At 47.3% G+C, this 284,293-nt stretch overlaps 7 protein-coding genes, 2 non-coding genes and 1 pseudogene across 21 annotated transcripts in view; 8 read left to right on the forward strand and 2 right to left on the reverse strand.

Annotated features, from left to right (window-relative positions):
• Window positions 1-7,045: 7,045 nt before the first annotated feature.
• Window positions 7,046-7,396, reverse strand: LOC104668526 (annotated as a pseudogene).
• Window positions 7,397-30,505: 23,109 nt separating this feature from the next.
• DPYSL5 (dihydropyrimidinase like 5) lies at window positions 30,506-134,867 on the forward strand. 2 transcript variants are annotated; one of them, XM_010371265.2, is made up of 13 exons: window positions 30,506-30,659; window positions 82,849-83,113; window positions 109,494-109,652; window positions 111,869-112,048; window positions 112,868-112,936; window positions 116,096-116,140; window positions 117,509-117,584; window positions 118,859-119,015; window positions 124,314-124,455; window positions 126,540-126,682; window positions 127,130-127,337; window positions 129,256-129,424; window positions 131,439-134,867. In XM_010371265.2, exons 2-13 carry the CDS (start codon window positions 82,853-82,855, stop codon window positions 131,522-131,524), a joined length of 1,695 nt encoding a protein of 564 aa, XP_010369567.1. In that variant the 5' UTR covers window positions 30,506-30,659; window positions 82,849-82,852; the 3' UTR covers window positions 131,525-134,867. The 2 variants fall into 2 exon arrangements, with proteins under 2 accessions (XP_010369567.1, XP_010369566.1); XM_010371264.2 differs by lacking the exon at window positions 30,506-30,659 and adding an exon at window positions 30,697-30,765.
• Window positions 134,868-159,566: 24,699 nt separating this feature from the next.
• Window positions 159,567-218,404, forward strand: MAPRE3 (microtubule associated protein RP/EB family member 3). 2 transcript variants are annotated; one of them, XM_010371262.2, is made up of 7 exons: window positions 159,567-159,851; window positions 213,420-213,547; window positions 214,533-214,678; window positions 215,300-215,501; window positions 216,786-216,940; window positions 217,081-217,233; window positions 217,490-218,404. In XM_010371262.2, exons 2-7 carry the CDS (start codon window positions 213,427-213,429, stop codon window positions 217,556-217,558), a joined length of 846 nt encoding a protein of 281 aa, XP_010369564.1. In that variant the 5' UTR covers window positions 159,567-159,851; window positions 213,420-213,426; the 3' UTR covers window positions 217,559-218,404. The 2 variants fall into 2 exon arrangements, with proteins under 2 accessions (XP_010369564.1, XP_010369565.1); XM_010371263.2 differs by having other exon boundaries at window positions 215,300-215,456.
• A 6,057-nt stretch (window positions 218,405-224,461) lies between these two features.
• TMEM214 (transmembrane protein 214) lies at window positions 224,462-233,218 on the forward strand. 2 transcript variants are annotated; one of them, XM_010371261.2, is made up of 17 exons: window positions 224,462-224,713; window positions 225,613-225,812; window positions 226,680-226,830; window positions 227,138-227,272; window positions 227,516-227,598; window positions 228,030-228,135; window positions 228,248-228,329; window positions 228,620-228,721; window positions 229,105-229,246; window positions 229,690-229,781; window positions 230,028-230,076; window positions 230,246-230,359; window positions 230,594-230,711; window positions 231,289-231,385; window positions 231,569-231,737; window positions 231,865-232,016; window positions 232,232-233,218. In XM_010371261.2, exons 1-17 carry the CDS (start codon window positions 224,569-224,571, stop codon window positions 232,356-232,358), a joined length of 2,064 nt encoding a protein of 687 aa, XP_010369563.1. In that variant the 5' UTR covers window positions 224,462-224,568; the 3' UTR covers window positions 232,359-233,218. The 2 variants fall into 2 exon arrangements, 1 of the variants encoding a protein (XP_010369563.1); XR_004054189.1 differs by lacking the exon at window positions 231,289-231,385.
• Window positions 233,219-243,906: 10,688 nt separating this feature from the next.
• Window positions 243,907-243,997, forward strand: TRNAY-GUA. Its single transcript is given in 2 exon segments — window positions 243,907-243,943; window positions 243,962-243,997. It is a non-coding gene; the product is annotated as a tRNA-Tyr (tRNA).
• A 336-nt stretch (window positions 243,998-244,333) lies between these two features.
• On the forward strand, window positions 244,334-244,406 carry TRNAA-AGC. The gene has a single exon. It is a non-coding gene; the product is annotated as a tRNA-Ala (tRNA).
• Window positions 244,407-244,541: 135 nt separating this feature from the next.
• On the forward strand, window positions 244,542-263,999 carry AGBL5 (ATP/GTP binding protein like 5). 6 transcript variants are annotated; one of them, XM_030920487.1, is made up of 16 exons: window positions 244,542-244,672; window positions 246,330-246,590; window positions 246,811-246,982; window positions 247,303-247,466; window positions 248,031-248,208; window positions 248,476-248,654; window positions 249,089-249,545; window positions 250,034-250,203; window positions 251,047-251,182; window positions 252,148-252,350; window positions 252,935-253,149; window positions 260,859-261,011; window positions 262,011-262,123; window positions 262,425-262,471; window positions 262,949-263,082; window positions 263,468-263,999. In XM_030920487.1, exons 2-15 carry the CDS (start codon window positions 246,376-246,378, stop codon window positions 262,995-262,997), a joined length of 2,451 nt encoding a protein of 816 aa, XP_030776347.1. In that variant the 5' UTR covers window positions 244,542-244,672; window positions 246,330-246,375; the 3' UTR covers window positions 262,998-263,082; window positions 263,468-263,999. The 6 variants fall into 6 exon arrangements, with proteins under 6 accessions (XP_030776347.1, XP_030776349.1, XP_030776346.1 ...); XM_030920486.1 differs by lacking the exon at window positions 244,542-244,672 and adding an exon at window positions 244,782-244,911 and having other exon boundaries at window positions 263,468-263,997; XM_010371258.2 differs by lacking the exons at window positions 244,542-244,672; window positions 262,425-262,471 and adding an exon at window positions 244,782-244,911 and having other exon boundaries at window positions 263,468-263,997.
• Window positions 263,849-265,149, reverse strand: OST4 (oligosaccharyltransferase complex subunit 4, non-catalytic). 2 transcript variants are annotated; one of them, XM_010371260.2, is made up of 3 exons: window positions 264,981-265,110; window positions 264,705-264,842; window positions 263,849-264,098 (listed from the first exon to the last, which is right to left on the reverse strand). In XM_010371260.2, the coding sequence occupies exon 2, from the start codon at window positions 264,839-264,841 to the stop codon at window positions 264,728-264,730; it is 114 nt and encodes a 37-aa protein (XP_010369562.1). In that variant the 5' UTR covers window position 264,842; window positions 264,981-265,110; the 3' UTR covers window positions 263,849-264,098; window positions 264,705-264,727. The 2 variants fall into 2 exon arrangements, with proteins under 2 accessions (XP_010369562.1, XP_010369561.1); XM_010371259.2 differs by having other exon boundaries at window positions 263,852-264,098; window positions 264,988-265,149.
• Window positions 265,150-271,948: 6,799 nt separating this feature from the next.
• Window positions 271,949-279,810, forward strand: EMILIN1 (elastin microfibril interfacer 1). Its single transcript, XM_010371257.2, has 8 exons — window positions 271,949-272,604; window positions 273,551-273,670; window positions 274,132-274,352; window positions 275,506-277,434; window positions 277,839-277,955; window positions 278,416-278,433; window positions 278,585-278,722; window positions 279,111-279,810. Exons 1-8 carry the CDS (start codon window positions 272,435-272,437, stop codon window positions 279,446-279,448), a joined length of 3,051 nt encoding a protein of 1,016 aa, XP_010369559.2. The 5' UTR covers window positions 271,949-272,434; the 3' UTR covers window positions 279,449-279,810.
• A 339-nt stretch (window positions 279,811-280,149) lies between these two features.
• KHK (ketohexokinase) overlaps window positions 280,150-284,293 on the forward strand; it is a 15,568-nt gene continuing 11,424 nt past the window's right edge. For 3 of the 4 annotated variants that reach the window (XM_010371252.2, XM_030921293.1, XM_010371253.2), the window contains exon 1: window positions 280,150-280,767. In XM_010371252.2, coding sequence (XP_010369554.1) covers window positions 280,676-280,767 — 92 coding nt within the window. In that variant the 5' untranslated portion in view covers window positions 280,150-280,675. The remainder of the gene's footprint in view (window positions 280,768-284,293) is intronic. The other variant, XM_010371254.2, reaches the window with a different exon arrangement.

The following is a 284,293-nucleotide window of genomic DNA, read 5'->3' on the forward strand; positions in this document are numbered from 1 at the left end:
AGAAATTTGTCTCAAAATTTTGGAGGCTAGAAGTCCAAAATCAAGGTGTTGGTAGGGCCTGGCTCGCTCTAGGCTCCAGGGAAGCCTCCTTCCTTGCCTCTTCTGGCTCCTGCTGGTTTCTGGCAATCCTTGGCTTTCAATGGCTTGTAGATGCATCACTGCAATCTCTGCCTCCATAGTCACATGGCATTCTCCCCATGTCCGGATTTCCCACTTATTAGGACATCAGTCATGTTGGATAAAGGCTCATTCTAATGACCTCTTCTTAACTTGATTAAATCTGCAAAGACCCTATTTCCAAATAAGGTCACATTCACAGTACTGAGGGTTAGGACTTCAACATATGTCACTTTGGGGGTGACACAATTTAACCCATAAGAGTGTTGAAGAGGCCGGGTACAGTGGCTCACACCTGTAATCCCAGCACTTTGGGAGACCAAGGCAGGCGGATCACGAGGTCAGGAGATTGAGACCATCCTGGCCAACATGGTGAAACCCCATCTCTACTAAAAATACAAAAAAATTAGCTGGGTGTAGTGGTGCGTACCTGTAATCCCAGCTACTTGGGAGGCTAAGGGACAAGAATCGCTTGAACCCAGGAGGCAGAGGTTGCGGTGAGCTGAGATTGCACCACTGCACTCCAGCCTGGCAACAGAGCGAGACTCTGTCAAAAATAAATAAATAAATAAATAAATAAATAAATAAATAAATAAATAAATAAAAAGAGTGTTAAAGAAAAACTGAGGACAAATTAAATTGAATAGCATTTAACTGAGCAAAGAATGATTCACTAATCATGAGCCCCCCCAAACAAGAATAGGTTCAGAGAGACTCCAGGGCTGCCATATTTATGGATGAAAAATGGAAAACGATGTATGGAAAATGAAAGTGAGGCACAGAAACTGCCTATTGGTTACAGCTCGACGTTTGCCTTCTTTGAGCATAGTTTCAATAGTTGGCCACCTGTGATTGGCTAAAACTCTGCAATTGGCACACAAGTAGGTTACATTCTCTACACATCCAGTTTGGCTAGAGTTTACTATCTATGCAGAACTTAAAATATGTAAGGAGGGAGCCTTAGGGTAAACTAAGCGTAACAACAGATACCCAGTAATCTTTTGGGCCAGTAAAAAATTTTCTACAATTTTCCTGACTTCCCTTGCCCTCTTTTTGATCATAATAATCTCCAAGATTTTTCTTGATGGCAATACACAAAACACCAGTCTCACTAGATATGTGCTAATTATTTACATGGGTGCAACAAGAGTGTTAATTAATCATATAAGCCTCTTTCAGTTTGTTTTGCAAATCCAGAGCCATATAGTATTAGCATCTAAGGCCAGAAAATTAACTTCTGTCTTTAAGTTTCATTGGGAATCAAAGAGTGAATTCATTAATTAATTTATTGATTTATTAGGTCTTGCTGTGTCTGCCAGGTTGGAGTGAAGTGGCATGATCACGGCTCACTGCAGTCTCAACTTCCCAGGCTCAAGCAACGCTCCCACCTCAGCCTCCCAAGTAGCTGGGACTATAGGCACCGCCACACCTGGCTAATTTTTGTATATTTTGTTGAGACAGGGTCTCACTGTGTTGCCTAGGCTGTTCTCAAACTCCTAGGTTCAAACAATCCTTCTGCCTTGGCCACCCAAAGTGCTGGAATTATAGGCATGAGCCACCACACCTGGCTGAACTTTTAAAAAGCTTATATTCCTTCTTTCCCTGAAATTAAAAAGCCAGCCTCCCCCAAATGTTCTACTACATTTCATCAATAGTACATGTAACTTTGAATGAATCCCTTTTTACTTAAGGTTCCAAAGCTTGTTAAGCCTCCTGGTCAGACCTTAGGTGACCTTCCATACCACCACTAAGGCTGAGATCCTAAATAAGGCATAAGGCAGGTAGTGGCTAGCTTTCCTGGGAGAGTTTTGTGAGCATTGCCTTCTTAAGTAAAGTTGTAAAGTTTTCTAAGGGGTCTCAGCTCAGTCTGTGCTCAAGAGTCTACTCTTTGAAATAGCAATAGGAGCCCGGCGTGGTGGCTCATGCCTGTAATCCGAGCACTTTGGGAGGCCAAAGTGGGTGGATCACATGAGATCAGGAGTTTGAGACCAACCTGGTCAACATGGTGAAACCCTGTCTCTACTAAAAAATACAAAAATTAGCCAGGTTTGGTGGTGAGTGCCTGTAGTCCCACCTACTTGAGAGGCTGAGGCAGGAGAATGGTGTGAACCCGGGAGGCAGAGCTTGCAGTGAGCCGAGATCACACCACTGAATTCCAGCTTGGGCGACAGAGCGAGATAACGTCTCAAAAAAATAAAAATAAAAATAAGTGAAATAGCAGTAGGTTAAAACACCTGGTACAGTTCTTTTCCACAGACTTTGAGTCTATCCTTTCTTAAGAGACATGGACTCTAGCCTATAGCGTATAGCTGACCCTTCAGATAATCATCAAAACAAAAGAAAACCTATTTGTAAATGGCAGATTCTTAATGGCTATGGTGAACTTATTACTTTACCAATAAAGTCAGAATGGAGGAGAGTAGAATTCTCTATTGAAATATAGTATATAATTGTTTCACGAGAGTTTTTATCAGTGTTTCTTCCCTGAGGATAAAGGCATTTATTTTTCTGTTTATTTATTTATTTATTTTAGCTACAGGGCCTCCTTCTGTCACCCAGCTGGAGTGCAGTGGCATGATCATGGATCACTGTAACCTCGAGCTCCTGGGCTCAAGCCATCCTCAACCTCAGTCTCCTGAATAGCTGGGATGACAGGTGCAAGCCACTGTACCCAGCTGATAAAAGCATATTATAGATAATGAGGACATTGAAACATTTCCAGAAACTTCTCCATAAAGAACACCAGTTTCTGAAATATTTATACATTTCTCGGCAACTCAGAATAGTAACACATCAAACTTAATTATTTTTAGCACCTCTCTTTTTATAGGCAGAAAACCAGACAAATTTTCTGACTTTCCAGGGTGCCCTCTGGGAAATCTCAAAGATAGTTTTAGGTATAAAAGGTATCTTTAGCCTAGGCATGGTGGCTCATGCCTGCAATCCTAGCACTTTGGGAGGCTGAGTGAGGAGGATCACTTGAGCCTGGGAGATTGAGGCTATAGTGAGCTGCGGTTGTACTACTGCACTCCAGCCTGGACAACAGAGCAAGACCATGTCAAAACAAACAAACAAACAAACAAAAAGGTGGGGCCAGGTGCGGTGGCTTATGCCGGTAATCCCAGCACTTTGGGAGGCCAAGGCAGATGGATCACCTGAGGTCAGGAGTTCAAGACCAGCCTGGCCAATATGGCGAAACCTCATCTCTACTAAAAATGCAAAAAATTAGCTGGGTGGTGGCAGATGCCTGTAATCCCAGTTACTTGGAAGGCTGAGGCAGGAGAATTGCTTGAACCTGGGAGGCAGAGGTTGCAGTGAGCCAAGATGACACCATTGTACTTCAGCCTGGGTGACAGAGTGAGACTCTGTCTCAAAAAAAAAAAGAAAAGGCCGGGCGCGGTGGCTCAAGCCTGTAATCCCAGCACTTTGGGAGGCCGAGACGGGCAGATCACGAGATCAGGAGATCGAGACCATCCTGGCTAACACGGTGAAACCCCGTCTCTACTAAAAAATACAAAAAACTAGCCGGGCGAGGTGGCGGGCGCCTGTAGTCTCAGCTACTCGGAGGCTGAGGCAGGAGAATGGCGTAAACCCGGGAGGCGGAGCTTGCAGTGAGCTGAGAACTAGCCACTGCACTCCAGCCCGGGCGACAGAGCGAGATTCCGTCTCAAAAAAAGAAAAGAAAAGAAAAAAAAATGGTGGGCACAGTGCCTCATCTCATGCCTGTAATCCCAGCACTTTGGGAGGCTGAGGCAGGCAGATTGCTTGAGCCCAGGAGTTTGAGACCAACCTGGACAACATAGCAAGGCCCCACCTCTACAAAATAAATGTAAAAATTAGCCAGGTGTGGTGATGTGTGCCTGTAATCCCAGCTACTTTAGAGGCTGAGACGAGAGGATCACTTGAGCCCAGGAGGTCGAGGCTCAAGTGAGTGAGCCAAGATCACACCACCACTGCACTCCAGCCTGGGGGACAGAGAGAGACCCTGTCTCAAAAAAAAAAAAAAAAAAAAAAAAAAAAAAAAGATATCCTGAAAAATCCTTCTTTTTTTTTTTTTTTTAATTTTGTGTCTAATATCTGAAGGCAAAATATCGAGAGTTGTCAGAGGAGATTTGGGTGCATGATTAAGATAGAATCATGAGTGACTGGGAAATGATACTTGGTTATCTCTTTAATCAAAATGACAACAAAATATTTAAAAATAAATACAGAAGGCAACACAACTGTAAAAAAAATTGTAAGAATCTTAGTGCTTTTATGAGAAAACTTTGTTTTTTTTCTTATGTTTACATAATCAAGGACATAAGAAAGTCAAAATAGAGTGCGGAAAATTATACTGACAGAATCCCTTATATGCAGGCAGATTTCACAGAGATAAAGAATTACCTTTTTTAGGCCAGGCATGGTGGCTCATGCCTGTAATCCTAGCACTTTGGAAGGTCAAGGCGGGCAGATTGTCTGAGCTCAGCAGTTCCAGACTAGCCTGGGCAAAATGGCGAAACTCCATCTCCACCGAAAATACAAAACAATTTGCTGGGCTGTTGGTGCGCACCTGTAATCCCAGCTACTCAGGAGGCTGAGGCAGTGGAATCACTTGAACTAGGAAGGCGGAGATTGCAGCGAGCTGCAATCACACCACTACACTCCAGCCTGGGTGAGAGAGTGAGACTCTGTCTCCAAAAGAAAAATAAAGTAATTACCTTTTTAAAAATTGTATGTGAAGGCATTAATTAATACATTAAGCAAGCAAAACCAAGAAAACAATGAATTTTGTCAAATTTTAAACATATTTCATATGCTAACATTTCTTATATATTCCTATAAGCTCTTTTCAGACTCAGCTGTCGTATATTAAGGCAAATAAAAATCACTTTCTGAATTTTGTCCTTCATTATGGTTTTTTATATTCTGAAACAAACTGACACTTTAAGGCACAAGTTCTGAGTGTGGTCTGGGGACTCCCAAGAAGTCTGCAAGACCCTTTCAGGGGGGTTTTCAGTTTTGAAGCCAAAACTATTTTCATGATCACACTAAGACATGATTTCTCCCTTCTCATTTTCTCATGAGCGTTGAATGAAGCTACATGACATGAAATGGCAAGAGACTGAGGACAGAAGCAGCTATGGGAACCCAGCTGTCTTCTGTTCAGCTAGACATTAAAGAGATTTGCAAATAGACAATAATGCCGCTCTTCTCATTTTTTGGAGAATATAGTTATTTTTCATAAAAATATGTTAACATGCAACGATTCCATCATTGCTTACTTCAAATAGATTTTTAAATTTTTTTATTTTAATTTTCTGTGTGGGGATGATGCTGGTGATTATGATTATTATAGAGATGGGATCTCACTATATTGCCCAGGCTGGTCTTGAACTCCTTGGCCCAAGTGATCCTCCTGCCTCAGCCTCCCAAAGTGCTGGGGTTACAGGCATGAGCCATGGTGCCCAGCCTCTGTGGGGATTATTAATAGATGTAACTCATATAAGCAAAATCTCTTTGGTGTCCTCTATAAATTTTCTATGTATGTAAAGGGTCCTGAGACCAAAAAGTTTGGGAATTGCTGCTTTAGGAAAAACTACTCTTTTTCCTTTTTAAAAAATGTTTGTTTATTTATTTATTTATTTATTTATTAATTTATTTATTTGAGATGGAGTCTCGCTCTGGAGTGAGGCTGGAGTGCGGTGGGGTGATCTCGGCTGACTGCAACCTCCACCTCCGGGGTTCAAGCCATTCTCCTGACTCAGCCTCCTGAGTTGCTGAGATTACAGGCACACACCACCACGCCCAGCTAATTTTTGTATTTTTAGTAAAGACCACATTGGTCAGGCTCATCTTGAACTCCTGACCTCATGATCCACCCTCCTCGGCCTCTCGAAGTGCTGGGATTACAGGCGTGACCCACCACGCCAGGCCTCTTTTTGCTTTAAAAACAAAAGCACATTCACAGTTGTATTTGTCTTTTGCTACTGCTCCTAGAATAGTCTCAACCATGCATAGTAATTATAACTTTTAACCAAAGTAATGAACTTCTGTTTCACAAGGAAAATTAAGGACTGGATAATTAAGAAATGTCTGTTACACACAAGTATTTTTGCAGACAAACATAATTCTGAAAACATATAACACAACTTTCTATAGCCAGACACATCCCTTTTACACCTTCTTAGTGTAGCAAAAATGAACACCTTCATTACAGCACCCCAAAGATATAGCCTCTCTCTAACATGCGAAATATATTAAACCTCCTGGGGGACAGAGAGAGACCCTATCTCAAAAAAAAAGGATATCCTGAAAAATCTTTCTTTTTTTATTTTATTTTATTTTTATTTTGTCTCTAATTGTGTGTGCCACCATGCCCAGCTAATTTCTTTTTTTTTTTTTTTTTTTTTTGTATTTTTAGTAGAGACAGGGTTTCACCATGTTGGCCAGGCTGGTCTCGAACTCCTGACCTCAGGTGATTCGCCCACCTCAGTCTCCCAAAGTGCTGGGATTACAGACATGAGCCACTGCGCCCAGCCCAAAAAGGCATTTTAAGCAAAAATTCTGAACTTAAAAACTGAAAATATGAGCCCAGGAGTTCGAGGCTGCAATGAGCCAATACTGCACCTTTGTACTCCCACCTGGGCGACAGAGTGAGACCTTGTCGTTAAGAAAAAAAAAAAAAACTGAAAATAGAAAAAGAGGGCTTTTACAATGTTGATGAACTCATCTTAGAGTGCATGATTTGTAAATAACTATCCATACATACTTTTGCAGTGATAACCACCGGAAAAATGAGAAGGTAAAAAAGCCAATCTAGACAGATTGCCTCTTTATGTTGGTAATACCAGGAGTCTTAAGAGAGCTGCTGTGGCCTGTGTCTCATTCATCCCAGCTTCCTTTCTAATCCTGTAGCTGATGATGAAAATGTGGTAAATCTTCTGGCTTACCTTTGATGCTTTTTCATTAATTCACTTCTGGTAGTAAATTGTGGCAAGTCTTCCACTTCCATCCCATCAGCCATTCCCATCACCTTGTCTAAAAGGTCTTTATTGTAACTGCAGCCCATGAAAAGGTGGTTGGCCCAGACCATGAAGAAGGGACAGCAGCTGGTCCAGGTGGCCACCACCGTTGGGTGGGTTGCGGTAGTTGGGCAGGTGGCGCAGGATGAATTCCATGTGGGCCTTCCATTGCTTCTCACTCTCTGAATAGAAGCGGAACTGCTCCATGAAGTCGGACACCTGCTGCACCCCGAAACCAGCTCCTCCACCACAGTGGCCACCTCGCCACCAACCATGGTGCCCATCGCCCTAATTTTTGTATTTTTAGTAGAGACGGGGTTTCACCATGTTGCCCAGGCTGGTTTCGAACTCCTGACCTCAGGTGATCCACCTGTCTTGGCCTCCCAAAGTGCTAGGATTACAGGCGTGAACCACTGCGCCTAGCTGAAAGCCATTTTTAATATTTCATTTTTTGTGAAAAAAAATTGTACTAAAAATGTTGGAGAGATATATCCCAAAATATTTACTGTGATTCTTTCTGAATAGTGAAATTGTGGATGCTTTATTTTTTTAATTATTTTTTCCACAGCAAATGTGTGCTACTCCTATAATAAAAAAAAATCAATAAAATGTAATTTTAAAAAGACAACATTTAAAGGCCGCTAACCTGAATTTTATTACCGTTAGCAAATTTTAATGTACCAGCAAGCTGGGTTCTCCCAGGCATCTATCTGCCTGAAATAATACCTGGGATTGTTCTTAAACCCAGGACTTTATGAGAACAACAAAGACTCTGAGGAGAATGATTAAACTCGTGTCATGAAATGAAAATGAAACGTTTCCAGCAGCCAGGCCCCGGATCTTCAGAAATACTCAGCAAATATTACTTTCCTTTCTTCTCTCCTTTCCTTCCGTTCAGCCTTTGACTAGGTCAAATGGCCTTTGAAGGTCAATGTCCCATGTCACATGTCCTTGTGGCTTCTTTTGACCACCGTCCCTCATGGACAGTCTACAAGCTGTTCTGGGTCTAGAGTCTGCCCTACGTGCCCACTTGATCCTCTGCAAGTGATCATCACCAAGTTGGATATTCGTTTTATTCCCCAGGCCCCCATCCTCCAAGCTAAAGGGATGAGGGGCACACCTGAGGTCCCTGTAGGATTCTGGCCCCAGGGGCAATTCCTTCCTCGTGCAGAATCTGCCCTCTGGGCAGGGATTAGGACTTATATGGATTTAAGCACATTGTGGACCCTGTAAACCACTGGGAACACTTGCTAGGGAATCCCAGCATCAACTCCATCAACTCTCACATCTCACTGGCAAGCTGGTGAGAACCCTTCTCTTGTCACAGTGAAAACAGGTCCCATGGCTGGGCGTGGTGGCTCACGCCTGTAATCCCAGGACTTTGGAAGGCTGAGGCAGGAGAATTACCTGAGGTTGGGAGTTCGAGACCAGCTTGGCCAACATGGTGAAATCCCATCTCTACTAAAAATACAAAAATCAGCCAGGCGTGGTAATGCACACCTATAATCCCAGCTAGTACTCGGGAGGCTGAGGCAGGAGATCACCTGAACCCGGGAGGTGGAGGTTGCTGTGAGCCGAGATCGTACCATTGCATTCCAGTCTGGGCGACAAGACTCTATCTCAAAAAACAAAAAAAAAAAAAGAAGAAGAAGAAAGAAAACAGGTCCCTGTTCTGTTCAGGTCTTCAGGGCAACGTTTAGGAACTCTGAAGCCAGAGTGTGTGGGCTCAAATCCTGTCCCCAGTGTTCACTCATCCCAGGCACATGGCTCATCCTATCTGCCTGCGTCCTCCTGGTCCATGTTAAGTTAATATAGGAAGTGCGAAGAACGGAGCCCAGTACACAGAAATCTGCACTCCGTGTTGGCTGTTCATGTTATTTGGACCCGAGCACTGTCTCCACAGGAGCAACAGGGGCAGTACTGAAGAGAGCACTGACCTTTTCCTCTGAAAACACTCCTTACAGTTAGCAACCCCATCCCGAATGGTGCTAGACAAAGCCCCAGCATTTCTTTTCAGGTGGAGCCAGAGTTGGCACCAACCTCAGCCTAGTGGGCAGCTTCTCTGCAAGGAGAGACCTGTCCTTCTGCCCCAGGATGCCAGAGGGTGACCCAAGAACTGACTCCCTCCCCTTTGGCTGGAAGGTTGGACATAGCTGAGTAAAACTGACCTTGGACTTAATGTTCTTCAGGGTAGGGACCGAGATGTGTATCAGACCAGAAGACAGCCAGGAGCCGCCCCCAGAGTAGCTTCTAGATGGTCCAAGGAGGGGTTGTCCCCAAACACCTCAAATGTGTTCCAGTGGGAAACGAAGCCTGCAGTGCTGTTTGTTCCGTGTTTGGACAGTCAGTGAAGTGGAGAGTAGAGAGTGAAATGAAGGACAGGCACATCTGTTGAAGATGTGGGGTCCAGGGCCTAGCTGCTAGCATGAGTATTTGGGTGGTCATGGGGTGTGGGTGTGGCTCTGGGAGGAGAGTTTTGTTGTTGTTGTTGTTTGTTTTTTTGTTTTTTTGTTTTTTTGAGATGCAGTTTCACACTGTTGCCCGGGCTGGAGTGCAGTGGCACAATCTCAGCTCACTGCAAACTCTACCTCCCAGGTTCAAGCGATTTCCAGCTAATTTTCGTATTTTTAGTAGAGACGGGGTTTCACCATGTTGGCCAGACTAATCTCAAACTCCTGACCTCAAGTGATCCACCCGCCTCAGCCTCCCAAAGTGCTGGGATTACAAGCATGAGCCACCACACAGGAGGAGAGTTTGAAAGCCCAGCTGCCCGCTGACACTTGGAGGTTACTGTCCCAACTGCAGCCCTTAGACTGTGTCGACTCAGGGCGCCTCTCAGCCTAATAGACCATGACACTTCCTCACACAGTCTATTTGACCTGAAACTTATATTTAGGAATTGCACTAAGGAAAATATTCTGCCACCAGAACTGTTCAAAACTTATTCTAAATGGTGCTTAAATTTTCCCAAATTTAAAAACAATACTAAACAATTTACCTGATTATCAACATAACCAGGTAAAGGTGAGAAAAAAAAATTCTAAACAATCAATAACAGCCAAACTTTGCTCAATCATGCTTTAAAAAAGTTAATTATCTGTCTATTTTCACCATAGAAAAAGTTTGCAGAACAGAATTTATTGCAGCCCTTTTGTAACCGGGAGGCAACAGACTTGAGAATAAAGGGAACGAACTAAAGATGGTAGAGCCAAATACCAGAAAAACATCTATGGCATCCTGGAGCAGCTCAAGAGACATCAGTAACCGCCTAGCTCCAGGCTTCTTGTTATATAAGAAAAATAGGCCAGGCAAGGTAACTCACAGCTGTAATCCCAGTACTTTGGGAGGCTGAGAGGGGCAGGTCACCTGAGGTCAGGAGTTGGAGACCAGCCTGGACAACATGGTGAAACCTCACATCTACTAAAAATACAAGAATTAGCCGGGCATGGTGGCAGGTGCCTGTTATGCTAGCTACTTGGGAGGTTAAGGCATGAGAATCCCTTGAACCAGGGAAGCAGAGGCTGCAGTGAGCTGAGATTGTGCCACTGCACTCCAGCCTGGGCAACAGAGTGAGACTCTGTCAAAAAAAAAAAAAAGAAAAAGAAAAAGAAAGTAAGGAAAGAAGGAAGGGAAGGAGGAGGAAGGAAAGGAAGGAAGGAGGAAGGAAGGAGAAGGAAAGGAAGGAAGAGAGAGAGAGAAGAGAGAAGAAAAGGAAGGAAGGAAGAAGGAAGAAGAAGAGGAAGGCAGAGAAGGATGAAGGAAGGAACGAGGAAGGAAAGAGAGAGAGAAAGATAGAGAAAGTAATGAAGGCAACAGGAAGAACTGAAGGCCAGTAAGGAATGTAAGAAGGAAGGAGGAAGTAAGTAAGGAGGAAGGCTTGATGAGTACGGGCACCCCCCACCTGTGGTTCGCCACCACACACCACACACACACACACACACACGAATGCATGCACATCCTGATGTTATATGATGAGGTAATAAACAGAATACCATCAAAACTGGTGTGAAAATGTATTATAAATGCGTGACAAGCAGTTAATAAAAATACACTATGAGAACCTTGTGGGGCTCCTGGAAGTAAAATCCATGAAAGTGTGGGCCCCTGACCAACACTGGGTCCCAAGCAGTTTTAAATTCTCAAGCTAGTCTCAGCTCAGCCTCCAGCTGTTAGTCCATTCCTGACTCAGTGCTCCTCCCAGTTCCTGGCTCCCATGGCTTCTCCTTCAGGTAGGCAGCTCTCAGCTGTGATTCTGTCATCACCGCATCTCCATATTTCAAGGTGGTGGTTTGCCCTATGACCTCAATCCTCTGATGATCTTTATTTTTATTTTTTTTATTTTTTTGAGATGGAGTTTCGCTTTTGTTGCCCGGGCTGGAGTGCAACGGGCACAATCTCTGCTCACTGCGACCTCCACCTCCCAGGCACAAGTGACCCTCCTGCCTCAGCCTCCCAAGTATCTGGGACTACAGGTACACGCCACTATGCCTGGCTAACTTTTGTGTTTTTAGTAGAGGTGGGATTTCACCATGTTGGTCAAGCTGGTCTCAAACTCCTGACCTCAAGTGATCCACTTGCCTCGGCCTCCCAAAGAGCTGGGATTACAGGCGTGAGTCACTGCGTCCAGCCCTGATGATCTTTTAAAAAGCTAATTTTCACTGTGTTCAACTTTTCTCCTGTGAGAATGGGAGTGATGGTTTCTAAGCTCTTAACATGTCAGAGCTGAAACTGAAGGCCTGTATTCCTTTTCAACGAGAAAAAGAGTGAAAAATTAAATACAACAGGAGCATTCTTACTATAGAAACCACTGCAGAGAAGGCTTTATTTATTTATTTATTTATGATACAGAGCCTTGCTCTGTCACCCAGGCTGGAGTGCAATGGCGTGATCTCTGCTCACTGGAAACTTCGCCTTCTGGGTTCAAGTGATTCTCCTGCCTCAGCCTCCCAAGTAGCTGGAACTAAAGACACACACCACCACACCCAGCTAATTTTTGTGTTTTTAGTAGAGAAGGGTTTTTGCCATGTTGTCCAGGCTTATCTCCAACTCCTGACCTCAAGTGATCTGCCTCCCTCAGCCTCCCAAAGTGCTGGGATTACAGGCATGAGCCACTGTGCCCAGTCTAGAAGGCAACCTTTAAACCGGGTCTTGGTGACTGGTTGGAGAAGAGTAGGGAAGGGAATTCCAGCCAGGAAGTTCAGCACAAGACAGGCACAGAGGTGCCAGGCCTCTGGTCCATATTCAGCGTACCACAGGCCACCTATTTGCCTGGAAGCAGGATTAGTGGAGTGTCTGGGGTGCAAGGAGATAAACACTGGAAAAGGTGGGTGCTGAGGACACTCCCTTCTTCTCTGGTAGACTCCCTCTGAAGGCGGCCACAGTGGGTGGAGATGCCTTTTCTCAGCATCATCATGGATCTCACAGTGGACGTTTACCGAGCACTTGCTGGCTGGCAGGCATTGTGCTAAATGTCACATCTGCTTTTTTATTTTATTTTATTTTCTTAAACTGTTAAAGATATTCTATTTATTTTTTCAGTTTCTGTAAAAAGAAGACTGCTCCATAGTTGTTACTCACACCTCCCTGTCTGGTCTTTGCTTGAGTTGTCACCTTAGCCAGTCCGTTCTGGCATGTCACCCACACCCCCAAAACTTACTCTGAGCTTGTTGGGTGAGCTTTAGGAGACATTGTGAGCTAGAGCTGCTGCAGTGGTGGGCCTGGAAATGCCGCTAGCTGATGGTACGGCCCCTCCAGAGGGACATGCTGGACACAGCCCTCTGTATTCTGCATAGGAGAGCATCCTCCCAACCTCCCAACATATGAATGAAAATTTTGGTTTGGGGCTGGACCTCTTTTCTTTTCATTTTTGTTTTTAGATGGAGTTTCGCTTTGTCACCCAGGCTGGAGTGCAGTGGCATGATCTTGGCTCACTGCAACCTCTGCCTCCCGGGTTCAAGTGATTCTCCTGCCTCAGCCTCCTGAGTAGCTGGGATTACAGGCACGTGCTACCACGCCCGGCTAATTTTTGTATTTTCAGTACAGACGGGGTTTCACCATGTTGGTCAGGCTGTTCTCAAACTCCTAACTTCAGGTGATCCACCCGCCTCGGCCTCCCAAAGTGCTGGGATTACAGGCGTGAACCTGTAACAGAGCAAGACTCCATCTCAAAAAAACAAAACAAAACAAAACACCACATTTTTAAATAACATGTGAGTCAAAGAAGTCTCAAGAGAAATTTTAAAATATTTTGAAGTAAATGAAAATAAAACACCAAAATGTATGGGATGTAAGTAAAAGCAGTGCTTACAGGGAAATTTATAGTATTGAAGTTATATACTAGGAAAGAAGAAAGATCTAACATCAATAATCTAAGCTTTCAGCTTAGGAAAATAGAGAAAGAAGAGCAGTGTGAGCCTGAAGAAAGCAGAAGGAAAGAAATAATAAAAATTAGAGAAGATATCAATGAAATTGAAAATAGAAAATCAATAGAGAAAATCAGTAAAACCAAAAGCTGATTCTTCAAAAAGAGCAATACAATTGATAGCCAGGCAAATCAAAAAGACAAAAGAGAGAGAGAGAGAAGAAACATAAATCACTAATATCAGAGATAAAAGAGGGGGCAATCACTTCTAATCCTAAGAACATTAAAAGGATAATAAAGGAATTTTATGAAAAATTCTGTGCTCACAAATCTGATAGCTTAAATGAAATGGACCAGTTACTTGAAAGACACAAACTACTAAAACTCACACAAAAAGAAATAGAGGCAAGGCCTGGTGGCTCGTGCCTCAAATTCCAGCACTTGAGGAGGCTGAGGTGGGAGGATCACTTGAGCCCAAGAGTTTGAGACCAGCCTGGGCAACATAGTGGGACATCATCTCTATTTTTAAAATTTTAAACATATATTTTTAAAACTTTTAAAAAAGGAATAGATAGTCTGGCTGGATGCAGTGGCTCATGCCTATAATCCCAACAATTTGAAAGGCCAAGGTGGGAGGATAGCTTAAACCCTGGAGTTTGAGACCAGCCTGGGCAACAGAGTGAGACACCATCTCTGTAAAAAATACAAAAATTAGCTGGGCATGATGGTACATGCCTGTAATCCCAGCTACTTGAGAAGCTGAAGTGGGAGAACTGCTTGAGCCTAGGTGGTGGAGGCTGCAATGAGCAGTGATCATGCCACAGCACTCCAGCCTGGGGGACAGACTGAGACCCCCCATCTCAAAAAAGTAAAGTGAATAAAATAAAAGAAATGATAATCTGAACAGGCCTAAATCTATTAAATAAATTGAATCAATAGCTAATAATCTTCCAAAAATGAAAACACCAGGTCCAGATGGCTTTACTGGTGAATTCTACCAAACATTCAAGTAAGAAATAATACCATTTTCCTGCAATCTTTTCCAGAAAATAGGAGAGGGAATACTTCCTAATTCATTCTGTGAGGCCATCATTACCCTAATTCCAAAACCAGATAAAGGTTATAAGAAAGACTATAGACCAATATCTTTCATGAAGATAGATGCAAAAATCCTCAACAAAATGGTAAGTTGAACCCAACAGTGTATAAAAAGAATTATACACTACAACAATGTGGGATTTATTCTAGGTATGCAAGTCTGGTTCAAAAATTAATTAATGTAATCATCACATCAACATGCTACATTATATGATCTTATCAGTAGAAGCAGAAAAAGCATTTGACAAAACCTAACACCATTCATGATCAAAAACTCTCAGCAAGCTAGAAATAGAAGGGACCTTCCCAAACTTGATAAAGAGTATCTATAAAAATCTACAGCTAGGCCAGGCCCATTGGTTCACGCCTCTAATCCCAGCACTTTGGGAAGCCAAGATGGGTGGATCACCTGAAGTCAGGAGTTCAAGACCAGCCTGACCAGCATGGTGAAACCCTGTCTCTACTAAAAACACAAAAAAATTAGCTGGGTGTGGTGGTGGGTGCCTGTAATCCCAGCTACTCAGGAAGCTGAAGCATGAGAATTGCTTGAACCCAGGAGACAGAGGTTGCAGTGAGCCGAGATTGCGTCATTGCACTCCAGCCTGGGCAACAAGAAGAAAGCTCCCATCTCAAAAGAAAAAATAAAAAGATAAAGAAAAAGAAAATAAATCTCCAGCTAACATCATAAATGATAGTGAGAAATCAGATGCTTTCCCTCTAAGATCAAGGATGTTCTTCACCATTCCTATTCAACGTCATACTGGATGTACTAGCTAATGCAACAAGGCAAGAAAAGGAAATAAAAGATACAGATTGGAAAAGGAGAAATAAAAAATGTTTGTTTGCAAATGACATGAGTGTCTGTGTAGAAAATCCCAAAGAATCAACAAAAAGACTCCAGGAATAACTGACTATAACAAGGCTTCAAGATACAAGGTTAATGTACAAAAGTCAGTTGCTTTCCTATATACCAGCAATGAACAATTGGAATTTGAAACTTAAAACACAGTATCATTTACATTAGCACCAAAAGAGAAAAAATGAAAAGAAAAAAGAGAAATACTTAGGTATAAATCTAACAAAACATGTACAGGATCTATATGAGAAAAGCTATAAAACTCCAATGAAAGATATAAGAGATTATCCAAATAAATGGATATTCTACGTTTATGGACAAGAAGACTCAATACAGTTTTTTCTGAGACGGAGTCTCACTCTTCGCCCAGGTTGTAGTGCAGTGGTGCAATCTCGGCTCACTGCAACCTCCACCTCCCCAGTTCAAGCAATTCTCCTGCCTCAGCCTCCCGAGTAGCTGGGATTACAGGCACCTGCCACCACGCCTGGCTAATTTTTGTATTTTCAGTAGAGACAGGGTTTCACCATGCTGGCCAGGCTGGTCTCGAATTCCTGACCTCAGGTGATCCTCCTGCCTCAGCCTCCCAAAGTGCTAGGTTTACAGGCGTGAGCCACCGCACCTGGCCTCAATACTGTTAAGATGTCAACTCTTCCCAGTTTGATCTATAGATTCAACACAATCCCTATTAATTTACCAGCAAGTTATTCTGTGGATAAGAATCAGAAAACTGATTCTAAAATGTATGTGGAAAGGCAAAAGACCCAGAATAGTCAACAAAATACTGAAGACTATCTAAAGGTAGACACCACCCAACTTCAAGACTTACTATAAAGCTACTTAATCAAGACAGTGTGCTATTGGTGAAAGAATAGACAAATTGATCAATGGAACAGAATAGAAAGCCCAGAAAAAGACAACAGATCTTTAACAAGGCAACTGATCTTTAAAAAGGAGCGAAGGCAATTAAGTAGAGAATGGATAGTTTTTCAACAAAGCTATTGGACATACATAATGCAAAAACAATGAATTGAGACACTGACCTTACACCTTTCACAAAAATCAACTCAAAATAGATCATAGACATAAATGTAAAATGAAAAACTATAAAACTAGAAGGTTACATAGAAGAAAATCTAGGTGACTTTGGGCTTGACAATGAGTTTTTAGATATAACACTAAATGCATGAACCATGAAAGGAACATTGATAAGATGGACATTATTAAAATTAAAATCTTCTCCTTGGTCTATGACACTTAAGAGAATGAAAAGACAAGCCACAAACTGGAAAAAAAAATTTCAAAACGTATCTGATAAAGGACTTATATCTAAATCTAAAAAACTCTTAAAACTCAACAAAGAAAGCAAACAACCCTAATTTAAAAATGGGCAAAAAACCTGAACAGACACCTCAACAAATAAGATATATGGATGATGAATAATCATATGAAAAGATGCTCAACATCATATATCATTAGAGAATTACAGATTGAGATAATCAGATATCACTGCACACCTATTGGAATGAGTATAATGTGAAGAACTTACAATACCAAATACTGATGAAGATGTGGAGTAACAGGAACTTTCATTCACTGCTAGTGGGAGTGCAAAACACTATAGCCATTTTGGAAGAAAATTAGGAAGACAAAACTGAACAGAATCTTACTGTACATCCAACAGTTGCACTCCTAGGTATTTACTCAACTGAGTGGGTAAGAAAACTTATGTCGCACAAAAGCTTGAACATGAATGTTTTTAAGAGCTTTATTCAGAATCTCCCAAAACTGGAAGCAACCAAGATGTCCTTCAGTAGATGGATGGATACACAAATGGTGTTATATCCATACAATGAAATATTATTCAGTTATCAAGCCATAAAAAGACATGAAGAAACCTTAAAAGCACACTGCTAAGTGAAAGAAGCCAGTCTGAAAATGCTATATACTATATGACTCCAACTATATGCCATTTTGGAAAAAGCAAAACTATAGAGACAACAAAAAGACCAGCAGCTGCCAAGGATTGGGGGGTAGGGCAGGGGATGCAAAGGGAAGGATGAATAGGTGAAGCTTGGGGGACAGTGAAACTATTCTGTATTGATACATTAATGGTGGATATATGACATTAGAGATTTGTCAAAACCCAAGGAACTATACAACACAAAGAGTAAACCCTAATGTAAACTATAAACTTTAGTTAATAGTAATGTATCAATATTTATTTGTAATAGCCAGGCAGGGTGGCTCATGCCTGTAATTCCAGCACTTTGTGAGGCTAAGATGGGAGGATCACTTGAGGCCAAGAGTTCAAGACCAGCCTGGGCAACATAGTGAGGCCCCCATCTCTATCAAAAACAATTTTTTTTAGAATTAAGTGACTGTGGTGGTGCACACCTAGAGTCCCAGTTACTCTGTAGGCTGAGATGGGAGGACTGCTTCAGCCCAGGAGGTCGAGGCTGCAGTGATATGTAATGACATCAATGCACTCCAGCCTGGGTGACAGAGCAAGAACCTGTCTCAAAAAAAGGTTGTAACAAATGTACCACACTAATGCACAATGTTAAGAATAGAGGAAATTCAGTGTGTACGTGTGTGGGGAGGGGTATGGGAGCCTTCTGTAATTTGTGTTTAACTTTTCTATAAATCTAAAACTGTTCCAAAAAATAAAGTCTATTAATTCTTCAAAAGTAATACAGGTAGATTGTTTTACTTGGAAGTCAGAAAAATAGACCAAGGCGAGTGGATCACTTGAGGTCAGGAGTTCGAGACCAGCCTGGCCAACATGGTGAAACTCCATCTCTACTAAAAATACAAAAATTAGCCAGGCGTTGGTGGTGGGCACCTGTAATCCCAGCTACTTGAGAGGCTGAGGCAGGAGAATCATTGAACCTGGGAGGTGGAGGTTGCAGTGAGTCTGGATCATGACACTGCACTCTAGCCTGGGCAACAGAATAAGACTCCATCTCAAATACATATATACAGATATACATACATACATGTATACATATATACATGCATACATACAAACAAACATACAAAATAAAGAAGCAGGGTGTCAAGGGGAGTGCTATGTAGAGGTGTCGGGGGTGATTGGTACCCAACATCCAGAGGCAAGGTGGGGTAGGGTGCAGAGGTGACTGACAGAGGGTGCAGAGGTGACTGACAGCAGAGGCTACTGGAGCAGAAGGGAAGCTGGCCAATGGAGCCAATAAGCAAACTGATTGAGCAAATAAGTAAACATATGGACAGTAACACAAGCCAGGCTTTGCACTTTGGAGAAGGTGCTTACAAACGTGGACTAGACAGTACCCAGACACATGACCGAAACTGCAGGTACTGCCATGCACACATGCACAGAAATGGAGAAGTAGTCATACTTGCATGTGTGTATAACAGTGTATGTAGGCTGGGCTCGGCGGCTCATGCCTGTAATCCCAGCACTTTGGGAGGCCGAGGTGGGTGGATCACTTGAGGTTAGGAGTTTGAGACCAGCGTGGCCAACAAGGTGAAACTCCATCTCTACTAAAAATACAGAAATTAGCCAGTTGTGGGGCACATGCCTATAATCCCAGCTACTTGGGAGGCTGAGAATCACTTGAACCTGGGAGGTGGAGGTTGCAGTGAGTCAAGGTCGTGCCATTTTACTCCAACCTGGGTGAGTGAGACTCTGTCACAAAAAATAAAATAAAATAAAAGTGTGAGTATACATACACATGTAGAGTTGGTTCTTGTTATTCTTGAAAGTTAGGCTCTATAACGTCACTGTGAACCCTGAATTATTGAATGCTGAACCATTGCTCCTAGGAGAAACATAGGGCTAGGTTTCTGTGAGTCTCGGGTCACAGCGTTTTGGACAACTGATCGATATGTGACCTTGTCTTTTTTTTTTTAAGACAGTGTCTTGCTGTGTCACCCCAGGCTGGAATGCAGCGGTACAATCACTGCAGCCTTGACCTCCTGGGCTCAGGCCATTTTCCTACCTCAGCCTCCGGAGTAGCTGGGACCACAGGCATGCACCACCACACCTGTCGGATTTAAAAAAAATACAGATGAGGTCTCGCCATGTTGACTTACTAGGTTCTCAATGAGTGTTTATTTGACAGTGCTGAAAAAAGAAGAATCTTCTCCATATCAAATCTATACCTGCTGGAGAAAAAAAAATTGCAGAATGATTAAGAAAAAAATATGCATTATGAGAAACTTATTTTAAAGAGCTTACATGAGATAAAGATGATAGGAATGGGCTGAAGACCTTAACAAAACAAGACCAAGGACAAAGAAGTACTAAATTTACCTGAGGGCTGCATGGCTGGTACCTCCTGGTCATCACATTGCTCAGAGGGCTAAATCTTTGGCCAGGCTAGTTCAGAAACCAGGCTGAGAGACCCGCACAGAGCACGTGGGCTATTCTCCCAGGGTGGGTCTACAGAGCCTAATGTGAGTACATTTCCTCAACAGAGCAAGCCACAGATGGCACTTTATAGTGTGAATACCACCTGTCCATGCTGACTGTTAGGCAAGGGGTCCTATTCTTCTGCAGGAATCTACCTAAAGAGTTAAATAAGATCACAAGATTTATTAGGTGAATAAAGAACTCCAGACACAAGATTAGTCCTCACCCTTAGGGCTGTTTCTTGTGAAAGCTGTCAGAAGCAAAATGGAGTCACTAATTAAAAAAAAAAAAAAAACCCTAACAAATAGAGCTGGGTTTGAAGAGAGGCCATGAAGAGAGGGTTCTCATACTTGTATGCCTGATAAAAACTATCACAAAGACTGCAAAACCACAACCTTGCACAAAGGACATCTGCTCAGAAACGGCCTGTCTAACTTCATACTGTTATTGATCTTTGTAGCCAAGGAAAATTATTTCAAACTAATCATGTAATCTTCATTTTTCTCTTTAAAAATCTTCATCTTCCATTACCTCCCAGAATATGCACATAGTTTACTAGGGCACGTGTATTTCCATTGCAATGCTCTACTCCCAAATAAATATCTTTATTTTACAGAACTTCTCTTTGTTGTTTGGCATTCTCTTCATATTATGGTAAATCCTACTTTAATTTTCCTCATTTACTGTAAGAACTATACCTATTATAAGTTTCAGCACTAGAGATTTGGACAGTTCTATGCTTTTCTTTGTTCTGCCTCATGAGGGCTTTTGAGAAAACAAAAGTCAGAAACTCTGGAACTTCCATCTCTGCAAGGAGTAAGGCAAATCGCTGTCTCTCTGAACCACAACTACAAAGTTGCATACGTAATTTTACAACCAGACTCTACTGCCAGACCCTCCTGGTCATTCTCAAAGACTTTGGATCAGTATAATGTCTTCCCTCTACCCAGGTCATTGAATTGCAGAGTTCTCTTTTATTGGCCATTTTCTTCCCTCCATACTCAAGAGGAAGGATTCTCAAACAAGCAATGAAACTCCTTCTCCATCTTACACCAGCTTGCAATTGAAAACTATATTTCCAGATGAAGTTATGACAGTATTCGTCTGGAAGGGTTTTCAATATACTTCCTAATTCTTTTCTTTCTTTCTTTCTCTTTCTTTCTTTCTCTTTCTTTCTTTCCCTCCTTCCTTCCTTCCTTCCTTCCTTCCTTCCTTCCTTCCTTCCTTCCTTCCTTCTGAGACAGAGTCTCACTCTGTTGACTAGGCTGGAGTGCAATGGCATGATGTCTGCTCCTTGAAACCCCTGCCTCCTGGGATCAAGCAATTCTCCTGCCTCAGCCTCCCAAGTAGCTGGGATTACAGGCACTCACCACCAAGCCTGGTTACTTTCTTCTATTTTTAGTAGAGATGGGGTTTCACCATGTTGGCCAGGCTGGTTTTGAACGTCTGACCTCAAATGATCTGCCCACCTCAGCCTCCCAAAGTGCTGGGATTATAGGTGTGAGCCACTGAACCCGGCCTAAACTTCTTAATTCTTTAACTCATCTTTTCTATAACTGGAATCCAGAGAAATGGCAGATTTTACACATCACAACTATTATGTTTCCATTAATCCAGGTGATGTGTAATTTCAAGGCTAAGAGCTACTAAGAACTACCATACACACAAAAAAAGAGCAAAACCTGATGACTCTTTAAACCTCAGATCAAATAATAATAACAAAAGTAATTCACATCAATATAATGCTTTATATGCAATTCAACAAAAAGCTAAGCAATATCTCTTTCTTTTTTTTTTTTTTTTTTTTTTTTTTGAGACGGAGTCTGGCTCTGTCGCCCACGCTGGAGCGCAGTGGCCGGATCTCAGCTCACTGCAAACTCCGCCTCCCAGGTTCACGCCATTCTCCTGCCTCAGCCTCCTGAGTAGCTGGGATTACAGGCGCCCGCCACCTCGCCCAGCTAGTTTTTTGTATTTTTTAGTAGAGACGGGGTTTCACCGTGTTAGCCAGGATGGTCTCGATCTCCTGACCTCATGATCCACCCATCTCGGCCTCAGAAAAGTGCTGGGATTACAGGCTTGAGCCACCGCACCCGGCCTGCAATATCTCTTTCTTTCTCTCTTTCTTTCCCTCCCTCCTTCCCTCCTTCCCTCTCTCCCTCTCTCTCCTTCCTTCCTTCCTTCCTTCCTTCCTTCCTTCCTTCCTTCCTTCCTTCCTTCCTTCCTTCCTTCCTTCCTTCCTTCCTTCTTCCTTCTTTCTTTCTTTCTTTCTTTCTTTCTTTCTTTCTTTCTTTCTTTCTTTCTTTCTTCTTTCTTTCTTTTCCTTTTACAGGGTCTCACTCTGGGACCCAGCCTGGAATGCAGTGGCATAAATCATGGGTTCACTGCAGCCTCAACCCTCTGGTCTCAGGAGATCCTCCCACCTCAGCCCCCCAAGTAGCTTGGACTACAGGCGCACACCACTATGCCCAGCTACTTTAAAAAATTTTTGTAGAGATGGGGGATCACTATGCTGCCCAGGCTGGACAATTTCTGAAATGTTAGCTCATTTGATCAGGTGCCCTAAGGCATTGTCTGATCCTCAGGCACTTTGCCTCGACTCAGATGAGTTCAATTCCCAGCACAAACATTTGCTGACACATCTCAAAGAACAACTAAATTGTAGCCGGTCTGAGCACAGGCTCTCCTCCCTAAGAGAAAAAAGCTGAGGTGAGTTGGGGGGATGATGTATTTATTCACCTTCTGGTTCTGGCACACCAGGTGCGTGCGGTAAAACACCCACTGTTGAGCGGAGACTCCCTGGCTGCAGGTAGCCTGGCCCTCTCTTCAGGGAGTGGGGTGCTGAATTACAGGCACACAGTCCTGGCATACTGTGTCCATGCCAGAAAGGGATGGGAGAGGGAGACAGGTGGGCTCTAGTTTTGGATTCTGGACACACAGAACAAAACATCCAAAGCTGATTTGAGGGACCTCAGTCCAACTACAACTCCTGGTACCCTGGTACCTGGTAATAAGACCAGGTACCCAGATCTTGTTAGGAATCTGGCTAAACATCTGGCAAGCTTGGTGGGTCAAGATTCCCAGGAGAGGGATGGCAAAGATCTCAAGAACGATTTCCACTTGGTATGATAAAGCCAAGAAGAGTTGTTTTATTTCTACCAGGACTATGATCTGTCTTCTGTAATTTCACGCTTCATGGACATTTGTTTCACGGAACAGATAATAACAATTGTAATTGCTAACAGTTTTAATTGCCGTACATGTGACTTATTTAATCCTCATTACACTTCCAAAGGCAGGTGCTCTGTTCTAATAGTACACTTCAATTGCACAGTGTTTACATTGTCAAATTTTAAGCCTGTTCATTATAAACCATTGACCAAACACCGAGCATGTGCCTCATACACAGGCACCTGATGTACATTTCCTCATGCACTCCCTACAGCCACCCTGTGGGTAGGAACCGAACTACCTCACTTGCACAGAGGAAGAAACCGAGACGTAGAGAGACTGCATAACCCAACCAGGTTCCACAGCCGAGAGAGTGATTCAGGGGGTTGTCAAAAGGTGGCCCACCATCTCCACACTCTGGGACTTTATCCAGCCTTTTTTGATCCTCAAAATAACAGAACTGGTGACCACTGCACTACAGTGAAGAAGAGAACAGCCCCCGGTGGAGGTGACTTCTCCCAGGTCACACAAGCACTTGCCCCACTTGGCCACACAGGCTAAGCCCTCTGAGACACTGGAGGTTTGAACAGCAGGACGCCTGGTCCCCTGGGTGCCTTACAGGGTTTTTTACCTGAAAGTGGGGAAGCAAATGAATCTAATTCTACAAATCACCAAATTCTACCCCATCACACAGTGGATGCCTCCCTGAAAATTATAATTCTAAATAACTTCCCATCCATACAATCCAACAAGAAAAAAAACATGGAATCTGTAGTCAAACTGGGACTTTGATCTTAGCTCTGCCCTTTGAGCTGTTTGACGCTGGGGAAGTTACTTCAAGGTCCTGTTTCCCTCTTCCATAAAGTGAATGTCGTGATATATTTCTCACAGGTGTGCTGTGGGATTAAATGAATAATGCACTTAAAGTATACAGGAAATTCTCAATAAATATTAGCTTTTTTTTTTTTTTTTTTTTGAGACAGAGTCTGTCTCTGTAGCCTAGACTGGAGTGCAGTGGTGCAATCTCGGCTCACCGCAACTTCCACCTCCCAGCTGGAGTGCAGTGGTACAATCTCGGCTCACCGCCATCTCCACCTCCCACGTTCAAGCAATTCCTCTGCTTCAGCCTCCTGAGTAGCTGGGATTACAGGTGCCCATCACCATGCCTGGCTAATTCTTGTACTTTTAGTAGAGAAGGGGTTTCACCATGTTGGCCAGGCTGGTCTCAAACTCCTGGCCTCAAGTGATCAACTCGCCTCAACCTCCCAAAATGCTGGAATTACAGGTGTGAGCCACAGCACCCAGCCTAGCTTTAATTCTTATTTAGATAAGTTCTGATTAATGCAACTAAAAAACAAAAATTAGGGCCAAGCACAGTGGCTCAAACCTGTAATCCCAGGCTGATGCAGGAGGATTACTTAAAGACAGGAGTTTGAGACTAGCCTGGGCAAAGTAGTGAGACCCCATCTCCCCAGAAAGATTTTAAAAATGAGCTGGGCTGCAATGAGCTATGATTATGCCACTGCACTCCAGCCTGGGTGACAGAGTGAGACTCCATCTCTAAAAAACAAAAACAAAAAACAAAAACAAAAGAAAGCTCAACGGAGGAACTGGCTTCATAAAAAGAATATCAGCGAAAGGTAGTAAGGGAAAAGTACTGTCTTTTTTTTTTTTTTTTTTTCCTGATGGAATCTTACTCTGTCACCCAAGCTGGAATTTAGTGGCACGATCTTGGCTCCACCTCCAGGGTTCAAACAACTCTGCTTCAGCCTCAGGAGTAGCTGGGACTACAGGCGCACACCGTCACACCGGCTAATTTTTGTATTTTTAGTAGAGACAGGGTTTCACCACATTGGCCAGGCTAGTCTCAAACTCCTGACCTCAGGTGATCCACCCACCTTGGCCTCCCGAGTGCTGGGATTACAGGCATGAGCCACCACACCTGGCCCTACTGTCTTACTCCTTTGGATTCACTTAATAAATAAAAATTCAATTTGGGGGCATGGGTGAGAGGATTCTTTTCCTATATTCTCAGCTCCTTCACCAGTAGGGGCTCAGTAAAGCCCTGTGCTGTGGAACATGATGGGTAGGGAACCAAAAGGTGATTAAAGATCTAATTCTTAGAGTAATTCTTTTGTTCCCTGAAGGTGATTGTTTATATTTGACTTGTGTTTCTTGTCCTCATTATTATTCTTTCTAATACTCAAATTTTATTTGTTAAGGGAGAAAAAGGCTTAAAACAAAGCCTCATTATCTTCATCTGGATAATGTTGGCATTGTGAGACTATGCAATTTCTAGCTTTGTTTGGCTTAAAGAACCTCTACATGTGCGTGAAATAAATGCCAATTTAACATTGTAGATTTCTGCTACAAGGCTGGGGCAGCTGGAATCATCCAGCAATTCCTCCTTTATGCTGGTTTGTGGCCATTCTCGTTCCAAGAGAAGGCAAACTTGCATTTCAAAATTAAACTTTGAAATTTAAAAATAAAAGCAGGAAAAAAAAAAAAAAAAGAAGAATTAAAAAAACAACTTCCCTAGGCCAGAAGGAATGATTTAAATTTTTGGAGAGTTCCTCGGAGTTTCAAGGGTAGTGATAAACCATTGGAATTTATTTTGATGTTTCAGCTCTAGCACAGCACCCCCTCAGCCTCCTCCTCCCCAGGCCTCCTCCTCCATCCCCTGTCTGACGGTAGTCACTGCTCTGGGGCCTGGAACCCTCCCAGTCTCATTCCCCTGTTTGTGTATCTGAGTATCTCTATGTCTTTAGATCTTCTTCACGCTTTCTCTGTTGTCCTGCCTCCCTCTCCCAAAGTCTGTCTGTCTTGTTGCCCCCCTGGCCCTGTGCTTTTTAAATTTGGCTCCTGCTTTGTGGCACTGTCTTGAATACACAGGTTTGACTGCTGGTTGACATTTATTTATTTATTATTTATTTGTTTATTTATTTTGAGATGGAGTCTTGCTCTGTCACCCAGGCTGGAGTGCAATGGCAAGCTCTCAGTTCACTGTAGCCTTTGCCTCCCAGGCGCAAGTGATTCTGTGGCCTCAGCCTCTGGAGTAGCTGGGATTACAGGCCTGTGCCACCACCCCCGGCCAAATTTTTTTCTTCTTTTTTTCTTTTTTTATTGAGACGGAGTTTTGCTCTGTTGCCCAGGCTGGAGTGCAGTGGCCCGATCTCGGCTCACTGCAACCTCTGCCACCAGGGTTCGAGTGATTCTCATGCCTCAGCCTCCTGAGTAGCTGGGACTACAGGCGCATGCCACCACGCCCAGCTAATATTTTGTATCTTTAGTAGAGATAGGGTTTCGCCATGTTGTTCAGGCTGGTCTCGAACTCCTGACCTCAGGTGATCCACCTGCCTTGGTCCCCCAAAGTGCTGGGATTACAGGCCTGAGCCACCGCACTTGGTCTATTTTTTCTTTTCTTTTTTTTTTTTTTTTTTTGAGACGGAGTCTCGCTCTGTCGCCCAGGCTGGAGTGCAGTGGCCGGATCTCAGCTCACTGCAAGCTCCGCCTCCCGGGTTCACGCCATTCTCCTGCCTCAGCCTCCGAGTAGCTGGGACTACAGGCGCCGCCACCTCGCCCGGCTAATTTTTTGTATTTTTTAGTAGAGACGGGGTTTCATCATGTTAGCCAGGATGGTCTCGATCTCCTGACCTCGTGATCCGCCCGTCTCGGCCTCCCAAAGTGCTGGGATTACAGGCTTGAGCCACCGCGCCTGGCCTATTTTTTCTTTTCTTTTCTTTTCTTTTTTTTTTTTTTTTTTTTTTTTTTTTGACACGGAGTTTCACTCCTGTTGCCTAGGCTGGAGTGCAATGGCATGACCTCGGCTCACTGCAACCTCCGTCTCCCGGCTTCAAGCGATTCTCCTGCCTCAGCCTCCCGAGTAGCTAGGATTACAGGCATGTGCCACCACGGCTGGCTAATTTTGTATTTTTAGTAGAGACGAGGTTTCTCCATATTGGTCAGGCTGGTCTCGAACTCAGGTGATCCGCCTGCCTCGGCCTCCCAAAGTGCTGGGACTACAGGCGTGTGCCACCACGCCCAGGCTATTTTTTCTTTTTGAGACAGAGTCTCCCTTTGTTACCCAGGCTGGAGTGCACTGGAGCAATCTGGGCTCACTGCAACCTCCGCCTTTTGGGTTTAAGTGATGCTTTCACCCCTGCTTCCTGAATAGCTGGGACTACAAGCGCTTGCCACCATACTCAGCTAATTTCTTAAATGTTTTTGCAGAGACAAGGACTCATTATATTGCCCAGGCTGATCTCAAACTCCTGGGCTTTGTGATGGTCCCACCTTGACCTCCCAAAGTGCTGGGATTATAGGCATGAACCACTGCACCTGGCCTCACTTTTTTTTTTTTTAATGGCTAACTAGACTTCACAATTTGTTCCCCACACTAGGGTTGTCACTGAGAAGTATAAGGAGCAAAAAAAAGTGAAAAGAGAAGGATGAGGAGGAAACTTAATATTATACAAAGCTCCTGGGAATACTGGAGAGCCCCTTTCCCAGGGGGCACTTCGAGAAGGAACAGGTTGCAGCTGCAGAGGAAGGAACGTCTGGGTCCCATGGCTTGGCAACGGGCTCTTCTTGAGAGTCGCTCACCGTCACAGGCTCTCTCTGCACTGGAGATCCGGCCTTCTGGAGGCTGGCAGGAGGACGTGCTGGAGCAGGAAGGGCTCCGCTTTGCACCAGGCAGATGTCCTTTGGAATCCTGGCTCTGTTGCTTACAGCAGTGTGACTTCCCAGGCAAATCATTTAACCTCTCTAAGTCCAGATAGCCTCATTTGTAAGGAGCAATGCTACCTGCTGTGTGGAGTAGCAAGGATTAAATGATGTGTTGTAAAACACCGAATAGACCCGGGCTCATAGTAGGAGTTCAGAAAGTGTGATTTTTCTCCCTCCTCCTTTCATGGTAGTCTTTAACTTGCCTTTATTCTGAAGTTTGTTAAGACTGTTGGGAACTCAGAACACATTTACTCATAAAAACCAGTAGCCCTGGGCTTTGTGAGGTCTGACCCCCCCAACCCCTGCCTAACTCACTATCCCCATTCTCTTCCCATCACCCTCATTCAGGGACTTGACTTTCAAGACCTGGTGGGTTCTTCTGCTGTCTTCCAAATATCCCCTCGGGTTCCCCACCCACAAGCTTTTGCTCCTTCACCCTGGAATCTCAGACCTCTGCTTAGAACTGTCCATCAAATCAATATCCAGGTGAAATCCAAATTCTAGCTCCTCCATTTCCCAATGTTATGCAGAACTGATTTCTTTCCCATCCGAATTCTTATTCTACTTTATCTGACCAAGTAGTAATATGAGCTTTATAATAAAAATCACAATATATTGTCTTTTGTGGCTGTTATTGTGGGGAGTGTCACATATTCTTATATCCCTCGCACTGTTCAATAACCACTTTCTGTGGGATAAATAATAATAGCTGCATTTGTTGCATGCACACTATATGCCAGGCAATATGCTATGGCCTTTATATACATTTGTTCATGTAATTTCCACGACAAGGTTAAAAAATGTATATGACCCCAATATTCTGGGGGGAGCTAAGTGTCAGCTGGAGTAAGTCACTTTCTCAAGGTCAAGTAGATAGAAACTGAAGGAGCAAGGATTCCAATCCAGCAATGTGGGACTCCCAGCTCTGTGCTCTTTCTACTTCCCAGGAAATGGAGCCTAAGTTAACAACGACAAACCGAAGTCAAGTACTGAGGACATATGCAACCCCTGGTTTGGGTGCAACCTTTATCAATGTCCTATACTGACAGATGACGTAGCCGTTTCTCTGACTAGGGAAGGTAGCCCAAGAAAGCTAAGACGCTAGAGTCCAAATTTAAGGTCTACGAAACACCGCAGAAAACATTTATAGTCACTAGGGGGCTCCCTCTCCCTTAAGCAAAAAGCGCAGCACCGCCTGCACGCGGTAGCCTCTGGACTCCGCCGCCGGGAGGCCGCTGGGAGTTCCACGCCACCTCCCTGACGCCCAGTCCATTTTGCCTACATCCCTGTTCGGGCAAAGCCCTGGAGAATTCACAGGGCAGTGCCCCAAGCTGGAGCAGTTTTCACAGCCACATCCCGGGCTGCGCTGGGTTGGGGATGCTTTGAGGTTCCCCTGGGGGCTCCCTGCTCTCTGCTCACCAAGCAGAGGGGAGTTGGGAAGGGGAGAAGTGCAGACTCAGTAGTGGGTAATCCAGAAATGCATCCCCCGAAGGCCAGCCTGGCCTGGTCCAGGCCCTAAGCTCTCCGGGGAAGGACAGCAGGGAACCCCGCCTTGGCGGGCTCTGTGGGTCCTGCGCCCGGATAGATTTTGCTGAGATGGGGAGAGGGGACCCCCTCCACGCCCCCGGAGTAGTGAACACCATTTTGTTTGAAAGTATCCTGCAAAGAGAACCCCTTCACGAGGCCATGGCTGCCAGGGGACTCCTCATCCCCACCGGATACCGGGGGAGCCCGGAGAGGGAGGGATTCTGCAGCTGCAGCTTGGGGGTCCTCGATGCTGCATTTTAACGCGCATCGCAACGTCTTTGGAGTGACATTAAGTGCAAAGAGGCAAATGACTAATCCAAACTATTATTATAACTGCAGAAAATAACACAAATCAATGGCAAAGGCTTGAACCGGGATTAGCTAGGAAGGTGGGACAAACCGGGGATGAGCCTTCCTCTTCTTTTTTAGATTTGTTGATTTTGGTAAATCATGTATGTATTTAAACATGAAGAAACAGGTGAAGCGAATGTAAATTGGGTTATGAATAATTTCCAAAGGCTTCGCTGTCCCTTGACAGAAGCCAGAAATAAGACAGGCACTGGGCCTGAGCGCTCTGGACAGGGAAGCCCCCGCGTGGCGCTGGGCAAAATCTTCTCGGTGGAGAGAATGCACTCCGGGTTCGAGACCTCACAGGGTCCAGATGCGAACTGCGGTGGCCCCAAGTGGCCGTCACTTTGATCATGAGAACAGTTTTCCTATAGCACCCACCCCGCCCTTTGCATCCTGCAATCCCGCGGGCGTCAGAGCGGGTCTTGGCGCGAACCAGGCGACCTCGGCGGGGTCCCGCCGCGGAGGGCAGCGCGGCCGCAGCCCGGGAGAGGCGGTCGCGGCATTGTTTCAGCCCCTGGGGTGGGATCCAGCTGGGGGAGGGGAGGCGGGGTGTCCTCCGGAGCCGCCCCCCCGCCCTCCCCGGGGACCCGTGCTTCGGCGCGTCCAGGCTTTGTGATGTCCTGAGTCTCCATGGAAACCCGAGGGAACACTGAGCCGGGTGCTAGGGGGGTCGGTGAGTTCTCCGGCCGCGCCCTCCGTCCGCTCTCGGACCCCAGCCCTGCAGCAGGGCCTGCTGGGAGTTGTAGTCCCCAGGCGGCGGCCGCGCGCGGCGCCGAGGTTGCGGGGCGCCGCCTATCCCCGCCTCCCCTTAACCTGCTAGCGGAGGTGGGGAGCGGCGGGAGGAGCCGGCCGCGCGGTGATTGGCGGAGGCCGCTCCCAGCCCCCACACGCGCCCCTCCCCCGCTCCCCACTCTGGACTCCCGCGCTGGGCGCGCTGAGGCGGCCCCCGAGCGAGCGCGCGTGCAGCCGCCGCCGCCCCGAGCACCCGCAGCTCCGGCGCCGCGGCGAGACGGAGACGGACCGAGCCACGGGCCCCCGCGGCCGCAGCATCCCAGAGGAGTGGGTGATGGCAGGGGGGGTCGGTGGGCTTATCCGCCCCGGGCTAGAACATCCTCCTCTCCCCCTTCTGTTTCTGCGTGAGGCGCACAAAAGGGCGGGGAGCCGGGTGCGCCTGGGGCCCGGCCGCAGGGGACGCGGCGGGAGGTGTGGTTTGGGTTGGGAGGTGGCCATCGGGGGTAAGCCAGGGCGCTCTTGGGGGTCCTCTTTGTACGCCCACGAAGCGCCGTGCTGGGCCTTGCTCACAGTAAGCGTTTAATGTGTGCTCGCGGGGTTGCAAAGCCCTGGGGTGAGGAGGCGCCTCGGCCGAGGGGTTTCGCGCCTAGCGCCTAGCACGCACGCAGTGGGCCGCTCCCCTCGCCAGGCGCGGTGCAGTGGACAGCTGGAGGGCTGGGCGGGGGTGCCTCTGGCCTGGGGCCAGTCCTGCCGGTCCCAGGATCTGCGCTGTCCCCGGTCCCACACACCACCCATATACACACCCTCCGTCCTTCTCGCCTCCGAGTTGGGATATGCCCAGCCTGGACCCGACCCGGCGGTCTGTTCCACCCGCCCGGCTAACGGAGCGGACGCCTGCAGAGGACTCGCCCGCCGCCTCCTAGCCTCCTGCCTGAGCCACAAAGGCCTCCTGCGGCTGCCCAGCCCAGAGCGGGCGCCGAGCTGGGTCCCTCGGCTAAAGCCCAGCGCGGGAGCCCGCCTTGCAGCATCGATCTCAGCGGGCACCGACGTCGACGCCCCGGGCCTGGGGACGGGGCTGGAGTCTGAGCTGGAGAGAGGCCGGGAGAGGGCGAGGGGAGGCCTGGGTTAAGAAAAGATGGGAATGGGGAAGGCTGGGGAGCTGGCTTGGAACAGGTAGTGGGTCTCGGGGAGCAGGGAGTGGGAACTAGGGTTTGAGGAGGAAAGAGAAGGGGCGGGGGCGGGTCCGAAGAGCGAAGGAAGGAGCTCGGTGCAGGTGGCACCCGGCGAGGCTGGATCTGCTGAAGAATGGGGAGGGGAGGAGGGATGCAGGCGGGTGGAGACCGCCTGGGTTTGAGGAAGGGAGGACGAGAGCGAGGAGGAGACCCGCGCTGTGCGAGGGAGTGGGGCCTCCTGGGAAGGCGAGCCTCCCGAGGAGGGCGGGGCAAGCAGCTAAGAGGCTGTCTCAGGCCAGACGATCCTCAGCTGCAGGCGCAGGGCTTGGCGGCCCAGGTGGCCGGCTGGGCGTGGCCCTCGGACCGGGGCTAGGGACCCCGGATGGCAGATCCGGGACGGGGCTGGGCTGGTTTGGTGAGGAGCTTTGTCTCCAAGCTTGAAACCAGCCGGTAGCGACTCGCTTAGGGTTCTGTGATCTTCCGCGGCGCCCCCCGGCACGCCCTTTTCTCGAGAAGCTGAAAGGCTTTGCCCAGCGGCAGGTGCTGCCAGGGAGGCGGCATGGGGGACGTCTCCCTTCGGGGAAACCCAGAGAACAATAACCGACCCTGGTGTCCACCCGACGACGAACCAGGTCCCCCCAGGACGCAAGGGTGCAGTTTTCGCGTGCCGGGAATACTGCCTGGGGAACCTCCGGGCACGTGCTGTCTTTGGGGCTGTGTGGGGGCCCGGTCCCGCCGGGAATCCCGGGTGGGAGGCGCTCCCCCGGCCTGGGGACCTGCAGACAGCCACCCCCTCACTCCGGCTCGGGTGCCTTCCGGTGCAGCGCCGCCGCCGGCACCGCGCTGTCCACCCGCTGCCGAGACGCGGCGTGGTTAGCTGCGCGGAGCTGCCGGGCGGCGACGCAGGTGCCAGAGACTGGAGGTCGCCTCGGTGCAGCGCGGGTTCCCCCGAGCAGCGGCTTTGTCTGCCGAGAAGGCCCGAGTCTAGGGGCTGCCGCTATGCTTTCTCAGGGGGAGCGGTAAGGGCTGGTGCGGATTGTGGTCAAATTGCTGAGAAGCGGGTGGAAATGACCCGCCAAGGGTGAGGCTCTTGGTTTGGGAGCCGCTGCTAGGGGACCAGTGCTTTTCTTTGCCAGTGACCACACCCAAGCCAGTGCGCCTCTTGCAGACTTCGCCCATATTGTCTGCTGACCTAAGCCTGGGGTGGCTCTGTGATAGGCGGTGGTTGCTTGCCCATGGGAAAGCAATGAACCGAATGGAAGCCTAAAACAGGCTTTCAGCAGGGCTTTCCATGCACTCGGCCTCTTGCTCGCAGTCTAAATACCTTGCAAGTCACCGCTGCAGCGCTTTGACATGTGAAGTGATAGCCAAAGCCAGAATTCTGTGTTGCACTGTTGCTTTGATAATTGGTTAGATGGCAAGTTAAAGGTGAATCTTTAGTATAAAATTATCATTTTAAATTGCCATTCATTAAAAAAAAAAAAAGCAGAAATGTTTTTGTTCCCAGACTGGGCGATACTTGGCATTGTAGAACTCATTGATGCCACTTACATTTGCCACTAAGTTAACTGAGAGCCTGTTGGCTCTCTTAACCCAGCCTTGAAATCTCAGGATTTTCTTTCTTAACAAGGTTGGTGCGTAAGGTGAAGGACTGTGCTATGACTGTTGGCTGTTGCCCAGGACAGATGATAGCTGCCAACGTGAAGGCCTCTTGCCTGAGTGTCCTTTCTGGCCATAGGGAGTCAGCAGTAGGCTATGTCTTGCTGGTTTTAAAGGATGGTGTTTTGAGGAGGTGCCTCACAGAATTTACAAAACTGGTCTGGAAGAACTATCTGAAACATTGCTCACTGGTTGTTTTTAACTATATTTTAACCTAATTATATATATGTATATATTAATATGTATATACACACATACACACACATATATACACATACTATATTTTAACTTATATATATATGTATTTACACATACACACAAACATGCATTCAGAGTACATAAAAACTAGGAATCTCAATATTAGAAACTCAGAAATCTGACAATGAAGGTTTTTTTCTTGTAAGAGAGCTCCAATGGGAAACATGTTTTCATAATATTACCCAAGGGAACAGTTTCAGAAAGGAGTGTTTTGTTGGCTTCTTTTTTGTAATAATTTTATGGATTTTTAAAAGGATGCAATCCTCTTAAAGCACTCTGGACATCCATCCCAGTCTGTTCCACATGGCAGGGAATTCATAGATGAGGAATGCCGGTATGACCAGCCGGTTTTTACAGGGATGATGGAGAGAAAGCAGCCTCCCTCTCCCACCTTCTGCTGGTGCTGCAGAAGGTGCAAACATTAGCAGGTCGTTGCATTATTCTCAATGCTTCTGTCTCTGGAAAGAATTCCACAGCAAGGCAAGTTTACACAGTTGACAAAATCAGGTCTCAGGACTTGGCGTAAACTTCATTTGTGGCACTTCCACGTCTCTTCTCCTGCCATAGCTATCCGAGAATTTCCCCTTCTTAATAGCTTCTCTGGTCCAGGCTTCTGTATGATCTTGCATTAGCTCCAAGGGACTATACGCCAAAGGATGGCATGACTATAGGCAGGTCTCTGGGTTAAAAGTAAATTGTGGCCGGGCACGGTGGATCATGCCTGTAATCCCAACAGTTTGGGAAGCTGAGACGGGAGGATTGCTTGAGGTCAGGAGTTCGAGACTAGCCTGGCCAACATGTTGAAACTCCATCTCTACTGAAAATACAAAAAAATTAGCCTGACACGGTGGCACACACCTGTAGTCCCAGCTACTTGGGAGGCTGAGGCTGGAGAATCACTTGAACCCGGGAGGCAGAGGTTGCAGTGAGCTGAGATCGTACCACTGCACTCCAGCCTGGGCAACAGAGTGATACTCTATCTCAAAAAAAAAAAAATGTAAATTTTGTGTTCAGATCATTTTCTTAGGGCATAGAAAAATATTGAGAGCTGGAGAAGTTGGACAAGAGTATCTGAGACCCAGTCTATCTTCCTGATGTGAAAATTTACCAGTTTCTGATAGAATCTGGTCCTGTGTATCTTTTTTGTTTTCTGAGGTATAAAAACATATTCCAGAAAAGTCTTCTAAGACTTAATTCACAGGAATCCTGTAAAACAGGATATCTTTGTCAACGTGAAGTCCTGTAGGGAAAACTTGGTATAATATGGGAGCAAATAAGAATAAATGTGTTTTATCATTTTTCAAGTAACCAGGTGTTTGATTTCATTGCACTGCTAGTGGATAAATGAGAAATAATTTCAAAATCGCTTTGCCTTACTTGTTTTTTATATGAAGATGAAAGATTGAAATACCATAGCATGAATCTTTTGTGAGCTTTGGTATTTATTTATTTATTTTTGAGACGGAGTCTCGCTCTGTCGCCGGGGCTGGAGTGCAGTGGCCGGATTTCAGCTCACTGCAAGCTCCGCCTCCCGGGTTTACGCCATTCTCCTGCCTCAGCCTCCCGAGTAGCTGGGACTACAGGCGCCCGCCACCTCGCCCGGCTAGTTTTTTGTATTTTTTAGTAGAGACGGGGTTTCACCATGTTAGCCAGGATGGTCTCGATCTCCTGACCTCGTGATCCGCCCGTCTCGGCCTCCCAAAGTGCTGGGATTACAGGCTTGAGCCACCGCGCCCGGCCAGAGCTTTGGTATTTATGTATAAAAGTGGGCACAAAGGAAATTCAGGGAGGAACATGGTGTATGATTTGTTCTACTTCAGTCTTTGAAATTTGTTTCATTTAAAATAAGCTGATTTAATCACTGATTGAACCCGAGCTTGCCAAGCACTCCCATCAATCACAGCCCTGTTCTGTACTTGTTCCCTCGCCTCCCTCCTCCCTTGTCACAATCCAGGCTCAGCGGTAGTGTGCACCGGAGGGAGAGCCAGAAAACCTGGGTTCAGATTTCACCTTGGTCACTTTCTGTTTATCCGTGCAATGAGGATGATTGTATTAGGTTGGTGCAGAAGTAATTGCTGTTTTTGCCATTACTTTTAAAGACAAAAACTGCAGTGACTTCTGTGCCAGCCTAACAGTATCTACGTAAGGGGTTGTTCTGAGGTTTACATGAGTTAATGGTTAGCACTAAGAGCAGCATCTGGCATCTCGTAAGTGCTCAGTAAAAGTTATCATCACCATCAGCAGCAGCATCATATTCTGCCCCTAAAATGTGTGTCCACAAAAACAACACTTTGATTCCCCATTTAATTGTTCATCCCAAGGGGCCATGGCAAGTTGCCATAGGAATTAACAGTGGGAACAGAGAGAATGATTAGAACTCCTTTCTAAAACTCCCACCCTTGCAAATAGTAGGAATAGCTCTCTGTGGAGTCTGTTTCCTGGCAGCCTCTTTAAGCTCAGCTGTTTTTAGCAGCTGAGAACTTGGAGAATTAAGAGTGTTCCAGAAGTGCTGTGATCTCAGCTTTGCTGCATCATTCCTTTGAGTGGGGTTAGGCTGGCATGGCTGGTGAGGGTCTGTTGTCCCGAGGCTATTTAGTTCTTGGTGTGGAGAAGAGTCATCGTGTTCGGTTGATGGCAAATTGTTGGGAATACAGATAACTCAGGTTTTCCAGCTAAGATATATGGAATTTTGTGCAACTTGGAACCACAGAATTATTTGTTTCACGAACACTTTCAAAGCACTGTGTGCCAGGAGTGGTTCTGATTCCTATGCATTAGGTTGCTGTTATTATCCCCATTTTGCAAATGAGGCAACAAAAGTAAAAAGGACACTCAGATGGGGACATGGCAGAGCCAGGCCTTGAACCCAAGGGGTTTGAATACTGTCTGTATCAGTTCTCCAGTATAACTGGAGTTCTCCAGAAAAACAGAAAATCAGTTGTCCAGAAAAACAAAACCAATAGGAGTGGTTTATGCAATTGGAGAGGCTGGCAAGTCCCATATCTGTGGGGAAGGCTGGCAGACTGGAAACTAGGCAGGAGCTCATGGTACACTCTTTACTTAGAATTTCTTCTTTCTCAGGGAAAACTCAGTTTTTCTCTTAAGACCTTTTAACTAGGCCGGGCGCGGTGGCTCAAGCCTGTAACCCCAGCACTTTGGGAGGCCGAGACGGGCGGATCACGAGGTCAGGAGATCGAGACCACCCTGGCTAACATGGTGAAACCCCGTCTCTACTAAAAAATACAAAAAAAAAAAAAAAAAAAAAAGACCTTTTAACTAATCATATGAGGCCCACCCACATTATCAAGGAAAATCTCCTTTCCTTAAAGTCAACCACCCAGCTTGGGCAACATAGGGAAACCTCATCTTTATAAAAGTTAAAAAAGGCCGGGCGCGGTGGCTCAAGCCTGTAATCCCAGCACTTTGGGAGGCCGAGACAGGCGGATCATGAGGTCAGGAGATCGAGACCATCCTGGCTAACATGGTGAAACCCCGTCTCTACTAAAAAATACAAAAAAATTAGCCGGGCAAGGTGGCGGACGCCTGTTGTCCCAGCTACTCGGGAGGCTGAGGCAGGAGAATGGCGTGAACCCAGGAGGCGGAGCTTGCAGTGAGCTGAGATCCGGCCACAGCACTCCAGCCTGGGCGGCAGAGCAAGACTCCGTCTCAAAAAAAAAAAAAAAAAAAAAAAGTTAAAAAAAAATTAGCACAGCTACCTGAGAGGGTGACATCGGAGGATTGCTTGGGCCTTGGAGGTCGAGGCTGCAGTGAGCTGTGATTACACCACTGCACTTCAGCCTGGGCAACAGAGCAAGACTATCTCAAAAATTAAAAAATTAAAAAAATAATAAAGTCAACTGATTATAGATGTTAACCACATCTACAAAATACCTTCACAGCAACACTTAGATGAATCTTTTATTGGATAATGGTACTATAGCATAGCAAAGTTGACACAAAGAACTAACTAGGCCAGGCACGGTGGCTCACACCTGTAATCCCAGCATTTTGGGAGGTCGAGGCAGGAAAATCACTTGAGGTCAGGAGTTCGAGAGCAGCCTGGTCAATATGATGAAACCCTGTTTCTACTAAAAATACAAAAATTAGCCAGGCATGGTGGCACAACCTGTAGCCCCAGCTACTCAGGAGGCTGAAGCACAAGAATCACTTGAACTGGGGAGGTGGAGGTTGCAGTGAGCCAAGATCACACCATTGCACTCTAGTCTGGGTGACAGAGTAAGACTGTCTCAAAAAAACGACAGCAACAACAAAAAGAAAGAAACCCTAACCATAAAAGGATCCATGCCTTTAAACACTACCTTAAGCTGAGAACCTTATGAGTTGGGTGTGAGATTCACAGTAAACTAAATAATTTAGCAAGAGGCTATCCCATTACAAAATGGTACACCTCACCTTGTTTAAAATAGAATTTGGACATCTTTTCTTACCCATGTGGCTTCTAGCCCAAAATATTGCTCAGAGTAACCATTCAACAGATAATATTGAAAGAATGACTGACTGGATGGTTTTACATAATATTTTACAGGATTTTCCAGCTACTGAGACCTCTGGTTCCCCATTAACTTTTTTTTTCTTTTTCTTTTCTTTTTTTTTTTGAGATGAAGTCTGTCGCCCATGCTGGAGTTCAGTGGTGTGATCTCAGTTCACTGCAACCTCTGCTCCTGGGTTCAAGCAATTCTCCTGCCTCAACTTCCCGAGTAGCTGGGACTACAGGCGTGCACCACCACGCCCGCCTAATTTTTGTATTTTTAGTAGAGACAAGGTTTCAACATGTTCAACATGTTGGCCAGGCTGGTCTGGAACTCCTTGTCTCAGGTGATCCGCCTGCCTCAGCCTCCCAAAGTGCTGAGATTACAGGTGTGACCCACCGTGCCTGGCCTCCCTTTTAAATTAAAAATCATCCGGCTCATGCCTGAAATCCCAGCACTTTGGGAGGCTGAGGCTGGTGGGTCACAAAGTCAGGAGTTTGAGACCAGCCTGGCCAATATGGTGAAACCCCGTCTCTACTAAAAATACAAAAATTTAGCTGGGCATGGTGGCATGCGCCTGTAGTCCCAGCTACTCAGGAGGCTGAGGTAGAAGAATCACTTGAACCTGGGAGGTGGAGGTTGCAGTGAACTGAGATCACACCACTGCACTCCAGCCCAGGTGACAGAGCCAGACTCTGTCTCAAAAAAAAAAAAAAAAAAAAAAAAAAAAAAAAAAAAAAATCATCTGGCCCAAATAAGATTGAGTTTTTGTGAATGACTAGATTCTTTTAGGAAGAAAGGAGAACTTCTGCATTCTCAGTTGTGCATGTGTCACTCCCCACTACCTAACATCTGTCCACTTTCATTGGTTCGGCAAAGGGTTTGGGGTCTGCTGCTGCCTGGACTCCCTGTGAATGTGTGTCTCCCACCCATTAGTTGTGCCCGGTACTCAATCACACCATCTTTGTGTCACTCCAGTGTCTATTTCTAAGCTGCCCCTTTGTTGATTTCAAATCCGCCATGGGCTGGCTTGAAATTCTCAGGCCTTGGGTCTTTATTCTCCCTTCTTTTGTCTGGTCCTGTCCTTCCCTTTGTCCTTCTGCAGAGCAAGATCCACTATTGATACAGAAGTCGCCTCCTTTGTAATTTTTTACTTCAGATTTCTGACCTTATAGATTGCTATGTTTGTTCTGTTATAAAATTCAAAAACAACCCCCAATTTTTTCATTTAATGTCTTTTTGCTCTTGTTTCCAGCATATGTGAAACACTTTCAACGTTAATGAAGTTATTTAAATTGTTTTAAGTTTGCCGTATTGTCAAGTGACAATACACATACATGAAACAGTCACTTTTGGAAGGTACAGTGGCTGAGGGTGGTGAAGTAAAACAGATAAACTGAGAAGTGTACAAACCGTAAGTGTATAGCTTGATGAGACATACCCATGTAATCTGCACCAAATTAAGAAACAGAAAATTGGAGTCTCTGAGCCTACTATAGCTCAGAAGCCTGCCTGATTCAAAATCTTATTATTTAAAAAAGGGAAAAAAAGAAACAGAAAATTATCAGTACTGAAGGGGAATCTCCAGTTACTTAGTATTCTTCCTCCATATCCTGACTCCTTACACATAGATCAGTCAGCTTTGCCTATTTTTGAACTTTTTAGAAATGGAATCATGTAGGCGAAATTCTCTCACCAGTGGCTTCTTGTGCCCAAGGTTATATTTGCGAGATTTCTCTTACTGTTGTATCTAATTTGCTCATTTTCATTGCTATATAGCGCCCCATTGTATGTATGTACCAAATGTGTCAGTTATGCTGCTGCTAAATGGTTGGATAGTTTCCGGTTTGGGGGTCTCATGGACAGTGCTGCTGTGAACATTCTAGTAGGTGTCTTGGTGAACGCGTGTGTTTCTGTTGGGTATATATATACCTAGGAGTGAAATTAGCAGGTCAAGGGTACACACATGTTCTGTTTTAGTGAATTGTGCCAAATGCTAAGATTAATGGTGAAATTAAAAAAAAAATCCTCTGAGGTATGCAATGCAGCTGATTAAACCAAAATCCTAAAGACTGGCACAATATTATGGCTTGATCAGAGGTTGGCTTCCAACTCTTATTCTTCAGCAAAAAGTAGAACTTTAAGCTATATCTCTGACTCCACAGTAACCTACCAGTTAAAAAATTATATATATAATATATACATATATTATATGTAATAAATATTATAATGTGTATATAATATATATATTATACTAGTTTTTAAGAATTGTCCACAAACAACTAGTTGATTGGCTGAAATGAACACTTTTAAACTAAACAGTGTACATCTACCTTAGTCTTGCTGCTGCAGTTTTTCTTACAGAAAAGATGAAAATCAGATTATAAATGCAACATTGGTCCAAAGATCATTCCAGAGGTGTCCTGACAGCCTTGGGCAAGATTAACAAGTGATTTTTATTGTTAACTAATTTATATTTCTTGTATTGGGTCAAATAGCAATTTCGAATTGTGTGATTTCTGTGGCTTAAAAAAAGTCTTAGCTGGGCGTGGTGGCTCACACCTGTAATCCCAACACTTTTTGGGCCCAAGATGGACAGATCACCTGAGGTCAGGAGTTCGAGACCAGCCTGGCCAACATATAGCAAAACCCCATCTCTACTAAAAAATACAAAAATTAGCTGGGCGTGGTGGTGCACACCTGTAGTCCCAGCTACTTGGGAAGGCTGAGGCAGGAGAATCGCTTAAACCTGGGAGGTGAAGGTTGCAGTGAGCTGAGATTGCTCCATCACCCTTCAGGCTGGGCGACAGAGCAAGACTCTGTCAAAAAAAAAAAATCCTGCAAAAGGGTCAGCTTGGAATCACAGAGTTCACATTTCTTATTTGGCCAGACAGGACATTGATTTCTAATAATGGCTATGTTTCTTATTTCTTATAATAATTTCAGATTTCTTATAATGACCAGACAGGACACTGCCTTTTTAAAATTTAGGAATAGAATTATGACATATATCTTATTTTCTGTAGGTTTCTGGAAAAACTTAAAATAGATGCGATTTTTACATTTGGATTATAATGGAAAGAACCTCTGCAACTAATGAAAAAAAAAAAAAAGATGAGGCACAAAGATACAAGCACTAACCTTCGGCCTGTGGCATCTCATGTTCATGGCCAGTATCATCGTGTGGCCTAGGAGTGATGGCAGTGATGGTCATGACCAGTGTGGATAAAGGACAGGCATAAATGTGGATAAAGTTGAGGCATAATTATGGGATGGTGGTAATGAAACATGAGCAGCCAGAGGAGCCTGCCAAGGCAGTCATGAACTCCTAACTTGGCCGGTTTTTCCTTGTGCGATCCATTCACAGCCCAAATTGTTCCTGAGAAAGATTTTGTTGGCATGTGGTCTACCATGTTTGGTATTTGTCTTTATGCAAACAAGTGAATGAGATCAGACTTAACATATCTTTTTTTTTTTTGAGACGGATTCTCGCTCTGTCGCCCAGGCTGGAGTGCAGTGGCGCGATCTGGGCTCACTACAAGCTCCGCCTCCCGGGTTCACCCCATTGTCCTGCCTCAGCCTCCCGAGTAGCTGGGACTACAGGCACCCGCTACCATGCCCGGCTAGTTTTTTGTAGTTTTAGTAAAGATGGGGTTTCACCGTGTTAGCCAGGATGGTCTGGATCTCCTGACCTCGTGATCCACCCACCTGGGCCTCCCAAAGTGTTGGGATTACAGGCGTGAGCCACCGCGATCAGCCCAGACTTAACATATCTTTAAACCCTCCACTTACTGCTTAAACTCTGAGTCCCTTAAGCACTTGGATATTTCATATTTCGTATCTTTTATAATATAGGATGTGATTTTTTTTTTTTTTTTTTGAGACAAGGTCTCACTCCATCACCCAGGCTAGAGTATAAGTGGCACTATCGGGGCAGCCTCCATTTCCCAGGCTTGAGCAATCCTCTCACCTCACCCTCCCAAGTTGCTGGGGCCACAGGTACAGGTGGATCCCACCACACCCAGCTATTTTTTTTTTTTTTTCATAGAGATAGGTTCTCCCTATGTTGCCCAGGCTGGTCTTGAACTGCTGGGCTCAAGCAATCCCCCCGGCCTTGGCCTCCTAAAGTGCTGGGATTACAGACATCTGCCACCACACCTGGCCTAATTTTGTACTTTAAAATATATGAATCTAATGCTCCAATATTTAATCAATTATAAACTACCCATAGACAATTTTGCTTGCTTAGCTAGTGTAATTGTGGCTGATTCCATTCAAGCCCTTGTCCATATGTTTACATAAATTTTTACAGAGTTGTTACCATGGCATGGAAACTATTTCATATTCTGTTCCTTCATCAAAACTTTTCCATGTCTCTACCTAATTTACAAATGGAAGCTTTTAAATGACAGTCTTCAGTTCCATTGGAATTACTAGATTCCATTTTTAAAATTCATTTTGTTTTTATATGTTATTAGATTCTATTTATGCATTTACTTATTGATGAACATTAAGGTTATGTCCCAGTTTTTAATTATTTTAGATAGTACAACCACAAAAATCCTTATTCATATCTTTGTGAACATCACATACATCATTTTCATACCTAGCTGATAATATGTTTTTGAGAATAGAGATTGTGTTTTTTTTTAAAAAAATGTTTTTGGCATAGGGGGTACAATTCTATCTATAGTACCTGATAGTTTTCACATTAAAATAACTGTATAAATACATGTTAATTTCTTTATTTCAGGACCAACTTCACAAAGTTTTCTGATCAGCAAATACTTTCTAATCAGCCTGAGTGGGCAAGTTGGTCGTTGAAGAATTTTTGTGAAAATAGGAATAAAATTGTGTGAGATACTCTATCATTAACAGGAATAATTTGGAGGATGAAAGATTCCAAGTGAAGCTGATTTTTATCAATTAATTCTATAAAATTGTGCTATCTCAGTAGCAGATAGCACCTGAAGTTGGCCATTATGACAGAAATTAAATGGTCTTGGTGTTGCGGATAGATGATTGGGTTATGAGGCGCACCCATTGCTAAGTTCTGAATATCTGGGAACAGAGTGCAAATAGCCAGAAATGGAAATGAATTGAATGTTAGTGCTTCCTGGCAAGGGAGAGAGAGGTTTACTGTCTGATAACTGTGCACTTAATTTGCCTTGAGCTGTTGTTTGAGATGGCCTTGAACCTCCTCTCAGACCTGCACCTATTTCGTGAGTGCCTGCAACAGGCAGTGCGATTTCCAGAAAGGAGCTAGCGCATTTGAGAGATATGGGGTTGGAATCCTGACTGCTACTTCCTAGGCACAAGAAATCTTGGCCAAAGTCGTTTTATCTCCCCAAGCCTCAGTTTCCTTGCAAACTAAAGGGATGCTAATATCGTCCTCACAGGCTTCTAGAGGACTAAAGTGATAACATGCACTGAATCTGGTGGGCATGTGGTAAGCGCTAAGTGGAGCTAATGGTATTGTCCAGATGCTAAATTAGGTGCTTTGTGATATATAAATGTATATAAAAACAATCAAAGGGATATGATTGTCAAATGGAAACAGGCTGGACAATATGACAGTTGGAGAATGTAAACTTCTCCCTCACATAAGGAGAAGTTTAGCACAACACCTCTCCCTTCCTGTGTCTGTCAAATGAGAAGATGCAGACTGGATGCTGTCCTGACTGCCTTGATGTCCTGTGACAGACACCCTGTGTTGCTGCTGAGCTGTCACAGTTCTTCATTGGTGAAAACTGGCAGATTTGCAGTTTGACACTATCTATCAAAATTAAAATTGCACATTCCTTTTAACCCAGCAGTACCACTGCTAGCAATTTTTCCTGAAGATATACAAGCACATGGCCGGGCGCGGTGGCTCACGCCTGTAATTCCAGCATTTTGGGAGGCCGAGGCGGGTGGATCACCAGGTCAGGAGATCAAGACCATCCTGGCTAACATGGTGAAACCCCGTCTCTACTAAAAATACAAAAAGAAATTAGCCGGCTGTGGTGGCAGGCGCCTGTAGTCCCAGCTACTCGGGAGGCTGAAGTAGAAGAATGGCGTGAACCCGGGAGGCAGAGCTTGCAGTGAGCCGAGATCGCGCCACTGCACTCCAGCCTGGGTGACTGAGCAAGACTCCGTCTCAAAAAAAAAAAAAAAAAAAAAAAAAATACAAGCACATGTGTTTGATGAAGAATAGGAAGGGCTGTTATTGCAGCATTATTTGTACTAGCAAAAAATTAGACAAAAGACCTATCATTGGAGAATGAATGAAATGCACTATGACATGTCCTTACAAAGGAATACCATACAGCCATTACAAAGAATAAGGCAGTTATTTCTGTTCTGATGTAGAACAATCTCCAATATATATCACTGAATGGGAGGAAAACAGTGCAGAACAATATTTAATGTGTGCCACCCTTTCTGTAATACATTATGTAATGTGAAAAATATATATATGCTTAAATATGCATAGACTGTCCATGGAAGGAAATGCAACAAAACCTATGATGTTGCTTATCTCTGGAGGGGTCAGGGAGGAGCTGGGAAAACTCACAGTTTACATGGCTTTAAGTGTTTATCATGTGTGTGTTTTACCTGTCTAAACAATAATAATAATTTGGCACCCTTGGCTGGCTCTGGCTCACCCCGTCAGAGACTCAAGAAGACTTGAGGAGGGTGAAGTTCTTGGGCCCATGTGGATGGCTTATGTTCCCAAACAGACCCCTAGATGCAGGCCTCCAAAATAAGACACAGGCATACAGAGTTGGGCTTTCAGGCTTACTGAACTGTGTTTTTTCGACTGCCCATTCAAATAAGAAAGGCTCTGGGATCAGGAAGTAGGAAAGACCCATTATTGCTGACTATCAAATAGCATTTCCAATATTTCCCCTTTGAGTCCTTTTTATTAAGAGGAAAACTTGGAACTGTAGGACACAGAAGATGAGAAGCACTAACTGGGCATTGTGAACCTTCCCACAGTAATGTGTGTGTCTGCTCATCCCCACATCCCTTCCTCCAGGCAGCAAGTGCTTGATGAACACCTGCACTGGGCCAGGTGTCGTCACAGGATATTGGGGCTAAAAGAAATTTGGAGAACATTTTAGTCATTTCACAGAGGAGGAACCCACAGGGTGCTTTAGCTTCCAGTGAGTGGTGTCGGTGCAGAGAGAATGTCTGGTGATTTTTGCCCTCTTTGGTCTCGGATGATGGATTAGGAAGCCTCTGGATGCTCCTATAGAGTTGGCTTCCTCATGTAGAGCATTCATTTCATTTTGCCTTGTGTTTCAATTACTTGTGGACATGTTTTCTGTCTAAGGATGTGAAGACAGATTCATGCCATCCCCCAGCCATGATCTCTAACTCCTGGTGTTCACACTCATGTAATCCTCTACCTTTGAATGTGGGCAGGACCTGTGACCTGCTTCTAACTAATAGGATACAGCAGGGGTGATGGGAATGTCCTTTCCCTTATTATGTTATATAACACCTTATCTTGCTAGCAAACTCCTTTTGGAGACTCTTTTTGCCTGATGAAGTAAGTGGCTATTCTGGGAAAGCCCACTTGGCAAGAAATAGGTGACTTCTAGGAGCTGAGGGTGGCCTCTAGCGGAGAGCCTGCAGCCATGTGGAAATGAATTCTGCCGACAATGTGAGTGAGTGTGGAAGCAAGTTCTTCCCCAGACAGGTCTCCAGATGAAAACACAGCTCATCCAGCACCTTGATTGCAGCCTTGTGAGGCTCTAAGCAGAGGACCCAGGGCTCCTGTCCCACAGGGTGTAAGGAAATAAGCTTGTGTTGTTTTAAGCCACCAAATTTGTGATAATTTGTTACACAGCATAGAAAACTAATACAGGGCTCTCTTGTGGCACTTGGCACAAGGCCCCTCAGCAAGTTGGTTATCAGTGAATGTGTTGAGCTGAATTTATTTCTCTTTCTTTTCATGAATGTATCTCACAATAATTGCCTGAAGTGCTCTGACTTGGGTGGTCATATAATTTATATTTCAAAGCAGAACACTTTGGAGAGTGATAATTATTTGCTATTAATAATCTACTTAGGTCTATAGGGATAAACTGGGTCTATGCCAGGCATACTGGGAGGTACGGTCCTCCAAGCTATGATAATCTCATCATCTATCGTCCATGTTTTCTGGCTCATTTTGCCCTATGAAGACATGGCATATTTGTTGATTATTTTTCTTCTGGGTCTGCACTCTTCCTTCCCCCTCCCTATCCCTACCTACTCCCTGGCTTCTGCCTGGATGTTGGCAGAGAACCGCTGTGTGCCTGACTGACAAGGCTGGTGGAAGTCACTGGGATGCCAGGCACATCCAGCCTCTGTGTGGAGGTCCAGCAGAGTGGGGCACCTGTATTGACCAAGTTGGTGGGAAGGGAGGCTGGGGTGGAGCTGTGCAGAGGAATTTACTAGAAGCAATTGCAGGAGTGATCAACACCCCATTACATGGCCATTTTCAAAGTGTACAGCCTATTCCAGGAGCTGTTTCTGCCTGTGTTTTTGTTGGGTTTTGTTCAGGTGGAGGGGAGGGGACTTGTTGAGGTGCCCTTCCCTTGGAATCCCCTTTTTGGAATAGACCCTGTAGCATCTGACACATGCACTCTGAGGGCCTCTCTCCAACACAGCGGGAGGAGAGGCTCCCCTTCCCCCACCACCCACCTCCATAATTGTCTTCCTCAGAATCCATATGGGGAGCCCAGCCACTTTCCACATGTCACCAGAATGTCCCTTCACTTTTTCACCGAGCCAACCACTTGCATTGCCCCTGTCTTACCTCTTCTCCAATGTTCAACTGTGTGGAACCATACTAGCCCTGGCACTCTTGGCCACAGCTCTGACACGGGCCCCAGGATGTTGGCATCCTTCCCCTTTATACTGGCTCAGTTTCAGCTGCTGACCAGGAGTGTGGGACAGTCTTGACCTGCCCCCCGGGCCTGTACCTATTTTCTTGACTTGTGGACCAGGCTGGAGTTTCCATTCCTTTCCTATCACTGCTTCTCAAATCTTGCCTGGAATGGTAAAGGAAAAGGAGCTCATACCCCTGGGAGCTTGTGGGCTGGGCCTGTAGCACCCTGATACAAGTTGGAAATATCTTTGAAGCCTGTCTGAACAGCTTTATTGAGATACAACTTTCATACCATAGAGTTCACCCATACTAAGTGTGCAATGCAGTGGTTTCTAGTATGTTCACAGAGTTGTGTAGTCATCACCATAGTCTACATTTAGAACATTTTTGCCACCCCAAAAGAAATCCCATATCCATTAGCAGTCACTCTCTGTTTCTTCCACTACCATCTCTTCCCTAACCCTCTAATCCCTGGCAACCACTAATCTATTTGTTGTCTTTATGGATTTGATGATTCTAAACATTTCATATAAATATGATCATACAATATGTGGTCTTTTGTAACTGCTGAAGTCACATTTTTTAATCTTAAGAAAATTGATGCACTGTCTGCACTCTAGTTCACAATATTCCCTTTTTGTTTTAATAGATACAAGGAATTTCGGAAATTACACATAGTTAGACCGGGTGCGGTGGCTCACGCCTGTAATCACAGCACTTTGAGAGGCCAAGGTGGGTGGATCATTAGAACCCAGGAGTTTGAGACCAGCCTAGGCAACATGACAAAACCCCATCTCTACCAAAAAAAAATAACAAAAATTAGCCAGGTGCAGTGGTGCACACCTGTAGTCCCAGTTACTTGGGAGGCTAAGGTGGGAGGATCACTTGAGGCCTGGAGGCGGAAGTTTCAGTGGGCCCAGGTCGCTCCACTGCACTCCAGCCTGGGCAATGAATCCAGACCCTGTCTCACAAAAGAAATTACACACAGTTTAAATGTTTAGCCCTACAAGAGTGCTCCAGGAAGAAGTGCCTTACTCATGCCACACCCCTTGGGCCCCAGTCTGAAAGGGGCTGGCCTCAACAATGCTGACAGCATCCAGATGGCTTTCCATCCAGAGCAGGTGCAGATCCCAAAGTAGGATTATTTGAGTAGATGATGGGAAAGGTGGAGAAGATGATTAACATTCTCTAAGCATCTGCCACTAGCCAGGCATCATCTGAGTACCACAGAAAGGAAAAGGTGGATGGAAGTGCCAGTCTTGAAGAAGTCTCTCTCACTCTCTGGGTGCAGATTGTGCAACTGTCAGTAAAGTGACAGAGAATGACTAACGTGAACCATCCTGGCCATTGGGATGCAGCAAAGGTCTTCACTGATGAATGTTGGGCTAGATTTGGGAAAAGGACGCCAGGCAGAGGGATGAGTGTGAAGCTGCAGGAAGGGCCAAGCACTTGGAGAGGGACCTACTTGGCTGGCTGGCCTGTGGGAGCAGGGAGGCTCAGGCAGCAGGGGAGAAGGTGGACAGATGCCCAACGTGGCTGGGGTTAACTGAGCACATCCGTGCTCCCCTGTTTCCACCTCTTCCTGACTCTTTGCCTTTTGGGGTCTATGTGCTGAGGGTAGTCCAAGGCTGCTGGTCTGAAGAAGGGGGCCCAAGAGGGTCGGAAATAAGGAGACCTTGTCTTCATCTACATCTGTTCACAGACCCCCTCATTGCCCTGAGCCTCCAGACCACCCTCAGCAATTTTTCTTTCCTAATTAAAATCAGTGACAATACAATGATGAGTTTTGAAAATATATTTAGTTTAGTGTCTGTGTATATTTAAATAAGAAAACTGTGTTTTTTTCCTCCTTCTGATTTTGTATTAAAATAACATCTATTGTTCCTTCTTCTTTGGAAACCTTTGTTCACATCCTTCATGCTCCAAATAGCCAACAAATAAATAGCACAGAAAACATGGTCTTTCCTCCTAACTGTAGAGTCCTCTGTTCTTTGTTAAGATGTGGAGATAGGTTTTTGTGTTTTTTTTTTTTTTTTTTTTTTTTTGAGATGAAGTCTTGCTGTGTTGCCCAGGCTGGAGTGCAGTGGCGTGATCTCGGCTTACTGCAACCTCCGCCTCCCAGGTTCAAGTAATTCTCCTGCCTCAGCCTCCCAAGTAGCTGGGACTACAGGCATGCACCACCATGCCCAGCTAATTTTTTTGTGTAGAGATGGGGTTTCACCATATTGGCCAGGATGGTCTCGATCTCTTGATCTCGTGATCCTCCCACCTCGGCCTCCCAAGGTGCTAGTATCACAGGCATGAGCCACCACACCCAGCCTGTGTTCATTTTTAAATGCATGGTGAGCTTGAAGTCATCAGAGCATACTTTATTGTATAAAAGTTTTATCATAATAGGTGTGGCCCATTAGAAAGACCTTATGGGTAAAGAGAGAGTCAAAAGGCTGGAAAACATAGCTCATGGCTTTTTTGTGTGTACTTTAAACTCCTCAGTTGTAAGCAACGAATTGGACATTTACAGAAACCTGTGCCAGGTATCAACACAGATGTCAACACAGGATATCTGTAACACACAGCCCTTGCCCCCACCAGCAATTACAGACTAAAATGCTAACAGATAGAGACCTGCAATTCTTGAAGGCAAGGATTCTGTAACACTCATTTTGAACCCCACTATCAGGGACAGTGAGAAGACACGGTGGGTGTTTATCTGCATGGTGAGTGAAGGGACATATGAGTTGGCCAGATGAAGGATAAACGCCCTGTGAACAGCATAGCCACTAAATGAGAATTCAGAGTAAAGGCAGGAAGGAGAATGTCTAAGAGTTAAGCCTGGGTTTAGAGCTTGCCTTTCCACACTTACTGATAATCTGTGTGGTATCAAGCAAATTACCTAATGCTTCTGAACTCCACTGGCCTCATTCACTGCAGGGTTGCTGTGAGGATAAGAAATGAAATACATAAAACATATAGTTCTGTGCATGGCACACAATAGGGGCTCAGTAAATTTGACTGGGTGAGTATAGTTTTCCCCTGATTTTATTAACAATACGTATTCGCTGTGAAAAATGTAAATGATATTGTAAGGAAGAAAACAAAGCACCTGAAATCCCACAACCCTGAAATAGCCACCGTTAGTAGTTTGGTGACCACCTTTCATGCATCTCATTATGCAGACACACACACATGCACACATACACACAATGTTCATTGTAATTGTTATTTTTTCTTTCTTTGTTAAAAAAATGAGGCTTAGGGCCAGGCACGGTGGCTCAAGTATGTAATCCTAGCACTTTGGGAGGCCGAGGCAGGCAGATCACGAGACCATCCTGGCTAACACGGTGAAACCCCGTCTCTACTAAAAATCCAAAAAAAAAAAATTAGCCGGGCGTGGTGGCGGACGCCTGTAGTCCCAGCTACTCGGGAGGCTGAGGCAGGAGAATGGCGTGAACCTGGGAGGCGGAGATTGCAGTGAGCTGAGATTGCGCCACTGCACTCCAGCCTGGGCGACAGAGCAAGACTCCGTCTCCAAAAAAAAAAAAAAATGAGGCTTAGAAGAATTGTAATGTTCCCAATGCAAAAAAAAGATAAAGTTTGAGGTGATGGATATCCCAATTACCCTGATTTGATCATTACACATTATATACATACATCAAAATATCGCATGAACTCCCCCAAATATGTACAACTATGATATATCCATAAAAGTAATAATAAATTTAAAAATTCTTTTTTTTTTTTTTTTTTTTTTGAGACAGAATCTCGCTTTGTTGCCCAGGCTGGAAAGCAGTGGCGTGATCTCGGCTCACTGCAACCTCCGTCTCCCGGGTTCAAGCAATTCTCCTGCCTCAGCCTCCTCAGCAGCTGAGATTATAGGTGTGCACCACCACGCCCAGCTAATTTTTTTGTATTTTTAGTACAGATGGGGTTTCGCCATGTTGGCCAGGCTGGTCTCGAACTCCTGACCTTAAATGATTTGCCTGCCTCAGCCTCCCAAAATGCTGGAATTACAGAGGTAACCAACATAAACTGAGTGTTTCCACCCACAGTTTACCCCATACACATCAATGTATATGAATATATGTACATAGGTAAATATCTTTTGTCCTTGTTCATTTTAGCTAAATGGGACCTGATTTAACATTATGTCTGCGTGTGGGTGTCATGGATACATGTATTGGATTTACATTTTGGTAAAATACATCATCTCTGCAATTTGCCTTATCGCTACATCTTGGAAGAGACTGTAGGCCCACTGATGTAGATCTTTTTAAAATTGCATAATATCCCATGGCACAGATAATGCTACAGTTTAGTCTGCCATTCTCTATTGATGGACATTCGGTTTGTTTCCAATTGTTTGTTTTTGCCCTGCCAACAGTGCTGCAGTGGACAGCTTGGTGCCTGTCTCCTTATATTCTGTTGCTTTTATTTCTATGGAGAGAGTCCTAGGGGTGAGGTGCTGGGTCAGAGGTCCTTTTAAAATGTTAATAGAGGCCTTTTCAGACTTTTTCAGAAGGGTGCAATAATTTCACATTTCCATCAGCTATGCATGGATTCTCCTCACCACCACTCCCAATTTGCACCCCTCCTCCCACAAGACCTGCCAATGTCAGGTATCACACTCGAATTTTTGCCATCTGATGGATGTAAAGTGATACCTCATTGTTACTTTCTGTTTTTGCATTTCCTTGACTACTGCAGAGGCTGAACATCATCTCATATGTTGTTGGTCATTTAGATTTGTTTTTCGGTGTATCACTTACTGATGTTCTATGCCCATCTTTCTCTTGGTTGTTTGTCTTTTTCTAACCAATATGTTAAGAGCTCCTTTCTGTCATATGCACTGCACGTGTTTTCTCAGACTCTTTATCATTTATCTATTGATTTATTTCTATAGTATCTTTCATTTTACCAAATTTTAAATTTTTTATCAAGTCAGAATTGTGTCTTTGTATGTGTGTGTGGCCTCTGAGTTTGCAGACTCAGTTAAAAGCGCTCCCCTACTCCTTAGTGGTACGCGTAGTTTCCCAGCTTGTCTTTTAGTCTTTTTATTGTTTTATGTTTTACATTTAAATAAATTCCAGATGGATTACAGATTTTGACGTACGCTGTAATTAATTTTCTTCCAGATGAATAACCAGTTGTGCCCACATCATTCATTGCATAAGTCATTTTCCCCACTGAGTTGAAATATCACTTCTGTTGGATTTAATTGAAATCTGCTACCAAGCACTCTATTCTGCTCTCCTTATCTGTTGATACCATACAGTTTTAACTACAGTGATTTCATAGAGCATATTATAATATCTACTAAGGGAGCCCTTCGTCTTCCCCACACTATTCCTTTTTATAATTTTCTCAACTCCTCTCAATTCCATTATTATCTATTTCAAAATAAACACATTGGGAGTTCACATATATATTAATTTGGGGAAAATTGACATTTTACAATATGTCTTCCCGTCTAAGCATATATTTGTTTCATTTTGTTTGGATCCTACTTTTTATACTTTGAGAAGTTCTTTAGGATTCTATGCCTTTGTTTGTTTGTTTTTTGAGACAGGGTCTTGCTGTCTTGCCCAGGCCAAAGTGCAGTAGCGCAGTCACAGCTCACTGCAGCCTCAACCTCCTGGGCTCAAGCAATCCTGCCACCTCAGCAGCCTCCTGAGTAGCTGGGACTACGGGTGCACACCACCATGCCTGGCTAATTTTTGTATTTTTTGAAGAGACAGGGTTTCACCATGTTGCCCAGGCTGATTTCGAGCTCCTGGGCTCAAGCAATCCACCCACCTTGGCCTCCCAAAGTGTTGGGATTACAGGGGTGAGCCACTATGTGTGGTCAGCCTTTCTTAGTTTTCTGTCTTTCTTTTTTGTTTGTAAAGCTGTATTGAGGTGTAATTTACATACTATAACATTCACCCACTTTAAGTGTATAATTTGCCGATGATTGGATTTTTACAGAGTTGTGTAACCATCATATAGCCTAATTTTAGAAAATGTCCATCACCCCACACAGACACTTTGAGGCCATTTGCAGACACTTCCCATTCCCACCCCCAGCCCTAGGCAGCCGCTGCTCAAAATAGAGAAAATACTCTATATATAGATTTGCCCTTTCTGCGTCATTCTTAGTGTTTTATTCTTTACAATGTTTTTCACCGTTGTGAATAGAACATTTTTTTCCTCCTATTTCTTGCTAGCTGCTTGCTATCAAAAATACTGATTTTATTATATTTATCTTATAATCCATTATTTTACCACTTTTCTTAGGTTTTCTTAGACAACTATAACGTAATGTATCTCTTTTTTTCCATGTTTATTCTGAGGATTAATTTTCTATCTTATTGCATTTTCTGGCAACTTGTAAACATTGTTTAATAATAGTGGTCAGGGGAGGCATCCATGTTTTATTCCTAATTATAATGACTGACTTTAGTGCTTTACTCATTAGAATGATATTTGCTGTTGGTTTTTGGTAACGTGTCTTTATTACACTTGAGTCGTTTTGTTCTGTTCCATGGTTCTTAGAATTTTTATTGGGAACAGCATTTCATCAGATGTCTTCCAATTTTTATATATTTTGATTGGTTTTTCTCCGCTGATTTGTGGATATAAAGAATGATGCTGCTAACTTCCATGATGAATTGTCCTTGGCTTATGGAATAAACTGTATTATCCTTTTGGTACACTGCAAATTGTTTACAACTGTAGTTTGTATCTTTTGTATCTATGTTCATGAGATTTGTCCAAGGGCTTATAATTTTAGTACTGTCATTATTAGGCTTTGATATTAAGGTTATATTGGTTTTATAAAATGAGTTGGCTGGGCGCATGGCTGTAATCCCAGCACTTTGGGAAGCTGACGGATTGCTTGGAGCCCAGGAGGTTGAGGCTGCAGTGAGCTATGATCGTGCCACTGCACTCCAGCCTGGGCGACACAGTAAGACTCTGTCTCAAAAAAAAAAAAAAAAAAATTAAAATGAGTTCAGAAGCTTGTCATCAAACTGTCATTTTTTGACAACTCTTGATGGACTGGTAGAGGCAGGGAAAGTCAAAACAACAAGATCGAGAGGGAGTTATCTTTCCATTCTGTTTGTCTTTTAAGCCTGCTGTGTAGTAGTTAATAGTTAATACATTTCCTTAATTATTGGCTAGAGCTGCTCTGCACATTGCCTTAACCACTAGCCACATATGCTTATTTAAATTAAAATGAAATAAAATTTAAAATTCAGTCCCTCAGTCATACGAACCACCTTTCAAGTGCCCAGTAGCCACATGTAGCTAGTGGCTGCCACACTAAACAGCAAATCAGGGGTCAGCAGACCATGTTCAGTGGAGTTTTTGTACGGCCTGGTGTGCTAAGAATGGTTGTTACCATATTAAGAGATTACTTAAAAAAGAATATGTGACAGAGCCTGTGACTGTGGCCCCCAGAGCTTAACCTATTCAGTCTCTGGCCTTCTACAGAAAAAATCTGGTAGTCCCTAATTGAGAATATTGTCTCCTAACTTGAGTTGCTTGCCTGCCCCTTCCCATCATTTTTATAATGGAACACCATCTATATGCCTATTTACTTAATATTTTTCTTTAAATAGATTTACTTAAATTTTTGAAAGAAGCATTATATCAACATCATAAATAAATATTTACTTACTTTTTTTACTTAAATTTTTGAAAGAAACATTACTTTTTTTGTTTGTTTGTTTGAAATGGAGTCTTGCTCTGTCACCCAGGTTGGAGTGCAGTGGTGCCATCTTGGCTCACTGCAGCCTCTGGATCTCAGGTTCAAGCGATTCTCTGCCTCAGCCTCCTGAGTAGCTGGGACTACGGTTGCAGACCACCACACCCAGCTAATTTTTGTATTTTTAGTAGAGACGGGTTTCACCATGTTGGCCAGGTTGGTCTTGAACAAGTGATCCGCCCGCCTTAGCCTTCCAAAGTGCTGGGATTACAGGTGTAAGCCACCGCACCCAGCCAGAAGCATTACTTAATTTTTTGAAAGAAACATTATTTCTGGCGGGGCGCAGTGGCTCAGGCCTGGCAGGCCGAGACGGGCGGATCACGAGGTCAAGAGATCGAGACCATCCTGGCTAAAACGGTGAAACCCCGTCTCTACTAAAAAAAATACAAAACACTAGCCGGGCGAGGTGGCGGGCGCCTGTAGTCCCAGCTACTCGGGAGGCTGAGGCAGGAGAATGGCGTAAACCCGGGAGGCGGAGCTTGCAGTGAGCTGAGATCCGGCCACTGCACTCCAGCCTGGGCCGCGACAGAGCGAGACTCCGTCTCAAAAAAAAAAAAAAAAAGAAACATTATTTCTTATATTTTTACTTGAAGTTTTGAAATTTACTTAAATTTATTTTACTTAAATTTTTGAAAGAAACATTATATCAACATCATAAATAGAAACATTTGCCATAAATAACTAGAAAAATAAATACAATGAAAGCCAACAGTATTATTAAATTCCAATTACAAACTAGACCTTGCTCTTCCCTTTGCTAAAAAGAGAGATTAGTGAGTATAAAGTATTAGAAGATACACACCCACCAGCTGAGATATTTTCCTTGATGTAATCAGACATCTAGAAAGAGAATTGGAAAGGGAACTGCCTCCTCACTCATAATTCAGTGTCATTTAAGTCCAGGCACGTGTACCTCCTGAAATCACTTGTACACGTGTTCTCAATTTTGGAGCACTGGGCTGAGGAGAGAGGAGAGCAGGGAGCATGAGTCTGGCTCAGATGATGTCTGGGGTTGGGGTGGCCTAACTAGGGCAGCAGTAGTTTGACGCCTTCCTTATCACTGCCAGCTAAAGAATACACAAGACATCATTTATAGTCTCTTTGTTGCGAAGGTTAGAGCACCAGATGTAAATTAATAAGTGGACTCTATCATTCCACAGAACACTCCACAGAAGTGTCATCACTAAGTAAAAAAGTTAATGGACCAGGAGCGGTGGCTCATGCCTGTAATCCCAGCACTTTGGGAGGCCGAGGTGGGTGGATCATGAGGGCAGAAGTTCAAGACCAGCTTGGCCAACATGGTGAAACCCCGTCTGTACTAAAAATGCAAAATTTAGCTGGGTGTGGTAGCGCCTGCCTGTAGTCCCAGCTACTCGGGAGGCTGAGTCACGAGAATTGCTTGAACCCAGGAGGCGGAGGTTGCAGTGAGCCGAGATCCTGCCACTGCACTCCAGCCTGATGACAGAGCGTGACTCTGTCTCAAAAAAAAAAAAATTAATATTTTCTCAGCTTTTATTGATATTTGCTCTATATTAAAAATGGTGTGAGCCAAGATCGCACCACTGCACTCCAGCCTGGGCAACAGAGCAAGACTCTATCTCAACACAGTGAAACCCCGTCTCTACTAAAAAATACAAAAAACTAGCCGGGCGAGGTGGCGGGCGCCTGTAGTCCCAGCTACTTGGGAGGCTAAGGCAGGAGAATGGCGTAAACCCGGGAGGCGGAGCTTGCAGTGAGCTGAGATCCGGCCACTGCACTCCAGCCTGGGCGACAGAGCGAGACTCCGTCTCACAAAAAAAAAAAAATGGCCATCGGAAAAATATTTCCGCACCTTCTGCAAAACTGCAGTCAAATATATATTTATTTTCCTTAAATAGTGATTCCATAAATTCCTTCTAGAACTTTTATTTACATTTAGAACAGATTTACTTTCTCTAAAATATTTAGACTGAAACCTCTTTTTAATGTTTCCCAGTGGGTGAATCAGAGCCTTCCTTTAATCCAACAATAAGGGTTTCCCTTTTCCAAACCATTTCCCCTTTTGTTTGAACTGCTAGGAAGCTTAGTGCTAAACGTAATTCCTACTAAATTATATGTTTTTTTACTTCAACAATCCACTTTTAAATGCATTTTTGTTGTTTTCAAATCAACGTTGTTGAGGTATAATTTATATACAATAAACACAACAATTTTTTGGTGTGTATTTCAGAGTTTTGACATTTTTATGTGCCTATGTAATCACTACCACAATCAAGATAAATATTTCTATTATCCCAAAAAGTGCCTCTTTGTAGTCAATCCCCCTTCCTCTCCACCACCACCTCCCCTCGTGCTCCCCCTCACCCCGCTGGCAATCAGTGATCTACTGTTCCTATAGATCAGTGCCTCTCAGGGACATATAGCAATGTCTAGAGACATTTTTGGTTGTCACAGTTGGGCAGGTACTGCTAGTATCTAGTAGGGGGAGGCCAGAAATGCTGTTAAACATCTACAGTGCACGTGATAGCTCCCAGGACAAAATATTAACTGGCCAAAAACTTCAATAGTGCCAAGATTGAGGAACCCTGCTATAGAAACAGATGGGGTATGCAAATGATGCTCTGAAGGCCAAATCCAGGCTTGTCACCTGTTTTTGTATGGCCCATAAGCTACACATGGTTTTCACATGTTTAAATGGTTGAACAAATCAAAAGAAAAATAATATCTCATGACAAATATTCTGTTCCATCTATAAACGGATGAGACAATGTCCACCCACACTGGTAAGAGGTGGATCTTCTTTACTCAGTCTACTGATTCAAATGCTAATCTCTTCCAGAAACACCCTCACAGACACACTCAGAAAAAATGTGTCTTACTAGCTATCTGGGCATCCCTTAGCCCAGTCAAATTGACACATAAAATTAACCGTTATACCATTCTACTGGGCATAGAGTGGTATTTCACTGTGGTTTTAATTTGCATTTCCCTGATAACCAATTATGTTGAGCATTTTTTTCATGTGCTTATTTACTACTTGTATCTTTTTTGTAGATACAAATAGTATCTCTTCAAGTGTCTCTTCAAATCTTTTGCTCATTTTTTTATTGCATTGTCTTATTGAGTTGTAAGAATTCTCTTTATATTCTGGATATAAGTCCTTTATCAGATCTATGTTTTGCAAATGTTTTATCCCAGTCTATGGCTTGCTTTTTCATTTTCTTAACAGGATCTTATGAAGAACACAAGTTTTGATGAAAGTTTCATTTATCAATTTTATCTGTTAGGGTTCATGCTTTTTTATGTCCTAACCCAAGATCCTAAAGACTTTCTCCTGTATTTTTTCCTAGGAGTTCATAGGTTAGCATCTATGATTAGGTCTATGATCCATTTTAAGTCCACTTTTTTTCCCACATGGATATCCATTTGTTCTAGCATCATTTGTTGAAAGACTACTCTTTCCCCCATTGAATTACCTTGGTACCTTTGTCAAAAATCAAGTGATCATATATATGTAGGTCTATTTCTAGAATCTCTATTCTGTATCATCCACATATTTGTCTATTCTTACACCAATACCACACTGTCTTGATAACTGTAGCTTTACTGTATGTCTTGAAATAAGATTTTAAAAAAGCAGGAGGTGTCTCACTTCATGTGGCATTTTCCAGGTGTCCCAGAAGGCCCAGCCTTTGCAGGGAGACCTGCGTTCTGGGAGGTGGTGACAGGTGTGGCTGTTGATCTCTGAGCTTGCTTCCACCTTTGTTCTTTACCAAAATTGATTTGCCTATTCTAGGTCCTACATATTTTAGATAAATTTAATATGAGCTTATCAATATCTACAAAAAGGCCTATTAGGATTTTGATTGAGGGTGTGTTGAATCTATAGATCAGATTGGAAAGAATGGACATCTTAACAATATCTATTCTTGGCCGGGCGCGGTGGCTCAAGCCTGTAATCCCAGCACTTTGGGAGGCCGAGACGGGTGGATCACGAGGTCAGGAGATCGAGACCATCCTGGCTAACATGGTGAAACCCCGTCTCTACTAAAAATACAAAAAACTAGCCGGGCGAGGTGGCGGCGCCTGTAGTCCCAGCTACTCGGGAGGCTGAGGCAGGAGAATGGCGTGAACCCGGGAGGCAGAGCTTGCAGTGAGCTGAGATCTGGCCACTGCACTCCAGCCTGGGTGACAGAGCGAGACTCCGTCTCAAAAAAAAAAAAAAAAAAAAAAAAAATCTATTCTTGCAATCTAGAAACATGGTATATTACATTTATTTAGTTCTTCACCAATTTCTTTCAACAATGTTGTATAGTTTTCATTGTACAAGTTTCGCACATATTTTGTTAAATTCATCCTGTTTTCTAATCCCATTATAAATGAGATAAATATGTTTTAATATTATAAGCTGCTTCATTCCTCCAGTTCTCAGAAAAGTAATGGATCATTTGATTAACTGCAACAGAATAAGGCAGATTGGGAAGGAGCTAGGACTGGAGTGGGTTGAGGGTGGTGAAGGGACAGCTCATCACAGACGCTGGAGAACCTGCATTCCAGTGGGCAAAATACCCGTGACAGCAGAGACAGCCGCCACTGGGTAACCCAAGTGGGCATGTGGGGTGAAAGCAGGCAGGAGAGCACAGCGGCGGGAGTGCAGGCACAGATAGTGCAGAGAGGCAAGCAGCTGGTGTCAGGAGAGTGTGCCAACAGGTGGGGGACCACAGGTGGGCAGGCCTTGACTCCCTAAGGAAGGTGATGGGCAACCACAAAGAAGGGTGTGTCTGCCTACTGGGAAGGAGATATGAGGCCCTTTGCACACAGGCTTGGGCTCAGGGAGTCAGTATCTGGCGTGGAGTCCTGGCCCTGCCCTCAGCAACAGAGGAGTTGGAGCTCAGAGTCAGGGCTTGCCCAGTGTCAGGCATCCCAACCTGGAGACTCAGCATGTTGAACTCTAAACCTGCCTTCCGGGTTTGGTTCTTGACCTCAGCTGGTGGTGGCTGGGGGTGGGAAGGAGGCTACCAGGGACTAGGAACCAAGGAGATCTGGACAGCCTTTCAGGGAATAGATGGGGGAGAAATTGTAAGTCCTTATAAAAATAATTTGGGTGTCTGTCATCAGTTCCAATTCCACCTCCCCTAGCAGGAGCAGCTAAACATGAAAAAGAGAATATGCTGGCATTCCAGATGAATTAGACGGGCAGGCAACCCAAATACTATTACTCCCATTTACTTGCTTTCAAGAGATGCAGACATATTCATCTCTTTTATCGGTAGGTATGCAGCAGGTGCTCCACAGCCCAGTATCGATCTCAGAGGAAAGGCCCATTTCCTCTTTTTCTTTAGGTGAATGAATTTATCTGCACTTTTTCAGACTCAACCATCAGGAAAAGCCTTTTGAACCCCAAATAATCATTTGCTTCATATTCCCATTCATTCATCAAAGGAGGTAGCAGCCAAGTAGGCCAGGTTACAGAGGGTGTTCTGCTCCCATTTTGTAGCCATTTGAGAAGAGGCTGCATTGTCCAGGGCCCTGGTGAACAGAATGGAGGAAGGGGGCAATTGACTACTCCTCCTGGGGTGGCCCCATCACTTGCACTCTTCAGTGAAGGCGATGCCCTCACTGGGTGGGTCCCAGTGCATGGTGGAGTGGGGGTGCCTCTCACTGAGATGGAGGCAACTGGAGGAGGAACCAGGTGGAGACAGAGCATGATAAGCTTGGTTTTAGATGGGATGGGTTTGAAGGGCCAGCAAGGTATCAAAGTAGAGAGATCCAATTGGCTGTTAGATGTCCAGATGAACGGCTTTGGGGTTTGTTTTTGTTTTTGTTTTTTGAGACGGAGTTTTGCTCGCCGCCCAGGCTGGAGTGCAATGGTGTGATCTCGGCTCACTGCAACCTCCGCCTCCTGGGTTCAAGATTCTCCTGCCTCCGCCTCCCAAGTAGCTGGGAGTACAGGTGCCTGCCACCATGCCTGGCTAACTTTTGTATTTTTTTTTTTTGAGACGGAGTCTCGCTCTGTCCCCCTGGCTGGAGTGCAGTGGCGCAATCTCGGCTCACTGCAAGCTCCGCCTCCTGGGTTCACGCCATTCTCCTGCCTCAGCCTCCTGAGTAGCTGGGACTACAGGCGCCCGCCACCGCGCCCGGCTAATTTTTTGTATTTTTAGTAGAGACGGGGTTTCACCATGGTCTCGATCTCCTGACCTTGTGATCCGCCCGCCTCGGCCTCCCAAAGTGCTGGGATTACAGGCGTGAGCCACCGCGCCCGGCCAACTTTTGTATTTTTAGTGGAGACAGGGTTTCACCATGTTGGCCAGGCTGGTCTCGAACTCCTGACCTCAGGTGATCTGCCCACCTCAGCCTCCCAAAGTGCTGGTATTACAGGCGTGAGCCACCGCGCCCAGCCAAGATGTCCAGATTAATGGTTGTTAAAGAAATATACAAGCGATGTTAGCTTGCTAGTGACTTTGCCTGAAACATCCTCAGACTGTAGTCCGGTGTAACTACCCCATTCACCAGGGCTGTTACTGATTCCACAGCCTTTTTTTTTTTTTTTTTTTTTTGAGACGAAGTCTCGCTCGTGTCCCCCAGGCTGGAGTACAATGGTGCGATCTCAGCTTACTGCAACCTCCGCCTCCCAAATTCAAGCTAGTAGCTGGGATTACAGGCGACTGCCACCACACCTGGCTAATTTTTGTATTTTTAGTAGAAACAGGGTTTTACCATGTTGGCCAGGCTGGTCTCGAACTCTTGACCTCAGGTGATCCGCCCACCTCGGCCTCCCAAAGTGCTGGGATTACATGCATGAGTCACCGTGCCTGGCCCACAGCCACTTTATTATAACAATATTTTTAAAATTATATAGTACCAACAGATTGAGTCCCACTGTAATTCTCTTTCTGTGGGGAAATCACAGTTAATAGTTTCATGTATATATGAAATCTCACGTATATAAATACACATGTAGATAAACATACCTTGGGTTCTGGTTTTGTCCTGTAAACTACTTTCTTCACTTATAACCTCCCATGTCAATACTTAGAGATCTACAGAATCCTTTTCAATGGCTGCACAGCCCTGTATTGTGTGAATATACCATTATTAAACAGTCTTCCTGTTGTCAGACTTTAAGCTGGGTCTCAAAATAGTTGTTATTATAAACAACAGTGTTACCAAATACCCTCGTAATGCATCTTTGTACAACTGTTCAACTATTTCCTTAGGAGGAATTCTTAGACATGAAGTGCACATTTTAAGTTTTCATGCAGATGTTTAGATTTCCTTCTGGTGAGAACATACTAATTTGAACTCTGTTAACAGCATATAAGAATGCATGCTTTTTACATTTGCTTTGGACATTGTTCTGTGTGCTATTATGAATGGTGAAAAATGTAATCTCATTGTTTTCATTTGCTAATAAAGGTGAACATCTTTTCATTTGCCTATTAGCTATTTATGTTCCCCCTCCCCTTGTGGGTTGCCTATTCTTATCCTTTGCCTATTTTTTTATTGCAGTATTTTTTTGCCTTTTAGGATTTAGAAGCGCTATTACATGTGAATATTAATCCTTGGTTAGATGATACACACCTGTCATACCAGTTTTTGTTTTTCTTTATTAAAAGTAATTTGTGGTATCTTTTGCTATATCATAATTTTTCACTATTATATAGTCTAAATTCATTTGATTTTTTATGGTTTCTGGCTTTGCATTATGCTAACAAAAAGCCTAACTCAATCAAAGTTTATAAACATATCCGTCTCTGTTTTTTTCTAGCACTTTAGACTTCTCTCCTTTTCTAATGTAAAATGCAAATCTACTGATGCTACTTCTTTGCTTGCCGTGCCAGCCAGCCTTGCCACTGCACTCAGCCTCTTGTCTATACTCTTGGCACGCCATGTCCCACCAGGCCTTGAAAGATTCAGCTCCTGTCCACTTTCCACCCTCATGCATCCAATACACTAGCCATCCTGAGTGCACCAAGCTAGCTTGCACCACACGGCTTCTGTCTGGAACATCCTTGCCTGACTTCTCCCCCAACCCCTGGTGAATTCCTAAGCAACCGTCCAGACTCACCTCCAAGGCGCTTGTGAGAAGCAGTCCTCCAGCCCAGTTGGTATGAAGTGCTTCCCCACCCTTCCCGGTACCGACAGCCCTTCCAGCTCCTTGTCTCCTGTTGAAATGTTGACTGATGCTTTTCCTTCCACTACCAACTTGTGAGCTCCATGAGAGTTGGTTGAGTATCTGGCGCTCAGTACAGTAACCCTGCCTCCATGATCTGATTTGCATTTTAGCAAGCTCAATCTGCTTAGTGTGGAGGTAAGTGTGGAGGCCAGCGACCACCAGAAGTATCCATGTAATGGTGAGGTCATAGTCAGTAAATGATAAGCGCCTAACTTCGGCAGTGGGTTTGGAGAAAGAGGACAGAGGAGAAACTGATTTAGTAGGTAGAACCAACAGTGTTTTGTTTGAGATGTTTCCTGGACATTGAATACATGAGAAAATAAAAACGTTAGCCCAGTGCTTGGTGACCCGTGCCTGTAATCCCAGCACTTTGGGAGCCTGAGGTGGGCAGATAACTTGAGGCCAGGAGTTTGAGACCAGCCTGGCAAACATGGCAAAACCCTATCTCTATTAAAAAAACGCCCATTAGCATGGTCCAGACCTTTTGATTCTTTGGAATTACGCCTGCTTCTCTTCTCTTCCATGAACTGTGTAACTTGTAACTTGGCCTAGTTATCACCTCCACGTCATCATCTATCAAGTGAAGTTAGCATATGGACCTACAAGGCCAACTGTGCAGTGATTTCCAGGATGTGCCATGTGTGACGAGCTCTCCCAGCCCCTGACACATGCAGTCAGTGAGTGCTGGTTCTCTGCTCTCCTCTACCTCGTTACCTTGGGTGGTGCGGTCAGTTGCCATATTCCAACTGATCTAAAGTATTTCTAGAGAGAGATGATGAAATCAGCTCTTATTATTGTGTTTCCACAAACCCCAGACGTGCCCTGGACAGCTAGTCCCTGCCTGAACACCTGTCCACACCTGCTTTCTGCTCTGCTCACCTATGCCACCACTCGTTTGTTGTTGTTGTTGTTGTTGTTGTTGTTGAAACAGAGTCTCACTCTGTTACCCAGAGTGCAGTGGCATGATCATGACTCACTGCAGCCTCGACATCCTAGGCTCAAGTGATCCTCCTGCCTCAGCCTCCCGAGCAGCTGGGTCCACAGGCACACGCCACTACACCCAGCTAACTTTTTATTTTTTTTGTAGAGACAGAGTCTCACTATGCTGCCCAGGCTGGTCTCAAACTTCTGGTTTCAAACAGTACTCCTGCCTTGGTCTCCCCAAGTGCTGGGATTACAGGCAGAGCCACTACTGCGCCAGGCCCATGCTGCCACTGTTAGTATCATTCCCAGTCTGTTTTCCTTTCCCTCCAGGGAACCTCCCAGGGAACCTCCCAGCATTCAGCCCTTTCTCAGCTCTGCTCCTTCCGTCTCTGTTCCATGGGCACCACCCAGTTAACCCACTGCACCCCCATGCCTGGCTTACCACAGTCACTGCCCTCTCTGCCTCCAGTCGACCCAGGCCAGGGTAAGGAAGCAGAAAGGCCAGTCCCCAACTCACAGTTGCATCCTGTAACCACACTTGGATCCTGCTCCCGCTGTGCCAGGGCACCCTGGGAGCTGTGTGTCTCATTCAGAGCCTCGACCTCTTGGTCTGCACCCCTGATTTATGCCCTGTCTCTCCAAGCTGCATCCTCATCCCACCCTACCTCTCAGCCCCGAGGTAGCCAGTCTGTCTGCCATTCTCAGCCCACACTTGCCTACCTCTGCCTCCCCTCTTTTCTCCATCCCAAAGAACACCTTCTTCGCTCCTCTGCCCCAGCGCTTGACCAAACACCCACAACCAGTGCACAGCTCTCTTTTGAGAAGACTTCCTTCCCATCACTCGCAACTCATAGTCCATTCCTGTGGCTGACACTGTAAGTGCAAGCTCCGTGGTTCTTACAACTTCTCCAACCCAAGCCTTCTTTCAGCCAACATTGAATGAGTCCCCTCTATGTGCCAAACCCTCAGAGGATAAAAGGCATAGGCTTGGCTTTCAAAAAGCTTCAGTCTATTGGGCGTGAATTCCCACCCACAGTTTTCTCAGCCATAACGTGGGGATAATAATGTTTCACTTCCTCACAGGGCTGCTGTAAGATTGCTAGGAAATTGTGTGTGAGCTCTTGAGATGATGTGGTGCTGATGGTGTTGACACCCACTTGACAGCTGGGAAAACGGGCCTGGGAGGACGTGCCCATAGTTGCATGGCATAGCCGAGGTCACTGCCCTCACCTGTGCTCACTCTGCGGACCACCCCATTTCCTCCTCACCTCATTTCCTCCTCACCTCCCCTCTGTGTCCGTCGCATCCTCACTCCCATTCATTTCCCTCTAAAACAGGGCCCTGAAATCCAGACGCGGTCAGCCTAGTGGTATCATTGCCCCGGAAGAAGGGAAGTTGGTCATTTTCACCCCCAGACATTTCTGTAAGCCTCCTGAGAGTCCCCACTGGCCTGCCACCCCTGGTGGCACGGTGCTTCCTGCCTGCGCCCGGGCGTCTCAGGATCAAGATCACAGTGGCTCACCCACCTCACTTCTCATCTCCTCAAAGCTGGGTTCCATTAGTCACAAATTTCCATGGGTACTGATGAGATCTGCTTCTCAGGCTTAGGAATTCTGGACTGGTGTCAAAATGTCTGTCTCAGTGATGGAGGTGTCAGGTCCATAAGAAAGGCAGCTGGCGGGAGCAGGCACAGGAGAAAGGCTGCCTTTGATTGGACAGAAGCATTATTGACTTAAAGTCAGAGGCAGGTAAAAGCAACTTCATTTGGGAGAGAGAGCCTGGGAACACATTTTAAGTACAAGTATCTGGTGCCTCTTTGAAGAGGTTTTATGACTCGAAAAAAAAGGGAATGCCTTGTACCCTTTTGAAATCTTGTGTAATTTCAGGAGTTGAAATAAAGGAAACTGGTTTGTCCCAGACAAAGGCAGGACTTCCTGAAAATAAAAGAAAAAGTTTTTCACCTTGTTTCAATTTTTTTTCAAATAATATAAAAGTACTTGCATGATTTTAAAGTGCAATATTTACTTATTTATTCATTGAGACAAGGTCTCACTCTGTCACCCAGGCTGGAGTTCAGTGGCATGATCACAGCTCACTGCAGCCCCGACCTCCCTGGCTCAAGCAATCCTCCTGCCTTAGCCTTCTGAGTAGCTGGGACTACAGGCGCATGCCACCATGCCCAGCTAATTTTGTGTGTGTGTATGTGTGTGTTTCTGTGTGTGTGTGTGTAGACGGGGTGTCACTATGTTGCCCAGGCTCTTCTCAAACTCCTGGGCAATTGCTCAAGCAATACTCTTGCCTCAGCCTCCCAAAGTGCTGAGATTACAGGCATTAGCCACCACGCCCAGCACAATATTTATTTTTAATTTTAAGAGCAATGTGGGCAGAGAGCGGTGGCTTACACCTATAATCCCAGCACTTTGGGAGGCCAAGGCGGGTGGATCACTTGAGGTCTGGAGTTCAAGACTGGACTGGGCAACATGGTAAAACCTCCATCTCTACTAAAAATACAAAAATTATTTTGTAAATTAGCCAGGCGTGGTGAGGCGCACCTGTAATTCCAGCTACTCGGGAGGCTGAGGTGGGAGACTCACTTGAACCCAGGAGGCAGAGGTTGCAGTGAGCCAAGATCGGGCCACTGCACTCCAGCCTGGGTGACAGAGCAAGACTATCTCAAAAAAAAAAAAAAAAAAAAAGCAATGTAACATATAGAAAGTCTGGAAAATTAGGGGGGTGGAAATCCCCTGTTATCCCACAACAGAAACTATTGTTTATTCTTTTCTAATCTGCTTTGAGGCCACATTTTGGTCGTAAGGGTATTTGACATGTATTTGTATTTTTTTTAAGTTTTAAATATTTGATGAGATATATACAGAAACATGCAGAAAATATATGTGCAGTTTAAAGAATAATTCATAGCAAATACCTGCATAATTCCCACCCATGTAAGAAGCTCCCCCACCATGGGCCCCTCCCTCCCTGCCAGATAGATAACCACTGCCAGAGCAATAACCACTATCTTGAGTTTTCTGATGATCATGTCCTTGTTTTTTTTGGTCATGGTTTTAGCACTAGATGCCTACATACTATAATTCCTATTTGCCTGTTTTGGATGGTTATGAGAATGGAATCATACCATGTTTGCTCTTTTTGTTTGGTTTGTTGGTTTGTTTTGTTTTGTTTGTTTTTGAGGCAGAGTCTCACTCTGTCATTCAGGCTGGAGTGCAGTGGCACGATCTTGGCTCACTGCAACCTCCAACCCCCGGGTACAAGCAATTCTCCCATCTCAGCTTTCCGAATAGCTAGGATTACAGGCATGCGCCACCATGCCCAGCTAATTTTTGTATTTTTAGTAGAGATGGGGTTTCACCATGTTAGCCAGGCTGGTCTTGAACTCCTAACCTCAAGTGATCCACCCACTTCAGCCTCCCAAAGTGCTGGGATTATAGGCGTGAGCCACCGCACCCGACCTCATATTTACTCTTATGTCTGCTCCTTTCCCTCAACTGTTGTTTGCAAGATGCTGTATATGGCTGTAGTCAGTTCATACTAATCTTCAGCTTAAAAGAGAATAAAGTAGTTTTATATTCTCATTCAATTTCTACCCTGAATCTAAGTTTCATCAGGTAGCCTGGGTTTGTGGTCCTTTCATGGTTAAGAAAATGCATTCTTTCCTCCAGCTTTCCCCAGCCCACACCTGAGGTCTCCAGCTGAGAAGAGCCCCCTGCCCCGTTCCCTGGCAGTAGGTGCGAGCCCTCTTCCAGCATTTGGCCCTTGTTCTAGGAAGCAGCCACTCCAGGAGCTGCTGGAGGTCCTTGAGCTGCAGCTGCCATCCTTTCAAGGGAGCTGATGGAATTATTTCTGGGGCCTGGAGACAGCTGGCGAGAGCATGGGAAGCACAGCAGGGCTGAGTTATCTGCCAGGAGTCGGTGCCGGGCAGGCGAGGTGCTGTTGGTGGTGCCTTCTCTGGTCACAGACACTTGGCCTTCCCCAGCTAAAGCCCCAGTCAGCCCCTTGTCTCCCATGTGTACACCTGTTTGCCCTTCTTCCAGGACCTGTGGGAGCTGGGCTTTTGAAAGTGGGATTTACTCACACTTACTTTTAAGGGTCCTCAGCCTGTCTAGGCCTCAAATGATGAAGACTCCTGGCCTCAGGAAGTCAGCCAACACTTACAAGGAGCCAGGCTTCAGCCCGAACACGCAAGACTGGTGCTGTGCACATTTGGGCTGGGAGGCGCACGTGAACACACATCAACACACAGCTAAGCTTGTCCTATCCCATACACACACACACACACACACACACACACACACTCAGCTCTGGCTTGTGACAACTGCCCCATTCCTCTTCTGTGCCTTTGAACTAATCTCACTGAACAAGTGGTCGGCAACTCCCATTTCTTACCACCCTCTCACAGCTAATCCTTTGCAATGTAGCTTTTACGCTCTGCACACTGATGGTCCTTGTTCATTAAGTCCAGCCACGTGGGGCCGGGCCAACTCAGATGAACCCATGGGATTAAAACCTCTTACTTGATCTCAGCCTGTTAAGGAATCATCCTTGTGGATTTATATACACCTTCCCAGAATCTGTTTGTTTCATTCAACTCCTCCTTGCTTGGGGCCCAAGAGATAGGTGGCTCTTGATCTGCACTTGTGGCAGTTCCTTTTAAAAACTATCTCAGGAGTCCAGGTGTAGTGGCTCATACCTGTAATCCCAGCACTTTGGGAGGCCGAGGCAGGCAGATCACCTGAAGTCAGGAGCTAGAGACCAGCCTGACCCACCTGGTGAAACCCCGTCTCTACTAAAAATACAAAATTAGCTGGGTGTGGTGGCGGGCACCTGTAATCCCAGCTACTCGGGAGGCTGAGGCAAGGGAATCACTGGAACCTGGGAGGTGGAGGTTGCAGTGAGCCGAGATCGTGCCATTGCATTCCATGGGTGACAGAGCAAGACTCGGTCTCAAAAAAAAAAAAAAAAACCTGTCTCAGGAGCAAGCCCTTGTTCACCATATTCATACCCATGACACTGGCCAATGGGGATGGTAGTTCCCGTCCCTTACCCACTCTTGCACTCTGAAGAGGCTGTTCTGGTGCTGGGCTCTTACCTATAGTCTTGCCTACCCCTGACCTACTTGTTCCGATTCTACCTTCTACCTTCTCTCCAGTGCAGTGACAAAGTTGGTAGAAGTTTTCCAGATGTGGATGCTTCATGATCTGGTGCAGATGGTCCCCAGGTACAAACGCCCCAGTCCAGCCCTCCCCCAAAATGGCACCTCCATCCATAGGCTTGATCCTGTCCCGCCCCTGGGTTAATGGAAATAGGCCTGGTGGGACATTCAGAGACCTCCTGACTAGCCAATCTGGTATGGAAATATGTTTGTGGCTGTGGACAAGGACCCAGGGTGTCTCATGGTGCATGTAACATTAGACAGAGACTCTCTCTCTAGCCTCTGACTGCTCTGCCTGACCAGTCCTCCTCTCCTGTGCCAGTCCCAGGCATTCAGGTCCTCCACTAGTCTTTGGAGATGCCTGAGGACCAGATGGAAGAAGGGGACCTACCCTTTTGTCTCCTCAGTTCCTTGCCCCAGGGTTGAGTTCTACTTTCAGAATTCCTCAAAACATTTTGCGCCGGGCGCGGTGGCTCACGCCTGTAATCCCAGCACTTTGGGAGGCCAAGGCGGGTGGAGCACGAGGTCAGGAGATCGAGACCATCCTGGCTAACACGGTGAAACCCCGTCTCTACTAAAAATACAAAAAAATTAGCCGCGCGTGGTGGCGGGTGCCTGTAGTCCCAGCTACTCGGGAGGCTAAGGCAGGAGAATGGCGTGAACCCAGGAGGCAGAGCTTCCAGTGAGCTGAGATCACGCCACTGCACTCCAGCCTGGTGGACAGAGCCAGACTCCATGTCACACACACAAAAAAACATTTTGCACAAAACTCCCAGGTGACCCAAATCAGGACCACCTCTCAGAGCAGTCTTCCTGGATGTCGACCCTGGCATGGGCTGGATAGGAATCTGGGAAGATTTCTGGAGGGGGTGACTGGGGACAGGGGAGTTGGTTTTGGACAGGTTGAGTGTGTGCTGCCTGTGGAACCCAGTAGAATGGTCCAGTGGGCATTTGCATGGTATTAAAATGCTCCCACTCCCTCATTAGCTAGGCTTTCAGGTTCCTGCTTGCTTCAGAAAACTGGGGGTTGTGAAGAGCTCAGTCACTGAGCAGGTGAAGTTTGATTGGATGTCAGGAGAGGCAGCCATGGAGTGGAAACAGCTGTGACCTTTTCTTTTTTTGCTTGTCACCTAATTGCTGTTAGTCATTAGTTCATATAAATGGGTTAGGAAAGTGGATACCTTCGAGAAGTAGGATATGAATAAGGTGTGGAGACTTAAACAGTATGACATGCTGAGTTCACAGGTCTCTGTGTCATTATAACCTACCTTACATGTAGGTCATAAATATTTTATTTCTATCTAAATAAATTATAAAAAATGCACTTAATGCTATTAAACTGCAGCTACTTACCTGAAAAGGAACAAAATATCGCCTCTGAAATAACTACTAATTATACAATTTTGCAAACCAATAAATATTATTTTAAATCTACTCAATAGTTGATAAATCAATTATGAATTAATCATAAAATTATACTGTGCTTTAATATTAGTTAAGTTTTTACTGTTTACTACTTAGAAAGCCATTTACTTTTTTAAAGTTAAATTTATTAACTTAAACCCTCAGCATTTCCCACTCATCTCAAACTCCCCTTTGACTTTTGTGTTCTGTTGAACCTTTGATTTGTCATGTTTCGACTCAAAGAGAATCCCTTCCCTGAGTGACCCCAGGGTGCCTTATGTGCCAGCGTCCCCCACAACCCCATTTTAAGAATATCTCTCCCATTGAGAAGGCTGCAAAATGCCAGCCTACTGTTTCTCTCTCCTTTGTGCTGATCAGAAGAAAAATAGCTGTAGGTTTCCATTTTCCTTTCCACACAACTGTCCTGTGTTGCCTTTTGATCCTTTAGCAAATGTTACGTGCTTGGAGCAAGGGAAAACCATGTCAGCCCGCCTGTGTCCTCTGTGACCTGAGCTGACCTCACCTGCCCCTTGAGGTGCTACCCAGGTTGCCATTAGGCTTGGTGTAGATGCCACAGATCCTTCATGTTACATGACAGTGTTTTTGATATAACAGTCTTGTGCGTTTTTGATATCACAGTGACCAGTTATCTGTAAAATCATACGTTTTTCTGTGGATTATATCAAAAGAGGAAATGTGAGTCTTAAACCAATGCTTTCTAAAAAGAGGAAATGCATGTCTTAAATACCTTCCAAGTTCCCTTTAAGGTCTTTATGCAGGAAGGGTCCCCCTTGCACCATCCTGGCCCTAAGTGCCTGTGCCAGAGGCCCCCAGCGTCCTCCAGCTGAGTTGTTGGCAGGGGCAGCCATGTGGGCCAGACTGTGCAGGCTCTCCTTGTCTCACACCTCCCTGCAGGCCCAGGGGAGCCGGGGAAGGCGATGACAGAAGCAGGCAATTCCAAAACACAGTGTTGGGCTTGGCATTTCTTTGGCAGGACTAAAACTGTGTACCTTCTAGGAGTGTAGAGTGTGTGCATTTCACGATCAAGCAGCTGCAGCTGCCCTAACTTTGTCCACTCAGCAAGATGCTTCCTGTGCAGTTCTGCATTGGAACTACTCCACAGAAGTAAAAATGGGGGGCATGGAAGAGAGGATTTTCTGTTTTCCCACAAGACAGTGGTTGGATAGCAATAATTGTTACTATTTTAAACATGAAGAGGCTTTCTCATGAAATACTGCACTCCCTAGTTACAGTATTGTCCCCTCCCCACCACCCCACTTCCACCCCAAGTTCCGTATTCCCAGCTTGCACATCACCTTAATGCAAACCCATAAACGGTTCAGAAACATAATGCCACAGAATCAGAAAACTGGAGGAGACAAGCTGTGTATAACTGGATAAATCTAGGATTCTGGATATCCAAAGATAGCCACCATCTTGCTGTGGAAGGCATCATTACTTCCCTGAATAAATTGTAAACATCCAAAGATCCCTATACTTGCAGTGTGACACCTTCCCATTAGTCCTGGGCTGGTTCCCTTCAGTTCAAGGTCACTGTTGACAAAGTCCAGGGACTGGAGCGAAAATTGGAGGTAAACTTAATAGTCTATGCAGCTCTAGAATTCCATACTTCTGATTTATTCTTTTTTCTTTTATTGAGATGGAGTCTCGCTCTGTCACGCAGGCTGTAGTGCAGTGGCACAATCTGGGCCCACTGCAATCTCTGCCCCCCAGGTTCAAGTGATTCTCCTGCCTCAGCCTCCCGAGTAGCTGGGACTACAGGTGTACAGCACCATGCCTGGCTAATTTTTGTATTTTTAGTAGAGACGGGGGTTTCGCTATGTTGGCCAGGCTAGTCTCGAACTTCTGACCTCAGGTGATCCACCCACCTCGACCTCCCAAAGTGCTGGGATTACAGGTGTGAGCCACCATGCTCAGCCACGATTTATTCTTTCTAATGGCATTTAACTCTCTGGAATTTTTCCCATTCTGCCTGGGATGACAGACATGTGTTTTTTAATTCTGTTGTTTGCATAGATAAAATAACTGGATGATCAAAGTTTTTGGTGAAACATATGGGCATATGGGATATAGCCAGAAGTCTTTAAAGGAGGTGACATTTATTTTAAGGCCCAGTTGTTACTTATGTTGCTCATTTCTGTCTAGTGTGATGTCTGAGTTTGGGCTGCTTTAACAAAACTACCATTGACTGGGTGGTTTAAACAACAGAAATTTATTCCTCACAGTTCTGAAGGCTGGGAAGTCCAAGATCAAGTTGAATCTGAGGGTTCCTGTTGAGGGCTCTCTTCCTGGCTTACAGACGGATGCCTTCTTGCTATGCTCTCGCATGTCAGAGAGAGTTATCTCTCTGCTGTCTCTTCTTCTAAGGACACTAATCCCATTCATGAGAGCTCACAAAGGCCTCCCAAATGCCCCACCTCCAAATACTATCACACCAGGGATTAGGCTTCAACATATGAATGGGACACAAACATTCCATTCATTGTTACGTAGTGAACCAGAGGGCCAGATATTGACTCTGTCTACATAATTATTGTGTTTTGGAATAAACTGGGTGATTTGAAGCATCATCAATTGGTAAAACTAATACTGACCTTCTGGAGAGCTTATACTTCTTTCTGACCACAACCTCTGACAAGAATGTTGCCTGGATTTGCTGCCTCAATTGGAGCAGAGGGAAGAGAGTCCCTTTATGGTGCTTAAGAGCCTGCATAGTGTAGAGGAGGAAAAAAAAAAAACCTGCATCACAACAATTGCCCTCAAATCTCTTCCCTTCTCTTCTGGGGGGACTTTCCTGAGAGGTCCAGAGTATCCACCCCACTCGCCCACCCTCTGACTGACTCCATCACTATGTTCATACACGTGGGCACACACAAACAGCCCGTGCTGCAGAGAGAGACCAGCAACGTCCTCCCTTTGTTGAGTTCAGCAAAGACTAGCAGGGAAAGCTGTAAGAATAAGGTGCTAATGAGGTTACTGGGGAAGGTCAGCAGCATGATGAATGTCCACAGTCCACAGTGAGGCAGGATTGGAAGGGGTTAGCATCCTGGGGACTTAGGCTACTTGGAAAGGTAGGGATGTGTGGGGAGGATACTGATGCAATAGGCTTCCTACCATCACCATGCGGCTAGTCTTACCCATTCCAGCTCTGGTCTCTGTAACATGGGGAAAGATACCCAGTTTACACCAGTATCTGTCAAGTTCACTTTTAGGTCTTTAGGCAAGAAGTGCCCCCTTTACACTTCAGTCACTTATTAAAGCAATTATTTGCATCTCTTTTGCTCCGTAGACTGAGTTTTTTAAGAGCAGGGCCTGTGGTTTTTTTCAGAGTTGTCTCCAGTGGAAAGGAGTGAAGTTACAGAACACTTTAGTGCATACAAATGTTCTAAACTTTTAAGATTTTAAAAGTTTAAAAAGATATTCTCCAAAAGCACCCTGGGTGGGGAATGTGTTAGGCAACTATGCTACGATATTATCCAAACAAGCCAGTGTGGGCCTAGAGGTCCCAAGACCTTGGGAACCCCGAGGCTGAAGCCCTGCAGGCCGCTCTGACAGCAACCCATGTGGAAAGCTGGAATTTGGCACAATTGGCCCTGGAGGGTGGGCCATCACTCACACTGCGGTGTCTCCACTGAGCTGCTTCAGATCTGGGGTCCAGCTCACCCCCGCTTCTCTATGGCTCAAGGCTAGATACTTGTATTAGTCTGCTCAGGCTGTCATAACAAAATACCACAGACTGGGTGACTTAAACTACAGAAATTTATTTTCTCACAGTTCTGGAGGCTGGAAGTCCAAGATCAGGGTGCAGCCGGGTCGGGTTGTGGTGAGATCTCTCCTCCCTGGTCAATAGTTGGTCAATAGCTGCCTTCTCACTGTGTCCTCACACGGCCTTTCTTCTGTTCCTGTGCCTGAAGAGAGAAAGCAAGCTTTCTGGCGTCTCCTAACGAGGACACTAATCCTAGCAGATCAGGGCCTTGCCCTATGACCTCATTTAACCCTTAAAACTTTCTAAGAGGCCCCATATACAAATACAGCCACACTGGGTTAAGATTTCAGCATATGAATTAGAGGAGACACATACATCTAGTCCATAATAACTCTAGAGACAAACTGTCTGGCTTTCAATCTCTCCTCTGTTACAAACTAGTTGTGGGACCTTGGGGACTTTCCTTTAACTTTTCTAAGCCTCAGGTTCTTCTTGGTAAAAATGGGGGCAATGATGGTACCTATCTCCGGGCATTGTAAGGATTAAATCAGATGATGTACACAATGGGCCTAGCAAAGGGCCCAGTATATAGTAGGTATCTAGTAATTACTAGTTAGTATTATTAATAGGGTCCTCTAAGTTCTGAGAATGAGTTTCCTAGACGGTAGTCCTAGGAGTGCAGTCTATCCTGGATTTCTAGGACCAGCCCAGGCCTGCATGAATGAGATTCCTGGGTCAGAGAGGTTCCAGGGCTCCCCAGTTTCTGCAAGGGAGCCAAACCTCTTCAGAGCCTCGTTAGCCTCCACAGACTTCCAATTAGGAAGTGGAAAAAAATAGGCCGAGAGGTGGTGGCAGCCCAAGGGTTCTAGAGAAGGGGAGTAGTCAGCCCCATCTACTCCTCCCTCACCCATCTCCTTTCAAAAAGGATGGCAGAGGGAGGAACTGAGCCAGCTGAATCTGCATGAAGGGTCACATTGGATTCCTTCTGGCTTCTTTTTAGTTAATAAATAAATAACTTTTTTTTTTTTGAGACGGAGTCTCACTCTGTTGCCCAGACTGGAGTGCAGTGGCATGAACTTGGCTCACTGCAACCTTTGCCTCCTGGGTTCAAGTGATTCTCCTGCCTCAATTTCCTGAGTAGCTGGAACCTCAGGCATGCACCACCACGACCAGCTAATTTTTATAATTTTAGTAGAGACAGAGTTTTATCATGTTGGCCAAGCTGGTCTCGAACTCCCGACCTCAAGTGATCCGCCGGCCTCAGCCTCCCAAAGTGCTGGGATTACCGGCATGAGCCACCGAGCCTGGCCTAAAAAAAAGCCTTTTGAACATATATTTTCAGATTATATGTTCCTCCTCCAGTTTATTATATAAAATTTGAAAAATACAGAAACCTATGAAGGACATAAAACTCACCTGGAAACCTTCTACCCAGAGTTGATTCCCTTAAGTCATATAGACCTAAATCTGAAGCCCATCCCTCCCCCTGGAGTTGTGTGACCTTTAATGGGCTACTTGTTATTTTCAAAACCTCTGTTTATTCCTCTTAAAGTGAGGCTAATACTTCCTGCCTTGTTCCCACTTTGTGGGGGTTGCTGTGTGAATGCAGGTAAAGTGCCAGGCACAGGGTGTTTATTTACTGAGAGCTCTTATTTCTATTGAAGATGATGTCCTTGGCTTTTGATTCTAGCATCAAAGCTCAGACAAGAATTCTCAGTAAGCTATTATCACCCTACTCTTTCAGATTCTCCAACCTCCAGGCATGTGCTATGAACATGTAAGCAAACCCATCTTGTCATTTACAACATTGACATAATGATTATGCAGCAATTTTTCCAGCATAAGTATTCCTAGTTTTCCTCTTACCTTAAAGCTGCTTTAAAAGGCGAGGATTGGCCGGGCGCGGTGGCTCAAGCCTGTAATCCCAGCACTTTGGGAGGCCGAGATGGGCGGATCACGAGGTCAGGAGTTCAAGACCATCCTGGCTAACATGGTGAAACCCCGTCTCTACTAAAAAATACAAAAAAAGCTAGCCAGGCAAGGTGGCTGGCGCCTGTAGTCCCAGCTACTCGGGAGGCTGAGGCAGGAGAATGGTGTAAACCCGGGAGGCAGAGCTTGCCGTGAGCTGAGATCCGGCCACTGCACTCCAGCCTGGGCGACAGAGCAAGACTCCATCTCAGAAAAAAAAAAAAAAAAAAGGCGAGGATTAAGCCAGACATGCTGGCATGCACCTGTAGTCTCAGCTACTCAAGAGGCTGAAGCTGGAGGATCGCTTGAGCCCAGGAGTTCAAGTTAAGCCTGGGCAATGAAGTAGAAAACTAAAAAACAAATGAGCAAACAATTTAAGGTGAGAATTATATCTTTTTTTTTTTTTTTTTTTTTTGAGACAGAGTCTCGCTCTGTCGCCCAGGCTGGAGTGCAGTGGTGCAATCTTGGCTCACTGCAAGCTCCGCCTTCCGGGTTCACACCATTCTGCCTCAGCCTCCCGTGTAGCTGGGACTACAGGTGCATGGAGGATTGGGTTTGTTTCTTCCTCCAGCAAATTCTACTGTCATCATCACTTCTCTCTTCTTTTCTTTTCTTTTTTTTTTTTTTTTTTTTTTTTGAGACAGTCTTGCTGTATCACCCAGGCTGGAATGCAGTGATGTGATCTCAGCTCACTGCAGCCTGAACCTCCTGGGCTCTAGCCTTCCACCCACCCACCCCCCAGTAGCTGGGACTACAGGCATATGCCACCACGCCTGGCTAATTTTTGTATTTTTTGTAGAAACGGGATTTCACCTTGTTGCCCAGGCTTGTCTCGAACTCCTGGACTCAAGCAATCCTCCTATCTTGACCTCCCAAAGTGCTGGGATTACAGGCATGAACCACCGCACCTGGCCCATTTCCCTCTTTTAAAGCAAACTGAGAACCTGGATCTCTCCTTTCCTAGTCACACTTGGGCTTGGCTTTGTAATAAGTGCGAGAGGGAGAGACTGCATCTCAGACTTCTGGGCTTCCTTTGGCCAGAGGGGCTCTGTCCACCACCCAAGAACCAAACCCATTTTCTTATTATTGCATATGAAATTAAAACTCCAGATTTTAGATTTTAGGACAAAAGATCCCTTGAAATGTGTTTAGCTTCACCCCAGCTCCAGACAATAGGCTTGTGGCTGTGACTGTCCCCTCTTCCCTAGTCTCTCCAGTTGGCTCCCCACTCTCTCTGCCCTGGCGTCTTCCACTCTAGGAAAGCAGGACCTCTTCTCCCCAGAGGTCAGAATTGTACCTTGCAGGGAGCAGATGTTCCTGGAGTACAGTTGTCACTACCAGCCACCTGTCTTGTTTCCCAGCACTCCCTCAGGCAGCAGCCCCCAAGGGCCATGCTTTCCTTACAGCAGAACCTGGTGGTTAAGCCTCCATATGAGCTTTCTTGTTCGTTGTTGAGATTCCATGCACTCGAGCCTGGCCAACTTGGCAAAAAATAAACCAACTCTATCCAGAAGAACAGGCTATGATCTCCAAATATCTGACATGTCCCCTTACAAGAGCTACTCCTTTAATAGATCCCCAAGGCCTTTTCATCCTGGGACATAGCCTTTCCAGAACTTCCCTGGTGGCAGACAAAGTTAAATGATGAGGATGAGAGAAAATATGTTGCTTCCTTTGTTCTATTTACCATAGTTAGCTGTGTTAGGAAAATTGAGCCTTATCCTGGACATAGAGTTGCCAAATATACCTGAAAACAAACATGGAATTGGTCTACTACTCAGTGCTTTAAACCATTTTGATTGTGTTAGAGTGCAACAAGTAGATGGGGCTATTTATTCATTTATTCATCAGTTTTGAGTATTCTGTACTGGATGCTGAGGATGAGGAGCAGGCAGAGACAAAGATGACTGATAGGACTGCCTTTGAGGACCCTACTCCATAGGTGGAGAGAGAATCTAGTGCCATGAAGGCAATGGATCTAGTGAAGGCACAAAGAGAATCAGAGAAAACTTTTTCAGAAGAAGGGACAGTTGGGCCCTAAAGAATGAGAAATTTACTGCATATAAAAGTGGGCTTTATTTTACCTCAAGGACACACTGCAATGGCGTAATCTCCTTCCTGCTGGTCACAGTTTGTCCTGTATTTTCTAAACCTAAATGTAAATATTTTCTGTTCAGATACCTAAGGGTCAAGAGAATTGCATATCCTTATTATTATTATAAATCCTTATTAGAATTTATATTATAAATATAAATATAACAATGTTATATACTTATAATTATATAATTATAATTTATATTATAAATATAAATCCTTATTATTGTAGATAATTCCTTATTTATTTTGGATATTAACCAAAGTGTGCCCCTTGGATGGAATTTTAAGCAACTCACTATGACCACAGCTATCTGAGCTGCCCTCAGCACTGGCCCCATTTCCTACGTGCACCCCATTTCACTTCTCAGGTCCCTGCAGTGGCTCCCCCACATCTCCACACTCTCCTCAAATCCACTCACTCTGTACCACTCCCACGAGCTATCAGCCCCCAGCTTTGCAGAGCAGAGAGAATGCAAACTCGCTTATATGCCTGTCTCTTCTGCATCTGCACATCACCTCCTCCTACAAGCCTTTGACCTTAACCTCTCTGTATCTCTTTCCTCTTTGGTGAGGTGGGCATAATAATGCCTTCCCCGCAGGATTGTTGGAGGGATCTAATCAAGCAAGCCATGTAAATTGACAAGTGAGGGCCTCTTTTGTTGAGGCCTTCTGTTAATGATGGTCACCATTATTCTATGCTACCTCCTTCGGGAGCTCACATCATAAATAGTTCCTTGATCTCTTAGATCTTTAATCTCTCCCTTGGCTCCTTCCTCACTCCCTGAAAAATATTGGTCCTAAAATTGATACTTTCTCTCAGCCATGCTCCTTGAGCCATTTCTAGGCTTGCTTTACTCACAGAGATCTTGATGGCTGTATATGCAGTCTCCACAAACTTGCCTTCACTCAGAGTTCGCCAAAGACTCACTGATTTCCAAAGCAGAGGTCAAGAACTTCTGTGGTCCTTGCCCCCACTTCACTGCATGGCTACATTTAATGCTAAGGGAAGGGAGCTCTACAGAGGAGGGAGTAGTCAGTGATGTCAAATGTGGCTACTTGATGCATGATCCATTTTGAGTTAATTTTTATATAAGATTTTAGGTTTAAATTGAGAATGGGTTTTTGGCCTGTGGATATCCAACACCATTTGTTGAAAAGACTGTCCTCCCTTCACTGAATTGCTTTTGCACCTTTGTCAAAAATCAGTTGACCACAGTTGTCAAGATCACGCAGTCTTGATTACTAGAGCTATGTAATATGTCTTGGAATCAAGTAGACTGATTCCTCTGACTTTATTCTTCTTTGTAGAAGTTGCTTTTGCTGTCCCAGTTCCTTTGCCAATCCACATACATTTTGACAATAATATACAAAAGATTTGTGCTGAGATTTTAACAGGAATTGCGTTAAATATGTATGTCAATCTGGGGAGAATTGACACTATGTTGAGTCTTCCAATCCATGAACATGGTATATCTCTCCACTTACTTAGATTGTCTTTGATTTCTTTCGTTGGCATTTTGTAGTTTTCAGCATACAAGTCCTATGTGTGTTTTTTCTTTTTTTATATTGACAGACAAAATTGTATGTATTTGTTGTGTGCAACATGATGTTTTGAAGCACATACGCATTGTGGAATGACTAAATCCAGTTAATTAACAGATGAATTACCTCATATAATGAGAGGTTAGAACACAATAGCCACGCTCAAAGTATTTTTCAAGAATACAATGTTATTATTAACTATAGTCACCATGTTGTACAATTGATCTCTTGAACTTATTTAACTGAAATTTTGTATCCTTTGACCAACATTTCCCCGACTTCCATTTACACCAACCACTCCAGCCGCTGGTAACCACCATTCTGTTCTCTATTTCTTTTTTTTTTTTTTTTTTTGAGATGGAGTCTCGCTCTGTCACCCAGGCTGAATGGCAGTGACGTGATCTCAGCTCACTGCAACCTCCACCTCCTGGGTTCAAGCAATTCTCTGCCTCAGCTTCCCAAGTAGCTGGGATTACAGGCATCCACCACCACGCCCAGCTGGGTTTTGTATTTTTAGTAGAGATGGGGTTTCATTATGTTGGCCAGGCTGGTCTTGAACTCCTGACCTCGTGATCCACCCACCTTGGCCTCCCAAAGTGCTGGGATTACAGGCATGAGCCACCACCCGGCTTCTGTTATCAATTTCTATGGATCAACTTTTTTAGGTTCCACACAGGAGTGAGAGCATGTGGTATTTGTCTTTCTGTGCTTGGTTTATTTTAACCTAATATTCTCTAGATTTATCCAACTTGTTGCACATGACAGGACTTCCCCCTTTTTTATGGCTGAGCAGTATTCTATTGTATATATATACATCTTTTTCATCCATTCATCCATTGATGGACACTAGAGTTGATTCCATATATTGACTATTGTGAATAATGCTACAGCAAACAAGAAAATGCAGATATCCCTTCAATATCCTGATTTCATTTCCCTTGGATATATACCCAGTAGTGGGATTGCTGGATCATATGGTAGTTCTATTTTTAAGTTTTTAAGGAATCTCTATACTGTTTTCCATAATGACTGTTCTAATTTACATTCCCACCAACAGTGTACAAGAGTTCCCTTTTCTCCACATCCTTGCCAACACTTGTTATCTTTCATCTTTTTGGTAATAGTCATTCTAACAGGTGTGTGGTGATAATCTCATTGTGGTTTTAACTTGTACTTTTCTGATGACTAGTGATGTTGAGCACTTTTTGATAAATCTATTGGCCATTTGTGTGTCTTCTGAGAAATGTCTATTCAGGTTCTTTGCCCATTTTTAAGTTGAGTTGTGTTTTTGCTGTTGGGCTCTTTCAATTCCTTATTTATTTTGGATATTAACCTCTTGTCAGATGTATAGTTTGCAAATATTTTCTCCCATTCTGTAGGTTTTCTCTTCACTCTGTTGTTTCCTTTGCTGTGCAGAAACTTTTTAGTTTGATGCAGTACCACTTGTCTATCTTTGCTTTTGTCATCTATGCCTATACATATTTTCTTGGATTTATGTCTATTTCAATTGTTCTGAGTATTCATGTGTTCATTGCTAGTGCACAGAAAAAAGTAGCCTTTTGTATACTGATCTTTTAACTTGTGGCCTTGCTTATTTGTTCTAGGAGATTTTTTTTGGTAGATTCCTTGAAATTCTTTATGTGGATCATCATGTCATCTGCAACTGGGGACAGTTTTGTTTTTTCCTTTTCAATCTATATGCCATTTATTTCATTTTTCTTTCCTTATAGTGCTGGCTAGAATAACCTATGTTGCCTAGCAATGGCAAAAGTAGACATCTTTGCCTCTGAATTGTAGCCTTTCACCATTAAGTCTGATGCTAGCTGTAGGTTTTTTTGGTAGGTGTTCTTTATCACGTTGAGGAAGCTACCCTCTCTCCCTACTTTTCTGAGAGTTTTTATCATGAATGGGTGTTGAATTTTGTCAAATGCTTTTTCTGCATCAGTTGATATGATTTTGTGATTTTTCTTCCTTAGCTTATTAAGATGGTGGATTACATTGATTGTTTTTTCAAATATTGAACCAACCTTGCATTTTTTGAATAAACCCCATTTGTGTGGTGTCTAATTCTTTTTACATGTTGCTGAATTCTGTTTGCAAATATTTTGTCAAGAATTTTTTATATCTATATTCACGAGAGATATTTCTCTGTAGTTTTCTTTTTGTAGTGTCTTTGTCTGGTTTTTGGTATAAGGCTAATACTGGCTTCATAAAATGAATTGGGAAGGGTTTCCTTCTCTTCTGTTTTCTGGATGAGATCGGTATTAATTCTTCTTTAAATGTTTGAAAAAGTTATCCAGCTTTTGAAAACTGTTGATGCTGGGGACCCAATCTGGCCCAAATAAATCTGAATCTCTGGGGGTGGGGCTTGGACACACGTAGCTGTCCAAAGCTACTCAGGTGAGCTTAATGTGCAACTAGCTGTGGAGCTCAGTGTTGGTTGTGGACTTATTGAAGCCACAATAGGAGTATGAAGGAAGCAGAATCCATCTGAGGAATGTCATGAATTAAACGGATGTGAAATTTGGAGAGTTCAGCTCTGAGACACGCCCCTGGAGGCTCTGGTGTTTTCAGGATACGGTGCAGTGTAAGGGAGACGTTAGTTGTATAAGATACGTGCAGTGGCTCACGCCTGTAATCCCAGCACTTTGGGAGGCCAAGGCAGGCAGATCGCGAAGTCAGGAGATCAAGACCATCCTGGCTAACACGGTGAAACCCCATCTCTACTAAAAATACAAAACAAAAATTAGCCGGGCGTGGTGGTGAGCACCTGTAGTCCCAGCTACTCGGGAGGCTGAGGCAGGGCAGGAGAATGGCGTGAACCCGGGAGGCGGAGCTTGCAGTGAGCTGAGATCACGCCACTGCACTCCAGCTTGGGCGACGGAGCGAGACTCCGTCTCAAAAAAAAAAAAAAAAAAAGACGTGGGTTCGACTTGGCTACTTGATAACCATAAATTCCTTAGCAATTTCAGCTTTCTCATCTGTAAAATGCCTTGGGTTGTTTTGGGGATAGTAGAGATATGAGAAATGAGATATAAGACATAGAAAATGAGATAGCAGATGTGAAAATGCTTTGGAACTCACATAGCATTTTGAGAAAGTAAAACATGATGTTTCTGTAGGCCTCAGCTTCTCCCTTACTGCCACCATGTCCTGATACCTAATAAGTCCCTCTGGGAAGCCAGTGGGAGGCTTGTGACTCCCGCCGCTGGCTGTAGGGGAAACTTCCTCCTCTTCTCTGTTCACTTACCCTGACCACAGAGTTTGGGCTCTGATAGGAGGGATGGGACCCTGGAAACAGTGAGAAGGGACTTTAACCTTGACCATGCTCACCTTCTTGTAGGAACATGCTTGCCAACTCAGCCAGCGTGAGGATCCTCATCAAGGGAGGCAAGGTGGTGAACGATGACTGCACCCACGAGGCTGACGTCTACATCGAGAATGGCATCATCCAGCAGGTGGGCCGCGAGCTCATGATCCCTGGCGGGGCCAAGGTGATTGATGCCACAGGGAAACTGGTGATCCCTGGTGGCATCGACACCAGCACCCACTTCCACCAGACCTTCATGAATGCCACGTGCGTGGACGACTTCTACCATGGGACCAAGGTAATGCTCCTGTTTGTCAAAGGTGGCTTCTTCTTTGGCTTTTTTATTCTGCTTCTGGGGCTGCTCCAGACTAGACCCAGGTGAGCCAGGTGCTCCCAGTGTATTGCTGGCAGGAGAAGGGTGTGTCAGGGCCACTATGGCAACTACAATAGGGATTTCCAGCTTAATGTCACAGGTTTCCATGATTACAGAAAAGGAGGCATTTAGGCCTGTTTTACTAATCATATCATTTACCCAGGTACCCAGGCTGAGAACCGATTTTATTTTTATATTTTTATGTCATGTAATACAAACCTAGAGGAAGAAGAGAATAAGCTGGTGTTTGTTATTGCGTAGGGGAGTGGGTTGGTCTGATGGACTTCTGTATGTTTATAAACTGAATTAAATTCCCAAAGACTGAAAGACAAATTTGCTTCTTCTAGATGATGAGACAGCTTCTATTACCTCTCCTGGCTTGCTTGTTATTTTTAAAAATAACTGGAAAATTGCTGGTAGTGGGTTCTCTTTTCAGAGTGAGTTACCATGGACAATATTTAACAGTTACTGAGCTGGACCTGAGCTACTGTAAGTTCCTGGATGCCAAAAACAAAAATTTAGAAGAAAAATTAGGAGGAAACTACACTCTGCAAAAAGAGTCATGAATGGGCTTTTTTTTTACCCTTCCCATATGTTCCAGACACTTCTGTCACTGCTATCATCCCTCTTCCTTGTGATTTTCTATCTCATGCTGGCCTCTCCCCGGATATCAGACTGTGGGCTCCTTGAGAGCAAGGCCTGGCCATTTTCCTCTGCTTTCCCAGAAGCTGGACTGACCTGGAACTAGAGTAGCTGTCCTGTAAGTGTGCAGGCAGAGGCCAGGCCTGGGGACACAGCTTGATGGGCCAGCCCCACCTCAAGCAGATGGCCTTTAAGGTCTCCTTGAGGACAGGCCCCCTTCCCAATCCAGGGGCTGCAGACCAGACCCTGGGAAGGCTGGGCTATGAGGAGTCACAGTAGCCATTGCCCGGCTGTGCCCACGCAAGGATGCTCCCTGGCCTAACTCTCTGGCATCAGGGCTACACCTGCTCGCTCTAGCCAAGTCCAGGGAAGAGAGGTAGTAGGCCGACCCTCCTTGCTTTCTCCTCTGAGAATTCCCCCAGGCCCTGCAAGTGATATTTCGATTATGAAATGGGGAGCCCCATCCTCATAAACTCAGGATCCTCTTGCAGGGTGCCTGGTGACAGTCGGGACCTTTCTGAAGTGAGTGAGCATATCCAGCTCACCACCCTCATGCACCAAGCCAGGCCAGGTGGTTATTGTTGTCATTTTCACTGAAGTATAGCATATATACAGAGAAGTGCAGAAATTATAAGTACACAGAATTGCCACCGTTGAATGCACTTGTAACCAGCTCCCAAGTCAAGACACCAAACTTTAACAGCACCCAGAAGCTCCTCCAGTCACAGGTCCCCACTAGGGATAACCACTATCCTGACTTCTAATAGGCTTTTTAAAATAGCAGCTTAATTGAGATGTAATTCACATATCATACAATTCACGTATTTAAAGTGTGTAAGTCAGTGGTTTTGGTATATTTATCACAGCTTGGTTTTGTCTATGTAGAGGAAATGAAGCAGTATGTACCTTCATATTGGCTTCTTTTGCTCAAAAATTAATAAATTCATTCACTTTCATTGCTTAATACTATTCCACTATGTAATACAGCACATAGCAATTATCTGTCAGTGGTCATTTAGGTCATTGCTTGTTTGAAGCTAAACATTGTCACTATGAACATGTTCTTGTACATATCTTCAGCAAACATGTCTGTACACATTCTGTTGGGCACATACTCCTAGGAATAGAATTGCAGGGCCCATAGGGTGCACTTATGTTCAGCTTTAATAAGTAATGCCAAATAGTTTTCCAGACTGGTTGTAACAATTTATGCTCCCAGCAGTAGTGTAAGAGAGGCATTTAACATTGACATCACCAGTCCATGCTGGGGTCCATTCTGTAGTATGCTCAGGTCTTGCACTAAAAATGCACCTTCCTAGTTACTGTCCCTGTTTCGAGGAGTCCTTTAGGCCAGGGTCAGATGCCACACTGTCACTATGCTGTCTACCAGCCTCGCGGAGGGCAGACTGGCCTCCTTTGTCTCATTTTCCACATTGTCATCTGCTAGGGCCTCATTAGCCAAGAGTGACTGGTTTTCCCCTGAGAGCCATCAGCTCTTTACAGCTGATGAAGAGCTCTGCACACATGTCTTTATGCAAGGTGGTGGGTAACTCTTGATCTTTTCTGCTTCTCATTCACGCAAGTAGCTGCCTCCAAAAAACATCTAAAGGCCTCTGGTGATGAAAGGCCCTAGATCTCCCATTTCTGCAGGTTTAGGCTGCCTCAGGAGCCCCAGTCCATGTCAGGCCCTAGTTGTAGGGAATTTAAGAGACCACAGACTCCAAGCCACCCTGGCAGCTGGTGTCACTTAAACTGACACTTCGTTATATCCGTGCGCCAAGCAAGATCATAATTGTCCTTGTGCCCAGCCCTCACATTAAGCCTCTGTGTGGTGGCCTCATTCTGCCTGGACTCCATTAGTAGATCCTGCCCAGAGTCCTGAAATTCCTGCCCCAACCCCTCCACTCCACACCAGGATTTCCCCTTTACGTTGTGGCTCCTGCAGCCGAATAGTGTGGCTTCCCAGTTTCTCCTGTTCCTGAAAATCTCCCGGGGAGAGAAAATGCTCTCCTACTGAAACGCTGATGGGGACGGGTGGATTTAATTATTCACACCGCCTGTGGCACCCGTGCAGAGGCTGTGCACCCTGATGGACCGCCGCTGACCTACTTAGCATGCTCTAAGAAAGGTTGATTCACTTTAAGCATCTGGGTTTATAATAGAACAGTAATCCCAAGGAAAATCTCACCCGAACGATTAGCCAAGAAAGAAGCAGAGATCAAGTTGCATCTTTTTGTTCTTGTCAGACAGATCGCGGGGCCCTGAACCCTGCAAACAACACCCCACCCCTGCCCCGCCCCACCCCAGCTAGCGTCTGCTTGTTGATTTGGCAGCAGCAGCAGCCGGGACTAGGAAAACAAAACAGTTGAAAGCCTGGCCTTTCCGAGAACATCTGGGCCTCCATTGTACTTGGTCTCCAGGGATTTCTCTCCAGTACTTCTTTAGCCCACGCCTCACTGGCCCCAGCCTCTGAAAGAGGCTGTGGCAGGCTCTGCCTGGCTCCCCTACTCACAGCCTGGTCATTTGACCCTCCTCCCTGCCCCAGGCAGCACCTCCCCAACACCCTACCACCTGCAGGCCCCGCCCTCCCCAGGCCCAGAACTAGGGTTTCCGGATGGTGCCAGGACCACCTGCTGGCTAAGAATACAGATCTCATTCTAAAAAGGAGGTTATCTCTGTGGGGTGGCAGGGGGAGAGGGAGTGAAGAAGGAGAGCCAGTGACACCAACTGCATTCAGAAGGGCCAGAATTTTAGTCTGGTTGCGGGGTCTCTTATTATTATTCTGCTTAAGTAGATGTTGCATTTAGTCTCTTTCATACGTATCTAGTATTACAGAGTAAAGAATGTTCTTACAGGCTCTTGAGCTCCACCCACCAATGGCTCTCCAGGATCAGGTGAAAATATCAGAAGCAGATTTTTAAAACTACAGTCATTCACAAGCAAACCAGGTATGTGGCAAAATAAAAATAAATATAGGTACCAGCCCCTCACTAAGATATTGATAGAGAGGACAGACACGTGCAACTGAACAAGCTTCCTATGTACCTTTTCTGTCTTCCTCTCCCCACAAAAATATTTTAAGAACCACTGTGTAGGCCAGTGATTTTCACCCTTTTGAAGCAAATTACATCAGAACTGTGAGAGCAGCTCCATCTTAAACAAGGGCTGGGTAAAATGAGGCTAAGACCTACTGGGCTGCATTCCCAGATGGTTCAGGCATTCTAAGTCACAAGATACAGGTCATAAAGACCTTGCTGATAAAATAGCTTGCAGTAAAGAAGCCACCACGTCCCACCCAAACCAAGAGGGCCACAAGAAGTGACCTCTTGTCGTCCTCACTGCTACACTCCCACCAGTGCCATGACAGTTAACAAATGCCATGGCAACATCAGGAAGTTACCCTAGATGGTCTAAAAAAGGGAGGCACGAATAATCCACCCCTTGTTTAGCATATCATCAAGAAATGACCATAAAAATGGGCAACCAGCAGCCCTGGAGCTTCTCTGTCTATGGAGTAGCCATTCTTTTATTCCTCTACTTTCTTTTTTTTTCTTTTTCTTTTTTTTTTTTTTGGAGACAAAGTCTCACACTGTCACCCAGGCTGGAGAGCAATGGCAAGATCTCGGCTCAGTGCAACCTCCGTCTCCTGGGTTCACACGATTCTCATGCCTCAGCCTTCCGAGTAGCTGAGATTACAGGTGCACACCACCACACCGGTCTAATTTTTTGTATTTTTAGTGGAGAAGGGGTTTCACTCTGTTGACCAAACTGGTCTCAAACTCCTGACCTGTGATCCACCCGCTTTGGCCTCCCAAATATTCCTCTACGTTCTTAATAAACTTGCTTTTGCTTTGTACTGTAAAGTGGCCCTGAATTCTTTCTTGCACGAAATCCAAAAACCCTCTCTTGGGGCCTGGATAAGGACCCCTTTCCTGGAACAGAACCACTTGGGGAATTTTTGAAAGATCCAGTGTCCAGTCCCCAGCCCAGCCCAATTAACTCCAGGTCTGTGTTCTCCCCATCATCCCTGGTAATTCTGAGGAACTTTGGGGAGGGCGTTGAGTGGCACAGTCTGTACTCCTGTTGCCCCTCCAACCCTCACCTTGTGAGCCAGGGCTGACATCCGAATCCCCTGGGTCTGCCTTGGGGAAGCTTGGGCCTGTCTTGTTTTGACCTTGCTGGTCCTTCTTATTTGCTTCTCTCTTTCTATTCACATTGCAATGCCTCCTAGTTGGGCTCCCAAACCCCAGCCCGGGGCCCAGAGCTTCTGTGCTTGTTAAGTTCCCTAACCCGGTGTCCTGCCCTCCTGTCTGTACCTATGGCAATCATCAGTGAGAGAGAAGTTGGCAGTGACAGAGATGCCATCAAACAGAAATCCACTTGGGGCTGGCCCTCTTCCGTGAGGGTCCAGAAACTTGCTCTCGTCTGTGCCAGAGGCTCTCTGGTCCCAAAGACAGCTTCCCACCAACACAAAATTAGCATCAGGGAATCTGATGCTAACCTGTGGGGGAAGCCAAATCCTAATCAAGAGTGCTTGTGCAGCATGGGATCGGCCTAGGGGACAGCCGGTAGTGCAGGCTAGGGTGACCTGCCACCCCTCACCCCCATGGAGGATCCTGCCCCTTCCTGCCCTCCCACTGCAGAGGACTGGACCCCATCTGGTAGGGCCCTGAGGTATGCCCTGCTAGGACATAAATGAATTCCCTTTGGTGTCCAGCCCTGCCAGCTTCCTTACCAAGGATCCCATTTGTCTGCTTGGCAGGTTGCTTTTGCTACTTTTGTCTTCAAAATGTGCTCTCGTGGAATGAAGCCTATAAATGTGGCTCACTTCCTTTCTTCTTTTTCTTCAACTCCAGTATTCTGTTTCTGTTAAATTCTGGCCAAAATTTCTTTCCCGTCTTTAAGCTCTGCAATGACACTTCCTGCTCATGGGGATCCAGACTCCTATGGTCTTGCTTATTAATTTATGTTCTCAAGTTTACTTATCTCTCCATCCCTGCAAGAAGTTGGATGGCACCTTAGAAATCATCTAGTCCCACCCACCCATTGATAGGAGACCCAGAGAGGATGCATGAACCTGCCAGGCGCTGTGGCTCATGCCTGTAATCCCAGCACTTTGGGAGGCCAAGTGGGGAAGTTCGCTTGAGCCCAGGAGTTTGAGAGCAGCCTGGGCAACATGGCAAAACACCATCTCGACAAAAAATAGAAAATTAGCCAGGTGTGGTGGTGTGCGCTTGTAGTCCCAGCTACTCAGTAGGCTGAGTGGGGAGGATCACCTGAGCCCAGGAAAGTTGAGGCTGCAGTGAGCTGTGATTGTACCACTGCACTCCAGCCTGGGTGACAGAGTGAGACCCTGTCTCAAAACAAAGACAAAAACAGAAGTTTGAGGATGCATGAGTAACCCACATCCCAGGGCTAGTTGGACCAGAAGTCAGGTTTCTCAGCCTTTTCACCACCCCATTTGGGGCCTCCTGAGACCTCAGGACTGAACCCCTTTCAGCCTGTGGCTGCATGCAAAATGTCTCTTGCTACTCTGTGGCCCCAAATTTCCCTGGACCAGATGAGGGTATCTCAGAATGGACACTCATCAGGCAGGCAGTTGAATGAGCTCTCTGCCTGCCCAAGACAGTAGCTTTATGAAATGCCGCTCCTCCCTGCAGGAATAACTGATGTCAGTGCCTTAGAGCTGAATAGTTTTTACTATGTATAAAAGGTGGTTGTAAGGATTAGGTGAGATGATGCATAACAAATGCTTCACGAAGCGCCTGATGCAGAATACACATGAAATAAATGTTAGTCCCCAGACTGGGACTACCTGCTTCCACCCCAGGCTCTTTTCTTTCAGTTCCTTGAGAAAAGATCCACTCACTTTGGCTTCACGATGAAATTGCTCCACTGGGCACCGAGTGCCCATGCTACCTGTGTCCCTGGGCTTGGCTAACAGGCACCCTGGCAGGCCTTCTCTGGGAATCGGCCCTCACCTCCCAGCTCGTTTTCCATGCCCATTCTTCCTGCTGCCCCACCACCCCTCCGGCCTAATTGTGGGAGTTGGGATTAGCATAGCTGGCTCCTCTCTCCATTTTCTTCTGTGACTCACCCACAGGCTGTAAAGAGCCCTGTGAAGGCTTCCTGAAGTGATTTCCCCTCCCCTGCCACCTGGAGGACATCCCTCTACCCCCTCCATCGGTACCTAGTCTGCTTGTAGAGGGTATATTAGTTTTCTGCTGTGTAACTAATTGCCTCAAATTCAGCAACTTAAAACACCCATTTATTAACTCACAGTTCTGAAGGTAGAAATCTGGGCACGGCATGACTAAATCTTCAGCTCAGAGCCTCTCAAGCTGCCATCCAGGTGTCAGTGAGCTGCATTCTCATCTGGACTCCAGGGTTCTCTGCCAAGCTCGTGTAGTTGTGGTAGAGTTCCATTTCTTGGAGTTCAAGGACTGAGGTCCCTGTTTCCTTGCTGGCTTTCAGCCTGCAAGCGGATCTCAGCGCCTGGAGGCTGCCAGCACCCCTTGCCAACTGCCCCTTCCATCTTCAAAGCCAGCAACATACTCACCTCAGGTCCCTCTCCTGTTTCAAATCTCTGACTAGAATCTCTTTCACCAGGCGACCAGGCAGGAATCCGTACCGGTTTTTGTTTGTTTGTTTGTTTCGAGACAGTCTCGCTCTGTCACTAGGCTGAACTGCAGTGGCACAATCTCAGCTTATTGCAACCTCCACCTCACGGGTTCAAGCGATTCTCCTGCATCAGCCTCCCAAGTAGCTGGAACTACAGGCGCTCGCCTCCATGCCCAGCTAATTTTTGTATTTTTAGTAGAGCCGAGGTTTCACTGTGTTGGCCAGAATGGTCTCTATCTCTTGACCTTGTGATCCGGCCACCTCGGCCTCCCAAAGGGCTGGGATTACAGGCATGAGCCACCATGCCCAGCCAAACTATACCTTTTATGAGCTTACCTGATTAGTCCAGACCCACTGAGGATAATCTCCTTTTTTTCAAAGTCAGCTGTGCCATGGAATATAACCTAATCATGAGTATGTTTTCCCATCTTATTCACAAGATCCTTGCCACACTCGGTGAGAGGCAGTCATACAGGATGTAGGTCACTGGAAGTCATCTTAGAATTCTGCCTACCCCAGGGAGTCACATGCAAAAACATGGCTATCCTGTAGACATTTTGCCCTAGTACATCTCCACTCCAACTATCTTGTTAAACTACTTAAATCATAATTTATTTATTATTTATTTATTTTAGAGATAGAGTCTGGCCCTGTCGCCCAGGCTGGAGTGTAGTGGCATGATCATATCTCACTGCAGAGTCAACCACCTGGGCTCAAGCCATCCTCCCACCTCAGCCTCCTGAGTAGGTGGGACTGCAGGCACATGCCACCGTGCCCAGCTAAGTTTTTTATTTTTATTTTTTGTAGAGACCGGATCTGGCTACGTTGCCCAGGCTGGTCTTGAATTCTTGGCTTCAAGCGATCCTCCTGCCTCGGCCTCCCAAAGTATTAGGATTACAGGCATCAGCCATCATGCTCGGCCTACTTAAATTAAGACTCCACATTTACATTTTTATTTATTTATTTATTTATTTATTTTATTTATTTTTTTGAGATGGAGTCTTGCTCTGTCACCCAGGCTGAAGTGTAGTGGTGCGATCTCAGCTCACTACAACCACCGCCTCCTGGGTTCAAGCAACTCCCCTGTCTCAGCCTCCCGAGTAACTGGGAATACAGGCGCCCACCACCATGCTTGGTTAATTTTTGTAATTTTAGTAGAGATGGGGTTTCTTCATGTTGGTCCGGCTGGTCTCGAACTCCTGATCTCAGGTGATCCACCAGCCTCAGCCTCTCAAGGGGTGGGATTATAGGCGTGAGCCACTGCGCCCAGCCCACATTTACATTTTTTAAATCAAAAATCACCTTAGCCCCCCTTCACCTCATAGCTCTCTCTATGCCTGATGTGGTGTCCCTGCAATGGCTCCCTGTTGTCTAAGACATCAAGTTTGGATGTATGGATCTTCCCCCTGGGCAACCCCTGATCTGACCTTGCCCTCCCATCGATCCCTCATGGCCAGCTGCTCCCCACACGCACCCATCCATCAGGAAGATGCCCTCCATGGACATCCTATGCTGCCTGTTGCCGGCTCTCTCCACCCCTGCACAGAGCCCCTCCTTCAAGGCAAACACCCTCTGTCTCACTCCTTCTCCAGCTAACCCAGCTCCAGGATGTCACTTTCTTCTCCCCAGCTGAAATAACTTGTCATCCTGGGGCTTTCAAATTGTTTGCCATATTAAGTTTGTTTCTCAACGAGACTGAAGACCCTTTGAGGAGGAGAGACCATGATTTAACTTGTGACTCGCCACAGAACCCAGATAGCCCTAATGGTGTAGTCGACATCCAAGAAATGGATGTCATCGTGGAGTGGGAGTTATCAGCACAGACTGGGGCTGTGAATGCTGGAGTTTGGATTTCAGCTCCATATTCACTTGCTATGTAATGTGGGCAAGTTAATCTGTCTTTTCCTTCATTTTCATATATGGAAAATGGAGATTATAATAGTTCTTTATAAGTGCTAGTTGAGCTATTATTTGTAAAGAACTTAAAAAGAATACTTGGTGCTTATTAAGCATTGTGTGAGTGTTTGTTAAATAAATAAATATATCATGTTGATCAAAGTCAGACCCCTTAAAACTCCATTTGTACTATAGTTTCCTCATAAGCATACATATTAAACAGTTAAGCATCAAATAGGAAGTAAAAGAACTGGATTTCGTTCCTACCGTTAGAATTTTTGTGTGTGTTTTAGATTTTGAATGGAGTCCGATAGTAATAGTGATAAAGTCTAGATAATTTTCTCTCTTCTCTCTTTCTCTTAAAGGCAGAAATAGCCAGTAATAAACTCTGCAGGCATCAGGAGCTATTTAAAGATGTCCTGCTTCAAACCAGCTACTTTCAAAACCTTGCTGGCAACTTTCATTCTACGTGTACATTAATTGGTAGGCCAAAATGTAGGCCAGGTTGATCCTTCTTAGAACTGATGTGAATGAGGAGATCTATCATTTCTTATAAATTTGTATCTCTAGCATTGAAAAAAACCTCCTATGGTGACCAAGCAGCTCCTCAACTTCCAGAATAGTGTTTGCAAAGAATTTATCAATGCAGATTATTGCATTTTTAAAACCTTTGATTCAGAATAAAATAAATACACCCTCTGTGATTGAGGCCAAGTGTCCTGGAAATCTTTCATGCTTAGTACAAGAAGCTTTGCTTTATGCTTTCATCCACTGGAATTTATAAAAGGAAAAAAGGAAGAAGAAAAATATATACTGTATGTGCACTTCAATGATACATATTACACATGAATGACATTTTTCTCCCTTCTTCTTCTTTTACTTTTCTTAAATTAAGCTCGTATCTTTTTTAATATTTCAAGAAATATTTGAATATGGCCTTTTCTTAATTGGAAATATCTGTTCTCCCAATCCTCACAGAGGTTACCTTTGAAGTTGCCATATTCCTGTGTTGAAAATAAGGGACATATCAGCCGGGCGCGGTGGCTCACACCTGTAATCCCAGCACTTTGGGAGGCCGAGGCGGGCGGATTACGAGGTCCAGAGATCAAGACCATCCTGGCTAACACGCCGAAACCCCATCTCTACTAAAAATACAAAAAATTAGCCAGGCGTGGTGGTGGGTGCCTGTAATCCCAGCTACTCGGGAGGCTGAGGCAGGAGAATGGCGTGAACCTGGGAGGCAGAGCTTGCAGTGAGCCGAGATCACGCCACTGCACTCCAGCCTGGGTGACAGAGTAAGACTCCATCTCAAAAAAAAAAAAAAGAAAGAAAGAAAATACAGGACATATCTTGGTTCATTTACAGGTAGAAATGTGCGTAGGTGTTGGATCCTCTCCCCTGGGTAGTTTCAGCCTCATTGTTCCCTTGTCTTATCACTGCAGCCAGCCACATTTTTCTCTCCTTCTGATGCTTTTTTGTTTCTTGTTGACTAAAACTGAAGCCCTGTAAGGATCTTTAATTGGTGACTAAATAAATATACAACTGTGGGCCAACTATTGTAAGAACGTTCTCACTGACAATTGTTTCTCACTCATGCTGCACACACATCACACACACCATCTCACACTCACACTTGCTCACACACACACAGTTTTAGAGCTGGAAGTACCATTAGAGATTAATAAATACTATCCCTAATTCATAAATAATTTTCCTGTTTAGACTTAAATGATCCACAGTATTCTCAATTAATATTTTAAAATAAAATTAAACAAAGCGGGGCTCAGTGGCTCGGTGGCTCACGCCTGTAATCCCAGAGCTTTGGGAGGCCAAGGCAAGAGGATCACTTGAGGCCAGGAGTTTAAGATCAGCCTGGGCAACATAGTAAAACCCCATCTCTACAAAAAATACAAAAATTAGCCAAGCATGATGGTGTGTACCTGTAGTCCTAGCTACTAGGGAGGCTGAGGCAGGAGGAGTTTGAGCTCACTCGAGCTCAGGAGTTTGAGGCTGCAGTGAGCTATGATCATGCCACTGCACTCCAGTGACAGAGCAAGACTCTGTCTAAAAACAGAAAAAAAAATTGGTAAATGTTAGTGAACTCTACTCTTGGGAAGAGTATGTATAGAAAGAAGGAGAAGATGATTAGGTAACCTGGGAAGCCACCTTTAAAAAAAAAAAAGGTATAATTAATGTTTGATAAGCTGCACATTTTAAAGTACACAGTTTGATACATTTTGACATATACATACATCATGAAGCCATCACAGTATAATAAACATATTCATCATTCCTGAAAGTTTCTTTGTGTTCCTGTAATTTTCTCCCAGCTGTCACCCCAGGTTACCATTGTTTTATGTCACTATAGTTTGCATTTTCTACCATTTCTATATAAATGGAATAATGCAATATGCATTCCTTTTTTTGTCTGGCTTCTTTCCCTCAGTAGTATTAAGTTTTTGGCTGTTACAGATAAAGCTACTGTAAACATTCATATACACATATTTGTCTGGACATAGGCTTTTATTTCTCTTGGGTAATTACCCAGAAGTAGAATTTATCATATGGTAGGTCTACGTTTAGCTTTTTAAGAAATTGCCACCTGGTTTTCAAAGTGGTTGTAACAATTTCCCATCAGTAATCACTCCATATCATTCTCACCACTTGTTGTGGTCAGAATTTTTAATTTTAGCCATTCTAATAGGTGTGTAGTGGTATCTCAGTGTGGTTACAATGTACATTTCCTTCGTGACCAGTGTTGAATGTCTTTACATGTGCCTATATACCTTCTATATGTTTTTGGTGAAGTGTCTGCTCATACCTTTTACCCATCTTTTAATAAGTTGTTGACTTTTAAATATCTGAATATAAGAGTTGTTTTCTTTTTTCTTTCTTCTTCTTTTTTTTTTTTTTTTGAGATGGGGTTTTTTGTTTGTTTGTTTTTTGTTTTTTGGTAGAGATGGGGTTTCACCATGTTGGCCAGGCTGGTCTTGAACTATTGACCTCAGGTGATCTGCTGGCTTCAGCCTCCCAAAGTGCTGGGATTACAGGCATGAGCCACCACACCCGGCCCAAGAGTTGTTTATAGTCTAATTACAGGTCATTTATTAGATGTATGTTTTGCAAATTTTTCTCCCAGTCTGTTGCTTACTTTTTCATTTTCTTAAGTGTTTTTTGAAGAGCAGCAGTTTTTAATTCTGAAGTCCAATTTATCAATTTTTTCTTTCTACTCTATGCTTTTCATGCTGTAATCAATAAATTTTTGCAGAATCCAAGGTCTCTAAGATTTTCTCCTATGTTTTCTTTTTGAATTTTGTAATTTTAGCTTTTACAGTTCAGTCTGTGACCTATTTTAAGTTAATTTTTATATATGGTATGTGGTAAGCATCTACTTTTTTTTTTTTTTTTTTTTTTTTTTTTTTTTTTTGCAAATGGCTATCTAATTGTTCCAGAGCCATTTGTTGAAAAGATTATCCCTTGTCAAAAATCAATTGACCATACATGTGCCAGCCCATTTTTGGACTCTTCTCTTCTTTTGATCTGTTTGTCTATTTTTACACCAATACTACAGTCTCTTAATTATTGTAACTTTACAGTAAGTCTTGAAATCAGGCAGTGTAGGTGTTCCAACTCTGTTGATTTTCAAAGTTGTATGGCTATTTTATGTCCTTGGAAGCAAATAGTTTAGGGCAGGCTGCAAATCAAAAACATAGAGAAATGAATGCATTAACCAAGCACTTGATAAACATTCTCAGTCCTTAACATGGCCCCTTTCTGTTGGCTAAAAGTTAGGAATTTTCTTTAAAATTTTCTCAAGTTATTTGGAGGGAAAAATCTATGACATGATTATAAATATTGATATAAATGTATTGTCTTCATATCACCCATCTCTAATTTAAAGTAAATTACAATGATATCATGGGGAAGAACTCATGCTTCCTCTTGCCTCAGATTTAGAGTTGGTGGAGAAGAGGGGTAGGCTGGGGGCTCCTGAGAGGACTAGATTGGGATTAAACTTTTCCTGGACTGAATCTAACCACTAAGCCACTGCCCCGCCCCCCTTTCCCTCAGTCAGTTTTCCATTCTTTACAGTATCCTTTGTTACCTTCAGGCCTGGGCTGGAACTTCTCTTTTCTGGTTTATTGCCTTGATTCTCACACTGCCAGGCAAAACACACTCCAGGACTTAGGTTCAGGAGAGTACTTTGGCCCTGAATCTAGAAGCCCTAGACTTAGTGGCCATCAAAGAGTATATTTTTTCCCACCAGGTGGAAAATACAGTCCTCAAAATGGGGTGTGTTCAGCCCCCAAGGGGATCTGGGACCTCAGACCCTGAGCTGGTGCATGGCAACACATGGCTGTCACAGGACCTGAGGTTAGGCATCCATCCCCCAACCCCTCTGCAATCGGGATGCACCTGAGCTGTCAGGCCTGGACCTCAGGTCCACCCATCAGAGCACTTCCACACCCATTCATCACTTATTTTGATCTTTGAATCTCCCTCAGGCAGATCTTATCCTTCCTTTGCAGATGGAAAGCAGGGTCCCAGAGAGGTGAAATAAGTTGCCGAGCTAATAAGGGCAGGGCAGGCCTGTCTGCCACCCATTGACTCGCAGCCCCCATTCCTGGAAACCACGTTTCCAGGGCGGCCTCTCGGCAGCTCTGTGGCACTGTCCCCCCTCATAGCTTTGGGACTAAAATGAGGGTCTTGCCACATTGAGGCAGCTCAGGGACGGAGAAAGCAGAGTTACATGTGTCTTATTGTTCTCTGGCATCCGGGGTAGCCTGGATGTTTAATAAACATCATCACGGCCTGCTGGCCTGTAAACGTCCTTTTTTGGGGTTAGAAGGGGCTTTGCTAAGGATATGGGTGACAAAGGGCCTCTCACTGTGGCTCTGTTTCAGAGCGGCTCTCCGGAAGCTGGCAGCCACATTCCCTGTACCACACAGCTCCTCTGAGGAGCCTCTCCAGTCTCCATGGAAACCGCATGTCGGGAGCCAGCCGGCTCCGTACTGTGGCTTTGTATTAAACACAATGAATTTAAATTGGATGCTCGGCACTGAAGATAATCATTCTGGATTAGAGAGAAGCCTGGAGCTCCTCATTTCATCATTTTAAATGTTGGCATAATTCTCAGTTTTCGCCCTGTAATTCAAGCCCAAGTCACACCTACCCCTCTGTTTCTAAGCTGCAGTTAAGTCCGATTTCACTTGGGTTTTTCTCCATTCTTCGAGGAATCTTGGAGCTGGGGAGCCCCTGCGTCAGGCCAGGGCTACTCTAGCCTTGTGTAAAGGAAACCAGGGGGCTCTAGAGTCTGGCTGTGTGATTTTCTCAGGCCCTGGTTTTTTTATCTGTGAAATGAGAAGAGTAATCCCTACCCTACAGAGGCATTTTTAAAAAGTATTTATTGTGGTAAACTACATGCAACATAAAATTTACCGTTTGACTGTTTTTAAGTGTACAGTTCTGTGGCATGAAGTACATTCGCATTGTTGTGCAACCATCATCACCGTCCACCTTCAAAACGTTTTCATCTTCCCCACTGGCTCTCTATCGATGAGGCTGAATGAATGAGAAGTTCCCATTAAACATTGATTCCCCATTCCTCCCTCCCCTAGTCCCTGGCAACACCATCTTATTTTCTCTCTCTGATTTTGACTACTCCAGGTCCCTCACATAAATGGAATCATACTGTATTTGTTGTTTTGTGACTGGCTTGTTTCACTTGGCATAAGGTCCTCAAGACTCATCCATGTTGCAGCGGGTGTCCGAATGTCCTTCCTTTTTAAGGCTGAATAATACTCCATTGTACATAGATACCACATTTTGCTTCTCCATTCATCTGTCTATGGATACTTAGGTTGCTACCACCTTTTGGCTGCTGTGAATGCTATGAACATGGGTGTACAAATACCTGTTTGAGTTCCTGCTTTCCATTACAGAGTCATTTTGAGAATCAAATCAGATAATAAATATTAAGAACATTGCACATAGTAGGCTGTCAGTAAATGTTAATTTCTTTCCTGAAAGTGTGTTAAACCCAGGAGCTAATGCCACAGTGGCCTGATAACTTCAGTGAGAGTGATATCACTTTTTCTAGCAAGCTGCTTCTGTATCCCTGGGACTCGCTGATCTGCCATGTCTGGGAATTCGCCCAATTCATTCCAGGGCTTAAAGGAAATGTCTTCAGCATGGAAATGTGCCTCACGTCTCACCATAAAAACCATGCATGCTTCTACATTTCTCCCACCAGTGGGTGTTCATGTATTTCTAGTTCCAAAATGTAAAAAAAAAAAGTGTTAGAGCTGATATAGATACTAACTTATCAGTGTTCTGTTTTAAGTACACCCTCTGGGAGACCCTGAAGCTGGGGTGGGATCGCCCAGGCTGGGAGGTTCTGTGCTGAGTTACTATTTTAGCAGCAGCCTCAGACCAGTTTTCAGTATTACAGAAGAATGTGGGATTTGGAGTAAAAATACGTGGATCGCAACCTTGGCTGGTCTCTCAAAACCTGAGAAGATGACCATGTCTGTTTCACATGGCTGTGAAGATTAGATGGGAGAGTACCTCATTGTGCTGATGCAGGAGGCAGAAAGGGGCCAGGTCTTTGGGCTGGTCTGCACCCTTGCAGTAGATTCTCTCTGGGTCTAGTTTCATCCGAGAGCCTTTTGTGAGGGAGCACCCCTTTGCTGCTTTGAAGCCCTCCGGGGTGAGAATCGCAGACCTCGGAATCGTCTTTCCCTGGGGGGTCCTCTGGTCTTCCCAGGCATTGCTGAGGCAGCCCTGGAGTCAGCTCCCCTTTGTACTTAGGAATTTGTGACAGAAGGGAAGGAGGGGCAGGGGCTTTTGCACGGCCTCCTGACCCATGCATGACCCAGCTGCTCCCTACCGCTTACCAATCAGGCCTGGCCTGTTCTTTATTGATGGGGCTGAAGGAAGGAGGGAAAGCAGGGATTTCACACAGAATCACAGACCTTTCTCTCACTTCTCAGCAGTGGTTGCTGGCAGCGTGGAATGTGCCTGGGATCTGTCCACCTGTTGAGCAGGAGCCAGGACAGGCTGAAATCAGGGCTTCCTGAACTGATGTGTTCTTTGTCTCTGGGACAAGAAAGGTCCCTAGGCTACTCACCTATGGGGAGCAGGAATTCAGGACCCCCAGGGAGGGCCTGCATCTTAACCACTAAGGGCAGCTCACCTCTTCTTGAAGCCAGTGAGCCCTAGGGAGTTTCTGTGCCTTGGTAAGAGGCTTTGCTTGGCTTCCATAACCCCATACCCCCTGGGCTTCCTCCTACTTCTTTGCAATTCCTTCCCAGTCTCCTTCCTGGTCTTGTCTTCATCTTGATGCTCTCCTATGCTGTGGCCTCTCAGGGTCCTATTCCAGAGTGTCTCTTCCTCTTACCCATCCTCTCCCCCTACATAATCTGTTACTGACGACTCCCATTTAGACCTGCAGCCCATCCACCAGCCACCTCTGTGCACCTCCCTACTGGACATTGTGCATTGGATGCCCCAAAAGGCCAACCTAACACGCTCCTTGTCCTCCATACAACCCCACTCCTCTTCCAGGGATACCTCCTGCAGGTAACCCATCCACCCAAGCCAGGCCTACTTGCTAAAGACCAGGGACTCCTAAGGGATACAGCCAGAACCCAAATCCAGGTCTGTCAGGCTCCAGAGTTCAGGCTTCTCCCACCATTGCCCCTGCCTCCATGCACCATCGGAGAATTGAACTGCATTTCTAACCAACTGAATAATGCAAATGTCACTCTGAGCCCCAAACCAAACTCAGCATGCCCTGGGACCCCTTCCCATTTTGTGACTGTGCTGGACTTCTGCCTGGACCCCTTTGTCGACCATCCCTAACCCCTGGGCTCCCAGCCCCTCAGCTCTTCCAGATTGCTTTCTCTGCCCCAGCTCCCAGTTCAGAGTGGGTCCATTACAACGGCATGGAAACTTCAGCCAAGCCCTGTCACTGCCTGTCTGGTTGACTCTGCAGTGCATTTTCCAAATGGTTTTCCTAAGCCTTACCTTGGCTCAGACCAACACTCATGATTTCCCCCAAAACCTTCCATCTGGGATTTTGGCTTTATTTCCTGTTCTACTAAGAAGTCTGGGACAAAGGGCCTGCACTTCCTCCGCTCTCCTCCCAGTCTCCTCTGATCACCTCCATCTTTAGCCACCCCTCTCCTGAATGAATGGGAAGAAGGTCCCTCTAGCCTAATAGATGAGAATATCAGCCCTCAGTTTACTCATCTGAACAATGAGGATAATAGTGGCCCCTATTTGGGGGAGAATTAAACTGGCACAGGAAGTGCTTCATGATGTTAATTATTAGCAATTTTTATCAACACTTGAATGTCTCTTAATCAGCTCTATCTCCATGTGTCTAAAAATTCCCTTCCCCCTAAATTTGATTTTCCCTCTCCTGATGCCATTTTTTCAGCCACCCAAGCATAAAACCTCCCCCGTTATTTATTTTCACCTCCTCGTCTGTCATCAAAGCTTGCTGCTTCTTCCAAGAAACATGAATCACATATGTCTCTTCCAACCCAGCCTCCAGTCAGGTCCATCATCCCAACACTGCCCTTGAGCTTGTACACTACAGCCAGAGTAATGTTGCGAAGTCTGATGTTCATACTCTTCCTCTGCCCAGAGCCTGCTTGTGGCTGCACGTGGCTTACAGCAGAGATCAAGTGCATCCCAGCTCCCCCGACAGCCTCCCGTCCTGGGCCAGACATGTCCAGGGATGGCAGTGTGGCCTGACTCCTCTCTGTAAATGTGCTCCTAAACCCCACACTCCCTAAACTCCCTCACTACCACCACCTCCACTTGTCACACAAGGTGACAAACTTTGCCGACGCGATGGAATTAGTTTAATCAAAGTCCTCAGTTTGGTCCTAATCAAACCTGCCTCAGCCGGAACCTCAGCCTGTTCTCTGTCTTCCTGCTGTGCCTCTGACTTTGCTATGCCGTTTGCTACCCTGGAGCATCCTGGCCTGGTCCTGGTCAAATCATGCCTACCCACTGCTCACAGCCTTCCTATCCTAACATGACCTTTCCTTCCACTGGGCTGCTTTTGCACTTGCTGCTCTCCATCATCATCAAGGAATACTATCTCTTGCTGCCTTGTAGTCTCATAGTATTTTGAAGCCATTCCTATTAAAACTGAACTTTTCTCCTTTCCTGTTTGCCAGTTGGACACTAAGCTCCTTCAGATGCTTACATTTCTTCTTCTGGAGCATCTGATACACATAATAGAGGGCACATAGTGTGCACATTAGTGCTACCTACAAGTTATGCTTCTTGTTCCTCAGGTATATTTACTGGGCTCCTGCTATGTGCAGGCACTGGGCTAGGTGCCTTATACGCTGTATGTCATTTAATTCTCATAGTAACTCCATGAGAGAAGTATTACATATCTCTGTTTTACAAAGGGAAAAATGGAGCTCAAGGAGATTAAGTAACTTGCTGAAGATCTTACGACTAATAAGTGATGGAGCTGGAATTTAAACCTAGATCTGCCTGCCTGAATGTCTGATTCTTGTCAGGATACTATAGTATTAATGTGCTTTAAGTGGCAGGCAGACAGATTCAGTATGAGAATTTTTTTTTTCAAAATATATTGTGGATCGAATGTTGCCTGTTTCCTCTGTAGAAAGTTGAAAGAACGAAGTGTGAGTTTTAGATACGATAACATTTAGAGTGACAGCAAAGTAAGGTCAGGAAGTGGGACCATGCCCTGGATGATGTGGTAAAGGCTGTAGACCCAGAAGGTAGGAGTGGAAAGTAAAAGGAAGTTTAGGAGTGCAATCAATTACAAATGTGCAATTTAGGGAAAACCTGTCAGCTTCAGGATAAGCTCAACAGGCTGCAAATTATCAGTCAAGATAAAGCCTGAGGGCTGTGTGTAGCCAAAGGGACAGAGAGTGGGGCCTCAGAGAACAAATTATGCATCTCTCAGATGCCCTGGAAGAGGCTGTTTTCTTAAGGAGTATCTGACAGAAGGTACTGGGGTTGGGTGTGGGGTTGGGAAGTGGCACAAAGAGGATGGAGTGGTGGTCAGCATGCAAGCTGCCTGGAAGGGGATCATCAGAGAAACGGTCAAGTGGTCAAGTGTCCTCAGCAAACCCCAACCCATGTGAATTAGCTGAGTTGACAGTGAAGCCCAGTGTAAGACCATTAAGAGCCTGATTCCCCTACATCGGGCCAGCGTAGGTGATAAGCTGATGGCTGGACTGGCCACATAATTTGCGGGGCCCGGTGCAAAAGGAAAATATGAGACTCCTTGTTTAAGAATTGTTAAGAATTTCCAGATGGTGACAGCAGAACATTAAAACAAGCACAGAATGGCCAGGCTCAGTGGCTCATACCTGTAATCCCAGCACTTTGAGAGGCCGAGGCAGGCAGATCACCTGAGGTCAGGAGTTCGAGACCAGCCTGGCCAACATGGTGAAATCTCGTCTTTACTACAAATACAAAAAAATTAGCCAGGAATGGTGGCACACACCTGTAGTTCCAGCTTTTGGGGAGGCTGGGGCACGAGAATCGCTTGAACCCGAGAGGCAGAGGTTTCAGTAGCCAAGATCACGCCACTGTACTCCAGCAGCCTGGGAGACAGAGTGAGAGTCTGTCTCAAAAAAAAAAAAAAAAAAAAACAAGCGCAGAGCCCTTCTAAATGTAGGGCCTTGTGCAGCTGCATGGGCGACATGCCCATGGAGCTGGGCCTGGATGGTGGGCTTGTGATTCAGAATGGGAAAGGTGTTTCCTGCATGCCAGGCATGGTTCCAGGTACCATACATGCATCATCTCACTTGATGAAATGCTTGGACCCGTTATGGGGTTGCTCATATCCCATGGTGATGTTCAAAGCTTGCTTTCCAGATGGCCAGTAAGTAGCCAAGAGAATGCTGAAGGTGAAGGAAGTTACCATGAGCAATATAGAAACTATTGAGCTGGTTATTTTTTTGTTTCTCTTGTACTTCGGGAGGATGTGAATAAAAGATGGAAGATAATTTTAATGTGAAAAGAAAAGGAAGTGGTTCAGCAATTCCAAGAGAGGCAGATCCATCTGAACAAATGATAGCTTTTCCAGCAGCATTAAGAGCTGCAGACATGTTTGCGTTGCACTTACCAGTTTGCAGAGCACATCCACTCGTCGTCTGATTCTTGTGCAGTGTTGTTCCCTCTATAAAGATTGAGTTGGCCTTAATCTATATACATCCCAGTAGTAGCAGATCCTGCTTTTCTGATTCCAGTCGCCTCCTCAAACATACACCCTTTTTCCATGCATATTTTCATATGAGGATATGCTCTAGGAAGTCTCTCCCCTTTTCTCAATGAAAAACTCCATGAATTGGCTGTAGCCCAAGTGCCTTCTCAATAGCAGAGCACAAAGTTTGTAACTTGACCAACTGGTTCTTGGCCTTGAAGCAAGAGGACCAAATCTTGTGGGCAGGGTTGCTGGGAAGCAATTGCTGCAGGAAATTCAGCAAAACACACTGGAGCGGCAGGGCAGTCCTGTAGAAGATGGTAAGAGAGTGACTCTTCAAACGTCTTTCTCCTGATAAAGCTGGACGTGACCAACACATCATTCTCTCCAACGCTGTGATGTCAACAAATGAATCTTATCTGAAGGGCCACAAGTATCTGAAATGTCTTTCCAACTTGCTGAGCAGTTCCCTAGTCAATATGGAGACCCCCCCATGTGCCCCGCGGTGGTCTGATGAACTTCTGAAGTTTAAAGATGGCGTTTATAAAAGGTTTAGGCTGAGTTCTAGTACAGGTTCCTGCGCCTTGTCAAGTGTATGCCTGGAAACTGTGTCATGAAATGGATTACCATTAAATATATTGGGTTTTCTTAGGGAACAAATGAGCATCAAATAAATCCAACTTTACCCAGCAGTATGTTATAAATGTCAAAAACAAAATAATAGTGACCCTTTGAAATAGTAAAATGATGTTTCGTATTCTTCCAAATATATATAATGGTGCGGTGTCTGTTGGTTAAACAAATGATCCTAATGTCTCTGTTAATTTAATAGTGAGAGATGTCGGGATAAAAGCAAATTTCCACCTACACAATGGGAAATGCTTGGCTGGACAGATATTTTTTAAACGTTTATATTTTTAAAAATAAGGGTCTGGGTTGATAAATGGGCACTTTTGGTCAGCCACCAGGCTCAAGGAGGCTGTCGTGCAATCAGCTGTTCCATGACCAGGTCTGGAGTAGTTGGAGATGAGGATGTTCTACAAAGCTGCAATTCTGCTTCCTGGCAGTGTCTACCTGCAATGTGGTCTCTGCTCACATGTGTGCAAGAATGCTCAAGCACTGTGTGAAGTTGTAAATGTCCATGAACTTGGAAATGCATTCATATACGGAGGCATGTTTATATAATAAATCAATTAAAAGGAATGAAATAAATCTACATAAATAAATCTTAAAGATAATATCGAGTACATGAAAGCAAGTTGCAAAAGAATATAGACAGTACAATAGATACTATTTGTATAATTTTTTATTGTATACATTTTGTATAAATTTGTAAATGTTATGTGTTTACGTAGTAAAAGCATAAAAACACAGATGGGAGGAATGTATGCCATCTTCAGGGAAGAGAGGGATGGGAATAGGATGGAGGGCTTTAGTTGTATCAGAAATATTTCATTTCATTTTCTTTAAAAAGAGCATCTGAGGTAAACATGGCAAAAATGTTAACATATGTTAATTTTGAGTAGTGGATATATGAGTATATGTTTTGTTATTTTCTATATTTTTACTCTGAAATATTTCATAACTTTAAAATATTTTAAACACATTAAGAATGGCTAACTAAAATTTTAAATACTGCAGTTTTAACTTCCTCCAAATTTATTTTTAAGTGTACATTATAAAACTTATATTCTGTTAAATTTTGGAAAAGTTGAAAAAAATAAATTCCTCAGAATCTCATCACTCAAAAATAACCATTGTTGGCCAGGCGTGGTGGCTCACATCCATAACCGCAGCATTTGGGGAGACCAAGGTAGGCAGATCACTTGAGGTCAAGAGCTCAAGACCAGTCTGGCTAACATGGTTAAACACCATCTCTACTAAAAATACAAAATTAGCTGGGCATTATGGCAGGTGCCTGTAATCTCAGCTACTCAGGAGGCTGAGGCAGGAGAATCACTTGAACTCGGGAGGCGGAAGTTGCAGTGAGCTGAGATTGCACCACTGCACTCCAGCCTGGGCCACAGAGCAAGACTCTGTCTCAAACAAACAAACAAACAAATCATTGTTAATATTTTGGTCTATTTCCTTGCATTTTTATTCCTTGTGTGGGGAGTATGTGTGTTTGAACATGGTTCCAAGCATTTTGAATCAAGCCTTTTTCACTCATTATAGTATAAAACTTTTTCCATGTTATGACAGCCTTCGTGAATATCATTTTTATTGACTTCCATTAAAGATCTTCTGAAACGTACTTAACCAACACCATTTTTTGCATAAAAACAGTCATGAGCATTCAACAATCACATGTTCTTAAACATCATCCTTTTGAAAGCCTCGAGAACAGGACTGAGCTGGGCACTGCTGCCGATTTCTACAAGGCTGTTTTGCGGGGGATGACACTAAAAAGGTCTGTCACATCTGTGATATCACTTTCCTGTGAAAACAGAGCTTGTCAGCACTCATCCTTGGGTCGGAATGGTACATATTCAAAAAGCCAACTCTATGTAGTTCCTAAGAGGAAACAAGTGCTTGAACATCAGTGTGTGGTGTGGGCTTGCGAGCCTGCAGCTGGGGAAGAGTTTGCTGATCCAATGAAACTCTTGTTTCGAGGCCTGGGGTAGCAACGGTAGTAATTATTCCAGACACTTATGTGCATGCCCCTCCCAGCTTGTAGATGCTCTCACATCCATTGCCACCTGACCCTCTGGGACCCCTGAGAAGTAAGGTGCATGTCAGGGGGCACATGGCTGCTCCTAGATTACAGCCAATATGTGGGAAAGTCAAGACCACCTCCTATGCTTCCAACTCCTTCCCAAACTCTTTTCAGTTCCTATCCTTAGACCCAGGCGAAAGGAGCCTCTTCCCAGGGCTCTGGACTTCAGGGTTCTGCTTGGGCCCTCCAACAACTTGTACCCCTGCCCCATAGGTCTGGGGATTGTGTCTACCCAGACCCCACTCACCCATTCCTAAACTACACTCTGGGTCCCTGGAGTTCCCTGAGAAACAGCCCTGAGCATTCCAGAGCCTACGAAACCCCGAATGTCTCCTCCTGGGGGACAGACCACCAATGTGTGCATACCGGGCCCAAGGACAGCATTTTGCAGGAGTTGGACAGAGCTTAGGTCTGCAGTCTGCAGGATCAATTCAGGATAGGGGAGTGAGGGCTGGGGGCAGGCACAGAGGCTGAGGCCAACTATCCCTGAAGTATAGTTCAGAATTTTAAGGACCTTGAGGATTCTAAGGTCCTGGCCCTTTTGGCCTTTATGAAGATATATTTGACAGAGTAGGAGGATAGAGTACATTCTATGTAATGGTTTTTTAGCTTGATCTAGCTTTCAAGTGTTTAGAGAATCAGCACATGATCCTCCTTTTCTCCTCTTGCCCTGGGACCTTCACTGTGAGGACTGGTCCTGGCTCTTTCATCTCACTGTGCCGTTTCCAGTTTCCTCTTCTCCTATCCAAGCCTGCAGAGGTACTGGGGGGCGGGGGGGGGGGGGTGCAAAGGAACGCAATCTAGAGCTACAGAAAAATGAAACAAGTTAGTGTGTAAAACCCCAATATACACCCCCATGTGCATGTATAAAAGCAAAAGATGCATTTCAAGACAAAATAGAGTACAACCACCTGCTGTGAGGATGAATCAGCCTGGCACGATCCAGCAAAATCGGAAATAGAAGCCTGCTAGTAAAGCTACAATCTGCACTGCTCTCCTCTTTCTCCCGGTTCCTCTGCCTCCCCCATCACAGCTCTTGCAGGTACCACAGAACTACCACCCTCTGTTGGTTGCTTTAAGCTATGCAAGAAGTCAAACCACCGAGTTCCCCAGGACAACTGGGAACTTTCTCACTGGCCCAGCCTGCGTCATGGAATATCAAGGTTGTGAGAGTTTTCATTTTAATTGCTGTTGGGCTGCTGAGCTAATTTTTTTCAGTCCCTTATCCCCCAGCAATATTTTTGATTTGTGATCAAGGATTTAACTGAATAGAGAAGCATGAAACCATTAAGACAATTTCATGGAGCTCTTTTTCTCCCCTACAGAAAACAGAGATAAACACCTAAATTCCGACTGGATGCAGGGGCTCATGCCTGCAGTCCCAGCACTTTTCGAGGCCAAGGTGGGAGGATTACTTGAGGCAAGGAGTTCTAAGACCAGCCTGGGCAACGTAGGGAAACCCTGTTTCTACAAAATATATATCTATATACACACATTTTTTTTTAATTAGCCGGACAAGGTGGCACACAACTGCGATGCTGGCTGCTCAGGAGGCCAAGGCGGGAGGATCGCTTGAGCCCAGGAGTTTGAGGCTGCAGTGTGCTATGATTGCACCACTATACTCCAGCCTGGGCAACAGAATGAGACCCAGTCTCAAACAAAAACCGAAACCGAAGTTCTGAGTAACTAAACACACATGTTAGGACAACATTTTACCACATCTGTTCCATAGTGATGTTTTACTTAACCTTCACAACTGCCCAACAAGGAAGCCACCCTTTGTGTAGGTAAAGACTCTGCATCCAGAGAAGTTAAGTAACCTGGCTGGGGTTATTCCAACCACAAGGGAACAGAGCTTGGAGCTCTGAACAAGGGACTTGAACTTGGAGCTGTGAAGCACTGTAAAGACTCAAACCATTTTGAGTCACTTTGTGTTACTTTGTGTTAGAGCCCTCACAAAGACTGTCATGTTATGGGGATCTCTCTCAATTATTTTATTTATTTATTTATTTGCAACAGAGTTTCACACTTGTCGCCCAGGCTGGAGTGCAATGAGGCAATCTTGGCTCACTGCAACCTCTGCCTCCCAAGTTCAAGCAATTCTCCTGCCTCAGCCTCCCAAGTAGCTGTGATTACAGGCACCCACCATCACACTTGGCTAATTTTTGTATTTTCGTAGAGACGGAGTTTCACCACATTGGCCAGGCTCATCTTGAACTCTTGACCTCAGGTGATTCATCCGCCTCAGCCTCCCAAAGTGCCAGGATTACAGGTGTGAACCACCGAGCCCACTCTCACTTATTTTAATTTTATTTTAAGTTTTGTTTGGGAACAACACATTAGCCTGAAATAGCTTTTGATCAATGCTAGTTTTGAAAGTTCACAGAAGTCCCCTGATAAAATTCACTTTTAAAAAGTTGAGAGGGAGGAATCTCTAATCCAGATGTAGTCATTTTTCCTGGGGGTTCACTCTATGATTGTGAGTGAGGCTTTTTAACAATTTCTTTTTAAAGTGGTATCTTGTGGAGTTGTGAATAGGATCAGTTTTCACTGATAAATCACACTGCATCGAAAAACTGCCTGTCTCAAACAAGATAGATGAAAATGAAGCCCCTGTGCTTAGAAAAACTGAAGACAAAGACCCTGAGGTTGAAGATGTGTGCAAAATGTTTGAACAAACTTGCTTCATGAAATTTGAGAGAATAAAACAAAACAGTATATCCAAATTAGCATTTTATATATCATGGTTCAAGTATACGTGTGCAACTAAGTAAATGATATAAACGGGCATTTGATTATGGCATCAATATTATGTTGTTATATGATATGGCACTATATTATGTTATATATTACATACAGACATTTGATCATGACATCTATAGAGTCAATTGGCTAAAAATCGTTTAGGGAGAGAATCTCTCATTGGGAAGATAGGCCTTAGGCCTGGTGACCCACCGCGTGGGTTTTTCCAGCGCACCAAGCTGAAACCCTGGCTGAGGAGGAAGCAGGTTTGGGGACCTGTGGTCATGATGAAGGTCACGCTGGCTCCTGCGCCTCCACACAGCTCTTCACAGTTTCCCAAATCTCGCTGCCCTTGGTCCTCACAGCCTCTTGTGAGGCAGGGCCTGTCTTTGAATGGACCGTGAGGACCATGTCTCACCACATCATGGACTTGGGGGCAGGCAGGGCTGTGACGAGACTGCCTTTTCCCATCTTCCTAGGCAGCGCTCGTCGGAGGCACCACCATGATCATCGGCCACGTCCTGCCCGACAAGGAGACCTCCCTCGTGGACGCTTATGAGAAGTGCCGGGGTCTGGCCGACCCCAAGGTCTGCTGTGACTACGCCCTCCATGTGGGGATCACCTGGTGGGCACCCAAGGTAACAGTGCTGGTGGGATCCCAGAAGAAGGCACGAGTGGTCTTGTAGGCAGCGGGGCGGGTTGGGATGCAGTGCCTCCTGTTTGTGTGGGGCACCCCTCTCACTACCATGCTAGCTCCCCACAATGCCAAAAGAAAACACACTTGGGATTCCATAAGGCGAGCGGGTGGGCCTGTCCTGCTTAACTTAATGAGCCGTTTTCCGGCAGGCACAGAGAGACCAAGGCCAGAGCCCAGGCCTTGGGGACGCAGTTTCCTTGCTCTGACCATGAGGCTCTTATTACGTCATGTGAACATGGGGCGCCACCAACAGGTCATGGGCGGTGCTGCTGAGCAGTGGCCTGAGCAGGGCTCAGGTGCAGAGGGTCATATGCCATATCCCATGTGTACTGACAGTCCACAGCACTGCGCTGAGGTCTCCGAACTGAGGCTCCCGTCCTGCCTCAGCACTGCCTGGAATGAATGGACAGTGTCATGCTTTTTTCCTACTGGGGGCCCAGCTCCTGTTCCGAGAAGCATCGAGGCTGTCCTGGTCTGTGACTGAGGCTGGCACCCCCTGAACCTTTTTCACTTCAGCCTCTGTGCCTTCTTTGTGTCTGTGCCCCTGGCCTCTGGCTTTCCTGTCCTCCCCCTGCCCAGGCCCCAGTGTCAGAGTCCAGTGTCCTTTCCCCGGATTCCCACTTTCTTGCTCTTCCTGATCTACAGGCATTTGGATTTGGCTTTGTTTCTGGGGCTTTTCTGCTTATTTGCCCAGGGTAGCAGTCTGGATAGTCATTCTTTCATCAATTATTTATTAAGCCCCATGTACCAGTACTTTGGTGGGTGCCCCAGAATCATAAAAATAATAAGCATTTTTAGTTTTACCAACTTAGGAACTGCCTCTTCATTTTCCGTTAAAACCCCACTTGTAACTGCTGCTAATCAGAGTGTATATTCAGGGCAGCTTGAATCTGTGCTCCCAGGTGGCCATCCTCAAGCTTTCAGCTCGAATAAACTCTGTTCTTAATCATAAAAAAAAAAAAAAAAGAAGTTTTACAAAGTTGTTCAGGTGTAGGCCCTGGTATAAAGGGCCTAACACCCTTCTGAGATGATAATCTAAAGCCTCAGCATATTCCTGCCCTCCGATCTTAGCCTTGAGTTGGGGGCTCATCCAGTTTCTTCATTATTTCTGACCTGGCACTTATAGAAGACCTCCTCTTGGTTCTGGGCCAGAGGTGCAAATCACGCTGGATGTCAGCCATTCCTTATCTCAAACGGGGTCTCCTTTTTGGACACCCTCCTGGGTGAGGGGCCTCTACCTCCAAGCCACTCTCTACTTCCCCTGGAGCTGGCCTGGAATAGAGGGTCTGCTCAGGTTCCCTGCAGCACAGAAGCCAGGCCAACCCTCCCTAATTTCCAAGAGCTTATGGTGACTTTCATGCATCAGGAATTTAAAATTCTGTTTTATAATAATCAAATAAATGTTTATAATTATAGATGTTAAAAATAGAAAAGAAAGGAAGCACATAATCCAGTAACCCCCAACACAATACCTGTTGTTAAACTTCTTTCTTTCCTGTCTTTTTTCATCCATGCTTTCACAGAGTAGCTATTTTGCATAGGTGTGAGCATTTTCTATTTTGCTGCAAAGTTCATGACCAGCAATATAACGGCCACCTAATATTCTACCAAATGGATGAAACTGAACTTATTTTCCTGTTGTCAGGCCAAGGTTGCTTCCATGCTTTTCCTAGTACAAATAATGTTGTTGGGAATATCCTAACTCTCATCACTTTGTTCACGTTTGGCTTGGTTCCTAAATTCAGTTTTCCCAGGGCCTCTGGATTTTTAGCATTAGTGTGCCTTCTTTGTAACACCAGGGAACAGCCCACAGAAATTAAAATTGTTATTGCTATGTTTACCATTAAGGCTGGTTTGGAGACAGACATAGGGGACAGGCCTAAGTGATAGGAGAAACGTGCCCATAAAGTAGTAACAATGTGGCTCCTAAATTGTGTTATGTTGACAATTTTCACAGTACTTCTGCATCCATCTGCTCAGGTGACCTCACGGCAGCCTGTGGGGTGGGAGGAAAGTGAGATAGAGAGGTGTGCGGGGGTCAACAGACAGACTGAGCTGAGGCAGGCCCCGCATCTCCCCCATGCTGGGCCGGTGCCTGCCAGTCGGCCTCTTGGGTGTCTGCCCTCACGCAGCATTGCCTTTGCACTTGTTCTCCAGGTGAAAGCAGAAATGGAGACACTGGTGAGGGAGAAGGGTGTCAACTCATTCCAGATGTTCATGACCTACAAGGACCTGTACATGCTTCGAGACAGTGAGCTGTACCAAGTGTTGCACGCTTGCAAGGACATTGGGGCAATCGCCCGCGTCCATGCTGAAAACGGGGAGCTTGTGGCCGAGGCAAGTCTGCAACCAAGAATGTTGGATGGAGGGACACCAGTGGAGACAGTTGTCAGGGGATTCCTGACCATCCGTCACTGATCCCACAGGATTCAGACAAAATCAGTTGTTAAAGTGTGAGGTGTGGACACCCCAGCTGTCAGATCTTGGTCAGAAAATCCCAAACTTTACTACTGTCTGTAAAAAACAAATCTCTTTTTATGTTTCAAAAAGGCTTCTAAGTCTTAGGTGATGATGTCTTAATTCTAATGATAGGAGATTTACATTCTATTATAGCAGAGAATTTGGAGCACCTCTCAGACATATTTTTAATGAGATTTGATATACAGAATAAATAAAAATCTGCTTTCCATTTGGCCTCTTCAGAGGATCTGAGACATTAAAGAGATCAATTCATGGCACCAGGAAGGATAAGCCTCTGGTGCATTCTCCTAGGTCTTGGGGTAAGGGCTAGCCTAGGAGTTGCTGGAAGCTAGAGATTTGTCTCAATTTCCAGAGAAGGAATTCTGAGTTTGAAATCAGTAAAGAGTGCTTGTCTTTGGTGTCCCAGGCCTGTTGCTAGTTGTAATAGTTAACTGTATTTTTAAGAGAACAAGATATGTTCAGTCATTATGAAGTGAGAATCAGGAGAGCCCCACTGCATGGGGGTCCTGTGCATGCTCTGCCTTCTTTAGAAGACGAACATTGCAGAAGTGAGAAAAGAAGCAAGCCTATTGAAACAGGCTGTGTCTAGCATATTTCACTGTCCCTTGGGTTCAGTATTTTCTTATACAGTATCTCTATGATTCTCTCCATTTTCTTTTTCTTGCTGTTATCCAGGGTGCTAAGGAGGCACTAGATTTGGGGATCACAGGTCCAGAAGGAATCGAAATCAGCCGTCCAGAGGAGGTGAGAAACACTTCCTGTGGCCTTTGTCAGCGTCTCTCATGTAGATTGACAGAATCTTCTAGGATGGAGGAGACATCAAACATACAAATTAGCCTGGCACAAGGGCTCACGTCTGTAATCCCAACATTTGGGAGGCTGAGATGGGTGGATGGCTTGAGCCCAGGAATTCAAGATCAGCCTGGGCAACATGATGAAACCCCATCTCTACTAAAAATACAAAAAAATTAGCTGCGTATAGTGGTTCATGCCTGTAGCCCCAGCTAACTACTTGGGAGGCTGAGGCAGGAGGATCACCTGAGCTCGGGAGGTTGAGGCTGCAGTGAGCCATGATGATGCCACTGCAGTCCAGCCCAGGTGATAGAGTCTATATATATATATACACACACACACATACATACATATATATATATACACACACACATATACATACATGTATATATATGTGTTGCATCATTTTCTCCATGGGTGAAATTCCCATTTGATTCTGATTTCAAGGATCTGGGAGAGGCAATGTCAGCACACCTGGGGTTGCTGTGCCCAAAACTAAATCAAGAGACAAAAGACAGACTGAAAAGGCCTTCAGGTGTTAGAAGAAATTTCAAACTATTAACTCTGCCTTTGGGGGATGACATTCCTTTGAGCATCTGAGGAATACTTTGGACCAGGGGTCACCAAGCCCCAGGTCATGAACCGGTACAGGACCGCAGAGCAGGAGGTGAGCAGTGGGCAAGCTGAGACCCCCTGAGCTCCGCCTCCTGTCTGATCAGTGGTGGCCTTAGATTCTCAGAAGTGTGAAGCCTATTGCGAACTGCACATGCGAGGGATCTAGGTTGCGTCCTCCTTATGAGAATCTAACTAATGCCTGATGATCTGAGGCGGAACAGTTTCTTTCTTTTGTTTTTTGAGACAGAGTCTCACTCTTGTTGCCCAGGCTGGAGTGCAATTGTGCAATCTCAGCTCACTGCAACCTCTGCCTCCCAGGTTCAAGCAATTCTTCTGCCTCAGCCTCCCAAGTAGTTGGAATTACAGGCATGCATCACCACGCCCAGCTAATTTTGTATATTTAGTAGAGATGGGGTTTCACCATGTTGGTCAGGCTGGTTTTGAACTCCTGACCTCAAGTGATCCACCTGCCTCGGCCTCCCAAAGTGCTGGGATTACAGACATGAGCCACCGTGCCCAGCCCTGAGGTGGAACAGTTTCATCCTGAAACCATACCTCTCCACTCCCCACCACCACTGCCCCACCCATGTCCCAGTCCGTGAAAATATTTTCTTCCACGAAACCGGTCCCTGGTGCCAAAATGGTTGGGGACTGCCGCTTTGGTCCCTTTCCACCAGAAACAGGAGACACAGACAAGTCTATGCTCCTCCCCCTCATTACCTGCTGGGATGGTCATTCAAAGGTCTGTTTTCTGCCTGCCCTCTGGCTTTATTCTTGTGCAGTTTTGCGTGGCATTGACACAAATCCCCTATAGTCCCCCTGCTAGAGAATTCTGCTCTGGATGGACCACATTAGACGAATAACGCCTTCCTGCCCTATTACCCTGTTCACTCATTCTCTACTATTTTAGAAGAGGGGGAGAAACTTCTCATTTCTTCAAAGCCTAAAATGCAGATAGGTGGTTGGATATCCATGAGGGATTGAGGGGGAGGCCTCGAGGGACAAGGAGCAGGACACAGGATGTGGTGGCACTGCCACTCCCAGAAACCAAGTTGGCCCACACTGGGTCCCTGAGGAGTCCCCCTCACTGCCCTGACCTGTGCCTGTCTTTCAGAGCCCTTGAATATAGGTCCTGTTTGGCACTTCTGAACTGGTAGAGAAACGCACCAGATTCGACGGAAACACAGAGGGTGTGCCTGTGAGAACAGGAGTGAGCAAGGGGTGGACACACACACTAGACTTTGTTACTTAATACAAGGGAAAGAGCAAGGCTTTGGCTGTGGTCATAGCACCAATAATTATCACCCCACTACCTATTGGTTAAAGGTGGGGGGCCCTGGATCTATGCCAAATTTGGCAATATCTAGAGATATTTTTGCTTGTCCCAACCTGGGGGACAAGACAGATGCTACTGGCATCTAGTGAGTAGAAGCCAGGGATACTGCTAAACATCCTACGATGCACAGACACCCCCACCATAAAGAATTACGCAACTCGGCTGACTGCAGTGGCTCACACCTGTAATCCCAGCACTGGGAGTCTGTGGCGGGAGGATTGCTTGAGCCCGGGAGTTTATGACCAGCCTGGGCAATAGAGGGAGACTCCCCATCTCTGTAAAAAAATTTTTTAAAATTAGCTAAGCGGGCATGGTGGCTCATGCCTGTAATCCCAGCACTTTGGGAGGCCGAGGCAGGCGGATCACGAGGTCAGGAGATCGAGACCATACTGGCTAACATGGTGAAACCCCATCTCTACTAAAAATACAAAAAATAGCCAGGCATGGTGGCTGGCACCTGTAGTCCCAGCTACTCGGGAGACTGGGGCAGGAGAATGGTGTGAACCCGGGAGGCGGAGCTTGCAGTAAGCCGAGATCACACCACTGCACTCCAGCCTGGGCGACAGAGTGAGACTCCATCTCAAAAAAAAAAAAAAAAAAAAAATTCTCCAAGCATGGTAGTGCATGTCTGTAGTCCCAGCTACTCAGGAGTCTGAGGTGGGAGGATCATTTGAGCCCTAGAGGTGAAGGCTGCAGTGGGCCGTGATCATGCCACTGTACTCCAGCCTGGGAGACAGAGTGAGACCCTATCTCAAAAAAAAAGAAAAAAATATATATATATGTATATATATATATATGAATTATACAACTGAAATGTCAATAGTACCATGCACAGAAACCCGAATCTAGGCTAATTTCCAGAGTCAAATCAGCCACTATTTCTCCTTTGCTGCAGTTCTGAGGTGGCTATGGAGAGATGTTGTTTCCTTGTCTTTTAATTAAGCCCCAAGTAGCATCCAGCAAGGACGTGCCTGGTATTCTAAGACCTAGAATTCTCCCTCGCTGTGAGCCACGGTGGTTGGAGGTTGGTGCCTCTGCCCAGGCTTTGCCCCAAGCCAACCCCTGTGGGTGCGATTGCTCCACAAAGGGGAGAGTATGGTATGGGTGTGCTTGGAGGAGATAGTGAAGTTTGGTTTCCTCCTGTCCTTTGTTTCTAACAGCTGGAAGCTGAAGCCACTCATCGTGTTATCACCATTGCAAACAGGGTAAGTCCCCCAATCTCTATTCTGGGATTAGAAACCAACCTCGGCCAGGCATGGTGGCTCATGCCTGTAATCCCAGCACTTTGGGAGGCCAAGGCAGGTGGATCACCTGAAGTTAAGAGTTTGAGACCAGCCTGGCCAACATGGTGAAACCCCATCTCTACTAAAAATACAAAAATTAGCTGGGCGTGGTGGCACACGCCTGTAATCCCAGCTACTCAGGAGGCTGAGGCAGGAGAATTGCTTGAACCCAGGAGGCGGAGGTTGCAGTGAGCCAAGATTGCACCAACTGCAATCCATCCTGGGTGGCAGAGCAAGACTCTGTCTCAAAAAAAGAAAAGAAAAGAAAAGAACCTCTACAGTGCAGCCCCATTCTGCTCTGGGTGCCAGCACCATGTCTGGCCCACAGGACCCCAAAACTGTTTGCTGACTGAGCGCTGTCATGCCCACCGTCCTTGCAGTCACCCTTCTCACCAGCAGCTTTCCATTCCACCCCGCCGAGCCTGCTGAAGCTCAGTTCATTGCTCACATGTAAACTCAGTCCAGCTCCTACACTCTACATCTTCCTAATGTGATAAGCAAACAGAATCAGAATAACTTCTGGGGAAACAGAATTTCCCAATTGCACGTTAGAGCTCTGGCCACTGGACAAGGACGTTGTTTTATTGTCATGACAATAGTTATTTTATCAATTACTTCCTGATGGAACTTACCCCAGAATGAGGAAAGATCTGAACAACAAAAAGGCAGTTTCTTGCCTTTCAGCTGAAGCATATGCTCAGAGGAGTTAAGCCATGGACCATGGTTGCACAGCTTAGTAGAAAAAATGCTAAACTAATATTACAGTCCAGGTGTCCATTCGCAAGCTCAGCTTTCTCTTGCCTAGACTCTGAACCCTAACCCCCTTGTATTTTGTTCATCTCCAGGGTGCATTCTGTCTACTGATAAGCAGCCTTCAGACAGCAGGCATTGTAATTTTAGATACAGAATACACAACTAACTCTAGGCCATCACGTTTATAAACAGGAAATTAAAATAGGAAAAAGAGTTCTCTTTTAAATTACAGTCATGGTTGTCAGATGGGAGAAAATGAGAGGTTCAGACTTGACGGTCTTGAACTTCATAGGCTGGGCTTCCCCGGTGGGCTCTGGTGCTGGAGGCTGTTCTCTGCCTCCCCCTATCATGCAGTTCCTGCAACCTCGCCTTGACTGCCAGCCCTGCATTCCCCGCTTAAGGACCGTCACCTTGAGGGTGGGGTTGAGTGGTGCAGGCGGAGGCGTGGGGGCCAGGGCTGACTTTACTAGGGTTGTTCTGATGCTTGTGAAGTTTATGGATCAACCCTCCCTACTTCCCACTGTTTCTTGTGTTTAGACTCACTGTCCAATCTACCTGGTCAACGTGTCCAGTATCTCGGCTGGTGACGTTATCGCAGCTGCTAAGATGCAAGGTGAGTCCGTAGGCTTGGCTGGACAGAGCAGGTCATGTGGAGGGACTGGAGACGGACGGGGCCCATTAGCCGTGCTCACTCTTGGCCCCGGCTCCTGCACCCAGGACCTGAGCCAGCCCTTCCCTTTCATCTGCCACTGTCTTCCTTGGAGCCACCCTGTGCTAGCCTGGCTTTAGTCTGCTAAAACGTGGCTTTTTCTTCTGCAAATTTGTATGCGTAACAGCTTTACGGGAGTGTCTGTCACTTCTGGATTTGGTAAAATTTTCCAAGTTTTAAACCCACTCATTAATTAGTGTCTTTTTGGACTCATAGATTTCACTAGCAGTTGCCTTGGCAACAAACATAAAATCCTGGACCAGTTTCAGTGGGCATTTCAGGGACTGTTTGGGAAGTCCCTAAAGAAAGAACAGTGTGTGGGCCCAGCTTCCCTTTCTAGCCTCCGGAACCCTGTGTATGAGTCCGAGGGGCACTTGTATGGCTTCTGTTGTAGAAGACCTGGCATTACCTAATGGCTTGCAGATGCTTGGAGTCCAGCCCCGCCCCAGGTGCTGGTGAGGGCCTGGCAGCAGGAGAAACAAAGTCACAGTCACAGGCCTGGGGATATAGATCAGAAGCAAGGGCATCCTGGCCTTCAACTATAATAGATGAGCAGCAAGGGCCTCCTGGCCTTCAACTATAATAGATTAGAAGCAAGGGCCTCCCGGCCTTCAACTGTATTGCCCTCTAGATCCTGCTGCCTGCCTCTCCCCTCACTGAAGCCCCTTGGAGGGTCTCACCTAGACTGTCGCCCCAGCCTGGTGACTGCTGCCACCCCCTTTCTCCCTGTCCTCCAGCCCTGCTACGGCCCTCCCTGTCCTACCCCAACCATTCTCTTGAAGCTGCTCACAGCACCTGCCTGTCCAGAAAACAGTCTAGACTGCTCCTTAGCGTGGCATTCACAGCCCTGCGTGCCTGTTCACCCACTGTCAAGCTCCATCTGCCAACAGCACCCTGCACACACCCATGCTCTGGCCAAACCAGACTCCTCAAAGTGCCGCTTGGTGCTACTGGGCCTCGGTGCCCATGTCCCTCTGTTCTCCTTGCCTAAGTCAGCAGGAGAATAGGGAAGCTCTCTGAGCTTGAACCCAGCTGTGCTCTCAAAAACCCTGTGAGCTTGGGCAGGTTCCTTCCTGTCTCTGACCTCAGCTCCTTCACCTGTTAAATGAGAGGCACACACCAGCGATCGCTCGGGTTCGGTGGCTTCCTGGTTATGGTTCTGACCTTTCTTCTTCCAGGGAAGGTTGTGCTGGCTGAGACCACCACTGCACATGCCACGCTGACAGGCTTACACTACTACCACCAAGACTGGTCCCACGCGGCTGCCTACGTCACGGTGCCTCCCCTGAGACTGGACACCAACACCTCCACCTACCTCATGAGCCTGCTGGCCAAGTAAGGCGTTTCAGCAGCACATTGCAGGGATGTGTACATCTTTAGGAAGACGTCATAGAGGGCCCAGGAAACAAATCTGAGCTAGGTTTGATTTCATTGTGCCCACAGGATGATTGTGCTTTTCTTACCTTCTCTGAGCCCATCAGATAATTGCCATCCTATTGAGACTTTATGACCGCTTGATGTGGAGTGAGAGCTTCTGAAGTGTAAGAGTGAAGAGCACATATAGAACTGTGAACAGTGGTTATTCGGAATTTCAAAGGACATTGATCTCTTACTCTAAAGCCCAGTGGGGAGCTGCAGAATGTGGCCTGTGACTTACCCTAGAATGTAGGGGTCCTTTCTGTTTCTTTTCTTCACCTCTCCTCTTCTCATTGGCTCCCATGTGCCCCTTGTCTGTACATCCCTCCTTCTGTGGGTTTCTCCTCCTTTCCTTCCCCTCTCCCTTTTTCTTCTGCACTTTCTCCCCCTTCCCCCTCCCCCACGCCCTTCCTCCAGATCTCCTTTCTCCAGCTCTTCTCTTTCTGACACTGCTTTTTCCCATGCAGTCCCAATGTAAAGGAAATGGTTTGATGAACAGTCTGAATTCAGCGGGACCCAATCATGAAAGGGTTTTTGTTTTATCCAATAACTGCTTGTAGCTTCTTTCTCTCTCTCCTATTAACATTTTGGGGGCCGGGCACAGTGGTTCATGCCTGTAATCCCAGCACTTTGGGAGGCCGAGGGGGGGTGGATCACTTGAGGTCAGGAGTTCAAGACCAGCCTGGCCAAGATGGTGAAACCTTGTCTCTCCTGAAAATGCAAAAAATTAGCCGGGCATGGTGGTGGGCACCTGTAATCCCAGCTACTTGGGAGGCTGAGGCAGGCGTCACTTGAACCCAGGAGGCGGAGGTTGCAGTGAGCTGAGATCATGCCACTGCACTCCAGCCTGTCCAGCGACAGAGCAAGACTCCAACTCAAAAAAAAACAAAAAACAAAACAAAAAACAAAAAAATAAACTCGGGGAGAAGACGTTGCTTTCTCTTCACTTTTGGATATTAAAGTTCCATCCAGTTTAAGACTCCATCTCCTCCCTTCCTGATCCCCAGCTCAGCTTGGGTTGGGGTAGGAGGATTAGGACAAAAGGTGAGGGGATTCTTCTCCATACCTAGGCATGCATCTCTCCCATCTTGCAGCACTAGCAATGCCTCTGTGAACAAGGACCCGCAACTTATGCCTGGCCACCTTCTATAGTATCTGAGGCCCAGAGGAAACCCACACAGCCTTTCTGCTCCCTGTGGCTCAGAGGCGGGTCCATAGCCCACAGCCCAGGCAGGTGCCCACTGCTCTCAGCTCTGTTCTCCACACGTGAACCTCTTGAAGTATGCCCTCCTTGTCTTCAGGGTGAACTGGTGGGGAGAGGGTATGGAAACCCCACTCAACCCAGGAAAGAGGAGGGGAGGGAATGCCAGGACTCTTCATCCTGCCAACCCCTCAGTCTCCCTCCGAGGGTCCCGCTTTCCAGACCTGGGGGATGGGGGGTAGGGATATGCCTCTTCTAGGATGGTGCAGGGGCAGTGGAGGGAAGCGACCAGCCCCACTGAAGGTGGCTCTCTTAGGTAATAAGGTGCTTATCTCATCCATGTCCTTAGCTTTCAGTCCTGGTTGCCAACCACTGGAAAACTCCCACTCCCATCCCATTATGTTCACAACCTATAGAGAGTTGGGGTGTGCGGGGCTTTGCCAGTGTGAGTGGAGTGCCGTCGATAGGGGTGTGGGCGAAGGTGGCCTCTGCAGAGGGCAGTATGCACCATGGCATGGGGATGGTCATTGTATTCTGTCCCATAGCCTTGATGGGTGCCAGGTGGTGGCAGCTCTTACAATATTTACGTATTTACACTATGTAAATAAATATGGAGGGTAAAGATGAAGAGAGAAATGCTAGATCAGCTCTTACTCTTTAAAAATGCTTATTTTGGCTGGGCGTGGTGGCTCGCTCCTGTAATCCCAGCACTTTGGGAGGCGAAGCAGGCAGATTACCTGAGGTCAGGAGTTTGAGACCAGCCTGGCCAACATGGTGAAACCCCATCTCTACTAAAAATACAAAAATTAGCTGGGCATGGTGGCTTATGTCTGTAATCCCAGCTACTCCAGAGGCTGAGGCAGGAGAATCGCTTGAACCCAGGAGGCGGAGGTTGCAGTGAGCCGAGATCGTGCCACTGCAGTCCGACGTGGGCAACAAGAGCAAGACTTCATTTAAAAAAAAAAAAAAAAAAAAGCTTGTTTTGAGATGAATCAACCTCCTTTTCATCAGCAGCAAAACAATAAAAGAAACAATTACCAAGACTCTAGTATAATAATGTGGGCTTGGTTCCAAGGTCAAGAATCTTTTGAAACACCCCTGCTTGCTACAAGCAAATTTACTGAAAGAACAAAAAAGATAATAAGTGCCTCAACCCACCCAAATTACAGCGCCCAAACCCACACAAATTCAAATAGACTGGGGGGAATAAGTATCATTGAATAATTTAAGTTTTTACATCTAGCCTACTTTGTCAAATGTATTTTAATTATTTAAATTGATTCTATTTATTTAAGTAGAGATGTAGTTTTTGTGTTATGAGAATAGTCTGAATCCCTTTTTAATCAGTGCATATTGTAAATGGGTGCTACTTTATAGGATTTAGAGCATAATTTTAATATTTTAATTATTTATAGAAATTGATGATGAATACAATTTTGCTTTTGTAATACATTATTGGTTATAATTTATATGATGCAAAATATGTGATAGAAAATTCAAACCCAATTATTATTCCCATAAGAAAATATGAGCTATTTCATAATTATCTACTTTAGGATGTGATTTGTGATTTGTTAGGCTGTATAGGAATAAAAAAATTTCAATCTATAGATATAACGATTTGTCCTTTATTTAAAATCTGGCTTTTTTTTTTTTTTTTTTCAGTAAGGGTCTGGCTCTGTCACTCAGGCTGGAAAGGAGAGGTACAACCTCCTGAGTAGCTGGGACTACACGTGCACCACCACACCTGGCTAGTTTTTTGTTTGTTTGTTTGTTTGTTGCCAGGGTCTCACTCTTTCTCCCAGGCTGGAGTGCAGCCTCCCAAAGTGCTGGGATTACAGGCGTGAGCCACCCTGCACCACCGCGCCCAGCCTAATTTTTGTATTTTTTCATCATGTTACCCAGGCTGGCCTCAAACTCCTGACCTCAACTGATCCACCCACCTCGGCCTCCCAAAATGCTAGGATTACAGGCGTGAGCCACTGTGCCTGGCCTAAAATCTGGCTTCTTAAAGGGACAAGAAATTTTTTCATTTGATCATATAAAATTTTAAAGTACTTGGCAAAGCCAGTCGTGTGTTAAACTTTAAATGGTTTGGATGGAGGCTTCCTATCTCCCAGATTCAGGGCAGCACTGAGAGAGCTCAGAGGGCCTCCTAGAATGTAACTACCGTCATTCACAGCTGCCTAGTGGGCACCTTTGTGTAGGAGCCTTTTCAGGAAGCTGGGTGCTCAGGAAGACTTGCTAGTTAAAGAGCAGGAGTTGAGCCTGTTGCTCTCAGGGTCCCTGACCTGCCCTTCATGACTGCAATGGGCATCTTCTGCCCTGAGCCCTGTTCAGGTATCCAGAGGGCCCCTCAGGAGAAAGGAAACCCTAAAGATTCCATTCATCTGTGTGGGCTTCTGCAGGTCCAGAGAGTGTGGGGAGCCTTGGGGCTCTGCGGGAGAATCTCTTGCAAAGAGTCTCTGCAAGGGCCAGAGCAGCCTCTTTGGCCCAGGGAAGGCCCAGCCTACTGCACAGGAAGTGGGAGCCATCTTCACCGCAGGTTTGGCCAAAGACATTAGTCATTGGGTGGGAACTGAGACTGATGAGCCCTGCCAAGTCCCCTGTGGAGACAGCCCTCTGTAGCTAACTGGCCATTGTCTGAGAGCCTTAAGAATATGCTTCCTCAGCAGGTCAGATAATGCTTTCTGTCCCCGGAGTCTCCTGGAGTGGGCATCTTAGATGGCCCACGGGCACTCACAAGGCTCTGGGGCCTCCTACAGAGTACAATGGGACCACTGCCCCTGACCTTCAGGGCACCCGCAGTGTGGTCCCAGCAGTCATCTCCCTCCCCCACCTGACCCCCCTGCTCCAGCCAGGCCTTTCCCTGCCCCCCCAAAGCCATTTCCTCCTGAGGTTGCCCTGGCCTGGTTTGCGTGGACATTCTCTCTCCTCCGCCCCTCATTGCCTCTGAGCCCTTGGCCTGCAGAGATCTCTGAATTCGGGCCAGCTGCCTGCCTCCCTCACTGGGCAGAGGATCTGCTGCCATGAGCCCTCTCTCCCTGTTCTTCCCTACATCTTCTCTGGCCCAGTAGCCCCTCGAAGGCCTGCCTGTGCCTTAGCCACCCACCGCCTTGGATAGAGGATGGCTTTGTTTTTTCTTCTTTTCAGACAGAGTCTCCCTCTGTCCCCCAGGCTGGAGTGCAGTGGGGCGATCTTGGCTCACTGAAGCCTCTACCTCCCGGGTTGAAGCAATTCTCTGACCTCAGCCTCCGGAGTAGCTGGGGTTACAGGCGCCCGCCAATACGCTCGGCTAATTTTTTTGTATTTTTAGTAGAGACAGGGTTTCACCATGTATCCCAGGCTGATCTCGAACTCGTGGCCTCCAGTGATCCACCTGCCTCAGCCTCCCAAAGTGCTGGGATTACAGGCATGAGCACCTGGCCCAAGGACAGCCTTAATATGTGTGTGAGGACCGTAGTCATGAACACCATTGAGGAAGAACTGAGTGACTTGCATACCACTCTCGGTCTATTAAGTCAGACTTCTAGGTCACCCCTCCTTCCCCTTCTGGTCCATTAGAATCCCCACACCCAAGGAAGGCTATGAGTCCAAGTTATTCAACAAAGCTTAACACTGACCTTGTGAATGCTTGTCAGCAGGTTGGAGAGCTAATGAGAGGGAATCGGCATACAATTCCATGAGAGTAGAACCACCTCCACCATCTCACTTCAGCTAGACTCTAAGTTCGGCTTTTCTCTGCTTTCTTCACTCTTAAACATTGCCATCCCAAGGATCTCACTGAAGTCACCTGTGACACAGACAGACTGTGCCACACTCATTCTGTGGATGGGTAAACTGAGGTTCACATAGATGAAGTAACTCATGAGAGGCCACATGGCCTAAGCAGCAGACCTGAACTTGGAGTCAGCTTTGCCTGGTTCCCACACTGAGGATTTTCCCTATATCTATCCCCACCCTCTAGGTTCCTCCCCTCCCCTCCCCTTACTGGTCACCTCCTTTTCTCTACCCAGTGACACTCTGAACATCGTGGCATCAGATCACCGGCCTTTCACCACAAAACAGAAAGCTATGGGCAAGGAAGACTTCACCAAGATCCCACATGGAGTGAGTGGTGTGCAGGACCGCATGAGCATCATCTGGGAGAGAGGAGTGGTACGTTTGCTAGAGCCCCGCCCTGATCAGATCCCTGCTCTAATCCCCTCTTCATCCCCGCTCTAATCCCAGTAAGAGTTTTCACTCCTCAAATCCTGTCAAAGAATGTTCTTAGAAGGGCTGGTTCAATCCCAGCTCTTTGTTTCGCTCAAAAACAAAACACAGAAGGTCTTTCCCCCGATTAGAAAGGTAGTAAGATCTATTGTGGAAATTTGGAAAATACAGAAAAGTATAAGAAAAAAAATCCCTTTAATTCCATGCCTAAAAATTAAACTACTATTAACATTGTAGTGTATTTCTTTCTAGTTCTGCGCATGTACTGTACTTTTTTTTTTTTTTTTTTTTTTTGCTACGTTGCCCAGGCAGGTCTTGAACTCCTGGGCTCAAGCTATCCTTCCGCCTCTGCCTCCCTAAGTGCTGCGATTATAGGTGTGAGCCACCACACCCAGCTACACATTATTTTAATAACTAACTTCATATTTTTTTTTTCTTTTACCAACTGCTATACTAACCAGGATTTTTTTTCTTCATATAACACTATATCCTGAGTGTCTCCCTATATCAGTAACAATTCTTTAAAATCATCTTTTTTCATGGCTGAATGATATTTTCTTTTTTTTTTTTTTTTTTTTTTTTTTTGAGGCGGAGTCTCGCTCTGTCGCCCGGACTGGAGTGCAGTGGCCGGATCTCAGCTCACTGCAACCTCCACCTCCTGGGTTTGCGCCATTCTCCCGCCTCAGCCTCCCGAGTAGCTGGGACTACAGGCGCCCGCCACCTCGCCCGGCTAGTTTTTGTATTTTTAGTAGAGACGGGGTTTCACCGTGTTAGCCAGGATGGTCTCGATCTCCTGACCTTGTGATCCGCCCATCTCGGCCTCCCAAAGTGCTGGGATTACAGGCTTGAGCCACCGCGCCCGGCCTGAATGATATTTTCTCCAATGAAAGTACCATACTTTATTTAATCCTTCCCTGATGTTTGGGACTTTCCACTGTTTCTAATTTTTGCACTTACAAATAATGCTATGGAGAACCTCTTTGTTCATGAGTGTGTGTGTCAGCATTTCTGATTATTATTTCTTTTTTTTTTTTTTGAGACGGAGTCTCGCTCTGTCGCCCAGGCTAGAGTGCAATGGCGCTATCTCGGCTCACTGCAACCTCTGCCTCCCGGGTTCAAGTGGTTCTCCTGCCTGAGCCTCCCGAGTAGCTGGGACTACAGGCCTGCGCCACTACACCCAGCTAATTTTTGTATTTTTTGTAGAGATGGGGTTTCACCATGTTGGTAGTCAGGATGGTCTCGATCTCTTGACCTCGCGATCCGCCCGCCTCAGCCTCCCAAAGTGCTGGGATTACAGGCATGAGCCACCGCGCCCGGCCTCTGATTATTATTTCTGATTATTTCCTTAAGACAGCATCCTAGAAGTGGATTTTTAGGCCAAGGGATATGAACATTTTTAAGGTTCTTGATTTGATATATTTTGTCTAATTGATTTCAAAAAAGATAAGAACTGGGACTTCATTTGAATACCACCTGTTCTGCACATGAAGAGTAAGTATTTTTGGTCTTGATCTATCTCAGATTAGATTCAAAATAGTATGAGTCCCAAAGAGATCTGAAGTTCTCAAGACTAAGCTCATGGAAGGCCAAGGAGATGGCTCAGGAAATCCCCTTGAAGAGACTCCATAGTACTCTGATGGGTGGGACAATAAGATGTTTTTCAAGAGCGTATATAACCCTTTGAAAATATCACCCTTAGTAGATGAAGGGAGATTCCTGACTCTTCAGTGTGGGCACATGAGCAGAGTTGGTTTTACAAACAGGAGGCAGATTTGCCCCGGGCAGGCAGCCTGAATGGAACCACAGCCACTGAACATAGTTGCTGGATGAAGGGAGAAAGGAATATGTGAGCACCTGGGACCCAGCCAAGCAGGCTGGCTCATCTGAGGTGGTGCTCACGGCTTTGTCCCCTTGTGACCACTGTCCTGACCACCTAAGCCCAAAGTCCATGGGCCAGCATCAAAGGTAACCAAGGGTTTGAAGCCCACCCCCAGAGCCTGGTTGACTTGATACTTTCTGCAACATTTCAGGTTGGAGGAAAGATGGATGAGAACCGTTTTGTGGCCGTTACCAGTTCCAACGCGGCTAAGCTTCTGAACCTGTATCCCCGCAAGGGCCGCATCATCCCCGGAGCCGATGCTGATGTGGTGGTGTGGGACCCAGAAGCCACAAAGTAAAGTTTGTTGCTCATCTCCAGGGCTAGAGGGGTTTGGGGTGCTCAAGAGGACTTGCATTACCGATCTCCAAAAGCATATAACTTTGCACTATTTCTAGCACAAAATATGGCCCTGGCTTGCAGTTGGCCCTCTTCTCCCTCCATCTTCACAGTCTTTCTTCTGTGTCACACATGTCTGGTGCGTCTGTCTCCTCTTCTTATAAGGACACTGGTCAGATTGGATTAGGGCCCACCTATATGACCTCACTTTACCTTAATGATCACATTAAAGGCCCTAAATAGGACCATGTTCTGAAGTCCTGGGTGTTAGGACTTCAGTGGAAGAATTTTGAAGGGAGCCAATTCAGCCATAACAACCAGCCTTTGGGGTTCAACCCTCCCATGGAGCTGTGACATTTTGACCTGCCCTCAGCGCTTTCTCTCCCGACATTGCCTCCCCACCAGGACCATCTCAGCCAGCACGCAGGTCCAGGGAGGAGACTTCAACCTGTACGAGAACATGCGCTGCCACGGCGTGCCACTGGTCACCATCAGCCGGGGGCGCGTCGTGTATGAGAACGGCGTCTTCATGTGCGCCGAGGGCACCGGCAAGTTCTGTCCCCTGAGGTCCTTCCCAGACACTGTCTACAAGAAGCTGGTCCAGAGAGAGAAGGTGAGGTGGGAGGGGGAAGATGCAGGGGTGTTGGCGCCCCCTGCCGGGGAACATCCTCCATGACTGTTTTAAATCTCAAAGAGATGTTCACTTCAGTTTTCGACCCAATTCCATTGCCCTCTCTCCAGCGTTGAGAGGGGAGTGTGTGGCAGGGCCAGGGAACGCTAGAGTCAGAAAATGCTGATTTCTGTTCCCCGTCTTTGATTACCAAGTGGCATTTTAAGTGGTCAGGCAGCAGGGGTCCTGAGTTGCTGAGGGCACAAACGGGAAATGTGAGTGTGTGCGACCGCTGAGCTCCTCCGGATAAGCAGGCTTGGGTTGGAGGAGGTGCTGGGGGCTGGAGATACTGCTTTGGTTTGGCCACCTCCCACTCTTGATGAAGCAAATGGGGGTAGAGCTGGCATTTGCAAAGCATTGTCTGAAGCACAGGAGGAACAGGCACCTGAACACGGGAGGCCCACACTGCTGGCACACAGACCACACGAGAGAGCTCAGAGCTTTCAGAGAAACTAAGGACCCTTCCCTCCCAGAGGCCAATGAGCGAAGAAATCCACTGCCAGGTCTGCTGTGGGGGCACAGGCTTGGGCTGCCTGAATGAAGAAAGCGTGACTTTCGTGATCACAGGGCTAAATCCGAAAGCAAACTCGGGGTCTCTCACTCATCACACTCAGCTAATGTTTATTTTTTTGTAGAGACGGACAGGGTTTAACCGTGTTGCTCAGGTTGCTTTTAAATTCCTGGGCTCAAGTAATCTGCCCGCCTCGGCCTCCTAAAGTGCTGGGATTACAGGCGTGAGCCACTGCGCCTGGCCCAATAGCACTTTTTAATACGATGTAGGACCATAAATGACCTCCGTAGTAATAACTGCTCCTACTTCTATGTTGCCTCTCATGTGCCAAAGCAGTTGGAACAGCTTTACACATACTAATTCATCTGCTGTCCTGCAACTCTCTGATGTAGGTACTAGTATTGTGGGCACAGAAAAGTAAGTTGCACAAAGCCACACAGTTTACAAGTGACAAGTTTACAGTTTACAAGAGTTGGGACTGGAACCTAGGCAGTCTGGTTGTAGAATATAGACTCCTAACTCTACTGCCTTTGTGAGTACAGAATGAGCTAGTGTTGCTACTGGGGGCCTCTCGTCTCCAGATGGGGCTGTGTTTAGCTTCTGTTCTCTCAGAGTTGTCAGACCGGTAAAGGGTGTGGTTTTGTGGGAGCCTAAGGTGGTGGGTAACGTGCTGTGTGGGAGGGAACTCTCTAAAGTTGATTTCCGATTGGGCGCGGTGGTTCACGCCTGTAATCCCAGCACTTTGGGAGACTGAGGCGGGTGGATCACGAGGTCAGGAGTTCAAGACCAGCTGGCCAAGATGGTGAAACCCCGTTTCTACTAAAAATATAAAAATTAGTCACGCACAGTGGCAGGCGCCTGTAATCCCAGCTACTCGGGAGGCTGAGGCAGGAGAATCGCTTTAGAGGAGCAGAGGTTTCAGTGAGCCAAGATTGCGCCACCACACTCCAGCCTGGGTGACAGAGTGAGACTCTGTCTCAAAAAAAAACAAGAAAAGCAAAGAAATTTGGTTAAAGTTGACTTCCTCAGATGTCTACCTGCTACCTTGGTAAGGCTTCCACCAGTGTTGGGGGGAAGCCAGTATCTCTCCCGTACACATGCACGCACACACACATGTGCATTCACACATATGCACACATGCACACACGTACACATATGCACATGCTCTTTAGGACGTACGAGAAAACTCCAGCCCCTGGACCCAAGGTTTAAGAAGCCTTGGTCGCTTGCAGTGATTTGGGTCTTGGGCAGAGTGGCAGTGTCAAATGTCCCACCGGCCCCCAGGGAGGCCATGGTTGTGTCAGTTCTGATGGTGTCCTGTGCTTCTGCTCTTCTCTCATCCTTCCCTAGACTTTAAAGGTTAGAGGAGTGGACCGCACTCCCTACCTAGGGGATGTCGCTGTTGTCGTGCACCCTGGGAAAAAAGAGATGGGAACCCCACTCGCAGACACTCCTACCCGGCCTGTCACCCGGCATGGGGGCATGCGGGACCTTCATGAATCCAGCTTCAGCCTCTCTGGTAAGAGACAGGGGGCCATGGGAGGAGGGCGGGGGGCCAGGAGGAGTGGCCCACCCAGGCAGTGGGACTTATGCCTGCTTTTCTTTTGTGTCCTGTCCTCCCTCCCGTTGCCTATTTCCAGGGATAAGTGCTGGTTTGGATATTAGACTCACACAGACATTAGTGGGGACAGGAGGGCTGTCCTGGTCCCTGGGCACAGCCGCTCTAATAGGCCATGGCCCACCTGGGGCTCTCCTTAGGGTTTCTGAGTTCAGATATTTTTGTCCCTTGAAACATCTTGAGGGCTGTGCACACAGTGGGTGCTCCAAAGATGCCCTGAGCTCAGAAGAGTCAGCCCTGTCTGTGGTTCACGGGACTGCACCCACTGGCCCCGGCCTGCCCCAGTCCACTCTTCAGCAACCTCTTTGCCCCTTCTGCTACCCACTTTCCTCCTCTGACCTTCCCATACCTGTCCCCGCCTTTACCCCACCTTCCCCTTCTTTTTTTACCAGGAATTGTGTTGTATACATTTTTTTTAACTTTAAGTAAAATATTTTCTCTCGACTTTTGATGCCCATTTTTTTCTCTTATCTTTCTGTCCCTTGGGTCCTGGTCCCAGTCCTTCTGTGGAATCTCTAGGTTCTTAGGGGGTCCCATCCGAGTTCTTAAAGCCACTATCTGCAGTTCCTCCCCATCCCCTCCATCACCATGCGAGCCACAGGCTCATAAATGATGACCCTCAATGGAGAACAAGCAGAGGCTGTAAGATGCCCCGGGCCTCCAGGTGGCTTAGGTGGGAACTGTCACCACCACTTGCAGGGACTAGGACCCTGGGTCTCCCTGAGCACCGCTGAGCTGCCTTCAGCATAAGCCCAGAGAGAGACCAAGCATCCACTCTGTGAGAGCTGTGCTAGGATGGGCACAGCGAGAGGTGCAAGATCCTGGTCCTTCCACCCACAGCCTGGAGTTTACTGGGGGAGACAAGCCCCGCACACAAAACATCCTGCTGTGACAGCAGAGAGCTAAACCAGAGGGATGCCAAGGGGGCAGCGCCTGCCTGCCTTGGCTTCTGTGTGCCCTGCTTTGGGCACTGGTCTCAGGACCAGTCTCATTGCTGAGATGATAGCTCCACTACCCCTGAGGGCCACTGCTACTCCCACCAGTGATGGGCCATGAATGGAGTCAGAAAGGGACCCTGGCATGGAAGACTTGTTTATGCACACTTAGGTCTTGCCAGTCCGGGAGGCGTGGACTCCCACCACTGTTGGGGCAGGGTCCTTTCTCCTGCAGCCAGACCCAAGAGGCACCAAGACCCCAGAGCTGCAGGGCCCCTGCTGACCAGCAGCCTCCTCTTCTTCTGCCCGAGAACCAAGACTGGCCAAAACCCCCGCTCAGACAGCAAACATCAGGCAGCCTGTCCCCTCCTCTCCACCCCAAATCTTGTCTGTTCTAAGCAGGCCAGGCTGAAGAATGTCCCACTGGGCTCTCCGGGGCACTAGACCCTCCTTTTCCCTCCCTTTGTGTTTTGTTTGTTTTTGTTTTTTTTTTCAATCCTTCTCCTTCTGTATAGACCCTCCCTTTGTAACTAAGTCATGGGATTTCAAGATGCGGGGCCTTTGGGCTGTGGTTCTTTCATTTTCCAAAACAATGGCATACCCTCATTTTTCTCTCTTGCTTACTCACTGAGGCATATGTACAAAGGCCCATGTGCCAACAGGCTGGCCGATGGCCTGCACGCACAAGAGACTGTATGCCCAGACGTGAGGCAGTGAGGTTGGCACAGTGGGCAGTTAATAATGTAGGCTCTGAATCAGGAAAACCTGGGTCCAAGTCCAGGCTCTGCCAGCTACACACTGCAACACGAGGCAAGTCACTTAACTTCCCTGAGCCTCGGTCTTCTTGTCTGTAAAATGGGATGGAGTGGCTGTGAGGATTCACTCAGGCCCTGCACACAGTGAGCCTCCAGGAGAGGGTGACTGTGGTTTGTTAGCAGGCACAAGAGCCCAGCTCACCCTTTGTGCTTCCTTTCCTGCAGGCTCTCAGATCGATGACCATGTTCCAAAGCGAGCTTCAGCTCGGATCCTCGCTCCTCCCGGAGGCAGGTCAAGTGGCATTTGGTAAAGGCACTGCCCAGCCCCTCGAGTGAGGACACACCGCCGCCACCAGTCCGCAACTCTCCGGCCACAGCTTCAGGGGCAGGAGAGGCTGGGCTGGGCAGCACACCACCCGAAGGGGGCCCCAGAACCTGCGGAGCCCTCCCTATGTCTGCAAAGTGATTCACTGTGCTTCGAGCCAGCTCTAACAGGCACTTTGAGATGTGTTCCTCCTGCTGTAGTCCTTTCTGCCTTGGCCTCAGTGGGCTTTTCTGGGGCCCAGGAAGCCCACACTATGCACAGAGCCCAGTGCATAGAGCCCTGGCCAGCCCTTCCTCTCACTCCTGCCTCCGCTGGCTTTGGGAAAGCCCAGACTTTAGTGCCCTGCCCCCTGGCTGACTGACCAGTTGTCCAGAGCACTTTAGCAGATGTGGTTTCAAAGTAAAGGCCTCCTCCCCCACCCCTTAGGCCCTGTGGTGACATTTCCCAAGCCAGACAGGTGTCAGCTTCCCAGCCATGCCCGGGACGTCCCATCTCCCCCAACCCACCTCTGGCCCTGTGTAGGGGCAGGGATGGGGGTGGCTGGGACACCCGGTGCCCCTCGCCAGCTTCTCTTGTGCCCCGCCCACACCCTCGGGGGGGGTCACAGGTCCGGAAGGGTAGCTGGGCGGGGCTCGAGGCTGGTGCCCGGCGCGTGTAAATGGTTTGGTTTTGCACGTTTGGTTTGCGCAGTAGTTTGATTTGACTTGTTTGTGCATCCTGTGAAAAATAACGGTGCTTGTGTCACTAGCATAGAATAGCAACAGGAATAGATGTGGTCCTTAGGAGACGCTGCACTCGACACTAACCAGACAGCACAGGGCAGGGGCGGTGGAGGGGCTGGGCTCACAGGCCTCTCTTCTCCCCGCCTGGGGCCTTCCGGGCTGCCGGAGACCCAGGCCCTTTCCCCCTCACCTCCCCTCCTTGTCTAGTTTCCCACATTCCAAGAGTGGGCCTGGGATGCTAGCCCCAGAGATCCAGCCCTTCAGGAAGCAGGTGTCCTTCCCCCTCTGCCCCGGTCACTCCCGGCACTCCCCCTGCCTTCCCCCCGTCTCCGCCCACCACACACACACACACACACACACACACACACACACACAACACGGCTTCCTGTAACTTCTTCCTGCTGGACAGAGACCCAGTGCTCCTCCTGTGTGACTGGCAAGAGGCCTCATGCCTGCTGAGAGAGGAGGAGTGGGAGAGGGGCTCGCCAGACAGCAGGGAGGGAGACCCCAGGCACACAGGACCTGGCTGTCGAACCCACATTGCTGCTCAGGTGCCGTGATCTCCCGTGGTTGGTACCAGGCCCTCGCCGGCTCATGACGTCATCTTCTCCCCTGTCTGTCCAGGTGGGCCCTCCCTGCTTCTGAAGCCCTACAGAAGTTCCCATGGAAACACTAGAGGCCGAGTGTCTCCTGCCACCTCCAGTGATCTGGGAAGTGACCCGGCCGCCTGCCCTTATTAAGCCTTGTCTGCCCCGTGGGAAGTGACTTCATGTTGCACATGTGATTTCAGCCCCTGAGGCTTGTGTGAGGCTTCTGGACCCTCAGTTAAAGGTCAGTCCCTGGCCGGGCGCGGTGGCTCACGCCTGTAATCCCAGCACTTTGGGAGGCCGAGGCGGGTGGATCATGAGGTTAGGAGATCAAGACCATCCTGGCTAACACGGTGAAACCCCGTCTCTACTAAAAATACAAAAACTAGCCGGGCGAGGTGGTGGGCGCCTGTAGTCCCAGCTACTCGGGAGGCTGAGGCAGGAGAATGGCGTGAACCTGGGAGGCGGAGCTTGCGGTGAGCTGAGATCGCGCCACTGCACTCCAGCCTGGACGACAGAGCCAGACTCCGTCTCAAAAAAAAAAGTCAGCCCCTGTACATCTCTGTAGTGCTGTTCGTGTATTCAAACCACTTCCATATATGACCTCTCACTCGGTCCTCATGGCAATGGAGCACTTACTATTCTTCCCATTTTACAGATGAGGAAACTGAGGCCCAGAAAGTTCAGGCCCTCTGACCCCAGAAGTGTCTGTGACCACCCTTCCAACCTTGGCTATCTACCCCAGCTGTGGAGAGGAGGTCTAGGGTGACATCTATTGTAGATCCCACCTGAGAGTTTAACCAACAAGAAGACTTACTTTCCTGGTAGGCAGCCTGCTTTGTTTTGCACAGGTAGATAGATTTTTTTTTTTTTTCTCATCTTTCTTATAAACAATCTCATGCACATTCTGTGTTTGAGCTAGGACTAGTCACCCTTTGGGGGCTAACTGTGCAGCGTGAGCTGCATCCACACCCTCACTTCTCCCTTCACTCCCCCTTTCCTCACTCAGGGGCTGAGAGGACAGAGGTGGTCAGTCAGGGAGCAGAGGTGTCGAAGGGGCTCATGGCAAGTGGCAGCCATTGGAACAGGGGTGAGGACTCAGGCCTGGGAAAGCCACCAGGGATGGGGAAACCATGACACCGCTTCCTGGTGCAGTGCACGCCATCTGTATCCCTGTCAGCCCTCACTGGGTCATGGGCCTTGGGCAGATGCCAAAGAGCCCAGCAGCAGTGGTGGTGGCCAGCTGGGCAAAGCATCCTTGCTTGGGCTAGGAAAGCTTTACCTTCTCTGAGTGCCTCCGCCCAAAAGATGCGTGACCCGTGGTACCGGGGAACCACATCTTGGAGTGGTCCACTGTAGGCCATCCGCTTCATCCACCCCCAGTCCTTACATAGGCCCTACCCTTTGCCCGGGAGCTTCTAGATGGAAATCAGAAAGAGATTCAAGGAGCCGAATAAGCGGTCAGCCCCCACATGCACTCCTTGCCCCGTGCAGAGCTCCAGCCAGCTTCGTCACCAGCCCCACTGGCTCCTGGTTGGAATGAAAGGGTCTCTGGTTGCACTGAATGCAGCTCTCAAACTGGTCTTGTACTTGCTGAATAAATACTGTTGTTCTTGCCTTAGCTGCTCTCTAGGTTTGTGGGGTTAAGTTGCCAGAAAATTGTGCTACTGTGTGTGCGTGTGCGTGCGTGTGTGTAGTGCTAGGAGTCCACAGTAGGTCTCTGTCGAGCCGATGTTGTGATGAGGGCTTTTCCGATACCCAGAAGCCACAGAACCACAAGGAAACCCAAACCCCCTCCAGCTGCTGAAGCACAGGCACAGCCTGGGGTCGGGATGGAGCCTCCAGCACCCCAGCACCCAGGTGACTTCCCCACTCCCCTGTAAATGTCATGGTGCTAAGACTGTGTCAACCCCAAGATGACACACGGTCCTGTGCTTTGGCCACCGTTTGAGGCAAAAACTAAACAGCCCGACACGTTGTGTTCTGGTGCAGGTTTGTATTAAACTGTAGCTACTTCTCACTTGGACTCTGTTGTGTTTCTTCAGAGGAGGGAGTTTGGCGGAGATCTCTTCTACGGTGACTGGGCAAGGCTTCCATTGCTAAGAAAAGGCAGCTTTGATCTGTCTCTCCTATTGGGTGGCCTGTGCAGAGACTGGATTTTTTTTTAATTCTGAGAGACAGAAGCCCCAGTGGTGCCAGATTTCCAGGGACAAGGTTGCCAATTTATCTGAAATAAATAGGAGGAAGAATTAGATGCAAAAGGGAAAAAACTAGACTCGCTCCATCTACCTGTAGTCACCTGTTCTTTTGGCTACCATTTTGGAAGCCCATAGCCACCTCTCCACTCGGCAGAACCCTTGGCTGATGGAACGATGGCTTCATAAAAAAATCTCAAGGCCAATGTGCCTTTGAAAGACCTTCCAGCTGCTCTCTGTCTGTCCAGAACCCCGCCTTTGGGGTTGGCCCTCTGTACTCTCAACCCCATCCATTGCGTTGAGACCCTCTACCTTCTCTCTAGAACTCTGCCAGATGTTGGGAGGATTATCTGATTAAACTCTTTCTCACTAAAGGGTAAAATTGTGGCTTCTAAGGCCGGGCGTGGTGGCTCATGCCTGTAATCCCAGCACTCTGGGAGGCCAAGGCAGGTGGATCACCTGAGGTCAGGAGTTTGAGACCAGCCTGACCAACGTGGAGAAACCCCATTTCTACCAAAAAATACAGAATTAGCCGGGCATGGTAGTGCACGCCTGTAATCCCAACTACTCGGGAGGCTGAGGCAGGAGAATCACTTGAACCCGGGAGGCGGAGGTTGCTGTGAGCTGAGATCGCACCATTGCACTCCAGCCTGGGCAACAAGAGCAAAATTCTGTCTTAAAAAAAAAAAAAAAAAATTGTGACTTCTAGTACTATGGGGTCACTGTGCTTATTTCTTAACCTTAAAATTTGAAGGTTGAGATGGATTTGCCAGCTTGAGATGGATGCTGAGTCCCTGCAATGTATTGCAAAGTGTCTGTTACCCTGTTTTCCCACAGCAGGAGAGCACACCAGAATTGGATTAACTGCCAACAATGCATTGGGTTTGGATGAAAAAATAACATGACCACACAGTTGGCACGTGGCATCTATCAGGCAGTCTACGGGGAAAAATAAAAGATACCCAGGAAGACATAGGGTGCCTTTTTACATATGTAGTTGTAGAAAAATAAAAGACCACAGACTCAGACTTTAAAATAAGCCTTGATCATTTATGAGAATCTGGATTTGGAGAAACCACACCAGTAGCAGCTAGGCAGCCACCAGCCTCTATTTTCTAACTCAGAATTACAGACTGACCTCTATATACCGGTATAGACTAACAGTAAGAATTGCTTTGTAGTCAGCCAGGCGCGGTGGCTCACGCCTGTAATCCTAGCACTTTGGGAGGCCGAGGGGCAGGATTGCCTGAGCTCAGGAGTTCAAGACCAGCCTGGGCAACATAGTGAAACCCCATCTCTACTAAAATACACAAAATTAGCCAAGTGTTGCAGTGAGATTGCTCCACTGCACTCCAGCCTGGGCGACAGAGTGAGACTTTGTCTCAAAAAAAAAAACAAAAAAACTTGGTTTGTAGTCAGTGGAGAACACAGGGTCTCATGACACCCAGGTGTGAAGAAGAAACCTCATGATACGTAGGGGTTGGTAGACCTTAGAGTCCTAAGTTAGTAACGGGCTATTTGACAGTGTTGTAACAACACACATTTGAAAGGGCTCTTAGTGCTTTCCCAGTAGAACAGTAAAGGATCTGGCATTTTGCTGACACTGGGTACTGTCTTATGATGGAAACTGAGTTATGTACTTTCCCTTGTGGACTTACAACCATACATTTAGACCTAGAGGGATCAGATGTCCTGGTTTGCTCAGGGCAATCCTGGTTTAAGTCCCTTGCCCCAGAATAATTATTAACAGTGTCCACTTTCACTGTCAAACATGTCCTGGTTTGTATAATAAATTACATGGTCACTTTCTGTATACCTATACATTCACTGGGCTATTACTGTGCCTGTCCAGGAGTTAAAAATTTTTCCATTGCTGAAAGACAAGATATGGCATCATAGGAGATGTGGAAGATGGGTCCTTCCACAGTGGATGGTGACTTAGGGGTTTGCATGACAAGCCCTGTGTCTTCACACAGCTCTTGGAGGCTTGATGAGTCTCAGTAGCTGGTGATGCCATAGGGTGGGGAAGGTCTGCGAATGCTTTTCTAAGCTTTTTCAGTTTGCCTCGTAGACCTCATTGTTCCATTAAAAGCTATAAGCCTACCAAATTCTATCACTTGCTTTTAAGGTGCCACTTAAACAGCTTACAACATTTTCAACTACATTTAAAATTCTATTTCCCTTTTAAATACCTTTCCTGAGTACCAAATAATTATTACCAATCTAATAAATTAAACTTATAAATATACTAAGTTTAACACTTTATTAGTTGTTTTGATGCTAAGAATAAACAATATTTCAACTTAAAATTATAAGTTTTAAGTTACACATTTTTTTTTTTCAAGACAGAGTCTTACTCTGTCTGTCACCCGGCCAGTGCAGGGGCGCCATCTTGGCTCACTGCAACCTCTGCCTCCTGGGTTCAAGCAATTCTCCTGACTCAACCTCCCAAGTAGCTGGGATTACAGGCACCCACCACCACCACGCCCGGGTAGTTTTTGAATTTTTAGTCGAGATGAGGTTTTACCATGTTGGCCAGGCTGGTCTCGAACTCCTGACCTCGTGATCTGCCCTCCTCAGCCTCCCAAAGTGCTGGGATTACAGGTGTGTGCCACTGCGCCCAGCCAAGTTACACATTTTAAGTTTATGAGATGCTCACTCTAATAGACCAAAAATTTCTCATAGAAATAAATAAAATACCAACTATGCCCAGATTTCCTCTTAATACAAAAATTTCAACACTATGGACTTAGTTCTTTAAAAACCTTTATTTTCTTAATTCTATACCTCCTGCCATTTGTAAGCTCTCACTGGGCTTTAGCTTTGAGTCTTTTATTTTATTTATTTATTTTTTGAGACAGAGTCTTGCTCTGTCACCCAGGCTGGAGTGCAGTGGTGCATTACAGCTCACTGTGGCCTCGACCTACGGGGTCAGGTGATCCTACCACCTCAGCCTCCAGAGTACCTGGGATCACAGGTGTACACCACTGCGCCTGGCTAATTTTTGTAATTTTTGTATTTTTTTGTAGAGACTGGGTTTCCCTTTGTTGTCCAGGCTGGTCTGAAACTCCTGGGCTCAGGCGATCCACCAGCCTCCCAAAGTGCTAGGATTACAGGCATGACCCACTGCACCTGGCCTCAAGTCTTTTTTTGATGACAAGTCAACTCCTAGAGGGTGCAAGGAAGGTCTGCTTACAGCTCCACTCCAATCTCAAATTTCCAGTGCACCTGATTTTCACTTTACCACTACCTGGTCATCTACAATAACTGAATGCACAGTTATTAGTGTAATGTGTGTGTATATCAGTTCTAGCCAAGGGAGTTCTGCCTCCTTTAAAAATGTTTGAATAAATTAGATCCTTCATGTTTTAAGGTTTCCTTACATTTAAAGCAACACATTCTATCCTTGTATAGCTTTTTTTAAATTGACTGTTTTTTAGAAAAGTCTGATTTACAGTAGCACAGATAGTGCAGAGTTTCCACCTACTCCACACCCGGCCTCCCCTATTACTAACATCCTACATTAGCATGACCCATTTGTTACAATCTGAGCCAATATTGATACATTATCATTAATTAAAGTCCATGCCTATTCAGATTTCCTAAGCTTTTATGTAATGTCCCTTTTCTGATCCAGGATCTCCTCCAGGACACCACATTACATTTACTCGTCATGTCTCCTGAGGCCCGGTGGACTGTGACAGTCTCTCAGACTTCCCTTGTTTTTGATGACCTTGACAAGTTTTGAGAAGTATTGTTCAGATATTTTATAGAATACTCTCTACTGGAATTTATCTGCTGTTTTTCTAAGTGGTTAGGTTGGTGTTAGGAGTTTTTAGAAGGAAGACCATAAAAGTCAGTTGCCATTTTCCTCATGTCACATCAAGGGTGTATACTATCAAAATGACCTATTACTCATGAGGTTGACTTTGATCACCTGGCTAAAGTCTGATCTACCTTTTAAAATTTATATGGTTCCCTTTTATGACCTAAAAGCTTCTCTTTTTACAGTATGTGACTTCTTTAAGCAACTAAGTATGGTTTGTATTGCTACACTAAGTTTTTCAGGTGTTTGCTAGATGATTCTCCTAGTTAGGAATTTTTTGAAATTCAGTATCAGTTGTAAGACTTTTGGCCAGACATGGTGGCTCACACCTGTAATCCCAGCACTTTGGGAGGCCAAGGTGGGCAGATCACTTGAGGTCAGGAGTTCGAGACCAGCCTGGCCAACATGGTGAAACCCCGTCTCTACTAAAAATACAAAAAAATTACCTGGGCATGGTGGTGCAACCCTATAATCCCAGCTACCTGGGAGGCTGAGGTGGGAGGATCACTTGAACCCAGGAGGCAGAGGCTGCAATGAGCTGAGATTGCACCACTGCACTCCAGCCTGGGTAGCAGAGCGGGACTCCATCTGAAAAAAAAAAAAGACTATTTAAGGGGGGCACAAAGATAGCAGTAACAAGACATATTCACATAAACACGAGCTCTTGAGGTTTTATCTGAAATCCTCTTGACACATGGGTCAAAATTTAGGCTTTAATTTAGGGCTTTACACACACACACACGCGCGCGCGCGCGCGCATTTACATGCAAACACAGAGAGAGGCTCATTTTAACTACATAACCAACTTTGTGACGCCTTTGAATAACAAGTATCCATTACCTTAAAGCTATTTAAGTTCAAACTTCCAAAATCCAATCTGAAATCCTAGGAAAAAAAAAAAAAAAAACAGAGACTAACCAGGTAAAATTAATAAGGAACTGTTAAGAAAGTATAATTTATTATTTTAATGGTACCCAGAAAGCTGTTGAAACTTCTCTATTTATTTATATAATTTCAGATTATGTGAGTTTTATTGAACGGATTGATAAAGCACACATTTTTCCAGCTGTGATGCATTTCAGTAGCAATAGCCTATACTGCTACCAAAACCCGCATTTTACATCACATTTACAAAAACCTTTAGCTATTAGCTTTAGTGCAGAAACTCAAAATATTTTTTTTCCTTTTGGAGTGTTTCTAGCCATGAAACTCAAGTTCTCATTGAAATCATGTATGCAATATCCAAAATTCCTAATTTCACATTCTGCATTAATTTATCATCTCAAGGGGGAAAAAAGATCACTTCACACAGAAAACAGTTGCTTACAATTATGCATATTTAAATTTCATCATCTGCTCAGTGCCTCTTGCTTTATTGGAATTTTTTCTTTTGGATACAAGGTCTGCCACTGTTACCCAGGCTGGAGTGCAGTGGCGCAATCACCACTCACTACAGCCCCGACCTTCTGGGCTCAGTCGATCCTCCCGCCTCAGTTTCCAGAGTAGCTGGGACCACGGGCATGCGCCATCACGCCCAGCTAATTTTTCAATTTTATAGTAGAGACAAGGTTTCCCTATGTTGCCCAAGCTGGTCTAGAACTCCTGTGCTCGAGCGATCCTCCCGCTTTGGCCTTCCAAAGTGTTGGGATTACAGGCATGAGCCACTGTGCCTCGTTTTATTGGAATTCTTGATTTTAAAATATCCTCTGGGCCGGGCGCAGTGGCTCATGCCTGTAATCTCAGCACTTTGGGAGGCTGAGGTGGGCGGATCATGAGGTCAGGAGTTCAAGACCAGCCTGGCCAACATAGTGAAATCCTACTAAAAAAACAAAAATTAGCCGGGTGTGGTGGCACACGCCTGTAGTCCCAGCTACTCAGGAGCTGAGGCAGGAGAATTGATGGAACCTGGGAGGCGGAGGTTGCAGTGACCTGAGACCATGCCATTGCACTCCAGCCTAGTGACAGAGTGATAATCCATCTCAAAAAAAAAAAAAAAAAAAAAATCCTCTGAAGTTTTGCAGTCTAAGTTTACCCTGAAGGGAGTTATGGTCTTTTGATCAGTCCCCAGTGATGCCAAGTTTCAAGACACTGCAGGGGTTAATTTCAGTAAAATAGACTTCCCTTGGAGATAGTCTTTGATCCCTTTACTGCTGAGGAATCAGAGCCTCTGGAGAACTTATCTTGAGGAGGACCATGGGTATTTTGAGCCCTAAAGGGAAGGAAACTTCAGTGGCAGTGCTTTGACGGCCCCTTCCCATCTTGCACTCATCTGACAGAAGGGTTCCCAGCGTGCACAGAAGAGGAAATCTGGAGACTCCTTCACAGGTATTTTAGGACTAGCCACCACATGTGGGAATTGCTGAGACTTCTTCAAACTACAATATTCCAGCATCCAGGCTTTCTTTCTTTCTTTTTTTTTTTTTTTTTTTTTTTTTTGAGGCGGAGTCTCGCTCTGTCGCCCGGACTAGAGTGCAGTGGCCGGATCTCAGCTCACTGCAAGCTCCGCCTCCCGGGTTTACGCCATTCTCCTGCCTCAGCCTCCCGAGTAGCTGGGACTACAGGAGCCCGCCACCTCACCCGGCTAGTTTTTGTATTTTTAGTAGAGACGGGGTTTCACTGTGTTAGCCAGGATGGTCTCGATCTGCTGACCTTGTGATCCGCCCGTCTCGGCCTCCCAAAGTGCTGGGATTACAGGCTTGAGCCACCGCGCCCGGCCTCTTTCTTTCTTTCTTTCTTTTTTTTGAGACGGAGTCTCACTCTGTCACTCAGACTGGAATGCAGTGGTACGATCTCAGCTCACTGCAACCTCCACCTCCCAGGTTCAAGCAATTCTCCTTCCTCAGCCTCCTGAGTAGCTGGGACTACAGGCGCATGCCACCTTGCCCGGCTAAGTTTTTGTATTTTTAGTAGAGATGGGGTTTCCCCATGTTAGCCAGGATGGTCTCGATCACCTGACCTCGTGATCCACCCGCCTTGGCCTCCTGAAGTACTGGGATTACAGGTGTGAGCCACCACACCTGGTCTACAGCAGCCAGGCTTTCTATGTTCTCCAGTGTGGTGGCCTCATGGAGGTATCTTTTTTTTTTTTTTTTTTTTTTTTTTTTGGAGACAGAGTCTTGCTCTGTCGCCCAGGCTGGAGTGCAGTGGCGCGATCTCGGCTCACTACAAGTTCCACCTCCCGGGTTCACGCCATTTCCCTGCCTCAGCCTCCCAAGTAGCTGGGACTACAGGCACCCGCCACCACATCCGGCTAATTTTTTGTATTTTTAGTAAAGACAGGGTTTCACCGTGTTAGCCAGGATGGTCTTGATCTCCTGACCTCATGATCCGCCCGCCTTGGCCTCCAAAAGTGCTGGGATTATAGGCATGAGCCAATGCGCCCGGCCTGGTGGAGATATCTTTTCTAAGTTGTGAGGATTCAAGCTTGTTCTTTGAGAAGCACTTTATAGTTTTTACTTTATGTCTGTAAATATGGTTTTGTAACTCCTCCCAAATATCTGCATGGGAACCAGTGAAAGATTTTGCCTTTCTTTGGTAACTCTCACTTGTTCACAGAGACCTTGCTTTCATCTGGCATCATGGTCACAGGAACTCAAGATGCAATTTGGACATCCCTTCTTTAAATAAATTCAGTAGATTGGGCATCATAATGGTTTACTATGATCTGAGCAGGGGTACGCCTCCCTTCCAAACCCTTGGGCTGAAGTAACCCGCAAGTCAAGCCAGCCCAGTGGTTCTCAAGTAGGGGCAATTTCTTCCCGCAGGAGACATTTGGCAATGTTTGGACACAATTTTTGGTTGTTACAACTTGCAGGTGGCGTGGTGCTATAGGAATCTAGAGGTCGGGAATGCTGTCAAACATCCCCCAATACACAGGACAGCCACCACATCAAAGAATTATCCAACCTAAAATGTCCGTGGCAGCAAGCTTGAGAAACCCTGATCTAGCCTTAGGGTGAAACAGGATATTCAATCACTTTAGAAAATTGGATAGGAAAAATGTAACAAGGGGAAAGAGGTAGCTCAGTCTATGATGCCTATTTTATGTAGTAAAGCGCTCTGAACTAAAACGTGCCAAGGATGGAGCTGAACCACAGCATCCCAGGCAGCAGAGAGGGGGTGAGGAAGCTGGAGGGTAGGACTCCAACAGGTCTTACCTTGTGTTTTCCCCGGGGCCTCATCCCTCCACCACCACTCTCAGGGGCTGTGTTGTGTCAGATCCTGCCACGACCACATTACAATGTGGCAGGAAACAAAAGACCACGGATGTAGAATTTAATATTAGCTTTCGTCATGTACTGAGACCACATGCAGAGCAAGGTTAAGCACTCACCAAATGGCATTTTGACTGTTACATCTTAATTCCTTAACTTTCAAAAGCACAGACCTTCTTTTACGCCTGGGTGTAAACTAAGACCCTCTCCGAGAATTGCCTTGTGGCCATGAGAGGAGAAGGCGCTTCTCAAAACTGAGGAAAGGGAAAGAAAACCTCATGATAATTGGCGGGGAAGGGAGGGTAAACATTATGGTTATCAGTAACATCCAAAAAGGCTATTTGAAGGGGTGACAAGCTATGTATCAGGAAGGAGTCATGTTGCTTGTTCAGTAAGACATTAGGGATGTATCTTTTTTCTTAATTCCAATGTTTTACTTCAAGTGTAATGGGTATAGAAAAAAGTGCACACGATCTAAGTACACAGCTCAATAAATGTGTATAAACTGGGACTGGGTGCGATGGTTCACGCCTGTAATCCCAGCACTTTGAGAGGCTGAGGCGGGTGGATCACAAGGTCAGGAAATCGAGACCATCCTGGCTAACACGGTGAAACCCCATCTCTACTAAAAATACAAAAAAATTAGCCTGGCGTGGTGGCAGGCGCCTGTAGTCCCAGCTACTTGGGAGGCTGAGGCAAGAGAATGGCGTGAACCTGGGAGGCGGAGCTTGCAATGAGCCGAGATCGCGCCACTGCACTCCAGCCTGTGTGATAGAGTGAGACTCTGTCTCAAAAAAAAAAAAAAAAAATTATATAAACTGAACACCTAGATGGAGATAGAACATTACCAGCACCTGAGAAGCCTGGTATGTGTCCCTTCCTCTCACAATCCCCCACTAGGATAATTATTCTTCTGACTTCTAATACCATATACTAGTATTGCCTGGTTTTGAACTCCATGTAAATAGAATCATACAATACATATTCTTTGTTTTGGCTTCCTTTTTTTTTTTTTTTTTTTTTTTTTTTTTGAGACAGAATCTCACTCTATCACCCAGACTGGAGTGCAATGGCACAATCTTGACTCACTGCAACCTCTGTCTCCTGGGTTCAAGCAATTCTCCTGCCTCAGCCTCCCAAGTAGATGGGATTACAGGCATGTGCCACCACGCCCAGCTAATTTTTTGTATTTTTAGTAGAGACAGAGTTTCACCATGTTGGCTGGGCTGGTCTCGAACTCCTGACCTCAAGTAATCCACCTGCCTTGGCCTCCCAAAGTGTTGTGATTACAGGCGTGAGCCACCGTGCCTGGTATGTTCTGGCTTTTTTTTGTTCCAATTAGGTTTGTACAATTTAAAGGATACACTTTCTTCTTGTCTAAATTTTCTTATGTGCAGCATTGTTTAAGATGGAATAGCTGACTTTGTCATCAATGTGCACCTACACATAAAGTATGAGGTCAAGGTGTCTACACATGTGATGTACAAGTGCACAGTACTTTTTCCACTGATGGAGAGTGAGGCTTGTGCAATTCAATCACCTTAATCGTGATCTCTAGGAAGGTCTTCCAGTCAAGATAGCCAGGTGGGTTCAAATAAAAATTCTGTATGTCCCAACTCCAAACACAAAGCAGACAGAGAGCATACTTATCACAACTTTTAAAAGACAAAGTCCATTAAAAATAATAAAAACACCTCTGTGGACTATAAACAAAATGAAACACACGGCCCAAAGGAGCACAGTGGATGCCACAAGGACCACAGGTTTTCTGCTCTTTGAGCAAAAGAGTGACCTGGGGAGGAGGGCTATACATTTTGGGCAGTGAGGCTCAACAGCACTTTGTACACGGAAGAGGACCAAAAATTAAGGGAGTGCTCAAAAAATGACTGATCCATTTGATCCAACAGTCCCACTTCTGGGTAAATATCCAGAAGAGTTGAAAGCAGAAGCTCAAAAAAACATTTGCACACTCATGTTTATAGCAGCATTAGTCATAATAGCTAAAACCTGGGAACAACCCAAGTGTCCATTGACAGATGAATGGACAGCAGAATGTGATATACATACCACAGAATTATCTAGATCCCTAGATAGATGGAGATAATGGAATAGTATTGAAAAGAAAAAGGAAGAAAAAGAAATCCTATCACATGCCACAGCATGAATGAACCTTGAGGACATGCTGAATGAAATAAGACAGCCACAAAAAGATACAGTATTTGTTTATTCCACTTGTAGGACAAGGTATCTAACGTCAGCTTCACAGAAATAGAAGGTAGAATGGTGGTTACGAGGGACTGCAGGGAGGGGGAAGCAGGAAGTTGTCGTTTAGTGGGTAGAGAGTTTCAGTTCTGCAGGATGAAAAAAACGCTTCGGAGATCTTCACAACAATGTAAATACACTTAGCGCTATTGTACGCTTAAAAATGATTAAGACGGTAAGTTTTATGATATGTGTTTTGTTTGTTTGTTTTTTTGTTTGTTTGTTTGAGACAGGGTCCCACCCTGTCACCCAGCCTGGAGTGCAGTGGTGCAATCACAGCCCACTGCAGCCTCGGTCTCTCGGGCTCAGGCGATCCTTCCTCCGCCTCTCAAGGAGCTGGGACAACAGGCACACAGGCACACTCACCATGCCTGGCGAATTTTTTTTTTTTTTTTTTTGAGACAGAGTCTTGCTCTGTCGCCCAGGATGGAGTGCAGTGGCCGGATCTCGGCTCACTGCAAGCTCCGCCTCCCGGGTTCACGCCTTTCTCCTGCCTCAGCCTCCCGAGTAGCTGGGACTACAGGTGCCACCACACCCTGCTAATTTTTTTGCATTTTTAGCGGAGACAGAGTTTCACTGTGTTAGCCAGGATGGTCTCTATCTCCTGACCTCGTGATCCGCCCGCCTCAGCATCCCAAATGCTGGGATTACAGGCGTGAGCCACCGCGCCCGGCCTTCTTTTTTTTTTTTTTTTTTTTTTTTTTAGTAGAGATGGATTCTTGCTATGTTGCCCAAGCTGATCTCAAACTCCTGGCCTGAAGTGATGCTCCCGCCTCGGCCTCCCGAAGTGCTGTGATGACAGGCATAAGCCACCACACCCAGCAATACATGTGTTTTTTTCTTGTTTTTGTTTTTTGAGATGGAGTCTGGCTCTGTCACCCAGACTGGAGTGCAGTGGCATGATCTCGGCTCACTGCAACCTCTGCCTCCTGGGTTCAAGCAATTCTCCTGCCTCAGCCTCCCTGGTAGGTGGGATTGGAGGCACGCACCACCACACCTGGCTAATTTTCGTATTTCAGTAGAGATGGGGTTTCACCAAATTAACCAGGCTGGTCTCGAACTCCTGATCTCAAGCAATCCACCCGCCTTGGCCTCCCAAAATGCTGAGATTACAGGCATGAGCCACCACCCCCCCCCCCCCACCGATACACGTCTTTTGCCACAACAAAAGAATTATATTATAAAAATTGACCATTTACTAACCCACAAAGCAGGTTTCAAAAAATTGCAAAGTATTAGTGTTTCAGGCTTTGTCCTCTGCTCGCATTGCAATGAAATTAGACATAAACAAACTACAACATCAAGAAACTATTAAGGAAAAATGCAAGTAAATTGTGAGTGTTTATACAAAATAGAAATATTTTCGTACAAAATATAAAATGTGTGGTATCTAGCTAATGTCATTTAGAGTTCAACTTAGAGTTTTATTCTCTTTTCAAACAAAACAAATGTAAAATCAATGAGTAGATTAATGGTTATATGTGGCAAATTAACACACCTATTTCTCTATATTCCCTCTCAAATCCTCACCAAAGTGACATTTGAAAAGAAGGGTTAAGCCATATGGGAAAAGATAATGGGAAATGAGATTATGGCTTATGATGGATATCAACAAAACTTGGAAGGTGTAAAATAAATGGATGAGCGGGTGCAGTGTGGAGAAAGCTGAAATGTCTGCCTGCCATGAAGGCAACCAATGAGATGCCATTTAGCACCCCAGAGCCCAATAAAGAATCCCCAGTAGCAGCTCCTGGGATCTCCAAAGGCCAGAGAGTGACATCAGGATGATTGGCTAAAATTCTCTAAGAGGAGCAGTTAGACCCATAGATCCTCCAGCTCCTGCAAGCAACTGTCCCACTCTCTTTCCGGTTGCCAAGGGGAGAGGATGAACTTAGGTGGATTTAGAGAAGGACAGAACACTGAACAGTGACATCAGCATATTCCCAGCCTCCTTCCCATGCCGTCTACCATAACCAATACAGAGAACTGTATTCCCCCAGGCAAGAAATCTGAGGATCCCTCTCTAGGCCAGCTGACTGGCTTGAGGAAAAAATACTTACATTGTGATATTTGAGGGGTCCGGTAGTAATTTGACCAGTTCCCATGCAATCCCTCTATGGTAAGACACCTCAACCCATATGCCCCATGCATGAGCTCCAATCTTTCAGTTAGCCGGTTTGCATCTTACTCTGAAAGATGAGGAAAACCTCCAAAAAGACAGACAGTCCGGCCACCCAGGCGCAATGACTCATGCCTGTAATCCCAGCACTTTGGGAAGCTGAGGTAGGTGGATTTTGTGAGTCCAGGAGTTTGAGACCAACCTGGGCAACATGGAAAAATACTGTCTCCAAAAATAAATAAATAAATAAAATATTTAAAATCACCCAAGTGTGGTGTCCCACGCCTATAGTCCAAGCTACTCAGGAGGCTGGGGTGGGAGATCACCGAAGCCTGGGAGACGGAGGTTGCAGTGAGCCAAGATCATATCACTGCACTCCAAGCAACAAGAGTGAGACCCTGTCTCAAAAAAAAAAAAGAGATAGACCAACACAAACATAAGAACAAAGTATCTCAGAGAAAACTGACATGACTCAAGGAGTAAATGAAAAGTCCAAAGATAAAGAGAATAGATTCATTAAAAGATAAAAGGAAAACAGGAAAGACAAGAAAATTAGATGATTAGTCTAACAGGAATTCCAGAAAGAAGAACACAGAAAAAACAAAGCAAGGGAGTTTATCAAAGAAATAATACAAGAAAATTTTCCAAACTAAAAAATATGCATTTCCAGAGTGAAGAGACATCATCATGAAATGTCTGAACAGCAGAGATAATGCTTCAAGAGCCAGCAAGAGACAAAAATACTAGCTGCATACAAGAATTGGAAATTGAATGTCACTCAGTTTGTCAACAGAACTACTAGAGGATGGAAGATCATGGAGCAGGTTTTCTAAATTCTGAGAAAAATAATTTCTAACCTAGAATTCTGTACCCAGCCAAACTTTCAACCAACTGTTAAGGTATTATAGAAGAAAGTCATTTTCAGACATGCAAGATTGAAAAGATTGAAGATTGACCTTCCACGGAACCTATTAGAGAGTCCCTTTGAGGGTGCGCTCCACCAAAATGAATAATAAAAAGACATGGGCCGGGCACGGTGGCTCACGCCTATAATCCCAGCACTTTGGGAGGCTGAGGCAGGCGGGTCACTTGAGGTCAGGAGTTTAAGACTAGCCTGGCCAACATGGTAAAACCCTGTCTCTACTAAAAATACAAAAATTAGCTGGAAGTGGTGGCATGTGCCTGTAGTCCCAACCACTTGGGAGGCTGAGGCACGAGGATCACTTGAGCTTGGGAGATGAAGGCTGCAGTGAGCTAAGATTGTGCCACTCCCTCCAGCCTGGGTGACAGAGTGAGATCCTGTCTCAAAAAAAAAAAAAAAGACATGGGATGAAGGAAATAGGACATTCAGCATAAGCAAGAAAATAAGGAAAGTTCCAGAATGGTGGTAGAGGAAGTTGTTCTCTAAGCTGCTGCACAGCTGGTCCAGAATGGAACAGTCCTGAGAAAATCCTGCCCAGCAGGCTAGAACAGCCACCTGCCCTCAGTATTTGCCTGTTTGTAACAAAAAGCTGTAAATGCTCAGCTGAAAGAGGTTCTCGGGAACGGCGGACCAACCAAAAGTTTGCCCTGGCTCTTGATAAACGACAACTGAAGAAGAAAAGAGGATTTGCAAGAAGAATGAAATCATGGCTTCTCTGAGTTTGCAGATTTCTTGCACACATCTAATTAAACCTCTGCAGAAATTTCTACCACATCCCTAACCAATCATCTAACTCAGGATGCAGGATGTTTAGCCCAGTAACAGCGTGCCTTCAGCAGGCATACTATCACACTCCCCAAAATCTCTATTTATTCAGTATCATTTCCTGAACTGAAACTAAATTGTCTGTCTTCAGCTTGTGCCCCTTTGTGCTAACTCTTCCCTATGAAGGCACACAGAACAATCTTATTCATAAACAGCTCTTCCAATTTCACACATTATTGCAGTCTTTACTTCTGCCCACTACACTCATGCTTTCTGGGTTGTTCTCAGAGTTTAGCATGCGTCAGAATCACTGGGAGGATTTGTTTAAGCCCAGCTTGCTAAGCCCCACACCAAAGTTTCTGACTCAGTAGATGTGACGTGGGGCCTAAGAACTTGCTTTTTTTTTTTTTTTTTTTTTTTTTTTTTTTTTTTTTTTTTTTTTTTGAGATGGAGTCTCATTCTCTCCCCCAGGCTGGAGTGCAGTGGCACGATCTGGGCTCACTGTAACTTCTGCCTCCTGGCTTCAAGCAATTCTTCTGCCTCAGCCTCCTGAGTAGCTGGGATTACAGGCACCTGCCACCATGCCCGGCTAATTTTTGTGTTTTTAGTAGAGACAAGGTTTCACCGTGTTGGCCAGGCTGGTCTCAAATTCATGGCCTCAAGTGATCCACCCGCCTCGGCCTCCCAAAGTGCTGGGATTACAGGTGTTAGCCACCGCTCCCAGCCACCATCCTTATCTTAAAATGTGGCACCAACTCTCCAGAATGGAGTTTTCTGAATGAAGGTGCCCAGAGACAGTGCCCACCCATGCAGAGTAAAGGACCAACGGGGCTTTGCAGAAGCAAAGACAATGCCCTGCTAACCCTTGATAACCTGAGCAGCTGATGAACTCAGCATGTGTGCAGGAGTCCCCTTGGGACTTCTGGAGAGCAGCTGGGGCACCTTCCCTCTATAACGCATTACATCCAGGACAGTCAAGAATCCCAGCCAACCTGTTAGGTGACCGACACAGGCCGTCGCTAAGCAGCAAGCAGAACTGCTGCCCTTGCCTGGGTTCTCCAAGAGCCTGTGATCCTCCTGGGCCCTCAGACAGCCTCTTCCACCCCTAGGGCAAGGCGTTTCTGGGGTTGTGAGGTGAGGTTCCTGAGAGTGAGTGAAAGGAGTGACTTTAGGGATTAACTGTCTTGGACATATCTTCCCTCCAGACGTCTACTTCCCAACCTCTCGATCTTTTTTGCCTCTCTTCCACACTCACTGGTGCGTCCCTTAAATTTCTTTCATCGTTTTGTTTTTCTGGATTACCTGCCATGGCCTTTCTGTTCATCTCTCCACAGTCAGACCTGGGATCTGAACCTTGAGCTGACAGAGATGCTGAGAATCTGGCCTTCTGATGCTCGGAGAGAATTGGGGATGTGGCAGGCCATGCCTGCTTGGGAGGTCAGTTCACCAGGAGCGATTGCCCTCAGTGCCTGCGCCCCCAGACTGAGGAAGAAGGAGATGCTAAGGGTAGCCTTTCACATCATACAAAGAGCCTGGGAAGATGAGATGGAGGTGAGGAGGAGAGGCATTCAGTCCAGAGGGAACAGGGAAGTAACTTTTTTAAACGTCTACTATATGCTAAGTACTTTACTATGTATGTATGGGTTACTGATTTAAGGTTGGAGTGGGGCTGAAATTCCCTGTATCTATTGGCCCATAGGATTAAAGACTGTTCTGTCTTGGAAGATAATGATGACTGATGAGCCTCTGAGGATAGAGGGTGAAAATTTTTCAAATCACCCTCAAGCATGAGCCCTAATATCCTCATCCGACCCAGGTCATGGTGCTTCTCCTAAGGCCATGAATTTCAGCCTGGGGAAGAGCTGGGAACAGCTGGAGAGGCAGAGGATTCTAGGATCGTGAAGCCCTAGCCAGTAACCTGTGGAGAGTGACTTCACCCCCAGGCGGCCAGAGCAGCAGCTGCTGCAAACCGAAAATGCCAGGAAGATCCATCTTCCCCCGCCCCTGGCCACCTCCAGGCTAGCTTCCTCTTCTGCGTGGTCTCTGTTTGGTTTGGCATTTCTCGCTCCCCAAGTCCTGGATCTTGTGGGATGGCCCGTGGCCACTGCACTGCCTGTAAAGGCCTCCAGATGGCGCTTTCAGCTCATCAGTGGTCGCTGAGATAAAGCTGAAGGAAAGGCAGGTGTGTCCAGGTTACCAGGCCTCAATCCCTGGCCCCAGAGCAGCTCAGGTTCCGTCCGCCTTGAGTGCAGGTGAGTGGCCATAGCAGCCTTCTCCCATCTGGAGCTCCTTGGAGGAAGTTGTCCCTTTCAAAACCAATCTCAGAATTTAGGATAAGGTTGCCAGATACAGCAAATAAAAATACAGAATGCCGGGCCGGGTGCGGTGGCTCACACCTGTAATCCCAGCACTTTGGGAGGCAAAGGCGGGTGGATCACGAGGTCAGGAGATCGAGACCATCCTGGCTAACACGGTGAAACCCCGTCTCTACTAAAAATACAAAAAATTAGCAGGGTGTGGTGGCGGGCGCCTGTAATCCCAGCTACTCGGGAGGCTGAGGCAGGAGAATGGCGTGAACCCGGGAAGCGGAGCTTGCAGTGAGCCGAGATGGTGCCGCTGCACTCCAGCCTTGGCGACAGAGCGAGACTCCATCTCAAAAAAACAAAACAAAACAAAGCAGAATGCCCAGTTAAATGTAAATTTCAGATAAAAAATAATTTTTTAGTTTATGTCCAAATAATGTCTGTGTCATACTTATGCTAAAAAATTATTTTTTTAATAATTAATTTACTATTTAAAAATTATTTTTAAATAATTTATTTATTGTTTATTTGAAATTCAAATTTAACTAAGCTGTCTTGTCTTTATGTGGCAATTCTAGTTTAGGTTTGTTTATAGGAATTCCCCACCTTCTGTCTGATCCATGCTTATAGAACATCTACCAGGCATGTGTGAGATATGACAACAGGAAGCAAGAGTAGCTCCTGCATTTAGAGGTGAGTTTGAAAAAAGACATGTTGACCAACAAGAAAATGTAGGAAGCATGGGATAGTGGAAGAAGTCTGGATTTTGGTGTTGGCTTTAAGTTCAAGCTCCACTTCTGATGTTCACTAGCTGTGTTAACTTAGGTAAGTTATTAACCTCTGTGGGCCTTTGTTGTTTATGTGTGGAAATAGGAATAATACCAACCTCTGGCTGGGCATGGTGGCTCACGCCTGTAATCCCAGCACTTTGGGAGGCCGAGGCGGATCGATCACCTGAGGTCAGGTGTTTGAGACCAGCCTGGCCAACATGGTGAAACTCCTTCTCTACAAAAAATACAAAAATTAGCCAGGTGTGGTGGTGGGCGCCTGTAATGCCAGCTACTCGGGAGGCTGAGGCAGGAGAATTGCTTGAACCTGGGAGGCGGAGGTTGCAGTGAGCCAAGATTGCTCCACTGCACTCCGGCCTGGGTGACACAGCAAGACTCTATCTCAAAAAAAAAAAATGGAAGGAATAATACCAACCTCAGAAGGTGACCAAGGAGGTTGTAAGAAATTGTATGTATCTCATGCCTGGCCGCCATAGGATCTGAATATATCCTAGTTTTATAAAATAATGTAACTACCAGGCCAGGCACGGTGGCTCATTCCTGTAATCCCGCACTTTGAGAGGCCGAGGCAGGCAGATTACCTGAGGCCAGGAGTTCGAGATCAGCCTGACTAACGTGGTGAAACCCTGTCTCTACTATTTTTGAAAAAATTTTAAAAAGCCGGGCGTGGTGGCAGGCACCTGTAATTCCAGCTACTCAGGAGGCTGAGGCAGGAGAATCGCTTGAACCTGGGAGGCGGAGGTTGCAGTGAGCCAAGATGGCACCATTGCCCTCCAGCCTGGGCTACAGAGTGAGATTCTGTCTCAAAAATAATAATAATAATAATATAACTACCATGAGAAAGAGACAACTAAAAGTGTCATGGTAACAATTAACTTTACCTCCTTTGGGAGGCTGTCTACAAAGAATGTAACACTTCACTTTTATTTTATTTTATATTATTATTATTATTATTATTATTATTATTATTATTATTATTTGAGATGGGATCTCACTGTGTTGACCAGACTGGCCTTAAACTCCTTACCTCAAGCGATCCTCCAATTTCAGCCTCCCAAAGTGCTGGGATTACAGGTGTGAGCTGCCGCACCTGGCCCACACTTCACTTTCAAATAGAAATAATAGCTAATACCATGTAGTGAATGCCCACAACATTGCCCTAAGTATCTAATGAACATGATCTCATTTAATCTTTATATTAACTCTCCAAGATATTTACTATTATTGTCCCCAATTTACAAATGGAGAAACTGAGTTAAGAAACTTATCACAGAGCTAGTAAGTGGTAGATTTAGTATGTTCGCTTGGGTCCATCTAACTCCCCAACCAATGCTCCTAACCTCTATCTTACACTACCTTTGCATGGATTGGCCCTTGAAGTTTGACTTGGTGACCACTATGAAGAGAAGCACAGATTGTGGCTACCGAGCATCTGGAACAGCAGATGGAGATGCAGAAGCTGGGAGGGGTGAAAGAACAGTACTGGGGCCCTGAGTTGCTGGGTATTCTGGAAACAGCAGCTCATTAATGTTCACAGGTGTGTCTTAAGACCTTTGCAAGTTCTCAATTTCCACACTAGTTTCTACAAAGAGGGTATAACTAGGGTGGATGGGGAGATTGAGTAGCCTCTTGACCCTAATGAAAGTTTTGTTAGTGTTGATAGTCACCGTTTATTTGATATTTATAGTACACCAGGCAGTGCCAGGCATTTTTCACACATTATCTTGTTTAATCATCACAACCACAGACCAAGAGAAAAACCAAGGCCAAGGTCACACAGCTCGACAGTGTTGGACCCAGTGCTCGTGTAACTCCAGCAGGGTGGAGGGCTAACGCACTCGCTAAAATAAGGGCTCATTCACTTCAAGGCATGTAATTAAAATTCATTCCTCAGCAAAATTGTGTATGACTTATATAGGTCCCTTGTAAACATTCAAAACCATGTCAAAGGTTTCCTGTATTGTGGGAATCAGTCTTATTTCAGTGCCCTGTTCCATGTGTAGCTAGTTTCAAATGAATAATGAACACAGTTAGTAACAATGACCAACATTGCGGCCCCGTCCTGCCTCCACCTCACAGCCGGAGCAGGGCAGGCTTGCTTGCTCCAGTCTGAACTCTAGCCCCGCAACTCACAGAGTTAATCCACCCTCTTAGACTCCTCTGGTTTGCCCACTCACCTTGGGGAAAGTGCAGAAAGATCAGATTTTTTTCAACTTGCTTGGGTGTTTTTACTCCAAGGTGTTAAAATGCAAAGTACAAGGTGATAGGAATACAAACGTAGATAAGATATGGTCTTTGAGTGTGAGGCCTTCCTATGGAGAAACATGGAGATAAGCATAATAACTGAAGGCAAAGGGGAACCATAACAAAGAATGGACCAGGTACCAAGGAGAAAGAGCAAGTAGGGGCCGGTTGCGGTGGCTCACGCCTGTAATCCCAGCACTTTGGGAGGCTGAGATGGGAGGATCAAGAGGTCAGCAGTTTAAGACCATCCTGACCAATATGGTGAAACGCCATCTCTACTAAAAATATAAAAATTAGCCAGGTGTGGTGGTGCATGCCTGTAGTCCCAGCTACTCGGGAGGCTGAAGCAGGAGAATCGCTCGAACCTGGGAGGTGGAGTTTGCAGTGAGCCAAGATTGTGCCACTGCACTCCAGCCTGGGTGACAGAGCAAGACTCTGTCTCAAAAAGAAAAAAAAAAAGAAAGAGCGAGTCTGCTCTCTGGGGGAGGCCCATGACCATGCCACCGAGTTGGTGACACAAAAGCTGGTCTTGGAGAATGAGTCCAAGTTTGCCTGATGAAGGGAAAGGAAGGGCAACCCTGCAAGGCAGGCTCAGCCACAAAACAAAACCACTTGCTTGGCCAACTGCAAGAACTACAAAAGGTGGAGTAGGGGATAGGGTACAAAAGGAGCGGAAGGTGAAGGGGAAATGGTTGATAGGGGCCAGACTGTAATAGAGCTTGTCCACCATATGAAGATGTCTGAAGTTTTATATCCTTTAAGCCAATGTTTCTCAAACCTTTCCACTTAAAGCACCCCAAAGGCAGTGGATAGCACAGGCATAGGAATAGAGGGCAGCCTATGTTGAGCTCAAACTCTCTTTAAAGGTCTTGTCTTTGAAATCATGTGATTCTTATATTCTACTCCATCTTATGTCTGTTTGTTTTAATGTTTACCTTAATACATAATAAATAAAAATAAATTTAAAATTAAAATAAGATAAATGTTGTTTTCTGAATCTCTAGATAAAATTTAAAGATTACATTTAAAGATATATTTATTATAAATAAAATTCAAGAGGTCAGGCCGGGCGCGGTGGCTCAAGCCTGTAATCCCAGCACTTTGGGAGGCCGAGACGGGCGGATCACGAGGTCAGGAGATCGAGACCATCGTGGCTAACACGGTGAAACCCCATCTCTACTAAAAAATACAAAAAACTAGCCTGGCGAGGTGGCGGGCGCCTGTAGTCTCAGCTACTCGGGAGGCTGAGGCAGGAGAGCAGCAGTGAACTCGGGAGAGGAGCTTGCAGTGAGCTGAGGTCTGGCCACTGCACTCCAGCCTGGACTACAGAGCGAGACTCCGTCTCAAAAAAAAAAAGAAGGGAAGAGTTTTGAGAGGCATTTAAGAAGTGGAGGCCAGACAAGGTGGCTCACACCTCTAATCCTAGCACTTTGGGAGGCCAAGGTGGGTGGATCACTTGAGCTTGGGAGTTCTAGACCAGCAGGGAAACATGGTGAAACCCTGTCTCTACTAAAAACACAAAAATTAGCTGGCATGTGCCACATGCCTGTGGTCCCAGCTATGTAGGAGGCTAAGGTGGGAGGATCATTGGAGCTCAGGAAGTCTAGGCTACAGTGAGCTGTGATCACACCACTGCACTCCAGCCTGGGTGAAAGAGCAAGACCCTGTCTCAAAGACAACAACAAGAAGAAGAAGTGGAATTAGGGTCAGGCACTGGGCTTACACCTGTAATCCCAACACTTTGGGAGGCCAAGGCTGGAGGATTGCTTGAGCCCAGGAGTTTGAGACCAGGCTGGGCAGCATAGCAAGACCTGGTCTCTACAAAATAAAAAAAGAATTTAAAAGAAAATTAGCCAGATGTGGTGGCACACCCCTGTGGTCCCAGCTACTTGGGAAGCTGAGGTGGGAGGATTCTTTGAGCCCAGGATGTCGAGACTGTAGGTGAGCCGTGATCATGCCACTGTACTCCAGCTTGGGCAACAGAGCAAGACCCTGTCTTAAACAAACAAGCAAGCTAAAGAAGTGGAATTAATAGTATTAGAAAACTGTCCCAGGGCTGGGCGTGGTGGCTCAAGCCATTAATCCCAGCACTTTGGGAGGCTGAGGCAGGTGGATCACCTGAAGTCAGGAGTTTGAGACCAGCCTGGCCAACATGGCGAAATCCTGTCTCTACTAAAAATATAAAAATTAGCCAGGCATGGTGGTGCATGCCTGTAGTTCCAGCTACTCAGGAGGCTGAGGCGTGAGAATCGCTTGAACCTGGGAGGTGGAGGTTGCAGTGAGCTGAGATCGTGCCACTGCACTCCAGCCTGGGCAACAGAGCAAGACTCCGGCCCAAAATAATAATAATAATAATAATAATAATAATAATAATAATAATTTGCAAATCACATATTATCTGATAATGGATTTATATCCAGAATATATGGAGAAATCCTAAAACTCAACAACAGAAAACAAACTGTCCGATTCAAAAATGGACAAAGGACTTGACAAGACATTTTTGCAAAGAAATTACATAAATGATTGATAAGCACTAAGACAACATAAAGAGTCGTCCAGTCAGCACCCTGCTGTTTAAGTTTCAGCCACCATCTGACTCACACCTTGAGCTAGAACCATCCAACCATGCATGGGCTTCCTGAATTCCCATCCCACAGAAACAGAGATAACGAAATGGTTGTTGCTTTAAACCACTGAATTGGAGTGATTCATTTTGTAGCAATAGTTAATGACACATGGTAAAATGTTAATATGTAGAGAATCTGGGTGAAGGGTATAAAGGAACTCTTTGTAGAATGGGCCTCTACTTTGTGTGTGACAAAGGGGTGGGGTTACAAGGATCATAGCCTTTTCTCAGGATTACTCAAGGCAGTCTCCCACCCAAGTCTACACCGTAACAATGAAGCTGAGCTGCAACTTCAGAATGGGAAAGCAAGATAAACTGAGCATGCGATTTCCCTGTTGCCTTGGTGACACCCAGATACCCTGCAGACGCGGTTAGAAACAGCTTCAGTTGTCCAACTCTCTGGCTAGAAAAAAGTGTAGCCTGGGTTTTTACTCTCCTAACCCTTTGACTTGTTTGGGGAATTATTGTCTACAGAGAGCTCTCTCCTTTCTGAGAATTACTTTAGGTGGAAGAAGAGACTATGTGCTGTGTCCCCTCTCTTTTCTTACTCTATTTGTAACTTTCTTCCTTCTTTTTTTCCCAAGAAAATGGGCTCAGTTGGGGTGCTTTGGCACCAATAGTCCTGCGGTGGAATTTGTGGGAGCTAGACAGGGAGACTTGGAAGATAATGCTAGGTTGTGAGTTCTTCCTTTTGAGTTGTTTGAAGAGAATGCAGCATCTCTGGCATGTCAACAAGCCCAGCAGAATCCAGTAACATTCACCAAGAGGGCTTGATTAGAGTTGGTTAGGGGATGATCAGGACGGTTAGGTGTGAAGAGCTTACGCTGATTATGGAGAGTACGGGAGTCACGGGGTTGGTACCCAGTGAGGAAATTTACCTTAGTAGAAACATTTGGGATAGTGTAGAAGAGAGAAGTGCTAGAGGCAAGGATTCAGGAAATAGACAATGCCAGAGTCTCAGTTAACAGAATGGAAAGCTAAGGAGATGAGAGACTTTTCATAGTAGCATAGTACTAAAAGAAAAACTATGTGTAAAGGTATTAGAAAAATGGGGATTGAGACTCTGAGGCAGTCAGGCCAGAGAAAAGAAGAAGAAAAATATTTGTCTTCATCTGATTCAATTACATAAACATTTCTCAGAATCTACTATGTGTCACATGCTGTAGTGGATGCTGAGGGAGCTGATGAAAAAGACAGAATTCCTGCCCACCAGGGTCACATAGTCTGATTGGAGACACAGACACGTAAACAAACGACTAGTGTAAGGTGTGTGTAAGAAAGGAGGAATGTACAGGGTGGGTACAAAGGTGACCTCAAGGCATCCACGGGAGTCAGGGCTGAGGGAGGAAGAGCCAGAAGACATTAGCACAAAGAGAACCAAGATGCTGAAGTCACAGGGGAAAAGAACATACTGGACCCCTGGGCAGAGCAGTGCAGGACAAGGACAGCAAGCGTGGAGAGAAACGGCGGGATCCAGAAGAACCGAGGAGATGATAACAGCGCACTTGGAGGAGGGAATTCGGGAACACGAATGGACATGTCAGAGGGAGCTAGTTATGAGGAAGTAGACTGCAAACCAGATAGTGAGCAAGATGAAGAAATAAGAGGTTTTTATCCTTGCAATGGGAGAGAAACAACAAGGCTGACAAAAACTCAAGTGATCTGTGGATAGATGATTTCGTTAGCTCGATTTAAGGGTAAAGGTGTACACTCTCTGGTAGGAGATGAAAGGGGATGTTTAAAAGGGGTTAAAAAAAAAACTGGGCTGGGCGCGGTGTCTCACGCCTGTAATCCCACCACTTTGAGAGGCCAAGGCAGGTGGATCACCTGAGGTCTGGAGTCCGAGACCAGCCTGGCCGACATGGTGAAACGCCGTCTCTACTACTACTAATAATAATAAAAAAAATAGCCTGGTGTGGTGGTGCACGCCTGTAATCCCAGCTACTCGGGAGACTAAGGCAGGAGAATTGCTTGAACCCAGGAGGCAGAGGTTGCAGCCAGTCAAGATCGCGCCATTGCACTCCAGCCTGGGCGACAAGAGTGAAACTCCGTCCCAAAGAAAAAAAAAAATTTGAATTTGGGGATTAGAGAAAAAGACTGTGATTGGAACCCGCACACCAAGAGAGGAGATAAAACCCAGCCTTAGCTCTTCCATGTCGCTGAAAGAGAAGAAAACGTCTCTCTTTCCTTTTCCGTAGCCATAAAAGATGAAAATCCGTCATCCAGCTACTGGAATCAGGTGTACACGGTTGTTCCTCTCGTGATGAGACAGGGCTGAGCGATTGTTACCCTGTTGCCAAGGAAAAAGGAAGGGGCTGTTCCCAGTTGCTATGGTGACGAAGTAGGCGCGTTCCCTCGGTACCGCCGCACACGTCTGAGGCGGTCTCGTCTCCTCGTTGCTACGGCAACGCAGTGGGCCTGTTCCCGTCGCCCCCCGCCTCCCGCCGCAGTCGCTAAGGCAAGGTGGAGGTAGGGGCTGTCCTCCTCCCGCCGCTCAGTTGCCTTGGAGACGGCGGGTGCCCTGGCCCCGCCCCGCTCGGACTGACAGCGGCGGCCGCATCGCGCCTGCGCAGTGCCCTCGTCCCCCGCAGTCTCTGTGCGTTGAAGCCGGAGACCGCGGCGGCCTCAGCGAGGACCCTTCGCCCCGGAGCCGCCGGCCGGGACCGCAGCCTCTGCCGCAGCGCCCCCACCACCTGTCCCCTCCCCCGCCGCCTCCGCCGGAGCCGCCTCGCGCACTGTGAGTCCGGGCAGAGGCGACGGACGCCGTGGGGCTGAGTCAGCGGGAGGCCCGGGCCCGGGCTGGGGGAGGGGAACCGGGCTCCCCCCGCCCCCGCCTCCCCACCCGTACCCCCGCACCCCGACCTCGCCTTCCCCGCGCGGGTCAACCCCCTCCATCCCTGTCGCCGGGTTCCCTCCGGCCTCGGCGGCCCGGCCTCCCCAGCCACTCCCCCTCCCCTTCCCTCCCCTCCCCTTCCCTCAGTCTCTCCGGATCCACCTTGGAGGTCCTTCCCCACTAGACGTGGCCACCGCACCTCTGCCCTGGACTGATATTTCCCCCAAACTACCTTCCGTCCTCCCTTGTCCCTTCTCCCTCCTCCTCACTCCTCCTAGGCCTGACATCTCCCGGCCTCTCTGGTTCTCCCCAGTGATGTGCCAGAAAAAGAGTGACAGGAGAGCGAGGGGAGACTTGGGGGAGGGGGAACATCGCGCCGGGCCCAGCCTGGGGGCCTCGGGTTTCTTCCCCACACGCTCCTGCATGGCTGGTTTGGGGAAGCAGGTCTGGAGGGTTCTCACGAGCTGCTCAGAGATTGCAGGGCTTTCCGAATAGATCTGGCTGGGAAGGGTTCAGCTCCATCGTGATCATCTAGCGTTTAATGAACGCGGCTAGTGCCTGGTGGCCTTCTAGTGGGCTGAGCTACTGCCCGGCCGGTGGTGTGGAGCGGGGAGTAGAAGTAGTGGAGGGAAGGGAGAAAAGGTTGCGTTTGGGAGCTCCAAGTTCCTGCGCTTCCGGTGTGTTGTTGTGAATAAGCATCTTGCGGTACTCTTTAAAATGCATTTTTTTTTTTTTTAAATCGCACTACAACCCTGGTATAATGTGAGGTTTGGAAACAGGCCTGATATCATCCATAGGAAGTGCTTACTGTGTATATATGAAGGGGCTGTGACAGGACTTGATCTTGGATTCCTGTAAATTAACTAATTAGATAGTAGTGATAGTTTTAATAGTTTTAACATAACAAGTGCAGAGTTGAGAGGAAGGAGAAAAATTGAAGCATCTCTATAGTGTAGGTGTGAGGCCTGTACACTGTGCCTCCTCCAGCTGTGTGTCTCTGTGGGGGCTGTCACCAGATAGGGGTTCTAGCATATCTGGACAATTTCCTGGGTTATATTTGCTACCCCTCCACCTGCCCATCTTGCAGTCCCTGTTCTTGGAATAGAGGAGGATCCCAAACAGTTTTCTTTTTCCAGGAGAACTGAGCTGAAGTCACAGTTAGTGCCCAGAGCCAGAAACTCTTAATAAACATGTCTCAACTTGAGGGCCCCTAACTACTATGTGTGTACCTCATTGTCAACTTCTTTTTTATTTGACTTCCAAATTTTCAGTATGCTTTGAGAAAACACATGTAAATATAAGCCAGATCTACTGCACAAGAGGCTTTGGGATTTTTACTCCAGATGGTAAAAGGAACTCATGGTCTATTTCTAAAAATCATGGTGAAGGAGCCACTCATTTGGAGTTTCTGGGGTTGCAAACAGTGAGAAATAACTATTTCAATCCTTTCCTTTGCTCAATCATGGTCTATTGGCAGCCTCCTCAGAGCCACTCCCTGCCCCCATGCCCATCAGATTAGTTTACAGTAGCCAAGACGGCTGTCGCCCTAGTTTTAAACATAGAGATGAAGTTCAGGAAAACTATAGCCCCCATCCAGCAGGGCAGTTTCTTCTGTTTCGAATGCCAGACTGGGGTTTGGTGGGATGCACCTGCCTGTGGTGCAATGGGAACCGTGGGGCCTGAGAGTGGCATTCCTTCTGTGTGGTCCTGTGTCACATAGCTCACCAAAATACCCGAGCAGGGCAGGAGCAGACAGCTGTGCTGGAGAGCTGCTCCTCCTGGGCTGAGTGTATTTTGGGAATCAGCGATATTACTGGGGTGGAGGGTTGTGAATTAAGGAGGAAGAAAATGTGTCAAGGCTAGATAGATCAGGAGGGTGTAAGTAAAATGTTCCTTTCCAGTTTGCTATGGGATAGTCCGTTTTCAGAGGATCAGAGTGGTTTTTATACGGATTAATTTGCCTTTGAAATCCATGCCAGTGTTTTATGAGATAATGATGGAATGCCTTTTAAACTGCTACTGTGAGGAAACAGGACTAATACTTGTCTTATACATTGCCTATCCAGCTGTTGCTGAATGTAATTGTTAAGATCAAGGAGAGGGACATGATTTGAACCAAGTTAGACCTAAATCTATGTAATGGATGTTAAGGTTTTGTAGGACTGTATTCTTGATTCTAAGACACACCAGCAATTTACCAACAGCTTTTAGGTAAAATAATCTATTGCTACCAGATCAAGATATATATGTTGATTCCAAGGTGCATCCTCAATTTAGAAACACTAAAACCCTTGGGAAGTGGCAAGACTTGAGGGAGGGATTTGTGAATCTTGGAACTGAGAAAGAATGCTATTGATAATATTCCTGTGTGATGATGCCATTTCCAACCTACTGTCCTGAGAGTGCATGCATTGTGAAGATGAGTTTCTTCCAGTCCTTCCTCCACGCAAGCACACATTGTGGGATTGTATTTGTAAGATGACTGGCTGGAATCAGGCATGGTAGGAGGCTATTGAACGGAGAAAATTTCCCATATGGGAATGCAACCCAAGGTCTTAATGTAGTACTCTCCAGAAACTGAGCCAACTATCTGGCAGCAAACATCTTATGAGCTATACCTGATTTTAGCTGAGTAACATTTGTCAGAAGCCGAACAGAAAATATAGTTGTTTTTTTTAAAAACAGAATGCATCTACCCTAATTTGCTTACAGATACATTTGTAAGGTCCCAAGGCACATGTCTCCCTCCCTTAGGATGTTAGCACTGGAGGTGACCCCAGATGGTATAGTTTAATACCCTCATTTCTAAAGTTGACACGAGACACCGAGAGTTAAATGACTTGCCTGAGGTCACCCAACCCATGTAGAACATATGTAAAAACACTTTGTAAACTGTGTACACTAGGCAGATGAATGTTGGTGGTTATTAGTGGCTGAGTCAGGATTAGATCTCCAGATTTCCAGACTAGAGTTATTCTTCAACACTACATTGCCTCATCCCTCATAATGTTCCAAAGGGTTTTAATAAAAATAAGTTAGTAGTCTGTAATTAGCCCTGTAGACAAGGGCTTGTTTTGTCATCTGAGATGTTGCACAGCCAGGCAAAATTTTGTGTCAAACTGTCTACTAAATATTTATTCTTGTCACCTTAAAAATAATTTTTTTAATCACACATTCTGACTTCAGGAAGGTCTTTCTTTTTTTTAATTTGCATCGACTAACAGAAAAGCAAATGTGAAGTTGGGATTTCGAGTTCTTTTCTACTTCTTATCTGTGAGACTGCTGCATTCCAGAAAGCAAGGTGGAGAGGCAGACTGGGCTGAGAGGAGGAGCGTGCACACTGGGCAGCTGCGGGGTTATCTTCCAGCTCTCAGAATGGAACCTTTTGGAGTTTCTGGGAGCCATAAGGGCTTCTAAACCCTCTCCTTGGGAAGCACTGAGGCAGCCTGGCCTCTGGAAGCAGGCAGACTTGAGTTCAGATCCCCATCCAGCCACCTCCTGGCTGTGTAGCCTTGGTGAGCTATGTTACCTCTGAATGCCAGTTTCCTCATTTATAACCCTGGAATAATAACCATCTGTTTTAGAGGGTTATTGTGAAGATTAAATGAAAGAGAGTATGTAGAGTGCTTGCTTCTTAAGAAATAGCAGTGATTATTTTATATTGACTAAAGCATAAAATAGCAAATAATGGTTTCAAAATTGTATGGTGATTTAGGTCCATCTTGGACCCTCAGTTTCGTAGCCCCCGTCTCTCAGCAACCCTCTTGGTATTTGTCAGGAACAGAGAGAAGGTTTGTCCCGGAAAGAGCCGGCACTTGCATTATTATTTCAACTGCCAAAACAGGAGTATATGAAACATATCTTTGCTCCGTGTATTCAGCCAACCTGAAAGACTGGCAGGACAGAAGCATTTGACTTTAGGAGGCACAGATGTGGTGTGCTTGGGTGTGTGGTGAGGGTGGCTAATCCTCCAGCGGGGAGGCCAGTCTGGAGTGGTCTTCATTTGAAATAGAAAAGCTGCTGAGCTCTTGCTTGTGAGGGACACACATGTAGTCTTTATTGACTTCAACTGGTAGAGGCATAGATTTCATCGGTGACTTTGCTAAAATCAGCTTCTGCATCCGTGAGATCCAGAGGGCAAGGGAAAGGAGCTATTCATCTTAGGAGGGAAACCTCACCAGTGACTAAGGTAAAGGGAGGTCATTTTGGATGGAGAGAATTACAAACTGGCTCAAGGCAGAGACTACTGAGTAATTAAAGAACCAGGGCAAGCTGTTCAGGTGAGAGAGCAAAAGTGAATTTAAATTCCTAGATAAATTTCAGTAGGGAAGGAAATACCCACGTATAGACATCTAAAGATTGAAAAGAGACACGCAATAATGTTTACCTCTGGGAGATGGGATTTGGGTGTGGGGAAGGGAAAAGGAGACTCAAAGGGGAACTTTTACTTTATATGTTTTTGTATTTGACTTGTTATAAGAAGCATGTATGATTTAGTCATTTAATGAAGACCAAATAGAATGGGTAGTGATTGTTGTTCAGTAAATACATTTTGATGTAAAACCAGCAGCTGCCTTTACTTGGAGCCTCTCATGCCTGGGGCAAATAGGGTTTGACAGCTTCAAGCAGGCCCAGGCAGTTTGCACCAAACCAAGTTCTTTAGTGAGGTCAGGACCCTCCAAAGTGGCTGCTTCCCAGTCAGCCCAGGGTACTTAACTGACCACCTACCTCATCACCTCTTCCTAGTCTTTTCACTTCTGTGTTGAGAATAGTCCCCTCCATCTCTTGACCAGCTAAAATAATCATCATTATTCTAATAAGCTAATTTAATTTTCAACTATTGATGAAAATGGCATCTCACTATACGACCTTCATGAAAAATTCCTGCCTCTTAGTTAATGTCAAGAGGGCTTGAAGTTTAAAGGGACCCAAGCTGAAATGCTGGCACACTGTGTAGCTAAGTTCTAGATCAGACCTAGCTGGTACAGCACATCTTTTACATAATGATTTTTTAACTGCTTCTGGTAGGAATTACTGGTAAACTATGATAAAAATCCTTAAGGATTGTTGAGCTTTTAATTTTATCGTAAGTTGGCCAGCTGTATTTTCTAGCCAGATGTCATGTTTATTATAGAAAGATGACACACCTATCATTTGGACATGTGCTTTGGGTTGCTTACCCAGGAGTTAGAATGGGTTATGCTGAGTAATTCACATTTCATCACCCAGTCTTCCCTTTGGCCAAGAGTACAATTTTGTGTGACAGTTAGCCAAATTTGGTGAAGCATGCTGTGGCCAAGGATGGTTTTTCTTGTGCATAGAGTTGACTGGCCAATACTAGCATAAGCCTAGATCTTGCACTCACTAGCACCATGTCCTACCAGCTTTGCTAAACTGACCAGAGGTTAGTCAACCTTTTAGCATAACATCAGTGTTTTAAGCTCTGGACGCTTCATTTTCCTCAAGTAAATAAGGACTTGTCCTATCTAAAATGCTTTAACTCCATGCAAAATGATTTTTTTCCCTGAAACTATTTCCTATATATAGGAGATAAATAGCATTTGTGTGATATGTTTAAAATAACTGAGCAAGAAGCATGGCTTCAAATCTGCCTTGTAGTTTGACTATATATAAAAAGGCTTAAAAGGATGTATATCCTTAGATCAGAAAGTGCCATTCTAGCAATATTTAGAAAATCAGAGGTGTGTACAGAAATACTTGTAAAAGATTTATTAATGCAACATTACTAGTAATATCAAACATTGAAAACAACCAAAAGTGCCAGCAACTGAGGATTGGTCAGGCTCACCCAGATAAAATACTGCACAGGCATTAAAAACATTTGGAGAAGAACATTAATACCAGAACTTTTAATATCAATGAAAGCAGTAGGATGAAAAATAGTGTGTCAAGGAAAAGATCATATTTGTAAAGAAAAACATGAAAAGATACTAGAAGAGCATATGCCAAGTCATAAGTGATTGAGTAATGGTATTAAAAATGAATGGCTTTCCTTAGTGCTTGTTGATGTTTTTTTCCTAAGCTTTTCTGCATTGAGCAACTATAACTTAATTATGACATTTTAAAACCAGTGACTTCTAGATTCCATGTAGTAGAGCAATCTTTAGAGTCTTCTTTGCCTCTTACTTTTACTGTTTAAATTTATCAGAAGGTTTTAGCAAAACCTTGTATAGCACAGGGCTGTGTTTTGGGCGGCCTTCTTTTTCCTGGTGTCTTTTCAGATTCTCTATATTCCCAGTTCTCTAGTGTTCCAGGGGCCTTTTTTGGGGCTTTTGCTCATTTTTGGTGTGGGTGTGTACCTGTCTGAATTGCCTGTTTTAAAAGACTCTGCCCAGGCCCGCAACAGTCGCCTTCCTCCCTTTGCCCTTTGTCACCTTCCGTTCAGCCATGAGCTCAGAGGGCCCTTTTCCTTCCAGGGATGGAGAGGGTTGGGTGCCTACCCAGAAGCCCCATAGGCATGGGCTAGGCCACTCCCTCTGTGCCACACAAGGTCCGTGGAGCTGCTGACTGTGTTGGGAGGACCTGGCTGGGCAGCTGCCCTCTGGCCTCATCTTTCCCATCCACACACACACACTGTATATTGCCTAGATGGCCCAGCCCAGTGGACTGATACCTGCCTTCTACCGATGGTGGAGTCTGCCCAGCTCTGAGCACTGAGAAAGGGGCACTTCTGGCTTCCTCCTGAGGATCCGGGACTTCGAGTTGAAGAACATATGGCCTATCACATAGCTTGGCCTGTGCTGTGATAAATGTTTGCTAAGCGGGATCTGCCTCTTCCTCCAAATGGTCTGGCTACCCAAACACTTGTCCCAGATGGGGTGGAGGACTTCCCTGCTGCCTGGAATTATTAGTGAGCAAGTCTTTGGGTATGGCTGGCTGGAGAGACTCCACCACTCAGAGAGAGTGATTGTGGGAGAAACAGTCATCTTATCTTGAGGGCATTGTGGTCCTGGTCACCTTGTAATTTAAATGGTGTTTTCTGACTGGTAAGAAATGAAATCTTAACTGCTTCTGAGTCAGCAAGATCATAGTTGGGTCTAAGGTGTGTGTTGCTTAGACCACTGGATGAAATTAGATACCTTTCCCATGTGAGGAGTGTTTCACACAGGCTTATCTCCAGCGGCATAATGCGTGCTGTGTAGCCAGGCCTTTCGGCAGCACCAGACTCTTGGCAGCCAGCCACCCTCCACCCCCACCCGCTTCCCTGAAGATTGTTGACACTTACCTGGGACTCTGATTTGGTCCTTGACTTGTTCTGACTTTAGATGGGTAGAGCTCATAGCTGAAGGCTCTCAGTTTAAGCATCCTATTAACATTCTTAAGTGACAGGATCACTGCTAAGTACAGAGATGTGTTATGCTGGCCCCAAAATAGCAAGGTACAGTGTCTTGAGACAACTTGATAAGACTTCTATTACCCCAAAAGTATAGTTTCCAGGTTTACAGATTATTCATATAAGTTTGCATATCATCTTCACAAGACATGTAAGCATGCTCTCAGCACGTATTCTTCATCAAGCCCTTTCTCTGTTTGTATTGTTAGTCACTATAGGATATAAAAGAAATGAGACTCAACCCTTGTCCATGAGGAGGCTGTAATCTGTGTGGAAGACAAGATGGATATATGGAATGATTAGTTCATATGACAATATTGCATGTCAGAAACACATCTTTGGTGCCTTATTCTATAAGACACAGTCTCAGCCCTTAAGGAATTCAGCTGATATTCTGGCAAAAGAGTTGGACACAAAATTATATTTCACTGCAACATGAGGGGATGGAACCTTATCAGCTATGGGAAAGGGTGCTTTGGTAAGCCAGAAGGAAGAGTCACCCTGAGCCTCTGAGAGCCAGCAAGTCTTCAGAAATGAAGACACACTGGAGCTGGGTGTGCAGGATGATGTAGAGACTCATCAGAGGACAGCTAAGGAAGAGAGGCAAAACAAATGAACAGAACAGTGCATTGGGTGTCACTGGTACTACAGCGTCTAAATTCCAAAAGGATGCTGAGAGGAAAATAATCATTGTGAACTGCAGTAATCAGAAAAGACTTCAGTCTAGGTGCAGTGGCTCACGCCTATCATACCAACACTTTGGGAAGCCAAGGGGGGAGGATCACTTGAGGCCAGGAGTTCAAGACCAGCCTGAGCAACATAGCAAGACCCCATCTACAAAAATTGTTTTTAAATTAGCTGGGCATGGTGGCATATACCTATAGTCCCAGCTACTAGGGAAGCCGAGGCAGGAGGATGGCTTGAGCCCAGGAGTTTGAAGCTGCAGTGAACTATGATCATGCCATTGCATGCCAGCCTGGGTGGCAGAGTAAGGGTCAATCTCTATTAAAAAAAGACAAGACTTCACGAAGGAAGCAGAACCTGACCTTGCCCCAAGGGTGAGCAGGCTGTGAGTTGACAGAACACCAGAGAGGGCTTTTCATGAGACAAGGTACAGCATCAGCAAAGGAATGGCCGTGGGAAGGAGTGTGGCGGGGCCTGTAGGCAGGACAGCCTTACCAGACTGAGGATGTGTGCTGGTTTGAGTTTGGAGAATATTGGTGACATTAACCAGAAATTAGGAAGTTTGAAGAGACAGTTTGGAAAGGAGTTGCTTTTTAGACACAGAGAGCTAGAAACAATGTGACCATGGGTTGCAGGACATCCAAGTGGAGTGATCTCATAGAACCAGAAGCTGAGGGTCAGGTTGTGGATGGAGCTGTAGAGTGGGAGTCAGCAGCTCAGAAGAGGGCTGGCTTCCCTCAAAGGAATCTCTCCAGAGGTCTTGCATGCAGAGTACAAAGACCAGAGCCCCAAGTAATAAGCTTTGAGAACTGTCCATAGTTAGGAAAAAAGGAACGAGATAGCGAGAAATTAGGATGATTCAGCAGCAAGGGAAGAGAAAATGTCTGGAAGAGAGTTTCAGTGCTGCTGATTTAACTAGATTTAAGAATTTAACTAGAAGGCAGTCATGATGATTGCTTAGGGTATCTGTTCAGTAAAACACAGGAGTGGCTTAAGGGGAAAATTGACAGAGAAAAATAGAAGCAATGGCTGGTCACCAGAGAATAGCAGCAGGGAGGGAGAGGAAAGTAGTAACCAGAAGAAGCAATCGAATCAAATTTTTTATTTTTGTAAAATAATTCTATTCTTTATCAGCAAACATATAAAATTGTAATATGTGGTTCTTAAAATATATTTTGTGTATTAAAATGTGCTTCATCTGTAGACTTCCCTATATTGACATAATCCATATATTTGTAACTTCAAATATTTCATTCCTTTGGTGGTATCCCATCATATTGATACCAGTATGCTTAACCTCATCTGTTGTTGGGCAATTGGAGTATTTTCAACATTTTGCAAGTATAAATATCTCTGTTTTGAACATGACTGCACAAATGACATTTTTTTCTTTTGTGGATTATTTTTTCATGGTATATTCCATAAAGTGGAATTACAGAGGCGCAAAGGCTACAATTTTTTTTAAATAAGCTTTTTATACAGTGTTCTCCATGGTGATCTAGCCAACTTTCAATTAGAGTAAAATGTTGGTATTGACGAAGAATCATTTTTTATAAGAAGGAGGTCTGAGCATGTTTAATGGCAGAGGGAAAAGGAGTTATCCAAAGAAAATAGTACACGGGCAAGAGAGAAATAAAGCAAAAAGGAATGATCTTTAGGATCCCAGAGAAAGGTTACTTTGAAGAGGAGAGGTCATGGCTCTTTCTACCCCTGACTTTTAGGGTGAAGTCCAGGATAGATTACTAGGGTTCCTCCTAAGAAAAGACCTTTCTTTCTTTAGTAAAATGGAGCCAAGGCCACTTGCTGAGGTGGGGGAGGGAGAGGGTTGGTGGGGAATTGAGTTCTTGAAGGTCTGAATTGCCCACAGTGAGAAATGAGTCTGGGCATATGAGAGATGAATAAAGGTCTTGTTGTGAATGCTGCATTGGACCTATGAATTCATAATGGGCTGAGTCTTTAAAGTCCTCTGGCCAGAGAAGCAGCAGTGAGTGGGGGGCGGGCACCAGGACTGGGTGTTGCTTGGCATGTTCAGGGCAAGGTTTCTGAGGAGGCAAAACTTAAGATGCAGTGAAGTAGCTGGCCCTAAGGCCAGAGGTGGAGGAAGGGCCACAGGTCGAAGACAGTCACTGGTTGTCAGCTAGAATGAGGAGGCAGAGGAATTACAGGGGCCAGTGGGAACAGAAAACAGGTTTAGAATATGAGGGACGAGCAGTAAGGAGACTACTTACAGAGGAAGATCTTCATAGTAAAATTTGGCAGAGGCTTATTTTACTTTTGTTCATCTTTGTATAATGTTTACGTTTCTAACACAGGCATGTGTAACCACTAATATTTCTTTTTATTTTATTTTATTTTTTTTTTTGAGACGGAGTCTCGCTCTGTCGCCCAGGCTGGAGTGCAGTGTCTGGATCTCAGCTCACTGCAAGCTCCGCCTCCCGGGTTTATGCCATTCTCCTGCCTCAGCCTCCCGAGTAGCTGGGACTACAGGCACCTGCCACCTCACCCGGCTAGTTTTTTGTATTTTTTAGTAGAAACGGGGTTTCACGGTGTTAGCCAGGATGGTCTCGATCTCCTGACCTCGTGATCTGCCCGTCTCGGCCTCCCAAAGTGCTGGGCATAACATTTCTTAAAGGAATATTAAAAGGAATATGACTCCTTAAAATCTCAGGAGTCAAGCTGTGCCTTCCAAGTGTGGCTGGATTGCTGAGATGGATGAAGGAGAAATGAAGATGGAGCTGGATCATGGAGCCTACCTTGAAAAGGTGCTGGGCCTCTGAGGAGCCTCCATGTGTCAGCCAGTGGTTCCTGTGGTCTCAGCTTGTCACAATAGCATGGCACCCAGCCAGCAGCCCTCCTCCACCTACACTCCAGTAGTGTTCCAAATCCAAGGAGGGCCATCTTCCCAGGCTTTACAGTCATCTCTTAGATGTGCTGTTTTGTGAGTCTGGGGGTTTCCAACTCTCTGAGCAGATCCCTACTGAGCCATGCCTCTCTGGCCTCTGTGAGTGAAGGTTCTTCCTCCAGACAGGTAGAGTCCCTTGCTACGAATGCAGTTTTGTGAGTGGACCTTGGGTTCTACTCATTTTGTGAGGGTCCCAGCCCTCACTCATCTCATCTACTAGGTGCTTTGTGCAATGTACAAACTGTACAACTGTATGTAACAGCCCTGTTTCTCTCTTGCCTATTATGAAACTTGGCCTAAGGTCCTTTTCTCCTCTGACCCCTCTCTTTCTCATGTCCTCCTAGATCATCCACTTTGACCCTGACCCTGTCTGACACCCCAGGTTGTGAACTTTATTCCACCTGCTGGATTCACATTACTTTCATGCTGTACAACTGAAGCCATTTACACAGCTCACCATGCAAAGCAGCCACAGGGGCTGATAGCAGGGGACTTAACAAGGTGGGAATATGTGGAAAGTCAGGTGCAGCAGTCAACCTGTGGAAATGGAAAAGCTAGGGCTGCTTTCTTTCCAGGGCATTGCACTGACATTACCTTGCCTGGACACTTTGTAGTCACATTTTGTGAAAGCCAGGACCTAAGCAGAAGTATGGCTCTCTGCCAGTCCCTACCAGGAAGGAACAAACAGCTTGCAGTACAGGCCTCAAGCCAGGTGGGGTAGGAGCAAAAGTGCATTGTGTTGCCTGTGGAATTAAATGGACTCTCTGTAAACACGGCCTTCTGCCACTGTTCTTTTCTCTTTTCCCCAGTAAGCCTACCTGAGAATAATTAGTCCTTGGCCTATAATTAGATAGAATGATTATTTTACTACTGTTTATCCATTTCACTAGATAACTAGCTTCATGAGGCAGGGACCATATAAGACCTAGCAGTAGCTAGGGCTCAACAAATAATTGCTAAATGAATGGATTTCTAAGGCATATTTGTTGTTGTCGTTCCTTAATTCTATGAAATGGTTCCTAGGAGTGAGTAGATAGTGACCGCAGTAACTAATGAAAAAGCCCCCATAGTTGTCCCTAATGGACAAGAGTGCTGGGAAAAGCAAGTGTTTTGACTTCTCAAAGTCAAAACTCAAAGACTGTCAAGATTGGGAGTAGCACTGAAAACTAAGAAGGGCCAAACCAGCTCCTGTCAGAGGGTAATGGAAAGACATGAGAGGAAAATCCCAGTACCACTAACACTATCCTATTCAATAAAGCCTCACTTGGGCAGAATTAAGCTTCCAGTAAGACAGAGACAGAGATAGACATTCAGAGACGGAACCCACCACATATCTGTGCCTGAGTAAAGAAAAAGTCAAATGTGTAGTGGAGCCTTTCCCAAGGGTGCATTTCCCACTCTCCTAGGTGTGGATGACGAGATCCTGACCCAGGAGCCCACTGGGTTCCAAACTTAGGCTCCAGAACTCCTTTTCTCCAGGCAGCACCCCCAACCCTGCCTACCAACTCTCCGCAAGTACCGCTCTGCTTCCCCTGCAGCTTCTCAGACATGCAAGCCTCTGATCAAACTTCTTCTGGCCTGGAAGGCTTGATTTTTCAGGACCCAGCAAGGCACTGCTCTGGCCCAGGGCTGTCCCAGGATGTGTTAGGAGGTCATAACACAAGAGAACTCATGCCTCTGAGGCCCTCTTGAAGGGTTTTGGGAACTCAGTGATAATGCAGGCCCTGTCAGGAGTACTTAAGAAGATCCCATTTGTACCTTTATCTTTAAAATTCATCATTTGAACTCAGATGGTTCTGCCAGTATCTAGCTGTTCTGTGGAAATTATGTTGCTTGCCACCTAGAGCAGATGACCTCTTTGGGAAGGACTAGGAAATAACCAGTTGTTTTAAAGCTCCCAGAGCTGTTAGCTAAAAGATCTTTTTTTTTTTTTTTTTTTTTTTTTTGAGACGGAGTCTCACTCTGTCGCCCAGGCTGGAGTGCAGTGGCCAGATAGCTCACTGCAAGCTCCGCCTCCCGGGTTTATGCCATTCTCCTGCCTCAGCCTCCGGAGTAGCTGGGACTACAGGCGCCCGCCACCTCGCCTGGCTAGTTTTGTTTTTTTTTTTTTTTTTTTTGTATTTTTTAGTAGAGACAAGGTTTCACCGTGTTAGCCAGGATGGTCTCAATCTCCTGACCTCGTGATCCGCCCGTCTCGGCCTCCCAAAGTGCTGGGATTACAGGCTTGAGCCACCGCGCCCGGCCTAAAAGATCTTATATATTCCTTTCAGCTTGGTTTTCTGGAATTGACAGCCTTTCCTAATTCCAGAGAGGCTGCCTGTCAGCTTCCTTAAGAAGCTTTCCAAGATACCCATTGAAGGCAGGAAGCAAGCAAAGAGAAACAACTGAGAAGCCTTTGACTCCAGGTGTCCCTGGGTAGCAGCTGCCCCTCACCCCCGTCCCTTCCCCTTGTTGGGGATTTGGGGTTCGAAAGGAACTTCCTCAGATAACTGCCATGTCCACAGCTATTCCTCTGAAGAACACTCGAGAATTTTTGCATCACTTGTCTCACCTAATAATGTTTGTATCCATGCATTAACTTTCCCATGAATTTAAATATATTTATATATTATTCTCAGAATCGTTACAACCTTGCCCTTATTTTCAGAGAAACTTCTAAGAGTATTATGTGTTTAATGCCTTTAATATATAGTCATAATCAAAAACCTCTTGCTGGATGACAAATATAATTCAAAATTGCTTTTAGAATTAAATATTTATGAATTAAAACATTGCAGAAATGCACAATGCAAAAAGTAGAAGTCCTCCATAACTCTGTCCCCCAAAGAGAATCACTGCCACTATTTTGTTGAATATTCCAACTTTTTTCTACACACATACTAACATATTTATTTTTAAAAAACATGGAATCTAACTATTTTTCATTTATAAAAAAATTGGAAACGATAGTAAAGAGTAAGTGAGAAAATTAGAACTACTTTTAATTCTACCATTCAGACAGTAGTGGCACCAGGGGGTGGTTTGGGTGAGCTTTAGCACTGCCCTCTTCCTGAAAGCTGTCCCAAGGAAACATAGGCTCCAAATAGAAATGTGTCCTTCTTCTACATATCCAGCTTCAAGGCTTTCTTCTAGCTCCCTGTTCCCACCAGATTACCAACCCTAAGCCCATCCATACAGAAAGCTCATTGCCACCATTGCTTTTTAGTGTGGTGAACATATCACTCCATTTTCTTCCAGTTGCACATATATCTTTTAACTAGGAATCATATTCATTTATAGTTTTTCCAGGAGTCATATCAAGTTCCAGTGTAAATTACATGTAGAACGCACTTCCCATTGCCCCAGGTAACATTGGTTTTGATTTTGTCCCCAGTAGCATTATTTCCAAGACATGTCAGGGAACTGTTTTGAACTCACCCCTGGGAGATGCTTTCACTGTATCAGTGGAGAAGCTGAAACATAGGGTCAATGACTTGTTTAAGATCAAAATGAAACTCTGCCTTAGCTAGACTTACCCACAGGTGTCTAATTGCCCAAGATCATTGGCTGAACTGCCTGCCTTTACTGCAGCATTTGAGAAGGAGTAGAAGGGACATGCCTAGGTCCTGAATTCTTCCTTTTTCTTTAGCCTCAATATCAGTTGCTTAGTACCATTTAGACAGATGGTGCTTCGGCCCTGAGAGAGATTGTTAAGACGTGTGCTGTTGAAACTCTTCTTCCCTTTTGGGGAAGGATGTTGGCCTTTCCTCAAGTCAGGCAGAATCCCACCTGGGCCATCATCCCAGCTCCTGAGATCATTCACAATATTCTCGTTCCAAATTCTGTTCTGTACATCTCATTTCTCCATGTGTAAACACTTAGCCAGAGAGCATTCTGGCAGCCTAGATCTAAGTGGATGAGGCTATTCCTATAGCAGTAATATGGCAGAAGCAGGCCCTGGAGACCCTCCCCACTTGCTCAGGTGTGGCCCAGACCAGCGCTGTACCATACTGCCATGGTCACAGGGCAAGCACCATAACTCAGAGCAACCCCTGGAGAATGAGAGAGCAGCCTAGGAAGTCCCAGTGAGAGGAGACCTGATCAGCCAGGTATTCGTTTCTTACTGCTGCCTAACAAATTACTAAGAAAGTTCTGGGCCGGGCGCGGTGGCTCAAGCCTGTAATCCCAGCACTTTGGGAGGCCGAGACGGGTGGATCACAAGGTCAGGAGATCGAGACCATCCTGGCTAACACGGTGAAACCCCGTCTCTACTAAAAAATACAAAAAACTAGCCTGGCGAGGTGGCGGGCGCCTGTAGTCCCAGCTACTCGGGAGGCTGAGGCAGGAGAATGGCGTGAACCCGGGAGGTGGAGCTTGCAGTGAGCTGAGATCCGGCCACTGCAGTCCAGCCTGGGCCATAGAGCAAGACTCCGTCTCAAAAAAAAAAAAAAAAAGAAAGTTCTAATCCCCCAGAACTGGTAAATATTCCCTTATAGGACAAAAGAATAGGTATTACCTTATATGGCAAGAAGTGTTAATTAAGTTAAGGATCTTGAAAGAGAGGTTTATCCTGGATTATCTGGGTTGGCCCTAAATGCAGTCATATGTATCTTTATAAGCAGGAGGACAGAGGGGTTTTGAGAGAGAAGAGACAGTGTGGCCACAGAAGCAGAGATTGGAGTGGTGTGGCCACAGCCTACAGCCACCAGAAGCTAGAAGAGAGGCAGGGAGCAGATTCCCCCAAGAGCCTTCAGAGGGAGGGCAGCCCTACTGACAATGGGATGCTGAACTTCTGGCCTCCAGATCAGTGAGAGAATGAACTTCTGTTGTGTTCAGCCACCCAGTTTGTGGTCATTTGTCACGGTAGGCACAGGAAACTAATCTAGTGTGCCAAAATCAAGGTGTTGGCAAGGCTGTGTTTCTTCTGGAGCCTCCAGGAGAAAATTCATGTTCTTGCCTCCTCCATCCTCTAGAGGCTGCCCACATTCACTGGCTCCTGGCACCACATCACTCTGCTTCCATCATCACTGTTCTCTGAGTGACCCTTCTGCTTCCCCTTATAAGGACTCTGGTGATTACATTGGGCCTGCTCAGATAATCCAGGATAATCTTCCCATCACAAAATCTTTAATCACATCTGCAAAATCCCTTTTGCCATTTAAGATAACATATTTATACGTTCCAGGGATTAGGACACAGACATCTTTGAGAACCTACCATAGGCCGGGCGCGGTGGCTCAAGCCTGTAATCCCAGCACTTTGGGAGGCCGAGACGGGTGGATCACTAGGTCAGGAGATCGAGACCATCCTGGCTAACACGGTGAAACCCCGTCTCTACTAAAAAATACAAAAAAAAAACTAGCCAGGCGAGGTGGCGGGCGCCTGTAGTCCCAGCTACTGGGGAGGCTGAGGCAGGAGAATGGCGTGAACCCAGGAGGCGGAGCTTGCAGTGAGCTGAGATCTGGCCACTGCACTCCAGCCTGGGCAACAGAGCGAGACTCCGTCTCAAAAAAAAAAAAAAAAAAAAAAAAAAAGAGAACCTACCATAGTCTGTAAACCTAAATGGTATGGGTAGGAATGGTGGATCTGTTCACTGCATCCCAAAATGTTCAAATTAGATGCTACTTCCTGAATCTTGAGAAAAGCAGTATCAAAGGAAACACTTCTTTATACAGAAGTGGTATCCATGGAATGTATTACCTGCACAGGTTCTCTCAGGCAGAAAACATGAAAAGCTACATCAGCAGCAACAGAAAGATGGGGGTATGTATGTGAGCTAGGCAAGATGAGGTTCTCCCTGTAAGTTTTTGAGGTGAGGGCGTGGTGGTGGGGGGGTCTTCTACAGCACTCACCTTTGGTGCTTCTTAGGCAGACTAAGCTGGCCTTTGGTTTGTGCCAGTAAGGGCATTCCATGCAGCCATCAATCATAGCACTAGTGCCTGTGGAGACACCGGCCACTGGAGAAGATCCAGAGGATGAATCATGGCAGTAGACGTGGTGTGGGGGTTAGAGGTAATGGGGCATGCTTGTTTGAATGGAGAGTGATAAGGCTGTGAGAGATGCTATGGAAGATGGAAGTGGCACTTGTGGAGTATTGGTTGGAGGGAGAGTGGGAAGCTGGAGAGCCACTGTGTGAAAGAGTTTCCATCTAGAGGTAAGAACCCAGGAGGGAGCGCCCCAGTAATAGCTGCCCTTAAGGTTAGATAGAATCACTTGAAGTGGTTTGGCTGCACATCAAGACCATCAAAAGCCGAGTTCCCATTCTGCTCCTGCCTGTCTCTCTAGCTCTGGAAAAGATGATTTCTTCCTCAGAAGTAAATACAGTTTCCTCCTTTTGTATCAGTGTAATGTGGGAATAAAAAAATAAAAAATTTCCGCCTTGAAGAGGATGAAAAAGCTTTAATTATTACTATTTATTTTCGTATTTACAGATGAAAGACATGCTGACTTCAAACAGGTAGAGTTGGGACTGAGGAAGAGAATTAATTCTCAGCATTAAAATTATCCACTAGAAAATATTTATGCCTGTTTTGAAAAGTTTCACTGAGCGTGGTGGCTCACGCTTATAATTCCAGCACTTTGGGAGGCTGAGGCAGGTGGATTGCCTGAGGTCAGGAGTTCAAGACCAGCCTAGCCAACACAGTGAAACCCTGTTTCTACTAAAAATACAAAAAAACATAGCTGGGCATGGTGGTGGGCGCCTGTAATCCCAGCTATTTGGGAGGCTGAGACAGGAGAATCGCTTGAACCTGGGAGGCGGAGGTTGCAATGAGCTAAGATCGTGCCATTGCACTCCAGGCTGGGCAACAAGAGCAAAACTCCATCTCAAAAAAAAAAAAAAAAAAAAAAAGAAAGAAAAAGTTTCTAATGGTTGAATATAAAGTTGGAGAATTTCAAAAAGAGATCTGACAATCAATAAAGGGATCAGAGAAGAATCTATTAGAACAGAAATGTTTGTGTTCCTAACCACCCAGACTCATTTCTAGGGCAAGGCATTAGACAAAGGTGTCAGCAAGCAGCTACCTCCTACATGCTTGTGAAACACTATGAGAAATTATGGTGCATGCCTCGGAAACTTGCCAGATAATTAATGGCTTAATTCTGCTTCAGCTCTTCTTTTCATAACAGAAAGGTCTGAGACTCCAATTAATGAATTTCACTTTAAAAAGAAGTTTGTTGAATACTTGCTCTAGTTTAGAGCATGAAGTTCAAGGTAGGGGACACAAAGAGAACCCATTCTCCTGGGGCCACCTCTCTAGACAACACTAGCTCCTAAGCGGGCGGGCCTGCTGGAGGCCAGGTTCTAACCGCCAGAGCCATTGCTACCTAGTGCGTCCCTTTGCCCACCATGAGCAGCCACAGCAAAGTGATACCAGTGTCTTCATGGGACCGGCATCCTGACCTGGTAGAAGGGGAGGCTCCTCCCTGATAGTTTTTAAATACAAGGACATTCCAGCATCTCATTATTCTGTGATGGTGTGAGGTAATATCTGTCCTAGTCTCTAGCTCCTTTTTTTTTTTTTTCAATTTGCATAGCAGAGCATCAAGAAGAACACTGCATACATTTAGCTGCTTTAAAAAATGTTGGCAGAAGAAACCAATTAGCTAAGTGGCCATTAATAGCTGCTACCCATCATTGAAACTTTTTCAGCAAATTTCTTTGTATTTGTTCCCCAAGTTACTTTATCTCATCACAACATTCTGGAATCCAACCAGAAAGGAGACTGAAGTTTCTGGAGATGAGGGAAAACTACAATGTAAAAATCATGCTTTGCCGTGACTCAGCTTAATAGGCCACTGACTGATTAACAGTGACAAGAGCAGTGCTGGTAAATGGGGAAATTGTGTGTGTGTTCTCAAGTGTGGTCCTGCTGCTGACTCACCAGGAAAGCTGGTGAAAAATGCAGACTCTGAAGCCCCAGCCTACAACTGTCCTCTCTGAGGGTAGGCCAAGGAATCCGCATTAGTAATAGGCCAGTCACCTATATGTACCCTAAATTTTGGGAACCTCTTCCCTAGAGGGGTTTCCTCCTTGAGGTATGTGGAGTTGATCTTGGCTTGAAAACCTTTACCCAAAGCCAAAAGTGACCCTGACACCCCTTGGCAGAAAAACTCTCCTGCTTCTCTCTTTGTATCCCCTTGGACCTAGAGAAGAGTTGTGCTCCAGCTCAGCACCTCTGTGTATGGTGAAGTCCCAGTTTATTATTCATTCTGGCTGCCTGACAGGTAGACAGCATCACCACCTCAGCTTTTTCATAATGGCCATGTAATTCCAGCACCAATGTATCCCACCTTGACAAAGAAGCCAAGCCTTGGGATGCCACCATTTCGCCTTTCACTGTGTGATGGCATTCTGAAGTTTTTCTTGGCACTCAAAGAAGAAAAGGCTGTGTAGAATTTCTGATGGCTGTTTTACAGAACATCAAGAAACACCCACTAGGCTCCAAAGCCCCAGGCAGTCCCTGTTTAGTTGTGGTCAGGGAAAGAAATGACTCGTCTCTGCATGAGCTGGGCGCTGTGCAGGATGCTTTCCAAACACCACCTCAATTAATAAGAAAAGTGATCCGAAGTCCGTGCAATGCAAGGGAAAGGGCAATAACAACAGGAACTGAATGAAAGGCAGGCTTGAATTCTGTTCTCAGGTGCGGTGTGACTCCTCAGGGTAGGAAAGTCAGTTCCCTAGTGCCTCTATGTATCCTGTAAAATGAGGTTATTGCTGTTCCCATCGCCCAATCATGAAGTCAGAGTTGGGAATACTTTGAACTTCCCAGATGAAAGCTGATATAAAACTACAAAGTGAAGAGTTGGTTTAGAGGAGGGTGCTACAAAACTAAAAATGAGCTAAGTGACCGCAAAATGTAAGGATGTCAGGATGCTCCACTCTGCTGCCAGGAGACTCTCCAGACCTTCATTTGCCTTGCTTGTCTTATGAAGGATGGTGTGAATACTCACTATCATGTAAGGAGGGGCAGCCTAGTGTGGTGGTTAAGAGAAAAGACTTTGGGGTCACTGACCTGTTGAATCAGAATATTGAGTTAGGAGATGGGGAGGCTGCAGTTTTAAGAAATTTCCATCTGGTTGTGGTAGCTCAGGCCTTTCATCCTAGCACTTTGGGAGGCCGAGGTAGGAGGATTGCTTGAGGCCAGGAGCTCAAGACAAGCCTAGACAACATAATGAGACCCTGTTGCTACAAAAAATCTTAAAATTATCTGGGTACAGTGGTGCATGCCTGAAGTCCCAGCTACTTGGGGACCTGAGGCGGGAGGAACACCCAGAGCCCAGGAGTGTGAGGCTACAGTGAGCCTAAACCATAACCCTTCAGCCTGGGCGACAAAGCAAGACTGTCTTGCTTGAAAACAAACAAAAAATTCCCAAAGTGATTTTGATGGACACCAAAGTTTGAAGAACAGTGTGGCTCCCCTAGACTCCTGATGGTTCCCAAGGAAGCTGTATTTCCACGCCCTTCCTGTGCACCTTATGCTGTCCCCGCTCACTGAGCCGCCTTCCACTCAGTCCTTCCTATGCATGCATCAGAAGCATCATCTCTTGGGTTTGCTTCCACTAAGTGAACTCCCACTCTTCCTTCAAAACCAGGTTACACATCACTTCTCGCCCAAAACTTTTCCTGAACCTTTGCAGAGGAATGAATCCTTCCCAGATACCAAAGAATACCATGCAACCATCAAAGAGAATGGGGCATGGAAAAGTAACCATATTTTTAGAGGAAAAAAAAAGTCACAGAATATTTCTATTTTGATTCTGTTTTTCTTTAGATGACTGTATAAATAGGTAGATATAGTTTGAATATGTATATAGAAAGGTCTGAGGAATACACATACCTGGTAACAGGGAACTTTTAAATTTTATACACATCTCTTTTTTAAATTTACATATTAGTTTTGTAATTTTTTGAATTTAATAACAATTAATTACCAAGAGAGTAATTGCTTAAATAATTTCAAGGAAGAATCAACTGCTGTTATAGCCCTTGTATATCATGTTATGGTTGTGTGTGTCTCCCTCCACCGTTCAGCTGTGAGCTCCTGAATGGCAAGGCCTTCAGGCTATTCTTCCGCCTGTCACCAGTGCCCAGCACTTTCCTGACACTCAGTGGGTGTGCACCGCATACTTACTGAACATAAGAGATCCACGGCCAGGCGCAGTGGCTCACGCTTGTAATCCCAGCACTTTGGGAGGCTGAGGCGGGCGGATCACAAGGTCAGGGGATCAGGACCATCCTGGCTAACACGGTGAAACCCCATCGCTACTAAAAGTACAAAAAAATTAGCCAGGCCTGGTGGCGGGAGCCTGTAGTCCCAGCTACTCGGGAGGCTGAGGCAGGAGAATGGCGTGAACCCGGGAGGCAGAGCTTGCAGTGAGCCGAGATTACGCCACTGCACTCTAGCCTGGGTGACAGAGCGAGACTCTGTCTCAAAAAAAAAAAAAGAGATCCAAACCGATTGTAGGAAAGCTTAGTCGATCAGCCCCAGGGGTGGTCGGGTCTGCCACTGAGGTACAGCCTATTCAGTTGGCATGTCTAGTCCTAGTAGAAAGACAATAGCAGGAAGGAAGTGACTGTGGTGGCTGGACCAATACTGCCTACAGCCTCCACCACAAAAGAAACAGTTTGGTGGTGGTGATAGGGAGAAGAGGACTTTGTTGGTGACAGTTGGCTACAAATGGTCTGTGGGTCACTGCCACTTGCTTTCTTAAATCCCTACTCCAGTTCTATGAGCTGTGTCTACTTGCCCCAAAGTAACCCCTACTCTTTTTCTAAACAATCGAATTCCACGTTCAAGAGCCCCACATAAATAAAAGAAATCGCCCTATTTTCACACAGTTTGTCTCCTTTCTATTTCCATCCCTTTAAAATCCTGCAATCATGAGATTGCCTAAATGGTCTCTCTGGAAGGCCCTGGCAACTTCTAGGCACCCATCCTGTCTTGCATTTTTTTATCAGATTCTCAAACTCCAAATCAGGCCAGATGTAAATGGGTAACAACTGTCTGTGTTCTCTCTATTCCACTAAAAGCATCGGGCATTCCTCCTCTCCTTCTTTTATTGAAATAACTTGCGTAAATCATGCTAGACTTTGCACCTTGATCTTCTTAGGCCACACATGTGGAAATTGATTCCCTGCCCTTCACCACAACCACCACACACACATGTACTTTGTGCCAAATTCCTAAGCAAGATTGGATGTGTATAATTTTTAATCTCATGATTTTGGAAAATCAGAAACTGTTACTACTCTATAACCAAGGAGAAGAATAAGTGAAGTGTATTCACATTTATTATATTTATATCTAAATGCTGTAGCAATACCTTTTGACAAAAATGTAATTTTAGTCACATTTTAGGAGTAGCGTAGTATTCATTCTTACTGACTAATGTTATCAGATAATTTTTTTTTTTTTTTTTGAGGTGGAGTTTCACTCTTGTTGCCCAGGCTGGAGTGCAATGGCATGATGTCATCTCATCACAACTTCCGTCTCCCTGTTACAAGCAATCCTCCTGCCTCAGCCTCCCAAGTAGCTGAGTTGACAGGCATGCACCACCACACCTGGCTAATTTTGTAATTTTAGTAGAGATGGGGTTTCTCCACATTAGCCAGGCTGGTCTTGAACTCCTGACCTCGGGTGATCCGCCCGCCTCAGCCTCCCAAAGTGCTGGGATTACAGGCGTGAGCCACTGCGCCCAGCCCGGACAATTTTTTTTTTTTTTTAATCCTGACCTATTCTAAGAGTTTGGTTGGGAGGCCGAGACGGGCGGATCATGAGGTCAGGAGATAGAGACCATCCTGGCTAACACGGTGAAGCCCTGTCTCTACTAAAAAAAAAATACAAAAAACTAGCCGGGCGACTTGGCGGGTGCCTGTAGTTCCAGCTACTTGGGAGGCTGAGGCAGGAGAATGGCGTAAACCCGGGAGGCGGAGCTTGCAGTGAGCTGAGATCGCGCCTCTGCACTCTAGCCTGGGCGACAGAGCGAGACTCCGTCTCAAAAAAAAAAAAAAAAAAAGTTTGGAATGGATGTTTGAGGGGAAGAGAAGACAGGTCATTCAGCAAACATGAAGCACCTATTTTGGCCATGATTTGGAATTTTAAAATGACAAATGTAAGATACCACCTCATCCCTGCCCTTGAATTCATGTTATAGTTTTAATATACCCTGCTGTAATCATGAAATGTGGTGTATGTTCCATAAAACTAGAATCAGATAGGATCAATTGCATCTTACTCATTGATATCCTTGTGAAGACTGTGTAGGCCAGAAGTGAGAAGATTATTTGAAATCCTTCTGTTTCCTACTTGGAGTGTTGATTCTGTATAATGTGTTGCTTCTCTCCTGAGAAATCCAGCATTCTGTTTTATTTCCTATCGCACATGTTGTACTTCCATGCCCTTTTTATATTCTGCTACTTTCCCTAGTTTCAGTTTAGTCATAGGGATTGTATAGCTCCCACTTTTCCTTTCTCCGGAAATACCATGCATGTTTTAACTGGAAGACCCTGATGAGGTAAAATATTAGGACATTATTAGCCAGGCACGGTGGCTCACACCTGTAATCCCAGCACTTTGGAAGCCGAGGTGGGCAGATCATGTGAGGTCAGGAGTTTGAGACTAGCCTGGCCAACATGATGAAATCCTGTCTCTACTAAAAATACAAAAAATTAGCCGGGAGTGGCAGTGCATGCCTGTAATCCCAGCTGCTCAAGAGGCTGAGGCAGGAGAGTTGCTTGAACCCAGGAGGCGGAGGTTGCAGTGAGCCGAGATCGCGCCACTGCGCTCCAGCCTGGGCAACAAGAGTGGAACTCATCTCAAAAGAAAAAAAAATTAGGACATCATTAAAATAAAACCAGAAACTGGTTCTTTAAAACTCCTTTCTTAGCCATCTGATCTATCATCAGTCACTTCAAGTTGTTTGGTGTCAAAATTACAGAGTCCCCCACTATATTACAGCAGTTTCTCTACTTAGAGCTAAGTCCTTCTCTAGGTCACAGAAAGAAGTTGTTCCAGGGATAGAAAAATTTCCTCTTGAGGGAAAGTTCTGGGGAGGTTAGGAAGATGTGTAGCTCCTGCTTGATGTCCCTAACATTTCAGGTGGTGACTAAACTCTTGGTAAAGATGTGACTCCCTCCCCATGAGATTGCCAGGTTGAAGACCAGCTGAGGAGTCATCTGCCCCTTTCTCAGCCTTACCAACTTGATTTTTGCTGGATTTAGGAAATAGGACAGTTCTGGTTCTTTATCCTACTTCTGTAGGCCCTGCTTGGCCATGACCATTGATTGGGTCCAAAAGTTCATGCCTGGCAGGAAAGCAAGAACTCTTGATGGATGTCTTGAGAACCATGCTTCCTTGAGTAGGAGATGGGGCTCTCCCCCAAGACGGAGACTAATTGAGAAGACTGACATTAAGGAATGCTTCCAGAATACCCCAGAATTTGGCTTGAGCCCTAATCTTTGTGTGTGGGAGCTGTCCAACATTTCAGCATACTTTTGCCTTTGCCTAATTTGAAAGAAATGTGATAATAATCTGGCTGTCTTGACTGTTTTACTGTGGGCCATGTTCTAAGGAAACTGACACAATTCAGGATCTAGCCTCTCGGGTCTTTTGATCTGATAACTTAATTATCAGCTTTTCTTGAGGTCACCAAGCCCTGAGAAAACTGACTTACATTTATTTGCTTAGGCACATTTGTACCAGAAAGTCAATTTAATAAATATACTTCTTCCCTGTATCATGGTGCCTTGAAAATCGGAAAGGTAATCAGAGCTTGGTTTATAAGCATGAAATCAGAGCAAATATAGTTGGAAGTTAAGAAATGATGTGTTATCCACACCATGGTTCAAGCTTGATTAATTCTCCTCTGTCTACCAGAGGAGACATCATTCATCCTAGTGACCAGAATACTAATTCCAGCTAAACAGAGTGCTACTCGGTTGAACAGTATTACTGCACTAACATAGTTTTCCTTTCTAACCATCTTTTCCTCTAGATTCCATAATAAGCCATCCCCTTTTTATAATTAACATTACAGCCGGGCGCAGTGGCTCACGCCTGTAATCCCAGCACTTTGGGAGGCCGAGACGGGCGGATCACTAGGTCAGGAGATCGAGACCATCCTGGCTAACACGGTGAAACCCCGTCTCTACTAAAAAAATACAAAAAACTAGCCGGGTGAGGTGGCGGGTGCCTGTAGTCCCAGCTACTCAGGAGGCTGAGGCAGGAGAATGGCGTGAACCCAGGAGGCGGAGCTTGCAGTGAGCTGAGATCCGGCCACTGCACTCCAGCCTGGGCGACAGAGCCAGACTCCGTCTCAAAAAAAAAAAAAAAATATACTAAAAAATACCAAAAAGTAGCCGGGCGAGGTGGCTGGCGGCCTGTAGTCCCAGCTACTCAGCGAGGGCTGAGGCAAGGAAGAATGGCGTAAACCCCGGAGTCGTGAGCTTGCAGTGAAGCTGAGATCCGGCCACTGCACTCCAGCCTGGGCGACAGAGCCAGACTCCGTCTCAAAAAAAAAAAAAAAAATTACAATCAGCTTCTACATCATGACATGTTACAGTTTGCCAAGTTTGTAGCTTATTTTACATTGGTAAATTTTAAGTCAGTCCTGCTCTGTGACATCTAGGAAGACATTGTAGTTTTATTTACAATAGCGCCAAATCACTCTATTTCTCCTGATAGGTAATCCTATCTATAACATGTAGATACTTATTAACTCATTAGTAGGGATTGGCAGACATTTTCCTTTCTTCTTTTTTTTTTTAAGAGAAAAAAAGTGAGGTCTTACTCTGTCTATCACCCAGGCTAGAGTGCAGTGGCAGGATCATGGCTCACTGCAGCCTTGAACTCTTGGGCTGAAGTGATCTTCCCACCTCAGCCTTCCAAGTACCTAGGACTACAGGCACAAGCCACCATGCCCAGCTAATTTTGTTGTTGTTGTTGTTCAAGACGGAATCTCACTATGTTGCCCAAGCTGGCAGACATTTTTTGTAAGGTCCAGATAGTAAATATTTTATGCTTTGCTGGCCATATTGTCTCAAGTCAAAACTACTCTACTCTGCTGTTGTAATATGAAAGCAGCTATAGACACTAGGTAAATGAATGGGTGTGGCTGTGTTCCAATAAAACCCCTTGACCAAAAGGGAGGCTCTAGCTCCTAATTTGCCAGCTCCTGCTTATTAGTCATAATCGCAGAGGGGACTCTGTTCTTTCCTGGTTTTGCTGCAGTCCTGTTTTATCCTAAATATTAATAGGATGTTTAAGTCTTCAAAAGTAGTTTCCACTCTCCCCTAAAAGAACTCAGAATCCTCAGAGAAATGCCTTGCTTCAAGACTGAGGCAGGGAAACTGCAAGTTGATCCTAGAACAAATTATTCTTCTAGAAAGTAAGGAACTTCTCAAAGAATGATGGGATGTGTCAACAAGACACAAGAGCCAGCTGCAAGGGACTCCGACTGTGGCCGCCAATACTGGGACACTATGAACATCAAAATAAATAATGACAATGTATTATAATCCTTTGAATAAAATAATCATCTATGAGTTTATACTGGCTTAAATAAATAAAGGAAAAAATAAATGGAGGAGGAAGGGATAGCTCTTCCTTTATGATGGAGTTAAAAGTTAAGAACAGTTCTCAAGTAGGTTGGAGGGCAAATCAGAATGGGGACTTTTACAAATACCTGAGAGTCTTTCTAAGAGGAGTGTGTGTGTGTGTGTGTGTGTGTGTGTGTGTGTGTGTGTGTGTGTGTGTGTTGGAAAAGCTCCCCACAAGATACTGATGGGCCTTTTCTGTTTGGGGACCACTGATATTCCAGCCACAGAAGACGGTGGAAAGATAGCAGAGGGAAGTAAGTCTTCAGCCTGCTTGGCCCATTCATGCCTGCCTATTGCCTCTATTCCTTGTTATCCTCACCAATATATTTGGCCATCTTGGAACCTGGTGAGTCCAAAAGGAGGAGCTCCTGCCTCTGGGGTTTGTTCTTGGGTACCCATAGAAACAGATGAGACATTAGAAGATAGGATTTTTTTTTTTTTTTTGAGACAGAGTCTCGCTCTGTCGCCCAGGCTGGAGTGCAGTGGCGCGATCTCGGCTCACTGCAAGCTCCGCCTCCCGGGTTCACGTCATTCTCCTGCCTCAGCCTCCCGAGTAGCTGGGACTACAGGCGCCCACTACCACGCCCGGATAATTTTTTGTATTTTTAGTAGAGACGGGGTTTCACCGTGTTAGCCAGGATGGTCTCGATCTCCTGACCTCACGATCTACCCGCCTCGGCCTCCCAAAGTGCTGGGATTACAGGTGTGAGCCACCATGCCCGGCCAGAAGATAGGAATTTTATTTTATTTTATTTTATTTTGTTTTGTTTTATTTTATTTATTTTTGAAACAAGGTCTTACTCTGTTGCCTGGGCTGGAGTACAGTGGTGAGATCATAGTTCACTGCAGCCTGCATCTCCCGGGCTCCAGCTTGATCCTCCCCACTCAGCCTCCCGAATAACTGGGAATACAGGTGTGCACCACCTTGCCCCGCTAATCTTTTTGATTTTTAGTAGAGTTGAAGGCCTCACTATGTTGCCCACACTGGTCTTGAATTCCTGGGCTCAAACGATCTTCCTGCCTCACCTCCCAAAGTGCTGGGATTACAGGCATGAGCCACCACACCCAGCCAACAGGAGTTTCCTTAACTAGCAGAGACTAACCCTACAAGGTTTCCTTTTTAAACCCTTCACCAGGGCCAGGCACGGTGGCTCACGCCTGTAATCCCAGCATTTTGGGAGGCCGAGGCAGGCAGATCTCAAGGTCAGGAGATCAAGACCACGGTGAAACCCCATCTCTACTAAAAATTAAAAAATTAGCAGGATGTGGTAGCAGGCCCCTGTAGTCCCAGCTACTTGGGAGGCTGAGGCAGGAGAATGGTGTGAACCCAGGAGGCGGAGCTTGCAGTGAGCCGAGATCACGCCACTACATTCCAGCCTAGGCAACAGAGCGAGACTCTGTCTCAAAATAAATAGATAAATAAATTAAAACAAACCCTTCACCTGAGGAACAGAAAAATACCTGGAGGGAAAGTATCTAGTGAAGAAATGGTTCTCACTTTCTAGGGGATCTTCAAGAGAGAAAAGACAAGCTCATTAGCAGAGAAATTAAAGTCTAGTTGTGAAGTAAGCGTTTGAAATATTTTTATTCTATTTTGAACAAGTGTAGCTATCTGGAGACCAAAGTTGTAAAATACATGATATGTGATCCCTGACTTCAAGGCACTTATCTGTTTGGGAAGATATTTGAAAAAAAATTTAATGGCAATAGTATAAAGCCGCAGCCCCCAACCTTTTTGGCACCAAGGTTTTGTGGCAGACAGTTTTTCCATGAATGGGGTAGAGGGTGGGGGTTGGTTTCAGAATGAAACTTCCACCTCAGATCATCAGGCATTACTTAGATCAAGCTTGTCCAGTCTGCAGCCCATGGGCCGCAACACATTTGTAAACTTTCTTAAAACATGGAGTTTTTTTGTGATTTTTTTTTTTTTTAAGCTCATGAGCTGTCATTTGTGTTAGTGTATTTTATGTGTGGCCCAAGACAATTCTTCTTCTTCCCATGTGACCCAGGGAAGCCAAAAGATTGGACAGCCCTGAGTTAGATCCTCATACTGAACATGCAGCCTAGATCCCTCACATGCACAGTTCACAATAGGGTTTGCACTTGTGTGAGGATCTGGTGCTGCTGCTGGTCTGACAGGAGGTGGAGCTCAGACGGGAATGCTCACTGTTGCTATGCAGCCTGGTTCCTAACAGGTCATGGACCCGAACTAGTCCGTAGCCTGGGGGTTGGAAATCCCTGGTAGAAAGGATAGTTTGGTAACTTAAATGTTGTGTAGCAGGGTACATATATGCTTAATCAGCAAGTGAATTACGTAAACTCAAAATTCACTAAATGTAGAGGAGTAAGGAATTGCTGAAGGCTAGAGAGGTCAATGCAGACAAAATAATAGAATTATTGCATCTATTAGAAAGGACCTTAAGAAGTCACCTAAACATAAAATCTCAGCTAGTCCAGCCTTCAGTCTGGTTCTTGACCCTGCTAGGGCACGCCCACAGGGTGTCATCAGCTTGAAGACCTGCCATAGTGGGACCTCACCCCTTCCTGGGGTAGACATGCTGCCTTTAACCAGCACTACTGAGAATGTTTGTCTTCAGTGGGTCAACATCTGTTTTTTCTGTATCTTCAACACTTTGGTGACAGTTTTACAAACGCTGTAGTCACAGAAAGTAAGTGTAATCCCTACTCTTCCTCTGGGCCCTTAAGTCATTAAAGGTAGTTCTCATGTCATGCTGAGTTTTTCTTCTGTCTCTAAGCTAACCCCTTAGTTTCTCCACCAGGTCCTCGGCTGACCTAGATTGGAGCATATCCACTCCACTCACTGTCATGGTCTTTCTCCTTTAAACAGGCCTGCTTGTGAATGTTGCTCTAAAAGTTTGCTGCACAGAACTGAAGTCAGTATTACAGGTGTCATCTGACAAGCCCAGAGGGGAGCAATATTATCACTTTCCTCATTCTGGAAGAAGGACTTTATAACCCAATATCTAGTTTCAAATGAGTTCTGTTCTCACTAGCTGTGTTACCCTGGGCATGTTACCTAAGCTCTCTGAGCCTCAGTTCAATTCTGCTAATATCTGAGAACATTCCATGTGCTGGACACCATGCCAGACAATAGGGCTGAAAAAACTTAATCCCAGCCCTCAGGAAGCTCCTAGTGACATGGAAGAAATAGATATGTACTTCTGTGTTAGAAGTATGTCCAAACAGTATTACAGAAGTACCCAGAAGGCTAGGCTAACCCAGCCCAGGGGAACAGGCTGGGAGTCAGGGAAAACTTTCCAGGGGAGTTGACACTTGAGAGAGTACATGCCAGTGTGAAATCCCTATGTTTTTTGCACACAGTTTTGTGAACCTTATGTCTTCTGCCAAATATCTTCCATTTGTTTTTTAAGATACAAATGCAGAACCTCATATGTGTTTATTTGGAGTGGTTTAGCTTCTTCCCATAGCCTTTCACAGCACTTTGGAATCCTGATTCTGTCAGCTAGTGCTCACAGAAATGGTGGGACATGAGCTTGGCCTTGAAAGGAGGAGAGCATTCCAGTACAAGCCAAGGCAGGTAGGCATTCAGTATCAGGGAGACTGGCGGGAGGGAGAACGACCGTCTGACTCAAGTGAGGGGCTTGGGGTTGGAGACATCAGAGAAAGGGTTTGGGGAAGAAGGAAGTGGAACTGATCCTACAGATGTTTGGTCTTGATCCTACAGAATAGAGATATAGAGGGCTTATAGATATATTATGCTTAGGGGGAGGGGATAATTAAAGCAGTGTTTTTGGGAAGTTTGTCTTGCAGTGAGAAGCAAGGAAAGTTGAAAGAAAAGGGACCAAAGGCAGGAATACTATCCAGTCACAAAACGGCAACAACCTGGACAAGGATGATGTCAGTGAGAATGGAAGGGACAGGATGGATGAGAAAAATCAATGACTTGATGACAAGTTGGCCCAAAGCAAGAGAGGCAGGATTAGGGTCCAACTACATGCACTTTTTTTTTTTTTTTTTTTTTTTTTTAGACGGAGTTTCGCTCTTGTCACCCAGGCTGGAGTGCAATGGCGTGATCTCGGCTCACTGCAACCTCCGCCTGCTGGGTTCAAGCGATTCTCCTGCCTCAGCTTCCTGAGTAGCTGGGATTACAAGCATGCACCACCACACCTGGCTAATTTTATATTTTTAGTAGAGACAGGGTTTCTCCATGTTGGTCAGGCTGGTCTTGAACCCCCGACCTCAGATGATCCACTTGCCTTGGCCTCCCAAAGTTCTGGGATTACAGGCATGAGCCACAGTGCCTAGCCCAACTACATGCACTTTTAATGTGACTGACATCTCATGGAATTTTTTTTTTTTTTTTTGGCAGATTTTTTTTAACCATTTTAGTGGATAATGCAAATTTGAAATACAAATTAGCTCTAATATTTTACCATAAAACATTTCATTGTTTCCTCATTATCATTACTAAGGTTTCCATTTCAATTCTGAATATAGTTCTCAATATTTTACAACTGCAGTAAGGAAGACAAAATACTGCTTTCAAACTACTTATCTTTCTACCAATTCTCAGTTGTTGGTTCTTAAAAAATGACTTCACAAAAATTTTTAAGATGCTAATAACAAATTTTCACTTAAATATATGGATGGCTGATTTTACAAATAAATATATGGGTTTGTTTCACTATTATGCTTTCCCTAGATAACAAAACAATAAAAGAAATTTTAGTAATATCAAATAAGTACTGACCAGGTGAGTACTGTGATACAGTGTCGTGAAAAGATTCTTAGGGGTTGAAAGACATGGTTTCTGCCCAGAGGACTCACCGCGGAGCAAAGGAGAGAGACCCATGGACAGATAAGTACAGGGCGGGCTCCTGTGAGAAATGACAGAGGTATGAGCCTGTGGAGGCCCAGAATGTTCTCCATTATGACCCGATGAGGAGGGAGGAGGGAAGTGGAAAGAGGAACAAAGGTAGAAGAGAAAGGAGAAAAGTGAAAGACTTAAAAACAAGGAGGGAAAAGAATGAAGAAGAAAGAGTTACAAGAAAAATAACTTGCTATTTTTTACAACTAATAATGTATGAAGTACTTTCAAATTGGTTATTTCATTTGATTCTGCCAAGAAGGCAAGAGATGAGAGACAGGAGAAGGAGAAGGGAAGCAAGGCCCATGAGCAGGGGAGAAGGAGCTGTGCCACGAAGCGCTCAGAGCCCCTCTGGCCTCCTGGGCTGGTGCGGCTGCCGGTGTCCACTGGTGGAGGTGGACCTCAGTTGCCCTAGTTAGAAGCCAGTGGGACCTTTTAAAACCAGAGTTCCAGCTGAACCTCCTGGAAGAAAGCAACAGAAGCCTTAAAGTAGTTATTTTGGCAACTATTGTCAAGGACTCGTTGCTGCCTGACCACAAGATTTATCTAATTATTTATCTACCTTGTTTTATTTTTTAAATATTTTGGTTTTTTTTCTCATCACAAAAGACATATTCACTGTAGAAAATTTAGAAAATACAGATAAACCCAAATGTGAAAATAAAAATCTCATATAACCGTACCATCAGACAGAACCACAATTATAATTTTAGAATATACTTCACATTCTTCTTCAATGACTGTTGGTATATTTTTGTTCTGTGATACAGACATACATTGCTTAATGATGGGATACATTCTGAGAAATGTGTCTTGTGATTTTGTCATTGTGCAAACATCTTAGAGTGTACTCACCCAAACCTAGATGGTATTGCCTACTACATACCTAGACTGTACGGCATAGCCTATTGCTCCTAGGCTGCAAACTTGTACAGCATGTGACTGCACTGGATACTGTAGGCAATTGGAACATGGTAGTATTTGGGTATCTAAACATATGGTCTGGGCATGGTGACTCATGCCTATAATCCCAGCACTTTAGGAGACTGAGGCGGCAGGACCACTTGAGTCCAGGAGTTAGAGACAGCAGTGAGCCATGATTGCGCCACTGAGCTCCAATGTGGGTGAGACAGAGTGAGATCCCATCATTCATAGATAGATAGATAATTGATAGATAGACATATGATTGATAGATAGGTATGTAGATCTAAACATAGAAAGGGTACAGTGAACTATGATTGCACCACTGCACTCCAGCCTAGGAAACAAATCAAACTTCATTCATCCATTCATTCATTCACTCATAAATAAATAAATGCATTTTTTAAATAAATACATACATATATACATACATACATAAAACTAAACAGAAAAGGTGCAGTAAAAATATAGTATAATCTTGTGGGACCACTGTCGTATGCGCAGTCTGTTGTTGACATAAACACTGTGATGCAGCCATGACTGTGTTTTCCCCCCACTTGACATACTGTAAACATCTTTCCATGTCTTTATCAGTTTGGATTGTGTTTTGAAACAGGTAACAACAAGCCCTGTTAACAGTGGCTTGAACAAATAATGGAGTATTTTGTTCATGAGGCAGGAGTCTGAAAGTAGGAGGTCTAGGCTGGTGGAACAGCTCGAGGACGTTGCCAAGGACACTCCCGCTCTCTCAGGCGGCTGTGTTGCTTTATGGTCTCAAGGTGGCTCTTAACTCTCAGGGAGGCTGAGAAAGCAGGCATTTTGTTTTACTGGCCTCTCTATTGGAGATGGGCAAGGAAGAAGGGTGTTGGGATGGGAGTTGAGTCACCTAGCCAGCAGTGCCAGCATCATTACATATTCTAGAACATCCCTCTTTTCAGAGTGGCATTGTTTGGATGTGTCACAATTTATTTAACAATTCATTGTTGGACATTTTGGTGGTTTCCAGTTTTTCATTATTATAAACATGCTAATATCTAAAGTTTTACACATATCTATAATTAGTGATTCAGTATAAAATTCCTAGAAGTAGAATTAACGTCAAAGAGTATATAAAATCTAAAGGCTTTTAAATTTTTTTTTTTTTTTAACAAATTGACCTCCAAAATGGCTGTACTAAATTATATTCTCACCAATCATGTTTAAAAGAGCCCATTTCCCTGTACTCTCAAAACCAGGTTTTTTGTTCTGTCATTAAGCTGTTACACTGTGCCCATTAGTGTGGGTTTAACTTTGTATTAGCCCTGACCAGACTCTGAACTGCCCATCTCGGAACCCGGAGCAGTTGCACCCTTCTGTGTTGCGCCTAGGGGTGCAGGTCTGCAGGCTGTCCTGTATGCCCAGGCAGGCTGGTGGGGCCCTTATCCTGATGGGCACTGCAGAGGACCCATGATGTTTCTTGTGAGCATGCACCTTGCTCATCTATTCTTGTTTTCAAAGTCCTTTCTGCCACTGTGAAGTCATCATTTGTCCCACCTGAGTCCTAATTCAAGACCATCCTGGCTTATCTTAGATTGAGATGCACCTGGGAACTGGCCTCTTTTGGTACAGTGCACCCCACATCCTCACACCTCACACATTGCTCTTACTGGCCTACCTCAGATATAATGGCCTTACAGGTCTACGTCATCGTCTATAACAGAGAAGGCCGAGAAGACGGTGTCAGTAGATTCTGGGGACATTTTAATCTATTAAGCTGCTTTTGAGACGTACTACAGTTTCCTAGGGAGGTGGTCAAAAGAGTGAGTGATCCCTATGCATCAGCAGTCTTTGAAGTAATTACTAACTGGTGAGCAGTTAGCCACTATGTACGGCCCTTCTCATCTAGTGAGAAGTCAGCCATGGGTGAGACAGAAGGACTCCCTGAACTGCAATCCTCTGGCCAGATTCTCTGTATGTGCACAGTGGTGTTTCAATATTCATGAGCGTAGGCAGATAGTCACGAGTGAACAAATGCAGAACACAGGCCAAAGCCCCAGACCACATCACCACCCCTCTAAAAATCAGAAAAAAATCAGAATTCTGATTCCAGGAGGGAAATCATAAGGATTCTATTTCAATGCTCCCTTCAGGATCTTACCCTGATCTCTTGAAAGGTAACATCCTCAGCCGGGCGCGGTGGCTCAAGCCTGTAATCCCAGCACTTTGGGAGGCCGAGACGGGAGGGTCACAAGGTCAGGAGATCGAGACCATCCTGGCTAACACGGTGAAACCCCGTCTCTACTAAAAAAAAAAATACAAAAAAACTAGCCGGGTGAGGTGGCGGGCGCCTGTAGTCCCAGCTACTCGGGAGGCTGAGGCAGGAGAATGGCGTAAACCCGGGAGGCGGAGCTTGCAGTGAGCTGGGATCCAGCCACTGCACTCCAGCCTAGGCGACAGAGTGAGACTCCGTCTCAAAAAAAAAAAAAAAAAAAAAGGTAACATCCTCAAGAGAGAAGCACCGTCTTAGGGAAATCAGCTGTTTACGAGCTTTCCTCATAGGCATGGCGTTACGCTTCTCTGTCAGTTACCACCACCACTTGGAAAGGAAAACTAAAAATTATGAAGCACCTGTTGTTGATCCAGCTAACGTCAGGAAGGTGATACCTGACCAGTCACTACTGTCAAATTTCCAGCTCATGGCTTCTACCCAGATCCCTCACTTTCCCCATGAGACAGTGCTGCTCAATATGGCATCCACAAAATCAATCCCTCACATAGCTTACTTATATGACAATATCACAGTCCCCATCCCCTTCTCCTTACCTAATTTCATTGTTACTGGCCCCATGTCAAAGATTATTTAAAACTCCCCGGCTATCAAAATTGCATTAACAGCCTCTCACCTATAACCGTCACTCACTGAATTGACGTGTGTGAGGTTCTGTGTGGGTGCTCCACTTGAGTTAGCTTGAACCTTCACATCAGTCTGGCAGCATAGGTATTTTAGAATTATTAGTAACGTTGAGCATGTTTCATGTGTTTGCTGGCCATTTACAGTTCCCCTTCCATGAGTTGTCTGTCCAGAGGCTCTGTGCCCACGAGCCATACACGTAGTGATGTCCAAAAAGTGCTTCTATTTTACAGTAAGAAACTCAGGCAAAGAGAGGCCACCTTTGCCCAGAGGATCTCTCGTGCCTGGGAGGTTGTGAGAAGCAGAGCTGGAGTTGGGTGCTGTAGAGTCCTTTTCACCACCTTTTTCATGCACCATGCTGCCCATCCACATAGCTCAATGTACCAGTTTATTTCTTAGGAATGGGCTACCTATTTGGGTAGTGCAATTAAAGTTTACTTTCTGAATTCTCTATTTCCCCTACTTTTAGCAGAAAACTTGGGAAAGCCTAAGTCATTCTCCATTTCTTAGCCCCTTCCTCTTCCCCCTCATTTTCTAGGCAAAAATATGATGAGAGAGTAGCTTGGATAATGTCTAGCTTTGTTTTGGTTCTCTGGTAATGTGAATTTTTCTCATTGTTACCAAACTCCCACTTTTCCCACATCGAAATACGTTTCATGATAGCTGGAGTATGGCAACAGTACTCCTGAGTATAGGCATGTGCCACCATGCCCAGCTAATTTCTATTTTTGTAAAGACAGGGTCTCACTATGTTGCCTAGGCTAAAACCCTCTGAAAAGGATGTTTTCTAGTATCTCATGTTTCGAGTAAATTACTAGAATATCAAGGATCTAGGGAAAAAAAAAAAGTAAATGCCACGAATATGTCTGGGATCAGTATGGATTTATCTCAGGATACTAGATCTTTAGTAGAAGGTATGAATGGTGAGAATTCCTCAGCAGGATTTCCAGATATTTGTTAGACATGAAAACACAGATGACTTGTGGGTTCTCAAACTCAACAGCCCAAAACAGTTCACAGAAAAGTAAATATATATGGGGCATAAATATAGAAATATGTTCTCCCTCACTAGTAATCAAAGAAACATTATTTTAAAGAATAAAAAAATTTTCATTCAATCAACACACTTTTTAAAATAATAACAATGTTGTGTTGAAATGAGCACTCACAAACTTCTGGGGAAAAAATGAAAGGTACAGCCTTTTTGGAAGTTGTTAGTCCTTGAAAAATATATCATGCCCTTTGACCCAGTAATTCCCTTCCCACGGAAGTAGTGATGGATTTAGACAAAAATTGAATGTTCAAATATATTCCAGGACTATCAAAAATCAAAATGCCCAGCAACTAGAGCTAATGTAATAATAGCATGGAATATTATGTCCCATGGAACATGATGCTTCCTAATATCTTTAATTATTCTTTGAAGTGTCCACAGCATAATCTTAAGTTAGCTCATGGCTTCACCACACTCTCAAACCTGCTCTTCCTGCAGTTTTCTCCATCCTTCCAGTGGTTTGGGCAAGAAACTTTGGGGTCATCTTTGACCTCTCTCTCTCATATCCCACAGTGCTCTGCAGCAAATCCTCAGTCGCACATTTTGCAGGAGTCTCCCTACTTTCCAGGCCTTTTGCAAAGCATGAACTGCAAAGGCTTGAGGAGGGAAAAAAGCAACCCTGAATTCCCGTGAGTGGTTAGGGTTTTGGTTCCTAAATTAAGGCCCAGTCTTCCTTTTTCTTGAATTAAATTATCTAACACTGTCTTCCTCCTAGGGCAGAATCAATGGGCCTCATTGAGAACATGACATCTAAAGGGAGGGTGGCAGGATTCAAAGTAGTATTACAATGAATAGAAATAGGTGAGGGAGAAAGTAATGGGATTTCATTGGTGGTAACCCTACTTGCTGAGAAATGTGTATTTTCAGTGAGCAACAAATATTGTACAGCATGGAGGACCATCAAATTTAAGAGAGACCTTAAAACCAAGTGTGTGGAAGCCCCCATTAGCTTAGCTGCTGTGGCTATTAGACGAGTAGGCTTTGCCACTGGGTGAAGAGAGACTTAGTAGACTGTCGATGTCTGATAATTCCCATTATTGGGGAGGAAATGTAATTTCTTCTCAACCTTCATAAGTTCATAGTTGGGACAGACCCCTGTAACAAAAGACAGATCAGCAAAAGAAAAACAAGCAAAGTTTTTTTTTATTTTGTTTTTCCCTTCAGAGACAGGGTCTCGCTCTGTCTGTCACCTAGGCTGGAGTGCCATGGCGTGATGACAGCTCACTGAAGCCTTGAACTCCTGGGCTCAAGCAGTCCTCCCTCCTCAGCCTCCCAAGTAGCTGGGACTACAGGCATGTGCCACCAAGTCCCACTATTTTTTTTTTTTTTTTTTTTTTTTTTTGCAGAGACGGGGTAATGCTATGTTGCCCAGGCTGGTCTTGAACTCCTGACCTCAAGCAGTCCTCCTGCCCCAGATCCCCAAAGCACTGAGATTACAGGCGTGAGCCACCATGCCTGGCCAAGCAAGTTTATTAATATGTGGAGGGCACAGAATGCAGGAGAAATCCCAATGAAAGGCAACTTCAAGGCAGTGGCATCAAACTCTGGCTTATATGCTGTCTTCAGAAAAGAACAATACATTTGTAGAGAAATGACAGGACAAAAGAAAGTAATTTTAGGCTTCCCAAAGGGGGAAACTATGGGAAGTTAGATACATGGGAAGAAACCAATGGTGTAAGGTTTGTTTTAGATTCCTCTGGTGCTGTATCTGGGCTGATAAGAACTATCTCCAGTAAAGAAGAATTTATATCCTGTTTTTAGGCAGAAAAGGAGAATAGAGCTCATCTTCTAGTTGCTGCTCTTTAATTACTTTTAGCTCAAAAATAATTTTTATGTCAATCAGGCGTATTTTGGGGTGACATATTCTGGTTTCCCTTCACCATGAAATTGAGTCATAACACCAAAGGTTCGTCTATATCTCGCATGTACACATAGGTAGAAAGGTTTATGATAATTAGGTGAGCCCATAGTGGCAGGTTGTTGAAGGGCTAATTTAACTCACAAAAGACCTCTTCATGTTTAGAATCCCAAGGAAGAAGTTTGGACTTGGTTAAGTTATCCTGTGATGATTTTAGAAAAGTTGTAAACCTGCTATCCACATTAGCCAGGATTTTCTTAATTGTCTCTTAGGAGTCATTGGGAAAGTTTTGAATGGCCTGTGGTCTGTCAGGAGTAAAGGATTTACTGCCCTGGGATAAATTATGTTCTGCATAACAAACTTTACTTTGACAATATTGTAGTTTCCTTTGAAAACCTTATGTCCTTTCTGAAAGAAAACAGTAGATAGCTGGAACAGTCTTGGAGCTTATCTTTAGAACACAACAAAAGGTCATCCACATGTCAAACAAGAGCAGAATAACAGAGATATTTAAGGTCCTTGAGGTTGTCGTTCAAGACTTGTGAAAAGTACTGAGGGGGCCTCTGTTAATCTTTGGGGCATCACAGTCCAAGTATACTGTTAATGTTCCCAGGAGAAGGCAAACAAATATTGCCTATTTTGATCTAAAGGAATACTAAAAAAGTGAAATATATATTTACAACTGTAAAATATGCAGCTTCGGGAAGCACTGGAGATAAAGGAGTATTTGATTCTGCTCAGAGAATGACTATTCTATTTATGGCCTCAGGGTCCTGAGCAAATCTCTATCCCCACCTATTGGGTTTTTTTACTGGGAGGGTAGGGATGTTACGAGGACTTGTTTTAAATATGATGAGTCCTTTCTCTATCATGCTGTTTGACTATCTCAGTCCTTCTTTAGCTCTGGTTTAGAGGGTATTGTGCAAGTTTGGGTAGAAATTTAGATGGATCATTTTGAATCTTGGTGGATTCAGCCCCAATAATCCTACAAACATCTTGATGTTTGAAACTTTGTCCTCTTTCTGTTCTAAAGTGCCTCTCAAACAATTTTGTTCATCAAAGGTTCCTTGACTGGTGACTATAATTCTAAATTATCCTTGGTGAAATTATGGCATCTAGAAAAATAAGGCCACAAATCTGAGTGATAGCGTAAACGCATTTAAGAAGCAAGAATCTTCTGGGCCCGGGCACAGTGGCATGTGCCTGTAATGCCGGCTACTTGGAAGGCTGAGGAGGAGGATCACTTGAGCCCAGGAGTTCAAGACCAGCCTGGGCAACATAGTGGGACTTCATCTCAAAAATAAATACTTAAAAATTAAAGTTATGAAATTTATTTTAAAAAGAAGAAAAAATCTGAATTTGGATTTTTTGGAGGGAAAGGAGGGAAAAAGAAGCAGGAATATTTTGAGGCAGGAGTACAGGCTTAGGTTTAAACTGAGACAAAGCCATCATTCTGGGAACAGTCAGTCCAGAGAGTTGCTTGTGTAACTCAGGTTCAACTCCTCCCGCCCTAAGCAAATGCCTGGGCCTTCCAACTACAAACCCCAAGCACATTAACAGTTCTTAGAAGCCAGAAAGGCTTGGAGAGGAGAACTCTCCCAGAGCCAGACCTCCGTGGACAAAGCAAGAGAAGACTGAGGAAAGTTCTCATAGGGTGTGTTTGTAATCACCCAAAACTGGAAACAACCCTGATGTCCTCAGTGGGTGAATGAGTAAATTATGGTACATCCATATGTATGCCATTGTGTGGAATACTACTCAGCAATAAAGAGGAACCATTAATCCATGCAACAACTTGGATGGAAGTCAAAGGCACTATGCTGAGAAGAAAAAAAGCCAGTCTCAAAAAGTTACTGTATGATTTCATGTATATAACATTGACAAAATGACAAAATTATAGAGTGATAGGGAACAGATCTTTGGTGGCCAGGGGATAGGGTTGGGAGGAGGGCACAGCTATAAATGGGTAGCATAAGGGAGTTTCATTGAGATTATAGAACAGGTCTGTATTCTGGTAGGGTGGTGATTACATGTATCCATCCATGTGATAAAACTTCATGGAGTATATGACAAAAAAAGAGTATGTGTAAAAACTGGTGGAATCCAAATAAGGTCTATAGTTTATTTACAAATGTGCCAATGTGGATTTCCTGGTTTTAATAATTGTTATATAAGATGTTACTGGGGGAAACTGGATGAGGAGACATGAAATACATGGGAATTATTTGTTCTGTTTTGCAACTGTGAGTCTAAAATCATTTCAAAATAAAAAAGTTTACCAAAAATTGGAGGGACTCTCTTGGGAATCTCTTCAGTTTTTTACTAGAAAAGATAATATAGAATAAAGCCTCTGCAGAATTATAAATTGAATGCAGTTTCTAAACACTGTAATTTCATTTGTTGTAATTTTGATTTGGAAATTATTTTAAATATAGTATTAGCAATATTTTGTATTGTTGACTAAAATACTGTATACCCGAAAAGAAAATCCTTTGGAGAGTTTCCCTTCCAGATAAAATAACTCCTTAACCATGGCGTATGGAGCTACTGGTGATGTGGCTTTCGTCTGCCTTTTTAACCAAATCTCCTGCTCCAAGCATGACTCTGAGATGAGCTACTTGCAGTCCTTTCCCTCCTCCCCATGCATTCCCCTTTCCTCTTAACTCTTACCTGCCTGATGAGTTTCTCCTTCAAGACCCAGTTCAAACCATGCTTCCTTTACAAAGCTTTCCCTGATGCAGGAAGCAGAGTTGCTCCAACAGCTCCTGTATCTGGAGTTGGAGCATAATGTGTTGCCCTTTGGTTATTTCGTTCAGCTGTCTAGCTCTCACCTAAGTTCATGAATTTCTCGAGGGCCCAGAGTGGGTTCATTTGTTCCTATAGGTCCTGTTCTGGCACAGGGGCTGGCACACAGCATTGGGTGCTGAAGCACACACTCCCTAAATGGTGATGAGTGAGTGAGTGAATCTGAGGCTCTGCAGTGTCCTTAGAAAGCAATTTTGTCTATTCTTCCTGCCTTAATACATTTCCCACAAAATCAAACATTAAAAAGGGCTCTGATTAACCACAGTTAAACAAAGTTAATCAATATGTACAATATTATTTTCCAAACATTCAACTTAGTTAAGACTTTATTATATAAACACACTTCCCATCTTGCTTTTTATTTGTGATACAGCGTTGTGAGTAGCTGGAGAAAGATCATGAGTCGCACTCATGGGTCTTCTTGGACAGATAAGATCTAGAACTTGAGGGTAGCATGTGGAGTCTGAAGGGGGATGGGTGGGATATTGAGATAAGGAGCACAAGCCTACCTTTAATCTATATTTCTTTTCTTTCTTTTTTTTTTTTTTCTTTCTGAGATGGAGTTTCGCTCTTTGTTGGCCAGGCTGGAGTGCAGTGGCATGATATCGGCTGACTGCAACCTCCACCTCTCGGGTTCAAGCCATTCTCCTATCTCAGCCTCCCAAGTAGCTGGGATTACAGTTGCATGTCACCATGCCCAGCTAATTTTTGTATTTTTAGTAGAGATGGGGGTTTCACCATGTTGGCCGGGCTGGTCTCGAACTCCTGACCTCAGGTGATCCACCTTGGCCTCCCAAAGTGCTGGGATTACAGGCATGAGCCACAGCACCTGACCTAATCTATATTTCATTTCAAATTTTAACTGAAAGAACCAAGATGCTCTCCACCCTGCAGGCAGTCACTCACTATCTACCCGAAGTGCTACAGCAGACACACATGGCTGTGATGACAAATGCCTGATGTCCCTCTCCAGCTTCCTCCTGGGCAAATGATCAAGGACTCCACAATCATCTGCAGGTCTAGCTGCTGTCCCCACACTCCAACAAAATGACTCAGAGTTTCATCATTTCTTATTGCACAATCTAATGACCATATTGCCACCTCTGGTCTGGTAGCTTCATTAAACAGGGCAGATGACCTCCTCTTTGAAAGTGGCCCTCCCTTGGCTCCTGAGACATCGCCTTCTCTCCACCTCCTCTATTTTCATTGCATCCCTAACATTCCTCCAGGACTGAGTCATTGGTCTTATGCCCTTTTTAAAAAATAAAAGTAATCATAAATATGTTTCCCATGTCTAGAATTTCCCATTTTCTCTTCGCTGCTTTCTGGCATCCTGTCATCTTTAAAGGCCCAATTAGTTGTCACCTTCCTCCAGAAACCCTCTAACTGCTGATCCCCCTCTCATCTTTTTCATGTGCCTGGAACACTTAAAAGCCAAAGGTGCTTTCACTATTTAACACGTCATATATTCTGCTTTGTGGCATCCCTTGTTATTTTAGAAATTACTCTTACCTCTTCAACCAAAGAAAGGCTCCTTAATAAAGATAAGACTCATGCCTTGAAATGATCCCATGTCCTCATGATGCCTCACTGGGTGTTGAACACATTTTGTCAGTGGTCAGTAAGCACTTGCTGGTCAAGATGAAGGCAATGCTAGGCTGGGCCGGGTGGCTCATGCCTGTAATCCTAGCACTTTGGGAGGCTGAGGCAGGTGGATCACTTGAGGTCAGGAGTTCAAGACCAGCCTGGTCAACATGGTGAAACCTCATCTCTACTAAAAATACAAAAATTAGCTGGGTGTGGTGGTGCACACCTGTAATCCCAGCTATTCAGGAGGCTGAGGCAGGAGGATTGCTTGAACCAGGGAGATGTAGGTTGCAGTGAGCTCAGACCGTGCCATTGTACTCCAGCCTGGGCAACAGAGTGAGACTCCATCTCAAAAAAAAAAAAAAAAAGAGAGAGAGAGACAGAGGTTAAGGCAATGCTACAACGTCTTGAAAAAATAAGTATAAAGAAGAAAACTGGGCTAGGCATGGTGGCTCATGCCTGTAATCTCAACACTTTGGGAGGCTGAGGTGGGCGGATCACAAAGTCAAGAGTTTGAGACCAGCCTGGCCAATATGGTGAAACCCCATCTCTACTAAGAATACAAAAATTAGCCAAGCATGGTGACGGACGCCTGTAATCCCAGCTACTCGGGAGGCTGAGGCAGGAGAATTGCTTGAACCTGGGAGGTGGAGGTTGCAGTGAGCCGAGATCGTGCCACTGCACTCCAGCCTGGGCGACAGAGCAAGACTCCGTCTCGGGGGAAAAAAAAAAAAAGAAGAAGAAGAAAACCGGCCGTGCGCAGTGGCTCACGCCTGTAATCCCAGCACTTTGGGAGGCCGAGGCAGGTGGATCACAAGGTCAGGAGATCGAGACCAACCTGGCTAACTCAGTGAAACCCCGTCTCTAGTAAAAATACAAAAAATTAGCTGGGCGTGGTGGCAGGTGCCTATAGTCCCAGCTACTCGGGAGGCTGAGGCAGGAGAATGGCATGAACCCAGGAGGCAGAGCTTGGAGTGAGCCGAGATCGCGCCACTGCACTCCAGCCTGGGCGACAGAGCAAGACTCCATCTCAAAAAAAAAAGAAGAAAACCTCGGAAATTCCCTTTCCCTCCTCCTAATTCTCAAGGGGTGAAATCTGGGCAAGTCATCCTGCTCTAGAGCTGCGAAAAATCAAATCATCCTTCCGGCCCCAGTGTGGCGGTGTGGAAAGAACATGGGATTTGGGTTCAGTTGGCTGGGTTCAGCTCTGATCTTGCCAGTGGTTGATCTTGAACTTGGAAAAGTCACTGGAATCCTCAGCCTTCATTTCCTCATAAGCAAAATTGAGGTAATAAAGGCTTTCTGGAGCTGGACACTGGAATCCACAAGAGTGGCATTTCTGGTGGGAATTTCAGGCACCATGGTAGGGCAGGAGAGAAGCTATCTGCAGGTCTTCTGGAAGCTCTCCAGTGCATGTCCCCACTGGGGTGTGACTGTCTCCACGTAGGGTTAGTCTTACAGGACAGGCAGGTAGGGTAGAGTCTGAGGCCATGAGGAATGGCAGTCTACTGGAGAGGGCACAGAGAGTTCAACAAACACTGAAACTTAGTTTGTCCTGGATATCTTCAGGGTCGACTTTGTGGTGGAAAGGTTAAAGTATAAATGACTGTGCCCTGTCAAAAGGGCACAAGAAGTAAAACTGGGAGGATTTTGGGAGGGGACTGGATGTTAGGTGGAAGGTATGAGAGCAGAGAAGAGGGGCCTGAGCCTGGGGTCAGGGGAAAGTAGGCTAAACAATTCACAGGATGCAGACATTTCAGAGAAGTGTGAGGACATTATCACTTGGCCCTGGACAACAACTATAAGTCAGATAGTCCAAAAAGACATTGTTCCAAAGGAACATAAAGTGACATGGCTTGTATGTGTCCCCAGAGACATAGATGTGCTTTTGGAGCTTGAAAGATAATTAAGAAAACATCAGACCCACCAGGGCTGCTGCAAACATGACAGTTCCCTTCCCAACACGTCATGACAGCTGCTGCAGCTCCCTTCCCTCTCTATCCTGAGGCTAGCCACAGATGGGCCAACAGCCCGCCCCCAGAGTAGACCAAGCAGAGAGGTGCTCCCAGAAGTTACCAGGTTCCATCCTCGGAACCATCCTAAAATCCTTTTCTGGGAAGTCCAGCAGCACCACGTTATATGCATTAGAGGAAGATAGTTTAAATCCCTTGCCAAGGTTCCCAAGGCTTCGTGCTGCATCTGTTTGCGTGTGGCCAGGGAGTGCAGCTAGCATTCTCCTCTCCTTCCTTCTCCATGTAGCCAACGGTACCGCCTCAGGGTCAACAAACAAGAAACAAAACCAGAAAACCACACTTTCTGAGTCCACCTGTCATCTGAACCCCCCAAACCCTAGTTTAACCTCTCCCATTCATTCATTCATTCATTCATTCATTAAATATATAGGTACTGAGCAGCTATTGTGCACTGAGCCCTGAGCCAGTATTAATTGAGGAAAGAAATTGGCAACATCGCTCCGAAAGCACAGCTCTGTTTTTCTGCCTGGGGCAGCAGAGAGTGGATACCCAAGGCTGTCCCTGCTCTCTCCCTGCTCAGGACCCTGACCAGAGGGTCTGTGGCAATTGGGTCAGGGTGCAGGAAAGAAGACAGTGAGTCAGATATGTGTATGTCAGTGATCTTGCCTATCAGTAAAGTTGCTCAGCCCCCAAGGCAGGGCGATGGTGAACCTTTGGCTCCCGCCAGCAGTACCCATTATCCTCTCAACAGCCCCATGCTCAATCATACCGTCATTCTGCTGCTTCATGAAAACTGAGGCTTGGATACCTTCGCCTACTTGCTTGTGTCTCACAGGCAGCAAATGGCAAAGCCTGCAGCCAAGTCACGCTGTCTACCTTCTGCTGGGAGCCTTGGATTGCTGGGTGACTCCATGGACATTTGTTGACCTAAAAAGTAGGTGTTTGAGGAACTGAAAGATCTCCAGCAAAGAACCTTTAGAAAGAAAAGATTGCCTTTCTATCTGCCCACCTAGATGAACTCTACTAAAATTGAATGATTTTAGCGATGAGAAATTGTTTACTATACTGCAGGGTTTCCATTAACCCTCGAAGTTATGGTCAGATAGAGTAACCTAGCCAGAACCTCCCCCAAGGACTCCTTCCCTGGCTAGCAGCTACAGGGATGTGGCACCATTATCCCAACCAGCCTGGGGAGAGCCTTGGTAAGAGTTCAGATCTAGCCAGGTGTGGTGGCTCATGCCTGTAATCCCAGCACTTTGGGAAGCCGAGACGGGCGGATCACAAGGTCAGGAGTTCGAGACCATCCTGGCTAACACGGTGAAACCCCATCTCTACTAAAAATACAAAAAATTAGCCGGGCGTGGTGGCAGGTGCCTGTAGTCCCAGCTTCTCGGGAGGCTGAGGCAGGAGAATGGCGTGAACCCAGGAGGCGGAGCTTGCAGTGAGCTGAGATTGTGTCACTGCACTCTAACCTGGGCGACAGAGCAAGACTCCGTCTCAAAAAAAAAAAAAAAAAAAAAAGTTCAGATCATTATTCAGCAGGACATGTCCAGAACCTAGGTGGCTGGAACTTCAGTAGGGCTCAGGGTCTTAGAGTTGTGACCTAAAATTGTTGTGAGAACAAAATCCTGAAGGTGTTTCAGTCCCTACCTGAACCCCAGCCATCCAGATCCCTGTCCTGGATCTATGGGAAGGGGTGCATGTTGGGCTCCTGGCCGACCCTGCAACTACTCCACTTGCCCCATCTCTGCATTGACTAATCCAGCTTTGAGAGGCTGAGCCTCTCGATGAGTCAGGTCCTTGCTCAGTCATAAGAAGAAGGTGATTGGCCGGGTCTGCCAGGGCTTTGTGACCCGCTGGCTGGCTCCCCAGCCCCTCAGAACCCCTCAGCCCCACCTGCACATACTGCCTCCATGCAAGCCCAGAATAACCTGGATATGTGACTCACGGGGGTAGGAGTAGCAATTTTGCAGATTTTCCAAACAGGTGACTTCAGCCCCCTGGGCCTGGGCAGGAAGGGGTAGCCCAGTGACAATGGGCATAGCCCCACTTCAGGAACCGGAAAAGTGCTGGCTGGCTCTGCGGAGGTCTCTCTCCTCTGATCCCACAGCGTCTGTTCCAGTTGTGTTGGCCGGTAGGATGGCGTCTACAAAGCAGGCTATATGGGAGTTGGGGAGGGATTGTGGTCAGAGCCCAGCTTTGGGAAGCCCATGTGGCTGTCTCAAGGCAAAGCTGCAGAGAAAAGTTCTGTAGTCTGTCTCCCTTCTGGACTGGCCATTCCGTGGTCTCAGAGACCAGAAGCTGGCTGTGTGTCAGGCACCTACTCCTCAAACAAATGCCCTTAGATTCTGTCTATCCCCGTGATGCTGACAGCACTTGCCAAATACATACTGAATGTCAGGCTCTGTGCTCAGCACTGTGTACACATGGCTCACTTAATCCTCATAACTGTTCTGTGAAGTGAGAGTTGTCACTGTCCCCATTTTATAGATGAGGAAACTGAGACCTAAAGTCAAGTCAGACAACTAGGAAATGGTACAGTTAGGATTTGAACCCACGTGATGTGCCTGGAGATCCAGTGTTCTTAAGCACTACCTTTTTGGAGCTTGCTGGAGGCATGCTGGCCACCTCCTTCAGGACTGATAGACCTGGTGTGTCTTTCATAGCCACACTGGGCAGAGGGTGGAGGCCTGGAAACTGCAGGGAGTTCTTTCAGGTACCAGCCAGAATAGGGCTAAATTTGAGGTAAAAGGAGATCTAGAGAATTAGAGAAGACTGAGGGCCCCTAAATTACCCTTAAGACATATTTGTGGAAGATAGACTTAAAAACAAAAAGCCAAAATTAGATTTAGGCTGGTGATAAGGTCATTAAATAATAGAATGTGAAGTTTCAGTTGTGCAGCCTTACTGGCCATCTTTATGATTTAAGAATATAAGTGCCTAGATCTAAGTGCAGTCCTAATTGCCTGGGAAGGAAGCAGATGGTCTCTAGAAACTCTTCTGACCATGGGTTAGTAGGATTTGGTTTTGATGACCATTTTTAAGGCCTCAGTCTGCAGAATGACCAGCAGCTTCCCCTCCCACAGTGAGAGCTATAATTGCCTTTCCTAGTTGCCGGTGAATGCACCATGAACCTTATAGGCCTAGTATAGGAAATGACTCAGCAAAATCACCAGATTAAACCTCCTCAACTTTTCTTTCCCTTGACTCCATTCCTGATAGCAGAGCAGGCATTTCCCAAGGCCACGTTGTCGGTCTGATCCTCGAATGGGGATCTGCCTGGATGGTGACATGCCACAATCCAATCAGGGTCTGTTTCTCCTAACAGTCACGTGTGCCAAAGATCTTGGTAGAAACATGTGGATGGGATTGGAAGACACTGCTACTACATTTCTTGGGACACAGCCTGCCCACTCCGAGTGGCTACCTACCATTCACTCTGGGGAGGTGAAGGAGCTCTTGGGAACAAGTGCGTTATTATTAAGAGTTTCATCAGGTTATGTCTTTGCTGTAATTGGAGGCAGCTGGTCCACTTAGACCCTGATGCTTGGGCAAATACTTTATACACCTCTGCCCCCAGCAGCTGGTCTGGTGTGAGTCCAGGCCCAAGTCAACCCCCAATGCAAAAGGCAATCAGAAGTTGGACCTGTTTGGTGAGTTCAAACTGTGGTTTTGGGGGATACGGAGGCTGGCTCAGTTCAGTCCAGGATCTTAGAACAGCCCCAATGCTCCAGGCCCCTCAGCCAGCCCAGCTCTTAGAGGCTCCCAATTTGAGCTCTAAATTGAGCTCTGGAAAGGGGGGTTGGAGGATGAGGGAGACATTTAAAGGAGTTTTTGCTCAGGACCTGGGTGCCACCTGCTGGCCATGTTTAGTTCTATTTACAGAGCCAAAGCTAGGAGAGGAAAATTAAAAGGGCATCCCGCCCTCCCCAGTGTGATGAGGGGTAAGGAAACAAGGAGGCTGTTTCTTCATGCTGCCCTAGTAAATGCAGCAGAGAATTCCTGCAGAGACCTCTGGGCACGCTGGATGAGTCCTCCTGAGCCAAATGGACCTCCACTAGAGCAGAGTATAGCCCCAGTTGAGAGGACCTGAGCGAATCATGAGTGGGGACTGAGGGAGGCTCTGTTCCTGCTGCTAGCTACCTGCTTCCCCAGAAGCCCCATAGTGGGTAACAGCATGATTCATTGCTGGGCCCTGAAAGGAGCCATTTTTTCCAGCTTCCTTCGCACAGGCACTGCTGCCACTCATGGGACCCCAGAGTCAGACCAAAGGTGTAGAAAATACCCTCCCGTCATCAGGCATTGACAAAACTGGGTCAATGCTGAGAAGACCTGGTCATTTTTCAAGTAGCTATGTGGCTCTTAGTGACTCTTAGAAGCCCTAAAAGCAAGGCCTTTAGTTGCGTTCTAAACTCTAGGGAAACTGGAGATTTTCCCTGTGTACCAAGGACTGGCTAGCATTTTCCCCCAGATAAGTGGCAGAACATCCCAACGTTCCAGCCTTTGCCATTGCAACAAAAGCCAGTAAATCCCGGCTAAGTATGCATATCAAATGAAAGCTGTGGTTCTCATACGTGGCTGTGCACCAGAATGACCTGGAGTATTCTTTAAAATTATATATATGTGTGTGTATGTGTGTGTGTGTGTGTGTGTAAAATAGGTGCATATAACATGTAATGTATATATGATATATTATATACACACACACTTGGGCTGCACTCAAGCCTCTTGAAGTCTCTGCAGGAGAAGCCGGTGGACTCTCCTAGTAAAGAACCTCTGCAATGCATGGAGGAGGCCTGAACCATTAGCAGGTCCAATCCTGTGGAACCAGGAAAGCTGCCCTCAGGCCGGAAGACCCTTGAGGCTCAAACAATTTCAGTCAAAAACTGGAGGATATGTTTGGACTAAGACCATTGCCTTTCCTTTTCTTCAGTAGTCAGTCCTTGAAATTCATATTCTTTAAACAGAACAGAATCCCTAAAGTGACTCGGGAACTCCCAGGACCAACCTAAGACTACTTGCCCCCAGAACCACCCCAGACCAGACCAGCCCCTCTGAGGCCTGTCAGCCACAGCTGGCCCAGAATCACTCTGCCCCAGGGGCCTCATAAGGAAGTGAGTCTCTGAGCCTGTGGAACGCTCTTGCAGAGTCATTCTGGACAGTTCCCGGAATAGCTGGTGCCCTCTGTACCAGCTCCTGGCCGTCCTCTTCATCCTCCCTGGGGACCTGGCAGAGTCTGACCACTCTGGCCCTGGGGCCATTCACATCCGTCTCTCTACCTCTGAGTGCCCTCCCCTTCCCACTTCCGGTAGCACTTGCTGTTTCCAGCACACTTTTGAGCATTTGGTTATACTGTTCTCATAGGTGCATCACTCTCCCCAATAAGATTATGAACTCCTTCAGGACAGGGGCAAATCTTTTCAGTTTATTGCAGTTCACAACAAAATAATACTCATCAAAATTAGATGCCCTTTCCTTGACCCTACCCACTCTGCCCCTTCGGCAAGCTTAGCGTCCATCCATCCATCCACTCCTCCTCCTGTTACTTTAGGTGCGTCCTGGGAACTGGGAAACACTCCCCTAACTCTGGTCTGCAATTCCACTCCACCAATATGGTTAGGCAGTTATTATCCACCAAGAACTGGCGTGGAACCCGAAAGTGAATGGAACACAACCTGGCCATTGAAGAGCTTACAGTCAGGTGGAAGGGGCAGGCACACAATAATTTTTTTTTTTTTTTTTTGGAGACAGAGTCTGGCTCTGTCACCCAGGCTGGAGTGCAGTGGCGTGATCTTGGCTCACAGCAACCTCCACCTCCGAGTTCAAGCAATTCTCCTGCCTCAGCCTCCCTAGTAGCTAGGATTATACCCCTGGCTAATTTTTGTATTTTTAGTAGAGACGGGGTTTTGTCATGTTGGCCAGGCTTGTCTCGAACTCCTGGCTTAGGTGATCGGCCCCCCCTCAGCCTCCCAAAGTGCTGGCATTACAGGCATGAGCCACCGCACCAGGTCTCACACACATGATTTCAAGAGACTGTGCGGGACGCCATGAAGAGCCGTGCCCAGGGTGCTGTGGGATCACAGGAACAGGCCTCCCACAGAGGGGTCAGAGAAAGTCTCCTGGAGCTAAAGTAGAGTCCTGAGGCTGAAGCTGGTGGAGGGGGAATGGCAGGGGATGGCAGGGGGACCCAGGCCAGAAGGTGATGAGACACGATTTAGAACGAGGAGAGGACACAAGGCATCACTCCGTTGTTCAGCGTTACTGAACGTCTTGCCTGTGACAGGCCTGGATACCCCACGCTTGGCTTCAAGGCACTTCCGACAGGGGCACAAGCATTTAAAAGTCCAGTGGTGAGCGCAGGGGCCAAGATGCAGGGCAGTGGGCGCAGAGCCGTTGTGGAGGAGGAGGCTCAAATGTAGTCAACATTACTCTCGGAAAGCTCTGAAATTGCCAGGTCCTGAGTCTTTAGGAGCTCCCACGACAATAATTCATTTCTGTTTCTCTTGGCTTTTTGGCCCCACCTGGCCTCCCTTTGCTGGGCAATGAAGGACAAGGTTTATTTTTCAAAAGAGGAAGAACTAGGAATAAAGAAGAGGGTTTTCTCTCATGATTTTTCTTCAAAGCATTCATTTAAGTTAAACGTGCTCCGTCCTGTGTGCTTGGGGTCAGGGGTGGGAACGTGAGGGGCACACAGCTCTGCAGATGCCTTGCTGAGCCTCCCTCTCTAAAGCAGTACTGCTCAAAACAGGACCACGCCTGCAGATCCTCTGGGCATCTTGGTCAAAGGCAGTTTCTCATTTAGTAGGTCTGGAGGAGGGCAAGAGAATTGGAATTTTTAACTGGCTGATCCCCATATGGCCCCAGTGCTACAGGTCTGGAGCCACAGTTGAGAACCATGGAGCAGAGAATGAACTTTCAGGTGGGGACAGCATTCCAGACAGAGGGTGAGTAGGAAGCTACCTATGGCTCCTAACTGTGGGAGCAAAGTGGGAGATAAGGCTGAAGAGGTGGGGTCCCCTTATGAGTTTGATAAGTGGTCAGGAGGAGTCACATGATAACAGCAGATGCCTGCAACAGATAGGGAAATATTCTTCCTGTAAGAATATAGGGTGTGTAAGATGTATTCTTATTTCACAGAAACACTTTACATATTAAACCTGGAGAAATATTCTTCATTCGCTCCAGAAACACATGTCCTCACAATTCTCGGAAAACACAGTCCTTTTGACCTATCTTGTTTCTCCATTTCTGATAAAGAACTGGTTACAAGAAGTATGTCCTCCTTTTCTTAACAGCGCAAGTCAGTTAGCAGCAGCAACTGACCCTTGGCCTCTGTGGGGTGAGAAGGAGGCTCACTGCTGGCTGCACTCCAACTGCTGGTTTCAGTGCGGGAACATAGGGTCAGAGTGGCCAAAAGAAGCCAGAAATCCCAAGTTGTTAAACATCTCAACTTTAAAATATTGGGCACTAATTCAAAACTGTTTCCAACACTATGAGTGCTAAACAGTTTAAGTCTGCAAGGTAAATTCGGCCAAGGAGTGTCTCTTTTACGACTGCTGGCTGAAAGGACTTCAAGTGGGGGAGGGGGGTGGCCAGGCCTGCTTTTAGCTAGATTCTGATGACAGCAGTGTCAAGGATGGATTAGGAGGAGGGGGAGACTGAAGGCTAGAAGGCCTTTTAGGAGGCTCCTGCTAGCCTGGGCTAGAGAGAAAATACAATCAGCCCTCCACATCTGTGGGTTCCACATCTGTGGATTCAGTCAAATACCAATAAAAAATATTCAGGATATAAAAAGGATTGTTGCATCGCCTACAGACTTTTTTTTCGTGTCATGATTTCCTAAACAATACAGTGTAACAACTATTTACATCAAAGTGACATGGTAGTAGGTATTATAAGTAAATCATACAGGAGGGTTGTGTAGATTAACTGTAAATACTACATCATTTTATATAAGGGACTTGACTGTGCATTGACTTTGGTACATGGGGATGTTCTGGAACAAATTCCCTCATGAATACCAAGGGACAACGGTATGTATAAATCCTGAAGGTAAGCAGAACAGGGTGGATTGGGGAAGTGGGGTTCCAGGACTTGAGGAATGAGAATTAATAGGTGCATGAGGGAGAGTAGGCTGTCTGAGATGACCCCGCAGGTTTCTAAGGTGGTGATTGATGGCTGGTGGTGACATTCACTGGGATAATGAATACAGGAGCCAGAAGCATATTCTAAGGGAAGGTTGTGGACAAGCAAAATTTAGATGCGTCTGCGTCAGCCACAGGAATATGGAATCTGAAGTCAGAACAGAGGCAAAGGTTAGCTGGCTTTCTAAAACACAAATCTGGTCAGGTTACTGTCTGCTTAAACCCTCTAATGGTTTCCCGTCATCCAAACAGAAAGTCCAGATTCCTCCTCCTGGTAAACAAGGCCCTGGCAACCTGTCCCTGCCAACCTCATTGTGCCACACCCCAACAGAAAAATCTGCTCCCTGGGCCTGCTCCACAACTCAGAGTGCCCGGAATAAGCTCTGCCTTTGTTCTTGCTAGACCCTGTTCCAGAACATCCCCCCATACCAAAGTCAAATACCTTCCACCCATCCCTTTTTATGTCTGGAAAATTCCTCTTCTTTTCAGGCTCCAACATCTCTGCTCTGAAGCCTTTGCTGACCCTGCCCAGCAGATACGTTTACGCCCTTCTTTGTGCTGTCCCTGAACATTTATGTGCCTGTTTCACTGCCCCATCGCTCCCTACTGAGGGGATCTGCCTGTCTGTAAATGCCTCAAGGCAGGGGCCATATCTTAATTAACTTGGAATTACTGGCTCCTGGCGCACATCTAGCATATAGTAGATGCTCATGAAATGTCTAAGGAATAAAGACCCTCCCTCTGGGGGTAAACTGCGAGGGCAATCTGGAGGGAATGTTTCTTACTTCCCAGGATCATACAGCCCATCTCTCATGACAGCTAAGGAGCTGCATGAGGCCCCAGTGCTGACCTCACCTTTTTTCTTGCTTTCCAGCTGGGGTATGGCCGTCAATGTGTACTCCACATCTGTGACCAGTGAAAATCTGAGTCGCCATGATATGCTTGCATGGGTCAACGACTCCCTGCACCTCAACTATACCAAGATAGAACAGCTCTGTTCAGGTAAGAGGCTGGGAATATGGGAAGTGGCCCTGCTGGAAGGAAAGGAAAGAAAGGTTGGAAGGCAGAGCAGCCACGGCAGGGAATATACAGTCATGCATGGCTGAATGACTGATGTGCCCAGAGAAATGCATCCTTAGGCGATGCTGTTGTTGTGTGAACATCACAGAGTGTATTTACACAAACCTGGATGGCGTAACCTACTACACACCTCGGCTATATGGTATAGCCTACTACTCCTAGGCTAAAAACAAGCACAGCATGTTTCTGTACTAAATACTGCAGACAGTTTTAACACATGATAAGTATTTGCACATCTAAACACACCTAAACATAGAAAAGGTATAATAAAAAGATGGTATATATAATCCTATGGGATCACCATCATATATGTGGTTCATCACTGACCAAACCATCTTTATGCAGCCCATGGCTGTAGCTTGTGATTAGACTAAGGAGGAGAGCTGGAGGCCCTGAACCAGTCAGACTATCTGGAGCTGAAGTCAAGAAATGGAAGCAGGGAAAGAGAAGAGTAGGAGAGGCACCGTGAAGGACTGCAGGGAAAGGAGGAGCGGGGAGCTGAGAGCCAGGATGGTGGCAGAGCCACAGGTCTGACCTCATCTCTCTGGGTCCAGCTCTCAGCTCTTCTGGTAGTGCAACCTTGGGCAATTCACTCTGCTGCCTTAGGCCTCAGTTTTCCCATCCATAAGATGGAGATAATATCACCAACTAACTAGAGTTGCTGTTGGGATTACCCTACCTACATGCAGTGTGTGATGTGGTGCTGGTACATAATGTGCATCAATAAATAGTCATCACTCTTCTTCGTGGAAAGCTGGGGGGATTCTGGCCATGTCTCTGCTGAAAGTAGGACTGGCCCCAACCCCAGAACAAGGAGAGAGAAGAGAAGATGGGGTTTGGGGAAGTGAGAGAGCAGCCCACAGAAGGAGAGCAGTGAGACCCCTCAGCCAGCTGTCCTTCTCCACAGGGGCAGCCTACTGCCAGTTCATGGACATGCTCTTCCCTGGCTGTGTGCACTTGAGGAAAGTGAAGTTCCAGGCCAAACTAGAGCATGAATACATCCACAACTTCAAGGTGCTGCAAGCAGCTTTCAAGAAGATGGGTGTTGACAAAGTAGGTGCCTGCGCTCCGGGGGGGGGGCCCAAGGAGCAGTGTGACCCTGGGGAAGAAGAGGACCCACCAGCCCGGGCAACTGGGGCTCCTGGGGTCATTCCAGTGCTCGCGCCTCCCTCCACCTCCCGACTCTCCAGAGGGAATTTTCCCCCCTTTCAAGGCACAATGGAAAAGCCCACAACACTTGACATCCCATCATGACAACAGCCCTTTCCCTTCCTCCTCTCTGGACCCTGCCCACCCTAACACTGAGCTCTGTGTACTGCTCCTGTGAAGTTCCACCTCTCTCTGTCTCTGTAGGGCCCAAGAAAGTGTCTTTGCTCACTCTCCTGCCTCGGTGGCTGCAAACCCCCAGCCCACACGCAGGCAGTAGAGCCGAGGGACGCCTCCCCACACAGTTCTTCCACACGGTGCCTGTAGAGAAGGGATGCCTCTGGATCTGAGACCAGGGCCTGCCAGCCTACCTGTCTGCTGTGGTGCTGTGGGAGGGGGGCAAGTGGAGAAGGCGGAGGACGCTGCAGCCCAGGGGCTGGCTTTCCTGAGAGCAGTGGCCCTCAGCAGAGAAAGGCGGCCCTACAGCAGCAGGTGGCTAAAGTACTCTGCTTATGTGGTCTATTTCAGATCATTCCTGTAGAGAAATTAGTGAAAGGAAAATTCCAAGATAATTTTGAGTTTATTCAGTGGTTTAAGAAATTCTTTGACGCAAACTATGATGGAAAGGATTACAACCCTCTGCTGGCGCGGCAGGGCCAGGACGTAGCGCCACCTCCTAACCCAGGTGATCAGATCTTCAACAAATCCAAGAAACTCATTGGCACAGCAGGTAACGTGCCCGAGCCGGGGGAGGGAGCATGGGGGGCCGGGCCGGCAGGCCTCTACAGCCAGGAATGCCCCCTGGGCCACGGCCCGGCCCTGCCAGCCTGGAGGAGACTTGTTATCACGGAGTTCGGATGACGCCGCCTGCTGGCCGCTTAGACCGGGGGAGTGAAAGTAGTGGGTGAGAGAGCTCCACAAATTGCTCCAAGAGGAGAGCCACCAGCACCAGCCATGGTGGCAGCTGGGGTAGGAGGCCCAAGACACTTTTTCTCGTAGCACGAGCTAACTTGTTTGCCTCAAGATGGTGGGGCAGCAAGGTGACTTGGTTTCTCCGTCCAGGTGCATCCAGGCCAAGAGCCTGGTGCCAGCACCACAGCCCCTTCTTGCCCCCTGCCCATTGGATGGCCAGGGGCGGGAGTTACCAAGCTGGATCACACCTTCCCCCACTCCAAAGGCCCAACAGTCCTAAGTCCTCGAAAGATGAGTCTCTAGAAACGAGGCTTTGTCTGAGTCCTGGAGGGGAAGGGAGAGAAGCAACAGGGCCTTTGGGAAGCAGCAGCCTTGGGAGGGGAAGGGAGAGAAGCAGCCCCAGCCCGCGTCGGACCCCGTCATAGCAGAGCCACCTCCTCTGTCTGCACTGCTGTTCTGCCTGGGCCTGCCCCACTCGCCCGCCTGCTTGCTTTGCACTAGAAACAGCCCGCTCTGTCTAGGGAGGTGCAGTCACTAGTGAGCAATTTGCCACGGCATGCTGGCTGCGCTGGGGAGGAGCTGGGGTCCCTGATTTGGCCACCGCTGTGCAGATACCTGGTCCAGCCCAGCAGAGGGCAACAGAGCCCATCCTGACATAGGGCCCCGGGAGGGGCAACCACCCAGAGACAATGGCTTTGGGCTGGGGCTTCTGTTAGGAAAGACCCTGTGCCAGCTGCCTTTCCTCTAGCTATCAGTACGAGAGGGACCCAAACCGTTCCAACTCCACTTCCCCAAATTTGCTGTCCTAATTTCTCTCCTCTATCCCTCAGGCCAGCTGTCTCCCTGCCCCAACACCTCACACCTTCTTTAGTTCCCTATAGTTTCTGCTCTCCCAGGCTTGCCAAATGGCTGCCCAGCTGCTGGAGTGTCCATGTGGCCAAGGCTCGGGGCCTAGCTGTAGATGCCCTTCCTGGGGTGGGGGCAGGGGGGTGAGAGTGCCTGCCTGTCGCATGGGCCTGCCCCCGCAGTCCTCACACCAGGCTGTCTCCTGCCACGTGCGCTGTGGGCTCACGTGGACTCACCTGACTCTTCCTCTGGGCAGTTCCACAGAGGACGTCCCCCACAGGCCCAAAAAACATGCAGACCTCTGGCCGGCTGAGCACCGTGGCCCCCCCCTGCATTCTCCGGAAGAATCCTCCATCAGCCCGAAATGGTGGCCATGAGACTGATGCCCAAATTCTTGAACTCAACCAACAGGTGAGTGGGATAGGTAAAGGTAGCTGAGATAGCCCTGTCACCAAAGCCAGGCCCTTGGGGTGTCTGCAGGGACAAGAAAGGGCAGGCAGGGGAGCCTGAGGTGGGGACCTCTGGCTTGACACCACTTTGTCCCCAAGCAGCTGGTGGACTTGAAGCTGACAGTGGATGGGCTAGAGAAGGAACGTGACTTCTACTTCAGCAAACTTCGTGACATCGAGCTCATCTGCCAGGAGCATGAAAGTGAAAACAGCCCTGTTATCTCAGGCATCATTGGCATCCTCTATGCCACGGAGGTGAGCACTCCCAGGCCCATTGGGCACTCCCTAGTCTGGCCTGGCCCTAAGACCAGAAGTGTGATAGGGCTAGAAGGGACCGTGGAGAAAATTTACTGATGAGAGAGTGGTAAAGTTACTAGCCCAGGGTCCCACAAGCCCCCCATTAGCAGGGCTCCCAGGCTCTTGACCCCTTGCTCTTCAGCTACCTACAGAACCTGAGAAGCCCTGACTGGCCTGCCTGGCCCACCAGTTTCCTCTCCTTCCCACCCTCCAGGAAGGATTCGCACCCCCTGAGGACGATGAGATTGAAGAGCATCAACAAGAAGACCAGGACGAATACTGAGGGCAGCCACAGCCCTGGCTGACTGCACGGCTTCCCCATGCCTCCCTCCCTGCTCCACTCCCACATTATAGTCCTTTCCTAACACGGTCGGCTGGGTGCTTTGTGTCAGTGCCGCAGCACTGGGGAGCCAGACGAGCAGGGCTTGGGGGCATGGGGCCGGAAAGCAGGCAGAAGACCGTCCTGGGTGGCGCTGGCCCAGTTGGCGGGACCCCTGTCCACACCCACCCTATTTATTTCTGTTGTCTCTCTGTTGTGTCGCCCAACACTTCCCAGGGTGCTGCTGCCACCCACCCCAGCCAGCCACCTGCTCCCGACAGCCAGCAGCTGTGTATTTGACAAAGTCATTGGTATATTTTTACTTACTGGATTCTCCTTGCACTTTACCTGTTCTTTTCCAGAGCTAACAGCACGGGCTCGGGGCAGTGTGCCTGGCTTGGCTTCCCTTCCCCATGGCTGGGGGCTGGGGTCAGACTCACCCATTCTAATTTATTTTGTCTTTTGGCTTCTCAGTAACTGAGGGGAAGGCTGATGTCAGGAGAGGGAGAGGGGGCTGAGGAGGTAGTGCCGTAGGCCCAGGGGGTCAGGGAGAGGGAGGGGGGCATGTGAGGGATGGAAATGACCTCCTGGCACCAGGCTCACCCACCCAAGGCTCCCTGCCCCAGCACCGAAGCCCAGTGCTGCCCTGAGGCCCCCAGCCACTCGCTCCAGCAGCCTGGTTCACCACACAGACTCTGCCTGGACCCCATTGTCTGTCTGCTTCCCACCCGCCCTGCCCACCCCCTGCCCCTCAGGCACCAGCCTGCATATGTGTTCACTTTTATTTAAATAAACTTGTGCGGTAAAAGTCCACAGCTGCAGCACAGCCTCACTGTCACCCTCCCACAGGCCTGGAAACCACCACCAGCTCTGGACTCAGAGCCCAGCTCCAGCCTAGCCCCAGTGCCCAACACTGGTGGTAGGGCTCTGAGGGCAGGCAGGGGCCCCAACCCCCATCCCTGAGGAGGAACTAGGTCTCGGCCCGTGGCCATGACAAGGGGCAGCTGGTGAAGCGGCTGTGGGACACCGTGACACCGTAGTGGCCTGGCCAAGAGGTTCTTCGTTTCAGTCTCCTTTGGGTCAGGGGGACTGCATGTCATTCCCCACCTGTTGTCAAAGCTCACACACCTCACCATAGTGATTCAGCTGAGGACAGGGGCTCATGTGACAGAGAGAGCTGGGATGGCTACAAAAAACAAGCAGTTCTGAGTGCTGAAGCCCAGGACGGCAACGTCCAAGGGGTTCCTTCTGTAGAGCAGGCTCCAGTGGGAACAGGGAGCCAGGAGCCCTTCGACATTATCTGCACAGCCCCAGTCCCGGCATGTGCCTGACAAAAGGCCACACTAACCAATGTCCCAGAAGCCCAGCAGAGTCCAGGAGTGTGGAAATGAATGTGAGAGCCTTGGGGTCATCTAGACCAGCCCCCGGTTTACTGAGGAGGGGTCAGAGGCCCACATGCATGACTCACTCGCCATGGCAGAAACCTGGGCTAGAACTCACACTTCTTCACTTGAGGTTCAGGGCTCATCCCCAAAGACCACTGAGGTTCTTCCAGCTGCAGGACAGTGCTGGTTTCCTCGCCACCCTGAGTATGGCCAACATGCAGCTGGGGCCGTGTCTCTTCTGTGGCCCCACCTCATGGCCCCTTTCGAGACCACCACCATTTCTATCATGACATCAGGTTCAAGCCTTAAATAAGCAATTCATATCTGTTTATTCCTTAGTCACCACCGCCCCTTTTGACTCCCACCCCCACATACATAGACACTTCTGCCTTATTCTATCTCTGTTCTTCTCCTCCAACAAGTTCCTTGCCTGCTTTTACTTATCATGATGATTTTAATTCCCTTGCCTAATTTTTAAAGGCTTTTCCCCATGATTACAGGTAGATACCATGAAACGATAGGCCATTGTTCTGCATTGCTCTTCAGGCCGAGACCTCACCCTGAAGGTAAAGTGGGCGTGGGAGGCACTGTGTCCATATCACAATCCCCAGAAGCTGTGAATATGTGGGTTACATGGCAAAAGGGAATTAAGGCTGCCTGTGGGCCAGGCATGGTGGCTTACGCCTGTAATCCCAGCATTTTTGGAGGCCAAAGCGGGATTATCACTTGAGCCCAGGAGTTCAAGACCTCCCTGAGCAACATAGGGAAACACCATCTCTACAAAAAATAAAATTTGAAGGTTGTTGTGGCATGTGCCTGTAGTCCCGGCTACTCAGGAGGCTGAAGCAGGAGGATCACTTGAGCCCAGTTGTTGTTAAGGCTGCAGTGAGCCATGATTGCTCCACTGTACTCCAGCCTGGGCAACAGAGTGAAACCCTGTCTCAAAAAAAAGAAAGAAAGTTGCAGATGGAATTCAGGAAGCTAATCTGCTGACCTTAAAACAGGGAGAGTGTCCTGGTTTATCCAGGTGGGTCCAGTGACATCATAAACATTTGTAAGGGTGGAAGCAGGAGGCAGAAAGGGTCAGAGTGGGCAGGGTGCGGTGGCTCATGTCTGTAATCCCAGCATTTTGAGTAGGCCAAGGCAGGAGGATCACTTAAGCGCAGGAGTTGGAGACCAGCCTGGACAACAGCGAGACCGCATCTTTACAAAAAATAGAAAAAAAGCCGAGCATGGTACTATATGCCTGTAGTACCAGCTACTTGGGAGGCTGAGATGGAAGGATCACTTGAGCTCTGGAGGTCAAGGCTGCAGTGAGCCATAATCATGCCACTGCACTTCAGCCTGGGCAGCAGAGCAAGATCCTATCTCAAAACAAAAAAAAATAAAAGAAGAGGTCAAAGTGATACAATGTGAGAGTGACTCACCTGCTGTTGTTGGCTTTGAAGACAGAAGGGAGCCATGAACTCAGGAATGCAGGTGGCCTCTAGAAGCTGGGCAAGAAAAAGAAATGGATGCTCCCCAAAAGCCTCCAGAAAGGAACCCAGTCCTGCTGACACCTCAATTCTCGCCCAGGGAGACCCGAGTTAGACTCTCACCCTCCAGAACTGGAAAATAACACACTTGTTTGAAGGCACTAAGTTTGTGGCAATTTGTTTTAGCAGCAATAGAAACGTAGTACAGTGGGTAAAACAGTGCTTCAGTGAGCTCACCCTTCTGCTTACTCCCATACTAGACACCCATGTCCTCCTTGACCCAACATCTTTTGGGTCTTCAAACCCCATGGTGGGGCCTACCCAAGCCCACCTCCATGGCTAGTGTCTAAGGCTGCTCTTCAAACACCCAGAGCTTAAGGATGTAAAGCCACTCCCTTCTCCCCACCTCTTCCTGGTACCTCATACTAAGTGCTTTTTTCCTCTGGAACACTAAGATGGTGAACTGTAATTTTTTGTTTATACATTTGTCTCCCACACAGCCTTCAAGTTCCTTACAAGCAAGTGAGCTATATCTTCTAGCTCCACCTAGCACAGGGCCTGACACAGAGAAGGTGCTTAGAAAAGGTTGCTGGATAAGTAAATGCATGATTTATATGTCCTAGATACCAGGTTAGAACTGGTAACTTACCAGACTATTCCAAAGAAAGAGAGAGTCCCTCTCCCACCCTTCTGTGTGCCTCTGCCATGGGGCAGCCCCCTCATTTGCCTCAATGGAAAGCCAGTTCTGTTTCTCTTCCTAAAACAGGGTCTCTTCTGCGATCATACATGTGACACAGGAGGGGTCGAACAAAGAGAAGATACTGCTGTTGGTCTCCTGAGTATACCTAAACCAATGATCTGCAAAATGAATTGATTAATGATCAGCTCAAATATGGTCCTTGGCAAAAGCACTGCATCTCAGAGCTACCTGATGGAAAGTCAGCCATGGTCAGGCCTAAAGGGGCTGGAGGACAGGTAGAAGGAGGCAGCAAGATATGCTCGTCTCCCACCCCCTGCCTTCCCCTACCAACATTTCACACAGCCCCATTTACCCTTCCAAAAGAGTGGATTATGCCACCCTCTCACTGGTCTCCCAGGGCCTGAAGGATAAAGTCCAGATTTGGCAGGCAAGTTACTTGGCATATGGGCTCAGATCCCTTTCCAACCTTATATGAGGCTATTGTTGCATTGCTATAAAGAAACATCTAGACTGGGTAATTTATAAGAAAAGAAGTTTAGGCCGGGCGCGGTGGCTCAAGCCTGTAATCCCAGCACTTTGGGAGGCCGAGACGGGCGGATCACGAGGTCAGGAGATCGAGACCATCCTGGCTAATACGGTGAAACCCTGTCTCTATTTAAAATTACAAAAAACTAGCCGGGCGACGAGGCGGGCGCCTATAGTCCCAGCTACTCGGGAGGCTGAGGCAGGAGAATGGCGTAAACCCGGGAGGCGGAGCTTGCAGTGAGCTGAGATCCGGCCACTGCACTCCAGCCTGGGTGGCAAAGCAAGACTCCGTCTCAAACAAAAAAAAAAAAAAAGAAAGAAGTTTAATTGGCTCAGTTCTGCAGGCTGTGTAGGAAGCATAATGCTGACATCTGCTTCTAGGGAAGCCTCAGGCAGCTTACAATCATGGCGGAAGGCAAAGGGGAAGCAGGCACATCACATGGTAAAAGCGGGAGCGAGAGAGAGAGAGAGAGAGAGAGAGAGAGAGAGAGAGAGAGGGGGGGGGGGGGGGGGGGGAGAGGGAGGGGGAGGGGGAGAGGGAGAGAGAGAGAGAGAGAGAGAGAGAGGTAGGTAGGTGCTGGGGAGGTGCCACACACTTTTATATGACCAGATCTCATGAGAACTGGGATCCACCACCATTATCCAAACACTTCCCACCAGGCCCCACTGCCAGCACTGCGGATTACAATTCAACATGAGATTTGGGCAGAGACAAAAATCCAAACTGTATCAAACCTCATCACCTCCAAAGTCCCATCAAGCACTGTCCCACTGAACTGCTTCCAGTTTACCAACCCTCTAGGCCTTTGTTTTACATCAACAGATCCACACAACTGGCATTTTCTCTCCACCCACCCTAATCCTCAGCCAGTGAAAATTCAGTTTTGTTTTTTGTTGTTGTTGTTGTTTTTTGGGGTTTGAGATGGAGTTTAGCTTTTGTTGCCCAGGTTGGAGTGCAGTGGCATAGTCTCAGCTCACTGCAACCTCCACCACCCAGGTTCAAGCAATTATCCTGTCTCAGCCTCTTAAGCCGCTGAGATTATAGGCATGTGCCAGCATGCCCAGCTAATTTTTTGTATTTAGTAGAGACGGGGTTTCACCATGTCGGCCTGGCTGGTCTCGAACTCCTGACCTCAAGTGATACCCACCTCGGCCTCCTGAAGTGTTGGGATTACAGGTGTGAGCCACGGCGCCTGGTGAACCAATGAAAATTCTATTTCTCAGAACCCATCTCAGCTGCCGTCTCCTTCGGGAAGCTAATCTCCTTCCTAAAGAATTCTTCACTCCCTCAGCTGTTCATCCTGTAGGAATTTGGACTCTCATAGTTCTTACCATAATACCTCAGTATGGCAGATAGGAATCTCATCCTCACACACAGTTGTATACAAAATAGCACATTTCTTTAATTGTGATAAGTCACTTCGATTTTCTCTTCCCTCATTCTCCTCTGCTGGCATGCTTCAAGGTTCTGAAGGCTCCCAAGATACTAACACCCTCCACGTGGATGTCTGAGCAGGAACCTGTCTGCAAATGCCTCAAGTCTGGGGCTCTCCATCGCTTCCCTGACACATCTGGAACTTGGGACTGACTCTTGTGGTGGGAGGCAGAGCCTGTTCTTTCCCATTGCCTGGAAGGGGAAACCCGGCCCTGGCTGTCCCAGACCCCCAAAACTTTTCTCAGCCTCCATGAGAAGAACTCAGAGGCCAGGAGCAGTGGCTCACTCCTGTAATCCCAGCACTTTGGGAGGCTGAGGAGGGTAGATCACTGAGCCCAGGAGTTTGAGATCAGCCTGGGCAACACAGCAAAACCCTGTCTCTACAAAAAATACCAAAGATTAGCCGGGCGTGATTGTGGGTCAGGTGATCCGTGGTGGTGGATCACCGGAGCCCTGGAAGTCGAGGCTGCAGTGAGTCGTGATCGCGCCACTGAACTCCAGCCTGGGTGACAAAGCAAGATCCTGTCTCAAAAAAAAAAAAAAAAAAGAAGTATTCTCCATTCTCCACCTCCTACCCCAGCTCCCCAACACTCTGCCCTTTCCTGAAGCCCCCATCCTCTTCCTTGTTCTTTGGCAATAGATTTGTATAGCCCATTAAACCCGAAGTTTAATCACTAGCAGCAGTAAAGCCAGCACTTTCCTAGAAGAAAGGAAGCATTCAATCTTCAAACTCTCCCCAGAGATGAGGAGCACTACTTCCATCCCATCCTTCCAGCTGTACCAGAAAGGAAAGAAAAACAGTGGCTGGGCGCCGCAGCTGACGCCTGTAATCCCAGGACTTTGGGAGGCCGAGGCGGGTGGATCACTTTAGGTCAGGAGTTCGAGACCAGCCTAGCCAACATGGCGAAACCCCGTCTCTACTAAAAATACAAAAATTAGCTGGGCGTGGCGGCGGGACCCTGCAGTCCCAGCTAGCTACTCAGGAGGCTGAGGCACGAGAGTCGCTTAAACCTGGGAGGCGGAGGTTACAGTGAGCTGGGCTCGCGCTACCGCATTCCAGCCTGGGCATTCCAGCCTGGGCGACAGAGCGAGACCCTGTCAATCAATCGATCAATCAATTGATCAATAAAGGAAACAAAAACAGAAACAGTTCTACCAAGTCTCTCGATGCCGTGGCCTTCACATCGGCGCTCAGTGAACGTTCTCAGAAGGGAATCCCCTCTCCTTCCGGCCTCTTCGCCTGGGCGGGGACCGCAGGCTGCCACGGGAGCCTCTTCCAGTCGCTCCTCGCCCGAGAGAGCCTGGCCCAGGAGAGGGACTACAAGTCCCAGGCTGCCTTGCGGCGGGCGCTGGGCGCCGGGCGCGCGGTCCTGCGAGGAGACGTGGCAGAGTGCGGCGCGCCAGCGCCGGACCGGAAAGCAGGGGAAGTGGCTGAGGCGGGAGGGCTCCGAGCCATGGCGGCCACGACGGCGGGCGTGGGGCGCTGGGAGTTGGTGAAGAAGGGCCGGCGGCCTGGGGCCGGCGCCGGCGGCCGAGGCGGCGGCAGGAACCGCCGGGCGCTCGGGGAAGCAAATGGAGTGTGGAAATACGACCTGACCCGTGAGTACCCACCCTGCCTGGCGCCTACCCCGGGCCTGTCCGGCAGGGTCGCAGCGAGCCGCTCCCAGAACCTGGGCGCGAGCTCGCAGGCACATCCCGGAGCGCCACCCTTGCGTTGTCTCTTTGGAGCCTCAAGGGAGGCGGACAGCTCCAGGGAAGGTTGCGGTCCTTACCTCCCAGATGAGTAAACTGAGGCCCAGTGAAGTTGTACACCCTGTCCAGGGTCATGTGTCAGAGGGGCCAGGATTCCGGTCCTCAGACTCTCAGTTCACTGCACACACTCTCCCAGCTGCCCAGGGACCTAGCCGGCCTCCCTGGGCAGGTGTCTGAGCTGGGAAGAGGCACCCTGGATCATTATACACAGTGCCCCCTCTTTAGGTAACCAGCAGGTCATGGAGGAAGGGACAGGAGGCCAAGCAGTGGGAGAAATGACTGCCACACACTCAACACTCACCAGAAATTATAAGTGACACCTGGTTCTTCCACTGAGGAGTGGAGAAAGATTGCCACTTGTTGATTATAGAGTTGTCATGTCGGAACCAAGAGGCGTTAGGGTAGGATCAAGATGGAAAAAGCCTGTCTTTCCAGACTAGTAGCCACTCACTGAATAAGGCAAACCTCTATATCCAGCCTCTCTGCCTGTTCCTACATACTCTGATTTGTCTAATAAAGAACTGCCCCATCTTTATGAAAGAGCCTATAGACTCAAGAGCTGTAACGAAAGAAACTACCAGGAGAACACCCTGCCCTGCTCTTTAAGCAGCCCAAGAGGAAGGGGCTTTGAGACAGGCTCTTCCCTGGAGATTAATTAGGTGGCAGTGTGGGGAAAGGGACCACTGATAGGTGAGGCCTTGGGGACTCAAGGGTGGCCTGCCTTTCTCTACCTATCTTCACCTCAGCTCCAATCCAGACCACAAGCACCCTTTATGAGCGGGGCTTTGAGAATATCATGAAGCGGCAGAATAAGGAGCAGGTCCCACCCCCTGCTGTGGAGCCTAAGAAACCAGGGAACAAGAAGCAGCCAAAGAAGGTGGCAACTCTTCCCAACCAAAACCAGAAGCAGGGCCGCTTCCGCAGCCTGGAGGAAGCACTGAAAGCTGTGAGTGTGCCTAGACACGACACGCAGAAAGAACGGGGGCTTGAGATGTAGTCAAGATGAGAGGAGGAGGTGGATGGACAGCTGAGATCCTATGAAATTAGAACACTTAAGGGTTGAGAGCAGGAGTTCAGGAGAAGATGGAAACCCCGGGGGAACAGCATGCCTGCAGTTAGAATAGAGAGGAAATGGAAACTTTATAGGGAAGCATGGATTGGTAAGAGGAAAGCCTTGAAGACCCAGGAACACCAGGGAGGAGATGGAGAAACTGGTTATGATTCTCTGTCCTGTGGAAATACTGATCTTTCATTTTCTATCTTGTCCTCTGTTTTCCTTTTTTTTTTTTTTTTTTTTTGAGATAGAATCTCCCTCTGTCGCCCAGGCTGGAGTGCAGTGGCGTGATCTCAGCTCACTGCAACCTCTGTCTCCTGCCTCAGCCTCCCAAGTAGCTGGGATTACAGGTGCGTGCCACCACGCCTGGCTAATTTTTGTATTTTTAGTAGAGACGGGGTTTCACTGTGTTGGCCAGGCTGGTCTCGAACTCCTGACCTTAGGTGATCCGCCCACCTTGGCCTCCCAAAGTGCTGGGATTACAGGCATGAGTCACTGCGCCTGGCCCTCTGTTTTCCTCTTAAACATGTGGAGAGCCTGAGAGGATAGGGCCTTGAGATCAGCATTTTCAGCTGTCCTGTTCCATACTTAAAGATGTGGGTGCAGCAGAATTGCAGCATTCCATGTTCTTATGCTTAAAAACGGAAACCCTTTTTCCTGCTGCCACCTAGTTCAACCATTTTCCCACCCCTACCCCAGTTCTTTACTCCCTCACTCACAACTCGCCATGGTGGGGGGTTGGGGGATTGTCCCTGGCAGCTGGATGTGGCAGCCCTGCAGAAGGAACTGGATAAGAGCCAGAGCGTGTTCTCTGGAAACCCATCCATATGGTTGAAGGACCTGGCCAGCTATCTCAACTACAAGCTACAGGCTCCTCTAAGTGAACCCACGCTGAGCCAGCATACTCATGGTAAGTCCTTCCAGCTTCCTCAAGCTCAGACAAGTTCAAAGAAATTCAAAAAGGGTGGTATAACAGATCCCAGTGCCCCCCACTGTCTTGATTTCCATGGGTGTTTGGGCTGGTCTCAAATCATCGTGACTGTGAATGTTTCTGGGCCTCGTACTGTGATCCTCCCTCAGGGTCTCCTCAGAGGAAGGATCCCAACCTCAGTGCAGGGGCCTTTGCCTCCACTCACCATTCTCAGGGAGAGCACCACAGTTGTCAGAGCTGATGGGTGTCTGGTCCTAGCACTCACGTTGAGGCCTATGGGCCTTAGATTATCCCTACAGCCTGGTGAGCCGGGAGCTGCGTGGGATCATCCGAGGGCTGCTGGCGAAGGCAGCAGGGTCTCTGGAGCTCTTTTTTGACCACTGTCTGTTCACCATGCTGCAAGAGCTGGATAAGACACCAGGTGAGAGGGGCACGGGAGGGATGACCATCTTGGGAGCCTCCTCCTTTTTTTCCTGCTTTCAGTACCACTCAGTGGTTCTCTTTCCAGTAGGGAAATGTGCTAACGTTGACACTGTTTTTGGAAAGGGTGGAGGAAGTTAGGAGTCAGTGGACCTGGGGCCTGGGCTCACCGCTGACAAATGGGAGATTTCAGGTTTGGGATGCCAAGTAATGTGAGTAGGTGTGAGAATGTGTATCTCTCCAGGGGAGTCACTGCATGGTTACCGCATCTGTATCCAGGCCATCCTGCAAGACAAGCCCAAGATTGCCACTGCAAACCTAGGCAAGGTGAGCTCTCAGTGGTGGTGGGGACACCAGGAAGCTAGGACTGGGGAGGCTGGGCAGAATCTACATTGTTGGACTCAGGTTTGGGATAGTGGAAGACCTATAAGCCTGGTAATAATAGGTAATACTATTAGCACTTACTGTGTGTCTGCTCTGGAAACATAGGAGCCAGATACTGCTATTATTTCCCATTTTTATAAATGAAAAGATTGAGCCACAGAGGAGTTCAGTAACTTTCCTAGGCTCAGTCATCCAGCAAATGGCAGAGTATGGGTGAAGCCCACAAACAATCCCTGCACCACGTGGTCATAGTGCTCCACTCTTGCTTGGCCTGTCCTCCCTCTTCCAGTTGACATCTCCCTTCCCACCTGTCTTTGGGGGTGCTCCTGGTGTTTTGTCCTATCCCAATCTGCCTTCCCTACCGGTCTCCTCAGTTCCTGGAACTACTGAGGTCCCACCAGAGCCGACCAGCCAAGTGTCTGACCATCATGTGGGCCCTGGGTCAAGCGGGTTTTGCCAACCTCACCGAGGGACTGAAAGGTAACAGGGAAATAGGGAAGAAAGAGGGAGGGTTTCAGAACCAGAAAACTCCTCTTTGATGCCCCCAATAGGTGCAAGGCTGAGGCTTCCCTCTTGACCTTCACCTCCACAGTGTGGCTGGGGATCATGCTGCCTGTGCTGGGCATCAAGTCTCTGTCTCCATTTGCCATCACGTACCTGGATCGGCTGCTCCTGTGAGTAATGGAAGGGCAGCAAGGGGAAGGCTCAGGGTGTCCCAAATGGCTGTTTTAGCAAAATGGGAGGCTGTGATCTTGGTCTCCAGGGATATGAGGAAAATCAGGACCAGCTTCTCCCACCACCTTAGAATGTGATGGTGAGGAAGGAAGAAGAGGGAGCTATTAAGGGCTGGCAGATGGGGTAGAGTTTATACCCTTTTTCCTAGATGTTGGCTTGGCTGGGGTCATGACCAAAACAGCTGGCATGGGTGGTGGTGTCCAGCGAACCTGTTTCTTCATCCCCACAGGATGCATCCCAACCTTACCAAGGGCTTCGGCATGATTGGCCCCAAGGACTTCTTCCCACTTCTGGACTTTGCCTATATGCCGAACAACTCCCTGACACCCAGGTAGGACTGCTCTGGAGCACACCTGCTGTGAAGGGACCCCAGCACCAGAACCACGTTACATTTTCCCATCCTTTCTTCCCCAGCCATCCTAGATCTGAGATTTGCAACCTAGAAGTTCAAGAGTAGGTTTCAAGGGAACAGTGATACCTTGAAATTATATGGACCCTTGAGTGTGATTGGCATATGGGCATTTTCTTAGGGATAGGGTCCATGGCTTTCAACAGATTTCCAAGGAGTCTCTTGGGTAAAAAGATTCAGAGCCATTGCAAGGTCCTCAGTGGCTATTCCCCCCAGGCAGGCATGGGCTCTGAAGCAAGCAAAAGGTTCACATCATACAGCTCCATTTATAGCTTATGCCTGGCTTTCCTCCCCACCCCACCCAGCCTGCAGGAGCAGCTATGTCAGCTCTACCCCCGACTGAAGGTGCTGGCATTTGGAGCAAAGCCGGATTCCACCCTGCATACCTACTTCCCTTCTTTCCTGTCCAGAGCCACCCCTAGCTGTCCCCCTGAGATGAAGAAAGAGGTGAGGACATGGTGGGAGGCTTCTCCTTCCCCAGGGGTCAACTGCAGCGGTCCCTACATGCTGACAAAGGCCTTGCCTTCACAGAGCCCATTCTGAGGCTTTTCCTTAGCTCCCTGTTGACAGCTGCCTGCCCCGCTCACTCGAGCTTCACCCTCAGAAGATGGATCCCTAAGGGACAGCACATTCAGGTCTGGGTGGTTTCTGATGCCCGTCACTTGCAGATGAGTGATCTTTGAGCTCAAAGCTCTAGCTCAGGAGCCCCAACCTCCCGCTTTACAGCCTCTCAGAGAGCTTTCTGGAGTCTTGACACTGTTTCTCCACCCCTTAGGGTGAATGTGCGGCCTGAGTGGCCTCACTTAACGGGAAGGGGATCACCTCTTAGCACTCTCCCCCTCCGCCAGCCCCATGCCCCCAGCAGCCTCTCCCTCTGTCCCGCTGTGCAGCTCCTGAGCAGTCTGACCGAGTGCCTGACAGTGGACCCCCTCAGCGCCAGCGTCTGGAGGCAGCTGTACCCTAAGCACCTGTCACAGTCCAGGCAGGTGGGGTGGGGGGCCAGCCTGTCCCTGTGCTAGAAGCAGAAGGGGAGCCTGGGTCACTGTCCCATGGCCTGACACCTCTCAGGCTGAGTGGGAACATTGCTGGAGCAACCTCTAGGAAGCTGCTGCTCTGTGGGTGGTAGGTGGAGGGTCTTTCAGCCTGAAGGAGCCAGGGCTAATGGAGGACTGGAGGATGGGCAAGGCCGCACGAGCCACCTGATGGAGGGGTTGTGCTTTCCCCACAGCCTGCTGCTGGAGCACTTGCTCAGCTCCTGGGAGCAGATTCCCAAGAAGGTGAGGAGCTGGGAGGACGTGGCAGGTTGAGCCCTGTCTGGATTCTGGGTTCTGAGTAGGGGCTCCTCAGCCACTGTCCCTTCCCTGAGAAGGGACCCTGTTGGCATGGAAAATGAAGCAGGATGGAAGCTCTGGATTCCCTCACAGGCCAGACCTTTCTTGTCCATAGGTACAGAAGTCTTTGCAAGAAATCATTCAGTCCCTCAAGCTTACCAACCAGGAGCTGCTGAGGAAGGGCAGCGGTAACAACCAGGATGTCGTCACCTGTGACATGGCCTGCAAGGTGCTGGCACCCGGCCCTCTCCAGCCCACACGCTATCTTACATCTCTGTCTCGGCACACCCGGGTTGGGCCTGTATCACATTCCTGCCCCACCTGTCTGTGGAGCCCCCCACTGCCTCCAGGGTAATGTGAAGGCTTGACGCTCTTCCAGGAAGGCCTGGCTTGAGGTCTGCCCTCAGAGGCAAAGACCAGCCCCTCTCGCTTCTACAACTGTCTCCTGCTCCCCTCCCACCAGGGCCTGTTGCAGCAGGCTCAGGGTCCTCGGCTGCCCTGGACGCGGCTCCTCCTATTGCTGCTGGTCTTCACTGTAGGCTTCCTGTGCCATGACATCCGGTCACACAGCTCCTTCCAGGGTAAGCAGCAATGGGCAAGTGAGGATGGCATGGGAGGGGCACAGAGCTATGTGTAGCACCCCCCCACCCCCCCACCACCACAGCACACATCTTTGTCCTCACGAGTTCTCAATCCTGCAGAGTAAACACTTTACAGACAGATTTTTCTATCCTCAGATAGGACACTACCATTTCAGATTAGACTAGGACTTTGCAGTATAGAAGTGCTTGCATATTTATGGTATCATTTGAGTAGGTGTTACCTCCTTTTAACTCCTGAGGAAATGGTCTCAGAAAGATGTAGCAATTAGCTTTAGGTCACAGCTAGTAAGTAGAAGGGCAGACCCTCAACCTGAGGCTTCCTGAAGCCTGAGCCCAGGCTCCACCCGGCAGCTGCATTCCTGCACACCTGGCCCAGCAGGAGAAGGACAACTCTGCATGCCTTCCTCCACAGCAGGCTGGAGTTGGCTCTGTGGCCCTGTGAGCACACAAAGCTCTGCCCAGCACCTCGCTGTGCCTGCTCTAGGCCCTATAGTGTCTGTCTCCCCAGTCCCTGCCCCTCTCATCTCCTGGCTCACCAGAGGCCCCCTTTACTCAGCCTCCCTTACTGGCCGGTTGCTTCGAACATCTGGTTTCTTACCTGCTAGCCAACAAGCGTGTGCCAAGCTCTACTCCTACAGTCTGCAAGGCTACAGGTGAGCTCCTCCCAGGGAGGGGAGAGGAGAGGCAGGAGAGAGAAGGCCTGGGTGTCAGGGAGGTGACAGTGGGAAGCACTCGTGATTCTCCTTTCCCACGGCCTCCATTTCCCCAGCTGTTTCTTGGGAGCTAAGCGGGCCTGAGGAGACTCAGCCTTCTTCCCCTACTTCCATCTTCCACAGCTGGCTGGAGGAGACACTGCCTGTTTGGGGCTCTCACCTGCTCACCGTGGTGCGGCCCAGCTTGCAGCTGGCCTGGGCTCACACCAATGCCACAGTCAGCTTCTTTTCTGCCCACTGTGCCTCTCACCTTGCCTGGTTTGGTGACAGCCTCACCAGCCTCTCTCAGAGGGTAAGTCAGAGACAGGGAGTCACATAAGGGGCTGGTTTTCCCAGGAGCAGCATTGTGTGGCCTGAGTCTTTAGATCCAGGATGCAGTTCCCTGGATACTCTGACCCCGTCCATTCTTCATGGTCCAGCTACAGATCCAGCTCCCTGATTCCCTGAATCAGCTGCTCCGCTATCTGAGAGAGCTGCCCCTGCTTTTCTACCAGAATGTGTTGCTGCCATTGTGGCACCTCTTGCTTGAGGCCCTGGCCAGCGCCCAGGAGCACTGCCATGAGGCATGCAGGTGAGACCTTTGCCCAGGGCTCCAGCAGGATCCCCAGCAGCCCCATTCCCGGGCCCCAGGGACAAGCCATCTCTGACCAGTCTCCCACACTGTCCTGCCCCTCGCTCCCATCCCTGACCACCCTGGGATGAGGGTTGTGGATCTTAAGTTTTCAGCCCCGAGAGTTGACACAGCTACACACGTGCATACTCAAAAATGTTCCACTTTCTTTCCAGAGGTGAGGTGACGTGGGACTGCATGAAGACACAGCTCAGTGAGGCTGTCCACTGGATCTGGCTCTGCCTACAGGACATTACAGTGGCTTTCTTGGACTGGGCACTTGCCCTGATATCCCAGCAGTAGGCTCTGCCTCCCTGGCCACTGATTTCTCCGTGGGCAAACCATCCAAGACTGCAGCGGGTAGAAGGTGGCAGTTCTTCATGGGAGTCCTTTTAACTTGGTGCCTGAGTTCTCTCCTAGGCAAGTGGCCAGTTGCCTCCACCTCAGTTCTTCTATCTTTGGTGGGGACAGGGCCCAGCGGCATCTCAGCCTCCTACCCACAATTCCACTGAACACTTTCTGGACTTACTGCACATGGCCCCCAGCCTCCATCCTTGTGATGGTAGCCTCTCACAACTCCATCCTTGCCCTCTGCCTTCCACTTCCTTCCATCTCATTTCTAAACCCCAAATAGCTCGTCTCTAAAAAGACAGAACTCCCAGCAGGTGGCTTCTGTGTTCTTCTGACAAATGATTCCTGCTTCTCCAGACTTTAGCAGCCTCCTGTTCCCATTCTTGGTCACAGCTCTAGCCACAGCAGAAGGAAAGGGGCTTCCAGAAGAATATAGCACCGCATTGGGAAATAGCAGCCTCACCTCAACCTGAAGCCTGGGTGTGGCTGTCAGTGGACATGAGGGGCTGGATGGAAATGCCTCTCACTTCAAAATGCCCAACCTGCCCCAAATGCCTCTAAGCCCCTCCCTGTCTCCTCCTTCATAGTCCTACTTCTTCCAACTTTCCATTCCCCATCATGCTGGAGGACTCTGTCACAAGGCTCAGCTTCTCTCCACTGTCCATCCCTCCTATCATCTGTCTGGAGAGCAGAGCCCAGGTAGTTGTGTGCCTTGGGCCCAGGGAACCCTCTATCAATCTGAGACAGGACTCAGCATGTGGTTATTGGGTATGCCTACCAGGTGGAATAAAGGACACAGGTTTGATTTCTAGCATTCCTGTCTGCATCCTCATACAGAAATTCCCCTAGTTATTGTTCAGAATAACAAAATCTTGGGCCCTTGCCCTCCTGAAGACTGTAGCCATGGCTATAATTAAGCTCCTGGTGGGGGAAGGCCACATCCATGGTTCTAAAGTTGACCTGGTGAGTGTTGTAAACACTTCTCTTGCTACGCTAATTATACTGTCTGACTTGTCACTGATTCATATCCCAGATTTGCCTTGATAGTTTTATGCTTGGAAAAACAGGGGGCCATCTCTTAGGGGAATTCTTGGCCAGTGACCAGGAGATGTCCTTTCCTTGCCAGGACCTTCATTTTATAGAGCAGTGAGTGAAAGATTCAGAACTCCAAGAGACACATGAGTCCAAGGGTTCTCACCAAAGCCCCTTTTTATTTTTGACTTGAGACTATAAGGAGTTAGATAACTCTGCTGATTTCTTAGTTCTCAGATGTGTTTTTTTGAATGTTTCAAGTCAGTAATACTAGAGAGAAGTTAGATAACTGCTGGTTTCTTAGTTCTCAGTTTGGTTTCCTTGAATGTTTCAAGTCAGCAGTACTAGAGATACGCTCTAGCAGCTCTCAAAGGCAGATTCAGCTTCCCTTATAAACTCCCATGATGCTCAGCAGGTATAATGGCCAGTTACCACTTCCCTTCTCACATGGTGCCCTGAGACACTCCTCTTTTTCAGTGGTTCGAATATAAAGTAGCAGATGTAGGAAAATATCGACCCAAAGTGAGGTCATGAATACAACAGCATCTCATGTTTGCTACCTTTCCTCTGGAATTAGTCCACAAGCAGACCCCTTGCTCTCCTAGTGGCAATTAACCATGACCATCTTCCCGGAGAAGATGAACTACCTGGCAAAGGGCCAAGGTTTTGGGACTGCTGGGCAGGAGAACTGGCCTGTGTTCAAGGCAAGTTGGAGAAAGGTGGCAGTTGTGAGAATGGGTCGGCAATGGCAGAGGGAAGACAAGTTCGGTGATAACTTCTAGAAGTCCAAGGCTGCATCCAGCGAACCAAGGATGCCACAGTGCTGTGTTGGCTTGTAATGTGTGACTATATTTACCTTGCTGGGTTCATTTAACTTCTGACACCAAAATCCTGGGGAGCAACATTTTTCATCAACTTAGATTAATTGCTGTCTCCACCTCTTAGAGGAACACTGACAGCTTAAGCTTAATTGACTTTATTCGATAGATAAAGTTTTTTGACCCAGTGTTGAAATTGTCTGAAATTTTTCCTGTGTGGAGAACTAGTCCAACACTGCACCTGCTCTGCGTTAAAGCAAAACCAGATGTCCAGACGTTTCATTTTTGCAGAGCTGTCAACAAACAGGAGTCCAAGCGGAGCCAGTAAATTGAACCAGCGTGGGCTAGCAGAGTGTATGACAGTGATGCTGACGGGTGGGGCAGTCACACTGTAACTATTGCTGTTACTGGAAGAACCGAAAGGAGCTGACACCTCAGTCACATCTGGACAGTAACTTCAAACAGCTGAAGGTCAACCGATAACACACCATAAAGCTGAAGGGCAGTTTTGAGTATGGTTACCTCTTACTAACTTTATTAGCAGTTCTTTTTTTCTTTTTTTTTTTTTTTTTTTTTTGAGATGGAGTCTGGCTCTGTCTCCCAGGCTGGAGGGCAGTGGCATAATCTCAGCTCACTGCAAGCTCCGCCTCCCAGGTTCACGCCATTCTCCTGCCTCAGCCTCCCGAGTAGCTGGGACTACAGGTGCACGCCGCCATGCCCGGCTAATTTTTTGTATTTTTAGTAGAGACGGGGTTTCACCATGTTAGCCAGGATGGTCTCGATCTCCTGACCTCGTGATCCGCCTGCCTCGGCCTCCCAAAGTGCTGGGATTACAGGCGTGAGCCACTGCGCCCAGCGTATTAGCAGTTCTTTCGTGGACTTGAAAATAATATGCATACCTCACTATGAAACTTCCTTTTGTTTTCCTAAGCCTCCAGCAGATTTCTGGATTCCTCTGGTTATTTGTGTCCAATCCACACTTCAGTTTTAGAGCAGGGCAGCTTGATGGGTAGCCTGACTTACTACAATGGATAATGTTACTAGGCAGATAGTGTTGCTGAGCTCATGCCTGCTATGTTGCCAGTCCATTCACAAAATGCCACCACCATAGACAGGGTGGATTGTTTCCCACAGAGCCAGGCATGCCTGCCCTACCCTATTTCAGAATGACCCAGTGTCAATTACACAGGCATTTGTTTTGTTTTAAAGAGACAGGGTCTTTCCCTGTTGCCCAGGCTGGAGTGAAGTGGTTCGTGATCACAGCTCACCGCAGCCTCAAACTCCTGGGCTCAATGATCCTCACACCACAGCCTCCCGAGTATTTGGGACTACAGGTGCATGCCATCATTCCCGGCTACATTTTTTAAAATTTTTTGTAAAGATGGCCTCTCACTATGTTGCCTAGGCTGGTCCCACTGATTATAGGTTCATTGATTGATATAATCAGGAAACTCCAGGTCTCTAGTGATCCTCCACCTCGGGTTCCCAAAGTGTTGGGATATTACAGGCATGAGCCACCATGCCCAGCCCTACACAGACATTTCAGTAGTTCAGTGATCTCTGAGCATTTTGCTGTCTTACTTCACCTAAAGGAGTTTGAATTTAAGTGGACACTTAGAGTGATCTAAGTTGTTGAGGGGAGAAAGGGCCTTGCTTTTCCCTATGAGGGGCTTGCTTTTCCCTATGTGCCCCTTTTTATACTGGACAGTTTTGACACTCTACTTGAGGTATAAGAAGGAATTTGGAGGGAGTGTCCACTGTTCAGGGTATGAGTGAATATTTAGTAAATATTGTCTATTCTGCCTATTAATACAAATGTTGACTTTGAATGTGTTGTTGGATGTGCCTTGATGTAACTTTTTCTGTGTTAGTGCATCGCTTACTAATTTTTGAGTAGACTTTTTGCTTGTTTGTTTGAGACAGAGTTTTGCTCTTGTTCCCCAGGCTGGAGTGCAATGGCACAATCTCGGCTTACTGCAACCTCCGCTTCCCAGGTTCAAGTGATTCTCTAGCCTCAGCCTCCCAAGTAGCTGGAGCTACAGGTGCCTGCCACCATGCCCAGCTAAATTTTTTGTATTTTTAGTGGAGGGGCGGTTTCACCATGTTGGCCAGGCTGGTCTCAAACTCCTGACCTCAGGTGATCCACCCGCCTCACCCTCTCAAAGTGCTGGGATTACAGGTGTGAGCCACCATGACCGGCCTGAATAGACTGTTTTTAAAGCAGTTTTAGGTTCACATCAAAATTGAGTGTTTCCATGTATTTCCTCCCCAACCCGCCCCCACCCCCACAACCTCCCCCACCATCAACATCCCACACCAGTGTGGTACATTTGTTGTAATCAATGAACCTACATTGACACATCGTCCATAATGTAAGTCCATAGCTTACATTAGGGTTCGCTATCTGCGTTGTACACTCTGTAGGTTTTGGGAACTGTCCAATAGCATGTATCCACCATTATACAGAGTTTCACTCCCATGAAAATCTCCTGTGCTCTACCTATTCCTCCCTCCCTCCTTCCCCCAGAGCCCAAGGAACCACTGATCTTTTATTCTCTCCAGTTTTGTCTTTTCCAGAATTCCATATAGTGAAAATCATACTATATGGCCTTTTCAGATTGGCTTCTTTCACTTGGTAAATTTTTTTTTTTTTTTTAGGCAGGGTCTCACGCTGTCACCCAGGCTGGAGTGCAGTGGTGCGATCTTGGCTCACTGCAACCACTGCCTCCTAGTTCAAAGCAATTCTCCCACCTCAACCTCCCAAGTAGCTGAGAGTACAGGTGGGTGCCACCATGCCTGGCTAATTTTTGTATTTTTAGTGGAGACACGGTTTCACCATGCTGGCCAGGCTGGTCTCAAACTCCTGTACTCAAGTGATCTCGGCCTCCCAAAGTGCTGGGATTACAGGCATGAGCCATCACGCCCGGCCATTTGGTAATTTGTCTTTAAGATTCTTCCATGTCTTTTCATGGCTAGATAGCTCATTTCTTTTTAGCACTGTATAATATCCCCTTGTCTGGATGTACCAAAATGTATCCATTCACTTACTGAAGGACATCTTGGTTGCTTCCAAGTTTCGCAATTATGAGTAAAGCTGCTATAAACCTCTGTGTTTAGGTTTTTGTGTGGGCATAAGTTTTCAAACACATTTAGCTAAATACCAAGGAGCACAATTGATCGGATAAGAGTATGCTTAGTTTTATGAAAAACATCAAGCTGTCTTCCAAAGTGGCTGTATCATTTTGCATTCTCATCAGCAGTGGATTAGAGTTCCTATTGCTATACATCCTTATTGGGTTTTGTCAGTATTTTGGATTTTCACCGTTCTCATAGGTGGATGAAGATACTTAATTTGCAATTCCGTAATGAAGTTGAGCATCTTTCATATGCTTATTTGCCATTTGTGTATCTTCGTTGGTGAGGTATCCAGATCTCTTCTCCATTTTCTAATTGGGTTGTTCATTTTCTTATTGTTGAGGATTTTGTTTTGTTTTGTTTTGTTTTGTTTGTTTTGGTTTTAAGAAACAGGGTCTTGCTCTGCCACCCAGGCTGGAGTGCAGTGGTGCAATTACAGCTCACTGCAACCTCAATCCTCCCACCTCAGCTTCCTGAGTAGCTAGGACTAGGACTATAGGCACACACCACCACGCCAGGCTAATTAAAAAAAATTTTTTTTGTAGACATTGCTGTGTCACTCAGGCTGGTTTCAGACTCTCAGCCTCAAGCAGTTTTCCTACCTCTGCCTCCCAAAGCACTGGGATTATAGATGTGAACCACCGTGCCTGCCCTTATTGTGGAGTTTTAAGAGTTCTTTGTATATTTTGGATAACAGTCCTTTATTAGATATGCCTCTTGGAAATATTTTCTCCCACTCTGTGGCTTTTACTATTGTTTTAAATAGCTATCTTATACATTATCTACAATAAAACATATTTACACCTTTCATAGTTTATATATTTCCAAATACCCTAGCCTTCATCCATAGATATACTCTTCAGTTATATGAGTGGGTGCTGTTATTAACAGCTCACCTCACTTGGAAGGCCAGGAGATACCCAGTCTGTCCCAGACAGCTCCGTGGAAGTTACTACACGTTTTTTTTTTTTTTTTTTTTTTGAGATGGAATCTCCCTCTGTCTCTTAGGCTGGAGTGCAGTGGCGTGATCTTGGCTCACTGCAACTTCTGCCTCCCAGGTTCAAGTGATTCTCCTGCCTCAGCCTCCTGAGTAACTAGGGCTCCAGGCACGTGCCATCATGCCCGGCTAATTTTTTGTATTTTTGGTAGAGACGGGGTTTCACTGTGTTAGCCAAGATGGTCTCAATCTCCTGACCTCATGATCTGCCCGCCTTGGCCTCCCAAAGTGCTGGGATTACAGGCATAAGCCACTGCGCCCAGCCTACTACACATATTTTAAGTTACAATGCCTCCCACCAAAGAGAAAGATTTAGGTTCCAGGTAGGAAATATTTTTCTTCTTTTTAAATTTATTTTTTATTGTTTTGAGACGGAGTCTCACTCAGTTGCCCAGGCTGGAGTGCAGTGGCGCCATCTCAGCTCACTGCAACCTCCACCTCCCAGGTTCAAGCAATTCTACTGCCTCAGTCTCCCGAGTAGCTGGGATTACAGATGCAGACTTCATCCTATTAGTAGAGACCAGGGTTTCTCCCTGTTGGCTAGACTGGGCTCAAACTCCTGGCCTCTAGTGATCCTCCCTCCTAGGCCTCCCACAGTGCTGGGATTACAGACGTGAGTCACCGCACCCGGCCTTTTTTTATTATTATTATTTTGGAGACAGGTTGTCACTCAGTTACCCAGGCTGTAGTGCAGTGGCTTGATCACAGCTCACTGCAGTCTCAACCTCCCTGTGCTCAGGTGATCTCCCACCTCAACCTCCTGAGTAGCTGGAACTACAGGCATACGCCACTATGCCCAGCTAATTTTTTTTTTTTTTTTTTTTTTTTTTGAGACGGAGTCTCGCTCTGTCACCCAGGCTGAAGTGCAGTGGCCGGATCTCAGCTCACTGCAAGCTCTGCCTCCCGGGTTTACGCCATTCTCCTGCCTCAGCCTCCCGAGTAGCTGGGACTACAGGCGCCCGCCACCTCGCCCGGCTAGTTTTTTGTATTTTTTAGTAGAGACGGGGTTTCACCGTGTTAGCCAGGATGGTCTCGATCTCCTGACCTCGTGATCCGCCCGTCTCGGCCTCCCAAAGTGCTGGGATTACAGGCTTGAGCCACCGCGCCCGGCCTTTAATTTTTGTATTTTTTTGTAGAAATGCAGTTTCAGCATGTTGCCCTGGGTGGTCTTGAACTCTTGAGCTCAAGCCATCTTCCCACCTCCGCCACCCAAAGTGCTGGGATTACAGGCCTGTACCACCATGCCCAGAAGTTACATTTTTAATTTTCTTTCAGACTGTTCATTATTGGTGTAAAGAAGCACAATTGGGTTTTTTGCATGTGGATCTTGTTCTCTGCAACTTTGCTGAATTTCCTCTAACAGTTTTTTTTTTTCTAATAGTTTTTTTTTTTTTTTGGTAGATTCTTTGATATTTTCTGTATATAACATAATATAATCTGCAGGTAGGGATAGTTTTATTTCTTCTTCTCCAGTTTGGATGCCTTTTATTTCTTTTTCTTGCTTAGTTGTTCTGGCCAGAAATCCCAGTACAATGTTGAGTGGCAACGGCGAAAGTGGCGTCTTTGTCTTGCTCCTGACCTTCGTGCTTGTTCCTGGCCTTCACCGTTGAGTTTTATGTTAGCTGTGGGTTTTTCTTTTTTTTTTTTTTTTTTTTTTTTTTTTGAGACGGAGTCTTGCTCTGCCACCCAGGTTGGAGTGCAGTGGCCGGCTCTCAGCTCACTGCAAGCTCCGCCTCCCGGGTTCACACCATTCTCCTGTCTCAGCCTCCCGAGTAGCTGGGACTACAGGCGCCCGCCTCGTCGCCCGGCTAGTTTTTTGTATTTTTTAGTAGAGACGGGGTTTCACCGTATTAGCCAGGATGGTCTCGATCTCCTGACCTCATGATCCGCCCGTCTCGGCCTCCCAAAGTGCTGGGATTACAGGCTTGAGCCACCGCGCCCGGCCAGCTGTGGGTTTTTCTTAAATGTTCTTTATCACGTTGAGGATGCTGAGGAAGTTCCTTTCTATTTCTCGTTTTCTGAGTTTCTACTTTTCCTGAAAGGGTGATGAATTCTGTCAAGTACCTTTCCTGCATCAATTGAGATAACATGTTTTTTCCTTCATTTTATTAATGTGGTATATTACATTGATTTATTTTTCTTTGTTTCTTTTTTTGAGATGGAGTCTTGCTTTGTCTCCCAGGCTGGAGTGCAGTGGCCGGCTCACTGCAGCCCCTGCCTTCTGGGTTCAAGAAATTCTTCTGCCTCAGCCTCCCGAGTAGCTGGGATTACAGGCGTGCACCACCACACCCAGCTAATTTTGTATTTTTAGTAGAGATGGGGCTTCACTGTGTTGGCCAGGCTGGTCTCAAACTCCTGGCCTCAGGTGATCTGTCCACCTCAGCCTCCCAAAGTGCTGGGATTACAGGTGTGAGCCACCAGGCCCGGCCTACATTGATTTATTTTTCTTATGTTGAACACCCTTACATTCCTTCAATAAATCTAACTTGGTCATAGTATTCTCCTTTTAATACGCTATTGGATTCAGTTAGCTCATATTTTGTTGGGGATTTTTGCATCAATATTCATAAGGGATGTTGATCTGTAGTTTTCTTGTGGTCTTTTTGTCTGGCTGTGCCATCAGAATGATGCTGGTCTCATATAATCAATTAGAAACTATTCCCTTCTTTTCTATGTTTTCGAACGGTTTGAAAGGATTGATGTTACCTTCATTTTGGTGTTACCTTCATTTAGTGATCTGAGAAAAAGAAAGGACTGGTGTTAATTATTTAAATGTTTGCTAGCATTCACCCTGAAGCCTTCTGATCCTGGACTTCTGTCTGTTGAGAGGTTTTTTGTTGTTGTTGTTTATTTGTTTTTTGAGATGGAGTCTTGCTCTGTCTCCCAAGGTGGAGTGCAGTGGCACGATCTTGGCTCACTGCAACCTCCGCCTCCCGGGTTCAAGCGATTCTCCTGCCTCAGCCTCCCAAGTAGCTGGGATTACAGGCATGCGCCACCACATCCAGCTAATTTTTTTTTAATTTTTAGTAGAAAAGGGGTTTCCATGTTGGCCAGGCTGGTCTCGAACTTCTGAACTCAGGGGATTCACCCACCTCGGCTTCCCACAATGCTGGGATTACAGGCGTGAGCCACCGCGTGCGGCCTTTTCTTTGAGACAGAGTCTCTCTCTGTCTCCCTGGCTGGAGTGCAGTGGCATAATCTAGGCTCACTGCAATCTCCGCCTCCCACGTTCAAGCGATTCTCCCACCTCAGCCTCCTGAGTAGCTGGGATTACAGGCGCGCGCCGCCATGCTTGGCTAATTATTTTTGTATTTTAGTAGAGACGAGGTTTCACCATGTTGGCCAGGCTGGTCTCCAACTCTTGAACTCAGGCAATCCGCCCGCCTGGGCCTTCCAAAGTGCTGGGATTACAGGTGAGAGCCACCGCGCCTGGCCATGAATGCCATTTTTTGATAATGAATAATAAAAGTTATGCATGTGGGGAAAAGAAAGAGAGATCAGCCTGTTACTGTGTCTATATAGAAAGAAGTAGACACAAGAGACTCCATTTTGTTCTGTATTTGAGATGCTGTTAATCTGTGACCCTACCCCCAACCTTGTCCTTGCAACAGACATGTGCTGTGGTGACTCAAGGTTTAATGGATTTTGGGCTGTGCAGGATGTGTCTTTGTTAAACAAGTGCCTGAAGGCAGCTTGCTGGTTAAAAATCCTGCCCGTCCCTGGGCAATGGAGCATCTCGGTGTGAGGCCCCGATTGTATGCTCTGTTTACTGAGATAGGAGAAAACCGCCTTAAGGCATAAGGTGGGACTTGCTGGTGAGACTTTCTGGAGCAATGCTGCTAAAAGGTTTATGGACATGTTTGCATAGGCGTATCAAGGCCCAGCATTTTCCTTTGTGCTTACCCATGTCACAGAGATCTTTATCCATATGTCTTACTGCTAATTTTCTCCCTACAGTGATCCTATTGTCCTGCCACTCCCTTATCTTTAAGATGTTAATTATCAATAAATTCTAAGGGAACTCAGAGACCGGTGCCGGTGTGGGTCCTCTGTATGCTGAGCGCCTGTCCCCTGGGCCCACTTTTTCTTTATACTTTTTCTCTGTGTCTCATTTCTTTTCTCAAGTCTCTGGTTCCACCTAACGAGAAACGCCCACGGGTGTGGAGGGGCAGGCCACTCCTTCAATGCAGATCTTCTATATTCTTCTATCTAAATGTTGACACACCTTTATATCTAGAAACTTCGGATATAAAGCTCAGCCCGAGAGAACCCATCAAATGCTGGAGCTGCAAGGGGCTAGAAAGCATCACCAGACCTGGATTCGCGGGCGATGTTGGCTCAAGGTAGCACAGGACGTTGGCCCAGAGCTGGAAATTGAGGCCAGGTCTCCCGGCACACCCACTCCACGGGACGACCAAGCAGGGCTTCACAGAGGAGTTGAGGTTTAGGTTTATATCTGTTGTTAAAAACCCGGTGAGCAAAAGACTGTGGAAAAAACACATGGAAAAGACAGGCGAAGGTGTGAGCTGGCTAGTGACGGAGATGGGGGAACCCGTGGGGTCACTCCTTGACCCCACGCAGGACACTTAGACATCCACCGTGACAGGGGAGAGGCCCCAGACGAGGCAGAAGACCCTTCCCCGGCCCTGGGGAACCCAAGATTTCCGAGAGTAAGCGGACCTGTGCAAAAACCTACAAGGGAGACCAGTGGCCTGTACTGGGCACTGCAAGGCCGCCCCCACCCCGACCTCACATGGGTCTCGGAGGCTTCAGGGACCCACCGGACCGCGCGCCCCCCACCATCCCAGGTCTACCGCAGGGGAATCCTCCAGGCTTGCGAACGCTTCCGAGGGCGGGAAAGCCTGTGCTGCAGCCCCGCCGCCCTCTCCTGGCGAGTAGCCCCCTCCCCGAGGCTTCGGGCCACGCAGCCAGGCCAGCGATCCCAGGGCGGCCCATGGGGGTCGGCGCCGCCGGATCCCGCGCCGCGCCGAAGCCTGCAGCGCCCCGCGGTCACCGTCTCTTGCACTGGTCAGGATGAATAGAGCCTGACAAAACCTGAGTTAATTGGCTGAGCGAATGTCCTTCGCGTCAGGAGAACACGCCCGGAGAAGCCGAGGGAACTGTGGAGCAGGAGCAGCCAAAGTGGCCCATCGGCTCTCGAGCAGGGTTTGCGCGTCGCGGTCGCAAAGCTCCTGTGAGTGCAGGCACCACCGCACAAGCGCTGCTCAGGAGCTCCAGGAGGCGGCGGCGGGCTGGGCGTTAGCCATCCTGGAGAAACCACCGCGGGGCGTTGGGAGCATTTTGTTAAAAAGCTAGGAAGCTCAGGGCCGGTGTGGCCTTCGTTCTGGGCTGACAACCTAAACTTTGGGCAGCTTCCTTTCCTTGCCTTTGGGTGTCTGGCTTCTTCAGCTCTGTGAGGCCCCGGCAGATTCCTTCAGCGGGAGAAGGCAGTGGTCATGACTGGATGAGATTGTGGTAAGCATTAGAGGGCTGTCAGCAACACCTTACCACGGCGGAGCCTTCGATAGCTCAGTTGGTAGAGCGGAGGACTGTAGTGGATGGTAACTGTGGCAATCCTTAGGTCGCTGGTTCGATTCCGGCTCGAAGGACTTCGTGTACCATTTTTAGCCTCAATTTAATCAAATTGTCTCATAAGGGGAAAGGCTTAGAGGCCTCCCGTGACTTAGCATGAGTACTGCCCTTAGACCAAAGTACTCACAGTAGTATGTAGTATACCGTAACGCTCTTTGTGCGTTCAGTGTAAGTGTGGTAACGTGTTTTAGAATAAGGTTTTCTGCTTAAGCACACAATTATATGCCTGATTTTTAGAATCTTGCATATGGATGATACTATGCTAAATAAATGTCCTGAACTCTGGTTCATCCGCTGGTCAGTGAACTGTGCAGTGAACCTGTAAGGCAAAGGGAAGGAAGCAAGCAGCAGGCGGGGGATTAGCTCAAATGGTAGAGCGCTCGCTTAGCATGCGAGAGGTAGCGGGATCGATGCCCGCATCCTCCACTCCACATTTTTGCGTCCCTCACACTAGAGAACACAAAATGGAGGGATTCCCAGCGCAAGGGGCAAGGTGTTTCATTTTAGACATACAAGACTGTTACGCGATAAGGTGCTTCACACGATGTTTTTATTTCACAGTTGAGTCCCAGTTTCTGCCACTTTATCTTTCCCGCCTCCTGGCAGGCAGGCCGTTAACCGTCTTCCGGAAAGTCGCCGCTAGAACCCTCCGGCCGCGCCTGGCCGCCAGTCCCCAAACGACAGTCGCTCAGGTACCCACTAACGTGCGAGGAACCCTGCGAGCTGACCAATGGTAGCGAGCTTTACTGGGCGGGTCGCCAGCTGCAGCCGCGGCCAATAGGCGAGAGACTTCTTGTTTCCTGGCAGAGCGGGGTCCCGGCACCGCGGCGCTCGGGTGTTTTTGGGGGCCCGGGTGGAGGGCCCGGGTGCTGGGGCCCGAGGTGCGGCCTCGCTAGCGGGAGAGGGAGCGGGATCACCGGCCCGGAGAGAGGTGAGGGGCTCTGCGCGGACTACGGGCCTCGTCAGCCCCGGCCCCGCCAGCCCCGGCCCCGCCCCCTTCTCTCAGCCCCTTCAGCCCGAGCCCCTCGAAGGCCACCCCGCTCCCGCCCCCCTCCCCCGCCCTGGCTTCCGCGGTGCCGACCCCGCGCAGCTCCGTGGCCTCACCTCTGACTCCTAGGCCCTCCCTGCCCAACCCCCTGCCGCGGGAGTCCGTCTCGACCCCTCCCATGCCTCCCAGTCCCACCCTGCCCAGGACAAGCCCGCTCGGTGTGAACGGTTCCCCGTGAGTCGAGGGTGGAGAAGCCAGCCTCCTGCCCCCGAGTGGTACCCTAGCAGCCCACCTCTTTTAGGGGTGCTCAGAACACCCATTACTCATCCACAACTACTAGGGTAGCTTTCGCAGGGTGCAGTGCTTACGGGGCGGAAGGGTTTGGAAACATACCCATGCCCTGGGTGGAATGGAGCTCCTGTCGCTAGGTGAGCCCAGTAGCCTTTGGCTTGGCAGAGGCCACGCTGTTATAATTTTCCTCCATACTAGGAATAAGGTAGGAACAAAAAAGGAAGAACCAGCCCTTACCGGGCTCAGGGGAGCAACACGAGAATGTCCGCTCAGTACTTGAGGACAGAGGCTGGAGAGAGGACTACCCATTTACACTGAGAACCTCCGTTCCTCTCTCTGCTCTGTGCTGGAGAGTGCAGAGCCAGAGATCCAGAACGGCCCATCTCTAAAGGTGGCCATGTATGGTGGTGAGTGTGTCTTGGCTAGGTTTGGGAAATCCGACCTCTCTGATTATATTCTTTTTTTTTTTTTTTTTTTGTCGAGACGGAGTCTTGCTCTGTCGCCTAGGCTGGAGTGCAGTGGCCGGATCTCAGCTCACTGCAAGCTCCGCCTCCCAGGTTTACGCCATTCTCCTGCCTCAGCCTCCCGAGTAGCTGGGACTACAGGCGCCCGCCACCTCGCCCGGCTAGTTTTTTTGTATTTTTTTAGTAGAGACGGGGTTTACTGTGTTAGCCAGGATGGTCTCGATCTCCTGACCTCGTGATCCGCCCGTCTCGGCCTCCCAAAGTGCTGGGATTACAGGCTTGAGCCACCGCGCCCAGCCCTGATTATATTCTCTAATCTTTGGGCTGCAAAGCAGCTGAGAGTTTAGTGTTATTCAACATAGTTAAGCCACTGTGTTTTATTTGGGAACAGCCAAGCTAAAGTAAAATGTGGTCCCTTTAGGTCATTTACAACCCTTAGTGTTGAAGTACAAAGTGCTGCTCTCTCTTGGCCTTTGCTAGAAGACCACTTCCGTATTTTCTAAGATGGAGAGAGCCTTTTGTTTTATAGGGCACTCCCTAAGAATAGCCAGAGATACCCAGAAAACTCTTCCCTTTCCTCTTTAACCTAACCCTGTTTTTCCCCAGCTCTCAGGGCCAGAGAGGGGCAAGAGGATGCTTTCCCAGCCCCACCATGGAGCTGCGCTGTGGGGGATTGCTGTTCAGTTCTCGCTTTGATTCAGGGAATCTAGCCCACGTGGAGAAGGTGAAATCTTTGTCCAGTGATGGGAAAGGGGTAGGAGGTGGGGCGTCAGCCCTGACCAGTGGCATTGCCTCGTCCCCTGACTATGAATTCAATGTGTGGACCCGACCAGACTGTGCTGAAACGGAATTTGAGAATGGGAACAGGTATATGGAACGAAATGGAGGGTGGAAGAAGGTTCCAAACCCATGCTTCAGTTAGCCCTCTGACTTACCTGTTCATAGCAGCATGCTACCTGTCCTCTTCTGACCCGTCCTCCCTCCTTTCTCCTTGCCAAATAGCCCTGTCCCAGTTTGGCTGGCTCCAGCTCTCCCACAGATCTATCTCCAACCCTTCCACATACCTCTCTCTTACTCTGGTCCTCAGGTCATGGTTCTACTTCAGCGTCCGGGGAGGAACACCAGGAAAACTCATCAAGATCAACATTATGAACATGAACAAGCAGAGCAAGCTGTATTCCCAGGGCATGGCCCCCTTTGTGCGCACACTGCCTACCCGGCCACGCTGGGAACGCATTCGAGACCGGCCCACCTTTGAGGTAAGTTCTCCATGAGGAGGAAAGAAAGACTTGGGTGCTAAAAGTAGAGAGGAAAGTAAAGCGTTTTTGTCCTTGATACCAGTATGAGGCAGGTGGGACAACAGGTTTAAGTATCAGCTTTTTCTCCAGTGTTAGCTGGAGTCCAAGATGAGCCCCCGCCTCAGGAAGCCTAGAAGGAGCCACTTTTCATATAGAAAGTGTCAGAGGGAGGGAAGTTGGTAAAGGTGATAAGGGTGTGAGGTCAGTTCCTGGTGGTCCCAGTAGGAGCTCAGTTCTGACAATGGCATGTTGCCCCTCCCTCTTCCTCCTCTGCTCCTCAGATGACAGAGACACAGTTTGTGTTATCCTTTGTTCACCGTTTCCTGGAGGGCCGTGGGGCCACCACCTTCTTCGCCTTCTGCTACCCCTTCTCCTACAGTGACTGCCAGGATTTGCTAAACCAGCTAGACCAGCGCTTTCCGGAGAACCACCCCACCCATAGCAGGTGCCAGCCCCATTCTTACTCCTGCCACACAGTCCTGGATCAGACAGCACCTGCACTACATCTGGAATTTGCCCTTAGAGCTCTGAACCAAACTTTCGTCAGTCTTTTTTCTGTACAGAATGTACAGACAGGACTTTGGGTACCTTTGAAAACTATGTTTCTGTATGACCCTGATCTCAGCATATCAACACCTGCCCTCCACTCTTTCACCTGCCCAGTTCAGACCTCTTAGAAGCCCAACTCCCATCAATTATCCAGAGTTTAGCCAGCACTATGTGACTCAGTACACCTTTTTTATCTGCCCCCACGGAGAACAACTCCAACTACATAAAGTATTCTAGGAAGACACAAACTGGGGAAAAACAAGCTCACCCTGTCCTGTACTATTCATTCTGGCAGTGTAAGCCCACTCAAATCCTTAGCCTCATTTAACATTGTGAGGGACTATAAGGCCCCAAAGGTTAGGTGAAGGACCAGATTTTGCCAATCCTGGGCTGGTGACAAGGCCTACCTCTTACTAGGACTTTAGGGACTTCTCCCGGCTTAATTATTTTTTCCATGTAGCCCCCTGGATACCATCTATTACCATCGGGAGCTCCTTTGCTATTCTCTGGATGGACTTCGTGTAGATCTGCTGACGATCACTTCCTGCCATGGCCTTCGAGAAGATCGAGAGCCCCGTCTAGAGCAGCTATTTCCTGATACCAGCACCCCTCGACCATTCCGTTTCGCAGGCAAGAGAGTGAGTGGAAATAGCATAAAGGCAGTTCTTTGGCCTCTGGCTAGCATCAGGTACTGTTGATGGCTAAAGACTATGTTATCTCTAGGCATCTTGGACACGGCCTCTGCCGGCAGCTTGTGGCAAGGGTGATGGCCCCTGCTCCACTTGCAGACTCAGCCAACTGGAAATCCAGCAGCTATTCCTGCCTCATCCATGACAACCCCCATATACTGTCAAAGTAGAACCATAGTGTAACTGACTTAATGTCTGCTCTCCTCTCTACCTCAGATATTCTTCTTAAGCAGTAGAGTACACCCAGGGGAGACTCCATCTAGCTTTGTCTTCAATGGCTTTCTGGACTTCATCCTCCGACCTGATGATCCCCGGGCCCAAACCCTACGTCGCCTCTTCGTCTTTAAGCTGATTCCCATGTTGAACCCTGATGGTGTGGTTCGGGGACACTACCGGTAAGTGGCTTCCCCAGCCTGTCTGGACTGTTCCCATTCCCCCTCATGCCCTGCATCTCAGTGAAATTCTGTCAGCCTTCTGGCTTCTCCTGTGTTCCCAGTTCTCTTGCACCCTAATAAAGGCAAGCCCATCTCATCCTCCTGAGAAAGCATGAGATCATATCTAGTGGCACTCCCAGAAAGGAACCAAACTAGGATGACTGCAGGCCCATCTGGGTGGAGGCAGCTACCCTGAGGAAGCTCCTTAGGGTTCTATGGGGTAAGGGTGACAGCAGATCAAAGAGAGGCCCTGTCTTCAATTCTTTCTTTCCTAACGCAGCTTCAGTCTCACATTTGATAAGTCAGTCTCCTGTGGTCTCCTTCTCATCTACACTAGTGTCTCCTTCAACTGGCCCAGTCCTCTAGAACCTGCTTCAGTCCTTGTTTTCCTACAGCACAGACTCACGTGGAGTGAATCTGAACCGTCAGTACCTGAAGCCTGATGCCGTCCTGCACCCGGCCATCTATGGGGCCAAAGCTGTGCTTCTCTACCACCATGTGCACTCTCGTCTGAACTCCCAGAGTTCCTCTGAGCACCAGCCCAGTTCCTGTCTCCCTCCTGATGCTCCTGTTTCTGACCTGGAGAAAGCCAACAATCTCCAAAATGAAGCTCAGTGTGGGCACTCAGCTGACATGGATAATGCTGAAGCCTGGAAACAAACAGAGCCAGCAGAACAGAAGCTCAACAGTGTGTGGATTATGCCACAACAGTCTGCAGCGCTTGAAGAGCTAGCCCCTGACACCATCCCCCCCAAAGAGAGTGGCGTTGCTTACTATGTGGACCTGCATGGACATGCTTCCAAAAGGGGCTGCTTCATGTACGGAAACAGCTTTAGTGATGAGAGCACCCAGGTGGGAGTCCTAAGAATGTCATGTGAGTGTGCGAAATGTTGCAGGTTAGGAGATGGGGTTGGGCCATGAACAGAGGGAAGATAGCCTTAGGTAGCCTTCTGGCAGGAAGGCCTGTGTCGACTACCTCTGAAAAAGCTTTGAAGGGCCAAGAAGAGATGGCACAGAGAGCTTACGTCTCAATTTTTACATCATGACCTTTTTTTAAGGGTCAAGCTAACTGCATTATAGTCTTCACTAGAGTCTAGGAATCCAGAGAAGGAAAATTTTGCATGGTTGGAGGGAAGAAGCTAAAAGCTTTAAAAAAAAAGAATTGCTTCCCATCACCAAGAAGTAATGTCAAACTGAGAATTCAAGCAGCACTGATTACTGTTAATGGTTGTGATGGTATCTGCTGTGTATTAAGTCACATGGTCACATACTTGCCATCTCTTCCTTGCCCCTTGTCCCTTCTGTCTTTCCTTCTGAGTTGATTTTTCTTCCCCAAACAGGTGGAAAACATGCTGTATCCAAAGCTCATCTCCTTGAACTCAGCCCACTTCGACTTCCAGGGCTGCAATTTCTCAGAGAAGAATATGTATGCCCGAGACCGTAGAGATGGCCAGTCTAAAGAGGGAAGCGGCCGTGTTGCAATCTACAAAGCCTCAGGGATAATCCACAGGTTGGGTGGAAGCTGAGATATAGTTGATGAAATAGCTTCCCTAAAGAAAACACCTTAGCCTGGTGTGGTGGCGCATGCCTGTAATCCCAGCTACTCAGGAGGTTGAGGCAGGAGAATCGCTTGAACCTAGGAGGCAGAGGTTGTGGCGAGCCGAGATCGCGCCATTGCACTCCAGCCTGGGTAACAAGAGCGAAACTCTGTCTCAAAAAAAAAAAAAAAAAAAAAAAAAAAAAAAGAGGCCGGGCGCGGTGGCTCAAGCCTGTAATCCCAGCACTTTGGGAGGCCAAGACGGGCGGATCACGAGGTCAGCAGATCGAGACCATCCTGGCTAAGAGTGAAACCCCGTCTCTACTAAAAAATACAAAAAAACGAGCCGGGCGAGGTGGCGGGCACCTGTAGTCCCAGCTACTCGGGAGGCTGAGGCAGGAGAATGGCGTAAACCCGGGAGGCGGAGCTTGCAGTGAGCTGAGATCCGGCCACTGCACTCCAGCCCGGGCGACAGAGCGAGACTCCGTCTCAAAAACAAAAAAAAATAAAAAAATAAAAAAAAAAAAGAAAACAACACCCGGTTCAGGGTGTTTGAGAGGGAGGGGACCACCTGAGTCTTCTTAAAAGAGAACCTCACAATTAGCATTATTGTCTTTAGGATTCTATTTTTGGGGGACTCCCTGGGTATATGGTACAGTACCAGGGTCAGCTGCTAGTTGCTGTGGATTATTAGCACTTTCATTTGTGTTCACTTTTTTCCAAGTGATTGCCTCCTTAGATCACATAAGCTGTTCTCTGTGGTTCTGTCCTGATATCTGTTCAGGCGGGACATTGATAAAGGTCTTTATGTCTTAGCTACACACTTGAATGCAACTACAACACTGGACGCTCAGTAAACAGCATCCCTGCTGCCTGCCATGACAATGGGCGTGCCAGCCCCCCTCCCCCGCCGGCTTTCCCCTACAGATACACTGTGGAACTATTTGAGCAGGTATGAATACATGGTGTAAGTGGGAAAAGGGAGAAACCTTATAGCCTGGAAAGGCCTTCGCTCCTAATGCCTGACTCTAAGGTCCTTTCAAGAGATATTCATCACTATGGCCCTCTCACCACTATGGTTATTTTCCTCAGTTAACAGGAACATAACTATGACTATAATAGTATTGAAAGGATGAACAGGCACTGTATCTGACCCCACATCACAGAGAATCCCCTAGCACCTCTGAGTCAGATTCTTTGCCTCTGGGCTTGTCTTTCTCATTCTATTGGGTTTATTAATTCCTGGGCTCAAAAGCACCCTGACTGCAGTGGTCTTGATGACTCCCATTATCCTAATAGAACTGGCCGGGTGCGGTGGCTCATGCCTGTAATCTCACCACTTTGGGAGGCTGAGGCAGGCAGATCACCTGAGGTCAGGAGTTCAAGACCAGCCTAGCCAATATGGTGAAACCCCATCTCTACTAAAAATACAAAAATTAACTGGGCATGGTGGCACATGCCTATAGTCCCAGCTGCTCAGGAGGCTGAGGCAGGAGAATCACTCGAACCCGGAAGGCAGAGATTGCAGTGAGCTGAGATTGCACGCCACTGTACTACAGTCTGGGCGACAGAGCAAGAATCCGTCTCAAAAAAAAAAAAAAAAAATAGAGCAGAAAGAGCTGCAGGTTACAGAAGGGATTCAAACCCCTTTCCTGCTAGGAGAATTCCTTCATGGTGCCAGCCAGAAAGGACACACCCTGCCCCTCATAATGGAAGAGGGCCCCCAAATTGGTGGTAGTTTAGGGAACAGCTCCAAATCCATTTGCAATAAACAGCCTGGGCACAAAGGTTAGGGCATCCAATGAGCAAAGTATAGGTCTGGCCCCCCCTTCCCTTCCACTGTGCTGTGTACCCACCCCAAGGTAGCAGCTTGGATGGGAGGACCAGCATGCTGAGCCAAACTGGACTACCCCACAGGTGGGACGAGCTATGGCCATCGCAGCTCTGGACATGGCGGAATGTAATCCATGGCCCCGAATTGTACTGTCAGAGCACAGCAGCCTTACTAATCTACGGGCCTGGATGCTGAAACATGTACGCAACAGCCGAGGCCTAAGCAGCACTCTGAATGTGGGTGTCGGCAAGAAGAGGGGCCCTCGAACTCCACCCAAAAGTCACAAGTAAGGCCAGCAAAATAGGAGGGGGAAAGGGTAGGACAGTGGGACAGGGCTCTAGAGCTAGGAGTTCCAAGGGATTTATATTTATATTCCTTTTCCATCCTCCTTAAAGTGCCAAATGGCAAATATTTTCAGGGTAAATTAAAATTAGTAAGATTAGTTTATTTTTTGAGAATGGGATCCTTTTCCCTTTTACTCTGAGCTACATACCTCTAAGAGTATCAGGCTAGGGATTCACTGCTGCAGAGCCCTGCACAGAATCAAATATAATTGCAGTGGGGCAGGCCTCAGCTTCCAACGGTTGTGAATGACTGACTGAAGGGAGTTCAAGGGTCAGTGCCAAGGCAGTAGGGGGAAAATTCATTGGGAGATAAAGCTGCTCAGGGATGGCTGTTATGACATTTTGAGATTAGCTGGTATTCCCTAGATACTTCATCCACAGACATGAATTCCCCACTTCTCCCTTGGAATGGGTCCCTGTACCTTTTTACCCCAGAGTTGAAGCTTTACTGAGCAGCAGATCCTAGGGAAAGCCTTAGGACACAACCTTCCTGGCCCAGGTTTAACTGGCATCTGCTTCTTTGCAGTGGGTTGCCTGTTTCCTGCTCCGAAAACACCTTGAGCCGGGCACGAAGTTTTAGCACTGGCACAAGTGCTGGTGGTAGCAGCAGCAGCCAACAAAATTCTCCACAGATGAAGAATTCCCCCAGCTTTCCTTTTCATGGCAGTCGGCCTGCAGGGCTGCCAGGCCTGGGCTCTAGTACCCAAAAGGTCACCCACCGGGTGCTGGGCCCCGTCAGAGGTAAGCCAGTCTGGGAGCCCCTGCAACATGTGTTTGGTTGTCTGGGGCACTGCTGGGGGAAGTAAGAGCTTGAAGATATACTCTTGGCCCAGGACCAAGGGGTGAATCAATAAAATTAGTTTGTAGCAGAACCTGTGGCCTCTCCTACGACCTTGGTGTTCCCTGCGGCATGATTCCAGAGTGGTATTGTGTGTGGCCAGAGGGGGAAGTCTGGGTATCTGGGCTTTAGTGCATGCTAGGAGCCAGGGAAGTTTCCAAGGATGAAACACTAGCTGAAGCAGTGCCAAACAGGACATGGAACCTCCATGTCAAGGATAATGTCAGTCTGTCTTCATGGGGGCAGTTAAGGGAATGTCCTGAGAATCCAAATTGCAGCACTACAGAATGATGGGGAATCTTATCTGTGGTCTTTATGGGCTAAAATTGTTCCTGGCTTCAGAGCTCACTAAGAAAGTGGTATCAGGCCGGGCACAGTGGCGGCTCATGCTTGTAATCCCAGCACTATGGAAGGGTGAGGCAGTCAGATCACTTGAGGCCAGGAGTTCAAGAACAGCCTGGCCAACATGGCGAAACCCCGTCTCTATTAAAAATACAAAAATTAGCCAGGCATGGTGGTGCACACCTGTAATCCCAGTTACTCAGGTAACTGAGGCAGAAGAATCGTTTGAACCCAGGAGGCGGAGGTTGCAGTGAGCCAAGATCGTACCACTGCACTCCAGCCTGGGCAACAGAGCAAGACTCTGCCTCAAATAAAGAAAAGAAAGTGATATCAGAAGGATTCTAACTCTTCCAAAGAAAAATGGAACAACTGCAGACAATTTCTTTTCTAGGTATAAAATGCAGCAGTCTAGCTCTTTCCAGCAGTGAGCACAGCTACTTAACTGTCCATTAGTACCCCCCGGGTTTTGCCTAATGAAACCCTGCCTGATAAGATTCTGGGTCAAAATTATATACCAGAACAGATGGGCCTTTAGGGAAAAAGAGGAAATTAACGGGAGTAACCTGGATTGCAAAGGGGAAGAGACTGTTGTAGTGCCACTTCTGGAAACCACAAATCAATATTGTACTGGCCTCTGCACTACAGAAATCTTGCCCAGAGTATGCAGGCTTGTCAGCTGGGGCTAAGTCTTGCAGCATATTCATCCTTGTTAGCTTTTCCCAGCTTGCACCCTAGCTATTGGTACAGACCAGACATGTGCTGTGTCAGTGGCTGTGTAAATCTGACTGCTAGTGAGAGAAGCCATGGAGGAGAGGGTGATGGTCCTTACCAGCTGTGACCATTGAGATATTCTATCCCTGACAGGCAACTTGATTATCTGCTTGTATTCCAAGCCCCATTGTTTGAGAGTCTATCTTCATCAGGAAAGGACACTTGTGCACTGTGTTTGAAAAATAAAGTAATAATAATGCCTTATATTTACATAGCATTTAACAGTGAACAAGATAATACCACATATATAAATTTCATTTAATCCTCACAAGGACCCTATGGGATGGATGGTGTTTCCATTTTTCCAACAAGGAAACTGAGGCTATTTAAGAATGGTTTCTCCAAGATTGCACAGCTATTCCAACTTGTATCTTCTCATACTCCAGTATGCCTAGTTTCCCATGGTAAATCTACATAAAGTTCTTCTTCTATTTCCTTTCTTTTTTTGAGACAGAGTTTCGCCTTTTCACAAAGGTTGGAGTGAAGTGGTACAATCTCAGCTCACTGCAACCTTCCACCCACTGGGTTCAAGCGATTCTCCTGCCTCAGCCTCCTGAGTAGCTGGGATTACAGGCACCCGCCACCACGCCCAGCTAATTTTTGTATTTTTGGTAGAGATGGGGTTTCGCCATGTTGGCCAGGTTGGTCCTGAACTCTTTACCTCAGGTGATCCACCAACCTCAGCCTTCCAAAGTGCTAGGATTACAGGCATGAGCCACTGCAGCCAACCTCTTTCTTTTTTGGTCAGCCTCTTTTAGCTCTTAACTCATAGTTCCTGGGAATTCCTTCATCAGCATCCTAAGTTCTTCTTTCCTCACTACAAAGGGAAATAGTAAAGAGCCTTTTCTAGGTTGTCACTGGAATATTCTAGGCCCCTCTTTTTTTTTTTTATTTGAGACACTTTCGCTCTGTTACCCAGGTTGGAGTACAGTGGTGCAATCTCAGCTCACTGCAACCTCTGCCTCCTGGGTTCAAGCGATTCTCCTGCCTCAGCCTCCCAAGTAGCTGGGATTACAGGTACCCACCACCACGCCCAACTAATTTTTTGTATTTTTAGTAGAGATGGGGTTCACCATGTTCGCCAGGCTGGTCTCGAACGCCTGACCTCAGGCAATCCACCGCCTCAGCCTCCCAAAGTGCTGGGACTACAGGCATGAACCACTGTGCCCTCTAGGCTTTTTTTTGAGATGGAGTTTCGCTCTTGTTACACAGGCTGGAGTGCAATGGCGCGATCTCGGCTCACCACAACCTCCGCCTCCCAGGTTCAAGTGATTCTCTTGCCTCAGCCTCCTGAGTAGCTGGGATTACAGGGATGCGCCTTGATGCCCGGCTAATTTTTTTTGTATTTTTAGTAGAGACAGGGTTTCTCCATGTTGGTCAGGCTGGTGATCCACCCGCCTCGGCCTCCCAAAGTGCTGGGATTACAGACGTGAGCCACTGCGCCTGGCTAGGCACGTTTTAATCACTATTTTATTGACATCCTCCCTGCCCCACTTCCAATGCACAACATTGCATTGAGCTCCTTGAGGCGAAGGACATGTATTCTATTTCTCTGTTACTTCCCCTACCAATAGAAAATATGCACAGTCAGTACCAAGTAATTCCTGGTTGATTGACTTGAAACTTAATAGGGGAAACAGGACAGTAAATACAACATGAGAGCGCACACACACTGTAAACATCCTGGGGGTCTGGGGAACTACTGTGGTAGATAAACACAAGAGTAATTAACCAAATAATGTTCAGTTAAGAAATAATTTGAAAAATAGGTAGCCAATAGTTTGACATAAACATTCCCAAAGTGAGAAATGACAGCCAGGAGCAGGAACAGAGCTGGTGGGTGGAGAGGACAAAAAGCATGTATACCTAGGTGGATATGCAAAAGGCCAAGCCCATCACCAAGGAGATTAGGTGAAGAGAGAATTAGCTGAAATGTCTTGAGAACAAGGATTATGAGCTTAACTGAGACAATGGCAACAAGTGTGTGTCTATGAATGGGAATAAACCTGAGACTGTGTAAGACACTGTCTATGAACTGTACATATTGGACAGGAAACGGGAGGTGAGATGACCAGAGCCAGTACCAGCGTCTGGAAAGGAGAGATAAGTATTAGAAAGAGAAGTGGCAGGATTCAGTGGTAGAAGACAGAGGAATTAAGAGGGCTTTAAGGCTACTTTTCCCACTGCGAACAAAAGCTTCAGGAAGTGTCTCCTAACACATGAACTTATGCCCTTAGCACCTAGTCCTGTGCCTGGCACTTAGCGATCAGCAAGTATTTGTTGAATGAATAAAAAGCAAGAAGTTGGGAACCAAATGAATGCTTGTCTCACCTTTCTACCCCTCAGAGGACATAAATCAGGTCTGTGATTGTCCCAGGGATTCACTGAGATCTGGAGTGCTACATGAAAGGACAGTTCCAAAGATGTTCAGGGAGGATGACACACAGGGTCTTGGCACAAGTCAAATAACTGCTGCTGTAAATGGTGAGACCTTAGAACACCCATTCTAACTAATTCAAGGGGAGGTCAGTCTCTCCTCAGACCTCTCAGACCTTTGCCCAGTACTATCCTACCACCCCCAAAATGGAACATCTGGCTGGTTACCATAAGATACCATTTCATAACCCCTGGAAGCAGAGCTGATGACGTCACTCTTGCACTCTTGCTCTTTCTTTCTCGCTTGCTTTTACCCTTTCCTGGGGTAGGGTGAAGGTTTGTCCCTTAATATGGTTTCAACATGCCTCTGTGTGTAGATGTTTCTCAAATTACCTAAACTATTTCCTCTATCAAGTTCATGATTGCTGCCTACTGTACACTGTCAAGTGGACATCATCCTGACATCCATTTTAATCACAGAATTACTTGGATTTGGGCCCTAGACTATCTCTGTCATTGGTGGTAGCTAATGTTTTAGGTTATTTGACTATGGCCACACAAGTCTCGATTTCTGTTATCCTATTGGCAACCTGTGCCAACTCTCACTAGCCCCCTAACATCTGGTTGTTTCTGATTCTTTTTTTGAGACAGTCTCACTCAGTCACCCAGGCTGGAGTGCAGTGGCGTGATCACAGCTCACTCCAACCTTTGTATCCCTGGCTCAAGTGATCCTCCAGCCTCAGCCTCAGCCTCCCTAGTAGCTGGGCCTACAGGTGCACACCACCACACCTAATTTTTTTTTTTTTTTTTTAAGTAGAGACGGGGCTTCGCCAAGTTGCCCAGGCCAATCTCAAGCTCCCAGACTCAAGTGATCCACCCGCCTCAGCCTCCCAAGGCACATGAGCAACTGTGCCTGGCGTTTTTGACTCTTCACCACCGTCTTAACCTATAATTGGTACCCAGCATATCTCCTCATAGTAGCTTCCATCCTGAGATCTCTCCCTTTCTTCTTTATTCATACAAGTAGGTTTTTTTTCCATTCAGACTTTTTTTTTTTACCATTTTGTTTTGGAATCTTTTTTTTTTTTTGAGACACAGTCTCACTCTGTCTCCCAGGCTAGAGTGCAGTGGCCCATCTCAGCTGACTGCAATCTCCGCCTCCCGAGTTCAGGTGATTCTCCTGCTTCAGCCTCTGGAGTAGCTGGGATTACAGGTGCCCACCACCACGCCTGGCTAATTTTTTGTATTTTTAGTAGAAACGGGGTTTCTCCACATTGGTGAGGCAGGTCTTGAACTCCCGACGTCAGGTGATCCGCCTGCCTCGGCCTCCCAAAGTGCTGGGATTGCAGGTGTGAGCCACCATGCCTGACCTGGCTTGGACCTTTCAAAAGTATTCTTGTCACTGCCTGCTAATTCCCAGTGTGGCTGGGAAGATGAAGTTACTGTCACTTCTTAAGTTGCAGGATTTTCATATCCAACACGTTTATTAACAGTCAGTTGGCATGCTGGCACCTCTGGTGAATTCAGTTCTATGAAAAGTTAATAGTCCATCGGTTTGAGAGCATTTGGCACCTGCTGTTCCTCTGTGATGAGGAAGGACATGCCAAAGCTGCAAGCCTCCCCACCCCATCCATTTACCATCTGCCCCCGCTTGGCCCCACCATTCAGAACTTGTAGTAGTTTAACTCTCTAGACATGAGTGGACCAGAGACAGCTGCCCCAAAGGATATAACTGTATGCTTTAGACTCCCAAAGATGATTGATCCAGCTCATGGTATATAGTGGGTGTCTGCTGTTCAGGTAAACAAAACATTGATAAAGGTCTCTGGTTTTTCAGGCAGTATTTTACAGGCACTGTGATATATAGTGTTAGAGGCAACAAAGTCCCTACTCCCAAGAAACTCAAGTTCCAGTTAGAAAAAATACTAGCTTCTATTTCTTGAGTCCTCTGTGCCTGTAAGTACTTTACACATACTAACTTAATTAAACAGAAACCATAAACTACTAGCCACACAAACAAAGAATGAAGATAATGAGGAGAGAACAATTAATGCTGCCTGTAATGGTCAAGTAAGCTTCAGAGAGGTAACATTTGAGATGGTACATGAAAGATGGTCACGATTTCATTAGAAAAGTTAACAGTTCCAGAGGAACCACACCCAACTAATAGCCATAGGGTCTATAGCAGAGGGTATGAAGAATCAAATCAGCATCCTACTAAGGATGTGTACACTGGAACTACAGTGGGCAAGGCTTTGAATGTGTAGTATTCAAAAGTTTAGACTTCATCCTTTAGAAGAGCTTCAAGCCCAGTGCAATGCCTCACACCTGTAATCCCAGCACTTTGGGAACTGAGGGAGGAGGATCGCTTGAGCCCAAGAGTTCCAGACCAGCCTGGGTAACATGGTGAGACTCCATCTCCACAAAAAATTTAAAAATTAGCTGGGCTTGGTGGCATGCGCCTGTTGTCCCAGCTACTTGGGATGTAGGTGGTCAAGTTTGCAGTGAGCAATGTTCATGCTACTGCACTACAGCCTAGGTGACGGAGTGAGACCCTGTCTCCAAAAGAAAAGAGAAGTCAGGTGAATGCAGAGATAGAATTGTAGGATTTGATTACACAAATGCAAATCTGAGGAGTAGGAAGATGAAACAAGTTTCTAGCTGTTGGGTTTTGCATGAAGACAGGGAGAATGAAAGAAAGGGAGAGAATGAGTTTTGTTTTGTCAAGGGGACTTTCTTTTTTTTTTTTTTTTTTTGAGACAGAGTCTCGCTCTGTCGCCCAGGCTGGAGTGCAGTGGCCGGACCTCAGCTCACTGCAAGCTCCGCCTCCCGGGTTTACGCCATTCTCCTGCCTCAGCCTCCCGAGTAGCTGGGACTACAGGCGCCCGCCACCTCACCCGGCTAGTTTTTTGTATTTTTTTTAGTAGAGACGGGGTTTCACAGAGTTAGCCAGGATGGTCTCGATCTGCTGACCTCGTGATCCGCCCGTCTCGGCCTCCCAAAGTGCTGGGATTACAGGCTTGAGCCACCGTGCCCGGCCGTCAAGGGGACTTTCTTAGGAAGAAATTTCCAGTGGACAATTAGAGCTGGATTTCAGGAGAAAAGGGCTAGAGACTAACTTGGGAGTTTAACAGTAAGTAGAGCAAGAGAGGCTCAAGGACAGAATGATGGGGGAAGACTTGACATTTAAGGGGCAGGAAGAACAGCTGGAAGAGAAGCAATTAGTGGTAAGAGGGGAACCAAGGAAATCTGTGTTAGCCAAGCTCACTAACTTCTTTGCCAAAAGAATGAACTGGGCCAGGTGCGGTGGCTCATACCTGTAATCCCAATACTTTGGGAGGCCAAGGTGGGTGGATCTCTTGAGCCTAAGAGTTCAAGACCAGCCTGGGCAACATGGCAAAACCCCGTCTCTACTAAAAATACAAAAATTAGGCTGGGTGTGGTGGCTCACACCTGTAATCCCAGAACTGTGGGAGGCCAAGGCGGGCGGATCACAAGGTCAGGGGTTCGAGACCAGCCTGACCAACATGGTGAAACCCCGTCTCTACTAAAAATACAAAAATTAGCCAGCCATGGTGGCACGAGCCTATAATCCCAGCTACTCAGGAGGCTGAGGCAGGAGAATCGCTTGAACCCAGGAGGAGGTTGCAGTGAGCCAAGATCGTACCACTGCACTCCAACCTGGGCGACAGAGCAAGACTCCATCTCAAAAACAAAACAAAAAAACAAAAATTAGCTGAGCATGGTGGTGTGCACCTATAGTGCCAGCTACTCAGGAGGCTAGGTAGGAGGATCACCTGAGCCTGGGAGGTTGAGGCTGCAGTGAGCCATAATCGTGCCATTGTGCACTTCTTCAGCCTGGGTGACAGAGTGGAAACCTTTTATCAAACAACAACAACAACAAACTGGCAGGATGAAGGCTGGTGGAGAATGGATAACTGTAATAAACAGTAGATCTTTCTACCCATCTTATATTAATAGTTACTTCAGGAGATGGATGCGGGTCTGATGACAAGCTTGAAAAACGGCATCTTTTGACCAGGGAAGCCAGCAAGTCAGTGAAGGCTGCCTCATAGTGCCCCACTTATTTGCCCTTTTATCTGCTTGTATCTCTTCCACTCAGAGCCCCGAAGCCAGGACAGGAGATGGCGGCAGCAGCCACTGACCCATCGTCCTGCAGGCAGCCTTGCTCCATCCCCAGCTCCTACTAGTTCTGGCCCAGCCTCCTCACACAAGCTGGGCTCCTGTCTACTGCCCGATTCACTCAACATACCAGGTCTGTACCCGCTGCCACTGAAATCTGGGTTTGCCAGCCTCCTCCATGGCCAGCCCAGGTTCTTTAAGCCTAGTTGGGAGACCAGGGGCATCAGTTATCCTCTTGGTATCCTAAACCTCTAACACTGGTGCCTTTGTATAGGAAGCTGGAATTGATTAATGTCTTTGTGTAATAAAACAATAGTTAACATTTATTGAACATTTACTATGTGCCAGGCACTGCTCTACACATTTAATCTCATTTAATCCTCATTTTTACAGTTGAGGAACCTGAGGACTTTTTGTCTACCTGCAAAGTGCTACTTATGCAAATTCCCTGACTCCAGGAGCTGGGCAACATTAGACAAAACAGGAGAATGAAAAAAGCATGACAGGTCTTTCTCCTGTCAACACTGCTAAATGTTGTGTGTAGCCGTATCATTCACACAAAACTTAAGCCATCTCTTCTCCTTTAAATTACAGACCCAGCTATATAAAGAAATGGATGGGAATGATTTTAAGATTGTAGTCCAACATGTTCTACCTCACTCAAAGACCCCTACTCCCAACCTGTTTACTCTCCTCAGTGGGTAGCACTGAACCCCCCAGTCCTGGGTAGAGCTGACTTGATCCTCAAATGCTAAACATATTATTGGGGTAGGCCCTGCAGCCTATAAATTGACACAGGATTTAAGCTTGGGTGCATTCCGATTCTAGCCTGGAGTTGCTGCTCCACCCCTTGGACCAGACTAGAGCCTCAACCAGGGGTGAGTTTGCTGCCCAGGCAACATCTGGAGACATTTTTGGTTATTACACTGAGGGGGGAGATGAGGAAACAGCATATATTGTTTAGAGGCTAAGAATGCTACTAAACATCCTACAATGCACAAGAGTACTCCCCACGATAAAGAATTATTCCACCCAAAATGTCAATGTGCCAAGGTTGAGAAACCCTGATCCTTTGGAAGTTACCTCCTCTTCTCTGTGACTCCTACCCTGATCAGTTTCCTCTGTTCCCTAGGGAGCGGCTGCTCACTCTTGTTCTCCGGGGACAAACCAGAGGCTGTCATGGTAATCGAGAAAGGTCTGCTAGGGACTGGAGCTCGGATGCCCTACATCAAGACTCGATTGCAGGTAATATTTTTGGGTCTTCAGCACAACTACTCTGGCAGAACCCAGCAAGGCACTGTTCCTCTGGGTAGTGGGAGGGAAAATGCTCAGCACTGCTTTACTGCCTCTACGCTTGGCCACATCAGAGAGCTTCTCTGGTGCCTGAGTGCCTGTCTATCCAGTCCCCCTCCTGCCCTCCACCATCCCCAACAGCCAGGTCATTTGCTTGCTTTCAACCTGTCCCTGCCAGATATACCCCAACTTCAGCCTGCTAGCTTTGGCTTTCCCTGCCCCTGCCCTTAGCTTCTCCTCTCTTTCTGCCCAGACCTGCCCGAGGAGAGTTTCCGCCAGGAGGGGTCCCGGATTCCCCAGGTAACACATTTGGTTGCTGCTGCTAGGAACAGCCCTGCCACCAACTCCGATTCAGTCCAGATCCCCATGCTAGGTAAAGTTGAGTATAGGCAGAAGCTGACCGGATGGGTGAAGCGTACACTGCTCTGGCAGGGGCTGAGGCATAGAGGGCTCTGAGAGAGGTCTACCAACCCTCACTATCTTTCTACACAGTGTTTCTCTACTCACCCAGACCTTAGTCATGGTGTAGCCATGGCGGTTAAATGCTGGATCTGTTTGCCACCCCTAGTTATAGACTTGGAGTGCACAGTCATGGACTGAATCCAGGACTTCTCTGGCTATTATAGTGCCTCACCCTCTCAGCTAGAATTCAATGTCCCAGTACCTCTACTGATCCCTATACTACAACACTCTAATGCATGGAAACTCTAGAAGCAAACTAAAAGCAAAAAACTCATGGAAGAATCCAGCCTCTTAGCACAAACCCTGTCCACACAGGCTAGGCCCAGGTTGGGCCGGGGCTCACCGCCGACTCGCAGAGGGATGAAAGGCTCTTCAGGCCCCACATCCCCTACCCCCCGGACCAGGGAGAGCAGTGAGCTGTAGCCGGGACCCTGCTCTGCTAAACCAGGGTGAGCACTTGGGTCCAGTCCCTCACCCCACCCCTCACTTCTGTCCCCTCATTCCCATTTCTGTCATTCAGAATAATTTTCTGCCTTCCCTACTCCTTTTGAGCACTAAGACTAAATGTACTTTCATTAAGAATCTAGTCCCTGATTTTCTTTTCCCCCACCATGGCCACAGTCTTCAATCCAAAGGAAAAGAAAACAACTTTTAGTTAGGGCCTAAGGCCTAGGAGCTGGCTGGTTCCAGCAAGAGACCACTGCAGTAACCAACTTGCCCATCCTTACCCATCTTCATCTGGATCCACTTGTTTCACTTTCCAGCCCCTGGTTAGCAGAATAGTAGAGAAGCAGAGTTTTCATAGCCCTGATTCCTCTCTCTTCTCTGTTGCAGGCTGCCTCAGGCCAGGCCCCCACGGCCCCGCTCTGCCCCTGCCTTTTCTCCTATATCCTGTAGTCTGTCTGACTCCCCATCCTGGAATTGTTACAGCGGGGGTCCCTTGGGCCAACCTGAGGTTTGTTTTGTCCCTAAATCTCCCCCACTCACTATTTCTCCCCGGGTCTGATAATGCCTTTATGTTGAAGCCCAAGATATAGTCCCAAGATGGGGTAACACGTGGGAAATATGCTAGTTCCCCTCCAGGCCGCTGATTCCATGTGACAGCCGTTAAGTCCTTGGAATGCCAGCCACGCTGTCCAAAGCATTAAAGAGCAGCACCTTGAGACAGAACAAAACAGGGACCTGCGACCCCTTCCTTCCCTCCACAGCACAAGATTTGGGGACCACAAAAAAAAATCTATATTTTTATATTGGGGGGAGGGAGTAGAAAAGCAAGCCCCTATGCTGGGCCCTATTCAGTGGCAGCTTCTTGTTCCATAGGATTAAGGAAGACTTTGAGGAAATAAAAGTTGTTTGGAAAAATCCAGGTGTAGTTGCTTTGTATGTTGTGATGGGTAGAAGGGATGAAGTGAAGTGTGAAGGCCCCTCATACCCTCCATCTTGCCTCAGACTATGTCCTGGAACCCTAGAAAAGAGGGGGAAAGACCTGAGGTAAGGAAAATGCTGCAGCTTTCCCCCGGGGAATCCTTCAGGAAGTAACGTCTATCCATATTCCCTTTATACTTGTGACCCACACTTAAGGCTGGCTCCAAAGCCCCCCTCTTCCTTCTCTATAGCTTGGGTCCGCAGCCAACCCCTGGCCTCAGAACATGGAAACAGAATTCTACATCTGTCACCCCCTCACCAAAAACATTCTGCCCAAATAAGTTCTAAACAACCTGGGGAAAGTGGGAGCTATTTAAGAGCCCAAATCCTTATACTTGGATGGTACCCTCGGTACCTTCGTTCCTACCGGTGTCAGTGCCTCCTTACAACTATACTCCCAACTTGGGCATCTACCTATTTAGGACAAGATGGGGACTGTTAGGGTTAGGAAACCCACTCCCATTCTAGCAGGGAACAGTTTACGGGGAGGGGACAGCGCGCTCTCTGTGCAGATAAAGGGGACCAGTTCTGGACTGTATCAGGCTTGGCCCGACACTTTCTGATTGGAAGTTTCGAACCCTGCTACCCCTGGCGCGGCCTCGCCACTCAGCTCTGGGGGCTGGGCGCTACAGCCCCGGGCCGTTACCTGGGGCGGAGAAAGCGCCACTTTCATTCCTGCTTCTTGGGATTGTTGACGGCCACGTAGTGATAGAGAACAACAAGCAAGAAGAGCGACACGCCCAGCATGTTGGCGAAGATGGCGAGCTGCACGTCCGTGATCATCCTGCGGAGGAGAGAGGGGCTGAGCCGCGCGGGCTGGCGCACTCCTCGCCCTCGCAAGGACCCGTCCTTGCCCCACGGGCCGGCCACGGCCACGGCTACGGCCACGGCGGGACTGGCCCGTGGGACGGCGCCTGCGTACCTCTCACCTGACCAGTCCGGCTCGGCTCCGACGCCGCCAGCGAACAAGCCCGAGGTAGGAGACCTGGACCGGAACTTCGTAGCGCCAGCACAGGCCCGAACCAGCCGCTTCCGGCGGGGGGCGCGGTCGGGACGGCCTCTCTAGCCCCACCGTCTCGTTGGCTCCGCGCGGCGCCCTACGGCCGAGACTGGGGCGGGGCCACGGGCGCGGCTGCGGTGGGAGGTCCAGCCGTAGGGGGTGTGGCGGGGCCGCGGGCGCGCGCCTGGGCCCGGCACTGCACAGCTGGCCGCAGCTGGCGTGCCTCGGGAAGCGGCTAACGAAGCCGTGGTGGCCGCCTCCCCGGGGCCGAGGAGTGGGCTGGGGCGAGGGTGCAGCGGCGAGGCCGGCGGGATACTCCAACCCCCTTCCGGCCCCGGCCCTCGGTACTGCTGTCCACCCTTCGCTTCCCGGCCCGGCCCAACCAGGTGCTTCCTTTGGGCCCTGCCCTCAGTGCCCTCTGCCTGGCTCGGGCGGCGGGGACAGGAGTGGGAAGCGTTGTAGAATGGGGACAGGGCTGGGGCTGCCGGGTGCTCCTTTCTCCGGCGCCAGCCTTTGTGACCCACATGCAACCAAGTAGAGCCATCCTGCCTTTTGTGATCTGACCAGGGTCTCTCTTAGCCGGGCTCCCTCCCTCCACCCTACCCCCGGAGCTGGGTGTCGGAAATAGGGCGGACCCTCCCGGAATCAAAACCCAAACCGTGGGACTTCGGCCAAGTGGGAAATCACCCCCCGGATGTGAGGGAGGGAGAAGGGGAGAAATGGAGAAGGGGAGGAAGGGCTGGGACAAGCAAGAGGGGTCCTGGGTTCAGAACAGATTAGGTCGCCGAAGAGAACGAAGAGCGGTGGCTGCGGGTACCCGAGGGTCTCTGGCGAGGGGAGAGGCACCCTGGAACTCTCCAAGCCTCTGCCCAGCCAGAACTTTCTCCCCCCTCACTCCATGCTTTCTCTCAACTTAACCATAAAAGGGAACGGCACCGAGCCAGGCCGGGGCCGGGGGCTGGGCTGTTGCTCTGGAGCTGTCAGGGATAATGGAAGCCAGTTGCTTTGCGGTAGAGGGGGGCCAGGGCTCAGGGGAGGCCTCTGCTTCTCGGAGCCAAAGAAAACTCTACAGGAGATGCTATGAGCTTGGGACAGGGGACCAGTTTGCCGCCCGTGTGCACTGAGCTGGGGATGCACTATCCCAAAGTGGCCTTCCCTGATCTGGGACCATCAACAGTTTGTCCCCCAGGGCTTCAGCCCGGTGACTCCTAAACATAATCCCTGCCTTTAGTAGTCTGTCGTTCCCCTGGCCTCCCCCAACCTCACCACCACCTCACCACCAGCCCCCACTCAATATTTCCCAGAAGCTTCATATTTAGAAAGCCGAGTCCCCTCCACATAACACTGGTGAAATCCCAGACAGGTACTCCCTTATGCATCTCTCAGTTAGCAGTCTGTTTTCAGCTACCCTCTGGGAGAGTAAGGGTCTAGGTCTTAAGGATTACACATCATTATGCTTCGTGTCTCCTGGAAATTTGAAGCAGATCCAAGTCCAACCAAACACTTGGGTCTACTGTTGAATCAGAACTAGCCCTCCCTTTTAAAAATAAGCTCTACCTTTAGGCCGGCCCTGGAAGTTAAACTTTCTAGACTGAAAATGACATGAAAGAAAGCCTTGGAAGTGCTTAAAACCAATTGACCCAGGTGCATAGTATTCTAGACTATCAGAGCCGAAAGGGGCCTTCAGAATCATGAAGAAGGAAACTGGCCAGGCATGGTGGCTCATACCTGTAGTCCCAACATTTTGGGAAGCCAAGGTGGGTGGATCACCTGAGGTCAGGAGTTCGAGACCAGCTTGGCCAATATAGTGAAACCCCATCTCTAGTAAAAATACAAAAATTAGCTGGTAGTGCACACCTGTAATCCCAGCTACTCAGGAGGCTGAGACAGGAGACTTGCATGAACCCAGGAGGCAGAGGTTGCAGTGAGCTGAGATTGCACCATTGCACTCCAGCACTCCAACCTGAGCAACAGAGAGAGACCCTGTCTCAGGGGGGAAAAAAAAAAAAAGGAAGAAAACTGAGGCCCAGCAGGTAATTGATTTCACCAAGTTTCTACAAACTGGTGAAACAGCAGTGTCACCTCTTCCTCCTACCTCCACTCCCTGTTCCAGGTCAGACTGGACTCAGTAGGTTGTCCTAGGGTTAGGCACAAGAGGGAAAGGATTTATTTTAGGACCACCCAGAAATTCATTCACCTCACAGAACTTCCTGTGCCTAGGTCAGTGAGTCTTTATCAGCCTTGAATGGGTCATTTGGCCCAGTGCCTGGAAGAACTGAAACAAAAAACAGTCTATGAGACTGAACTAGACTTAACTAAGAACTGACAAATCTTGAACCAAGCTTGGATAAAGAACTATTTGGGAAGTGAGACAGGCACAGCCTCATCCTGGGGGGATTTGGGAGGATGTGGAGGGAAATGACTGGGGGGCACTTGTGGAGCTCAATATCTGTGATTAGTGTGACATTTTCAAGGAAAGGACAGGCCAGAATTAGGCTCAGGAGTGAGAAAGTAACAAGACGTGGGAGAAGGGGGACTGGGTTCAGGGAGGTGGGCTACTAAAGTCTTAAACCTGGAGGAAGAGCTAAAAGGAAAAGTAAAGTGTATCTCTTTGGAGAAAAGTGGGCTTTTGCTCAAGACTCCCCACAAATTTGAATTCCCATGTGGATTGGCATGACCCAAAGTCCAAATCACCTTTATTTTTTTTATTTTTATTTTTTATTCTTGATATGAGTCTCGCTCTGTCACCCAGGCTGGAGTGCAGTGATGCAATCTCAGCTCATTGCAACTTCTGCCTCCCAGGTTCAAGCGATTCTCCTGCCTCAGCCTCCTGGGTAGCTGGGATTACAGGAGTGTGCCACCATGCCAGGGTAATTTTTGTATTTTTGATAGAAACAGGGTTTCACCATGCTGGCCAGGCTGGTCTCCAACTCCTGACCTCAAGTGATCCTCCTGCCTTGGCCTCCCAAAGTGCTGGGATTACAGGCGTGAGCCACAGCACCAGGCCCCAAATTGTATTATTCCCCCCTTTTCCCTCCCAATATTCAGTCCTCTGACAGAGAGGCTAGACATAAAATGCTCCTTATTGCTGGTGCCCACGGCTGTCCTGACCCTGGTCATGAACTCATTGCTCAGTCAGTGAAGCTGAATGAATGAGTTAATTGCCTCGTAGGGCCAATTGGCACTAGATCCTTGGAAATTACCCACTTTGGAGAGGTTGTAAAATAGATCATGTCCTAGTGCCACCAGGAACTTAGCTTTTTGGGGGGTCAGGAACTCTTACCAATTGCTTTGGAAATTTATGGCTGCCTGCCAATACCACCACCAGAATGTCACTGCCACCATCACCACTACCACTGCACTCTAACTTTAGTCTCCACTGCAGCCTGTTTGCCCACTCAAGCCAGCAAGGGGAAGCGTCCTCCCTGGTGAACTCAGAGCCACTGATACCTTTGTGATTTCACAAACATTCATGACAGCTCCTAGGTCTTGTCTCCTAATTACATAAAAGCAAATGAAATGCAACCTACTGCAACTATATTTCAAAGCCCACATTTTTTTACTTGATACACTTAAATTATACACAGATTTTTGAACTTCAGAGTGTAGGAGAGGGAATGGGTAACAACTGGGCAGTGACAAGATGGCTGGGGTGACTTTTCAGGTTGCGAGAGGCCTCCTAAGGGCAAGGAGAGGGAGAAGAGCAGAGAAAGAAAACCCATAGCAGCAGCTGGGGCAATCTGGAGGGGAAGTGGGTTGGCTTCCTGCCAGGGCCAGAGCCAGAGCCTGGAGACCAGGGACAAAGCTGCAGCCTTCCACGGACAACTTCTTTGAAATCAGGATCTCCTGTGAACATTTCCTTCAAATCTCCTGTGTGCTGATCCCCAGGGCTCTAAGGGGCAACTACAAATTTCCTTTTCTGTTTGTTCCAGCATTTTCACCACCATCCCCACTGTTTTGTCCTGAGTCAGTCTCACTCTGTTGCACAGGCTGGAGCGCAGTGGCGCAATCTCGGCTCACTGCAGCCTCCGCCTCCAGGGCTCAAGCGATTCTCGTGCCTTAGCCTCCTGAGTAGCTGGGATTACAGGCACACACCACCACACTGGCTAATTTTTGTATTTTTAGTAGAGACAGGCTTTCACCATGTTAGCCAGGATGGTCTCGAACTCCTGACCTTATGGGATCTGCCCACCTCGGCCTCCCAAAGTGCTGGGATTACAGGCATGAGCCATCGTGCCTGGCCTAATTTTTGTATTTTTAGTAGAGATGGGGTTCACCATGTTGACCAGGCTGGTCTCAAACTCCTGACCTCAAGTGATCTTCCCACCTCAGCCACCCAAAGTGCTAGGATTACAGGCTTGAGGCACCACACCCAACCTGACCCTGTCTTTTCACAAACATTTCTTTTAGCCATCAAGGTCACATACCAGGTCATAGGATATCGGAGGTAAGATGGTTCAGAGTTGCATTGATGATTTGCTGGCATTCATTCTCATGGCTTCCACCTATTACCCTGCATATGGTGGAAGAATCAATGGTCCACCATTGCTAATCATGCTGGACACTGGTTTCCGCTAGGATGTGTTACTTTTATCTTAAATTCAGTATGTTCAAACTACGATCACTTCTTTCCTGCAAACCTGCTCTCTTCCCGACTTCCCCATCCTGGTTCAAATGCTAGAATCTTCTCTTGTGTCTCCCTTCATCTGGTTCCTCATTACTCAGGCAGTCACCACGCAGTTACAATGTTCCCTGCCTATCCATGGTCACTGTCACCACCAGAGCCCAAGACTGCATCACTTTGCAATGTAGAATTTGGAAGGAACTTCAGATGACACATAGACTCCCAGTGGTGTCATGGGATTTGCTGGGTCATAGATAGTGACAGGAGGAGCTGGGGCTACACTGCCTGTGCTCTGACACTGTAGTCAATATTATCACTCACAATATCTTCTTTTGTGTATGCATATATGCTTCTACTCAAAAACTTGCAATACAACCTCATAACCAGTCATTTGAGCCTCTCCCTAATTTGTCCACAATCTACTTCTCTGAATTTCGGTCCCATTTTTTCCTGACACAAAAAAAGAGCTAACGTTGATTGAGCATTTACCATTTGCCAGGCACTGTTCTAGAATGTTTACATGCATTGACTTACTTAATCCTCGTAAAGTGGGATGGAGAGTCCTGTTATTCCTGTGTTACAGCTGAGGAGACTGAGACAGACCACTCTTCCTGAGCCTGAAATCTCTCTCCTTGCCTTGTCTCTGTTCTTGACTCCTGCCCCCCACCCCCACCTCCACCCCAATGCTGTTCAGCTTCTGTCTTTTCCAGCCTCTCCTTTGACTGCCTCCCTCAGCCAGCTGTCTTTTCCCTCCTCCTAGCTGGAACATACATCATCCCTCTTTCCTGCCCCTTGACACTTTTTCTGTCCTGGCTTGTGACAGTTCTCTATTTGGGGGCTTGTGTCCCATTCTCCAACAACTTCAGTTGCTCCTAAGTGGACAGCGTCTAAGTCTTACCTATGCCTTTGCTACCTGGGCACCTCCGCAGTGCCTGGCACACAGCATTCTCCTGTCTCCTTTCTGTCTTGTGCCTCTGTTTCTTTCTCCAAAGCATCCCACCACCTAGAGACCCTGGTCAAGCACTGAGGGTCAGATGGTGACAGGGACCAAGCTTTTAGATCAAGATGGCGCAGGTGGAACTTTCAGGTCAGGCTGACGGCTCTTTGCCTGTCACTGAGAGCTATCAGACTCAGCTCCAGACTAGGGACTGACTGTCTCTGGTGCTCTAGAGATCGGTCCCGATTCACCTCACCCCACCTCCACCCAGTTATGGCCTGCCTGTCACCAAAACAAACCCAGAACCCATTTTCATTTATCCCTTTAAGAAAGGTTCTTTGTCTTCCTGCCCACGTGCCCTCTACTGCTTGACAGAAGTCTGCTCCCCATTGCTAGGTGCCTTTCTTCCTCTTCTTTTTTTTTTTTTTTTTTTGAGACAGAGTCTCGCTCTGTTGCCCAGGCTGGAGTGCAGTGGCATGATCTTGGCTCACTGCAACCTCCTCCTCCTGGGTTCAAGCAATTCTCCTGCCTCAGCCTCCTGAGTAGCTGGGATTACAGGTGCACGCCGCCACGCCTGGCTAATTTTTGTATTTTTAGTAGAGACAGGGTTTCACAGTTGTTGGTCAGTCTGGTCTCGAACTCCTGACCTTGTGATCTGCCCGCCTTGGCCTCTCAAAGTGCTGGAATTACAGGCGTAAGCCACCACACCCGTCCCTTTCTTCCTCTTCTGTCGTCTGTGGATTTCCCATCTGCCTCAGTGGAGTAGGGACTCCTTTTCCTTCCTGGCCCAGTAGTACATTCTCCTCTCCTCCTTTCTCCCAAGTCACTGACTTAGTACTTAGTGTGTGTTCTCAGCCTTACCACTGATTTGCTGTGTTACCTTGGACAAGTTACTCTCCCACTCTGACCTCAATTTTCACATCTCTAAAAGGAGACTGCTGGACTAGATGGTGAGTGAAGTCCTGCTGAGCTCTCCAAGTTCATTCTCCCTTGTCCAGTCCTTCCATCTCGCCCTCCCCTCTGGGCCCCCTCTCTAGGGCCCTCTCCCCCAGGGGAGGCCTGCTCCAGCCCCAGGGGAGCTGCGACTCTGGCTCCCGTTCCCAGTCGGAGTGACCAGCCCTGGGCCTCCTTCCCAGCTTTGGCCCTGGCTCCATGTGGCCCATCTGAGAGGCTGGCCTCAAGCCCGGCGGCAACTCCACATTTCTGTTTTTCCTTTTTTTTTCCCTCTTTCCCGGAGTTAACAAGAAGCAGATGTGGCGCACGATGGTTGGAGAGGTGGGGGGAGGAAGGGGGAGGCAGGACCGCCAGCCAGACAGGGGGGAAGGGAGGGGAGCCAGCAGGGAAGAGGAGGCCAGGGCCCGCCCCACGGCCACTCTCGCGCCTCTGAACAGCCACAGGGGCAAAGCCCTGTCACCCCCAGGATCCGGTCATCAGGGAAAGAGGACAGGGAGACTAGAAGAGGGCCAGCTGGGACGAGGGGGCGGAAGCCCAGGACTCAACTTCTGAGCCACAGCTCCTGAGAGGGGCAGGGACCAGAGGCCAGAGGGGGCACAGAAAACAAACCCCCTCAGAAGTGAAGAGAAGAGCGGAAGGAACCGAGCAGGGACGGACAGGAGCTGAGGAGGAAAGAGGAGGGGAGAGGGGTCAGGCCAGGCAGCCAAGGAGAAGACGTGTGGCCGGGGGCTGCCGGCAGGAAGCTGGGACGGACGGGACGGGCTCGCGCTGTCCTGTGGAGCAGCAGCATCCCTGGGGCCGGCAGAGGAGCCAGTGGCTGGGCGGGATGAGTCTCTGAGGGCCACTGTGGAGTGCCCCACCATGGCCCCCCGCACCCTCTGGAGCTGCTACCTCTGCTGCCTGCTGACCGCAGCTGCGGGGGCCGCCAGCTACCCTCCTCGAGGTTATAGCCTCTACACGGGGTCCGGTGGGGCCCTCAGCCCCGGGGGGCCCCAGGCCCAGAGCGCCCCCCGGCCGGCCAGCCGCCACAGGTAAGAGTCTGGGTCCCAGCCCGAGGCTTGGGTGGTGAGAAGGGGGTCAGAATGCCACCTCCGCCTGGCTCCCTGCCCTGGGCTCTGTCCCCTAATGCAGGGCAGAGGGGGAGTGAGAAGCCCATCCATTAGGTGGCTCCTCACATGCCCACCTTCCCACGGCACCTTTTCCAGGACCCCCTGAACACATATGCTCCCTGGGTCATGTAGGGGGTCTGCTCCCACATACCCTCATGGGGCCCTGCAGTTCTATACCCAGGGAAGCTGCCCTGAGGGGAGCAGGCCAGGCCTTCCTGCCAGCTGCCCTCTGTATCCCAGCCCCAGAGCCTCAGGGAGACCTTTTGTCCCCTTCTAGGGCTCCCTTGGCCCCATCTAGTAATCCATAATTCTGACACCACTCCCGCTCTGTTCCCTCCATCCCTTCAGCCAGACACAGATCAGAGGCCGGCATGAATGGGGCCAGGAGTATAGAACTGCAAGAGGGGCAGGCTCATCAATGGCTTATTCTCTACTTAACCCTGAGCTGGCCTGCCCGTCCTCTCCCGGAGGGGTGGGGTGGAAGCCAGTGTTCAGATCACCCACAGGGCCCAGCCTGGCTGTGCGCACACGGCATGCCAAACTGGGGACTGAGACAGGCCCAGAAAGGGACACATGTGATCGTGTACATTCAGAGGCTCCCCGGGGCCTCACCACCATGAGGGGTGACTGCTCTGTGGTTGTGGTTTACCATTCTGCACCACTCCCCATCTTGAAAAGTCTTTATCTGCCCCTGCTACACAGGAAAGCGTGGGGGATAGGGAGGGTGGCCCTGCCAAAGTCCTTGCTCTCACTGATCCCCAAGGGCCCTGCATCTTTGGAGCCTTCCTCAGCCCCTCTGGTAGCCCCTGGGCCATCCTTCAGGGTGTGTATCTTTGGTCCTTGGACCCAGAGGGGGTTGTACCTACAGGAACTGGTGTGCCTATGTGGTGACCCGGACAGTGAGCTGTGTCCTTGAGGATGGAGTGGAGACGTATGTCAAGTACCAGCCCTGTGCCTGGGGCCAGCCCCAGTGTCCCCAAAGCATCATGTGAGTCCCAAGGCCGGGGAATGGGCCCTTGGTGGGAACTGGGTGAGGGCAGATGGTGGGTGGCTGACTCAGGGAGTCTGTACAAAGCAGGGAGCGAGGGCAGGACGGGGTCTAGGGTCGCAGCCATTTTGAGGAGATACTGAGACAACAGTTTGGCTGGTGGGAGACTGAGGGCAAACCTGCCTCACGCGCCAGCCCCAGATGCCTTCTCTGGGATGGCTCAGGCTCAAGCAGAGGAGTTCAAGGTTCCAGCGCAGGGCAAGGGAAGGAAGAGCAGGGATTTAGCCCTTGACCAAAAAGCTGACAGCTGTCAGCTGAGCAAGGCCACATGTTGAACAGTAAGAGGGACCCAGCCTGAGGGACAGGCCATGCCCACCAGCAGCTGCCCACCCCTGAGGACAGGGACCAGGGTCACTAACAATACAGGGAGGAATAAAGAGGCCTCCTTCTGCCTCTGCCAGGTACCGCCGCTTCCTCCGCCCTCGCTACCGTGTGGCCTACAAGACAGTGACTGACATGGAGTGGAGGTGCTGTCAGGGTTACGGGGGCGATGACTGTGCTGAGAGTCCTGCTCCAGCGCTGGGGCCTGCATCTTCCACACCACGGCCCCTGCCCCGGCCTGCCCGCCCCAACCTCTCTGGCTCCAGTGCAGGCAGCCCCCTCAGTGGACTGGGGGGAGAAGGTGAGTGTGGGAGCTGCTGCGAGGGCGGCAAGTGCCAGATGGTGATCCGATGCAATGGGAAATGTGGGGCCAGGCTGCTGGGGGAATCCCCCATGCTCTATGCCAGAAAGAAGAGAGGGGCAGAAGGGAGTTAGTGAGATCGCAGAGATTCCCTGCCTGTGTGTGTGTGTGTGTGTGTGTGTGCATGCGCGCGCGCGCGGGCACGCACGTGCATGTGTGTGGTTGTGTCTTGGTGTTTGTGTGTGAGAGAGAGCATGCAAAAGATGGAGAGACAGAAAAAGAAGGCTGAGAAAGAGAAGGTGCTCGCACACACCCACATGTGGCCAAGGTCCTTCAAACAGCTGCAGGAGAAAGGGGGCATTCCTTTGAGAAGTTTGGTCCATGGGGACAGACAGTTGAGACTACAAATCCTAGCATGCATTGCACCTGACTACAGATCCCAGACCCCTCCGTGGCCTCTGTAGACCGCAGGCCCCAGCATGCAGCAGTCCCCGTGGCTTGCCTTCCCTCCTGCTTGCTGCACACCGGATGTGCTGTTTCCCTGCCCCGAGATAGCCGTACTATAATTATGCAAACAGGAACTCCTGGCCAACTCTCACCGTCCACAGAGCCTCTTCTTTGTCCCCATGGTGTTGCAGGGAAGGAAGTGTCACCCAGTGGTAGCTGCTCTTGTGGCATCCAAAGTGCCTCCCCTACACTCCCATTTCACCCCTCTTGACAGCCCCATGACAGAAGAATGTCATTATCCTTTCACAGAAAAGGAAAGAGTTTCCAAGAAGTTAAGAGGCACTCTGGGCAGGTGGAAAGGACATGGACCTGGGGGCCGGATAGATGGTCGAGGTTTGAAACTTAGCACTGCCACTTATTAAACCTGTGATCCATGGCCAGGCTCCTAATATCTCTGGTCCAGTTTCCCAGCCTATATAATGAGAAGAGTTCCTGGTATCTCCCCAGGGGAGTTGTTGAAAAACAGAGTCATATTCAAATTTGGCCTAGAGGCATTTAGTGAATGGAGTTTCCTTTTTTTCATCTTGCCAAAATCACCCAAAGGAGAGACAGAGCCCAGCATCTGACCCTTGCTGGAGCTGGGGTGAGCAGGGGCCCTGAGCTCTGGGGTCCAGCCCCTCTGCCTTTTGCCTTCCCCTCTCCTTAGGTCCTGGGGAGTCAGAGAAGGTGCAGCAGCTGGAGGAACAGGTGCAGAGCCTGACCAAGGAGCTGCAAAGTCTGCGGGGTGTCCTGCAAGGACTGAGCGGGCGCCTGGCAGAGGATGTGCAGAGGGCTGTGGAGACAGCCTTCAACGGGAGGCAGCAGCCAGCTGACGCGGCTGCCCGCCCTGGAGTGCATGAAACCCTCAATGAGATCCAGCACCAGCTGCAGCTCCTGGACACCCGCGTCTCCACCCACGACCAGGAGCTGGGTCACCTCAACAACCATCATGGCGGCAGCAGCAGCAGTGGGGGCAGCAGGGCCCCAGCCCCAGCCTCAGCCCCTCCGGGCCCCAGTGAGGAGCTGCTGCGGCAGCTGGAGCAGCGGTTGCAGGAGTCCTGCTCTGTGTGCCTGGCCGGGCTGGATGGCTTCCGCCGGCAGCAGCAGGAGGACAGGGAGCGGCTGCGAGCACTGGAGAAGCTACTGGCCTCCGTGGAGGAACAGCAACAGCACCTCCCCGGGCTGGCCGTGGGACGCAGGCCCCCTCAAGAATGCTGCTCTCCAGAGCTGGGCCGGCGACTGGCAGAGCTGGAGCGCAGGCTGGATGTCGTGGCCGGCTCAGTGACAGTGCTGAGTGGGCGGCGAGGCACAGAGCTGGGAGGAGCTGCGGGGCAGGGGGGCCACCCTCCAGGCTACACCAGCTTGGCCTCCCGCCTGTCTCGCCTGGAGGACCGCTTCAACTCCACCCTGGGCCCCTCGGAGGAGCAGGAGGAGAGCTGGCCTGGGGCTCCTGGGGGGCTGGGCCACTGGCTGCCTGCTGCCCGGGGCCGACTAGAGCAGCTGGGGGCGCTGCTGGCCAATGTGAGCGGGGAGCTGGGGGGGCGGCTGGATCTGTTGGAGGAGCAGGTGGCAGGGGCCATGCAGGCATGCGGGCAGCTCTGCTCTGGGGCCCCTGGGGAGCAGGACTCTCAGGTCAGCGAGATCCTCAGTGCCTTGGAACGCAGGGTGCTGGACAGTGAGGGACAGCTGCGGCTGGTGGGCTCAGGCCTGCACACGGTGGAAGCAGCGGGGGAGGCCCGGCAGGCCATGCTGGAGGGACTACAAGGGGTTGTGGGCCGGCTCCAGGATCGTGTAGATGCCCAGGATGAGACAGCTGCAGAGTTCACGCTACGGTTGAATCTCACTGCAGCCCGGCTAGGCCAACTGGAGGGGCTGCTGCAGGCCCATGGGGATGAGGGATGTGGGGCCTGTGGTGGAGTTCAAGAGGAACTAGGCCGCCTTCGGGATGGTGTGGAGCGCTGCTCCTGCCCCCTGTTGCCTCCTCGGGGTCCTGGGGCTGGTCCAGGTGTTGGGGGACCAAGCCGTGGGCCCCTGGACGGCTTCAGTGTGTTTGGGGGCAGCTCAGGCTCAGCCCTGCAGGCTCTGCAAGGAGAGCTCTCTGAGGTTATTCTCACCTTCAGCTCCCTCAATGACTCACTGAATGAGCTCCAGACCACTGTGGAGGGCCAGGGTGCTGATCTGGCTGACCTGGGGGCCACCAAGGACCGCATTATTTCTGAGATTAATAGGCTGCAGCAGGAGGCCACAGAGCATGCTACGGAGAGTGAGGAGCGCTTCCGAGGCCTGGAGGAGGGACAGGCACAGGCCGGCCAGTGCCCCAGCCTAGAGGGGCGATTGGGCCGTCTTGAGGGTGTCTGTGAACGGTTGGACACTGTGGCTGGGGGACTGCAGGGCCTGCGCGAGGGCCTTTCCAGACATGTGGCTGGGCTCTGGGCCGGGCTACGGGAAACCAACACCACCAGCCAGACGCAGGCAGCCCTGTTGGAGAAGCTGCTGGGGGGACAGGCGGGTCTGGGCAGGCGGCTCGGTGCCCTTAACAGCTCCCTGCAGCTCCTGGAGGACCGTCTGCACCAGCTTAGCCTGAAGGACCTCACTGGTGAGGGGACAAAAGGCATGAGGGGACCCCTCTCAAGCCCCTTATTTTTCTTCCCCCTCCCCCAGCCCAGCTTCCAACTCATCTGCTTTCTCCTTGCTTTTCCCAGCATGAATTGCAGCCCCAACCACTATTCCAGGTGTTAGAGTTTGCCTGCAAGAGAGGATGCAAAGTCCTAGCTCCCTGCCCTCCCTCTGGCTGCTCACTAGGCCTGTGGGTGGAGAGAGGATGTTGCTGTGCCAGCCAGGGATCCAGCATATGCAGCAAGGGACCCCATCACCCCCTCAGTCTGCAAAGCTCCACCTGTTCCATCTATCTTCTCCCTGTTCAGGAAGCCACCACCCACCTTCCTTACCCATTGGAAACTCCTTTTATGGCCCTCTTTCAACTCAATTTTGTCACTGTAGGGCCTGCAGGAGAGGCTGGGTCCCCAGGGCCTCCTGGGCTGCAGGGGCCCCCAGGCCCTGCTGGACCTCCAGGATCGCCAGGCAAGGACGGGCAAGAGGGGCCCATCGGGCCACCAGGTATGTGCACTGAGACCCTTGCTGCAGTCAGGGTTGCCACTGCCCACCCTCCAACCCTGACCCCCTCTGGCAGCCCCAGGCTTGACATTCCACTCTGAACTTGACAAGGGCAATTGGGTCCTACCTGACTGATAGGGAAAATCAGAGGAAAGTGAGGAGGAACTGTGATAGTCGCTGTGTTTGGTTAATGGGTAATAGGAGGCTAATGGATAATGTTGGCCCCACTGCAGTACTGGAGACTAAAGCTGAGTCTATTATGGCTGACTGGGGTGTGAAAAGCTGGGATGGCCCAGCAGTTGAACAGAACGGACCCTACCTATTCCTATTTTTCTTGATACCCCAATTCCTTCTTTGAAGTCCACGTAGCACCCAGCACAACAGGAGAGCCTCAGCAGATGTTTGCTGAGTGACTTAGTGAGAGCTGCTTTACTTCTCACTGCTCCCTTTTCTCTTCTCACAGGTCCTCAAGGTGAACAGGGTGAGTGCTTTTCATTTGATTCTGGGGGGAGAAGCGACTAGGGGTTGGAGGACGGAGGTCCTCAGGCAGCCCTGGGCTGGGGATCCAGCAGGGGAAGGGGGCTGGCACTCTGCCCTGAGCATCCCCTTTAATACCCACCCTTCCTGCTCAGGAGTGGAGGGCGCACCAGCAGCTCCTGTGCCCCGAGTGGCATTTTCAGCTGCCCTGAGTTTGCCCCGGTCTGAACCAGGCACGGTCCCCTTCGACAGAGTCCTGCTCAATGATGGAGGCTATTATGATCCAGAGACAGGTAGGCCTGGGAGGGGCTGGGTTGAACAGTTGGAGAAATGGGTAAGGTATGCAGTGTTATCTTCCCATTCTTGCCTCTTCCGACAGTGTGAATCTTTTCATTCTCTGATTTGGGGAGACCTCGGCTCTTTCTTCATTTATTCATTCTCAGCCAGTGGGGAGAAGTAGTAGTCATTCATTCATTCATTCATTCAGCAGATCTCTACTGGGGCCTGCTCCTGCCCAGGCACTGTTTTAAGGGCTGGGGATGCATAGTGAACAAAGCCCCAAGTTCCCTGCTGCTTGCATTCCAGTGAGGGGAAAAGACCCAGCGGGTCCCCCCCAGGCCAGGAGTTCTGGTGCGCTCCCCGGAGCTTCCCTGGCCCCCTGACTGCTATCCTCGTCCCCAGGAGTCTTCACAGCGCCACTGGCCGGACGCTACTTGCTGAGCGCAGTGCTGACTGGGCACCGGCACGAGAAAGTGGAGGCCGTGCTATCCCGCTCCAACCAGGGCGTGGCCCGCGTAGACTCCGGGGGCTACGAGCCCGAGGGCCTGGAGAATAAGCCGGTGGCCGAGAGCCAGCCCAGCCCGGGCACCCTGGGCGTCTTCAGCCTTATCCTGCCGCTGCAGGCCGGGGACACGGTCTGCGTCGACTTGGTCATGGGGCAGCTGGCGCACTCGGAGGAACCGCTCACCATCTTCAGCGGGGCCCTGCTCTATGGGGACCCAGAGCTTGAACACGCGTAGACTGGGGTCCTGCCCGACGTGTCTACGCCGGCTGAAGAGACAGCGGGGGCGGCAGGCTCCCGGGGTCCCGCCTGGGACGCAGCACCCAGCCCTGGGCGAGCGCCGCACCCGGGCCCGCAGCGGCACCGCGCCCAGAGGGGCCTCTCCCCAGGCCCGGGGCCGCCCATGGAGACTTTTGGCCTGGCGCGATCCACCCGGAACCCCTCCAGGGCCGGCCTGCGGAAGAGCCGATCCTTGCACCCTCCGCTCCCTCCACTGGCCCTCCAGGCAGAGTCCCTGGGCTCCAGGCTCCCCCGCGCGGGCGCCGCCCACCGCCGTACTAAACGATCCAGGAATAAAGACACTTGGTTTTTCTAAAAAAACTAAACGAACCGTTCTGCTCCGGTACGGGGTCGGGGGCTGCCAGGCGTGCACAGGGCACGGGGCAGGAGAGACCGTGGCCTCCGGAGGGAACCCTGGGTACCGCACTGCGCTCGCCGCCTTCGCCCGGCTCGGGGCGGCTGGAATTTGGCTCAGGCAGCAAGCGGCGCCTGGCCGGCTCCTGCGACATCGCCCTAGTGTGCCGCCCGTTTCGCCGGCGTCCGCCAGGGGGCGCTCGGCGTTCCCGCCACGTGAGGCTGCCGCCCACCCGGCTGGTCCCGCTGCTCCGCGGCGGAGGCGTGGCCTCGGCTGGGACTAACCCGGGCGGGGCGGGGCGGGGCGGGGCGGGACAGCCGTGACCGCGGGCTTCAGGCAGGGCTGCAGATGGAGGCCCAGCTCTACCTCGCGGTTCCAGGGTCGGGAGTCCGAGACGCAGGTGTAGCAGAGGGCGGGGCACGTAGCGCATATCCAGCGCATTTTCTCTTTGCATTCTCGAGATCGCTTAGCCGCGCTTTAGAAAGGTTTGCATCAGCTCCGAGTCCATCTGACAAGCGAGGAAACTGAGGCTGAGAAGTGGGAGGCGTTGCCATCTGCAGGCCCAGGCAACCTGCTACGGGAAGACCGGGGGCCAAGACCTCCGGGTTGGCTTTCCCAGGCCAGCTTGGGTCTTCGGGTGTCGGGAGCAAGGGCCCTGCTCCTTTCGTTTCCTGCACCCCTCGCCGCTGCAGGTGGCTCCCTGGAGGAGGAGCTCCCACGCGGAGGAGGAGCCAGGGCAGCTGGGAGCGAGGACACCATCCTCCTGGATAACAGGCAGAGGCCGGGAGGAACCCGTCAGTCGGGCGGGCAGGAAGCTCTGGGATCAGCCTCATGGAAGAGAAGCAGATCCTGTGCGTGGGGCTAGTGGTGCTGGACGTCATCAGCCTGGTGGACAAGTACCCTAAGGAGGACTCAGAGATAAGGTAGGGGCGCCCAGGTCCCCTAGGAGACCCCAGCGGCTGCTGCAGTCCAGCATTTGTGCCAGCGACCGAGGCTGCAGAGACCCCACAGTGAGGCCCTGAGAACCCAGCTTCAAGGCGGAACCGGCGCCCTGTACCCGGGAATCCTGGGGTCTCCCAGCATGAGAGAAGAGAGGAAGGAATGAGGTCTTTAATAAGACGACCCAGGATTTAATAGCATTGTGTTAGCCAATTTACATTTCAACTCAGGGACGGTGTCAGGCATCAGGATCCCCATTTTACTGACAAGCAAGTATAGATTCAGAGACGAAGGGGCTTATCCAGGGGCACACAGCTATCAAGGTGCAGGACCCGTTTCCTGCTTCTGCTGCTTCTTTTTAAACCCACTTGCCTCTCATCAACATTTACTTCTAACTTATTTATCACACATATCTCGCACCTATTCCTGAGAAAGATTTGAGGTAGCTTACAGTAAAAAGTATGTACAGTTACACTGTTGCAGAACATTTAAGACCGTGGTATTTGAGCTTTGACTATAGCTCAGGGCTTGCTGGTACCGGAGGCAAACATGAGATGTCATGGTTTATGTATAGATAGAACTGGTTCATGAGCCCCAGCAAGCTTTTTCCTGGTGCTAAATTCCAAGAGGAGTTTACCAGAAGTCCTCTTCACAAAGGTCAGTGAACACTGTTTAGTAGTGGGAACATCCTTCTCAGTTGTCTGCTAGAAACTGAAGTCACTTGTTGGTTCATTTTTTTTTTTTTTTTTTTTTTTGAGACAGGGTTTCATTCTGTCGTCCAGGCTGGAGTGCAGTGGCGGCGCAACCATGCTCACTGCAGCCTTGACCTCCCAGACTCAAGTGATCTTCCCACCTCAGCCTCCTGAGTAGCTGGGACCACACACACACGTCACCATCACAACTGTATTTTAAATTGTGTGTAGGGACAGGTTCTCACTATGTTGATCAGGGTGGTCTTGAGCTCCTGGGCTCAAGCAATCCTCCTGCCTTGGCCTCTCAAAGTGCTGGGATTACAGGCGTGAGCCACTGCATCCAGCTGATTTGTTGGTTCTTTTCCTTTTTGAGATGGAGTCTCGCTCTGTTGCCCAGGATGGAATGCAGTGGCATGATCTTGGCTCACTGCAATCTCCGCCTTCTGGATTCAAGCAATTCTCCTGCCTCAACTTCCTGGGTAGCTGGGATTACAGGCGTATGCCACCATGCCCGGCTTTTTTTTTTTTTTTTTTTTTTTTTTTTTGTAGAGACAGGGCTTTTCTTTGTAGAGACATGTTGGCTAGGCTGGTCTCAAACTCCTGACCTCAAGTTATCTGCCCGTCTCAGTCCCCCAAAGTGCTGAGATTACAGGCATGAGCCACCACACCCGGCTTATTGGTTCTTGTATTTCCTCTTGCTAAGGGCCCCACTATTAGTTACGCTGTAATGCTGTGAGGGCATTTCTGTGGGGTGGGACACTAGCTTTCTCTTGGTGCAGTCAGTGAGTGCTTAGAACACTGAAAATTGCTCCTGGGCTATATCAGTTGTCCCAGCTAAGAACTGGATAAGAGGCAGTTCAAGACTGAACTCCAGAAAGACACGACAGAGCTGATGACTGAAAGGCTAACTGAGGTGAGAGACCCCAGCACTCCCCAGGCTTTGGGCCACAAAGCACCATCACATATATTATTTTATACGCTCCTCCCAGCAGCCCATGGGAACTGTGTAAAGATCAGTGAAATCCTTTATATACATAAAGAAACTGAAGATTGGGAGAAGTTTTCTGAGGCCGCGGAGGTAAATGGCGGCACAGCGGCAGCGGCAGCTCCTAGCATGGAGTCCGGATCCCTGCCCTCTGCCTTCTCCCGTATACCCTGTCCCTTTGCTGCTCTTGGACTTGATCCTTTACTTTGGATTGCCAGAGGTTAGGGCCCCTTGCCGGGGTGCAGGGACAGTGGGGAAGGGGCACAGGCATGCCACTGTGTGGATCTAACCCGCGGTGCAAGGTTGAGGCAGCCCCAGGGCATGGCACTCAGTGAGGAGTTGGGTTCATCTCAGGGGAACAGTGCAAATTCCAGGGCCACGGGTTCTTGGAGGACCGTGGAGAGCCTGGGGAAAGACTAAGCACCTCTGTCAGAGCTGAAGTCCCATTTCCTCTCAGCTTAATTTTGTCGGGAAGGTAGGGGAAGGAGGTCCTGCTAGCGCCCACACTGATGGGGCAGGTTCTGAAGGTAGGCACTGAGAGAGGTCCCTCTCTAAAGAGCCCCTCCCCAATCCATCATGCTCCCTGCCCTCCAGGCCATGCCTCCCCCACAGCCCCATGGCCCTGGCTCCCTGCAGCCTGGCTCCTGGACTATTGTGCCTCCCAGAGAAGCACATCCGAGTGGGGACCCAGACCTTCCTGGGTGTCTCAGCCCCGCCTGTCCCAGGGTCTCTGTGCTTCACAGGCAGTTGGGGACTCTCGGGAGCTGCCACCTGGAGCTCAGCCAGACCCCTGGGACGTGTCCCCTGCCTCCCAGAGTCCATACCAGGGAGAGACTTCCAGAAAGCATCCGCTTGCTCAGCTGAACACTTTTTTTCTTTTTTGAGACAGAGTTTCGCTCTTGTTGCCCAGGCTGGAGTACAATGGTGCGATCTTGGCTCACTGCGACCTCTGCCTCCTGAGTTCAAGTGATTCTCCTGCCTCAGCATCCCAAGTAACTGAGATTACAGGCATGCGCCACCACACCCAGCTAATTTTGTACTTTTAGTAGAGACGGAGTTTCTCCATGTTGGTCAGACTGGTCTCGAACTCCTGACATCAGGTGATCCACCTGCCTCAGCCTCCCAAAGTGCTGGGATTACAGGCGTGAGCCACCGCGCCCAGCCTTCAGCTGAGCATTTCTGCACAGGAAATATCAGTGTGACTTTGAAGGGTTTCCCCAGAGTAAAATCTTTTCTTTTTTTTTTTCTTTTTTTTTTTTTTTTTTAAGATGGAGTCTCGCTCTGTCACCCAGGCTGGATCTCTGCTCACTGCAAGCTCCGCCTCCCCGGTTCATGCCATTCTCCTGCCTCAGCCTCCTGAGTAGCTGGGACTACAGGCGCCCGCCACCACGCCCGGCTAATTTTTTATATTTTTAGTAGAGACGGGGTTTCACCGTGTTAGCCAGGATGATCTTGATCTCTTGACCTCATGATCCAACCACTTCGGCCTCCCAAAGTGCTGGGATTACAGACGTGAGCCTCCGCGCCTGGCTGTCCCAGAGTAAGATTCTATACCCTTTCTTAGAAACCTCATCAAAGCTTGGGCCTAACTACTTTTAGTTTTAAAATACGGAGTAAATAGCAATGGCTTTGGGGTCAGGAAACTTGGGTTCCCACGTCAACTTTGTCCTTCACTATTGATCAAGTCACAGATCCCTCAAGATTCCTCCTTTCTTTTTGTAAAAATTTCTGTAAATCTCAGCTTGAAAGTCTTTTCTTTTTTTCTGAGATGGAGTCTGGCTCTGTCACCCAAGCTGGAGTGCAGTGGCCGGATCTCAGCTCACTGCAAGCTCC

This window comes from Rhinopithecus roxellana, chromosome 17 (genome assembly GCF_007565055.1).
Source record: "Rhinopithecus roxellana isolate Shanxi Qingling chromosome 17, ASM756505v1, whole genome shotgun sequence".
NCBI classification, from domain to species: Eukaryota; Metazoa; Chordata; class Mammalia; order Primates; family Cercopithecidae; genus Rhinopithecus; species Rhinopithecus roxellana.

Bases quoted from the DNA above. Each gene is read 5' to 3' on its own strand.
- DPYSL5 (XM_010371265.2), top strand. From the start codon at position 82,853: ATGCTTGCCAACTCAGCCAGCGTGAGGATCCTCATCAAGGGAGGCAAG. The intron at 112,049-112,867 runs GCAAGTCTGCAA...GCTGTTATCCAG, and splicing joins ACGGGGAGCTTGTGGCCGAG to GGTGCTAAGGAGGCACTAGA. The intron at 119,016-124,313 runs GTAAGGCGTTTC...TTCTCTACCCAG, and splicing joins CTCATGAGCCTGCTGGCCAA to TGACACTCTGAACATCGTGG.
- MAPRE3 (XM_010371262.2), top strand. From the start codon at position 213,427: ATGGCCGTCAATGTGTACTCCACATCTGTGACCAGTGAAAATCTGAGT. The intron at 213,548-214,532 runs GTAAGAGGCTGG...CCTTCTCCACAG, and splicing joins GATAGAACAGCTCTGTTCAG to GGGCAGCCTACTGCCAGTTC. The intron at 215,502-216,785 runs GTAACGTGCCCG...TCCTCTGGGCAG, and splicing joins GAAACTCATTGGCACAGCAG to TTCCACAGAGGACGTCCCCC.
- TMEM214 (XM_010371261.2), top strand. From the start codon at position 224,569: ATGGCGGCCACGACGGCGGGCGTGGGGCGCTGGGAGTTGGTGAAGAAG. The intron at 228,330-228,619 runs GTGAGTAATGGA...TCATCCCCACAG, and splicing joins TACCTGGATCGGCTGCTCCT to GATGCATCCCAACCTTACCA. The intron at 232,017-232,231 runs GTGAGACCTTTG...CTTTCTTTCCAG, and splicing joins CACTGCCATGAGGCATGCAG to AGGTGAGGTGACGTGGGACT.
- AGBL5 (XM_030920485.1), top strand. From the start codon at position 246,376: ATGGAGCTGCGCTGTGGGGGATTGCTGTTCAGTTCTCGCTTTGATTCA. The intron at 250,204-251,046 runs GTTGGGTGGAAG...TTTATGTCTTAG, and splicing joins GCCTCAGGGATAATCCACAG to CTACACACTTGAATGCAACT. The intron at 253,150-260,858 runs GTAAGCCAGTCT...TCTTCCACTCAG, and splicing joins GGTGCTGGGCCCCGTCAGAG to AGCCCCGAAGCCAGGACAGG.
- OST4 (XM_010371260.2), bottom strand. From the start codon at position 264,841: ATGATCACGGACGTGCAGCTCGCCATCTTCGCCAACATGCTGGGCGTG.
- EMILIN1 (XM_010371257.2), top strand. From the start codon at position 272,435: ATGGCCCCCCGCACCCTCTGGAGCTGCTACCTCTGCTGCCTGCTGACC. The intron at 274,353-275,505 runs GTGAGTGTGGGA...CCCTCTCCTTAG, and splicing joins CAGTGGACTGGGGGGAGAAG to GTCCTGGGGAGTCAGAGAAG. The intron at 277,435-277,838 runs GTGAGGGGACAA...TTGTCACTGTAG, and splicing joins TAGCCTGAAGGACCTCACTG to GGCCTGCAGGAGAGGCTGGG.